Source organism: Solanum lycopersicum, chromosome 2 (genome assembly GCF_036512215.1).
Source record: "Solanum lycopersicum chromosome 2, SLM_r2.1".
Taxonomy (NCBI): domain Eukaryota; kingdom Viridiplantae; phylum Streptophyta; class Magnoliopsida; order Solanales; family Solanaceae; genus Solanum; species Solanum lycopersicum.
In genome coordinates this window covers 53,383,031-53,650,143 of record NC_090801.1, presented here as the reverse complement: position 1 = coordinate 53,650,143, position 267,113 = coordinate 53,383,031, and the positions used below count along the sequence as shown (strand labels likewise).

At 32.8% G+C, this 267,113-nt stretch overlaps 27 protein-coding genes, 2 long non-coding RNA genes, 3 other non-coding genes and 1 pseudogene across 61 annotated transcripts; 19 read left to right on the top strand and 14 right to left on the bottom strand.

Annotated features, from left to right (window-relative positions):
• Positions 1-2,137: 2,137 nt before the first annotated feature.
• On the bottom strand, positions 2,138-3,857 carry LOC101268347 (zinc-finger homeodomain protein 10). The gene is made up of 2 exons (XM_019212223.3): positions 2,645-3,857; positions 2,138-2,555 (listed from the first exon to the last, which is right to left on the bottom strand). Exons 1-2 carry the CDS (start codon positions 3,507-3,509, stop codon positions 2,542-2,544), a joined length of 879 nt encoding a protein of 292 aa, XP_019067768.1. The 5' UTR covers positions 3,510-3,857; the 3' UTR covers positions 2,138-2,541.
• Positions 3,858-14,251: 10,394 nt separating this feature from the next.
• Positions 14,252-17,611, top strand: LOC138341760 (uncharacterized). Its single transcript, XR_011214684.1, has 2 exons — positions 14,252-15,758; positions 15,853-17,611. It is a non-coding gene; the product is annotated as an uncharacterized lncRNA (long non-coding RNA).
• A 15,506-nt stretch (positions 17,612-33,117) lies between these two features.
• On the top strand, positions 33,118-49,686 carry LOC101254061 (structural maintenance of chromosomes protein 4-like). Of its 7 annotated transcripts, XR_011214683.1 has the most exons (9): positions 33,118-33,466; positions 33,541-33,630; positions 34,185-34,315; positions 35,288-35,417; positions 35,562-35,716; positions 35,808-35,905; positions 35,998-36,058; positions 48,184-48,227; positions 49,150-49,686. XR_011214683.1 is itself a non-coding variant. In XM_069293466.1 (8 exons), the coding sequence occupies exons 2-4, from the start codon at positions 33,598-33,600 to the stop codon at positions 35,263-35,265; spliced, it is 231 nt and encodes a 76-aa protein (XP_069149567.1). In that variant the 5' UTR covers positions 33,118-33,466; positions 33,541-33,597; the 3' UTR covers positions 35,266-35,417; positions 35,562-35,716; positions 35,808-35,905; positions 35,998-36,058; positions 49,150-49,686. The 7 variants fall into 7 exon arrangements, 5 of the variants coding, with proteins under 5 accessions (XP_069149567.1, XP_069149564.1, XP_069149565.1 ...); XR_002026828.3 differs by lacking the exon at positions 48,184-48,227 and having other exon boundaries at positions 49,158-49,686; XM_069293466.1 differs by lacking the exon at positions 48,184-48,227 and having other exon boundaries at positions 35,199-35,417.
• On the top strand, positions 40,207-49,686 carry LOC109119561 (uncharacterized). 4 transcript variants are annotated; one of them, XM_069293459.1, is made up of 4 exons: positions 40,207-41,957; positions 42,048-42,155; positions 42,250-42,310; positions 46,175-49,686. In XM_069293459.1, exon 4 carries the CDS (start codon positions 46,183-46,185, stop codon positions 47,068-47,070), a length of 888 nt encoding a protein of 295 aa, XP_069149560.1. In that variant the 5' UTR covers positions 40,207-41,957; positions 42,048-42,155; positions 42,250-42,310; positions 46,175-46,182; the 3' UTR covers positions 47,071-49,686. The 4 variants fall into 4 exon arrangements, with proteins under 4 accessions (XP_069149560.1, XP_069149563.1, XP_069149561.1 ...); XM_069293462.1 differs by having other exon boundaries at positions 41,724-41,863; positions 42,048-42,143; XM_069293460.1 differs by having other exon boundaries at positions 41,724-41,863.
• A 7,461-nt stretch (positions 49,687-57,147) lies between these two features.
• On the bottom strand, positions 57,148-58,213 carry LOC101268642 (uncharacterized protein At5g19025). The gene has a single exon (XM_004233316.5). It carries the CDS (start codon positions 57,924-57,926, stop codon positions 57,273-57,275), a length of 654 nt encoding a protein of 217 aa, XP_004233364.2. The 5' UTR covers positions 57,927-58,213; the 3' UTR covers positions 57,148-57,272.
• Positions 58,214-65,305: 7,092 nt separating this feature from the next.
• On the bottom strand, positions 65,306-71,351 carry LOC138341759 (uncharacterized). Of its 2 annotated transcripts, XR_011214682.1 has the most exons (4): positions 70,021-70,830; positions 69,765-69,942; positions 66,877-68,640; positions 65,329-66,128 (listed from the first exon to the last, which is right to left on the bottom strand). It is a non-coding gene; the product is annotated as an uncharacterized lncRNA (long non-coding RNA). The 2 variants fall into 2 exon arrangements; XR_011214681.1 differs by having other exon boundaries at positions 65,306-66,128; positions 69,765-71,351.
• Positions 71,352-81,056: 9,705 nt separating this feature from the next.
• Positions 81,057-84,343, top strand: LOC101243956 (cyclic dof factor 1). Its single transcript, XM_004233318.5, has 2 exons — positions 81,057-81,366; positions 82,685-84,343. The coding sequence occupies exons 1-2, from the start codon at positions 81,235-81,237 to the stop codon at positions 83,954-83,956; spliced, it is 1,404 nt and encodes a 467-aa protein (XP_004233366.1). The 5' UTR covers positions 81,057-81,234; the 3' UTR covers positions 83,957-84,343.
• Positions 84,344-89,612: 5,269 nt separating this feature from the next.
• On the top strand, positions 89,613-90,194 carry LOC101244253 (probable calcium-binding protein CML45). The gene has a single exon (XM_004233319.5). It carries the CDS (start codon positions 89,613-89,615, stop codon positions 90,192-90,194), a length of 582 nt encoding a protein of 193 aa, XP_004233367.1.
• A 3,942-nt stretch (positions 90,195-94,136) lies between these two features.
• LOC101244550 (RNA-binding KH domain-containing protein) lies at positions 94,137-101,221 on the top strand. Of its 2 annotated transcripts, none has more exons than XM_026029035.2 (8): positions 94,137-94,360; positions 95,737-96,331; positions 97,082-97,510; positions 97,604-97,861; positions 98,440-98,703; positions 98,859-98,950; positions 99,249-99,317; positions 100,350-101,221. In XM_026029035.2, exons 2-7 carry the CDS (start codon positions 95,756-95,758, stop codon positions 99,295-99,297), a joined length of 1,668 nt encoding a protein of 555 aa, XP_025884820.2. In that variant the 5' UTR covers positions 94,137-94,360; positions 95,737-95,755; the 3' UTR covers positions 99,298-99,317; positions 100,350-101,221. The 2 variants fall into 2 exon arrangements, with proteins under 2 accessions (XP_025884820.2, NP_001297144.1); NM_001310215.1 differs by lacking the exon at positions 100,350-101,221 and adding an exon at positions 99,498-100,144 and having other exon boundaries at positions 94,234-94,360.
• Positions 101,222-103,868: 2,647 nt separating this feature from the next.
• LOC101254360 (pentatricopeptide repeat-containing protein At5g15280, mitochondrial) lies at positions 103,869-107,941 on the top strand. The gene is made up of 2 exons (XM_010318806.4): positions 103,869-104,064; positions 104,362-107,941. The coding sequence occupies exons 1-2, from the start codon at positions 104,014-104,016 to the stop codon at positions 107,725-107,727; spliced, it is 3,417 nt and encodes a 1,138-aa protein (XP_010317108.1). The 5' UTR covers positions 103,869-104,013; the 3' UTR covers positions 107,728-107,941.
• Positions 107,942-109,231: 1,290 nt separating this feature from the next.
• LOC101244834 (casparian strip membrane protein 1) lies at positions 109,232-110,963 on the bottom strand. The gene is made up of 3 exons (XM_004233321.5): positions 110,667-110,963; positions 110,388-110,511; positions 109,232-109,603 (listed from the first exon to the last, which is right to left on the bottom strand). Exons 1-3 carry the CDS (start codon positions 110,843-110,845, stop codon positions 109,376-109,378), a joined length of 531 nt encoding a protein of 176 aa, XP_004233369.2. The 5' UTR covers positions 110,846-110,963; the 3' UTR covers positions 109,232-109,375.
• Positions 110,964-126,768: 15,805 nt separating this feature from the next.
• On the top strand, positions 126,769-131,888 carry CGS (cystathionine gamma synthase). The gene is made up of 11 exons (NM_001247560.1): positions 126,769-127,246; positions 128,340-128,443; positions 128,691-128,764; positions 128,897-129,065; positions 129,293-129,352; positions 129,449-129,652; positions 129,743-129,829; positions 130,463-130,570; positions 131,303-131,398; positions 131,488-131,606; positions 131,765-131,888. The coding sequence occupies exons 1-11, from the start codon at positions 126,769-126,771 to the stop codon at positions 131,886-131,888; spliced, it is 1,623 nt and encodes a 540-aa protein (NP_001234489.1).
• Positions 131,889-132,510: 622 nt separating this feature from the next.
• On the top strand, positions 132,511-140,884 carry LOC101245125 (SPX domain-containing protein 4). The gene is made up of 3 exons (XM_004233322.5): positions 132,511-134,345; positions 138,138-138,303; positions 140,268-140,884. Exons 1-3 carry the CDS (start codon positions 134,076-134,078, stop codon positions 140,753-140,755), a joined length of 924 nt encoding a protein of 307 aa, XP_004233370.2. The 5' UTR covers positions 132,511-134,075; the 3' UTR covers positions 140,756-140,884.
• A 1,054-nt stretch (positions 140,885-141,938) lies between these two features.
• Positions 141,939-143,432, bottom strand: LOC101245425 (uncharacterized protein At5g39570-like). The gene is made up of 2 exons (XM_019212218.3): positions 142,394-143,432; positions 141,939-142,269 (listed from the first exon to the last, which is right to left on the bottom strand). Exons 1-2 carry the CDS (start codon positions 143,369-143,371, stop codon positions 142,189-142,191), a joined length of 1,059 nt encoding a protein of 352 aa, XP_019067763.2. The 5' UTR covers positions 143,372-143,432; the 3' UTR covers positions 141,939-142,188.
• A 3,041-nt stretch (positions 143,433-146,473) lies between these two features.
• LOC112940927 (uncharacterized) lies at positions 146,474-148,240 on the bottom strand. Its single transcript, XM_069293457.1, has 3 exons — positions 148,181-148,240; positions 147,572-148,099; positions 146,474-147,471 (listed from the first exon to the last, which is right to left on the bottom strand). Exons 1-3 carry the CDS (start codon positions 148,202-148,204, stop codon positions 147,283-147,285), a joined length of 741 nt encoding a protein of 246 aa, XP_069149558.1. The 5' UTR covers positions 148,205-148,240; the 3' UTR covers positions 146,474-147,282.
• Positions 148,241-150,796: 2,556 nt separating this feature from the next.
• Positions 150,797-153,427, top strand: LOC101245722 (uncharacterized). Its single transcript, XM_004233324.5, has 5 exons — positions 150,797-151,174; positions 151,251-151,337; positions 152,586-152,735; positions 152,811-153,008; positions 153,079-153,427. Exons 1-5 carry the CDS (start codon positions 150,989-150,991, stop codon positions 153,181-153,183), a joined length of 726 nt encoding a protein of 241 aa, XP_004233372.2. The 5' UTR covers positions 150,797-150,988; the 3' UTR covers positions 153,184-153,427.
• Positions 153,428-153,870: 443 nt separating this feature from the next.
• On the bottom strand, positions 153,871-153,943 carry TRNAA-UGC (transfer RNA alanine (anticodon UGC)). The gene has a single exon. It is a non-coding gene; the product is annotated as a tRNA-Ala (tRNA).
• Positions 153,944-154,174: 231 nt separating this feature from the next.
• On the bottom strand, positions 154,175-159,980 carry LOC112940925 (uncharacterized). The gene is given in 7 exon segments (XM_069293456.1): positions 154,175-155,368; positions 155,370-155,401; positions 155,881-155,949; positions 156,198-156,228; positions 157,418-158,040; positions 159,316-159,393; positions 159,688-159,980. Coding segments are annotated over 5 exon segments (663 nt in total). The 5' UTR covers positions 157,822-158,040; positions 159,316-159,393; positions 159,688-159,980; the 3' UTR covers positions 154,175-155,241.
• A 1,092-nt stretch (positions 159,981-161,072) lies between these two features.
• Positions 161,073-161,145, bottom strand: TRNAA-UGC (transfer RNA alanine (anticodon UGC)). Its single transcript has one exon. It is a non-coding gene; the product is annotated as a tRNA-Ala (tRNA).
• A 2,086-nt stretch (positions 161,146-163,231) lies between these two features.
• LOC101254663 (microtubule-destabilizing protein 60-like) lies at positions 163,232-166,945 on the bottom strand. 2 transcript variants are annotated; one of them, XM_004233879.5, is made up of 8 exons: positions 165,794-166,945; positions 165,493-165,544; positions 165,315-165,407; positions 164,728-164,847; positions 164,345-164,443; positions 164,010-164,069; positions 163,825-163,919; positions 163,232-163,738 (listed from the first exon to the last, which is right to left on the bottom strand). In XM_004233879.5, exons 1-8 carry the CDS (start codon positions 166,705-166,707, stop codon positions 163,603-163,605), a joined length of 1,569 nt encoding a protein of 522 aa, XP_004233927.2. In that variant the 5' UTR covers positions 166,708-166,945; the 3' UTR covers positions 163,232-163,602. The 2 variants fall into 2 exon arrangements, with proteins under 2 accessions (XP_004233927.2, XP_010317113.2); XM_010318811.4 differs by having other exon boundaries at positions 165,493-165,538; positions 165,794-166,843.
• An 870-nt stretch (positions 166,946-167,815) lies between these two features.
• Positions 167,816-177,048, bottom strand: LOC101246016 (coilin-like). 9 transcript variants are annotated; one of them, XR_011214676.1, is made up of 12 exons: positions 176,679-177,048; positions 175,992-176,056; positions 175,616-175,885; positions 175,329-175,520; positions 174,546-174,615; positions 170,457-170,555; positions 170,233-170,325; positions 170,084-170,149; positions 169,873-170,016; positions 169,620-169,754; positions 168,545-168,680; positions 167,816-168,303 (listed from the first exon to the last, which is right to left on the bottom strand). XR_011214676.1 is itself a non-coding variant. In XM_004233325.5 (12 exons), exons 1-12 carry the CDS (start codon positions 176,871-176,873, stop codon positions 168,125-168,127), a joined length of 1,527 nt encoding a protein of 508 aa, XP_004233373.2. In that variant the 5' UTR covers positions 176,874-177,048; the 3' UTR covers positions 167,816-168,124. The 9 variants fall into 9 exon arrangements, 3 of the variants coding, with proteins under 3 accessions (XP_004233373.2, XP_019067762.2, XP_069149556.1); XR_011214678.1 differs by having other exon boundaries at positions 168,392-168,680; positions 169,620-169,651; XR_011214677.1 differs by having other exon boundaries at positions 169,620-169,651.
• Positions 177,049-184,364: 7,316 nt separating this feature from the next.
• On the top strand, positions 184,365-187,520 carry LOC101246311 (UDP-glucose 6-dehydrogenase 1). Of its 2 annotated transcripts, none has more exons than XM_004233326.4 (2): positions 184,365-184,617; positions 185,770-187,520. In XM_004233326.4, exon 2 carries the CDS (start codon positions 185,786-185,788, stop codon positions 187,226-187,228), a length of 1,443 nt encoding a protein of 480 aa, XP_004233374.1. In that variant the 5' UTR covers positions 184,365-184,617; positions 185,770-185,785; the 3' UTR covers positions 187,229-187,520. The 2 variants fall into 2 exon arrangements, with proteins under 2 accessions (XP_004233374.1, XP_019067761.1); XM_019212216.3 differs by having other exon boundaries at positions 184,378-184,657.
• Positions 187,521-188,922: 1,402 nt separating this feature from the next.
• LOC101246788 (uncharacterized) lies at positions 188,923-193,218 on the top strand. Its single transcript, XM_004233328.4, has 2 exons — positions 188,923-189,374; positions 192,110-193,218. Exons 1-2 carry the CDS (start codon positions 189,084-189,086, stop codon positions 192,956-192,958), a joined length of 1,140 nt encoding a protein of 379 aa, XP_004233376.1. The 5' UTR covers positions 188,923-189,083; the 3' UTR covers positions 192,959-193,218.
• A 2,583-nt stretch (positions 193,219-195,801) lies between these two features.
• On the top strand, positions 195,802-202,305 carry LOC101247095 (probable galacturonosyltransferase 13). Of its 4 annotated transcripts, none has more exons than XR_011214675.1 (7): positions 195,846-196,759; positions 198,080-198,135; positions 198,309-198,464; positions 199,425-200,015; positions 200,428-200,730; positions 201,031-201,105; positions 201,371-202,305. XR_011214675.1 is itself a non-coding variant. In XM_010318813.4 (6 exons), exons 1-6 carry the CDS (start codon positions 196,546-196,548, stop codon positions 201,650-201,652), a joined length of 1,602 nt encoding a protein of 533 aa, XP_010317115.1. In that variant the 5' UTR covers positions 195,802-196,545; the 3' UTR covers positions 201,653-202,305. The 4 variants fall into 4 exon arrangements, 2 of the variants coding, with proteins under 2 accessions (XP_010317115.1, XP_004233377.1); XR_740178.4 differs by having other exon boundaries at positions 195,848-196,759; positions 198,306-198,464; XM_010318813.4 differs by lacking the exon at positions 201,031-201,105 and having other exon boundaries at positions 195,802-196,759.
• Positions 202,306-203,127: 822 nt separating this feature from the next.
• Positions 203,128-205,150, bottom strand: LOC101247689 (uncharacterized). The gene is made up of 2 exons (XM_004233331.5): positions 204,700-205,150; positions 203,128-204,008 (listed from the first exon to the last, which is right to left on the bottom strand). Exons 1-2 carry the CDS (start codon positions 204,845-204,847, stop codon positions 203,242-203,244), a joined length of 915 nt encoding a protein of 304 aa, XP_004233379.2. The 5' UTR covers positions 204,848-205,150; the 3' UTR covers positions 203,128-203,241.
• Positions 205,151-205,478: 328 nt separating this feature from the next.
• On the bottom strand, positions 205,479-210,945 carry LOC101247394 (uncharacterized). 3 transcript variants are annotated; one of them, XM_004233330.5, is made up of 10 exons: positions 210,618-210,945; positions 208,908-209,263; positions 208,453-208,536; positions 207,870-208,334; positions 207,510-207,645; positions 207,244-207,406; positions 207,028-207,156; positions 206,501-206,695; positions 206,271-206,393; positions 205,479-206,152 (listed from the first exon to the last, which is right to left on the bottom strand). In XM_004233330.5, the coding sequence occupies exons 2-10, from the start codon at positions 209,167-209,169 to the stop codon at positions 206,027-206,029; spliced, it is 1,683 nt and encodes a 560-aa protein (XP_004233378.2). In that variant the 5' UTR covers positions 209,170-209,263; positions 210,618-210,945; the 3' UTR covers positions 205,479-206,026. The 3 variants fall into 3 exon arrangements, with proteins under 3 accessions (XP_004233378.2, XP_069149554.1, XP_069149555.1); XM_069293453.1 differs by lacking the exon at positions 210,618-210,945 and adding an exon at positions 209,375-209,938; XM_069293454.1 differs by lacking the exon at positions 210,618-210,945 and adding an exon at positions 209,604-209,696.
• A 12,117-nt stretch (positions 210,946-223,062) lies between these two features.
• SNF1 (protein) lies at positions 223,063-234,569 on the top strand. Its single transcript, NM_001317176.1, has 11 exons — positions 223,063-223,311; positions 224,765-224,958; positions 225,508-225,692; positions 225,781-225,963; positions 229,090-229,221; positions 229,816-230,001; positions 232,235-232,324; positions 232,396-232,479; positions 232,707-232,844; positions 233,267-233,509; positions 234,256-234,569. Exons 2-11 carry the CDS (start codon positions 224,769-224,771, stop codon positions 234,367-234,369), a joined length of 1,545 nt encoding a protein of 514 aa, NP_001304105.1. The 5' UTR covers positions 223,063-223,311; positions 224,765-224,768; the 3' UTR covers positions 234,370-234,569.
• Positions 234,570-234,671: 102 nt separating this feature from the next.
• On the bottom strand, positions 234,672-236,018 carry ERF-H19 (ethylene response factor H.19). The gene has a single exon (XM_004233880.5). The coding sequence runs from the start codon at positions 235,786-235,788 to the stop codon at positions 234,886-234,888; it is 903 nt and encodes a 300-aa protein (XP_004233928.1). The 5' UTR covers positions 235,789-236,018; the 3' UTR covers positions 234,672-234,885.
• A 1,851-nt stretch (positions 236,019-237,869) lies between these two features.
• LOC101248166 (ARF guanine-nucleotide exchange factor GNOM) lies at positions 237,870-246,030 on the top strand. 3 transcript variants are annotated; one of them, XM_010318817.4, is made up of 4 exons: positions 237,870-238,104; positions 239,088-239,245; positions 239,688-240,512; positions 241,976-246,030. In XM_010318817.4, the coding sequence occupies exons 3-4, from the start codon at positions 239,778-239,780 to the stop codon at positions 245,585-245,587; spliced, it is 4,347 nt and encodes a 1,448-aa protein (XP_010317119.1). In that variant the 5' UTR covers positions 237,870-238,104; positions 239,088-239,245; positions 239,688-239,777; the 3' UTR covers positions 245,588-246,030. The 3 variants fall into 3 exon arrangements, with proteins under 3 accessions (XP_010317119.1, XP_025885050.1, XP_025885051.1); XM_026029265.2 differs by having other exon boundaries at positions 238,659-239,245; XM_026029266.2 differs by lacking the exon at positions 239,088-239,245.
• Positions 246,031-251,724: 5,694 nt separating this feature from the next.
• LOC112940924 (uncharacterized) lies at positions 251,725-254,924 on the top strand (annotated as a pseudogene).
• TRNAA-UGC (transfer RNA alanine (anticodon UGC)) lies at positions 254,679-254,751 on the top strand. The gene has a single exon. It is a non-coding gene; the product is annotated as a tRNA-Ala (tRNA).
• Positions 254,925-255,218: 294 nt separating the features above from the next.
• LOC101248449 (uncharacterized) lies at positions 255,219-256,750 on the top strand. The gene is made up of 2 exons (XM_004233333.5): positions 255,219-256,269; positions 256,347-256,750. The coding sequence occupies exons 1-2, from the start codon at positions 255,340-255,342 to the stop codon at positions 256,416-256,418; spliced, it is 1,002 nt and encodes a 333-aa protein (XP_004233381.3). The 5' UTR covers positions 255,219-255,339; the 3' UTR covers positions 256,419-256,750.
• Positions 256,751-257,028: 278 nt separating this feature from the next.
• Positions 257,029-260,887, top strand: LOC101255269 (microtubule-destabilizing protein 60-like). 2 transcript variants are annotated; one of them, XM_010318819.4, is made up of 8 exons: positions 257,029-258,112; positions 258,295-258,346; positions 258,437-258,529; positions 258,917-259,036; positions 259,266-259,364; positions 259,723-259,782; positions 259,889-259,983; positions 260,094-260,887. In XM_010318819.4, exons 1-8 carry the CDS (start codon positions 257,169-257,171, stop codon positions 260,221-260,223), a joined length of 1,593 nt encoding a protein of 530 aa, XP_010317121.1. In that variant the 5' UTR covers positions 257,029-257,168; the 3' UTR covers positions 260,224-260,887. The 2 variants fall into 2 exon arrangements, with proteins under 2 accessions (XP_010317121.1, XP_010317122.1); XM_010318820.4 differs by having other exon boundaries at positions 258,301-258,346; positions 260,094-260,498.
• Positions 260,888-267,113: the final 6,226 nt, after the last annotated feature.

Sequence of the window (267,113 nt, the reverse complement as noted above, 5' to 3'; positions counted from 1 at the left end):
ACAAACACAAATGTATAAAAATATGTTTGTGTTTGTATAAAGCGAGAAAAAAATTGTATATACACATATATTTTCGTTCCTCTCTCTCCCCTCTTCCGAATCTCTCTCGCCACCCTTGCCTCTATCGCTTATACAAACAGAAACAAAATTGTAAATTGTGTTTCTATTTGTATTAAGTGAAAGATAATTATATATAAACATGCAAATGCATATATCTATGTCTTATACACTCATAATTATACAACACAAATATTTCCCTGCCCAATTTTCTTTTGTCTTTCTCTTTTTCTAGTTTTATACATAGACAAATTATACAATTGATTTGTATACAACTTCTTTCTTTTGTATATGTATACCGAATTGTACAATTAGTCTCTTTATATATGTATAGTGAATTTTACATATTCATATTTGTTATGGAGCGCAATTATACATACTTTGATATAGCATACAAACATGAATTTTGTGTATCTATACGATAAAGTTGCTCATATATTATTAGTTAGTTAATTATATCTCAATTTAATAATAAATTGATATTATATTTGAGATTTAAAAAAAAATTAATAAAATAATATATAGGACCGGAAAGGAATTTTTAAGGAAGTTTGATGATAGCTTAATATTTCTTTAATTAAGATTTATTAAGTGGATAGAGTTTTGTCCGTATCAAGCCCACCAAATTATATACTTTACACATAATCCCAAAATGATTAAAAAGCTAAATTCGATATCATTCTCGTACATTTTCTTTATTAAATCTTTTCATAGGTACTATATCAACAAACAAATATTACTATAAGTAGTACCCATTAGTTAAATTAACAATTAAGTCATCTAGTGGTTACGATACGACGAAATCTTTGACTAAAGAAACAAAAGAAGAAAAAAAGATATTGTGCACTATTTTTAGTATATATTAGTAGATCTTATAATATAATTAACATACTGTTTAAAGTAATTGCAATATAGTGAAAAATTCAAACATAACATAACAAATTATATTCTGTTAATATACTCCACTTAAACCCATAATAGAAGGTCTAAATAGGAGTATAATAAGTCAATTTTTACTCTTTAATAATGAATTAAAATTTCTTAAAACAACCAGATCTACTTGACATTAGTTTTGAGTTAATAAAATGAAACTATTCAAAAATATCTTTCACAAAATTTCCAATTAATGGTGTCAAATATCAATCAAATCAAAGTGTTGATCATTAGAACTTAGTATTTGATTTGCAAATTACATTGTTTTATTGGGTACATATAAGTTATTCAATACACTGTTTTAAAATATTTAATAATACTTGTTCACTTGAAAAAGTAATGAATCATCACTTTTTAATTATATTTTTTAAGATATCATATTATTATTTTTATAGAATGGTATAGTGAAATTACGTTTTATTTATAATTTTTCAAAAAATATGCAAAGTCGATAATGAATAACTATTATAAAATGTAATAGTTCTTTTTTTTAACCCCTCTTTTAGAAATTCAACTCACCACCTTAAGATGCTTATCACTCGAGCAACTGTCCCGTTAAAAGACGAGAATGTAGAAATACTCAAGAGCGACTCAAACATATTAGTAACCTAAAAGCAAAAATCAAACGGGGCTTTAAACTTGAATTGTTAATAATTTTTATACAATTGATTTCTTCTAGTTTTCAATCGATAATATAACTATTCTTATTTTAAATTATCTATACTCCGAATATATTAAATTTCTTCTAATAATTTATTTATTTTCATGTAAAGTTCACTGTACCACGAATAATATTCAATATTTATATAAAAAATAATAATTTATAACCTATTATTATTAAAAATAAAACTCGTTACGTTTGGAGGCCCATACTATGATAATTAATAAGATACTATGACAATTATATTAATTATCTGTTAATCTCCCTAAACTAATACTATGATAAATCACTTTGTGCTTCATCATCTCAGACAAGAACACTGTCCTTACCCACCCGCCCCTACTACCCCTGTCATTTCTCTGACAAATAGCTACAGAAATTTATACACTGTACCTAATTAATTGCAGACATGCAATTTTATTTTTAACAGCACAAAAAAAGTGTAAAAAAAAAAAAAGAACAAGGAATCAATGCTCAATAGCTAAGTTTCTTAATGGAATGAGATTATAGTAATTAAGTAGCATAATTAATATACAAGGCCAGCGGTAAGCAAAAGAAAGAAAAATTAACAAATTAAATTGCTCATTGGAACAATCTTGATTTTCCAGTGTAATCCTCATCAAGCTGAGCACTAATCCTTAACAACAAAGCATAAAAAAAAAAAAAAAAAAAACAGTTCTAATTGGAAGAAAAAAAAATAAAAATAAACGTGATTAATAGTAACCAGCCTCGGAATTTTTCTCTTTCTTGCACTAATTCTAGTTAAAACTTTATTTGTGCATATATAATTAGATCAAGATGAAGAAGACGACCCATTCGTTGCAACAACACTATCACTTGTGTGAAGATGGTGGATTATGCCTTTTTTGTTGTCATTGTTGTTGTTACTTTCATGCTGATGTAGCTGAAGATGATGATGAAATTCTGAATCAGAATTGTTATGATTGTTATTTCGACTAACAATACAAAAACCATTATCGCTGTTAGTATTACCATTCTGGTGGTGGTTGTCGTCGTTGTCGTTGTCGCCGTCGCCGGAGCCGGAGTTGGGTTGATCTGATTTCTTCCCGAAAGTGTTTTTGTTATTGTGCATCCATACCTTTAAAACCCCTTTTTCAACTCCAATTTCGTTACAGAAATTGCTCACCAGATCTTCATCTCTCTTCTGCATTTTCCACCCAACTCTCTCAGCAAATTCCTGCATTTTCACCTTCTGATCTGGAGTGAATTTCGTTCTGAAACGCTTCCTCCCGTTAGAATGACCCAACGGAGCTGATGTCGGGTTCTGATTTTTCTCCCCAGAAAACCCAGCACTGAGTGCTAAAAGCATGTGTGGTGCAGAAGCTGGGTAATAAGCCGACGAAATCGGCGGTGGAGATGGTGAATTCGGACTACTATGTTCCCCCTGCAGAGGTGGTGGAGGATGAGGTGGATGATGACGATGATGAGGTTGATACTCAAGCACCGCAGTTGCAATAGGTGGCGGTGGAATCACAACTGGTTCTTCCGGTTCACGTCGGTGAAAATTACGGTGACACCCACAAGCAGCACATTTCAGTGAAGTTGGGTCAGATGGGTTCGCTGCAGGAGATGGCAAAAATTCTCCACATCCATCAACAGCATGACCCCCTAAACTAGCAGCATGGTTTTTCAAACACTCTCTGTAAATAACCACAACAGGGTGATGATGATTGTTATGGTTAAATGAACTTTTCCTTTTCAGAACACCATTACTAAAAGGAAAAGGTTTCAGTTTCTGGATCTGAGTTGGGGTTTCAATTTCAGCTTCTGGGGTTTTCACTGTAGTAGTAGTAGTAATAGTACTAATAGTTGTGTTGTTGTTGTTGGTTAACTCCATGGCTGAAACATCTAACACTCTTTTTTATCTTCTTTTTTTTTGTTTTTGAGTTAAAAGAGTTAGTAGATGATTAAATTTAAGGTCAAGATGATTTCATACCAAAAAAAAATAAAAAGAATTATCTTTATTCATAGGAAAAAAAGGTTAATAAGAAGGAAGAAAAAAAAAATGAAAGGGGGACTTTAGTAAGTGAGAAGACAAAAGGATGAAAAAGAAATGAAGGATGTTTTTTAGGTTTTTGTTTATGGTTATGGTTTTGGGTTGATGAAGATGATGATAATGAAGATATGAATAGTGATGACCTTAGATAATAAAATGGTTATATTTGTGCTTTTCATCCCTCAACTTGTTACCTACTATAACTTTAGTCCTTATGATAAGTATTAAAAAATATATATTTTTAAATCACAAGCTAATAGGTAATTTTTATTTTTGCTAACCTTAAAAAAAATTAAAACATATACTTTCTCCGTTTCAAAAATAATAATTCTTTTTTATTGTTTATGTTCTTTTTTAGCAACACTTTGACTTTAACTTTATACGTGACATGTCTAAGACCACAAAATTTAAAAATATTTGAGTATATTTGATGTAACTTTAACTTAGAATCACAAGATTAAAAAAAATCTTTTCTTAAATTCTGTTCCAAGTCAAATTAGATCATTCTTTTTTAAACGGACGGAGTAGTACTATTTTCCTTCTAAACAAGTAGACAACAAATATGTTTTTATTTTTAATTACATTTCTTTCAAATATAAAATATTGGTGCATTTATTTAAAACATACACTTGTAAAATTTATTAATGGTTCAACAATTAGTAATGTAGAAGTGGAATTAAAAATTTATCAACAGTTGAGGGGCTAATGGTGCAAAATTTTGTACATAAAAATCTTGATTTTAATTTGTGGTTGTGCTTGTTAACCAGTGTGTGTATTTTTTTTGACCTTGGTTCCTAATCTAATCTGTGGTTAACCTGCAGGTGACCCCACCACCCCACTTGCTTTGTATTAGACTTTTGTAATGTAATAAATACCACTGAATACTGATCATCAGTTAAGTGCTTATGCCAATACTCTTGTCCTCTTCTCTTTTTTGGATAATCATACTTGAGCACTCAATTGTTTAACCAAATTATGATTTAGAGTAATTAAACATAATTAACTGATCATAATTCAAAGTTATTTCATTGTAAAGGACTAGTGTATTTAATTTAATTAATTTGGATTCCATAGTTGAGTGAGTAGGGGAGTAATTTAATTACAAGGTTGTCCCATCTACTGATTTATCAATACTTACATTAAAATAGATACAGAAGACCTACTAGTACTAGTTATTTTGACTAATCACTAAGCCAGCAGTAAATCACTAGCAGGACATAATAAATGAGCAAATAGTTAGAGTTAGGTGTAATGTTTATTTAAGATAATAGTTATTCGGTTTATTTTTATTTATCGTGATGTGTTTTTTAGAGATTAATTAGATCAATTTTAATTTTTAAATTAGATTATAATAATTTAATATTTTAAATAAAAAATTTAAATATTTAAAAATTATATGAAAAATACTATAAATTACATCTTTTTACATATTAATATAATAAAAATATATATTTAATTAACTTTTTTTTATAATTTAACTCTAAAAAATGAAAAATCATGACAATTAACAAAAGTTAATGGAGATAGTTATATTTTTGAGTTGATTTGATCGACACCTCTTCGTTGGAAAATTATATTGTGTAGCTAGAATAAAAATTATTTTTTATGTATATATATTACGTATTGACACTCTTTGACTTCTACATGATTTTATTTTTTAATATTTTGACACTCCTTAAATAAAATTCTACTCCGCCTTTGACTTGTGTTGTGGTTAATTACATTGATTAGCTTAGTTGTTAGGAGATGATTAATTATGAGTAAATTAGGTGAAGATAATTATTGATTAAGAAAAAATTGAATATAATCATAGAAATGGAATTTACTGCAGCTGTCTGATGCATTTACTGAAGCAACCTTATTTGTCAAAGTTACAGTTGGAAAAGCAGAGGAACCCCAATTTTCCAAGACCTGGTTAAAATTGTAAAACACGTTACTGGAGATATTTTTATTTTTTATTTCATTTTATATTCGATGTAATTTTATTTTAAAGTTTAATTAAATTTAAATTTGTATTAGGAAATTTTTTATCAGGCAAAAGCACTTATTCATTAAAGTGAATTCGCATCAAAGAAAATTCAAATTTGAAATTTTTATATTTAAGGATGACAGGATATTTATCAGTATTCTACGACTCTACAATCTTCGTTGATAGGTAACGAGAAATTTACTACTCTTTAACGATATATCGTATCTGATGCTCATTTCAATATGAAATACTATCTATGTATTGATTTTCAATATTTATAAATAAATTAAGTTGTTTACAAATATTCAGATATTGATTCGTATGTATAGCAAATCTAACTATTCATAAACATTTATCATAAATAATTTTTAGATAAAATACATACTCAAACACAATCTTAGAACTCAAATATTAACTCCAAAATATATGACGAATTGGGAAATTTCCATCTCTAGTTTCTTGAGAATTTTATGTTCGCAAATGCAACTTTATTTTAGAAAAATAAATTAATTCTTTTGCAAATGATTTACCTGAATTCTTTTACTTCTTTATATATACTTTTCTTTTGGTTTTTTATTTGATTTTTATATCTGGATTGAAGCTCGACAGACTAAATTTGCGCCATGCAAGACTTAGTTAATGCTAAAAATGTCTTCATTAAGGATTTTTTTATATCCAGAGCTCGAATGTAAATTATGAGATATTGGTCTCTATTACGATAAAAATAATTTTCAGTGTAATAAATACATTTATTAATGAAGTATGTTAAAGTTTTTGTCGAAATTAGTTAAGTGTTATTAAATTCGATATTACTAAAAATTTTAGAAACATTTATAAAAAATATTAATTATCATTAAAAATTATATATTTAATAATAATTAATTATTATCGTTAATTAGTTGTTCGCTAAATATTATTGATGTAACTTGATTTTTGTATAGTGCTCATACTTGTTGGTTTAGTTGCCTTAGACCATTTTGTTCACGCGCCAATTATCTCTGACTTATCTATTATGATAAATTAAATTTTACACTATAATGATTATTTCTTATTGCTAATATATATATATTCCTATTTTATACTCATTTATTTCACATAAAATAATTTAAATATTTACGTATATGAAAAATAGGAATACGCAAAGGAGAAGTGGTACTAGTACTATTTAATTCTGCAACACTTGACGTTTGTCCAAAAAATAAACAATAGTATTTTCTCGACAATAAACACTATACAAATCTTACGTAAGAAAAGTAGCGTACAAACCTCAAACTTAATTTTTAATTATTATTATTTTTTTTTGCTTTTGGAGTTTAGTGCATGAAAAACGAGTAGTTAGCAATTAAATAATTATGATTAACTCCACAAAACCAAGCCACGTGTGCTTTTCTAACAACACGTGACGTGATTATTTAGCTGCCACGTACGTACTATTAGTTGTCATTATTTTTTATTATTAAGTTTAATTAAAAAGTGTTATTACGTATACTAAGTTTGAATTTTGTTAATTGTCAGGTTGTCATTTCCTTAATTTTAGTCTTTTTATTAAACAAGGAATGGGTTGGGAAAAGAACACAGAATCACATCTCATCATTTGTTAATTTTTTAGTAATTTTGCTCCTTTTTGACTCTTTAAAGATTGAAACCGTTGGGTGCACTGAATACTGAACTAATTAACTTATTTTATGTTTATTTTTTTTTTGGTTACTAAACAAATTAAACAATAATAGAGTCAAGTAATATATATCCCTTCATATCGTTTTGTTTATTAAAAAAATCATTAGATTTTTGAGTTATATTGCATTAGGTAACTTCAATTTGTTAAAAAAAGAGAAGTATTAATAACGCCTTCTGATCTGACGTTAATTATTAGTTTTAAGTTTGGCTTATAAATTATTTATAATAAAGAAAAATATATATTATAGTAAATTATTAATTTAAATTAAAATATTATAAATATAATTTAATTAAATTGTACTCTATAGTATACTATAGTTATTTTCGCCTCTCTCTCTAGTGGAAAGTCGCACGCCACTCTCGTTTGTTCGCAGTTTCGCTCGCCTCTCTCGCTTTTATACAAACACAAATGTATAATATGTGTTTGTGATTAAGTAATAAGAAATTATATTTATAAATATATTTTCGTTCCCCTATCTCTTCCTCTTTCAGATGTTGCTTGTCACTCTCGTCTTTCTAGCTTATACAAACAGAAAAGAAATGTATAAATTGTGTTTCTATTTGTATTAAATGAGATAAAATTGTATATACACATGCAAAAAAATATATTTTTGTCCTATACACTTATAATTATACAATACAAATATTCACATGCCCAGTTTTCTTTTGTATTTCTCTCTTTCTCGTTTTATACACATATAGATTATACAATTGATCTTTTGTATACAACTGTTTTCTTTGTATATATAACGAATTATACATCTATTTTTTGGTATGAAGCGTAATTATACAAACTATAGTTACAGTATATGAATATGATTTTTATGTTTTCTTTATGTGAAAGTTATTCAACAAATCGTAATGCTAAATGACCAGAAATATTTAAAATTATAATATTTTTTCATTTTAAAATAAACTAATATTTTTTTTAATTATATTGAAAAGATAAAACAATATAATTAAAATATCATTTTAATCAAATTCTGGCCCAAAGGATTTTTTTCTTTAAAAATATTAAGAGGTTACTAGCTCAAGTTAAACACACTTATGATTTGCCACATAGTATAGCGAGTTGTTAGGGATAGAGCACGAAATTTCATGATTAATGTTCAGATACTGCAAGAAGTCGAATATTTCAAAGTCCGCATATCTTCATTCTTCCAAGGTGCCTGAAATCGCTAGGCTGCTCCATATTGTTGTATCAAGAGTTTTCATAATATGTTATTCAAACACTTTGATTATCATTTTATATGTATGTACAATACAATTTTCGACGAAATGTGACACAAATGTAGCTTCACCCCTGCAAGTAGTTTCAAATTCTTATCGTTGGGCGGAACTCTTAATTAGGAATCGCTAAAAGTGCTCAAAGACATTCTCTAACACATGGCGTGAATTTAGTTCCAGTGTAGCAAAATCATGGTGTATTCAAATTCAATAAGTCAAATATAAAAGTACCCTTAAAATTATCTATAATTTAAAACTAAAATTTATAATTCACCTCAAATTAAAAATCTTTTTCAATATACCTTTATCTACTTAAATTATATAAAATTTATTTTAAAAACATATTTTTAAAATAAAATAATTAAAATTAAAAAAAAAATAATTCACCCGCGATATATCTAATATCCTTAGGCCAGTGTGACTTGTGCTTTTCATGATTATTCCACAGGTCAAACAAAGAAAATCACAAATGATAAATCTTATTGATAAAAATTAAAAATGGATAGAATTGCATCAAATTTAAATTTAAATTAGTGTATATAAATGCTATTAAGGTCCCCATTTCTGACAAAAAGAAAAAAAAACTGCAAGGTCTACTCTCTTGTCCAGTCTATACAATACTCATTAATTTTAGACTAAAAAATGGGACCCAAAATTACAAAAAATGAAAATAAAATACCAGTAAAGTCCACTACAAACCCATAACTTTATAACATGGATGAACTCATGGGCTTACCTTATATGCTATTTAAAGTACTTTATTTTATTTGTTTAACACAATTATATTATTGATGAATGAAAACTTAACCTTTATGTCTCTATCAATTTATAATTTATTTTTTTTAAAAAAAAAGGGAAAGAGAATAATATTTTTTTGAGATTATGAAATACAAAGCAAATTTAAAAAATTTATCAGAAACGACGAGTTGTCGCATTCGTGATTAATTATTTTCGGAATTAATATCAAGAAGCACCAAAAGATATTGGCATTATTGCATAGTTTTGTGTTTTAAATGTTCTGTTTTAATCCCAAAAATAAATATGTTGTTGAAGATATATATGATTTGAATAAATAAAATAGTTGTTTGTTGTTTTTAGATGCATACACGTTATTTTATTTGCTCCAATTTATTTATTTTACTTTCTCTTTTTATTTATTTTTTTAATAAATATTAGATGTTAAGTGGTCACGCCCGCGCGGTCCAATATATGATAATTATTTTCTTTCAATTTATGTTACATAAATGGAAATTGAAAAACGAACTAAATTTGTTATATGTATTTTTTTTTTAAAAAGATTTTAAATTGTTAATTTATTTATCTTTTATAGCATTTTCAGATAATATATGCTATTTCATTTGTTTCATTTTATATGATACAAGTGATTTTAGAAAAGTCAACGGAACTTCTTATATGATTTTCATATATTTTTAGTTGTCATTTTACTGAGTAATTCATAGTACTTTTTAGTTCTTATGTCATTTTCAAAGAATATATGCAATTTTCTTTTGTTTCGATAAAAATAAGGGATTCAGCCAAATTTCATTATGGTTTTAACCGTTTTCTAAAAATATCTTGAATTGTTACATTGATATTTGAAGCTTCTTTTTTATGTCATTTTTAAATATGAGAATTAAAATTTTCAAATCATTATATTTTTATATTAAAATACTCAAATCTTTATAACTCCTCATATATGCACAAATTAATAAAAGGAAATCAAAAGATTTTTTAAAAAAAATATATGAAAGCTCATTTTAATAATAACACAAATATATTTTTCATTTTGATCATTAGGAACACAATTATTATTTTGCCCTTAAATGATGTTAAAATTATTAAAATGTCATTGGTCGTCCTTTTCGTGACTCTTCTATATAGTAGTAAAAGTAATATGATTTTCTTTTTTAAGAATTTTTTAATATGAATATCATTATTTAAAAAATTAAAAAATATTTAATACATTATATATATATATATATATATATATATATATGCAAAATCAATTAATACGACGTGGGCCACAATTAAATAAAAGATCTAACATGTTAAACACTCATATAAGCTATATAAAAAAAAATATACTACTCTATCTAGACCAATGTTATGAATTATTGATTCTTTTATGACTCATAATGAATGAACTTTTTCAAAATTTAAGGAAGTATTAGCTATATTTTTCTTTAAAATCATCCTTTTTAAAATGTAGTTTAGAAGTATCTCTATCTTTAAGAGTTCGAAAATAATTAAAAGGGTAATTTATAGAAATTACTCTTTAATTAAGGTTTCTAAATGTTAAAACGCGATTGAAAAAATTTCTAATAGGCCATTATTGTCTTAATATTTGAAAATTTTTATAGAAATTTACTTATACAATTTAAAATTTTATAACAATAATTTGAAAAACATGACTGTAAAATGACCAGTGATACTTTTACTTTGTGTGTAAAGTCACAATGTTTCACTAGCAGCATTAATTTTCGATTCATACGTAAATTACACTGAATATATTAGTATTGTTTTTTTTCCTTTTGAAAAGTGACAGAAGAATCTTATAAATTTGAAACTTGAACATGGCAGATCTCTTAAATGAGCTGATGAAAATTAGTCCTTACATTAAACAACAAAACTTTTTGAAAAAGAAAAAGGAATACTGTTATTACAGTAATTTTCAGGTTTCAGAAAAAGAAAAAATTACTAATTAATAAAAGGTGACAAAGCATTGGGAAGCAAGGTGTGCAGTCAATACTCTAATTTTGAGAGCTCATCTTAAATAAAATTATAATTAAAGAATTATTCTTTTTTTGGCACCAATTGATGGTTAGTTACTAATCTTTATAATAATATATTAATTAACCATATTAGGTAATTAGGTTTCACATCTTAATATTCTTCCCAACTCTCACCAATTCCCTTGCTTCACGGGTTTCCATTTTAGATTCTGTCACATCTCTTCACTATATATATTCACAACTATAGGTTTTTTTGTTTTTTTTTGGGTTAAATATTGAGTTGCAAGTTAGACTACATAATCTTAAGTTAGGCAATACATATTAACAGTGGTGAATTTAAGATTAGAAGACTTCGGTGCATCAATATTATAAATTATGTCTTAAATATAATATATACATTAATATTACGGAATATGTCTTAAATATATGCAATAAAAATATATAAGTTGATACTTGAACTTTAGTTTGTTATAATATGAGTTTTAAAGTCTTTAAGATAATACTATCTTCGTCCCATTTTATATGTCACTTTTCAATTTTCAAGAGTCAAAAAAGTCTATATTTGACTGTAAATTTTTTATAGATTTTTCAAAATTTTGAATTATCAATTATTGTGACTCGTAGTACTGTTTACGTAATTTAGAAATATAAGAATTTTATTTCAAAAAAATTAAAGATTTAATGCGCAATTTTTTGATCGAACTTAAACTATTTGACTCTTAAAATATAAAAAATATCATATAAATTGAAACAAGAAGAGTAAGTAGCTAGGGTCAAGGCGGGTGGATTCATTTTACTCAATGGTCAAGGTGGGTTCATTCAACTGAATGATCATGAATGCGAATTATCCTAGCTAGGATCGAATCCTGGTTGTGTGTCAGTTCCTAGCTTGGATCGAATCCTGGTTGTGTGTCAGTTGCTTTGGCTTGTACCGGCAGCATCAAGTGCTCTTCTAAGTTCTATGCTTTTCATGAAGGCACCTATATACGTGGGTCTACCTCTACACAGGCGTGGATCTAGGATTTGAATGTCGGGGACAGGAGCAGACCCACATAGGGTCAAGTGGGTTCACATGAACTCATTTTGTTGAAAAATAGCACCGCATATATATGTATATTTAATCAGTTTTTAAAATATGTATATATTAACTTTTGACCTCGCTAACACAAGTGTGACACTTGACCTAGTGCTGAAAAACGCATAATTTTCCCAGTCTGCCCAAGTTTGAATCCTCATTTCCACATATTGATTTTATTTATTATATCTTGAACCCACTTTGTCAAAATCCTGGATACGCCACTGGTCGTGAGTGTCACAACATTCAAGTAAAATAAAAGGACTGGTTGTTTTAATTTTGGTTACAATTCAGGTTACTAATTTTATTTTATTTTATAAACAAATCGATCAAATGTGCCTATAGTAATATTTTCTATTAGATATTATGTGATCAGAGATAACTAAACAATTCAATTTTTATTTTCTTTTTAGAATTAAGTCTTATTCGCTGAAACTTTGTGAGAAAAATAAGTCATGTTAAATTTGAGCGTGTATAAACCATATAATAATGTTAACATAATATATTCATCTTCTATTGACTTTATGTGTTGTTGGAGATATATATTGAGAAATAATAAAAATTGTAGTTTCAACCTATTCATCTTAATTAGCAAAAATGTCAGTTAAGATCGAAAGAACCTTCAAATTAAAAAAAAAAACATTTATGAAACTTATGTTTTTTTCTAAAAACTATTATTTAAATATATTCTTAATAATATTCATTTGACGCTCATAATTCAGTATTCACTAATTGATAAAACAAAATAAACATGTTACACTCAAATCAATAGATTAATAATTAGTGCGAGAGAAAGTATAAAAAAATAAAAGTTAATTATGAAAAGGGGTCAATTTGAATTTAATAAAGAATAGTAAATGTTGTTGCAAAGGTTCAATACACACGGGTTGATGAGGTGGCAAACCCTCTCCTTTTGCCAATTGAGCTATTCCGTTATATAGTCACTGAATGGCAAAAGTAATATATATTTAATTATTATACATATATACATGTGTATACAATGTTTTTTCTGAAAACACTGAGTCCCATGACACCCCACCCGTACACCTAAATCCGCCCCTGCCTCTACATATCAAGTTAAAATATATCAAAACAATGCAAACTTATAAAGACTTCATTTTAAATATAAAATTGAGGGTAGGAGACTCAAGATGAAAAATATAATCATCACCGCTAAAGTTTGAGAGTTTCGAATGCAAATTTGCGACTTAGCTAGCTCATACAAATAGAGGGGGAAAATGATATTTAGAGGACCATAATTAAACACATGATCTTGGTACCTCAACCTTGCCAATTAAATTGGGCCTCGTTGAGAGTCCAAGTGCATAATAGTTGTTTGAACAACTATTTAAAACATATACCAACTTAACTTTGCAAAAAATATTAAAACTTTAACCACTTCAATATCAACTAAAATCCTTGGGGTCTGAAGTACAAAATGGCCAAAGCCAAACTTTAAACCTCAGATTTGGTCAATGAATTTTCCCTTTGTAGACTTAAAAATTAAGTCGGGTTTAAAGGTGGATATCTGGTGCAAATTCTATAAATAACGATTATATATAGCAAAACTATTGACATTTTTATAGCTATGTATCGATTTGAGCTTAATTCGATCAAACAAAGTCCAAACCAAACTCACTTTCTTGAAGGATTATGTTTAAAGTATAGCCAAAATATATACAGTAGTATCATTTAAAAACAAACAATAGACTTTGTTGGATGATGAGTACTGTTGAGTTATTTCTAAAAATATAACGGGGTAAAATTTAAACTATTTTAGATTACTCTAAATATATATTTGATCTTTTTTCCTTTTTAATTTTTGCTTTCAAACAACGAGCTATTAAAACATCAGATGATTAATTTTGATATCTTACTGCTATGAAATTTTATCATCAAGGTAATCGTCCTTACGCAATCAACAAACTCTTTTGTTAATACTAGGAATTAACTCAAGTTAATTTCAAAATGAAAGAATTTTAATATGTGATGTTAAAAGTAAAACTTGTCAAAAGTCTAAGTTTCTCAATATTTATATACATTTTCCACCAGTTAAAATAAATGGGATTGTTAATGTGGCAGACGAGTGCAGGATTAAGCGAATCTAATTGAACCTACAAAATATTCAGCCCGTTCTATCCTGCGTGACTTTTTTATTTTTTAAAAATTATCATATAAACTTTTAATTAGAATTTGCTTTTCTAGTTTTATTAAATGTGAAGTCATTAATTATTATTTTATGATTGATTTGTTTTAGTAATCTCTTTTCAATTGATAATAGGTAAAATGTTTTAGTGGATGTATTTGTATCAGTTTGTATTATGGATCTTTTTACTTTAACACTTTACCAACTGAACCCTTACACCCAATAAAACACAGTATATTAAATCCCTTTCACAATTGTTCATGCTTATGTGGCATCAATATGGTTGAGTTGGCAAGAAAGTGATAGCACACGCCTATTAAGACAATTGAACATCATATTTAAATTTTAAAAGTATTTACTTTTAAAAAGTAAATAATAAACTTAAAGAATTTTTTTTAAAAACTTCTTCTTCACTCAATGACCTACTTTTTCGGCCATCTCCATTTTCGTCAAACCCTCTTTTTTTCCTTCTTTTTATCTTCTTTAGTTTTTTTTTTCTTTTGAAATTCCTTCCATTTTGAGACTTCCAATTCTTGGTTCATATTACTTTCTTTGCTCATACAACGCATCTTGTTACTGTGATGAATATGTATTGTTAGATCCATGTATTTTGTTGGTCTGCAGAATTGGTTGTGTTGACACCGAAAATAAGTAAGTGTAAATGTGGAAGCTAGCAAAGCAAATCTCAAAAGATCACGAGTAAGAAGACAATGAAAAATATATCAAAAGACACAAAAATTTAACGTGATTCGGTCAATCGACGTACGTCCACAAAGGAGATGAGCAATCCACTATAAATATGAGAGTACAAAATACAGAGGAAAACAACCTCAACCAAATTCACTCAGAATACATGGAAGGTTCACACAAGTGATAACGTATCAAGCTCGTGACCCACAATTTCTCCCCCTACCAAAACTTTCAAAATCATTAAGACTAGTGTGAATGCGGATTAAGTTTGAAGGAGCATGACTCTATTTATAAAGTTCTAAACCTTTTTTCTTACTATAAAAATGATTAGTCAATCCAAAACTTTTTCCTAAAAGGAAAACCTATTTATGTTAAGAAATCAGGGCAAATAAAACCCAACAGGTTGTTCATCATCCGTCTTTAATAGGTGAGCAGTTCTTTCCTCTTGGTAAGAGATCAAGGCAAATAAAACCCAACAGGTTGTTCATCATCCGTTGTTAATAGGTGAACAGTTCTTTCCTCTTATTTTCCTTTCTTTATTGCGCGTGTGAGCCATCTCGGAGATGTTGTTTTCGTAAGTATTGATTCTTGTGTTTGTTTTGTTCTCCGTGCTTGTTACCTTTTGTGCTCTAGTCTGCATATGATTTTGATTTTTCCATTTTAAATAGTTGTAGTTGTATTAATATGGGCATATCAGTCAGCTTATGATTTTTGAATTTGTGGAGATTGGAGAAGGAGAAGGTAAGAAAAATGGTGAAAGTGTGCACCTAAGATAGACATATGAGGGAGAGAGTACATTTGTGGTCTGGCTGGCAAGAGGAGTGGCGACAACGACAATGTGACTTTCTCCGGCGATTGGACCATTTCACTGTGAAAATGACAGATGATTAGGGAGACCTAAAGTTATAATTTAAAAGAATTATCTTTTTTTTTTTTTTTGTAAATTTGCATAAAAACTTTATGATTTTTTGTCCAAAAATAAAAATTATGTAGCAAATTTTATCTGACATGAAATTTGATATCAGCGCGATTGAGAGTCATGACGAATTGAAAGGTTTCAACAGGTTGAGTTTAGATGAGTTGGGAGGTTCAAATGACAAAAGTGTAAGTAGAAGGGTTCACAATACAAACAGGTATAAGTGTAAGGGTCCATCAAACCTTTTTGCCTTTATAATAAAACTAATTCATTCATTCTCTCTGAAGATATAGTTGATCTTAGATGAGATTTTATCATTTTTCTTTTTAGAAAACTTTTTTCAATTGAAGCAACAATTACATGAATTGTTAATATTATTCTATAAGCAATATATGCATTATGAAAAGAATCAAGTCTTTTTATCTGATTGAATTTTTCCATTAGATCATAATTTTTTATAATTGTATATATATTATTTTCTCTTAACAATTTTAATTCAAAAAACAAATCTAAACCATCAATATCAGAATAACTATTAAGTGTTAAAGAAAGTTCAACGTTAAGATAATAATTTTTAAAATTCTCATCATCCAATCATCTCAATTTTTTACCACTAAATAAGAAATCAAAATATTTTCATATGCTTCAAATTATTTTGAACAAGAATATATATACCTATGAACTAAGAATATCAACAATAATAACTTAACAAGAAAAAATTATAAAATAAAGTTAGAACAACAAAATCTGGCACGTATATGATAAGTTGATATAATAATATTAATATAATGTTGTGTTCCTTCATTATAATGATTACTTGTTGCACTTGTTGAGATTTCGAAGAAGACACTCAGAAAACAAAATTTATTATTTTGTAACTTGTAAACAACGGCTAATCATAGAATTTTGTAGGAGTATTTCAATATTGAGAATAAAATAATAAGAAAATGATGAATATAAGGTAAATAGTAATATATAGTCAAATTCTTAGAGATATATAAGTAAACCCAATTTCTCACTTAAAGAAATTATTCCCAAAGAAATTGCATTTCTCTTTTACTCCTGACACGTTTTTTTTTAAATTTAAAAGAATATAAAAAAATTCATTAATGTGTATAAGTACTTTTTTTTGAAAAAATTATCTATATAAACATTTTTATTGTTCATAATTTTCATTATTCCCTATCATTTCAAAATATTTCCAAAATTTCTTAATTTACTCTCAAAACTAAACTTCCAGATACATAATCTTACGCTCCCAAAATCATTTCTCTTCCTTAGTTTACTCTATCATCTCTATCTATTTTTACTCCCACAATCTTATCATTTAAATAATTCCTCACAATTTGAAATTCAAAATGTTCTTTCTACTGTAAAATCAATCTCAACTACTTGAATAGGTAGTTTTCGTTTTTTTTTTGTTTCTCTCCGTTCATTCTTGTTTTTTCCATCATCAATTTAGTAATACATATGGATGATGTTTCTTCTTTTAGTATTAGGATTACCCAATTAGTTTCAACTACTCAGGTATTGTACGTGTTGTCTTTGATTCTAACGATGAAGATTTTGTTGAAAAATAAATTTAAACAAATAAAATATCAATTATTCATGAAAAACTTGAGTTGGAGAAGGCAAAATAGAAAAATGATGCATCTTCACGCCCATCTTTGTCAAAATTACAACTTCGCAACTTGTTCTTTTTGTTAAATTGACTTTTGTTAGCGGTATGACATTTCTGATACATCAATGCTACAATAAATTATGTTTATGCAATATATTATGTATAAATTTATTACATTGATTCATTTGTTGAACATTTGACTAGTAATGATTTATATTCAATACTTATGTACTTGATCCATAAATAATGTCTAATGTATCATTTACAATATATTAAATTTAAAATGTATCTTTAGTATTTTTTTTTAAAATTTTAAAAGGATATATATTGTAACATATCAATTTTTTTTTGTGTTGTGCAACAAGATTATCCAATAATAATCTTGGCACATAAAGCATAATGCACTATAACTGAACATAGTAATGACTAATGTGTATCATACATATTTGATACATATTAATGGTCATAATGTGTTTTTTTTACAAATTACTGTTAAATATCCATTCTTTAGCAATGGTACATTTATAAAAATTAACACTACATGTATATGATACTTAATATCTATCACACAGTAATGTTTCAATATAAAATCAAACACTTACAACTAATCTTTACTTACATAATGTATTACGAGATTGCAATACTTAGCAACAATCTAAATAGTTTAGGAATAATAATGTATCATAAGAAATATATTCATCTCAAAAAAATAAATAAAAATACTTTGATCATAATACATCCATACAAATTAACACTACATGTATCTGATACGTAATAATTATCACATGATAATGTATCAATCTAAAATCAAATATCTTATGGGCAATCATTACTACTTTAATGTATTATGTAAGATTACAGTACTTAGCCATCTACTAAATTTTTAAAAATAGTAACGTAACATGAGTGATATATCTATCTCGAGTTCACAAATTAAAAAATTGACTATACAAGGCAATACATGTAATTTCATATCTTTAATTATGAGATCTCTTTACCTGAAGTTAAAAGTTATCAATAATAATGTATAATGCACAATTTTATGGACATGATACATAAGTGCATAAAAACGGACACAGGTAAATTCATCTAGTCGCTCTATCAATGTTGTGTTCTTCTGCTTTTTCATTTTTTTTACTTTGCAGAAGCACTGAGAGTTCAAATTTGTCATTCAGTACAAGAATATAATTAATGTCGATAGTGGAGGAAAATGTCATATAGGTGACATCAACAGGACTAGAAAAGATATTCATTATGTATCTTCTCAAAATTTTTGATAGTTTTGAATCAAACATGAAAATATCTTCAATGATCTAGGAGGAGAATTTTACATCAAAATTAAAAGGATCTTCGATGAACTGAAGATCAATTTTGAATCTCAAAAATTTCAATAATCTTAAATCAAAATTGAAAGGATATTCGATGAACTTGAAGATTCACAAAAGAAATATTTTGACCAAACAGCAATTCCATTACTTTTGTATCCTTTATAACTCACTTAGCTTATCCAAAATTTCGACAAAAGTTTTTGAATCAAATTTGAAAGGTTTCTTTATTGAAACGGGGAAACAATTTGAAATTTTGATATTCTTTTTTTTGTTAGGAGGCAATTTGCCTCTGTATGATTGAAAGTAAGAAGAAACGTAATCGCACTTTATGAGTTTTAATTTGATTTCTAGATTTTATTTCATGTCGGTGCTTGAAACAATTTTGTCTTCTCCATATTACTATATCTCTAGAGTCAATAATTTTATATGAGGAACTACTGAACTCAATCACTTATTTTGGCGTAACAAATTGATACGTCTTGTATCAAAATTAATGTTTCTGGATGGTGACTTATGTATCAGGAAGGTACAACTTTTAAGGAATTATTGTAATTAACAAAAGATAGAGATATGATGTAATTTATTTCCTACATTATGAGATTTATATAGACTATATTTTTGTTTTTTTAAAAAAAATGGCATGACATCCCATTTTACTAATTGACAACATATAGCACAACGTTTTAAAAATTAAGTTTTGCAATTAGTAGCCCATATATTGAATATTTTTTGAGTAACTTTCAAAAATGACTACGTTTATAGGGTTATTGAAGTTTAATAGCTATAAATATGTTATTTATTAGAAATGACTACACTTTATGTCAATTTCTAGCTGCATGTTTGTATTAAATTTTATTTTATTTTATTGTTATTATTGTTATTTATACAATGCATTAAATAAGGTATGATATGTTACCATAACTTCCAAAAACCAACCATTTATTATTTTCCTAAATAACTGAAATTTCCATTATTAAATTACCAACTAATAATTACATATTGTATGCAAATATGATTGATTCACATAATAAGGTTGTATTTATATTCCTAAATACAATATATTCACTAAATACTAATCATAAAAATATTCATAAAATTTTGAATATAAAAGTTTATTCATGTCTTTTCTCGTTGTATTTTTTCATATGTTTTTATTTTTTATTTATTTATACACTAATACAGTTGTAATTACAATAACTAAATAAGGAAAATGTATTACTTGTACAATTAGCATATGAATACTTTGAATTCAACTTGGTGGTTCTATTTATAAAACTTAATGTATTAATATATCAAGGATACATGTATTTATAAAAATTTAATGTATTAATACATCAAAAAAGGTAAAGAAGTACAATTTTAGAATATGAATACAACAATTTGAAAAATGAATACACTATTGTTAACCAAAAAAATGAATACACCAATATACTATAATATGAATACACTGTTGTTAAATAAGAAAATGGAAAAACAATAGAATGTGTATGTATCAAAGTGTGTAAGTATTCGACTATGTAAAAAAATTAAAAAAACCAACAAAACGTCGATCTATTTTTTGTAAAGTTTTCTATAATACTTGAGGCTTGACTTGAACTTAGGTATTTATTTATAAAAATATAATATTGATGTATCCAACTACACTTGTATTGCCTAATCAAATTGAATAAATTACTTATGTATCCAAATATATTGTATTCACAAATGACCATTTTATTAATATTACAATACAATTATCTATGTATATAAGTATTATTAAATATAAACATTTGACATTTGATTGAACCACAAATATAAGTATAAATAAGTATAATGAATTGAACCACAAAAATCACTCCTACAATCATACAAAAGGATCTTGAATTGGAAGGAATTGGGAGGAAAATACAAAAAAACCTGTAATATATACATAATTATGTAACGACCTGTTTAGTCGTTTTGAGCAACAGATGTTATTTCTGGAAAACTGGCTGAGACGACGGATCCCACGACGGACCGTCGAGGGGGTCTCGTTTCAAAACACTTAGAAATCCTAAAAAATGGGTACTGAAATCGACTATCTGAACTTCGTAACGGAATGGCAGGACGGACCGTCACAAGCGTAACGGACCGTCACAGACTCTTCAGAGAATTGAGTCTCTGAACTCTGTGACGGAGCAGCAGGACGGATTGTCGCAGGCGCAACGGGCCGTCACAGACTACGTAATCTCAGGCTGGGTCGGATTTCTGTAATTATTTTAAGGGGCATTTTTGGACTATTCCGGCTTATAATTATAAAGTTAGAGGTTTATTATTAAATAACTCAATTACTTGGGGGTTAAAAGAGGTAACCTTGAGTTAGTTAGTGGGTTAATTCATCATTCTTTTATACTTAATTATATGCTAATTAGGGTAAAGGAAAGAGGGTTTGAATAAGAAAATTTGAAAGAACAAGAAGAGAGAGAAAGGATCGATCGAGACAAGAGGGAAACGAAGAGAAAACAAAGCCTTGAGAAAATTGCTTGCTTGATCATGAATCTTCGGTGGAGGTAGGTTATGGTTTTTATACTATTCGTAGTAAACTCTTAATAGCGAATGATATGTATGGGTAGTATTGTAAACCCTTCTATATGCTTAATTGTATGCTTGCATGAATGTGATTATGTGATTGTGATAAAATAAGCATGATGAGGCTATTGAATCCTAAATCTTGAGAAACCCTAATCTACTTTGTTAACGATGATGCCTTAGTGTAAAAGAAGGCTGGATGAACGAAAGTAGTGAGATTAGGGGATCGGGTGCCACGTTCCGGTACCAGGATAGTATATGAGGATCGGAGTTTCACGTTCCGACACCAGGATAGTATATGGATCGGGTGCCACGTTCCGGTACCATGATAGAATATGGATCGGGTGTCACGTTCCGACACCAGGATAGAATGAGGATCGAAGTGTCACGTTCCGACACTAGGATAGTATATGAGGAGCGGAGTGTCACGTACCGACACGAGAGGAATAAAGATATTGAATCTTGAAAGATGTTAATATACTCAATCTAATGAACCTAATTCCTAAATGAGTATGATAAGGAGGCGTGAGTCCTTATTGATGTGCTTGGTGTTGTAACCAAGGGTTATGGTAATTGTAAATGCTGCATGCTAAGGATATTAGTTGATTTTATGATGTTACCTGATATATACTGTTTTCTATTTTGAGTTGGCCGATGATATCTACTCAGTACTTGTGTTTGTACTGACCCTTACTTGTATTTGTTTTCTTTGTTAATTATGGAGTGCAGCAAACGTACCGTCGTCTTCAACTCAACCTCAACTCTAGCCAGTCTTCATTACTCCGGATATCAGGGTGAGCTAATGCTTCTAGCTTGGACTGGATCCTCCTCTTCATGTCTTGATGCCTTGAAGTTCCGGCATGGACTAGCTGTTTATGTATTTTAGCTTCTTAGATACTCTTAGATTTAGTAATTTGAAGTAGATGTTCTTGTGATGATGACTTTCAGATTTTGGGGATAATAATAGTTGTCGAATTTTTAGAAATATTGAATTGGTTTATATTAATGAGTTTAAGTCTTCCGCATTACTTTCTGTTGATATTATATTGAAATGTTAAGGTTTAGATTGGTTGGTTCGCTCACATAGGAGGGTAAGTGTGGGTGCCAGTCACGACTCGATTTGGGTCGTGACAAACTTGGTATCAGAGCATTAGGTTCGTTGGTCTCATCACACAAGAACGAGTCTAGTAGAGTCTTAAGGAACGGTAGGGGGATGCCTTTACTTTTCTTTGAGAGGCTATAAGACTTTAGGAAAATTCCATTCTTTCTTTCTTTCTTTCGTGCTATTACTTGGATCCAATTGGTATCTAGGTGATACAAATTGGTATCTGACCATCTTCACTCTATTTCGCAGATGGTTAGAACTAGAGCAACGACCGCGCCAACATCAACATCAGCAAGACAAGATGCATCTGAGCCAGCCACTGAGACTGTAGCTCGAAGAGGAGCAGTGGCAAGAGGCCGCGGAAGAGGTCGTGGGAGGACGTCCTCTAGAGGAAGAGGACGAGCACCTAGCCCATCTGGTACTAGGGCGGTGACTCCTCCACCAACTGAGGAAATAGTAAAAGAAGGGGAGGATGGGGAGAATGAACAATTGCAGAATGAGGAATTGCCACCTCAACCTACCCCAGCAATGATTAATCAGGTTCTTGCTTACCTTAGCGGGTTATCTGATCAAGGCCAGACACCTCCAGTGTTTTTTGCACCAGCACCTCAGGCTCCGGAGGTACAACATGCGGCTACTATGGCTCCCCGCATGGATGCCTCATTGGAAATAGGCACGTTTCCTCGTCTGACTACAGGGCCGATAATGACAAATGATCAGCATGAACTTTTCAGTAAGTTCTTGAAATTGAAACCTCCAATCTTCAAGGGTGCTGAATCTGAGGATGCCTACGATTTTCTGGTTGATTGTCATGAGCTACTACACAAGATGGGCATAGTAAAACGGTTTGGTGTTGAGTTTGTGACTTATCAGTTTCAAGGGAACGCCAAAATGTGGTGGCGGTCACATGTTGAGTGTCAACCAACAGAGGCACCACCTATGACTTGGGCATCATTCTCTAGCTTGTTTATGGAGAAGTATATCCCCCGGACTTTGAGGGATAGGAAAAGAGATGAGTTCTTGAGCCTAGAGCAAGGTAGGATGTCGGTTACTGCATATGAGGCTAAGTTTCGTGCATTATCCAGGTATGCCACCCAACTTTGTTTCAGTCCACAAGAGCGGATTCACCGTTTTGTGAAGGGGTTGAGGTCAGAATTGCGCATTTCAGCCTTATAGGTAGCGGCTACGGCAAAATCCTTTCAAGAAGTGGTAGACTTCGTGATAGAGGTGGAAGGAGTGAAGCCAGATGACTTCACCATGGCATCGACATCAAAAAGGTTTCGAAAGGGAGGTGAGTTTAATGGTTCTTACTCCAGAGAACAGGTTTCAGGAGGTTACTCAGTCTGACCAATTCAGTCCTCACTACAGACTGTAGTTGGGGGTCCACCTCAGACCGGTCAACATTTCTCTGAGGTTGGGGGTTATTCCCAGACTTCGTCATTCTCACAGAGACCAATGCTTGAATACAGAGAATGTTATGGATGTGGGGAGACTGGACACATCAAGAGGTATTGTCCAAAACAGAATTATAGACCTCCCATAGTCAGAGGTAGAGGTGGTCATGGAAGAGGTCGTCATTCTGGAGGACGTGGTGGTCGAGGTAATGGTGGTCACCAAAACGGCCGGGGTCATGGGCAAACTGTAGCCACTACAGCACAACATGATAGGGGCAACGGACAAACAAGTGACAGGGCCCATTGTTACGCTTTCCCTGGGCGGTCAGAAGCGGAGACATCAGATGCTGTTATCACAGGTAATCTTTTGGTTTGTGATTGTATGGCTTCTGTATTATTTGACCCTGGCTCCACATTTTCATATGTATCTTCCTCATTTGCTAATGGTCTTAATTTACATTGTGAATTGCTTGACATGCCTATTCGTGTTTCTACTTCGGTGGGTGAGTCTGTGATAGTTGAAAAAGTGTATAGGTCTTGTTTGGTGACTTTTGTGGGGAGCAATACTTATGTAGACTTGGTTATCTTAGAAATGGTTGATTTTGATGTGATTTTGGGTATGACTTGGCTTTCTCCAAATTTTGCAATCTTGGATTGTAATGCTAAAACTGTGATGTTAGCCAAGCCTGGGACAGATCCGTTAGTGTGGGAGGGTGACTACACTTCCAATCCGGTTCGTATCATCTCTTTTCTTCATGCTAAGAGAATGGTTAGTAAAGGGTGTTTAGCTTTCTTGGCACATCTCAAGGATGATACTACCCAAGTACCTCCAATTGAGTCGGTTTCGATAGTTCGTGAGTTTTTAGATGTGTTCCCTGCAGATCTTCCTGGTATGCCACCAGATAGGGATATTGACTTCTGCATTGATCTTGAACCGGGTACTCGCCCCATTTCTATACATCCTTATAGAATGGCTCCCGCTGAGTTGAGGGAGTTAAAGGCCCAACTTCAAGAGTTGTTGAGCAAAGACTTCATTAGACCAAGTGCATCTTCTTGGGGTGCTCCTGTTCTGTTTGTGAAGAAGAAGGATGGAAGCTTTCGGATGTGCATAGACTAAAGACAACTGAATAAGGTAACGGTTAAGAACAAGTATCCTCTTCCTCTCATTGATGATTTGTTCGATCAGTTACAAGGTCCTTGTACTTTCTCAAAAATTAACTTGAGATCTGGTTATCATCAATTGAAAATACGGGCAGCAGATGTGCCCAAGACTACTTTTCGGACCAGGTATGGGCATTACGAATTTGTAGTGATGTCTTTTGGTCTTACGAATGCCCCTGCTGCTTTCATGAGCTTGATGAACGGGATTTTAAGCCATATCTGGATCTCTTTGTGATCGTATTTATTGATGATATATTGGTATACTCAAAGAGCAAGAAGGAACATGAGGAGCACTTGAGAATGGTATTGGAAATGTTGAGGGAGAAAAAGTTTTATGCCAAATTCTCTAAGTGTGAGTTTTGGCTAGATGCAGTGTCCTTCTTGGGGCATGTGGTTTCTAAGGATGGGGTGATGGTGGATCCTTCTAAGATTGAGACAGTGAAGAATTGGGTAAGACATACTAATGTGTCAGAAATAAGGAGCTTTGTTGGTTTAGCTAGCTACTACCGTCGATTTGTTAAGGGATTCTCTTCCATTGCTTCCCAATTGACGAACTTGACTAAGCAGAATGTTCCATTTGTATGGTCAGACGAGTGTGAAGAAAGCTTTCAGAAGCTCAAGACTTTGTTAACTACCGCACCAATCCTTACCTTGCCAGTGGAAGGTACAAATTTCATTGTCTATTGTGATGCATCCTATTCGGGTTTGGGTGCAGTGCTAATGCAAGAGAAGAACATAATTGCTTATGCTTCAAGGCAATTAAAGGTGCACGAACGTAATTATCCGACCCATGATTTGGAATTGGCTGCGGTAGTGTTTGCCTTAAAGCAATGGAGACACTATCTATATGGGGTTAAGTGTGAAGTATACACGGATCATCGTAGCCTACAATATGTCTTTACTCAAAAAGATTTGAATTTGAGACAGAGGCGATGGATGGAACTACTGAAGGACTACGATATCACTATCTTGTATCATCCGGGAAAGGCTAATGTTGTGGCAGACGCCTTAAGTAGAAAGGCAGGGAGCATGGGAAGTCTAGCTCACTTGCAAGTTTCTAGACGTCCATTGGCTAGAGAGGTTCAGACTCTAGCTAACGACTTGATGAGGTTAGAAGTGAATGAGATGGGAGGATTGTTGGCTTGTGTGGAGGCAAGATATTCTTTTCTTGACAAGATTAAGGGAAAACACAAATAAAGTATTGCGAGGAGAGGCTAAGGAAGCACAAATCGATGAGGAAGGTGTTTTGAGAATCAAGGGAAGGGTATGTGTACCCCGCGTCGATGATTTGATCAACACTATTCTGACAGAGGCTCATAGTTCAAGGTATTCTATACATCCTGGTGCAACCAAGATGTATCGTGACCTAAAGCAACACTTTTGGTGGAGTAGAATGAAGCGTGATATTGTTAATTTTATTGCCAAATGTCCAAATTGTCAGCAAGTAAAGTATGAACACCAGAGGCCCGGAGGAACACTTCAGAGAATGCCCATTCCTAAATGGAAGTGGGAAAGGATTGCAATGGATTTCGTGGTTGGTCTTCCAAAGACAATGGATAAGTATGACTCTATTTGGGTGATTGTTGATAGGTTAACTAAGTCTGCTCATTTCATTCCGGTCAAGGTGACTTACAATGTAGAGAAGTTAGCCAAAATCTATATCTCAGAAATTGTTCGGTTGCATGGGGTTCCACTCTCCATCATATCAGATAGAGGTACGCAGTTTACTTCTAAGTTTTGGAAAATATTGCATGCGGAATTGGGTACTAGGTTGGACCTTAGTACTGCATTCCATCCTCAGACCGATGATCAGTCTGAGCGAACGATTCAAGTGTTGGAGGATATGCTTCGTGCATGTGTGATAGAATTTGGTGGTCATTGGGATAGCTTCTTACCCTTAGCAGAGTTCTCCTACAACAATAGCTATCACTCAAGCATTGATATGGCCCCATTTGAGGCACTATATGGGAGAAGATGTAGGTCTCCCATTGGGTGGTTTGATGCATTTGAGATTAGACCTTGGGGTACTGACCTTCTGAGAGAATCGTTAGATAAAGTGAAATCTATTCAAGAAAAGTTGTTAGCGGCGCAAAGTAGGCAAAAGGAATATGCAGATCGAAAGGTTAGAGACTTGGAGTTCATGGAGGGTGAACAAGTCTTGCTGAAGGTTTCACCCATGAAAGGGGTGATGCGGTTTGGTAAGCGAGGTAAACTTAGCCCGAGGTATATTGGTCCATTTGAAGTTCTGAAGCGCGTAGGGGAGGTGGCTTATGAGTTAGCCTTGCCTCCAGGGCTGTCCGGAGTGCATCCGGTATTTCACGTGTCTATGTTGAAAAGATACCATGGGAATGGAAACTACATCATTCGTTGGGATTCAGTTCTGCTTGATGAAAATTTGTCTTATGAGGAGGAGCCTGTTGCCATTTTAGATAGAGAAGTCCGCAAGCTGAGGTCAAGGGAGATTGCATCCATCAAAGTTCAATGGAAGAATCGACCCGTTGAAGAAGCCACTTGGGAGAAAGAGGCTGATATGCAAGAAAGATACCCACACCTGTTTACAGATTTAGGTACTTCTTTTCGCCCTTGTTTTTCTTCTTAAGATCGTTCGAGGACGAACGATGGGTAAATTGGTATCTATTGTAACGACCTGTTTAGTCGTTTTGAGCAACAGATGTTATTTCTGGAAAATTGGCTGAGACGACGGATCCCACGACGGACCGTCATGGGCACGACGGACCGTCGAGGGGGTCTCGTTTCAAAACACTTAGAAATTCTGAAAAATGGATACTGAAATCGACTCTCTGAACTTCGTAACGGAATGGCAGGACGGACCGTCACAGGCGTAACGGACTGTCACAAACTTTTCAGAGAATTGAGTCTCTGAACTCTGTGACGGAGTAGCAGGACGGACCATCGCAGGCGCGACGGGCCGTCACAGGCTGCGTAATCCCAGGCTGGGTCGGATTTCTGTAATTATTTTAAGGGCGTTTTTGGACTATTCCGGCTTATAATTATAAAGTTAGAGGTTTATTATTAAATAACTCAATTACTTGGGGGTTAAAAGAGGTAACCTTGAGTTAGTTAGTGGGTTAATTCATCATTCTTTTATACTTAATTATATGCTAATTAGGGTAAAGGAAAGAGAGTTTGAATAAGAAAATTTAAAAGAACAAGAAGAGAGAGAAAGGATCGATCGAGACAAGAGGGAAACGAAGAGAAAACAAAGCCTTGAGAAAATTGCTTGCTTGATCATGAATCTTCGGTGGAGGTAGGTTATGGTTTTTATACTATTCGTAGTAAACTCTTAATAGCGAATGATATGTATGGGTAGTATTGTAAACCCTTCTATATGCTTAATTGTATGCTTGCATGAATGTGATTATGTGATTGTGATAAAATAAGCATGATGAGGCTATTGAATCCTAAATCTTGAGAAACCCTAATCTACTTTGTTAACGATGATGCCTTAGTGTAAAAGAAGGCTGGATGAACGAAAGTAGTGAGATTAGGGGATCGGGTGCCACGTTCCGGTACCAGGATAGTATATGAGGATCGGAGTGTCACGTTCCGACACCAGGATAGTATATGGATCGGGTGCCACGTTCCGGTACCAGGATAGAATATGGATCGGGTGTCACGTTCCGACACCAGGATAGAATGAGGATCGGAGTGTCACGTTCCGACACCAGGATAGTATATAGATCGGGTGCCACGTTCTGGTACCAGGATAGAATATGGATCGGGTGTCACGTTCCGACACTAGGATAGAAAGAGGATCGGAGTGTCACGTTCCGACACCAGGATAGTATATGAGGAGCGGAGTGTCACGTACCGACACGAGAGGAATAAAGATATTGAATCTTGAAAGATGTTAATATACTCAATCTAATGAACCTAATTCCCAAATGAGTATGATGAGGAGGCGTGAGTCCTCATTGATGTGCTTGGTGTTGTAACCAAGGGTTATGGTAATTGTAAATGCTGCATGCTAAGGATATTAGTTGATTTTATGATGTTACCTGATATATACTGTTTTCTATTTTGAGTTGGCCGATGATATCTACTCAGTACTTGTGTTTGTACTGACCCTTACTTGTATTTGTTTTCTTTGTTAATTGTGGAGTGCAGCAAACGTACCGTCGTCTTCAACTCAATCGCAACTCTAGCCAGTCTTCATTACTCCGGATATCAAGGTAAGCTAATGCTTCTAGCTTGGACTGGATCCTCCTCTTCATGTCTTGATGCCTTGAAGTTCCGGCATGGACTAGCTGTTTATGTATTTTAGCTTCTTAGATACTCTTAGATTTAGTAATTTGAAGTAGATGTTCTTGTGATGATGACTTCCAGATTTTGGGGATAATAATAGTTGTCGAATTTTTAGAAGTATTGAATTGGTTTTTATTAATGAGTTTAAGTCTTCCGCATTACTTTCTGTTGATATTATATTGAAATGTTAAGGTTTAGATTGGTTGGTTCGCTCACATAGGAGGGTAAGTGTGGGTGCCAGTCGCGACTCGATTTGGATCGTGACAAATTAATTATGAGTTTAATAATAATTTTCATATTTATTATTTATTTATATTAAATATAAAAAAATTAATTATTGATATACAATTAAATTTGCTATTTATTATATAGTTAGAGTCATATAACATAAAAAAAAAACTATAGCTATATTATTTAAATGTATATTGAAGTTTGCCATATTATACAGTTTTTCCATATTTTCTTATTAAATTAAATAATTCTAGGAGGTGGTGACATTGTGTTTTTCTATTATTGGAAAATGATTTTTTCTCTATATTTTCATACACACATGATTCTTTTGAATAGTATTTTCTTTTATTGATTATGTAAATATTTATTCAATTCTTCTTCTTCATTATTTTAGATAAAAGATGATTTACTTTTGTTTATTAGTTTTACATATTGATTTCTATTAAAATATTCGTTCATAATGTTTATTTATTTTTTTGCTTTTAAATTTTTGATGGTTTATTGATGCCTAACCGTCAATTTCTCAAACTGTTTACCTATGTTTCATTGTTCTCTCATAAACTTCTCTTTCAAATATATTATTAAGTGTTTTCTCGTCTAAATCAATAGAAAATTTCATGATTCATGAAATTGAAGTTTTCCAACTCATTTGGACAATAATTTTGATTTTAGATTTGACTTCTTGGTATAAATTTTATAGGTAAAATTTTGATTTTAGATTTGATTTCTTGGTATAAATTCTATAGGTAAGAAAGATTCACATTTTTTAAAAAGAAAATTGATATGATGATCTCAAATTTTTAATCTCCACCCAACAACTTCAAATTATACCCATGCAAATTCACTTGGATTAATGTATACCGGGACTAATAAGTACAACAATAAATACATACAAATGTATACTCTAGTTACAGTATACATAAATGTATACACTATTAACATAAATGAAGTTAAAATAGTTTGATGTATGCATAATCGATAATGTAATTACAAAATTATAATAAATTCATAAATATTCTTTGAACAAAATATTTTGTATACAAATAAAACCAACTGAATTCACTTAGTTATCTAAACTTATCACGTAATTACACACATTATTTATTTTACAAGATTCATAATATATACATAACTATTTTTTCTTTCCTTATAAAATTGGCATTCTATTAGTATAGATAGTTGTAGTAACACCTCTCCAATCTTATATATACTCGTACTTTCATATTGTTTTATATTAACATTGGTGTTGAAGTTTCGTCAAATCTTATAATGAAATTCGAAAAAACTAATGGAAGTATTGACATTTAGATAATTTGATATTAATTAAATGAATTCATTGAAATAAATAAATTTTTTTCATTTTGATGTATATGTGTAATCCCATAGTATTGTGTATCAATATTGGTGTTGAATTGTTATCGATATCGACATTTAGATGGGTTGAAATCAATTTGAATCAATCGAAATCAATATTTATTAACCAACCATTCTATTGAAAAACAAAATAATTTTTACTATCGCATTCTTCGCTATAATAAAAACTTTCAAAATGTCATAGTTTTCTCTGTTTGTTGTTGAAGTGCATTGATTTTTATTTTTTTTGGATACATTGATTTTAAATTGATGAATTTCATGGGAAATGAATGATCATATACAAGAGTTTAATATTTTCCTAGAAAAAAACCACGCCTGCGTAGCTTATGTTGATTATTAACTGTTGATTTCATAATGAAGGGAAAAAACACCTATTAGTATTCAAAGTTAATTTTGGGACAATTTGTGCTAATACTTTATTTATCTATTTAATGCTTATTAATGTTAGGCTATATGTTGCTAATAGTTATTATCAATTGTATATACAAGTCATTTTCTCTTTCTAAGTTGGGGCCCAAAAATATGGACCCAAGCGATATTTAGTGGTCCACAGGTTAAGATACCATGGTTGTTAGTAGAGTTGTCAAAATGGGGTGATCCAACCCAATCCTAACAAGCTAGATAGTTAAATGGGTTGGGATGAGTTGACATTTTTAATTAAAGGGCCTATAAAATAGCAGTCCAACTGAGTCCTAAGCGGGCCACGAGTTGGGACGGGTTGACCCTTCAATCAATAAATGAACAATACTACTCTCTCAGAAAGAGTATCTATGAGTATTAAACATTGACGTTTATGAACACAACATGAATAAGTATAATTTTTCATTGAAGTATCGTACACTTCGATAAATACTTACAAAAATACATTTATGAATAAAACAATTCAATTTACATGCAAAAATACATAATAGTCAACATAAAATTAGCAAAAAAATGTTAAACATTTCACCATTTCTCTCACAAAAAAACTAGCTAGTTTAAAAGACTTGATTTTTTATTTATAATAATATTTATTAATAAAAACTTTACAAATAAAACATTATTAAAAATAGGGAAAATTATATATAATAACAAACTAATAACCTAAAATGAATTGAGTAACTAGGGTTTGAGTTAATTGTGCTCCATAGCAAACGTTTGCAAGAAATTTCCAGGCGCCTCTCTCCCAAATATCTCGCTCGACACTCTCCTCCAATTTCTCGCTCACTTGCTCACTTTTTATACAAACACAAGTGTATAAAAAGTGTTTCTAATTGTACAAAGCATAGAAAATTGTATAAATACATATATTTTTATTCCCCTCTCCCCTCTTTTAGATCTTGCTCGTCACTCTCCCAAATCTCGTTCGCCACCCTCACCTTTCTCACTTATACAAACAGAAGCGAAATGCATAAATTGCATTTCAGTTTGTATAAAATGTGAGAAAATTGTATATACACATGCAAGTACATATATTTTCGTCATATACACTTATAATTATACAATAAAAATACTCCTGTGTCTAGTTTCTTTTGCCTTTCTCTCTTTCTCGTTTTATACAATTTTCAAATTGTATCTAATCTCTCTTTCACGTTTTATACAATTCGATTTAATTGTATATTCCTTGTCAAGTCTCTTTTGTCTTTCTCTCTTTTTCATTTTATACAAATTCAAATTGTATATAAATGTTCTATACACTTATAATAATACAATTCGTTTTATATACTTTATTTTTATTCAGTTCTCTGCCCAAGCACCTTTCTATTTCTTGTTTTATACACTTCGTTTTATACAATTTGCTTCAACTCTATATGTATAGCGAATTATATAGTTTCTATGTTTGATATGAAGCGCAATTTGCAAACTTTGCTATAGCATACAAATATAAATTTTTTATTTGATATATGTGAAAGTTATTATAAAAAATATACAAAAAAAAATATAGTTTTAAATACTCATAGCCTACTAACTGGCTTTTAAAGTTTGCGGGTTGAGCCTATGCTAGTGGACCAAATGAGGTTCGCTAAAATGCCTCGTTTCGGTATGAGCCAAAACAAATTTGGCCCAACACCACCTAATCCAAGGGTTTTATTGGCTGACCTAGCCGACCAAACACATTTTGCAATTTTGACAACTCCAGTGGCGGGCCAATTCGATAGCGCTTGACCGGAGTTCTGCCGAAGTTTACTCTCTAAACCGGTGAAGAATGGGCGTATAAATGGAACTCGTTGATCTCAGACGATTAGATGGCTGAATCCCCTCTTTGTGTATCTAGAGCTCCAAGGCTATTCATTAAAGATATGAACATGAGAAAAATCAAGTCTTATGGCGGCGAACAGCGTGTTGGCCCATTTCATAAGGTTAGGTTTTTTTTTAATTTCACTGTGATTTTCGTAATTGAGTCTAGATGAAATTGAAGTCGTTTTACTTTCAGAGCTTTTCTGCAGTTGTGGTCCTAATGGTAGTGGAAAGAGTAACATAAATTGACGCAATGTTGTTCGTGTTTGGGAAGCGAGCCAAACAGGTAACGTAGTCTTCATAGATTTGACTGTTTCATCCAACCATTTTTTGTTAGTGAAAAGAAGCATTAGCTGCACTACTAAAATCCGGTCTATCCTAAATGCTGAAATTCTTAGTCCTAAATACTAACCATTATGATTGTTTCGCTGGTAACAGCTGAAAAAGTTTAGCATTTTCATCTTTGATTATAGACTGCGCAGATGCGTCTTAATGAAGTTACAGAGTTCATCTACAATTTATCTGTTCATGATTTCCTCTTTTCGAGATGGTCATTTAGAGTTGCAGTTTTACTTTTGAATCAAGTGTTTCTTCTTCTATTCAAGGATGCTGAGACATACAAAGTTGTTCCTTGAAGTGATCTTGTGATAACATGTGTGGCATTCCGAGATAATTCCTCTAAATACTTCGTCAATGACCAGTCAAGTAACAATACAGAGGTCACCATGAAACTGATGGGGAAAGGGGTTCACTTAGATAATAATTGGTTTATATCACTTGCTTGATCTTAAATTCGGGAATATTGTTTCATTATGGGGTTGAAGTGGTTGGATTTTTCAGGGGGAGATTGAGCAAATATCGTTGATGAAGCCAAAAGCGCAATCAGCCCATGATGAAGGCTTTCTGGAGTATCTAGAAGATATTATTGGAACCAACAAATATGTTGAGAAGATTGCAGAATCATTGAAGCAGTAAGTTCTCAACCTTTATGGTAAACTCTTTTATTGTTGCCAAAGTGTTGATACTTTTTGAAAGCTGCAATGTGTTCTGTCACATTTTGTTGTGATGGCTGAATATAAAACCCTGGCAACCTTGTCCTGAATCTGTAATTATTGTTCATCAATCAAGATTGAACTTTTGGCATGAATATGCAATGTGATTTAAGTGTCGAATCCCCTGGGGTTGTTTGGTAACTGGCTAGAACTATACAAGTATTAGTAATGCATTTAATAGTTATAAACGTATTAGTTATGCAAAGTTTGGCCATGCATAGATTATTTCTTGGTTGTTCGTTTCTTATATTAAAAGTTAATAGACATTATATACTTCAGGAGACAGAACTTCAGAAAAAGAAATAGAGAATGCTGGTGGTGAGCGTTTGAAAAATCAAAAGACAAAGATCACCAAAATTGAATCTATAAGTGGATATGACCTTGTGCATATTGAATTGTGTATTTAATTACACCATTCATGTTGCTTCTATTTTTCCTTCCTTCACATGGACATTGATAAAAAAAGGCATAGAGATCTACCATAGTAAAGTTCAGATAGGAACAAGACAGAAAATGATTAAGAAACTCACAAAAGAGATTGAGGAATCAAAGAAAGAGAAGGAAAGTCTGGCTGCCGAGAAAGAAAATTGCTTTGTACCTTCAAAGATCGAACATAAATCATTTGTTGTCAAAGAGAACAGAAATCTCCATTTACTTTCGGCATTTCATGATTATGAATGTTGCATTAAAGTTGTCTATAGCTCCTTTTGTTGTCTTTTCATAATTCTCTAGCTCTTTGATCAGCACTCTGCTTCTCCACATGATGCTAAAAATAAGTATGTAACTTTGAAGAAGTCTGTAGATCAATTGCATTCTTCAGAGGCTTTGTGCCAGTCTCTATGAAGCTTTCTTGCTTCTATGTGGAATGAGTTTCTAATTCAGTTCAATTAGAGCTGCAAGTGGATGCTGATTACAACTTACAAGATATGAAGAAGACTTATGAAGACTTGGAGCTCAAAGGCAAAGGATATAATAAAAAGCTTGATGATTTGTTTATTGCTCTTTCAAAGCATACTGAGCAGTAAGTTGGATTTCTTTCAAATGCTTACTTCTTACCATTTTCTGGGATGCCATAGCTTTTGTGTATCTATTTATCTTATATACATACACTCATATCTGCCGTTGATATTATTGTCAATACACATATTTGTTCCTCTTGGTATAGGAATCAAAAGGACTCGGTGGATCCAGAAAAGCTTTAAACAACTTTTAGGATGACATTCTTGGCGAGACTTATGACCATAATAAAGCTTTGGAGATCGTTGCAATTCTAGAAGTTCAACTAAAAGAGATAAATCCAAATCTTGACTCGATCTCTGAGTATGCACCAGTCAACATTTATATGCAGTGAAAACTTGTAGGATTACAATTTCTCTCGATATACTAAGTGTCCACTATCACCATGTATCAGAACAAATTATCTGTGTGCAATGAGAAAGTCCAAGAACTTGATTTTGTTACTAAGAGCATGTGATATAAAAAGCAATATGGCAAGTGGAGAAAGAGAAGGCAAGCCATTTTTATCATTAGAATGTCCCTTTCAATCTTCACATGTCTCAGTGATACTTCATTAGCTTATAACATTTGTAACTAACATTCAGGTTGGATGAGTTTATGGAGGGCTTTAATACCATTTCGTTGAAGTTCAAATAAATGTATCAGGTCCTAACTAAACTTTAACTTGTCTTCTTTTAAGAAAGTTTCTCTTCTGTTACTCGAGTAGAATTTCATCTACACATTGAGAAGTAAATTACTTTTAGGAATGAGTTACACATATTATAGAGTAGCCAAGATATTTTGTTGATAACTTTGTAATGGATGCACATATGTTGATCTTATCATAGTTGATATAAATCCTTGCTCTCATAGCTTTGGTTGAACGACAAAAGGTAGTAAAACTGGGGATGTGTGGTAGACACATATCACTATTGAATAAATGATTTAAATGGAAGAACTGGAAAGTAACTGCAACTTTCTTTTAGTATTTTATTGCACTTCGACTTAGTCTAGGATAGTTGTTATGTGGTCATTAAGTTTTTTATTTTTAGTTGAATGCACTATTGAGTTAGCGCGCCCTTTTAATTTTGTCTTTAAGTTAAGTCGTAAGCCTTTTTAAAAGGCATCATTGCTGATAAATAGAATCAGATAAGCAGCTGCAATTCCAATAGCCTACACTTCCAGCAATCATACATTGTTATATATCCTCTTCAACTTTCCTGCTAGTTAATTCCTTCCTTTCAAATATTTTGTTCTTGAGTGAGCTTAAGATCTCTATTCTCCAACATTTGTGGTATCAGATCAAGGCTTAGCTTCAGACGACCTAATAACAGAAAAACACCATGGCTTCCAATGGAAGTTTTCTGAACATACCTCAGTCGGCCATCCCCATTTTATGGGACAAAGCTATCAGTTCTGGAGCATCAAGATGAAGACTTTATTTAAGCCTCAAGATCCTTCAACAGGCAATACATGGGACAATATTTCCTGAATTGCAGCAGCCACCACTTAAAGGCAAGCTTGGAGAATTTTTCAAACAGAATTTCAAATAGCGTTGTAAAACTTCAAAATCTTCGGCATGAGTTCAAAACTTTAAATCATGAAAGGTGATGAACATGTGCAAGAATTTTTGTCTAGAGCAATGGCTATTATTAGTCTAATCAGTTCACATGGAGACAAAATAACTGATCAAACTGTTGTTGAAATTTTTAAGGAGTTTAACTTCTAAGTTTGATCATGTGGTGGCTGCAATTTAGGAGTCCGAAGCCCATGAGACAAGAATAAACATGTATTAGAAAAGCAGGAAGAAAAACATTTTAATCTACGGCGGAGGCACTCGATTCAAGAGATCATGACAAGGTAACAAAGAAAGAGGACGAGGTAGAGGTGCATTTCATGGAAATAGTCGAGGGTTAGGGCGAGTAATGGTTAATTTTCTCATGGCTGAAAACAAAATGTTTCCGCTAAAAGTTCAAATGTGGAAATTTTTGCTCTGGTAACTGGTGCAAAAAATGTGTATGAATTTGTGGCATATGAGGTATGAGCATCTTAATTCAAGGGTAGAAAGTTGCTTATACCAAAAGGTATGGTATTTGGATACCAAAAATTAATTCTTTTGATTTATGCGAAGGTTGCATTAATGGGAAGCAAAGTAGAAAGTCGTTTCCTATTGGAAAGGCATGGAGAGTAACTACTTGCCTAAAATTAATTCATGCATGTTTGTGTGGTTCAATGAATAATGATTGTTTTGGTGGAAGTTGATTTTTTCCCATCATCACACGATTTCAGTCGCATGAGTTGGGTGTATTTCCTAAAATATAAAGTAGAAGCCTTTGAAAATTTTAGAAAATACAAGATACTTGTGAAGAATCAAAGTGGGTTACACATAAAAACTCTCCGCAGACGCCAAAAACAAATAAGAAAAATAACCAAACTATTTGTTATCAATGACTATGTCTTGAGCTTTGAATTCATCGTAATCTCCACCATCTCTAGCTTCAGATACATCGCCATCTCCGGCTTCTAATACATCGTCGTCTCTAGCTTAGAATTCATCGTCATTTTTATTTTGTTTCCAACTTCGGGTACATCATCATTTCCAGCTTTGGATACATCGCCATTTCCAACAGCTTCAGATATATCAAAGTGTCTATGCACTCTTACTCCCATCAACATATCATCGGGGATGTCTATTGATTCTTGTTATCGGTATTGTTAGCTGGTGTATATTTTCAGGTGTAATGATAACACAAAAAATAAAAATCACTCTATCTTCCCCAATATCACTGCTACTATCATCATTTGTTTCATTTTCACCACTTTCTTGTCACATTGTTCGTTCATTGACATATTATACCTGCAAATCGGACACGGTCCATTGATCCTCAACCACATGTCAATACAAATCGAATGAAAATGATGTTTACAAAGCATCTCTTTTGCTTTCTCGCCAATTTTTATATTCGATAAACAAATATTGCGATCAATTCCTTCAGCTAAAACCTTAACCATTAGTATAGCTTCAATAGAAGCGATGTATACAAGTACTAGCCCTCCTATCATAACAGCATCTGCATTAATAGGACGATTATCGAGGAAAGAGATTGAGTTGTTTGTTGTGTCCATTATTGCCACTATATTATGTTCATCTTCATGGTGGAATAGACTGGGCGAATCGAAGTATATGATTATAAATCATTGATCCGACTTCAGTTTGGCTTAGGCATCTGAGAGATGGAATTAACATCGATGCTACTTCCATATTTGAACCTATAGTTTATTGAATGTTGACGAGGAAGACAAAGAATATTTTTTATTGAAGGATGGTGCTTGATTTATAGCGTTTATTGTTAACTTTGTGAGGAAGTTTCTAGAGCTTGGTACTGGCCCACATTGAGGCTCGATTTGGTCGTTTTTGCACAGCATGTTCATTTAAGGGGGGGGGGAGGGAAGGAGGGGGGAGGGTTTGCTAAATATTAATTTGACCGCATATTATTTACTGTGATGTGACCCCACCAAGGCACATTTGTCATGATTTTTTTCTGAAGTCATGTGGAGCATATAGATAATAAGTGTTTCTTTCGTTTTCTTTTTTGGTCTTCTATCAATTATCCTTTTCCTGCAGTGCAAATACAACCATATCAAGCCTCAATGAAGGCTCAGTACCAAGCTTTAGGAACTTCCTCACAAAGTTATCAATAAACCCTATAAATCAAGCACCGTCCTTTAATAAAAAATGTCGTATGTCTTTCTCGTAAACATTTAGCAAACTATAGGTCCATATATGGAGGTGGCATCGATGTTAATTCCATCTCTTGAAGGCCTAACCCAAACTTAAATCAGATCAATGATTTATACTCATATATTTTGATTCGCCCGGTTTATTCGACCATCTGAAGATGAACGTAATGTTGTGGCAGTGGTGGACGCAACAAACAACTCAATCTCTTTCCTCGAAGATCATCCTATGAATGCATAACCTATTTTGGAAGGGCAATTACCTACATCAATTGCTTCCATTGAAGCAATACAGATGGTTAAGATTTTAGGTGATGGGATTGATTGCTCTATTTGTTTGTCCAATTATGAGATTGGCGAGGAAGCTAAGAAGATACCTTGTAAACATCATTTTCATTCGATTTGTATTGACAAGTGGTTGGGGATCAATGGATCATGTCCGAGGACGAACAATGTGAGGGGAAAGATGAAGAAAGTGATGAAGATGAAATATGTGACGATGGTGGCAGTGATATGGAAGAAGATAGAGTTGATGTTTATTTTTAATGTTGCTATTATGGCAGAAACTACACATCTAGAAGTATCAATAACATAAATGAATAGACCTTCCTATGATAGGTTGATAGAAGTTGGAGTCCATAGACATTCTGATGTATTCGAAACCGGCGATGGGTTTGGAAGCTTCTGAAAATGGAAATGTCGATGTACTGGAAGCTTCTGAAAATGGCGATGAATTCGAAGCTAGAGATGAATGAAGCTAGAGATGGTGATGAATCTGAAGCCAGAGATGACAATGTATCAAAAGCTAGAGATGGTGATGTATCCGAAGCTGGAGATGGAGGAGATGGCGATGAAGCTCAAGATATGGTCATTCGTAACATTTAATTTGGTCATTTCCTTATTGGTTTTTGGCGTCATCTGCTTGACTAAAATATAAAAGTTATTTGTACAAATATCGTGCTTAACTAAAATATATGAAGTTGTTTGTACAAAATATTGTGCAATTTTAATTAGGATGATGACGGTATTGAGATGACTTAGCTCCAAGATATGGTCATTGCCAACAAATAGTTTGTTTTTTTTTATTTGTTTGTTTTGGGCATCTTCTAGTTTCATAGAAATAAACTTTTAAGATTCCCCTAGAGCCTGAATAGAAAGTTGACACCAATAAGGTGAAAGTTCATTATAATACCAGAGTGGGGTTGAAGAGGGTAGAATGTGTAAATACCTTGCCTATACCTTTGTGGGGTAGAGAAGTTGTTTCGGATAGACCCTTGGTTCAAAATTTTGCATCTAAAGATAAATGAAATTTGTTTCCTTGGGACAGATCGGCAGTTTAAAGTCCCAACACAATGATTTTAAAAAGCAATTGGATGAAGTCTGTTTATTGAAGGAACTCAAGAAAATAATGTCTTTTGAAGAAAGGAAATGAACAGGCTTACTCAAAGTTCACAACAATTAAAAGAGAAGGTAAAGTATTGCTTTATTTGCACATTTTGCAAGACGCTTCTGTAATTACCTAAAGCATGGAAAGTGGCAAAAGCTGCTTTAAGCAAGTATTTAATTGCTTCAGGCGACAGAGCCTCAGAAAAAAAATAGAGAATGCTGGTGGTGAGCGTTTGAAAATCAAAAGACAGAGATCACCAAAATTCAATCTGTAATTGGATATGACCTTGTGCATGTTAAATTGTGTATTTAATTACACCATTCATGCTGCTTTTATTTTACCTTCACCAGGACAGTGATAAAAAAAGGCACAGACAACTGTAGCGAAGTTCAGATAGAAATAGGACAGAAAATGATTAAGAAATTGTTAAAATCTTTAGGGAAGGATCGATTCACGGGGTGTTATATAAATTAGCTCGTTAAAAGGAGGCTGAAACCTTAGAGTTCATTAAAAGAGAGAACTCCGATCTCTTTAGCTCTTCAAAGGAGACTGAAACCATAGAGTTCAATGAAAGAGAGAATCTACATCCTGCTTTTTGTTGGATTAAAACTTACTGATTTATTCATCAAAAGCCATAAATAGGAAAACTAATTCTTATGGAAGTAGGAGACCTAAATCCTATTTCAAACTAATGACTATAATTTAACCTAATCCTTATAAAACTATGGAACATAAATTAGTGACTTCCAACCATCCCTAACAGAAACTAACAAAAGGGATTGATGAATCAAAGAGATAGAAGGAAAGACTGGCTGCCGAGAAAGAAGAATTGCTTTATACCTTCAAAGAGATCGAACAGAAAGCATTTTTTGTTATAGAGGATTATAATAAGATACATTAAAGTTGTCTATCACTCTTTTTGTTTTCTTTGATGTTTTTTCATTATTCTCTAGCTCTTTGATCAGCACTCTACTTCTCTGAATGATGCTAAATGAGTATGAAACTTTGAAGAAAACCGTGGATCAATTGTGTTCTTAAGAGGTTTCGTGCAAGTCTCTATAAAGCTTTCTTGCTTCTATGTGGAATGAGTTTCTAATTCAGTTTAATTAGAGCTGCATGTGGATGCTGATTACAACTTACAAGATATGAAGAAGACCTAGAAAGACTTGGAGCTCAAAGGCAAATATAAGAGAAAAAGCTTGATGATTTGCTTATTGCTCTTTGAAAGCATATTGAGCAGTAAGGTGGATTTCTTTTATGTATCTATCTGTATTATATACATAAGATTCAAAAGGACTCGGTGGAACTAGAAAAGCTTCAAACAACTTTGAGGGATGACACACTTGGTGAGTCTTGTGACCTAAATAGTGCTTTGGAGATGGTTGAAATTCTAGAAGCTCAACTAAAATAGATGAATCCAAATCTTGACTCGATCTCTGAGTATGCACCTGTCCACATTTATATGCAGTGAAAACTTGTAGGATTACAGTTTCTCTTGATATACTAATAGTGTCTGTCCACTATCACCAGGTATCGGAACAAAGTATTTGTGTACAATGCGAGAGTCCAAGAACTTGATTTTGTTACCCAAGAGCATGATGATATAAAGAAGCAATATGATGAGTGGTGAGAGAGAAGGCAAGTCATGTTTATCATTAGAATGTCCATTTCAATCTTCACATACCATAGTGTTATGCTTCATTAGCTTATAACATTTGTAATTAAAATTCAGGTTGTATGACTTTATGGCGGGCTTTAATTCCACATCGTTGAAGTTCAAAGAAATTTATCAGGTCCTAAGTCAACTTTAACTTGTCTTCTTTTAAGAAATCTTTTCACTTCTGTTACTCGAGTAGAATTTCATCTACACACTCAGGGTTGTACCAATCAACGTTGAGCTATCGAGTGACGATTAGTCGAGGGACTTTCATCATGTAGCTGGGTACAAATAAGCCAGTTAAAGACGAGTAGGCAGGGCTTTAGGCTAGTGCCAGTGGGGTTGGAAAGTTCGAAAGAAGGCTTTAAGGGGAACTAACTCTATGTGGCTCCGGTTCAGTACTACTTCTCGCTTGTCTTTTAATAGAGGTTGTCATAGAGGCATAAAGAGCTATTTCATATCTAATAGGAAAAAAGAAGTGTCATTACTGCTAGAAATGAGTTACACATATTATAGCGCAACCAGGATATTTTGTTGATAACTTTGTGATGGATGCACATATGTTGATCTTATCATAGTTGATATAAATCTTTTCTCTCATGGCTTTGGTTCAATGACAAAAGGTAGTAAAACTGGGGATGTGTGGTAGACACATATCACTGTTGAATAAATGGTTCAAGTGAAAGAAGAGGAGAACTACTGCAGCTTTCTTTTAATATTTTACTGCACTTTGACTTAGTCTGGGATAGTTGTTGTTTGGTCCTTAAGTTTCTCATTTTTAGATGAGTGAGCTTGAAATCTCTGTTCTCCAAAATTTGTAGTATCAGCGCAAGGTGTAGATTCAGGTGACTTAGAAACAGAAAACAACATGGCTTCCAATGGAAGTTCTTTGAACATATCTTAGCCAGCCAACCCCATTTTATGGGACAACGCTATCAATTCTAGAGCATCAAGATGAAAACTTTATTTAAGTCTCAAGATCTTTGGGACTTGATAGAGACTGGATTTACTGGTCCGGATGAGGAGCAGCAGTCGAAGGAAAATAGAAAGAAGGACGCAATGGCATTGTTCTTTCTTCAACAGGCAATCCATGAGACAATGGTTTCCCGAATTGCAGCAGTCATCACTTCAAGGCAAGGTCGAAGAACTTTACAAACAAAATTTCAGGGCTCATCAAAGTTAAAAATTGTAAAACTGCAAACTCTTTGGCATGAATTTGAATTTTAATCATAAAAGGAAATGATTTTTTGTCTAGAGCAATGACTTTTATTAGTCAAATGAGGTCACATAAAGACCAAATAACTTATCATATTGTTGTTGAAGTTTTTAGGGAGTTCAATTCCTAAGCTTGATCATGTTGTGGTTGCAATTGAGGAGTCTAAAGATTTGTCAAAATTTCCATTCGATGAATTGATGGGTTTTTTTACAAGCCCATGAATCAAGGATAAACATGTCAGCGAAAAAGCAAGTAGAAAAAACATTCCAATCTAAAAGTATGAGGCAAAGGTGCATTTCATGGAAATAGTCGAGGGCGAGGGCGAGTAATCGTTAATGTTCTCGTTGCTGAAAACAAAATTTTTCAGCAAGTTTCAAATGTGGGAATTTTTTCTTGGTAATTGGTGCAGACAATGACTCTGAATTGTTGCATTTGAGGTATGAGCATCTTATTTCTAGGGGAAAAAGTTGCTAAGCCAAAAAGGTATGGTAATTGGATTACCAAAAATTTATACTTTTGATTTATGCGAAGGTTGGAATAATGGGAAGCAAAGTAGAAAGTCGTTTCTTGTTGGAAAGGCTTGGAGAGTAACTACTTGCCTAAAATTAATTCATGTGGTCCAATGAGTACTAAATCTTTTGGTGGAAGTCGATATTTTCCCTCATCAGAGATGATTTTAGTCGCATGAGTTGGGTGTATTTCCTAAAATACAAATCAGAAGCCTTTGAGAATTTTAGAAAATCCAAAGCACTAGTGAAGAATCAAAGTGGTCTGCGCACAAAAACTCTCTGAACGGATAGAGCTGGTGAGTTCTTATCTAACGAATTTGGCCATCTTTGTGAAGAATCTGGAATTCACAAGGACCTTACTGCACACTACTCACCAAAGCAAAATGGTGTAGCTGAACGTAAGAATCATATTTACTGAAGTAGTTGCAACCCAGTGTACTTACTGAACCTATCTCCTACAAAGGTTGTGTGATGAATGAAACACCATATGAAGCTTAGAAAGGTACAAGTCCTTCAGTAAGCTACTTAAGATTTTTTTGTTTTATTGCTTATGCTTTGGTTAACTCTCAAACTCGTAAAAACTAGATAAAAAATCACAAAAATATATTTTCATCGGTTATTTTCTTGAATCCAAAGCATATAGGTTGTATAATCCTCTCAATGCAAAGTGATATTTAGTAGAATTCTTGTATTTGATGAAAAACAAATACAAAAAGAGATTCTTATACCCATCGAAGACTCTAAAAATGAAGGAGAAAAGTTTGCTCCTAATTCACCTGAACAAGCGATTGAACCAGAGACATTTGCAACAGTTGACCAATTCCACTAAGAAGATCAACAAGAACCTGAAAAGAGAATCCTAGATATTCTAAGCAATCTTGTCAATTTGCTTTATTGTTTGAGAACCTATGTTTTATGAAGCAATTGAAAATAAGGAGTGGAAGAATGCGATGAAGGAAGAAGTGATGGCAATACAAAGAATTGATGGTTAAACTGGATATTCAAAACAAGGTATCATGTAGATGGAAGTGTACAGAAAAACAAGGCCAGACTTGTCGCAAAGGTATACTTGCAACAACAGGGTATTGATTTTGAGGAGACATTTTCTTATGTTACTGGATTTGAAACGGTAAGAACAATTTTAGCCTTGGCTGCTCAAATGAAATGGTCATTTTATCAACTTGATGTCAAGTCATCCTTTTTGAATGGTGAACTTGACAGGAGAGGAGGTTTATGTTGCTCAACCTCAAGGTTTCAAAATTAGTAGCCAAGAGGAAAATGCGTACCATTTGAGGAAGACACTTTATGGGTTGAAACAAACGCCACACACTTGGTATAGCAAAATCAATTCCTATTTTGTTCAAAATAGATTTGAAAGGAGTGAAAATAAGCCTACTTTGTAATTGAAGAAGTGAGTTAACAATAATCTGCTTGTATGCCTCTATGTTAATGATATAATTTATATAGATTCATCTCACTCTATTGTAATCTAGTATAATGAATAAATTTGAGATGACTGATTCGGGTTTGTTGCATTACTTCCTTGGGCTCGAGGTGAAATAAGGAGAAGGTAAAGTATTCGTTCTTAAAAGAAATATGCATCAGATCTCCTTCAAAGAATTGGGCTTGTCAATTGTAAATTTGTCACAACACCCATGAATATAAATGAAAAATTGCAGTAGGATTAAAAGTCTAGTTGGAAGTTTGATTTATTTGACTCATACTCGTCCATATATTTCATACTTTATTGATGGTGTTTCAAGGCTTATGGCAATTCATCAAAGCATCATTTTTTAGCCAAATTCATTAAATTTATGGACTAATTAAGCAGGTTATCTATATGTGGATTTATTTTGATAGTCCTACTTTGAGATACCATGAAAGTCTTTATTTTACTTCATTGTGACCTCACTAAAGCATATGTGCCATGATTTTTTAGTGGAGTCACGTGGAGCGTATAGGTATAAGTTTTTCTTCCGTTTTATTTTTTAGTCTTCTTCTATTAATTATTCTTTTCCTCTTTTGTTTTTCGTTTCCTTTATAAAGTACAAAAATAAATATATTGGGTGATTATTTTTAGATTAGTACAAATATAGAAAATACTTAATGAGAGAATCGGAAATGCAAATACGACAAAATCAAGCCTCAATGTGGGCCCAAGTCCAAGCTCTAGAATCTTCCTTATAAAGCTAACAATAAACCCTATAAATCAAGCACAATCCTTCAATAAAAAAATGGCATCTGCCTCTCTCTTTTAACATTTAGTACACTATAGGTCCAGATATGGAGGTGGCATCGGTGTTAATTCCATCTCTCGAAGGCTTAACCCAAACTGAAGTCAGATCAATGATTTATGATCATATACTTCGATTCGCCCAATCCATTCCACCACCGGAAGATGAACGGAATATTGTGGCAGTGGTGGACGCAACAAACAACTCAATCTCCTTCTTCGAAGCTCATCCTATCAATGCAGAACCTATTTTGGAAGAGCAATTACCGGCATCAATCGCTTCCATTCAAGCGATACCGTTGGTGAAGATTTTAGGTGAAGGGATTGATTGCTCTATTTGCTTGTCCAATTTTGAACTTGGCGAGGAAGCTAAGGAGATGCCTTGTGAACATCATTTTCATTCGATTTGTATTGACACGTGGTTAGGCATCAATGGATCGTGTCCGATTTGTAGGTATAAGATGCCAGTAGACGAACAATGTGACAAGACACATGAAGAAGGTGATGAGGATGAAATAGGTGATGATGGTGGCAGTGATATACATGCAGATAGAGTGATATTTGTTTTTCATGTTGCCATTATAGTAGAAACTACAGATCTAGCTGTATCGATAACAGAAATGAATAGAATTTCTGAGGATAGGTTTCTAACTATTAGAGTGCCTAGACATTTTGATGTATCCGCAGCTAGAGATGGAGTTGGGTCTAGAGTTGGAAATTCTGATGTACTAGAAGCTTCTGGGAATGGCGATGTATTAGTAGATGGAAATGGCGACGAATCTGAAGTTAGAAATGGCGATGAATTAGAAGCTAGAGATAACGATGTATCTCAAGCTAGAGATAACGATGAATATGAAAATAGAGATGACGATGTATTAGAGGCTAGAGATGGCGAAGATGGCGATGAAGCTCAAGATATGGTCATTGATAACAATTAATTTGGTTATTTTCCTTATTTGTTTTTGGTGTCTTCTGCTGAACTAAAATACAAAAGTTATTTGTACAAAATATTGTGCTTAAACTAAATCTATAAAGTTGTTTGTACAAAACATCGTGCAATTAGGATGATGACAGGATTGAGATAAACTAGATCCAAGATATGATCATGACAACAAATAGTTTGATTTTTTATTTGTTTGTTTTGGGTGTCTTCTAATTTCATAGAACTGAGGTATTAAGATTTCCCTAGAGCCTTAGAAAGTCGATATTAATAAAGTGAAAGTTCATGTGGTCAAACAAATGAGCTGCAATCAAGATTAAATGCTTTGAATTGACTTCTCTTTAGCTAAGTTATTCATAATTTGGTTAGCCGCTCCTTATAAAGTGATATGATCCTTGGATGTAATGATAATTGTGATTGCAAGTTCATAATTTTTGTTATCTCTTTTGACAAACATATATTGAACTTTAAACTTCTACAAATATCAACATTATATCTGGTTAATCCGAATATATCAACCTTACTAGTACAAGTAAGGAACCTTCTTTCTCTATATTGATGAGTGCATTGACAGATTGAATTATCAATTGCACTATTTAAAATTTAAAAAAAAAAAGATGTTTAATCTCACCCCCCCCCCTTCCCCCCACAATATTTTCTTTGGTCTTCATATCTACAAGACATGTATTTTTCCATATATTTCCAAGTTGACCATGATGAGAGTTCTGTGTAGTAGAAAGGTTTGTATCCCATTGAGAGGTTTAATCCTCCACCACTTCTAAGAAGTGCATTGACTCATAACATTTATGCATAGTTAACACTTGTTTTCCAAATTTAGTCAGATTTTCATTAGAAGGAAATTTCTTTTTCAACAATCTCTAAGAGAGGAATGATATATAAATTGAAAATTTTCTCTTCTACATATGATTTATAAAGCTCATTCAAGGGTAGGGAGTCGTGATGATTTGTCACACATTCTTATTAAAAAATTACTGCCTATAGAATTTTCTAAACGTCTTTTCTTATGTTCACTAAAATGATGACATTAATAGTACTTTCTGGTAGGATGATAATTAATTTCTTCATCTTTCTACTCTTTCCTTGCATGAAGTCACTAACGTTGATGATCATATTGGACTTTGGATCGGAGCTGAGGTAACTAACATAGAATAGATTCATTACCTATTCAATCATTCTATCAAAAGCTATAATCACCCTTTTCTAACTTTTCAATTAATATTGAATTCAACCTTCAATTTTATAATTTTCAACTTCCTCCAGTCATGAGATTGTCCATCTCCCCTTTCCTAGACATTAGATGTACTATGTTGTAGGCTTTATACTTGTAAAATGCAACACAGATGAAATGTTTAGTCCTCATGTTCCACCATCTTTTAGTGGCGACTGTATCACTTATGTCTTGTAACACTCCATTCCCAGTACCACTTTCAGGTTTGCACTAGTTTTTTGATGAGCTCCAGTGATAGTATGATACTTACCCTTTTTAGTAGAGGAACCCTCAAATTACCTTGCCAAGTCTTCATTAATGAGTTCGATGGTTTCCTTTAAAGGATCCATAGTTGTCAAGGTGTACACTAGCATAACATGTAAAACTTGTTCAATGAGATTTAGTTTTACTCCATATGACTGAAGTTTACCATGCCATGATGCCAACCGCTAAGCTTGTTAACAATTTTACTCATCAGTCCACCAAAGTACTCTTTATCTTTTTTGTTCCTAAACTAAGTAGTTGAATGGGAAACCTTTATCCCAAAAACTTGTAGCTTGCCTCATCTTGTTGATTGTGTAATTTAAAGTTTTAGTAGATACAACAAAAAAAATACTATTATTTCCCCTTAACCTTATGATCACATCTTCTCACAAACAAAATTAATCTGTTTCATATCAACTTCACTAGATCTTGTACTGCCCCTAAAGAACATAACAATATCATCAATTTCAAATATAGAACCTAACGAAAGTTAGAGTAGATCCCACAAAGAACATGATTTAGACTTTGTTAAATTGCTATTTGATGACATGACAATATTCTGAGTAAATTTTGATAATGACAAAGTGAACCAGGTTCATAAGCTTGTGCCAGTCCTCAAACAAAGAGCTGGAAAGAAGAAAGTCTTATTTAAGGAAAAAGACAACTAGTTTTTTTTGGTAGGATTCAACTAGGGTTTAATCTGTGCAAAGAACCACAACTTTTGCGAATCCAGAAATTGAGAGAACATTTGCAGCAAGAGCAAGTGTGGTGCTTAAAGAGCAAGACGACAGAAGAAAGAAGAGCTAGAGTTAAGTTTTCTTTCAAAGCTTAGTTTGTGTTGTTTCAACTTAGAACCCATTGTTTAGGGACAATTTTCCTAAGTGTCAAAGTGTGTTCGCTAGGTTTTTGTAACAAGAAGTGGGTTTGGCTTCTTGGAGAGTATACAATTATAGCTAATCATTGAACAGTTTGAGTAAACTATTGAGGTGAGGTGTTAGTCCATTTGATCATAGAGTTTGTAATCTAAAATTGTTCTGTGAAATTCGTAAAGTTTTGGTGAAAATTCTATGAGGTGTAGGTTATGATTTTTCTTCTCTTGAGCAAGGAGGTTTTCCACGATAAGATCTTTGTTTAGTTTGTTGCATTTTCATCTTTGCTAATTCTACAAGAACTTTGTTCTTGTTTTAGGTGGTCAAGGTTTCTTCACTATTATTTGTGCTCTTAATTGGATTATTTTCGAATTGATACAAAAATACTACTCAGTCATCTATGATGCTCCTTAACCTCATAGATGACTCAGTGATATTTTAAAGGAATTAATCTGACATCTTTAATAACTTGACAGTATATAATATGTAATAAATTGTTAGTCTTTTAATGATACCATCATTGTTTGATATATATAACATTTGTGAATTATAGAGTACTGACGAGTGATTTTATTTTAGAGAAAAGACATAAAATTATCATAGAAATTATTTCGAATTTTTAAAAAGACACCTTAACTTTGCGGGTGTTCTATTACCCTATTAAACAGTTTCAAAATAGAATGTATATCCCATTTTTCACTCAATACCACTTATACAAAAATATTTGTATGTCACGCACTAATAATCACTTGTCACGTGTTGAAATAATTTTTATCTAATTTTTTGTATTTCTTTTATTTTTCTATTTTCTTTTTTCTCTTTCTTCTTCACCTCAACTCTGTTCTTTCTTTTTCTCTTTCTTCTTCATCTCAATTGAGTTGTTCTTTTTCATTTTCTTTGTGTTGCAGCAACATCAAATCCATTGTGTCTGAGTAGATTTCGCAGCATCACTGTTAGTTTTAGTCAAATTACTATCAATTAATTTATTTATGATTATAAATATCGACAAGTAATTAAAATCCAAATACTCAAATATTATCAAGTCAAAATCTGACATTTAAATCATCACCTTCTCCAACTCTTACTTCCAAATTGATTTTTCATAGTTTAACTACTTCCAGATTTCAAACTTAATTTGTAAGGGAAAAAAATACTAAACTAATTTATTTTTTTTTTAAAAATAAAACTGAATAACTTTAGTTTAAAAATAAAACGTCAAATAGGAAAAAGAGAGAAAAAAAATTGAAGGAAGCCATGGATGCTCAAGAAATATGAGTAAACTAATGATGGTAGGAAAGATGAGAAAAATAATTTGAAAAATAAAAACTATTGTTAATAAAGTTTTTAAAAAATAACAATTAATACATGAGTTTTTATAGTTTTTTTCAATAAGGCAAATTGGAAGTGCCAAATGACAATTTTACATTTGTAGAAAATTGTATCAACAGTCCTTCACGCGCCCATGTGCTGTGACAACACGAGTGGTGTTAAAATTAATCAAAATGGTATATTTATTGTAGATTTAGATAGTTTTGTGGGGTAATAGGACAATCGCATAATTAAAGTGACTTTTTGAAAATCCAAAACAACTTCAATGGTGATTTTATATCTTTTCTCTTTATTTTAAGGGAAAATGCACAAGTACCCCCTCAACCTATGTCCGAAATCACAGAGACACACTTATAGTATACTAAGGTCCTATTACCCCCCTGGACTTATTTTATAAGTAATTTTCTACCCTTTTTTAGCCTACATGGCACTATTTTGAAAGAAAAAGTCAACCATCGTTGGGCCCACAAGATAGTGCCACGTAGGCTAAAAAAGGGTAAAAAATTATTAATAAAATAAATTCAGAAGGTAATAGGACCTTAGTATAGTATAAATGTGTCTCTGAGATTTCGGGGATAGGTTGAGGGGTACTTGGTCATTATCCCTTATTTTAAAGAAAGAAACTAATTATATGTGATACACTTTTAGGATATGATATGTAATGTGATATCATAATGTACTGCAACAAAACACTTTTGACTTCTACTGATTTGATATACCATATGCTAAAATAAGTTGATTTTTAATATTTAACATCTAAATAAATAATTTATAGTTATTGTATCATCCATCTTTTTTTAATTGATGAAGGAAAAAAATTCAAAATAAAGAAGACAAAAAGTGTGTAGGATTAGATTATCAAATAAAATAAAAAAATAAGAGAATTTAAAAAAAAAAGGAAGGGGTTACTCGGATGACAAACCTCCTTCACCTAGCTCCAATTCGTATATGTAGTCAGCAAGAAAGCAAAAGGTGGAAGTCAATCGAGGGGAAAAATGAGAGAATAATTTGTAGATAAATGAAGTTGGAAAAAAAGAAAAATAAATAAAACAAAATGATTTAGTACGTTTCTTAATTACTTCTGCTTGTTGTCTACTTTTTTAGTATTTCTATATTTTTACTAATCTAAAGATAATCACCTAATAAATTTATTTTATATTTTAAAAAGAAAAAAAAATAAGGAAAGAACAATTAATGGAAGAAAACTAAAACTGAAACACAAGAAATACTTATTCCTTATACGTTTTATATGACTTCACTAAAAAAAATCATGGCACATGTGCTTTGGTAAGGTCACAATGACGTCAAATAAACAAAGAGTGTCATGATATTTCAAGTAGGACTACCAAAATAAATTCAAAAATAGATAACCTGCTTAATCAGTTCAAAATTTATTGAATTTAGGTTAAATTAGTTTAAATCAAATCAAGATAATTTAAAATTTTCAAGTAATTATGTTGGATGGGTATCAAAATAAAAAAGTATACTCACGTTTCATGCATGTGACTTCACAAACAAATCAGAGCACACGTCACGATGATATTAAAATGACTTCAGATCTAAAAAGAGCGTTATGGACGATTCAAGTAATTATTTTGGGTGTAAAACAAAGTAAATAAACATGTCCAGATGAATATTTTGCGAAAACGGAAGGAACGCTTATGCTTATTACCTGCACGGATCGAATAATACTTTCTATTTCGCTTTATATGATGCTATTAGGTTGGTACGAAATTTTACATATATGTTTTTCAAATTATAATATAAATAAATCATTATTACTTGTATTGTGATAATCATGGTATTAAGGATATAATTAATATTTTCATAAAATCAAATCACTTTTAAATATATATGAATATCGTTATTATTAAGACCTTTTAAAATTACCATACTTTTATTCCTAATCTCTTCCAAATAGATCATTGTTCTTTGTTGCATTTTCTTAACCATTTGGCTTTTGCATAATTTGATTATAACAAGCCTCGGTGAAACTTCTACATATTTTCACCTTAAATGGACCTATTCGATGCAAATACGGACCAAATCGAGCCTTAATATGGCCCAGTCCCAAGCTCTAAAACCTTTCCCACAAAGCTAAAAATACGACCTATAAACCAAACATCATCCTTTTTAATAAAAAAGAAAATATCCTCTGTCTCTCTCATCAAATGTTTAGTAAACTTAAGTACATTTATTTAAAATATCTACAAATATATGGAGGTGACATCGAAGTAAATTTCATCTCTCGAAGGGCTAACCCCAACTGAAGTCAGGTCAATGATTTTTACTCATATCCTTTTCACCGTATTTATGAATAGTATTTTTGTAAATAAATAATTTATACACTTATAAATTAAAAAATAATCTCAACATAATTAATATATATATAATAAATATCTGCATTACTATCATATCATATTTAATACTATTCTTGTACATGCTTATACACCCTACCAAAATGACGGTTAAATCTTTTGATAAAGAAAGCAGACCCGACTTGAATGTCAATGGGAAAGTTATTCCAAAAATGGATGGAGCAAAAACTTGAAGAATCTAATTTTAATAATAAGCGGATTATTGGAAAGAAAAAAAAGAAGAAAGATATGATGAAAAGAAAACAACTCAAAGTGGAGGGGATTTGAATGGGTTAAATAGTTGTATTTTGTAAAGTGAAATGGATATTTAAAATAGTGGATGATTTATTTTTATAAAAATTATAAGAATAAATTAGCATAAAAGTATAATGAAAAAAAATATATTTAAATCTGAAAATATAACGAGAGGCATATTTGTATCAAATTTAAGAATTTGTATGGCAAAATTACGAACTTGTTTTTATCAACAAAATCACTAGACTTAGAATTTTATCAACTAAATTTAGTTATCATCATTAAGAAAGTGTTAGACATAACAAAGTAAATTATTATTTATATGTTATCTAAACAAGAACCCCAAAAATTGAAAAATAAAATAAAGAAAATTATACCATAATATAACTAGATAATGAAGCACATGGACGGGATAATCAAGTTATTAGTCAATGAGAAATAGCAGAGAAAATAACATAAATAGTCTGTTAATTATAGGAATAGGTCTAAAATGATATTTTAATTATATACTCAACTTAACAGATTTATTTTTTAACTATTTAAAAATTTATCAATTTTGATTTCTTAACTATACACTTATCGATTTTAGTTCCTTAACTATAACCTTATCGAATTTAGTTTTTTAATATTCAAAAACTTATCAGGTTTGATTTTTGTTCTTTGTTAATATAAAATAGCTTAGGTTCATATCAATGGAAACTTTCATGAAATAAAATGTTTAACCTAATTTTAAAGTTTTTTCTCTATCCAACCCTGTTTCTTCAAATTACTCTTATGAAAAGAACAATAATATCAACAATTCAGAATTAAATTACTGAGGAAAGAAGATATACAGTAAAACTTCTATACATTAATACTCAATAAATTAATAATCTCTCTAAAATAATATTTTTTTTGGGTCCCTACTTGGGTTAATGGAAAAAAATCATCAATTTCGATAAGATAATATATTTCTAGAAGACCCCTATATAAATATATGGTCCCATTAATATCATAAATTAATAATTCTTCAAAAGTAAAAATGTATCTAAGACAATTTAGTAAAATATGATTCTATTATGTTATTGTTTTCTTAAAATTTAAATCTAGTTGAAGTTCATTTCTAAATTTTCTTATTGCATCCAAGAGCACTGATGTTGTCATTTCAAACTGTACCATAAAATTGTGAAAAGTTCTAGATGCGATAAGTGTTTCCTTACACGTAACTGGTTCCTAAAGTATAGTATCATCTTCAACTTCATCATCAACATTGCTTTTCGGTGGTACATATCCACAATTTCTTCTATGTTCCGGAGCTCTTAACATGTTTCACTTTCACCAGGATAATCCAGCAGGTTATTGACAACCATTTTATTGTGTTAAATGAGATCATTAATCAATGACCTCAAGTTTCATAAATGACGTTTTCACAAGTAGGTTCATTCAAATTATCATAAATTGCATCCCCCAAACGAATTTTACAGTGTCAAAAATAATTTGTTATTATCTTTTCCCGAACATTTTTTGTCCAAACAGAGATTGCGAATTGATAGCAGCCAAAACATTAATCTTTACTGGATCAGTTTGTCTCCCTTCTTTTAATGTCCTACGATAAAATTTGTTCGATAATATATAGTGAGAACTCTTATTCTCCTAACATCACAAGGTTCAAATTAGTAATATACAATGATATTGATGTATTCGTTATATTTTACATATAAGTTTTTTTTATGTGAAATCAATAAATATGATACATAAACTAGTACGATAGAAATGACCATATAAGTTTTTTTACGTATAAGTTTTTTTATGTGAAATGACCATATATCTTTTTTCACCGAAGAAAGTGAAAAAATTAATTTTCATTTAATTTTTTAAATATGTTTTTTAGAAAAAAAAATATAATCCTCCTCACACATAAAATGTTTTGACTTTTTCTTTTTGTTTCAATGACTAATTTAAAGTTATTATTTTGATGAGCAAATTTATTTATGTTTCATTAATTTTCTTGTAAAATTTATCATAGATGATCCATTTTTTTCAAATACAAAAACTAAATAATAATATAGTTGAAAAAATAATTGTATATTATAATATAGCTTCTCTTTATACTAAGTAAGGAACGAAAAAATAATAAAATAAAAATAAGGAATTGAAATAATGAAAATCAAAGATGTCAAAAAATAATTTTTGTATGAAAAATTAAAATATACCTTGAACTTTGTTATAACTTCATGTATACACCTACATAATTTTTTTTAAAAAAATCAAAAGTCAAAAATATAAAGTTAAAATTATTTTTTCACTTCCTTAAGGGTATAAGCTCATTTTGTAACGGTAGAGGTATATACGATCCGTACTTTCATAACAAAGAACATATCAGCTTCAAATGACAAAGTTGAGCTAGTAAATCAGACTTTTTTTCCTTTTCACTATATAATCAACAGAATTGTTCTAAAAGCATTTTTATATAATCTAGACAAATATTATTGGAGACGAAGGTGGTGGCGGAATGGGGCTACGAAGGTAGGTGATGTGTGTTAGAACGGTGAGGAGAACACAATCAATATTTAGGGTAAACTACCAAGCATTTCTTCATGTGCCGTAAAATTTCTCGCTTTGAACTGTAGCAAACACTGCAGCTTTTAACATGCTTGAAAAACATTTTTCTCCGTACCGAACGCACAGGGTAACGTAGTAAATTACAATCAAGCTAGCCAAGATGGAATCCTCAACAAAGGCATGAGAGGTACTCACAAGTGAAGGTGAATCCAGAATCTAGAAAAAAATGCAGTCAAATAAGTGTAATCTTACTATATGTATTGTTTTCTTTTCTGCTATGTTTTTGCATATGTGACAGGTTAAACTGAACCTGCAGAACCCACCCTAGATATGGCTCATAAGACAAGCAATTAGCTGATATGTATTGATTATCCCAAGATTAAAGCAATTATCACACAAGTGTTGATCATATTGGACCATCCAAAGTTCTGACACTTTCCAGTGCAGATTAAGCAACACCAAGATCAAGTTAAGTAGTTAATGGTCCATTGCAGTGATGGTAAAGTGAATTATTTAGCAGAAAAAGTGCTGAAGACGATATGCAATCTCAATCGATACCCCATATGAATTCTGTTACTGTAACCTTTTAAGAAACTATGTTCCCTAATCATATTTTTAAGTAAAGTTTCGAACATGATCCCGTTCTCAGAAACTGAGAAAGGGAAAGGAGAAACAACAAAGAAAATTTACCATGAAAGATACTGCTAAAGAATCAAACAGAGTGCACAAAGGCCAGCCTTCGTATTCACATAATTGAACAGTGAAGTATCAAAGTACACCAGCCATACACTAATCGAAGTAATCCCTAGGAAAGTCCAGACTGAAGAACCTTACATATTATAGGATGACTATGCTGAGCAGTTTAAAAACATTCGTTTCATTGAAAACACGAGTTAAAAGTTCTAGACTATTTTGCGAACATATCAGATCAAGAATGAAGTGCACGAATATACTGAAACATCTCAAGAAAGAAGCATACCTTGGTGTCTAGTTGCTGCAATTTGAAGTCTCGCGTTTTTTCTTAGCCAGGATCATAACCACAAATGTACCATAAAAGGTCTAACAATCAAAATTCGGATAATGAAACACAGTATAAGATTGGGAAAAGATTGATACTGGAGCCTGAAGACATAAAGTGCAGTTAAACTAATAACACATATAAAGCAACTACCACTACTACAGTAGTGACATAATTAAAATCTAAAAAGCTAGCAAGTGAAATGATTCCAATATACAAATATAAATTCATTAGATTTATTTCAATAAGCTTATTGTAGGAAACAGTATCTTCTTATAATATATGATCATTAGGCCTGCTTCAGTATAAAATATGTTTTACAGATTAACAACATTACTCCTATTTCTTAACCTTTCGAGTCTTTTTGGGTCCAGGCACTTCCATTGTACCTACAGAGCATCCACATCTCCCTCGAAATATCAGTACAGCTCTTCCATTAGGAGGTGCCATCCTTTTAAGCTCAGCTTCCAATTCTTTATGATGATCGCGAGGTAACTCGAATAATCCCTTCTTATTAACTCCATCTTTTGCTGCTATAAGATTTGAGTTCTTAACACAATCTTCTGTCTCTAATTGAATATCAAATTCAGCAGCTTTCTTAAGCCCACGACAACCTGCTTTCCCACATCTCCTGCCAGTACATACAGCAACTGCACAAAGAGCTATTCCAGCAAATAAAATACTAAGTCCTAAACAGATGTATAAACCTGGAGCTTCAAAAATCTCTTCTTTCAATTCAGAACTGATCAATCTGAAAAATTCAACAACTTTATTCACCAAAAGATTAACAGAAGGATACAGCAAAACCCCACAAGCACCAATCACTGCAATCAAAATCATTACATCAATCAAAGCATAACGAGATTGCTGACAACCAGAATGATTAGGCATGTTCTTTTTCTTTTGGATTTGATTGATTTTCCCCAATTGATGGGATTTAGCCACTGTTATTTCTTGGTCAACTGGCAGTAGAGAACTTTCACAACAGACCATTTGGGGGTTAAATCAAGAAACTGGAAAAAAAATCCAATCTTTTAACTGAAATCAACACAAAATTACACAATCCAGATCAACCCATTCAGTGAAAACTCATGTATTTCAAGATTTAGGAAGAAAAAAGACTGAATTTTTTTACAGTTACCGAAAGGATACGGTGCTTTAGGGGTAGCAGAGACGGCAAGGAAGATTTTTAATAAGTCAATAGTGAAACCAAATTTAGCACAAAGCGTGTAAGTTTACTTCGTATGGAAGGGTTCATTTCTTGTATTGAACAATAACTACACGCCATGGATTTTATTTTTATTTATTTATTTATTTTTCATATCTATTTGGGCTAAATGGGCTAATTTTGGTCCCACACTTTTACAAAAAAAGCCCAGATTTTACTTAATTTGGATCCTTTTGGAAAAAGAGATTTTTGAAAAGCTCTTTTTCAAAAAACAAAAAAAAAACAAAGTTTTATTCATTACCAAAATTGAAAAAAGAAATGTTTAAATGCTTGACTTTTTCAAACTTACCGTTTGTGCAAATTTGAAGTTGAAGTGGGACTAACAAAATTACAAGAAAATTATAAAATGACTAAAATACCTTCAGTTACAAATATGGCTCGTAAGTTGGGTAGTAAAGTAATGTTTTGTGCAAAAGAAAAAAAAAGAAGAAGTTGATTACATATTTTAATTTCAAATATAGAAATTTTGTTTGTTAATTTTTAATTGGAAATATTGTGTAGTTTTAAGAAATTTTAATACATGATATTAATTAATTAATTAGCTGATAAAACAAAATATATATTTGCAAGGGTGACTCGACAATGTTAAAAAAAAGATACGTGTCTTAGGCCCCAAATTTAAGGGGCCTCATTTTTTTTTATAATAATAGGTTATGAGTTATTGTTTTCTAACAAATATTGAATTTAAATGAAGGGATTATTAGAAGAAATTTTACATAGTCTGAGTATTATATCTTATGAAAAATAATTTAAAATAAGAATGATTATTATGAGGTGAAAATTAAAAAAAATAAATTATATAAAAGTTACTAACAATTTAAGTTTGAATTAAATGGAGAAAAAAATTGAATAGTGCTTTTGTTTTACTTGATTTGGTATTTAGAAAAATATCGACTACACTAGGATTGGTTTCATACCGTTAATAGGGTTTTCTTATAAGTTCTCATAATTTTTATTTTTTAACATTATTATTTCAATTTTTACTTAGAATTTTAAACGATCCAATAAATTAAAGATTATAGTCCACAATAGTAGTAACTCTAATAAAACTCAAATTAGAACCAAATCAATACTAAAACTAACAAAAAAGAAATGATTCTAACACTCACCATGACAATAATGTTAAATATTTGTTCTTTAATTTATTGAAAATACGCATTTAGTCATGTACTTAATACTTGTCCGACTTATTTTAACATGATTTAGTACTTTAAAATTATGATCATTATATTATGACTTATTTGCAATATTTGTTTTATGCGATTTCATTATTATTTTTTATAAAATATTTTAGAGTCATCACTTGTATAATATATTGTGTTATTTTCTTAAAAAACACTTTTTATAGTTGTATATCGTTAGAACAAAATAAATATTTAAGGCACGAATTGATTATACAATTTATATAAAATATTTTACCATTAAAATCCAAAGATCCGAAAAATCCTAAAATAAAATAAAATAAACTACTGTTGATAAATCCAAAATTAATTTAATTTAGCTTATAAATTTAAAAATTCTAACACAAATGTAGATTAATTTGTACAGTGATCCAGATAAGTGGTTAACGCTATAAATAACAGTCCATAAGGTTTGTCACTAATCGAGAGTTCTACCATATCCATAAATTATTCATACGACTTAACATTATCATTTTTTTTTGTACATGTCCTCTTGTTTTATCTTTGTGATACTGCAATTCTATGGAGACAAAAGATTACAATATGAACATCTTAGCTAGGTGTGCATAATAATGCATATGGTACTAGTGATTCAAAGTTACGTATCATATTATATTTGGGATAATGCATAAGTACCTCCTCAACCTATGTCCGAAATCTCAGAAACACACTTATACTATATTAAGATACTATTATTCCTAAACTTATTTTATTAATTTTCTATTCTTTTCGGCATACGTGACACTATCTTGTGGGACCAACGTTGGTTGATTTTTTTCCAAACTAGTGCCACGTTGGCCAAAAAAGAGTAGAAAATTACTTATAAAATAAGTTCAGGGGTAATAAGACCTTAATATAGTATAAATGTGTCTCTGGAAGTTCAAGCATAGATTGAGGGTGCTTACGCATTTCCCCTATATATATATATATATATATATATATATATATATATATATATATATATATATATATATATATGCATATGCGGTAGAGCATTTTGAAACATTTAATAACTCTTTTGATACATTCTTCATTTTAGAATGGGGAGGATATGACATTACGACCTTTGTCAAATCTCAATTTTCATTTTGATCTAGCATTTTAATAAATTAAAATCATAGTCAGTACTTTTAGCTCAATCGATGGTATACCCTCTCACAAATAAGATTTATTCTTGAAAATATCTTTTGACGGTACGAATTCGTAGTAACTAAGACAAAAAAATTAAAACGAAGGTTCGTTGTTACGCCTTTGACAAATCGAAAGTGATCACTAAGACCTAAGATATGATAATTGCCTCTGTCGGTACCAAAAGTGATAATAAGAAGTTGAAAATATGGTACTGAAAGTGTGTTTTAATACTATCTAGTACGAAATTTTTTATTTTGTATGAGGTATGTCAAATCATACTTGTATGACTAAATGGGATGGGACCCATCTGCCAAGTGACAAGTGACATCTATTAAGTCGAAAGAAGTCTTTTAAGAACTTAATAAATGTCACTTGTCACTTGAAAAATGAATCTCATCCCATTTATTAATTAAATAATGCCTCATACAAGTATAATTTGACATACCTCATACAAAATAAAAAATTTCATCAAATATAACATAAGCATAACATCATAACACTTTTTCCACATCTTAGTTAAAATCACAATTAACCATTCATTGTAGCTTAAAGAGATGACAAACTCACTTCATACCTATGACATCAATATCAGAATCAAGAGGTTTTTCATCACCTGCCAAGGTTGGTCCTATACAAATTCAAAGCATAGAAAGGTGACATAACACTACATACTAGAAGCACGTATTCACAGTTGCATTTTTCACAAACTTGTAAATTGTATTCTAACAACCAGAGACCAAATATTAATATTTTTTATTTCTCTAAAAAAAAAAAGGAAAAAGAATGTGGGAGGTAATAAGCACTTACATGCTCTGAATTGAAATGTTCATATTTCATCAATTTGTAACAATCAGCCCTAATATGACCCTTCATATTTGTAACAACCCGTGTAGTCGGTTTGGGCTCTAGAAATTTTTATGTTAGAAAATACTTCCTGATAGATTTAAGTGGGTATTTTGGACTATTCATAATTATAATTATGAAATTAGTGGGGTAGTTTTACTAATTTATTTAGTTAATAGTTAAGAAATAATATTATAATTAATAGTGGGTCACTTTTATCACTAATATAATTATATGAGTATAGTAATTAGGGTAACAAATAATCTGTAGAACAAAAGAAAAGAGGAAAAAAAGAAGAACAGTGCGAAAGACGGCTTACCTGTGCAGCTACATTAAAGATTAAGCGTGGATTCGTTTAGCGGTAAGTTTCTTTATAAATTCGTATTGGTATATGTTGTTACAAATTTATAAAGAAACTTACCGCTAAACGAATTCACGCTTAATTTTTAATGTAATTGCACAGGTAAGCCGTCTTTCTCACTGTTCTTCCTTTTTTCCTCTTTTTTTTTCTTTTACAGATTATTTGTTACCCTAATTATTATACTCATATAATTATAATAGTGATAAAAGTGACCCACTATTAATTATAATATTATTTCTTAACCATTAACTAAATAAATTAGTAAAACTACCCCACTAATTTCATAATTATAATTATGAATAGTCCAAAACACCCACTTAAATCTATCAGAAAATATTTTCTAACATAAAAATTTCTAGTGCCCAAACCGACTACACGGGTTGTTACAATTTTTAAGTAACTTTTAAATATATTTCAAAAAAAATTTTAATACAAGTTTAAATCTCAAATACAGTATATATTTGATAAAGAAAGTATACAGTAGTATTAGATAAAAATGAAAAAGAAAATAATGTATAATGATGAGTATTATTTGCAAGGAACTAGCATTGCAACACTGTCGTTTCCGTACTACACCAAAAACTTTTAGCAGCACTACCACTGAAACTCCACTTCAGTAATAATTTGTTACTTTTCCTGTGCTCTCTGAATTTTTCTATTTTACTTTCGGTTAGCATTAGAGGCAACGGGAGCTTATGTAGTAGTACACTAGTGATTTTACTATACGGAGTTTTGAGTCATCGCCGGAATAACTCGATCATTTTCCGATTTACATGGCTTTCTCCGGCGTATACAGATAGGTCTGATTCACTCTTCAAGTTTTATTTTATTTGCCCATCGAAATTTTGTTGTTTTAGTGGAAATGGGTGCATGTGTAGTAATAGTAATACAGTCGATTCGATTTTTTATTCTCCGTAGTTTGGGTAAGCATCATCGGCTTAGCCTATCTCCGTTTTCCCATGGCTTACTCCAATTTTGTTAGTGTTTGAGCGTTATAGATCTAGCATAAAGCAACGGATGCATGTGTAGTAGTAGTACAGTGCATTTATTGGATTGATTTGATTTTTTGTTTCCTGTAGTTTGGCTAAGCACCGTAAAAGCTCATCGTCAGCTTAGCCTATCTCTGTTTTCACATGGCTTAAACTGAATTTTGCTGGTATTTGTTTGAGTTATAGATCTAGCATAAGGAAACAGTTGCATGCGTAGTAGTACTACAGTGCTCGATTCAACTTTTTTTTCTCTCTAGTTTGGATAAGCACCGTAAAGCTCATCGTCAATCTCCGTTTTCCCATGGTTTACTCCACCGTAAACTGCCAGTTTTTCTATTGTAGTGTTTGGGTATAGAAATAATTGGCAACGGTTGCATGTGTAGTAGTGCTGTCAACTATGTATTCGGGTTTTTGTGCTCTCTAATTTGGATAACCACCGTTAACTCATTGTCAGCTTAGCTCTAGTTCCAATTTACTTTCAAGTTCATTTACCTCGAAAATTTATATTTAGTGTTTGGCTCAAACATATAGCATATGGAATGCGTATGTAGTAGTAATGATTGGTCTCGATCTGTAGTTCAGTAAAGGTAATTGATCGGCAGCAATTGATTATACATTTTCTGATTCCCAGCTCCCTCTTCCCATGGCTGAGGCCTGAGGTCTCCTAGAAAATTTGTTATTTACTATTTGGGTCATAGATCTATAGCGACAACGGATGCATGTTCAGCAATTGATCTATGAGGAATTTTGGGTTAATTGTTTGGTGATTAAATCTGAACAAACTGGTGGTTGTGTTGTTACAGGCGGTGTATCCATTATTTGCAGCCAACATATGATCGGAGTAGCTGTTGGGTTTCAAGTGGCTTGCAATATCTGCATCAACCCCTGAAGTCAGGTAAGCCCCCCCTCAATATGTGTTACCATATATCAGTTAATTGATTATGCAAATATAATATTTTTTATTCCCATGCAATTTTTCATTTTCTTTTAAATTTTGCATAAAATCTTATAAAGGAACATTATATTTTTGTAAGCTATTTGAAAAGCACTATATATAAGTTATAATAATTGAACATTAAAAATATTGAAAAGATACATGAAAAACTACGTTCAAAGATAAACTTTTGAAATTCGAATGGTGTCTGGGAATCCTTTTTATGATTTATTTAATTTGGAATTTAGTGAGTTGTGAACTTCTCAATGAAAAAGAATGCATGAAGGTGTCACGACCCATAGTTGGAGGTCTTCTATGTGCTAAATAGACATTGAAGAATTGTAAGGAAGAAGAAGAAGCTGATCAAAGAAAATCTCAATTCTCATTCATTCAATCTTACAGAACAAGTTACACATGGGTGGTATTTATACAGTTGATCATAATCAGCACATCTCTTAGATGTCATTCTAACAACCTAAAGTAACTTCTAACCACCTCTTAATTGGTTGAGTTAACTCTTACTCACTTGTGGTTACATCAGCTTGCCTCTTTAATTTAATACCCTTGAAAAAGTTCTCAAGTCATAACTTACTTACTAAGAATTCATGTTGAGACCTTCCCAATCCTTTTGTGACCACATCCGTCGATAAATGATTAGTCCTAACCATTCCTTAAGTGATTCTTTCTCTTATAAAATGACAGTCAATATCAATAATATGTTTAGTCCTCTAGGGATTTGCTGCTATTTACTTGCAGCCTTACTATTACACGTTAAGTCTATAATATGCTCCCAATTCTATGTACGCTTCATACAACAATTCACAAACCATATTATTCGTTCGTGAACCCATCAACTGGAAACTAATGAGATAGTTAAAAAGAAGGAGAGTGTTGAGAGTTAGTTAGGATTACTTCAAGAAGTTAGTTACCAAAAGTTAGGTTAGTTAGTTAGTCAAAGAGGATTTAAATACATAGCATTAGTCATTGTACACATTCATTCAAGAATTAAATAAAAATCTTTTAGGGTTATTTAGATATATTAAGGTGTTTCAAACCCTAAAACCTAATTTTAGACCTCACTTTCCTAAAACTCAAAATCTCTCTCCCTTAGAATTCTTTTTTAATTCTTTTGCCTGTTTTTTGTGGGTCCTTTATTGACTTTCTTTTTTATTCTTTCAATTGTCTCTCTATGGCACTACTTAATTATTTTACACATTTAAATATTTTTAAAAAAATTACATAACATTCATTTTGTGATAAACTAAAAAAAAAGTATGTAACATAAATTATATGACAATGAATACTCTTAATTATTAAACTTAATTGAAATTTTAATTTTGATATTCATTTATATTAAATATATAATAATATTTTGAGAGGTATCTATCGAAAAAAAATTGGAAAAATGCACAAGTACCCCCTCAACCTATGCCCTAAATCCCAAAGACATACTTATACTATACTAAGGTCCTATTACCCCCCCCCCCCCTTGAGTAATAGGACCTTAGTATAGTATAAGGGTGCCGGGGGGTAGAGGGTGTCCGGGAGGGGAGGGGGGTAATTTATTTTTTTCAAAAATTAGTTGGTCGGGGCGGGGGGGAGGTGCAGGGGGCAAATTTTATTTTTTTTTGTTTTTCGAAAACAAAATTTTTTAGGGGTAGGTTGGTGGATGGTCGAGGTCTAGGGGGGGGGGGGGGCAGTGGCTGCCCCAGAGAGGGGATAAATTTTTTTTTTGAAAAAACATATTTTTTTTGTTTTTTCGAAAACAAAAATTTTGTGGGGGTACATTGGTGGAAGGTCGGGGGGAGGGGGTAATTTCTTTTTGTCTTTTGAAAACAAAGAAATTCTAAGGGTAGGTTGGCGGAAGGTCAGGCTCAGCGGGGGGGTCCGGGAGAGGGTAAATTTTTTTTAAACGAAAAAAACAGATTTTTTCGTTTTTCGAAAATAAAAATTTTTCAAGGGTAGGTTGATAGAAGGTCGGCTTGAGGGTCCCTGTAAGGAGGCGTAATTTTTTTTATAAAAAAAGCAAATTTATTTAATGGGTTAGAATCACTTTGTCCAAACCATATTTGACCAAATCCATATTTGCCCATATTATATTTGGATGGATTGTAATCCAAACCATTTTTTTTCAATCCATATTCAACCCATCCAAATCCGATTCAATCTAACCATTTGTCACCCCTAGTTGTGCAACTTGACGGCATCTACTGCAAGTGATTTTTGACCTTTTGAATTTCACGTCAACAAACCCCTTCCATCGTTCATGTTTTGGTCTTCCCGCTGTTCTCTTTGTTCCGAGAGGCATCATTTTAGGCTCTGAAATATAACTTGGTATATCTCATGTACTCTCGCATGGGATAGGTTCAACAGGGATGACATATGCATCTTTGAAATTCTTCAGGCTATAAAAAGCATAACAGAAATCTGCTTCATGCAACTTTCTGTATCTAAGAACTGCGATTACATGACCACATGGTATTTCATAATGTTGAAATCTCCCTCCATCTGAAAATCGACATATTTACCTGTTTCACAACATTAAAATAAAAACTAGTACAACATAATACATATTAATTGCAAAATAATTTATACACCATTCATACACACTTATTATACCTTTCAAAAAATTATATCTTACCGAAATTACTTTGAAAAGCTGGCTCATACACATAAAAACATAAATTCATTCCCATTTCATACACAATTAATATATGTTTCATCATCACATGCCATATCTACATTTTTTTCACAAACAGAATATCTACAAAAAATAAATACAAATTTATACACATATTGGAAACATTTCATACAGAATTTACCTTCGTTTACCAAACAGTTACATATATTCAAAATATACTAAATACTAACATAATACATTCAAATAGAATATCTACAAAAAATAAATATAAATTTCATACACATATTCGAAACATTTCATACATAATTTACCTTCGTTTACCAAACAGTAACATATTCAAAATATACTAAATACTAACATGATACATAATTCACATACAATTCATACACAATTATTATATAATAAAAAATACATCATGTCACACACAGAAATTGATATTCACAACAAACTTTGTACTTTAAAAACATAACAAATCGGAATCTTCAATTTTATTATAACTTAAACATCAATATAGTTACGTGCTTTGTTAGAAATATGGTTTATACTAAAACACCGTTTCATACAAAACACGCAATATTTTATATTTTGATTAGAAACAACAAAATACAAACCAATAAAATGTAACAAATACCAACCTGATGAATTCCACCTTCCACCATGTTCAATTAATATAGATAAAATGTTGTCCATTCCAGCAAATCACGTTTTTCAACATTGAAATATATTTTGTCAATACAAAAAAAAAACGAAATGAAATCTGCTGAAAAAATTGAGACAAACGCGAGAAAAAAAATAGATTTTACAATAATATTAATTTGTTAGAGCTTTTTATGAAAATAAATCACAACTTAATTTGATTTTCAACTAAATTGAGTGTTTTAAGGTAACTAGATATAATCAGATTTTTTTTAAATTTCCTTAAAATGTGCTAATCAGTTATCTTTCTATTAAATGTATTTAATTTAAATAAAAAAGATGCTATTTTCCAGTTCAAAATTGATTCATTTTTTTTATTAATATGTTAAATTATTTAAAATTGGGAAAATGCACAAGTACCCCCTCAACATGCCCGAAATCTCAGAGACACACTTATACTATACTAAGGTCCTATTACCCCCTTAACTTATTTTATAAGTAATTTTCTACCCCTTTTAAGCCTACGTGGCACTAGTTTGAAATAAAAAGTCAACCATCGTTGGGCCCATAAGATAGTGCCACGTAGTCTAAAAAGAGGTAAATAATTATTAATAAAATAAGTTCAGGGGGTAATAGGACCTTAGTATAGTATAAGCGTGTCTCTGAGATTTCGGGCATAGGTTGAGGGGGTACTTGAGCATTATCCCTTTAAAATTTAAGATTTATTTTTAATAATATGCTATAACTTGCTATATTAGATGTTATACATTAAAAGACAAACTCTAATACTATAAATTACGAATATTATTATAAAATATGCTATATACCTAATTTTTACACCAAGTGAAAGAGCTCCCATGCCATGTTAGACCTGGACGTTAATGAGATAAAGATGTAAAAAAAAGATTGGGTTGTATTTCATCTTCTTTTCTTTTGCATGATGCATAATGGAAATAATATTGTCATGAGAAAATCTATGTCCTAATTTTTCAAAAATATCAACTGGGTGCATATCGTGTGGCATCGAAAATAAAAAGTAGGTGCAACATTCAAATAAATTTACATGCTCCCACTAGAAGCTGTAGCTGACATGTGAAATTCCCATCTATTCTTACCAACAACTATGGAATCAAAATGAGAAGACGTTTTGAATATAATTTTTTTTATTTCTTTTATGATATAAGTACATAAGTACAAACCGCACAAGGTTGGCTTCTTTCTACATGAATGAACTTAAATGATCTGGTGAGTTCTGCTGTCTCTTTAACAAATGCAGCACTTCCAAGTGCTCTCTGTGTCACATATCTTGAAGAAGCTAAAAGGTGAAATATATTTAAAGGCTTATTAGTCTAAAGTTCGCCAATGCAATAGATAATACTGTATTACAGTTCTTCATATTTAAATAAACCCTAAGATGGCCATTCAAACTACGACAGCTAGCATTGCAAGATGCAACAGGACAAACACTTATAGAGGTATTCAATTATTCTCTTCATTTCAACAAGTAATAGAAGCGTAACATTGAACGGAAGTGATATGGTACCAAAAGTGTTTTAATACTAATATCCAATATAACACGGAACACTAGGACATAGACATATACATCAAAACACCTTTTTCATTGAACTGCAAGAGTGTTTGACAAATACCAACAACACCTTTTTCATGTTGTACTAGTAAACCAAACGCTGGTAGCTTAAAGAAATGGCAAGCTCACTGCGTAGCTTTAACATCAACATCAGAATCAAGAGGTTTTTTATCACCTGTCAAGGTAAATTCAAAGCATCAGATTTCTCATCATCTCCAGCCAATTGAACTCTCTAGAAAGACAAGTTGCAATGAAAAGGGAATTAACTTTTTCAGGTATAACATAATTAGTGTGAAAGAAAATCTCATGTCCTACTAGAGAATATATGAATGGGGGCCTTGCCGACCTTAGTATTACTTGCTAAGTACTATTTACCAGTAATTGTTGTGTGGCTGCTGGTATACATCAATTGCATATCCGTCCAGCTAGGTCTGCTTGGGGTCAAGTATGCCACTGGGTGTTGGGGTGTGACAAACTCAAACTAAGGGCATCTATTAACTCCAATAAGAATTGAGAAAGAAAAAGTGAAACGAGATAGAAGATTGTAGAGTGCATGTAACTAGGGGTGATTGAAGAAATTCTACACGAAGAATGATGTCGATTTAGTAAGTCTTTGATGAGCGAAAGATCATGATTACTAATTGGCATTCCCATTTGAATTTGAATTTTGGTCGAATTGGAAGAGTGATGTTTGAAAATGTCAACAACAGTTAATCTATCTTCGAAGTACATAGGTAGCTTAGTTACAAGCGGAAACTGTTCTCAGCCTACCCGCCATTATAGAGCTCTCCTACTCCGATCAGCGAAATCAAAGAAGCATGTGATTGAAGATGTAGTATTGATTCGTGCAAACATGCTCCTTGATTCTCATGTCAACAATTTTGAAAGAAATTAAACAAAGGCTTATGATGGAACAGAGAGCTAACACAATCTACTTTATAAACACCAATGTGTACATAGTTTTTGCCTTTTACATCGCAAACTTTACTCAACTATTAATAAAAGGATGCTCTTAAACGTTAGTTAGCCAACATCATGTTGCTATATAAAATGAAGACCCAGAAATGAATCTTTATTGTTCTCTCATCAAACAATATGGAAAAAAAAGCATGATATTGGTTGGATTAGCCTTTTTGTTATTTTTAACAATACAGAAACAGAGCATGATATTGGTTGGAAAGGCAACAAAACAAAACAAAAAAAATTAACAAGAACATAATGCGCGGTATGGGTGACTGATTAGCATATATTATATATAAGCAATGCAAGTAACAAGGAAGAATAAATTATATGGTTAACCTTGTTTCTTAAGCCTGCAAAAACTGACTTCTATCTTTTCATCTATTCCCCACCATACCAAAGCTTGAAAGGTCATTGAAGCATTGGAATCCTTGGCAAGAAAGGTGATATAACACCACATACCAGCAGCAGCTGACGTGTTCACAGTTACGATTTCCACAAATTTGTAATTTGTATTCTAACACAAAGAAGCCTGATATCAATATTTATTTCTAAAAAACGGAAAAGAAGAATGTGGGAGGTAATAAGCACCTACATGCTCGGAATTGAAATGTTCAATGGCTTTGTGGGAGAGTTGAAGAAATAATGGGTCCTCCTCCATACCCGACCCCGGTGTGTCATAAAAGAAGTAATAATACGTTTACCCAATTCCAAATCCAGAGTGATATCAAAACCCTAACCAAAATCAAAAGAAACGGACAAGTAGAATAAGAAAATACTAACAACCCTAGGTTGTTAATCTTCCAATCTATCTTTTTAACTTTTGGCTTAAAATAAGTTTTTTTTAACTTAAAATAAGCTATTTTGAGTATTGCCAAACAGTTAAATAGGTCAAAAATCAGTTTTTAAGTCAGTTTGACCAGCTTTTAAGCTGAGCCAAACAGGGTCTAAGGTTACTAGAGATTATGAAGGGTAAAGTATTATCATCAGTTGTTAGGTGAAACAGGGGATAAAATAAGCTATTTTGAATATTGCCAAACAGTTAAATAAGTCAAAAATCAGTTTTTAAGTCAGTTTGACCAGCTTTTAAGCTGAGCCAAACAGGGTCTAAGGTTACTAGAGATTATGAAGGGTAAAGTATTATCATCAGTTGTTAGGTGAAACAGGGGATAAATCACATGTTGGATGTTATAGAAAAGGACACGAGAAAAATCAGAGATGTCAACAGCTTCTTAACTTGCTTCTGCATCACATGTTTAGTCAAGATAATCAATAAACAATAAGTTCAGTCACTAGCTAAAAATCGAGAGATTCCAACAATGAAATACAACTTAGACAGAGATTCTTTAACAAGTAGAGTTCTACCTCCCCTACTTAACACAAACATTACAATTATCTTACTTTAAAAGTTACATGTAACATGTCTAGTTTTTATTTCGCTACCAAAATATAAACCTGTAACATGAATCATGGCCAAATTACAAATCACATGCTAGATAGAAACTAGAGTCACGTCAAAAAACAATCACACTCAGATTCATTGAAATATTCATGCCAACATTAACTATTTGAACCTAAATTTAGTGTTTCCCGAAAGAAGAGAGATAACTTGAAACATACAACTGAATGTGGTCAATAACAAGAAGCTCATATGTGCAGCCACAGAGAACTAAACTTGGCAAATGTCAAATTGAAAACTACACAACCTTGAATTAACTAAAAAAATTAGGTTTGATAACCATGAATTATTTCATTAACCACGTAAAGAGTACATATGAACTAGAAAGTCGTGTAAAAGATAAAAAGTCATGAGATACTCAGCTATAACAGATAGAAGAAAAACACAACTTAGACAAGAGATTCCAACAATAGTTTAACAAGTTTAAATCAAAATTGCAAGTAAAGGTTAAACTAGGAATTTTTCAGGCTATTCTAGATCAATCAACTTGAATAGAACAGTGAACAAAAGTCTATGCATTTAAACTAGTTGAATGATGAAAGAAGAAAAAAATTCGAAAACTTGTTTGAAAAAACACGAATCTAAACTAATGATACATAGACCACATGAATCTTTATACTTACCTTAAAACAACAATCAAACTCGAATAATAAAAACACAATATAAAATAGCAGAGAAAATCGGAAAATTACCTGTAAATGAAAGTTACTTGTAAATAGTATATTTTCAAACAGACAAAATATGAATCTTCATGCACATATAAGAGTTAAAAAAATCGATTAGAACATTATTTTTTCACTGACTGTACATTAGAAAACATGTTACAAAAACTTTTAACCTATCTAATATTAGAAAAGAGGAAGAACAAAAACTTAATTAAAACAATAAAAAATCGATGTATAGTTTATGAAATTCGAATAATAGAAGTAGAAGAAGCAAACATATACATCTTTAGAAATCAAAGGAGGGTTTTTCTTTTTGGCGCCAAAATATTGGGGAAAAAATAAAAGTTTTTTTTAAATACTTTAGTAGAAAATTTTGGCCGCCCTAAGTTTTTTCATTAAAAATAGGGACCAGTTTATATGTTATTTAGGGACCGGATTATGTATCTGATCGAAATATAATCTCGTCCCAATAGGTATATCTTTAGAGACAGGGATTAGTAGCTCGTCCCTAAATGTTGGTCTTGAATAAGAGTTTTTCTTGTAGTAGTGTAAATCAAAGAAGATGTTAAATAGATAATAATTCATACTTTCAATATAGGAACCTATCTTAATAAAAAGTTTAAAAACAGAATATTGAATTTGACTCGATTGAGAATTCTCTTCAAATGAGCTGAAAAGGAAATTAGAAGTAACTCGATTGAAAGTAAAGCAGGTTACTGTAATGAAGCTTTGCAACTGAGATAATGCAATATGTCAAAGACAATTGTAGTATACGTTGCTTTTCTTGGAGAGCTTATCTAACCGACAATCACCATTACTAGAGTCATCTAATAACATAAAGGACGAACTGAACTTATATACACAAATTTAAGCCCTTACCAGAGGTTGTGTGAGGAGTTGCCGAATCAACGGCACAATCCTATCACACTACAAGAAAATGGTAAATTACATGGTGATGGATTAGTATAAAAATTTTCAGGAAATATATTTTATATGTATACTAATCTCATATAATTCACACTTTTCTTGTAGTGTCATACTTGGGATGTGTAATTTATATGGGTTGAGTTATCTAAACCCTTTTCTAAGTCGATGTTCAATATTACTCCCAGAACATGCAATAATGCTCATTTATATCTTTGTGATAGTTAATACTCTACTCAAAAGTACAATTTTTAAATTATACGAAACTTGATTGAACTTATTGAAATTCCTTTCAAAAAACTGGTCATACTTTCTTTAAATCATGTCATTATTGTCATGCTTTTACTATGAAAATAATGCATTTTCGGAATGCTTAGTGTTTCATTAAAACTCTTAGCGAATAAAAGCTCAAGATATTGAAAAATAATTTTGAATCTGAAAAAATGCATGAAATTAAAGGTACAAGCTTTCAAGCGATTATCAACTAATTAGGGTTCATGTGATGAATAAGCATAAAAAACAATTGAGAATTAAAATATCATAGAAAAATACACTCACAATGACGAAATCATATTGTAATGATAAGAACTAAGAAGCAAGGGTACATTGAAATCTATGAAACTTTAGGGAAAATTAGTACTGATAAGTGATAGGGGCATTAATTAGGTGTAAAATTAGTGGAGTTTAGGCTTTGAAGAAATAGGAAAAGACTGAAACATTGATTAAAAATCATTTAATATTCATTTAAATTGTTCAACAAAATTTAATGAAACAAATTTTAAATTGGTAGCTTGACTTTCTAAATGAAATAACAATAGTTGAGTCATTTCATAGGTAAAATATTCATAGTGTAGTAACTTGAAGGTTATAAAAGAAAAATTGAGTGACTTTTTGTAAAAAAAATTATTAGATGAATGAATTTTTAGGAAAAAAATCCATAGTTGAATGACATAAAGGTTAAAACTCAAAGTCAATTTTCTGTAAAAAAAAATAAAAGAAAGTATTAATTAGGTGACCACCATATAAAATATTATGAGTTAAAATCTGAAAAAGTCACTGAACTATAGAAAATTATCTAACAAAGTCATTAAAGTTTGTTTTGTATCAATAACATCACTCAACTTAAGTCTTTCATTTTTTAAAATCACCAATGTATATTTTTTATTTAAACAAATTTTAGATGACAATTTAAATTATTTTTTATGTCATATAATTAAAAAAATTCGAGTGTTAACTTTGGAGGGTATTTGTGGTCTCTTGGGATAACGGCGGAGTATTTTTGATCCCAAAATATAATGAAGGGTATAAGTGATCCATTTCACATAGTTTAGGAGCAATTTTAACCCTTTTCCGTAACTTAATTTAACATTTAAAATTTGTTTTATTGATAAATGAAATTGATTGATTCTTTTAAGATAAAAACCTTCAGTTGAGTGATTTTATTCATACAAAATAAAATTTAGTGACTTTGCTAGATAATTTCTTATAGTTCAATAACCTTTTAAGATATTAACTCAAGATAGTATCTACAAAACAGTTATTTGTGTAATTACTAATACAAAGAAAACAGTTTTGTGATGTTATGCATCTGGTTATATTTGATGATGAATGAAGATTCTTACTAGATTTAACTTATTGTTGACAAAATCTAACAAGTTATACAAGAAACTGTTTAGAAAATCTTCGTATAGACTTATTAGGTGGCTTAATTAACATTCATAGCAACCTTTCTTAGAAGGTGGTTATGTAGTTAGGTTCTTGTTAAATCTACGTATTGCTTTGTTGGTTATGGTAATGTTCCCACTAGTTACCAAAAAAAAAATGCATTACTATCTTATAGAGTTGTCAATCTCATTAAAAAAAAATATTTATACGTTTGTTATGCAGAAAGTTGTTTAGGAATATTGAAATGAAAGGAATATAAAAGTTTGTTGTTAGGTATTCGATCAACTCGATTGATGAAATAATATATATATCACCCCCCAAAACATGTTTTCTTAATTTATTTCATAGACGTTGAGAAGAGCAATGAAATTTTATTGCTATGAGATATTGAGGAATTGTTCATATGTAAAGTTATAATTATTGATACATGCGTATTCTTCGTTATGATTACACAAAGATCCATGTATTGATTCATAATGTTGTTTCAATCATCACCTTACACACGTCAATGATACAAAAAATTAAAGAAAAGACATTATTTTTCACCACTTGAATACAAGACTTATTGAAATTTGTGTCTCATTGTATACGAGGTCATGACTAATTTGTCTTGGTTAAAAATTAAAGAAAAGACACCAAAACTTTTTCCTATATAATTTCCATCCAATTTCTCCATACCAAAAGTTGAAAATGGAACAAGTAAAAGAAATCAGTTTATTTCAATAAAAGATATAACTCAAAAATGGTAAGTCGTTAGAGGTGTGAATTATCCATAAAATTTATGTTTTAGTTACATTTTATTTTTAAGTACACATAATTATTACATAATATCCTCGGCATTATCTTTCATCAAAAATCCAAATTGATAATGAAATATGACTCTTTTGTTAGAAATATGGAACGCTTGTTCTAAAGTATAGAAATTAAAGGTGGGTCATGAAAAAAAAATTCGAACAATTTTTTCTTCAAAAAAAAAAAATTATGTATTTTCCTTGAATATTTATTTTACTAATTTATCCTTATTTAAAAAAACTACATAAATATACAAATGTTCATACTTTATATATTAATTCAATCAACATTTTAAAATAATTACCTACTATTTCATTATTTAATAATTTATTTTCGATTTGATGTGTGATACATTGTGATACCATTTTGAATGAAAATTAGAGAAGTACACATTCAAATCTGAGAATTGATTTCATCCCTCATTTAAGTCATCATGTATTTTGAATTCCTATAGTTTTTCAGTATGTATTTTTTTTTCCTAAATTTGAATAGTTGTATCAAGTTTTCTTTTAAATTAATATGATTTAGGATTTCGGTTAGTTATTTTGATGGCTGAAGAATCTTCAATCAAGAAAATTTTTAATAAAGATACAACACATCACCAAAAAGCTACCAAAAATAAATCTTTTTTTTAATTTGGATTTCACTCAGAACATTCTATGGAGGGTCATCTTGTGCGTTTGTTGTTAGTTTTCATGAAGGTGGTGATTATGATACATACTTCATGTATAAGATACATACTACATGAGATTTTGTTCAATATATTTAATTTAAGGAAAAATTACGTGGAATGACAAACATTACTATGTTATTATTCAGCAAGGGTATAGTTTAATTTAATCACTTTGAATGAATACAGTTTTAGAAATTTTGCCATTAAACAAGGGACCCATCTATTATTTGTATATCGAATCAAATTATCCTTCTCTTCCGTTGTAATAAACGTTTATACAAATCAAAGTTTATCTTTTGTCTCTCTATTTTCCTAATTTTCTCCTAAATTTACTTACTCACTTTATTTTGAATTCTGCTCTCCCTCCTAATTGTATTTTCACTTTTGCAAGTAACCATCTAAATCGTGTTTTTTTATTTATTTTTTTCGTTTGTATATATATTGCTGGCTTATGTTTATTTTTTTGGGTATTTTTTTTCTCAAAACATGAAGTTTCATTGAAGATGTCAAAGAGGACCTATGATGTCCAGTACAGATCGTACCTATGGTTGATTCAAATTCGAAAACAATTATCAACAAATCTCAAGAGAAATTATCGGATCATATTGAGCCAAGTTTGAATCAGGTGAGAAGCATTCTAATACATCAATCTACAATTGTTGATGACCAGCCACCATTATCGTCCCCATAAGAATAGTCATCAATGTCCATTCAATACTTTGTTATACATGACTGGTAATTAACAATTTTTTAATGTATTTGTATGATATATACATTAATATCAATATTTTATACTTTTCAAGTAGTTTGTCAAAGTGTCCAGTCATTTCAAATTGAAATATCCTTTTGTTTCAATGTCCAAAGCAGATGAATCATCATTGTATATAACCTTCTGAAAATGGTTGAATGAACACCTAATGTTAAGCGTTATATAAAGTAAATCATATTATTATTTATATATATAATCAAAGTAAACCATAGCATCATACAAAAACAATTTAACCCTATTTATACAGATTCATAAATGATTAGTATACATATGCAAATCAAAACATTTGTATATTGACAGAGTTATAGATACAATCTTCTGGAAATGGTTGAATGAATGCCTAATGTTAAACATTATTCAAAGTAAACCATATCATTATTTCTATATATAATCAAAGTAAATTAAATCATAACATTATAAAAAATCAGTTTAACCTTATTTATATATATTCAAAAATGATTAATATACATATGCAAATCGAAACTCTTGTATACTGACAGAGTTATAGACATACAATTATTTTACATTACTTCCATTACTTTATATAATTATATATTTATGTATTTACATAATATAACTTAAACAATATACAAATCTTACTTAAATCACAGTTTTTTTTATATTTTACTTTATTATATATAAAATTGTTTGAGGGATTTGTGTATATACAAGTACTATATGCATATTTTTGTTTATACATATACAAGTAATTGTACAGGTATATAATAATTACTGTACAATTTGATACAAATTAAACAATTTACATTCGTATATAAACTTTATATACATAAAGAGTTTAGTTTCCCGAAAACAAGTCTGTGTGGTCTTTCTGTCGCTATAAAATTCTTTTTTTTGAGAAAAATATATGATTTTGAATGTTTAGCTTAAATCATGGGATTACGTAAATGTTTGTTACCGTATTTAGAAGGCTACTATTACTATTTAAAGGAAAAGTAAAATATAGTACAAATTTTTTTAAAAAAAAAACGTTTTATACAAATTAAAAGCTACATAACAAACTAAACTATACCCATAAAATATAATTATATAAATTATACCCATATAATGTTATTTCATAAATTCAGTTTACTATATATAAATTTTTCCTTAATTTAATATAAGATACAATAACCATGCAACACATCCATGTCATATTTAGATGAATCAGATACAATGTCAACTTGGTATGTCAAATTTATATATGTATGTTTTTGCAGATTAATTATTATTTTTTTAATATAAAGTCTAATCTACGTTATTTTTTTATTGATGAATAAACACCCAATAACATTCAAATACTTTATATCAGTTGATTTCAGTGTAGATGCTAAAAAATATAATTGACGTACATTTTTATGAAGTTTTGATAATATACGTAACCAAAAAAAAAATCACTATATGTCAATTAAAGTATAACTCAAAAAATGTGATTTACTCAAAAATGATAAGTTAGATATATGATTTACTCTAAAATTTAGCATTTCGTAACATTTTATTTTTCATGTGCACATAAATATATGTGTCTATATTACATGTGAGCGGAATGAGTGATACATCTTGCAAGCATTCGCTATATGCAGACATATATTTAAATACGCCGTATGCATGTCTTAGTGAATAAATATGATAATAATCATGCATCAAGTTAATGTCATATTTAAGATGAATCATATATAATCTCAACTTTATATAGGTATATATCTGTTGATTTTTTTTTTTTTTTGTAAATTCTAATTCACATACATTTTTTTATGATGAGTAAATACTTAATAAACATTCACATTCGTTATATCAGTTTCAAATACATGCTAAAAAGTATAATATATATATATATATATATATATATGAAAAAACTATTTATGTACTAGAAATGAAGTAAATATTTCAAAAGGTCAATTAACTTTGGAAATTTATCTAACAAAGACATTAAACTTTATTTTATATCAATAGAATCACTCGACTAAAATCTAGATTTTTTATCGATAAAATCAATTTAACATCAAAGAAATATTTTATGTGATAAAATAAATTATCTTTTATGTCATATAAATATGAACTCTATAAATAAATAAATAAAATGAAACTCATTAATGAACTTATAAATACTTTTATAGTATTAAAGCATGTAATTAAGCATTATTATTATTATTATTATTATTTCAAAAGAAAAGAATATTTGCACAAAAATTGACTAGTTAAAGCAAAAATTAAGGTGAAAAATCAACAATATAAAAAAGATCAAGGTTTACATAGCCTCATTGTTTTAAAAGGCGGAGGGAGCATAAGGCAAGATATTTATACAGTACAAACAAGACGAGGTGTAAATCCCATGGATTGACGAGGCGCAGTCTTATGTATATTTATTTTTATAGTTTTATTACAAAAAAAATAAGTAAAAGTGAAAAAAATCTCCTAGAATCGAGAATGAAGTTTTCATTCTGTAAATGCTAGATCATGAATTAGTAACTGCTTCCAATTTCCAAAAAAAATAATACTAATCCCTTTCAATGATTTATGTTTTTTATTTAAGATAATTATTAATAATTAAATAATAAATTAAAAAAGTATTATAATTACTATTTGAGAAATACCATTAGACCAAGTCACCAATAATATGATGTAAAACAAAAAAGGTTTTAAAAAAATTAAAAACGGCGAGCGTATATTTTTACGGTCAAAACTTATGTTTTTATGCTCTAGGCTTATGCCTCAAATTTTAAAACTTATGCATATGATATATGTCTTTATTTTACGCCTCAAAACATTTTTAGTACTTCCCATCTCGTAATTCGCCTCAGAAACGTTTTTAAAAATACTAAACAAAGCCAAAACAACTTTAAGCTTAGACGCGGAGAAGTATTATAATATATAAAATGATATATGTATTATAAAGTTAGGGAATTAGAAAAGAGACAAATTTGACGCTAGCTAACTGTTGTGTAATTTTTGCATTATGGAAAAAAAGGGTGTCAAATAAGAACATGCCCATAGTAATTAATTGAGGTCACAATTTTGAACCTTTTAATATACTTAAATATTTGGTTAAACGGGTCCTAATTAGATCTGTTAATATAAATTTCATCAATAAATTATTCGTACTTATACTAAAAAAAACAGATATACTAGTGGATCAATGAATAAAAGTCCTAATTATTTCGTTTTATTTACTAAATTAAGATATAATATATTATACATTATACACATATATCATATCCATAAAGAATTTTAATTAGTTTTCTTAATTTTATTTATTTGTAGGGTCTATTTAACAGTACATAAAGAATAATTTGATGTTAATTTTATTGAGTGATTTTATCAATACAAAATCTTAAGTTAAGCAATTTTATTAATATAAAAATTTAAAATAAACATTTTTATCAACATAAAAATTTTAATTGAGTGATTTTACGAAATACAATAAAATTTAATAATTTTACTAGATAAATTTTTAAAATGACCTTACGAGATACTTGCTAGAAATGTCGTAATATAATTCAAATTAACAAGCTATTGAAATTTGTATGGTTTGCCTTTTTTATTAGGGATGTACCCACCCCTCAATCTATGTCTGAAATTTCAGAAACACACTTATACTATACTAAGGTCCTATTACCTCTGAACTTATTTTATTAATAATTTTTACCCCTCTCGGCCCTACGTGGCACTATCTTGTGGGTCAACACTGGTTGACTTTTTTTTCCAAGTTAGTGCCACGTAGGTCGAAAAGAAATAGAAAATTACTTATAAAATAAATTCATGGGATAATAGGACTTTAGTAAAATATAAGTGTGTCTTTGAAATTTCGGACATAGCTTGAGGAAATACTGATGCATTTTTCTTTTTTATTAACTTGTTGAAAAAGTAAAAGTAAAAGTTAAAAAAAAAAAAAAAAAAAAGGTGTTTGTGTTTTGCTGGTTCTGCACGCATTGTGGTGTTCAACGTTTGGCCCAACTTGCATTACCATCCACAAGAAAACTCAAAAAGTCTTATTAAAAAATAAAAGTGAAAGCCGAAAAGTTTGGCGACTTTTAAAAAGTGGGACCCATAAAACGATGAATTTGGGGATGAGAATAAAAGCTAATGCTGACTCAGATTAAAAAGAGCCCTTCACTTTATTGAGAATCAACAAAAAAAAAAAAGCATAAATAACCTAAATCTCCAAAACCACAAATAACTTGTGGCTCACAATTACTTTCTCTCTCTTACGTGGCAACCCCTTGCCAGCTGTATTTAACACTTTTTAACAACAAATTATTTGATTACAAACTTACTATACTAACCGTATTGATATAAACAATGTAATTTCATAAATTAACATATATTTCAAGGTTAATATGTATATTTCGCATCAAAAATAATGTGAAATAAGTGGTGGCACTAGCAAATAAAAAGGAATAATATATAAATATTTTTTTAAATTATGATTGAAATTTTTAAAGACATATTTTAACTAAAGTAAGGTCCTATTATTGTTTGCAATTTTGTAAACTTTAGTGGTATTTAAATATCTCACGTGTCTTAATTGTGTGGAGTCACAGAATTTACCATGCATAATTATAAAAAAGAAAAATTTAGAAGATAATAAAACTTTATTTTAATTACAGTGAAATTTCGATCATAGTCTAAAAAATATTTGGCTTATTTTTTTCAAAAGAAAAATAGAAAAAACACACATATTGTATGTGTGGGGGTTTTATGTGTAATGTATCAGATCTGTAGAGGGTAAAAATGAGACCCAATACCCAAATTCGCCGGATTTGTTTGTTTAATTGTCTTCTCTCTTCTCTCTCTATACTTTTTTTTTCTGAGCTTAGTATAGTAAATTGAAAAGGTTAAAGGCGTATACATACAGTTTGTATAATATGACAGACCCCGCAATTAAACTCTTCGGCAGGACAATTCAGTTGCCGGATATTCCGGATTCTTCTGGAGCTCAGGGAGATGATTCTTTGCCGGGAGACAATAACGGAGAAGAAGACGAAGAAGCTGATAAGGTAATTTCACGCTTTGTGTTATGAGAGTATTATTTGTTGATTTATTGTGTATGTGACTGTTGTTGACTTCCTATTGGACTCTGCTTCAGTTCGTTCAGGTGCATTTTCCTAGGGTTTTGAATCAGAGATAACCAATTGAATTATTAGGATTAGTCCAGTCAACCAATTGAGATAAAGAATAATCTCGTCAATCGATTGAGTTATTAAGATTTCCGTAGATTTAATTAAATGTATCTATGTTTGGATTAGGTTAGGTAATCACAAATTTCTCTTAATTGGGTTTTTCTTCGTGTTCTCAACATTTTGTGAGGATATTTTTCATGGAAAATATTTGTTTGAAAAATAAGTTAGTTTCTTATTAATTTTTTAGTATTTGGTAAGTAAGCAAGTATGTTATCTATATGTAATCGAGCAAAACAATATAGGAGCGGTGCCTCGGGGGTGGGATGGTCAAGGGATACGGGTTGGGTGCGTTGGTGGGCAGGGAGTATACGATAAACATATAAGTACACTTGTGGAATTTGTTTTCCCTAGTTATATCAAGGAAGTCGTTTTCCTCGTTTTTAAGGAAAATTTCCATAATTTTGTACAACCAAACATGGGAAAATTTTCCTCCATACTAAAAACACCATTAGTTCCTTATCTCCATGATTCATTTTGAAATAAATAGTTATTAATTTTAATGGATTTAACTAGTCGCTGTGACATAATTTTTAGGATCGGTGCAAGTTAACATGTTATAGAAGGTAGCTTTTGTAAAAATATATTTTCAATGAATTTATAGAAGTTTAACTATTTTACAATTGTAAGAAGATTGATTGAAGTTCAATTTTATTCCATCAACCAAACCAATCATGGTTTAACAACTTTCACATCTCTATAACTCATAATTGTTTTACTTTTCTATGTTGAGTTCTTGTAATGGGCAATCTATTAGTGCAAAAAAAAGAGTAGTTTAATTCTAAGATACCTTTTATTTGTGTAATGATATGAATACTCTAATTTCCACATTCAGCAGGATGCAGATACTTAATTTGTTATGCACTCGTATCCTTAATTTGACGTGGTTAGTCCCTTCATGATATATAATCTACTTACTATTGGTCTTGTTTTACCTTTGGCCTCTCAGTATTTCTCTCTACAACTTTCGCATGCTTCTTACCTACGGAAAAGCTTGCTGTCTCAATTGTTATAAAAGACTAGTGAAATCCCGTCGAACCTTTTCTTTTGAGATCTCCCTATTTCTAACAATTTCATTAGTTTAAAGAAAAGTTTACCGACTCTATTTACTACTCTCTGAAATGCATCATGCGTACAGGATGACTTTGGAGGAAACCTGGATGATGACGAGGAAGAGATGGAAATTTTGACTGGCAAGGAGTTGCAGGATCAGAATTCAGAACCAACTAAAACTGATAGTATAAAGGAGCTGCCTGTTGATAACGACTGTTCAACAAGACCTTCAAAAAGTGAAGAAGAGCAAGGAGAAGCAAGTAATTCGCAAGAGAAAATCCTCAAAAAGCCAGACAAGATAATTCCATGTCCTCGGTGCAACAGCATGGAAACCAAATTTTGTTATTTCAACAATTACAATGTGAACCAGCCTAGACACTTCTGCAAGAGTTGCCAGAGATATTGGACAGCTGGTGGGACCATGAGGAATGTGCCTGTAGGTGCTGGTCGTCGGAAAAACAAGAACTCTATTCCACATTACCGTCAAATATCTGTCTCTGAAACACTTTCGAATGCACAAACAGATTATCCAAATGGAATACAACAGCCTATTCTTGCATTTGGCTCCCCTACACCTCTCTGTGAATCAATGGCTTCAGTTTTGAATATTGCTGACAAAACAATGCATAATTGCTCACAAAATGGGTTCCACAAACCACAGGAGCCCGGGGTTCCAGTTAGTTACGTAGTTGGAGATAATGGAGATGACCATTCCAGAAGATCCTCAGTGACTTCTGCAAATTCAGAGGATGAGGTTAACAAAACTGTACCAGACCTGTTAAAGAAGAACTGCCATAACTTTCCACCTTACATGACTTACTATCCCGGGGCTCCTTGGCCATATCCGTGCAGTCCTGTCCCGTGGAACTCTGCAATCCCTCCTCCTGGTTATTGCCCTCCTGGTTTTCCTATGCCGTTTTACCCTGCAGCTTCTTATTGGGGTTATACTGTAGCAGGTTCTTGGAATGTTCCTTGGATGTCCCCAGCTACTGTTTCCCTAATCCAAACACCTACGACTTCTGGTCCTATTTCTCCCGCTCTGGGGAAACACTCAAGGGATGAAAACATACAAAAACCGCTGAGTAGCATGGAAGAACCTTCAAACGAGAGTAATCCTGAGAAGTGCCTCTGGGTCCCAAAAACTCTGCGAATTGATGATCCAGGAGAGGCTGCAAAGAGTTCTATATGGGCGACATTGGGAATAAAACATGATACCGTTGATTCAGTTGGTGGAAGTCCTTTCAGTGCTTTTCAGCCGAAAAATGATGACAACAATAGGGTTTCAGAAAACTCTACTGTATTACAAGCAAACCCAGCTGCATTGTCTCGGTCAGTAAATTTCAATGAGAGCTTATAAGCAATTGTGAAATCATTGAGAATGTGAAACTCAGACAGTGTTGGCAAGGCCAGGCAGGAATTCTTCTGCTCAGTAACTCTTAACTACTGTTACTTGTCGGCTTGTTTTGGTTAGAGTGAGTTCTTCACACAGTAGTGTTGGCTAAACTGTAGGATAGGTTCCTTCAATTTCATTCAGATCGGAGTATCTTGCAGCTAATATCTCCTTCTTGTGAGAAAAAGAAAGGTTCTTTTTGGTTGATAGTGTTCTCTTTTTTCTTTTCCATTTTTCGTAGTTGATGTATATACTTGTATTTAAGAAAGTGAGAGGTAAACCAGGCTGTTTGTGTACCAAATTTGCCGTGTGATGAATAAGTTGAAGGTAAAATTAAAAGTTCATTATTTGCAATCATTTGTTGTGAATTTATATGACGAATAAACTCTGTATAGCTCCTGATGATGCTTTAACATGTTTTTTTTAACTCATCTCTAAGAAATGGATCATAGTTTATTTGAAGGAGTTAGCCTTTCATGTCTGTAAATTGCAGGTTAAGGCATTATTTAAAACTCCCTATGGCTCCATCTGGTCTGCATACACTCTTATCTTTTCTAGATTTCACTTGTGGGATTACACTAAATATATTGTTGTTTATGGTGCTCATTCATACTGTGTTTTCAGATAACAAGCTTTTACTTTGTTATCTGATTTTTGTACATGGTGTAGTCGACTAGTCGGAAGAGCTACAATGAATATATGTTGCTACTCTTGTGCTTGCAGTCAAAGAATGGTTAATCACTAGGATCTTGTTAATTTTCTACTGCAGTTTGCCACACATGTGCATTGTTTGTGTGCCCTCGGACATAAAAATTATGAATAAGAAGGGGAAAAAAATGTTGAAAATGGTATTTGAAAATTGAAATTGTTGGATCGAACCCCCCCCCCCCCAAATGCCTTCTAAGTCCAGTCTATCGCATAGGGCTTGTCTAGTGCGATTTACATCTCCTGTGTGATTTGCAGGCTATTACGCGGTACCTAGTGCACACAGAGTGCTCATCCAAAGGGCAGAAGCTCTGACAGAAATTGTAGCAGCTGTGGGTTATCTTGGGGTTCCCAAAAAAAATTGAAATTGTGTTTGGTCATGAATACAAATTTGAGTTGTTTCTGAATTTATGCGAGTTATTTGGAGTAAAGATTCTAACAACTACTTTTTGGAGTTTTCATAGGACAATTGTGTAATAGTTTTAGCAAAAATCTTTTTTAGTCAGAAAATTTGGACAGAATTGGGCTAGAATGATATTTTATTTATGTACCTTTTTAAACATTTTTATCTGTTTAACTTTAATATTTTTAACTAAAAAATGAAAAAAAAATCAATTTGTTTTAAAATAAAAAAATATATTATAGTTTTTTATATTTTATGAACAAATTTTTTGGCTATTTAAAACTTTCCATAGTTTTATCCTAGAAAAAAGTGGAAAATATCAAGTTTTGAGCACTTATGTAGGTATTGGTAGGTTCATTTTGGTTCTTCAAATTTAACCCTCAACATATTTATATATTTGTTAAAAGTACTCCACTTTAAATATGTATATTGTATAATAAGCTTATCTCTATAACCAATCCTGTTACTATTCAAATTCAATACTATAAAAGTATTGATTAAGCAGAATTAAAGTTCTCATCTTTGCATTGTGTAGGAATATTTGTCTATTGTTCACTTCTTCTTTTTCTTAATGTTTTTGATTGTTTAGTATTTGGTAGAAAAACAATGGGATTTTTGGCTATAGCCATAGAGTTTTTCTCGAAGTTCATTTTCATTTCTAGTCAGGGTGGCTTAATGCTATCGGAGGCCTAAAGCGAAATTTCAACTAGAGGCTTAAAATCTAAATGAACTACATATGTATTAATTTTTTTTTTTTAAAAAAAAGCTTGCAAATGCAAAGTATACTTAATATTTTTTATAAATGATTTATTCGATTTTATCAATTGTTGAAAAGTATTTGCTTACTCGGGCAATTATTATATGAAAATTTACAATTCACTTTGGTCAACACTATTCGACTATTAATTCATATTTTTGACTGAGTATTACTCCAACTTATCAAAAATTTAAAGAAGGGAATGTAAAAGGAGTTAAAAGAATAAAATAATGAGAACAAAATAATAATATCTTTTAGATGATAAAATGATTTCTTGATTTCTTCTATTTATAAATGGAATTAATGAGAACAAAATAATAATATCTTTTAGAAAATACGTCTTATCATAAACAATTTAGTTTTTTTAAAAAAATTAACACATAATTTATTATTGGTAAAAAATTGAGGCCCTTGAGGGCCTAAGGTCAATGCCTTATTCAAATAGGCATAGGAGCCGGCCCTGTTTCTAATTTATATTGTAATTTTCCTCACTTTATGTGATACAAATAACAAATAAAATTTTAGAGAGTCAATTAAATTTTAATATAATTTTTATATATTTTAAGTTGTTAATTATTACTCTCTACGTTCATAATTGTTTGTCATATTACGTTTATCGAAAGTCAATTTAAATAATTTTTAAAAGTAAATTAGATCACATTAATTAGTAAACAAAAAAATTAGATATTCTAAAACTATATGAAAAGTACTATAAATTACAATTTTTTACATATTAATATGATGAAAAAATACATCTTAAAACGTTAGTCAAAGTTTTTATAGTTTGACTCTAAAAATAGAAACAATGACAAACAATAACGGACGGAAATAGTATAATTTACAGTACTTTTACTTAAAATATAAATAATAAGTACATGTTAATTTCCTTGTCTCATTATATGTAGCACAAATAAAATTTGAATAATCAATATGTTGTTAATAATTGAAATTTACAATACCTTTTATGTAGTTTCAAATTAAATAATACATATTACTTCTTTTGTTTCATTTTGTTCAACACTGATAAATTAATTTTATGACTCAATCAATTATTTTATAAGCAATTAAATTTTAATGTATGGTTTTTTAAAAAAAATATTTAAAAAAATTAATTATCATGATTTATAATAATTTTTACATAATTTTAATATATTAAAAAAATTCAAACAAACAAATTAAAACGAAAGAAGAAATAAATAAAAGTAACTGAAGTTTGGAACCACACAGGTGAAACATACATGTTGTCTGTCTCCTAATAGGTTTACGTAATTTAAATTCATTAAGTAAATCAATCACCAATTCTATCCACACACCGAATTAGCTTGGTGTTTGAGTATGTGTTTGTGGTATATATCGTTATTGTCAAATCACTTGATAATTTGTGGTGTATATGATTTTTGATTGGATCAATGTATTTTTGACAATTTAAATAAAAAAAAATGGTAAATTAGTAAAACTACTACTGATTAATTTGAGTTGATGTATTTCATGTCAAAATGACGATCATACTATTATACTAACTTTAAGAAGTAAAATCCTACTGTGTGCTAAAATAATTAGAATTTTGATATAAACAAATCTATGTATACAAATATACAAACAAATTTTTTTTACTACATTAAACTGAAAACACCATTATGTTATATATACACTTTTGGTGAATTGTGATGGTATAGTGTGTATTTAATATAATATAGATAACTTATAGACACCAAATTTGTTTGGTGTATGTATATGTGATAGGAGAAAATATTACTTTAGAGAGAACAAATGGTGGGATACAAACACACCTTTCATTACTTGCATAGATTGAATAAATGGTATTGACTAAAAAAAAAGAAGAAAGAAATATAAAATAATATTAGAAAATACAAATAATGTATAATAATAATAATAAAAAAACTTGATAATCAATTTAGTATGATTACATTATTACGTTGAATTTTTTTAACATATAACACGAGAAAGTGTACAAGGGTGACTATGAAGAGCCTGGAGCCAACTACAACGGCACATCTAGTTTTTGTTTTTTTCACCATTCGTTTTCTGGATTTTCATTACTAATTACACTATTAAAAGTTTTAGAAATTAGTTGGCGTTTGTACATGTAATATAAAATTATGATTTTAAATTAATGTGTGAATTTTAGATATGTGATATGAGATCATGATATTTAAAATAGAAATATGAATTGAGATTTCAAATCATTATTTTAATTTATTTGTTTTTAAATTTAAAACTTTGAACCATTTTAATTAATCCTATCATATCAAATTTTACAGGAAAAAAGAGAGAGAGTCAATGTTTGATACGAAGAAATTAGGTATGTAGCATGCGAAAGGATTATATCAAAAAATAACTAGTTACTACTTACTACTATTATTAACTAGTGCAATTTTATAAAATTATGTATATTTAAAAGCTTATAATTGTAAATATTATTTATTAAAAAATAAAAATATATAACTTATTAATGCAATACTTCAAATATTATGATATTTATATTTTTACTTATTTAATAAGATTGAATAAGAAGTTATAATTTATTATTGATCATAGATGATAAAACCATAAGTCAAAGGATGAAATGCTACGTGCGTACTTTACTACACTTAATTATCAAACCAAAAAAAAGGAGAACGTAACATATGGCTGCCCATATTGAACCATGAAATCAACAATATATACATATAACTTTTTTGTTATAAAATTGACTAATTTTTTCTTTTTTTATGATTGAAATTTATATTAAAGTCTAGATTTAATTTGAATAGTATGTTATAGGACTTATTCGTGAATAACGCTCTTAACATGATTTATACACAAATTCAAATATGAAATCTTTAATTAAGAGTGAAATAGTTCAATCACTGTACCACTGACCCATAACAATACACAACTGATTGCGGAGTGCTTCCACTTCACTTTCAAAAAGAAAAAAAAAAGGTTCATTTTTTGCATTCATATTCACTACTAAATTATAAGAGATAAGCACACATATCTCTATCGACATGTCTACTTTTCAAAAATAAAATTTAACTTTGAAGATAATTTCATTTTTTAAAATTTATTGTGACTATTTTCAAATTAGAACTATCAATCCACTATTAATATATTGGAGGAAATAATTAGTTGACGTGTGTACTTCCCTAAAATAAAATTTAAGTTCAAGGATAATTTAATTATTTTAGAAGTGTCAAAATATCATACATGCCACATAAGTTACTTAAAAAATACGTTTAAAATATTATAAAAATAATTAATAATAAAATTAAAATTAAAAAAAATACATATTGGCCCGAACTTGTCCAAGCCTTTTCTATCTAGTATATAGTATAATTTTGAGAGTAAAATATTATTTTTTATTATCGTTAAGAAATTATATAAATTTAAAAGAAAAATAAAGTAGGGAGAATAGAGAAGATTTGATAAATATTTTCTTAAGGAAAATTTTTTATTTATAAAAAATATAACTTTTTTTTTTTTCAAGTAGAATTCCTAATTATATTCTAAAAGGATTCCAGTTATGTTTATAACATTGAGATATATTACACTTTTTATTTAGTTGTTATTATAACCTATATAAACAAATAACAAATATATATATTTGATTTCCTATAAATCCTCTTCACCCTACACACAACACTAGAAAAGAGAGAAGAAAAAAAACCCAATCTTCTTTGCTCTGTTTCTCTATCACCCTTGAGGAGGAGAGAAATTAGAAACTCTTCTCCATTTTTTCTCAAATTTAGGCAAAAATGTCAGCTTCTAACTATCTCAATCGCTTTTCAATCAAAAAATTACCCGTTAGTACCGTTCCTGTTCCTCTCGTTATCCATGGCTTAGTTGGCTTCTTCTTGTTGTACATAATTTTCGATTGGGGAAGAAAATTTTTGAATTTCTTATCCCAATCGCAAAAATCGAAATCAGAAAAAGGAAATCATAATGCAACAACAACATCCCACCATAATAATGTGCCTTATTTGTTAGTTGATGTAAGTTTATACAGAGATGAAGTAGAAACCATAATGGGTAAATTGGGAATTTTTTGTAACCCAGATGGTGATAAACTTTATCACGAGAGGTTCGATTCGGACAATTTTCGCGACTTGTTTGGAGACGATGACGATAACGATAATAGTAATATTATGCAGGAAGTATTTGATGTATTTGATGAGAACAGAGATGGTTTCATTGATGAAATGGAATTGCAGAAAGTTTTGTGTGCACTTGGATTTAAGGAAGCTGCAGAACTGGAGAATTGCAGGAAGATGATTTTGGCATTTGATGGAAATAAAGATGGGAAGATCAATTTTGAGGAATTTGTAGAAATGATTTAATGATTTTTTTGTTTGTAGAAGCAAATTCATAAGCTATTTTGATGTGAGTTTATTGTTTTTGCTAGACAAGAAAATTATTATTACTACTGTTATATTTTTTACTACTATAAAAAATGCAAACTACTCATCCTATTCTTTTGTTGGATATATTTTTCTTCATGAAAAAGGCACATCTTTATTGTGTTAGTGTTATTATTTTTCTTATTTTGTCATCATTGACGTTTGCTTTTTAGAAAATCTGATTGCATCGTGATTAAATTTTATTGAGAATTTGAATATGAGTTTTAAATATCGAATAGAAAATAAAAAAAGATAAGACTTTTTACTAGAATTTGCATTGCTTTTAGTGTGAGATATTTTTATACGAATAAATTACTGGATATATTATATTGATCATATTAATTGATCAATTATCTCGTAATAAAATATTGAAATATAATTTTTCACTAAAGTAATGTAGATAGTATTATAGGACATAAACTAATAATAATTGTATAGTTATATAATATTTGGTGATTATTATATATACATGTAGAGTTGTCAAAAAGGATCGGTCTTGCCTCATTCGACTCAAGCCTCGCGGGGGGCTAGGACGAGCCGATCTTTTATGTTGAAGGGCATGAAAATGTTCAATCTAACCCAATCCTAAAAGGGTTAAGGGCTAGAGCGGGTTAACCCTTTTTTCATTTTTTTTTAATTGTTTTTCTTTTCAAACTTATAATTCTATAACATCAAGAAAATGAGAAGATTTTCAAGTCAAATATGACAAACAATGGTGTTGTTTCAATAATACTAGTAAAAAATCTAGAGTAACTCATACCGAATACGCGAGCGAGATAAAAGAGTGACAAGCAAGATGGGAGGGAAGCGACGGCGCGAAATTTGTCTATGTATCCTAGATATGTACAAATCTATTTACATGAAGTGTATTTAGAACAAACTAACCTAATTTAGTCCATATTTTCAATAATAGATGTATCTGGAAGTATTTAAGTCCGTAAGATTCATAATATTGCAACATATAGTGTTTTTAAGTAATTCGATTATATATTAGTGAGATTATTGTAAGTTACCCTTGAATAATAAAATTTAACCGGCCCAACCCTGATCAAGCTTCAAGGGCCAAAATTGTATATGAATTGAACTTATAAGTCCCTATTTAAATGGACTTGAAAAATCATATTTCAACTCTACCCTAATAAACAGGTTAGGTTGAGCTGGGCTAAGCCCATTTTAACAACTCTATATACACATTACGAATATAAAATTTTATTTCATGACTTGGAGTTGTTAATAGCATTATTCAAACTCTCGAAATTTATGATGGTTAGGAGTGTTTTAACAAATATTATATATAAAGATATCAACTAATTATAAATATAAAATAAAAGTACTTGTTAGATAAATAAAGATTCATAAACGATGAATGCCAATTAAAGATGGTAGATTAATTAATAGAAATTTACCATTTAACAACATTTTAAGAAATATGTATACACAATGAATCAAGATTTCAGGTATGGTTATGACAAATGTGAAAATGTTTAGAAATTCTGAACTTAATTATATACTTCACGCATGCATAAATGGATTCATGCTTGTTACAAGATCATATATATATAAATATTATTATTTTAAGATATATCAGATAAAGTCTCAATGGTATATTGTTATAAATCAATATATTAAATAATGTTAACTTATGCGTTTGGTATAATAAGTTATCAATGTCACAATATATGTAAGAGATAATACAACACAAAATCATGTATAATGATCACAATTTACATTAGTAGAGATCGACTAACGTTTGCGCTAATATATTTGTCAAATACATTTTCTATAATAAAATTCTATATGTTATAATCATACTCAAGATTGTGATATGTATATTAAATTTATGTAATAGTAAAAGTATTTATAATTGATGTTTATGTTTATGCGTGAATGAAAAAAATACAATAATAAAAATTAAAATGATTAATGATTAATTATGCGACTTATACTATGTAGGAAGTAAATATACCAAAATTTGATAATTCGAAGAAATTAAATTTATCGACTATTGAGTACATTTCTTATACGTTTATTATGAAAAATTTAAAGGAAACCTTATTCATTTAATGTAATTGATCTTTTGAATCAGATAATTTTCTATGTATATTTTTCATCATATAATCCTTTTTTCATTTATTATTGAGATTGTTTGTGTGAATGACAAATGGAAAGAAACGAAAATTTGCACAAAAATTCTTTACAAATAAACTTTGCAAACCTCATAAGGAGAAGAAAATATTGTGTTTATATAAATAAAATATTTCTTTAAGCTCTTTAAAAATTGTGAAAAAAGCGTGTGCTAATAGTTCCATTTTTGCTTTATGAAATAACAAGCCAAAAGAGTAGTTTGAAAGAATAATTTCAATTAAATTATAATTTTTTTTAGTTTTTATTGAAATTTAACTTTAACATTTTAAAAATATATTATCTCTAATTAACAATTAAATGTATTTTAAGAAAAAAATATTATATATATAAAAGAAGTCATAACAATCTCAAATGCAGAATCATTAAAATCGACCTAGCTCATGGGGTCGGTCCAATCCAATCTGTTATTAAAGTATGGTTGGGATAAGATTTTTCGAGTTTAATTTAAAACTACGACTTATAAGCCCGATCCATATGAGTCCTTGGCCCTTGAGACTTGACCGGGACGGGATCGGGGTCGGCACATAAAACCTTTTTATTTAAAAAGTAACATACAATAACCTCAATTGTATATCGTCTAATTACTTAAAAATACATGTTATGTTGTAATATTATGAATCTTATCAAATTTTGGTATGTCCAGATACATGTATCTTGGGAGTTGGAATATATGGAATCAAATTAGGTTAATTTGTTCTAGATACACTATATATATATATATATATATATATATAAACTCGCACTTCGCGTCCTTCCCATCTTGCTTGTCATTCTTTTATCTCGCTCACATATCTGGTATGAGAGATAGACGTTTATTACACTAGATGTTTTGTAGTATTATTGAAACAACACTATTATTTTGATTTGAAAATCCTCTCATTTTTTTGATGTTATAGAATTATAAGTTTGAAAAGAAAAAAAAAAGAAAAAAGGGTCTAGCTCGCCCAGCCTTCGGACCCTTCTAAGGTTGGATTGGATTGAGCATTTTCAGGCCCTACCAAATGAAGGGTCAGTCCACCCTAGCGCTTTAAAATTCTTGGCCCGTGAGGCTTGGTCCATGTGTGGTTGGGCTCATCCTTTTTGACTGCTTTACCCAAATGCCATATTTTTTTTTAAACGAGGTCTTCGATCACGCGACATAAAAATTTCTTTTTATTATTGAGTATTTTGAATGAATTTCCATTTCTATTTATTTAATTAAATTTTATTTAACAGAATAAACTAAAATCAAAACTAAACTAAACTACATGAAGAGAAATTTACTTTGTTAACCTGTGTCAGACTGGAGAAGACGTTCTTTAACCAAAACATAAGCACATAAAGAATCATATAAGGTTCTTGTCATTCTGAAACAATTCGACAATTCTTTACTTTATTTGTCGAATCAATCTTTTTGAAGAAGACTTGAAAATAATTTTAATTTACTCTGTTGATGTGTGTTAGAAACAGGGGAAGACGTCTTTCAAGACAGAACATACAATACAAAAAAAATCATTTGTGTATCTCGTCATTCTAAAATAGCTTGCCAGTTCAATGCTTTTATTTTTCGAGTCAATTTTTTCGAAGAAGACTTGAAAATGATTTTCAGAAAACGATTGAGATCACTATGATGATAAAAAAATGTCGAATCCACATTCTCAAATTTCTCATTACATTTCACTCAATCACACCAGTCAACATTATATTTCAACCTTTTGGCTCTTAAGTATATATACATTTTTTTCAATATTTTTCACTATTATTATTTCATAATAAAACACGATCAAATATTCCGAAGAAAATGTGGAAAAACAGAGAGATATTTATATAGGAGGGAAGGAGTACGTGGCCCATAGATATAAGAAACGGAGGCCTTACCATTTCGGGTCAAAACCCTAGCAGCTATAAATCAACACCCTGCTCCATAATTTCTCTCTTCTGTTTGCTCTTCGCATGGTTCTTACCAGAAGATTCTAGTTCAGGTATTCTCACTTATGTTTTCGGCAAATTCTCCTATGGTGTTATCTCTGTATAGATTTTCGAATCTTGTTTTCCTTTGTTAAATTCAGTTTTTAAATTAATTGGGAACTCAGAATGGTTATTTATAGTTCGGATTTGGGTGTAGTCTTTGTAGTTCCATAAATCTTTGAGTTTAATTTCGGATCTATGTTTCTTTTCGGATCCGTCTTCTTTGTTTTTACCTGGGATTAAACTTTAATTTGTGTATCAACTTTTTTTTTGTGTGTTTAGTACAATTAGTCAACAAAAAAGGATATTTCTAGAATTGACAGTGTTCTTGATCTGGAGCTCGTGAACTGGTCAGTTGTGTGAAAAAAAAAAGAACAAGAAAAAAGGATCTTTTTAGAATTGTCAGTTTTTTTAATCTGGAGTTCGTGAATTGGTCAATGGTGTATGAAAAAAGAGAACCGGAAAAAAGGGATTTTTTTTTAGAACTGACAGTGTCCTTGATCTGGGGTTCGTGAATTGGTCAATTGTCTATAGGCTCAGACCATATGTGATAGCGGTTTGTATCTTGCGTTTCCGCTGTGTACCCGGAATTTAAAATGTTAAATCTGATAAGGAACTGCGTATACATCCAATTTTATTGTTTTGTTGCTGTCAGAATCTTTTTTTTTTCCATCTAGAAGCCATGGCAGATCCAGGATTTTTACCTTAGGGGTTTTAATTTTTTGAGACTGTTTGATTTTTTTGGGATCAATTTCACTATAACAGCACATTTTTTTAAAAAAAATATAATTTATAGTGGAAGATTGGAGCTAGTGGCAGTTCCCGCGAAAAAAATAAATAACAGAAGCTAAAAATATGATGCTCTCAACAAGACGCAAGGGACAATCTGAAAGGCAATTACCATCGTGCTACCCTTTGTTGCTTGTTACGGGGTTCAAAACTAATAATGTACATAAATACAAAAAATTTACCTCATATATAAGGTGTATTTTTTGCCAAGGGGTTCGGGCGAACACCCTCCGCCCCCTAGATCCGCCCCTTTCTAGAAAAACTGTAGAAATTTCTAAGTCCTGCCAATGTAGGATGAGTATGTCGAATACATTGTATCATGGCTACATGTTGAGTATTTGAGGTAATATAACATGAAATTGGATGAAAGTTCATTAAATGTATCTCTTTTCTAATAAGGGTGAATGTTTCTCCAAATTTTCAACTTTGGCAATTTCAACCTATTCTAGTTTCTTAGTTTGGACAGGATCAAGGTTGTGAGAGATGCGTACTTGTGCTGATGGAAAACTATTTTCTATCTTGACATATTAGAAGTTTTAGTAGGTGGATTTGTTCTTCATGGATTTATGACTTTTATTTGCAATTTTTTGATGATAAACAGTATCTAGTCCATATTTGCAATGGCTGGTCGACGGGATAGCTATGGAAAGCGGTCTCATTCTCAGTCAGATTATGGTGAAAACGGGGGAAATAAAAGGAGAAATACTAGAAATGATAAGGATCCTTTCTCTATTGGCCCTGATGATACAGTATATCGGTACTTGTGTTCAGTAAAGAAGATTGGCAGCATCATAGGTAAAGGTGGGGAGATTGTTAAACAATTAAGGGTGGATACGAAATCAAAAATTAGAATTGGAGAGACAGTACCTGACTGTGATGAACGTGTTGTCACCATCTACAGCTCAAGTGAAGAAACAAACGAGTTTGATGGCACTGAAGTTCGTGTTTGTCCAGCTCAGGATGCCCTTTTCAGAGTATATGATAAAATTATCAGTGATGACACTACTGATGAGAACTCTGAGGAAGCATCACAGGTTACTGTTAAGCTTTTAGTACCTTCAGATCAGATTGGATGTATTATTGGGAAAGGGGGACAGATAGTTCAGGACATTCGAAGTGAAACTGGTGCTCAGATTCGTATTTTGAAAGATAAGCATTTGCCTGCATGTGCATTGAGCTCAGACGAACTTGTGCAGGTAATGCAGGATCACCTTCCTATCTATCCACTTGTTTAACTTCTGTAACATCTAACTTGTAACTTAATTTCAATAATTTTGTTAATTAGTTAGTTTGATGAAGTGCTCGTTTTTCATGCTTGAACTTGCGGGCCTTCACATTTCAGCCTAATGACTTTGGGTATCTTCTTTTACAACTTGGTTGACTGTCTTACAGAATTTAAGCAGATTGACCATGCTGCACTTCTGTTTCCAACCACATCTTGAAATTTTTTATTGACGGACAAAATTGCATAATTATACACACAAATGGATGGGTCAGTTTCTTTAGTTATAAATGTATTGCCAATTTTCTTGATATTCTTTGGCTATCAAGCTGGGACCTCTTTTTTTAATCTCATTGCGCTTATCAGTAGTCTTAATTTGCTCTTGTAGTCTCTTGGCCTTTGATTTCTGGTGCTATCTATTGTTTCTTGTACCACAATTTTTTTTTGGTTGTAGTTTGTTCTGCTGCTATCAGTTGTTTTTATTATTATCTATTTTTTGTACTTCCATAACTCCTTTTTGGGACTGCTTTGCACTATTTAATCTTAAGCTGAGGGCCTCTCTACCTATGAGGTAGGGGTAAGGTCCACGTACACCGACCATCCTCAGACCACCCTACTTTGTGGGACTACCCTGGGTATGTTGTTGCTTAGTAATGTGGAAGTACAAATAAATTTGGCTGAATTAACGTCACTGTTCATCTGATTGCTGGTTTCTTGGTTTTAGATATCTGGTGAAGTTGCTGTAGTGAGGAAGGCTCTCTTTGAAGTTGCAACTCGTCTTCACAATAATCCATCCCGTACCCAACACATTCTAGCCTCCGATGCACCAACTATCTACTCCTCGCGCAGCTCACATATTGGTTCTGCTGGTGGTGCTCCAATAGTGGGAATAGCTCCTTTAGTGGGGCCATATGGGGGTTACAAAGGGGAGAGCGGTGATTGGTCAAGGTCTTTCTACTCTGCTCCAAGGGATGAATCATCTTCAAAGGAATTTTCTCTTCGTTTAGTGTGTCCTGCTGCAAATATCGGAGGTGTTATTGGCAAAGGTGGAGTCATAATAAACCAAATTAGACAAGAGTCTGGTGCAGTGATCAAGGTTAATAGTTCTAATGCTGAAGGTGACAATTGTGTGATTTCTATTTCTGCAAAAGAGGTAAGTATTTTCTATTTAAATGAATGTTTATCGGAATATGCTACTTGAGGATTTTGTTCTCTCAGTAAAGATGCGGTGTTATGCTTTTTCTAGTTTTTTGAGGACACATATTCTCCCACAATTGAAGCAGCACTGCGCTTGCAACCAAGGTGCCGTGAGGAAGTGGAACGGGATTCAGGTCTTATATCAGTCACCACAAGGTTGCTGGTTCCAGCATCTCGAATCGGCTGTCTTATTGGGAAAGGAGGATCCATAATTAATGAGATGAGGAAAATCACAAAAGCTAATATTCGCATTCTCTCGAAGGAAGATCTTCCAAAGGTTGCATCTAATGATGACGAGATGGTACAGGTAATTATTCATTGTTAATAGTAAATGAGTTCTTTGTGTATGTCAAAGTTATTACTCACTTGGTCAAAAGGGGAAAAAGGTCAGTGTTTTCTCAGTAACTTTCCCTCTCCCTCTTTAGAAATCCGGCTACTGGAGTATGAATATACAATATGAGTGAGGGTCTCTGATGTAGATGTTGACATCTTTGAAAGCCATAAGCTGCTTTTGCCTTTGGATCCATATCTGCTCTTGATTAGTTTTTGGGGAGGGACTGTGCATGAATGGAACTATTGTTTCATAGGGTTTGCCCTTTTTCCCTATTCTGTGCCGTACCCACTGTTCCCCAAAATAAATCCTCCAAAGAGGGAAAAAAGAATGCTGATGAAAACATATTTTGTGTAGTTGTTCCTTATCTTTCTTGTTATTACTGTTTACTTGTGTTATCATACTTGGTCTCCGTGTTTTTATAAAACTGATATAGGAATTTCTTTCATGCTCTTATATTTACATTATACGTGTTATTTTTTGCTTTGAAAAAGTGACTCGAAAGACCATTTTTCTTAACTGAAAACCAATTATATACTTCCAACATCAATCAGATATCAGGAGATCCAGATGCTTCAAAGGATGCACTCATGCAAGTAACATCACGTTTAAGGGCTAATCTTTTTGAAAAAGAGGGACCCATGTCTGCCTTTGTGCCAGTTCTCCCCTACCTCCCCATGTCAACAGATTCAGATACCTTGAAATATGAACACAGAGATACTAGGAGACAGGGACGTGAACATTCCTACTCAGCTGGTTATGGTGGTACTAGTGACCTTCCACATGCTGATGGTTTTGGAAGTTATGGTACTCTCCAGGTAATGATTTGTTTCATTGGTTAGGACAGCAGAGTTTTTGGAAGTTGCAGTGTTCTCTAGAAGTTCTGGGATTTGTTTGTTTCGGGTTCTTTCTACAACTTTTTGTGGAATGTCTATGTGCATCTTGCGTTATTAATATCTAAATCTATTTGCAGAGTAGTAGCAGTGTAGGATATGGGGCATATGAAGGATATTCCCCTGCTTATCCAAAAGAAGGATATTCCCATGGGCGTTCCAGTGGATCCGGGTGAGTCTCTTGCCTTACCTTCACCAGTCTTGGGTAGGGCAATACTGTGATCAATGTTGCCCATGATTTTCTTGATAGAAAAACAAGAATGAGCTCGTAGTTCCATATTAGATTCTTGCCTGTTTATGTCTGAACTCTGACCGAACAACATTCTGGTTGGAAGTTTGTCACTGGTGATTTTTGTTCTCTGCCCATTTGTTGCAGAGGATTTCTTATTTAGTTCCTCTACTTTCAACTGCACTAAAGAAGTCAAAATCGCTTCTACAATTTTTATTCATTGTTAAGTTTATGTTAACAGGTCATCAAGGCAAAACTCTGCCCCCCGGAGAAAAAGTTATGGTTACTAGAGCTTGTAACAGGACCACAGGTAGCTCTTGAATTATGGTTCTATTGCATTGCATCTTTCGCTTAGTTTGCTGGTATTATATACCTAATCCCAGTCATACAGAACTTGTAAACGTTTTGGTATGATGACCCTAACCTATCTTCCATTTATGAAACTAATGGTATTCTTTTCCCTTTGTTTCCTTTCCCTCGCTACAAACAGCCGAGATATCTGAAGCCTGAAGCCTGCCTACTGCCACCTTTGATGAAGCCTCATTGCCTAAACCAGATGACCAGATGAATGAGGACATCAAAAATCATTGCCTACCTTGATGTTTTCCTTAGCAGGATCATATCTGAAGGTTTTACCTACTATCAAAATTTGCCATGCCCTGACACCATATACTTCCAAGCTCAAATTTTTGTGCTTCCAAGAACCTGTGTAGCCGGCGGCCTCATCCTTCACCCCTTTGATAGTTGTACAATAGCTCTTGAATCTCGGCCATGTGTCCTGATGTCATGTTTTCCGTTTGTTATTATTTGTATGAATCTACCTCTAGTTGGACTTGTCTTTAGACGCTCTAGATGATGCAAGTAGACGCTCTAGATGGTGCAGATTTGCAAGTGTCTTTCTGGTTTTGATTATGATACCTTTCAAAATATCTTTAGAAGTATTGCTATGTTACTAGAAAACTTACTACATGCTTCTTCATTCTGTGAAAATATTCCATCATGATTTCTGAATATCCTTTGCCATTTTATCGGCAATAATTCTTGCTTAAAGTAGATTGCTCTTTTGAAGAGGATGTAGTGGCTATGGAATGTGCATACAGCTTAAGCTACAGGGGTGCCTACAGTTTCCTGTAGACACTGGATCTTCTATGCAGTGATCTGTGTTCTTTAGTACTGCTAGATATATGAGTATGCCAAAATGCAGTGATATAATTTTCACTGCCTTTCACTGTGGCTACTACATGTTTCTTCATTCTGTGAAAATATTCCATCATGATTTCTGAATAACCTTTGCCATTTTATCGGCAAAAGTTCTTGCTAAAAGTAGATTGTTCTTTTGAAGAGGATATATTGGAGCTATGGAATGTGCTTACAGCTTAAGCTACAGGGGAGCATACAGTTTTCTGTAGACACTGGATCTTCTATGCAGTGATCTGTGTGGTTTAGTAGTGCTAGATGTATGAGTATATGCCAAAATGCAGTGATATAATTTTCGTTCTGTTTCACTGTGGAATCTGATAGCCTTTTGGGAAGTATAGGTTGGAATTAAATTGAAGCAGGTAAAAATCGTATGGTAAGTCTCTCATTCTTATTATAAAGTGCTTACTTTTGTTATAAGATTCACCTATAAAAATAAAATAAAATATGTGATATGCCTGCAAGCTCTGATCAGCATGTTTACTGGAACTTATATGCAAAAATAGGTATTGTGTATGTTGTGTGTTTGTTTGATCAGACTGTTGTTTCAAAATCTGCGATCTCTTCTTTGTTTGTTGGATACAGTCAGTGTGTTTACTACTGCTGATGCCTTTTATTATTGCTCCTATTATGGAATGCTCTATTATTTGGGAGTGGTGGGGGTTGAGTTGAAGAGGCGGGGTGCGGGGTTTCTGTCTTGAAGAAGAGTGTTATAGCGTTGTGAGAATGTACTTGTTTACAAAGACAAATTATGGGGTATGAGAAGTTGATCTCTTACAAGTACTTGCTTAGTGGGAGATGTTGATTAGAAGTTGCTCTTCCTGCGTAGAATATGAAGAATAATTTGTCTTTTTGGTTGAGCGTACACAGTTGTTGCATGTAGTTCATTGACTGAAGTTGCAGCCGGTGATACGACACAGTTGTTTCACGGGGTGATAGATCTTTTGGTCTTTTGTAATTTTATTTTTCTTTGATGTAATATTCAAGTATTTGTAAAATACAACCATTTCGACGTAATATTGTGCCTAAGATTTGGATGTAAAAAACACCAAATCCAATTGTAGCTTATGATCATGCATTTGAATAGGGATTACAATGCGGGGTGGGTCCAAGTAGGTTTCTTTTAAATTAATGTGGAGCGGGCAGGTTGTTGGTATATGGGATCTTATGTGATAAGAATATTATTTATTAAGATAATTTCATTGAAGCTACTAAAATGTTCAAAATAATAAATGAAAATGGTTCAATAAAAAATCATACAATTTCTTGCATGTTTTGAATTGATCTTAAAAAATATATATATATTAAGAAAATTATGTGGGGTGTTGAAGATGAGAATAAATTAAAAGTTTTGCGGGTTAAGCTCAATTCATGCATCGTCTCATTGTCATTCCGGTGACGTACATGCCAATTACGTGATGATTTATTAAAGTTTGGTGACAATTACGTGATGGTTTATGAATGGATTGCGAGGGATGATTTTCATCAATCAAATACTTGTTAAAAATCTTGTTACTCTTAAGAAATTTAGGTTACGAATTGAATTGAATTAAGTTTTTTCGAAGACGGTGTATTAAGTTAAATATAGAGATTGTTTGGTAAAATGTATAAGAATAAAGCAAAATGTAGTGTATTAGTAATAACGTTTACATTAGTTATGATGAGATTTTTTATACAATGTTTGATTTGGTGTATTTTGAAAATATTGAGCATAACATAACTTTTTTAGAAAAAGTATTTGTTTACAAAAAATCATGAAAGGATGTTAAAAAAAGTTTTTGAGGGCAATTGTGTCTTTAATAATGTTAGTGCACGCAATTAGAACTCATTGCGTTATTAATTCATATAAATAGATGGTATTAGTAATATACTCTTGAACACACAATAGAATGTATTATCAATGCAAGCATTAGTTATGCATAGGCTAGAAAAGTATACCAAAAAAGGGTATTAATAATACATCAAGCTAGTACAAGCAATAATGTTTCCAATATACTTTATCAAACGATATTTGGCTATTGATTAGAGTATGCAGGTATACATTATGTTGAAATAAGTTATGTAGGTATTAGTTAGACAAATATTTGTTATAGGCATTATATATATAGGATTAGTTATCTAAATATTATACAATGTAAATTATTTCTTATTGAATATCTATTTTGTTGTGAATTAATATATTCTTTTGACATATAAATAAATATGAATTTGTAAAATCTAACTAATGATATTTACTTGATACAGAGGTATCACCATTAACTAAAAACTACTTGATGCGGCAAACATAAAATGTTGTATTAAATGAGGTTTCGAGGAACATAAACAGCTTAATTGACCTACTTTATTTTGTAAATTAGTTTATATACATTATTTACAAATAAATAAGTGAACAAATTAGAGGTAAACAAGTAATTCTTATTTAATTCTGGGATAGCTAATATACCTACATAACTTATTTTACACATTAAAATTAACTCACTAATAATGGTTGAGATATTATTTGAAATCTGAAAAATTCCATGAATTTTAGAGATTTTAGTGGAAGAGGTAAAATAATTTGTTCAATTATGTATTGAAAATGAAATTGTTTCGTAGACTTCCTTGTGCATCTTACACTAATAATTCACACCAAATAATTAAAATACAACAATCATTATTGATGTTGGAAGAACATAATAGACATGAACTTTTTAATCTAGAAAATATTACTTGATTGTTTATATATGACAGTGGCAAAATGACATTCAGTTTAAGAGGATCCATAGTATAGGCTAAATGTTTTGATAGCAAAAAGATTACATGTATAAGAATATTTGCATATTGCCTATCATTTAGATTTCTCGTTCATAAATTACTCATTAGTCAATGATATTACAAAAGAGAGTGTTTGTGTATATATATTGATTTAGTATCAATTACATGAAAATTTTAAGCCTTAATGATACTAATATATAGTGCATGGTACTAGTTTAGTATCAATTAAATGAAATTAGTTGAGAGTACATAGTTTAATTATTTAGTAGAGTATAGATAGAAAAAGATATATGTTTGTAATTATTTACTTTTATGAAATATTTGCTTCAGTTTCCCTAAAGAAAACTATTAAGGGAAAATTACGCGACTAAGCAAACTTATATTATTTAGTTACTCATCATAGTTAGAGGGTGTTATAATTACCATTCACGACTAATATTATATATTAATTATGTGGGCTAATTTAAAGTTTGCATAATTAGTCACGTTTAATTCGCCAGGATATACAAATACATATGTATAATATACAATTGTTTAAGCTATATACATATACAATTCACCTATCTTCCACCCTCTGCCCTTTCTCAATCTCGCTTGCCATATATACAAATGCATATGTATAATATACAATTATATAGATATACAATTCACCTCTCTTTCGCCTCTCTCCTCCCTCTCCCAATTTTTTCTTGCAGTATATACAAATACATATGTATAACATACAATTATCTAACCAATATACATGTATAATTCACCTCTCTCTCCCACTTTTTTCTCCTCTTTCGCCTCTCTCCTCCATATAACATGTAGCTATGAATTGTAATCATCAAACTTAATTAGGCTATTTTTAAGTAGTTATATGTGAAAATTCCCCGACTATAAAAGGCCAAAGGTTTGAGATTCAACAATTGGACCCAAAATAGAGAAAATCCATGAAAAAAACAAAAAAACAAAACTGGTTGAAAAACTTTGAAGCCCAACAACAACAGCCGAGAATCAAGAATAGAACTAGCAGAGTGTCGTCTCTGTAACTCTCAACACATCCCGGCGGTCGAATGCTTCAAGCTCTCCTTGAATTCCGAAAACACAAATCTCACATCAAACAGGTTGGTTCACTTCTCTTTAACCTTTCTTCTTTTCCTAGAAAACTTCAACTTCAACAGTTTCATCTACTACTTACTTCATCTTCTGTAAAACCAACATATACTACGCAATATACATCTTCTGTTGAAAAATCAAAGAGTTTAAGCTTTTCGAGTAATAAAGGTGAGATCTTGAACAACCCCATCATCAAAGATTGCCTTCTTAAGCTATCTGAGATCTCCCCTGCAACTGTTCGTAGATATTGGAGAGTTTCTGTGTTGAATCCTAATGATGTTCTTGAAATTCTGTTGGGTTTTCAGAATGATAGTGGAGCTTTTGATGTTGAGATTAAAAAGATTGAATCTTTGTGGGGAATTTATATGTGGGCTAGCAAGCAGAGTAAGAGTTTTAGGCATCTTATTAAGGCCTCTGAGATCATTGCCACAATGCTTGTCCGTTCTGGGTTGTTCAAGGAAGTTGAGTGCTTGGTTTCATTGTTGGATACCCAAGGAACTTTCTTGGATAATCATGAGATTTACAGTAATCTAATTGAAGTGTTTGTGGGTGATTATCGATTAGAGAATGCTATTGGATGTTATGATCGAATGAGGATGCGAGGTGTATCCCCATCGATTTCATGTTACAGGGTAATCCTTGAGTTTTTGATTCAAATACATGAAACTCAATTGGCATTTCAAATTTATGTTGATGCTATAGATATTGGCTTGGGAAGGAACGTGTCTGAAAGGGGTATATATGAGGGTGTTATCAGACTGTTATGTGCTGATGCGAAAGTTCAGGATGCCAGGAATTTGGTTAAGAAGGTCCTGGCTTTCGGAATTGAACCTAATTATTTAATCCTCGATTCTATTGCTTCTGGTTATTGTAATAAACGAGATTATGATGATCTGCTTAGTTTCTTTGTCGAGATCAGTTGTATTCCTGATGTAACTGTAGTCAATAAGCTCATCCAGTCTGTCTGTGGACAGTTTGGTGTGGCAAGCGGGAACTCATACGTGATGAAGTTGGATCAACTGGGTTTTTGTTTGAATGAAATAACATTTGGGATTTTGATTGGATGGGCTTGTCGTGAAGGAAAACTGAAGGATGCATTCTTTTATCTCTCAGAGATCCTGTCACGAAATCTAAAGCCCACTATATATTCCTATGATGCTATTCTTAGTGGACTTTTCAAGGAGGGTATGTGGAAACACTATCAAGACATTCTTCAAGAAATGGAGGATCAGGGAGTAGAGCCTCAGTTATCAACTTTCAGGGTTCTTTTAGCTGGATTTTGTAAAGCTAGGCACTTTGATGAAGTAAACACAATGGTATCTAAGATGGTAGGTCGTGGCTTGATCCAACTATCTCCTACTGAAGATCCACTTTCCGGAGCTTTTGGATTCTTGGGTCTCAATTCTTCTGCTGTGAAAATCAGAAGAGACAATGATATAAGATTTCATAAAGCAGAATTTTTTGATAATCTTGGGAATGGGCTTTATCTGGATACAGATGTCGATGAGTATGAGAGAGTTATTCATAAAGTCCTTGATGATGCCATGCTTCCTGATTTTAACGCTGTTGTATGGAAGGATTACATGAAAAAAGACATGAAAGATGTTCTGATGATGGTGGATCAAATGTTCTGTTGGGGACAAGAAATATCTCTGGGTGCTCTGGATGCCTTAGTGAAAGAGCTGTGTGCATCCAGCATTTGTATTAAGACCATTTCTGGTCTGTTGGAGAAAGTTCCAAATTTTACACATCAGCTTGATCAAGAAACTCTAAATAAGCTTGTTCGGAAATACAGCAAAAAGGGGTCTGTGCACAGGGCAAGAGCAATCTTGCATGGCATGCTAAGTAGACATCTAAGACTTGATAGTGAAACTCATACTGCTCTGATGATGGGCTTATGCAAGAAAGGGGATCTGAGAGGTCTAACTTCTTACTGGAAGTTTGCACAAACTAATAATTGGTTACCTGATTTGAAGGATGGAAAGACTCTCTTCAGTCGCCTATGCAGGCGAAGACGGCTTAATGAAGCACTAGAGCTTTTTAATGCCTTGCTGGTGCTCTACCCTGATGAAGTATGTGATGCTCTTCATATGTTCCTTGAAGAACTCAGTGCTAAAGGGTTCACAAGCTCTGCCAAGATTCTGGCAAAGGAAATCTTAAACCAGGGCTGTATTTCTAGTCACTCGGCTCATAGCCATCTTATTCAGGAGTTTTGCAATTGGAGAATTTTTCGAGAAGCTGCTGTTGTCTGTGACAACATGCTTGCTAAGGACTGGATCCCGCCCTTGGATGCATCTCTTCAATTAATCCCTCAGCTGTGTAGGTCCAGTAATTTTGACAAAGCTGTTGCGCTGAAAGATATTTGTTTAAGAGACGAGCCTCCAGCTGTGCTTCCCTTACACCGTGCTTTAATTCATGGTTATTTCGCATCAGGCAGGGTGAGAGAAGCAACCAGTCTCTTCCAAGAGACATTGGCAAAGGAGCAATTTCTGAGTGTCGAAATTTGTGATGTTCTGTTTCAAGGCTACTGTCAAGCTAACAAGAGGAAGAAAGTTGAGGAGCTGCTTGGCGTCGTGATACGTAAGAACTTAGGTATCAGCATTGCAAGTTACCGCAATATAGTGCGGTTGATGTGTACACGAGGCAAGGTATCTACAGCATTATGCCTGAAAGACCATTTGCTTAAACAAACCAACCCTCCTATAGCCGTGATATATAACATTTTGATTTATTCCCTTTTCTCAACTAATAAAACCTCAGTTGTTTATACTCTTGTACATGAGATCCTAGGTAAAGGACTGCAACTAGATGAAGTGACTTACAATTATCTCGTTCAGGGGTTCTGCCGGTGTAAAGATTTGTCATCTGCCACACAATATCTAAAGTATATGATGGAGAAAGATCTGAGACCAAGTGACCGTAGTTTGAGAGAGGTGATCAAATGCCTTTGTTGTTATGGGGAGCTTGAAGAAGCTTTAACCTTGAGCAAAGAAATGGAGTTTAGAGGTTGGAATCATGGTTCCGTCGTTCAAAACAATATAGTGGAGACCCTTCTTTCTAATGGTAAGCTAGGCGAAGCCATAAACTTTTTGGATCGGATGGCAATGAAATGCCTCATTCCTGCAAATATTGATTACACTTATCTCATCAAGCGATTTTGTCAGCACGGAAGGGTAGATAAATCAGTAGATCTTATGGACATCATGTTGAGAAACGGGAACGTGCCAGAGTCCAGCAGTTTTGATTACGTTGTTCAAAGTTACTGTACCTGGCGTAAACTGGATGTAGCCCTGAATTTCCATGCGGAGATGTTATGTAGAAATCAAAGGCCAAGCATAAACACTTGGAGCATTCTGATCAAGAGCTTAAGTGAAGGAGGACAACTTGCAGAGGCAGAGAAACAACTCGATTCAATGGTTCAGCTTGGAGAAATCCCGAGGAGGGAAACGTATTCCTTGCTGATCAACATGTATCGCTCTCAGAACAATCTTAACAAGGCATCCGAGCTTCTACGTTCAATGCAACGTTGTGGTTATGAACCTGACTTTGAAACTCATTGGTCTCTGATAAGCAATTTGAGGGATTCAAGTGATAATGTAAATGATGGGAAGCAGAATGGGAGATTTTTGTCCAGATTTCTTACTGAAATTGGATTTTCTAGAAAGAATTAAAGGGGGATGGATGACATATGTTGTTACCATATTCTGTGAATGAATTTACTTTGTTGTTTGTTATTCTCTTTTTAGCTTATTTGCATCTTTTTAGCTTTAGATGAATGCAGCAAAGTTGTAAATTGCAAAGACTTACTAGCGCTACAACAAAAACAGTTTTTAGCGGCAATTAATATGTACAATTAACAAAGAATGATAAAACTTTTATCTTGCATTTGTTAGTTGTCATTAGATTCAATGTCATATAGGCTTCGGAGACATTTACAAAAGGGAGTTAAATGTCTTGAAAAAAAAATAAATTTTAGTAATGACATAGTTTTAATATAAAATTACAATCCATCCCTTTTTAATTTGTAATCACACTAATTCCTTAAAAAGTAATACAAACTAGATACATTAATATGTAACTTGAATATATTTAAGAGTATCTTGAATACATAATAACATAAATCGGATACATAATAGGTAGCTCTGAACAATAAAAACTAGCTCAGATGTATTATAAAATAAACTGAATACATAATATGTTGCTCAAATACATTAAATACTGGTTCGGATACATTAATATGTAACTCGAATATATTAAAGAAATAAAAAATTTTAATAGTTTTTAGAAATAAAAAAGAATATTGAAAATAATAAAAATATAAGACGTGTATTTCAATAATTTTTCCTAAAAACATATATTCAGTGACAGCTAAGTTTATTGATCTGATATTTTCATATACTTTTAGAGGTCAATATATATGGGAGTCTTCCGTGGTGGAAATAATCTCTTGGGAATTTACTTCAACAATTTTGACCCTGAGGTAACAAATATGATAAACATTGGAAAAAACAATGTTATATTAAAAAAAAAAAAAAAAAGAACTTATCTAATCGTTTAATATAAAATAATATCTTTTTCTAGGAAATAATAATTAAAAATATTGGAATATAAGCTGGTTCTAACTAATCAATGAAATGTACAAGATATATAGTCCAAAACCATGCCAGGATTCTCCTTAGATCTCGGAGATATTTTATATTTCAGTTTTGTGGGAATAAATTTGTTGAAAATTCTAAAAAATACTCATTTCAAATTATTTTGTCATTTCATAAAACCAAAATATTTTATTTTTCATTTTATCATTAATAGTGATTGTTTCCTAAGACTATAATATCATTAATAGTGATATTATAATTGTTTAAAGTAAAATAATTTGAAATACATCCTAATTCATATACTTCATTTGTCTCAATTTTATATGACATTTTTTTTATTTTTCCAGAGTTAAACAATTTAAATTTGGTAGTGAATTTGCGCATGAAATCTTTCAAATTTCAAAAATTTATATATTCATAAACTACGTAAAAAGTACCAGAAGTCGGAATAATTGACAATTCAAAATATTTAAAAATATATCTAAAATATAGACAGACTCATTTTGTTTGAATCTCGAAATTCGAAAAAGTATCACGTAAATTGATTAATATTTTTTTTAAGGAGGGTGCACGAAGGAAGTAGTTGACATAAATCTCATAATGCATACCATTGATCATCATTACACACAAACAAGAAACTTGAAAAACAAAAGGCTGAGATAAACAACAAATCACACGAAACAGTAAGATATAGTCTCAAATCTAGCCGAGCATAAATTAAAAACTAATGATTGAATGATTGACGAGATAGGGCGATAGCGGAGAGGAAGATGAGGAGTATGATGAGTACAGCACCAGCAAATGAACCAACCAAAGATCCTGATGTTCTATGGCAAAATGAATCGAACTGTTGGCAGATTGGGAACCAGTTTGTCTTTGTATTTCCCTTATGTGCCAAGTAAACTATTGCTGCTGATGCTGATGCTCCTGCTGTCAATAGCTCCAGCATTGCCTTCCATTCATTTCAACAAGCTTAATTTAGTTCACACATGTTTTTTCGATAGTTAAATTATATGAACTTTCGTTAATAGTTACAACTTGTACTGTATTGAGTTGAATTTAATCTAATTTAACTTTAAAAATTTATTCTGACTATCAAAAACCGAAACATGACAATTGATTTGGTTTCTTTGATATAGAGGAATGTAAGTAACATTTGGTTAAACATATTGATAGTGCAAAAAAGATGACTTTAAAAAAAAAAGTTTTTTAAGTCTTATCCATTGATGTTGATGAGATATCCTCTACGCATATACTTTCCTTCGTGCACTTTTAATTGTGTTATGTTCATTGGCGGATGAACTCCTTCGGTGAAAAATTATATTATTTATATATGTCTAAAATATTTTTATATGTATGTATAGCAGATGTTTAACTCCTTCGACTACTTCATGTGTCTATTTCTACAGATTTTGGACCCCCTTATTGAAAATTTTGGTTGCGCCTATGGTTTTATTGTGTTTTTCCAAAGTTTATTTGATTAATTTTCAAATTAGATTACATTGATTCGATATTTTAAATAAGAAAAATTAAATATTCAAAAATTATACGAAAAATACTAAAAATTGCATTTTTTTTACACATTAATATGATGAAAAATAGTTAAAGTTCTTATGGTTTGACTCTAAAAAAGGAAACATGACAATTAAAAGTAGACGTGGGTAATATATCGTTCATTTAAAAGGTAATTTATTGTAATGTCTATGATGATCTGATAGTGTAAAAAATATTTATACCGCGTCAAAAAATATTAAGGCAATTCTACTTGCTTGTGCGCGGCTCCTCATGATGTGGTAGATAGACAGCCCCAGAGAAAGTACAAGATATGCACTTACTATGGCATTTGCCACTACAAAGAACCTATAAAAATCAACATGTGAACTAGTTATTAGTTACTAAAAAAAAGGTTCATGCATCTAAATTGTTTATACACCTATATACTAACATGTTGATTAAAAAGCGCGTATAAATTAGTTTGATCAGTTTATAAGCTTAATCAAATATGAAGTGCTTACGTGAAGGTGGGAAGATCGTTAAACTTGGCCTTGAAACGAACAAATTGAGTGAAAAAAGGAAGTGTTTCATAAGTAGTTCCCATGGCAATGGCACTTCCTAATGTTGCAATTATGGCAATTATCCTTATAAACAAGTCTAGTACAGACATTCCTCTATTCACCCCACATTTTGCCTTCATTTTTTCTTCTTCTCAGTTGCTAAAAATATTGTGAGAAATGGAAGTGTTTTCTTTTAACAAAGAAAAGAAAGAAGAGGAAAGATTTTAGGTATTTTGGTGATTGGTTTAGAGGGGTGACATGCTAATTTATATCCACATTATAGAGCATATACTTACCCGTGCAGCGGTGGTGGAATTGCTTGACTCTTAATTATAAATCTTGGGTTCGAGTCTTAGGTATGAAAAAAGATTATGATGGGAGCGTCCGAATGAGTTTGGCTATGAAATTTAAATTTAATCATGACTTCAATGTGTACTCCGAATACTGGGCGGGAAACCAAATAAATAAATAAAATATTAGAGCATATACCTTTTTAACTTTTTCCTGAACCAGCTCACCAAACATGTTAAGCCAAGTGGCATTGTTCATAATGAGCTACATTCCTATTTTGGGTTTTATAATATTTATATGTCATTTTCTTGCCTTATTTTCTAATGTTTACCTGTACTTATTTCTAATTATTTACTCATTTGTCTATGATCTTTTGAAAAAAAAAACATAGTCGAAACTAATTACTCTACAACATTATCTGCGTTCGTTTTTTGAAATCTTATAATTTTAAATATGTAATGTCATTCTTATAAGGAAGTGTTATATTAAAAGGAATGTCGATATTAAATATAAGAAGACGATAAAAATTTTGAATTAATTATCTTAGGAAAAACTGAGACACATGGATTAATGAATTGGAGTACATGATTTCAACTCGGGAGTGTTGAATTGTGTGATTTTATTTATTTGATCGTAACTTTAATGTTTTCTTAAATATATACGTCCTTAACTAATTCTTTTTCATGATTTAAACCTATAAATAGAAATATTATAACAGTTATAACGCAATTTAAATCAAGTACCTCTATCTGTTGTGGTAGATTGTGTAACAACATCATTATTACAGAAAAAGGACCAACTTTATTTACTTTAATTATAATATTCTTAACACACATAGTTCCATTTTCAATTTAAATTTATTGTTCATAATTTAGATTAAACTCATGTTCGTATTAACCTCAAATATACATTATATTGGTTTTGTTTTAATTAAATCGAATATAATATTTGTCAAGAAAATAGTTTATCATTTCGTATTTAGTCAAATTGTTTATCACTAAAAATCGTAAATTTAATGGTAAGTATCTACAAGTAGAATGCGCAAATTACTTTGACTTAGCGTGAAATATTTACTTATAAAATTTTTAAATTTTTTTATATAAATTTAAATTTATCGAGTTTCAAAAATAAATATTTATACTATAACTGCCCTCAACCTACTCTTGTCAATTTTTGATAATTGTCCACCTACGTCAAGTGTAATGTACCTTGATGATTCCAACTCCATTACTAATATTTTTTTCCTATAAATGGAATACTGTTATGTTCATATGTAGCTTAAAAGGGGAAAAAATGTATTAGCTTGCATGTGTGGATAAGATCCACCATGAATATCATATCAAATCAAATATTAATATACTGATTATCAAATTATCGAATTAAAATTTCAAATTTATTAGATTTGATTTCTATTTTTTCTATTAATTACCAAATTATTGAATCTTATGATACACACAGAAATTTAGTGATGATCGTAAAAATATTTAAAAATAATTAAATTAATGTAATCATATTTAAAATAGGTAAGGATTTTAGCAATATTTATATTGAGTGTTGGTCGTAATTACACATATATTTATTATTGTCCTTTAATATAATATATTAATAATTATATTAATTCGCTGAATAATTACCGCAAAATCTTTTTTATTTGTTGTAGTGATATCAGAAGGAATGGATATTAATTTTTAAAAAATATATATAATAATATTATATATATATATATATATATATATATATATATATATATATATATATATATATATATATATATATAAAATACCCTCGTAAAGGTATCTTCCTTTTTTGGAGAAAATAAAATAAAATAAAGGTTGATTAGTTGGATAGCCTATGTGAATATTCTTTCTTGCTAACCAATCCAATTTGTTCTAGCTATAATTCCTTGGAATAATATAATATTTTATTACTTCCTTTGTTTTTAATTACTTGTCCATTTGTAAGTTAATATATTTATTAAGAAAATAATTAATGATAGAGTTGAGTTTATTATTTTACCCATATTATTATGAAATGGATGAATTAAAAACTTAAGGTTTTCAAAAAGTTTTATTTTTTTCAAAGTAATTAATTGAAAGTATAATAGATAAAAAAAAATTATTCTTTCTTAATCTGTTAAAATGAACAAGTAACTAAGGATAGCTAAAAAGGAAAAAGTGAACAAGTTATTAGGAACAAGAAAAGGATATTATTACGTTCTAGCTACAAGATCCCGCGCGAATACGGATTCAATATATGTTTACAAATCTATATTTAAGTGGTAGTTATTTAATGATATTAAATTATTTATTAAATGTAAAATAATTATTATTAATATTGATAAATATTTAGCGGTATTGATTAAATTATTTTGAATATTTGCTCTAAAATAAACTATATTATGTTTGTGTGGTACTAGATCATTTATTCTCTCTTCTTTTTTTTTTTCGTAAATCATGTTATACAGAAACAAAAAGTAATTATTATGCCTTTTCTAACGAATCGTATTGTTTCACAATTTTATCCGTTAAAAAGTTTATCAAATCTAATGTTAAGAGGTCCATTAAAATATTCATAATTACAGTATTTTTGTTATTGATTATCGATTTTTTTATCTAAATAATTACAAAATCTACACAAATAATATCGATATTCGAAATAATAAAGCTATAATTAAAGAATATGAAAATAAAAACTAAATATCATAACTAAACAGATCCCATAATTTCAAAAAAAAATACTGTATTTAGCCAAATGGTTAATACATAGCTTTGATGAGAGATATTTTTATGTACATTCTCTAACTTTTTTTTATTATATAAGTTAGAGAATGTACATAAAAATATCTCTCATCAAAGCTATGTATTAACCATTTGGCTAAATACATTCACCGATTAAAATTTATCAATAAGTGCGGTAGCTTATAATTGAATATATGATAAAATAATTTATTAAATAATTTTGATTTATATTTTAATTATTTTTGTTCATATCATCAAATGTCTATTGTGTAAATAAGTTAATCATATTATCAAACATGACATTTACTTAAAATCTACATATTAATCTCAATTGAAATATGCTAGAGGTAATTTTATGTTATTGTTAAGAATAATATATACAATTAGGGGATAGTAACATATTTTAAGTAATTAGCTTATTTACATAATGAATGTTTTAGAATACAAGTTAATTAATATGTACTCAGATGCTTAATCAAATCATATCGTAGTCCGAATGTAAAAAAATAAAATCATTGACAACTTTAAGAGATTGTCGAAGCTAACTCGTGAATTCATGGTATATAACATTTCCTCTTAAAAACAAATCGGTTGACAAAATTTACCTTGCTATTTTTGGTACACAAAATTATTAATCTATTTTTTTATATATTTGTATTTATAATAGCTAAATGAAATCTAAATAAAAAAGCGATACACCTTCATCAATAAATTTATATCGTATATATAGAAAATTTGATTTAACAAATATGTATATATACAAGGGTTGACTCATTTTTACACAAGTTAAAGATTTATTGTAATGGTTAAGGGGTTACAAAGTTGTTTGAAATTGTGTATTTGACCCATAATAGCAGCAATTATCTTTTTATTTTATATTTCGATACCCCTTAATAAAAATTTGGCTCCACCACTTACATCAAATATATGTATACATAAATAAGAACACCTCAGTATGATAATCATAAAACTTTTTACCTTATATTTTGACACGTCGTGATAAAAATAAAAAAAAAATTGACTTCGCCACTTACATCAAATATATGTATACATATACGATAATCATAAAATTTTCAAATAAATACTGTCACTGTAACGAATCTTAATGGTATATATTTATCGATTTAGTTCATTTGTATTATCATAATATTAAAATAGTTTAATTAAGGAATGACCATTGTTTAACCAAGTCAATCATCAATCCGTAATGAGAAATTACATTGCATAACATTATATATATGTACATATTGTGTTGATATTATAAATATTTTCCAAGTTATTCGATGATACATAAATAATATTATCACAATGTTTTTATATATTATTAATAACATTGAAATTGTATAACTGAGGAACAATTATCGTTTCACCAAATTAATTCTCAATTTTTAATGAGAGACATTTCTAAAATTCTCAACGATACCGTAGGAGACATTCAGAAAAAATTGCGTAAATATTAAATTATATCATTATTGTTGTATATCATAAGTGTGAATGATACCATTTATATATATTATATATATATATATATACAGTGGTACTTGTATCCCAAAATACAAGTCCAGTCCAAGAAATTGTAACTCAAAAATGAATTTCACAAAGATGTTAGTAGCATTATTTTTCATTGTGATTTTCGTAGAAGGGTAGAAAAACTTGCACTATTTTATTTCTTTTTTTAAAAAAAAAGTTAAATATTTGGTATATAAAATAAGTAAGAAAAACTCAATTACATATATGAGTGCTGACATAATGTTTATGTGATATTAATATACATATTTTTGTGAATTAAATGGAGATATTAATAAACAACACTAAACAATTAATAAATTTTTATAAAATCAAATATATGTACACACACACACAAAAAAAAATAAAAATATATATATATATATATATATATATATATATATATATATATATTCTTGTAAAAGCAACCCTACATTTATATTCTAATAACAATTTATTTTATATGTGAATAAAAATTTATAATTTATATCTCAAACAACGATTATTTTCACCAACATAGAAATTATCATTATTTCATATTGATTTCTACTTACCATTTATATTCATCAAGTTAAGTTATTTTTTTTTTATCAAATTTATGAATGAATATCTTTTACCAATTTAAATATCCCCTTTTAAACGATTAATATGAGTATTTTTCATTTTTTACCCATTTTAAATGAGTTTGGTATTCAACCATTTAAAATGGATAAATATGAGTGGACACCCATATAAATTAACCATTCTTCATTCTTAATCCCATCTATATTAACTTAATTTGGTTTTACTGTGATTTAATTTGCATAATACTTTTTTCGTTTATTTTTTATTTGTTCGGTAGTTCATTCATATTTTTTATTTCATTTTTTATTCGTTAGTTTAGTTGTATTTCTTAAAACTATATATATTGTCAAGGATAAATTAGATTATATTTATTTAAATTTTTAAATAACATTTAGATATTCAAAGATACTTATACGAATAGTTCAATAAATTGTAATTTTTTCAAATCAATATTATGAAAACACAACTTTAAAATATTAGTTAAATTTGATTTTGTTAATGATATGGTGATAAGTAGAAAGCAACAGAAGGAATATTAACTTGGCATATCCATGAAAAAACAATAAATAAAATGATAATTTTATCATATTAATCTTTGAATATGCTGAACTCAATATTTTGAAAAATAACTATAGTTCATAATAAGGACTAATTTACTTCTAATTAATAAATTATACCTTAATTATTTAAATTGGACAAGAAAAAATGATCCTGGGAAGTATCATAATCAAACAAATACTACTGCAGATATATAGTATTATATTTATTATTTTGGTGTGAGGTTTATTTTATTTACCCATTTTAAATGAGTTGGGTACTCAACCATTTAAAATGGATAAATATGAGTGGACATCCATTTAAATTAATTATTCTCCATTTCTAATTTCCTTTATATTAATTTAATGAGATTTAACTGTAATTAAATTTACATAATAATTTTTCGTTTATTTTTTATTTGATCGGTTGTTCATTCGTATTTCTTGTTTTATTTTTTATTTGTTCGGTAGTTCATTCGTATTTTGTAAAATTATATATCTTGTCAAGGATAAATTAAATTATATTTATTTGAATTTTTTTAAAAAAAAATAAATATTCAAAGATACTTACACGAACAGCTTAATAAATTGTAATTTTTTCAAATCAATATTATGAAGATACATCTTTAAAATATTAGTTAAATTTGATTTTGTTAATGAATCGGTGATATGTAAAAAGTAACAGAAGGAGTATTAACTTGGCACACCCATGAAAGTGCAATAAATAAATTACCATATTAATCTTTAAATATATATTAAACTCAATATTTTGAAAATAACTATAATTAATAATAAGAATAAATTAGCTTCTAATTATTAAATTATTCCTTAATTATTTAATTTGGACAAGAAAAGGTGGTCCAGAGAAGTACCATAGTCAAACAAATACAACTGTAGATATATAATACTATATTTATTTAGTTTTGTGTGAAGTTCTTTTATATTTATTTATTTTGGTGTGAGGTATATATATATATATATATATTTTGGAGTTGTTAATTTGTTTAGTTGTCACAAAAGAAAAAAAATGATATAATTGAGGAACAATTACTTTTTCATCAAGTCAATCCTTAAAAACTTAACTGAGGGATGCACTTTTAAAATCCTCAAACGATATCATACGTTATTTTGTTAGGAACTACTTATCTCACGATTAATTATTTTGATATAAGTTAATTTGAGAAAACTTATTTCATCATTATGATATAAATAGTGAAATGAATTATTTCAAACATATCGATCAAACAATACATTAAAATTTTATCTCAAAACTATTTATTCTTATCCCTCACACGAAATTAAAAAAAAATAGTAATTAGCTTTTTTTTTGTGTGTGTCTCTTATAAATGTAGTTTTCCTTTCTATATTTATTTATCTTGTTGTAAGTTGTAACTGTAATCTAATTTTTACTGATTACGAGGTTTACTAATTGTAACTTGATAAAATAAATTGAAACTGAAATTTCTGGCTATAAAATAGTGGTACTTTGCTTTCATCTAGCATATCACAAAATATAAGTCCAATTCACCAAAAAAAAAAAAAAATTGTAACTCAAAAATGAATTTCACAAATATGTTATTAGCATTATTTTTCATTGTAATTTTTATAGCAAATGTGAATGGTACTGGTGAGGTGAAAATGTCTTGTGAAAAAAAATGTAAACTTTTATGTTTTGTAAATCCTTTTTGCATGGAAGAATGTTTGAAGGATTGTCATCATGGTTCTATTTCTACTACAACTCAATGTTGCTCCTAATGTATTGAAAACAAATAGGGAAAAATAATGTGTTATCTTGAATCTTGATGACTCCAAATGTAATCAAGATTTATGATTTCAAAATGAAATAATATGTTTATGACAACTTCATTTTTTTTGTTTTCGACTTTCTTTTCCGTCTGTTTATCACCTTTAATAATAAGGAGAAACTAAAAAAGAATATCAAACACGGAAAAAAATAATATTAAACACTGAAAAAAATCGTATATATGTTGTATTGTTAGTTCTAAGATCAAATTGAATCAGAGAATTTAACTAAACCTTTCTTTCAATATTTTTTTCTTTTTAAACATATTATATACCTAATAAAAAATATTACTTTTAAACATAGAAGTCATATATATATATATATATATATATATATAGGATCGTAGCATCTATATTATTATTTTCATTTAGATAACAATAAAAAATATGTTTTTTTATTTCTTAATCTTTTTTGATTGAAGTATGATAAGTATTTTCTAATTAATTAAAAGTTAATCATTAGCAAAAGAAAGTATTTAAGAAAGAAAATAAATACTGAGTGTGTTATATCCAAGGGTAATATATTATAGAAATGATATTTTTTACCCATTAAATAACAAAAAAGGTGTTATTGGATCAAACTATTACAAGGGATTTTTAGATTAAATTATTAACTTAGTGTATTTTTGTTTAATTTTACGTAGTTTAAGGATATCTTTGATGTTTCTTGTTGAAGTAATACAGTAAAATATAATATACAGTGACGGACTCAGAATTTTCGTTTACGAGATTCGAAAAATAAAAATATAAACGTGTAAATAAGTCTTTCGAAATAGGACCCTACAACTTTTTTGGTTTTAAACTACACTTTTAACACGTTTTTTAAATAAAAAATAAAGCTAAAAAATGCTTGAAAAATAAAACTGATTTTTTCTTTAAAAAATAAAAGTGAAACTGAAAAAGGAAAATAAATAGATGTCATCACAGGAATTTGAACTAGGGGTGTCCAACTTAATATCTAGAGGTCTTGCCACTGAGCCATCTATTTCTATTTGTTATTAAAGAGGTTCAAAATATATATATCTATAGACATACAGATTATTTACCTTAAATATATCGTGTATTTTTTATCAAGTTGGTTTTGATGAATTCCTGAATCCAACATGGATCCGCCCCTGATAATACATAAGATATATTGTGAAATAACACTAACAATCCAAATAAAATGTAGAGAGCCTATTTAAATTAATTTATTTTAAACGTTTTTAAATCGAAATAACTTTTATGCACTAATGTATTAAATAAATATATCTAATATAATTTTAAAACGTCTTAATTTAATTCTCTGTTATTATGTAGTCTCTTTATTTAAGGAGATATCTTATTTTATTTATTTTAAAATTATTTTTCCATTACGCCGAGAAGAAAAATGCATCGATTTCGAAGTGAATAGACTTGTCACTTGGTACTCGCTCCTTTTATGTCCTTGTCGATTTAGGGTTTGTTTGGGGTGAAGTAAAATATTTGTTAAATTTTTTTATATTTAATTGGATTAAAGTTTGAAAAATATTTTGAACAAATCATTAAGAAAAATAATTTTCTTTCAAAAATTAGAAAAAATACATTTTCTAATACTCTGCTCTAACTTTAAATTACAATTTTTTAATTAAAGAAACCCAACTTTTTTGGTTGAAAAAATAACTTTCTTTTTGTTGAAAAATAAATTTAAAGCTCTAATTTTTTATTTTTACACCCACCCCCACCCCCACCACCACTAGCTCCCTCCTCCCCCTCCAGAAAAAAATAATTTAAATTTATTTTTAAAAATATTTATCAATTATTAATTTTATCTTCCCCGACCCTCCCTCTCAAAAAAAAAAATTAAATTTATTTTTTAAAGATATTTTTGATTTAATTTTTTTTACCCCATCTCATCCCTATCCCCCCTCCCAAAAAAAATTATATTTATTTTTTAAAAATACTGTTAATTTCAAAAATCATTTCTACTCCCTAGTAAAATTAAAAGATGTTTTATCAAATACTAAAAAAAAATTGAAAAATATTTTCTACTCACCAATCAAACATGAGAAAATAAGTGAAAAATCTACTTGTTTTCTAGAAAAATATTTTCCTTCGTACCATACACACACCCTTAATGAGGGTTGAATTTTCCATTCTCTCATTTTAATTTATTTGATTTTATTCGGAGCAAGACAGTCAAACTAACTAATATTTGATATATACAAATTTGAACGTGGAATTCTTATATTATTTTGAAATAATTTCTACGTATTTAGAAGCAATTTAAAAATTACTTTATGTAAATCACAATAGTTAACAATTCAGAATATTTAAAGGTATTTAAAGAAATCATGGTTAAAAAATATCCGAGTAATAACCGAAACAAACAAATCAAAACAATAAAGTAACGTTATTATCTCAAATAATTATTCTTGTTGATTTCAATATTTTGTCAAAAAAGAAAAAGTGATTTTTGAAGAGATATACAGTTAATTAATTAATAGGTCAATATCATGTAAATTTCTCCTTCTATAAACATTTAAAAGTTGAGTTTCAAAAATATAAAATAAAAATTCATCTTCAATTTATTTTTAGTTTACCTAGTATATGATATTCAAAACATATTAGAAAAATTATTTTGAATTTGCTTGCTATGATGGACTCGCTGAAAAAAAAGGTAAAACATTCCAATTAAAATACTTTTGCATTTTCAAAACTCAAATCTAAAACACCTCTAATTAAGAGTAATAGATTTCTAATATGTTAAGTAATTAAGTTGTAGATTGATACCAAGTAAACTTCTTTCTTCTCTAAAAACTTAAACATAAATGTTAAGATTTTTTTTTCAAAAAAAAAAATTATAGGGAAAAAAATAAATATACCTTTGAATTATCATAAATGGGATGTAAATACTTTTCGTCATATTTTTGGGACATTGATGCCGCTGCCATCCAAAAACTAGAGAATATATGCCTCTTCACTCTAATGAAAGACTTAATAGGAACACTTGACATGTAAAATCTTATTCGTCGATTCAAATTTAACAAATATCGATCGGTGGATAAGAATATGACACGTGTATGTACGTTAGTATAGAGGGTATATATGCTTTAGATTTTGAACGACAGGAACACCAATATCCCAAAAATATGACGGAGAATATCTACATACCATTTATGATAGTTTGAGGATATATTTATCTTTTTCCCAAAAGTATATAATAAAAATTTTCTCTTCAATTCTTTAGTCTAATCATTTGTTATTAAAAAAACGTATTGAATTCGCTCCATATGAATATACTCATTAAAAGTAGTAAATGTTTCTAATAAAAATATTTTGTATTTTTAAAACTCAAATTTGAAACGCCTTTAATTAAGATTAGATAGATTTTTGACATTTCTCTTCAATAATTAAATTTGATAAAGACACGAGAAAAAATGAGTTGTGGCATTTGAAAAGATTTGATACCCATTGTATCATTCAAGTTAGAAACATGTCACTCTCTTCCCAACTATTAATTTTTTGTCTCTTAGTAAAATATAGGGCTAGAAGCATGCATCTTTCTGTTGATATGTATGTTTCATTTTAATAGTAATTTAAAATTTCAAATTTCTTTCGTTGACGTATTTAATTCATGTTACGAGTATGTATTTTACAAGTGTTTTACATGTTTTTTTTCCTGATAGATTGATTTTACGATAAAATGTTAATAATGTGACACAAGACTTTGCATCTAGTCATATTAAAATTGAAAATTAAAAAAACCCTACGAAAATACTACTAATATTATAGCTGAAGTCCTTCTTGATTTAAAAATAAAATTTAAAAAAATAATAATTAAGTACCTAAAAAAGATTTGATCTTGATTTTTTTGAGGTTTGCTTTTTAATTCAATTTTTCTTTATAAAGAAATTAAAACATAAGTTTGGAGTTTTATAGACTTAATATAATAAACAGAACTTATCAAATATACGATTTTATCAATTCTGATTTTTGTCAATTTTATTTATTTATTTTTTATTTGTATGTTGGAGGGTTTTGTTTTTGAGTTTGGAGATATTGAGTATCAATATCTACTTAAAAATTTATTATTAGTTAATTAATATAAATAATTAAACAAAAAAGAAAAAGGAGTTGGATAAATAAAGAATAGGACATGGATAGGAACGAATCTAGGTGTGATGAGTGTGTTAATTGTCAAGAAATATATTATAAGAAAAAGGGTCTGATATATCTTTGTTACGAAAATGACTCACATATACTCTTCATTAACGAAAATTAAAAAAATTTAGTTTTAAATTTATATTTATTATTTTTATTTTTTTCAAAAAATTATTTAAGGATATATATATATATATATATATATATATATATATATATATCATTCTTCTATTAAAGTTTAAGGTATATTTTAATTTTTTTCATATATAAATTATTTTTTGACTTCTTTTATTATAATTATTTGAGTTTCTTATTCTTATTTATTCTTATTTTTTCATTCCTTAGTTTAAAGAAAAAAATTTAAACTATTTTTTTGTCTATATTGTAATTTAATTTTTGTATTCGAAGAAAAAAATTTGGTCATCTACAATAATTTTACAAGAATATTAGTGAAACATAAATAAATTTGATTATCAAAATAATAATTCTAAATTAGTCAATGAAACGAAAAAAATAAAAAAAAATATTTGACGAAGATTAAATTTACTCATATGAGATTATATTTTTGGGAAAAAATAATAAAAAATTAGATTAAAATTTTATTTTTTTCATTTTTATTAAAAGAAAAAGGTATATGTGAGCCATTTATTTATAAATACAGATATATATGAGTCACTTTTATAATAAAAAATATATCAACTCTAAATGAGAAAATTGATGGTTATATCATACCCCCGATTATATATATAATATTTTTGTTATACTATAATATAAATTTCTTGAAGCGCACATGTGTTCGTCAATATGTGTGCTTCTTGATATTTACATTAAATTAAGAGTTTTTTTGGTGAATACAAATGAAAGCATATTAAAATTTTAAATTAAATAAACTTGTCTCATTCTAATATAATACCGTTCTTTTTCATTTTTGTTGGGCTGGGTATTAAGTTAGCAGTTGTGGGTCCCACCATTTTCTATTCACTTAAGTTCTTAGCTCAGGTCTTCAAATATAATATTCAATCATTAATTAGTATTTAATCTATAAAACATAATAGACAAAAGATTATTTTTTTTGTTTTAAAATATTTAATTTATTTTAGTATGATACAAAATTTAAGAAGGAAAAATTTAAATCCAAAGATCTTCAACATGTTATATGAAAATTAAAACTAAAAAAATTATTAATAAAAGATAGAATCTTCAACATGTTACATAAAAATTAGAATTAAAAAAATTATTAATAAGAGATAGAATCGTTTTTTAAATAGAGTAAGAAAATAGATCAAATAAATTAAATGATAGAAGTAATGATTTAGAAATAAAATATATATGCTAAATTATTAAAAAAATGAAAATTAATTTATATTTTGTGTTTCATGTATCTTTTCAAAATCTCTCGTCTTGTTTTTGTGCATTAGTTTGTGCATATATTCAAAGGGTGTTTTCAAATTTAACATGTCTATTTATATTCCAGTTTAGCACTTTTTCTATTTTAATTTATTTATATTGCTTTTGTTTTTAATATGTTAAACATTTTTAAATTACATAAAAAATTCTATCAAAGAATAATAATTAGAAAATTAAAAAATAACGTGAAAATGACGTACAAATATTACAAATCACAATAATTAACAATTTCAAATATTTAAAAGTAAATACATAAAAGTTGGTTGATTCTTTAAATTTTATTTGTGTCACGTAAATTTAGACAGAGAGAATATTATATATTATTTGGAAATTATTTAAAAAATTACTATAAAATATAATAATTAATAAATTAAAATATTTTAAAATAATATTTTAATTTTTTTTTAAAATTTCAATTATATCACATAAATTAAAACCAAAAAAATAACACATGTCGAATTCGTGCCGACACGAGCGTCATATTATTGATATTATCGCGTTAACAAGTTTAATTAACTCGAACATAACAGTATCCAATACATCAAAGTTCATTTCAATAGATTAGTAATTAAGTACTACATAGAGAGATTAAGAAATTTATTATTAGTAGTCTAATAAATGTTGCGTTTATATAAATATCTTTCATCTATCGCTAAAAATGTTATCGATCAGTTTAATTTAATTTTAATTATTATCGAACTGGTTTACCGCTTTATAAATATATTAAAACGGTAAGTGAACTACTAAAATATTGATTAACATGATCATCACTTAATTACCATTTTAACTTGCATGAACTAATAGTTTGTAGTTTTTAAATACCTGCAACAAATATAAAAGATATCCTAAATGTAATAGTATGTAAATGTATGATTTGAGTAGTTCAATAATAACTACGCGATTGGATATGAATTTAAAATCATTGATTTAGGTAGATGATAAATCGAAATTGAAATTTTATTTGTACATATATCATTTAAAACTTATTAAATATAAATTTATAAATAATTTAGATTATATTAAATTTATGAATATTTAGGTCTAAATAAATATTATAAATTAATATAATTGAGTTAATTATTTAAATCTTTATTTAAATTTTTAGATAATTATAATTTTTTAGATGACAAAGCAGTTTTCTTAGTGTACAAATGAATACGACTTGAAATTTGGATTTCGTGAATGAAAAATCGCAAAGAAGAACATATCAGACGAAGAAGAAGAAAGAGAAAGTCAGAGAAGAAGGTTGCAAAAATTAAATTCATACCCTCTCTATTTCTTTCACAATCAATTTGTACTTTTTTAAAATATTGTATCTTTCCTCAACAGTTTGTATTATTTCACTATATATGTTTTTTCCCCCCAAAATGTTGCATTCTTTCATAAATCATATTCACATATATAATTATATTGAGAGACAAAATTATATTTGACAGTCATGTACTACAATTTTGATCAATGTAATATAATTTTTAGTTTTCACTATGTAAACAATTTTAATTTAAATGATAAAGTAAACACATAAAATACAAAAGTTGTTGATATACAATTATGATGAAAATGTAACAAAAAAGGAAAGTTCTAGTTTTGGAGAACCCCTTTCGAGAGAATGAGAATTTGAAGTGTTATGTTTCTTTCTCAAAATAATTGTATTCATGCAAATCAAACAAATTTTTTTTAAAAATACATAACTCAATAAATTAGACACATAAAAAATTAAATATTGATATTTTAAATAAATATGAAAAGTGTGCTAAGGGATCCTGTAAAACACCAAAATATTGACATTTTGAAAATTTTCTTATTAATTAAAGTCCGTTCCATAAAATATATATGTCATGTCACTTAAATCTAATTGATCGAAGGGACTAATCACAAATCATCTAGTTTAAAACTGTAAATAGGGGTTCTCATAATTCAGAAAAGGAACAAAGAATTTTAATAAGAAGCTAGAGAAAGCTCGTGGATTCGAAGCCACAGAACATTCAAGTTCAAGAACGATAAAAAACTAGACCACAAGATTCAAGATCAAGCTCAAAATCCTTGAATTCAAGATCATCAAGCTCAAGTCCATATCAAGTTCATCAAATCCACAAATCAAGATCAAAATTACAAGATTCAAGAACAAGCTCGAAACCCTTGAATTTAAGTAAAAGTCAAGATCAAATTCATGAACAAGATTTAAAGTCCTTGAATGCAAGATCAAGTTCAAGATACAAATTTAAGATCAAACTCAAGGCCTTGAGTTATATCTAAAAAGTCGTAGTCAGAAAAATCATGGAATTTGTAACACTTTCACTTTGAAATCAAAAAATATTGTTGCGATACTTTTTCGTTGTTGATTATTGTTTTCTCGACACAAATTACATTTTATTGTCTACAAATCTATAACTTTTTCCCATAAGCATAATGTTAACAAATTATGAAAACTATCTTAACTTCTTAGCTCTTGTATGATCTTTCTAAGCGCAATATCAAGCTTATCTAGTATGAATTATTCCTCCTCTCCTAAAGGATTTACGAGCTATTAAATAAAAGCAAAATTTTTACCCCAATCACAAAATTCCCTAGTCATAAAAAATATCCTTATACAATCCTAACTACTTTTTAGAAAAAATCAATCCAAACCCCTTTAAATTGCATGGCTAAATGACCCCTAAAGTTGATGAATGGTCATATTTGCTTACTATAATGTGTTTTGGGCCCACCATTCAACTATGTTAACAAGACGACAAAATCTCAATCGCGTGCATTTTTGAAGTGATAAAATTTATCTGTATCGAGTGTTTATATCAATTTAATATATGAATGTCATTTATTTATATTTATAGTTTATTTTATGCTATTTTACTTTAATTAATTAACATATATTTTACTTTATTAAATTACAATGATTACAATGTAAAGATTTAATTCGCGATAATTTTTTTCTTCTTCTCAAAGTACAGTCTACTTGTGGATTACAATCACTATTTAAACTCTGTGTGGAACACAATTTCCTCAACAAACTCCCTTTTTCATTTTTTTTGGGTTTTTCACAGCCGTGGGAGTAATTACATTTTTGACCTTCCAAACTCCAAAATCATCAACAATTCAATGGCCGTCTCTAGTTACGCTAGGGCATTTCCGTCATTCGAATGTCGTTCGGAGCCTGATTTCTCCGGCAGCCTTCCACATCCTAAAGCCGGCGTTCGGTTCTCCGGCAAGTATAACTCCGGGAGTAACCGATCTCAGGTTTATGGACTGTCTTCTTTGATCTATAGGTTTCCGCCTAATTTCGTGAGGCAGCTAAGCATTAAGGCTAGGAGGAATTGCAGCAACATCGGCGTGGCTCAAGTTGTGGCGGCTTCCTGGTCTAACAACCAAGCCGGTCCTGAGTTCACTCCGGCGGCTAATGCTGTCGATTCATCCGCTTCCGCTGCTGTTACTTCGATTGGTATCACCACAGGTGACGAGGAGGTGGCGGTTGTGGAAAATGCGGATTGTAGTGATCAAAATGTACAGATTAAGGGTTCGACAGGTGTTAAATATGCTTCATTTTTGAATTCAGATGGAAGCGTTGCTATTCATGCCGGTATCATTCTTAGATCCTTTTGACAGCTCATAAGTCTAGTTTGTTATGATTTCTCTTATTATGTAGAAGTCTGATTAACGTTTATGTTGTATTACGAAAGCTGACGGTTCATTCTCGATGAGATCTGATGAATATATTTCTGTTTTGCGAAGTTAAGATTTCAACTTTATAAGTTCTGAGTTTTATAAGGACTTCAAGTGATAAGTAACTGGTTTCTAAGATTACGTAGCACTTTAAGCGATAATAACTGGTTTCTCGATTTAATATGTGTATACATTTGATGAATTTATTAATACAGATACACTATTTGAGCAAACTCTACCGGGCCAGCATGCAGGCTACTAGTTCTGCTCTAATGGTCTAAATTGAGTTAGAGAGGATGGGATACAGAGATATATATAGCAGTTCGGGATCGAGGTGTAGTTGATTGATTAATTCAATGGTTTAAAACCCATAGTTTACCTGACAATCTTGGAAGAATGCATGCGTGAAATATGTTTTGGGCCTTATTATTGTCCGTTGATGTATAGTATCGGAGACATATCACACTGAAGGCTTAAGATGGACTATAGTACTGTAACACTTCAAGCTAAAATTGGATAAATACTCCAAAAGTATTCAACTTTATTTATCAGTTTGTCTGAATTAGTCCACATCTCTCAGTTCAATTGAGGCTCAAAGAACTCTCAGCCAGATTTCAAGATATTAAGTTTAAAATGTCGTGGAACCCAAACCCAAGTAAAAGATAGTGGGTTGGCGTGGAAAATGAAAGAAGCATTTCTTTCGTTTTTCATTCCAATCCACCATCTCTGTTGATTCTTTCTTTCTTTTCCTCTTCTGAAAAAACCACAACAATAAGGTAGAACGAAAAGGAAATGTTATTCCTTGAATATTGTCACCTGAAGGCATGAAGGTTGTTAAGTTGCCTATGACAAGATAAATCTTTTCATCATAGATGTACTGTTATGGGTATTCTCTAGTTTGAATAAAGATTATTTCAATATATCTCTTGAGGATGGGGGTAATATTTGTGCTTTCAGATTGGCTTTATGAATCAAGAAAAAAAACTTATGTTGTTTTTGTTTTTCTGCAGGTGAAAGGTTGGGACGCGGTATTGTTACTGATGCCATAACTACCCCAGTGGTTAACACATCTGCTTACTTCTTCAACAAAACTTCTGACCTTATTGATTTTAAGGTATTTACTGTTGTATTTGATCCTTGAGTTGCTTAAAGTGTGAATCAATAAAACAATCGCTCTCTAGTTCCAATGGAAAATTCCTGACCTGAAAAGGGGAGTCTTGACGACCCTAGCCACTTTCTTGGTTAATTCTCAAGTTTCTTTAGATATTATACTGGTGTACCATCAAATTGGTAAGACAGAATGTTAAGTACATCGTTGGTGAACTTGTTTTTGATCAATTTCACCTTTGATATTTTGGCAGGAGAAAAGACGTGCAAGTTTTGAATATGGCCGCTATGGGAACCCCACTACTGTTGTTTTGGAGGAGAAAATTAGGTTAGAGTTTTCTTTGGTTAATTAGTTTGTTTTAATTTTCTATTTTCGTCTTTTGCTTTTATTTTCTTTAGTTGTTTTAGTGGTATTTAAGGGGCATTTTTTTTAGTAATAAGGTATTTGTATCTCTAACAGTGCACTTGAGGGTGCTGAATCAACCTTGATAGTGGCATCTGGAATGTGTGCTAGTACTGTCATGTTCCTGGCCTTGGTTCCTGCTGGTGGGCATATTGTTACTACTACAGACTGCTACAGGAAGACACGTGTTTTTATTGAGACAATATTACCTAAAATGGGAATTACGGTACTTGCGCTAATCCTAATGTCTAACATACTTGGCATTCCATTTGTGAAGTCCAGAAATATTACAAGATTTAAGTAAAGCTGTTGTAATTATTTTGGTAATGAGACAAATATTATAAATTCAGTTCTGTAAAAAACTGCTGGCGACTAATATAATTGAACCATAACGTTTCTCTTTTGTTGAGTTAGTCTAAGAGAAAAAAATGCTGATGTGTTTCATTACCACAGGCCACAGTTATTGATCCAGCAGATATGGGAGCTTTGGAGTTAGCATTAAATCAGAAGAAAGTAAGTATGCAAACACATGGTTGTGTATCACTTAACTATGCTGAACTATAGAGTTGAGGAAGATGATTCTAATGACTGGCACCTTGTTCAATGCAGGTGGATCTTTTCTTTACTGAGTCTCCAACAAATCCATTCCTGAGATGTGTTGACATTGAGCTGGTTTCAAAGCTTTGCCGTGAAAAAGGAGCCTTGGTTTGCATAGATGGAACATTTGCAACTCCTCTTAACCAGAAGGCCCTTGCTCTAGGGGCTGACCTTGTTGTGCACTCTGCTACAAAATTCCTTGGTGGGCACAACGATGTAAGTGGCATTATCTGGCTTTTTAACAATCAATCAACTATGCTGCCACCAAGAAACATCAAACTAACTGCTATGCTGCGCTTCATACAGGTTCTTGCAGGTTGTATTAGTGGTCCTGAAAAATTAGTTTCAGTAATCCGAAACTTGCATCATATCCTGGGTGGTGCTCTCAATCCTGTGAGTTTTCTTAATTGAGTACTGATTGACTTGAATCCCTGACTTTTTATGCTGCATATAGGTAGAATTGCTTTTGGCGGGTTGACTTTGCATATTTGCATGGCGGCTCAATTTGGGTAGAGCCCAAGTCAGCCAATCTATAAGCTGTGCTAATTTGGACTTAGTATGCTGCCCAAATCGACCCATAAAAGAACTTGTCAAAACATTTATAATCTTTTTTGTTTGTTGGATGTCTGATATAGCCATATTAAAAAAAAGGTTATTAGTTTTATTTAGTAATCAAATAAATTAGTAGAAAGTAATGTAAGAAATTAAAACTCGGTTAGAGTTGGGCATGTTAAGCTGTGACCCATTATCTCTAGCCATCTCGACCCAACTCAATGAACCTGCCCCCCCAGTTGACACCCCTAGTCACGTTGGTATGCTTACTTTAGCTTAACGTCTTTTATTCTTGTTAGGGGTTTATATTCCGGGAGAAAATATTAAGAACTTGTAGTGTTAGAGAACCTAATTATTTTAATATTAACCAGAGGTTTAGGGTAATTATGGTGTAGTTGTTGCTGTTGTATGAAGTGTAACTTACATTTAAGCTTGTATTTTATAGAAGTCTGATGCAATTTTCCCAACTGCCAGAATGCTGCATATCTTATCATCCGAGGCATGAAGACGCTGCATCTTCGTGTACAGCAACAAAATTCTACTGCATTGAGGATGGCCGAAATTTTAGAGGCTCATCCCAAGGTACTCTAGGCTTCAATAGCTTTGTTAGTCATGATTTGAAATTCACATTTTACTAGAGCACAATTACCTTATTGATATGCATGATAATTCATGTTTATGTAAAAGTAAGAATGTTCAACTTGATGTTTGTTAGAGTAAGTGAAAATAAAGCGCTGAAAGCAACTTAAGAAGAAGATGCAGTCATTATTAGTTTAAAATAAGTAGAAGAAGATGCACCATCAATATGGGTGATCTTTTAAGCCAGATAAACTGAACGATCTTTTCTATCACTCCTTTGTACCCGTAGATTCTGCTGTTAACATCACAAAGCTGTACTTTTTGGGTGATTCTGTTTTTTCTTTCCTTCATCACTTAACAAAGACTATTCTTACATCCGTGGTTGCTACTTTGGTGTGCTTCCTAGTCGTCCTCTACTACAACATGCAGACTCACTAAGACAAATAGGTTGTAAACAAGTAAACATTCTTAAAGTGTTGATTAGTATCGTCTTAACTCTATAAAAAATTTCTATGTTACTTGTACAGTTACACTCCCTGTACGACCTACCTTTAGTCAGGTAGCTACTTCATCCTAATAATGCATGATTGACTCATTACTGAACATAAATTTACTATCGTACCACACTTCTAGCTTATCTATGAGCAGTAGCATTAAAGTTCAGAGGTCTTGTTTTTCCTGCGTTTCATTAGGATCTCTGCAAGTGCTGTCATATCTGAATAAAATGAGTTGCAGGTGAAACACGTCTATTATCCAGGCTTGCCGAGTCATCCGGAATATCACCTTGCAAAGAAACAAATGACTGGCTTTGGTGGTGTGGTCAGTTTTGAGGTCTGTAGATCTATGGTCTTTTTTTAGCCAGGAATCCCTGTCAGTTCTCTCGCTTTCAGTATATTAAAGGGCTATATTTTTTCTATAAGGTTGATGGAGACCTCCTAACTACTGCAAAATTTGTGGATGCTCTGAGGATTCCTTATATTGCTCCATCGTTTGGAGGTTGTGAGAGCATTGTGGACCAACCAGCAATAATGTCTTATTGGTATGTCAATGTTCTATTTCATGGTTACTTATCAATAAAGTATACTCTATTATGGGGAGAGAATCTGGAAACTATAACTTTTCTATCAACACTACTAACATATCGAGTGCTAAATGAAAACATTGTGGATAACATGCTCGATTTGAACTGTAAAACAGGGATCTTAGCCAGTCTGATAGAGCAAAGTATGGCATCTTGGATAACTTGGTCCGATTTAGCTTTGGAGTGGAAGATTTTGAAGATGTGAAAGCTGATGTTCTTCAGGCTTTGGATTCCATTTAGGCTGCTGTTTCACCTGCAACGATTTTTTTCCTTTTCCTTTTCATCCTGATTTCGTTGTTCGTACTTGTGTTATTGCTGACTTCCATCTCGTATCCAATTGTTTGAACCTAATTAAAGGATCGTCTAGTAGATGATTCAGTCCATTAAATTATTTCATGTCGTGTTTCTTAATCTCTCAATTTCTTCAAGGATGAATATTCCTCTCATGTCGTTTAAAGAATGCATTTTTTTTAAAAAAAAATGGAAGGGGAGAAAATCAATTTGTGTTTACTGTGTTGGAGACTCCTTATTAGTTAGTTACCTGTATGTTAAGGTCTTATTTGGTCATAGATTTTTCAAATAATATTTGGGGGAAAATTTGGCAAATAGTTTTTATTATTTGGTCATAGATTTTTCAAATAATATTTGGGGAAAAATTTGGCAAATAGTTTTTATTATTTGGTCATAGATTTTTTAAATCATATTTGGGGGAAAATTTTGCAAATAGTTTTTATTATTTGGTCATAGATTTTTCAAATAACATTTGGGGGAAAATTTGGCAAATAGTTTTTATCCATATAATTTGCCATTATTTGGTAAATGTTTTTGACAAATATCTCAAATGCTATAATACTAGTTTTTTTTTTTTTTTTTTTTTTATATATATATATTTGGGTCAAATTTCATTGGAATCTTTTGAAAATTAAAATTTTATATCAATTTTTTATTATTTTACAAAAAATCATCTATAGTATTTGTTTGCTTTGTACTACATTATTTTTTTATGTGAATATCAAAGTAGTAATGAAATAGTCTGTGAATATGAAAGGAATAATATGGTGGTTGATGAAAATGATAAATAATCATCTTAGGGTATACTTTGTTACTTCACGATGTATGGAATGATGTCTGTTGTATTCACTCCAAACTACCACGTTGCTTCAGTGTCATGGACGCTACATATGATATTTGTTGCATCAAAAATTCAATTGACTTATAATACAAATTTATGGTTAGTTTTGATAGTTTTTAAAACTTATGAATATAAATAATATTTTTCTAAAAAAGTGAAATATATTTCTCAAATTTCTGATTTTCTCGACGCACAATTTCAAATAATGATTTCAAAAAATAATAAGCACTATATTAAGTACTTAAAGGTTGCTATTCTTTTATGAGAAAAAAATCACTAATCATTGATTGACAACAATTTTCTAAAATATGTGTTGTTCCTGCGTCTCTTGGGGGACAGAATGGCTAAGCTGACATGACACTCAACTACAAGTTGTAATCGAATATTCTTTCAAAAACCAATGGCCCATGGCTATGAATTTCGCATGTAAAAGTAAAAATTCATTTTTTTTATTTATGACTTTTATAAACTTTTTCTGCTGTCAAGGATTATTGAATATATATTAACAAATAAAGCTCAGCACAATGATTTCGTAATTCTTTTACAAATTTGTTTTTTAATTTTATATTTATTTATGAGATATATTTATCCATAGATATAAAATAATTTTCCTCTACTCCATTTGTAGAACAAAGTATTTTAAAAGGTGAGGGCGTAAGTTAAGACGTTTAATACATTGCGGAACAAGGCGTAAGCCATGAGAAATGGGACATATGTCCCATGGATTTATGGGGCGTAGTTTTATGTATATTCAATTTTATAGTTTTGTTATTATTAATAGAATAGGTAAAAGTAAACTTTTCAATGATTTGTGATTTTTATTTGAGATAAGTATCAATAATCAATAATGAAGAAAAAAACATTACAATTATTATTTGTGAAATAGCATTACACCAATACTAAAAATATGATTTAAAGAAAAAACAAATTAAAAATATTCGGGAGTAACATTAGAAAAAATGCTTTTGAAAACACCGTGTAAAGATATTATTTTTATCCTTAAAGAAGTATTTTGATGGTAATAATATAAAAAGTTGGATACATTTATGATAAACTTAAATTCTTTGTTTAATAAAAACTTATAAATCTTGCTAATTTGAGTTCCTTTGGTTGGTGGGTGAGGGAATTGCATATCCTAAACTCAAAATTGCTAATTCTTTGTGAGAATCTAACATTTTTGTAAAATTTTGAACTATATGTTATTGGATTTCAAGAACTCCAAAAAAAAGCAAAATTCTGTTTAAAAATCAGTGTGTTTAGACGAATTTGTATAAAATCAAGCGATTGCCGGTGATATGAAATTCGGGAAAGAATTCAGCATCCATTTGGAAGAAACCCTACCTGAATGGAGGGATAAATACTTGTGTTACAAGCCGTTGAAGAAGCTTATCAAGCACATCCCTTCTTCCACCGCCGATAATACACCTCCGTTACCGCCGCTGCCGCCGGCGACGGCAGCCGCGACGGAGCTACAGGATTGGTTTATCAGAATTCTCAATGAGGAACTCGACAAGTTCAACGATTTCTACGTGGATAAAGAAGAAGACTTCATTATCCGTTTCCAGGTTTCGTTTTTTTTTTCTTTTCTATTTTAAAAAAATAAAATAAAAATCTTCGCTTTGCCTGTTTGTAATTCTGAAATTTAAATTTTTGTTTACAGATTCCCGTTAAAAAATTCAATTTTTGTTTTGGTGTGAAGAGACTGCGTAATTGTTACGCTTGATTGGTTTGATTAATTTAAAACTTGAACAGAATTTTACAGTTGATAAGCTCAGCTTACAATTTTCTTCATTTCAATCACTTGGATAATTACACCTTGATTCTGGATTAGTTGTGGTCAACTTGCATGAATCCGTTATATCCATTGCGCTTTGTTGAAGTCCTAAAAACCAAAATTTCATCAGAATTTTTACTTAATGATTTGCATAAATTGGATCAAGTTGTTAGCTTTTGATGGATCTGGGAATGTGAAGGTTTTAAGGAATATGTTTCTGGTGTTTACGTGTTGTATTATTTGTAGCTTATTGTCGTAGAGAGGGATAAATGTACTGCCACTTCTGTGAGCGGCAATTAGTACGTGGTGAGCGGTGAGATAAAGGATGGAGGAATTGAAGAATATATATTTTTAGATATTCAAGAGTACTAGGATTTGTTTAAGTGACAAAGTCTCTCTTTTTGATGGATATGCTGCTGTAACATTTGATGTGTAAACGGAGAAGTAAATCACTATATGAATCACAACAAAGGCCAAAAAATGTAAATGCAACTATGACGAACTTAAGAGCAATGCCAATAAATGATGGTCCCTTGTGGACTTCAGATGGATGGTTCAAGTGATTGAGAGGAGATATATATACACGACATACCCCAAAAATAGAAGCAAATAGTTGGGTGCTGGTGGAGGGAAATAGTATGACATGAGCTTCCTGGAGAATATTCTTAGTAAAGCTGGGGATATAGAAGTATCTTAATGGCATATTCCCCCTACTGCCTTTATAATTTGTTGAGCTGATTTGACCAAGGAAATGCCAAACACTAAACATCAGAATATCTCTGGCTTTCTCATATAACACTAACACCCGACCGAACAGATTACAACGACATACCTAGTGTAATCCCACAATTCAGGTCTAGGAAGGGTAAAGCGTATGCAAACCTTACTACATTGGGAGGTAGAAAGGTTGTTTTCTATTGGCCCTCGGCTCAAGCAAAAAGCATCTCAAAGTAGTTTGAAAAAGAAATAACGGAAGTAAAGAAATTATGGAGAAATAGTATAGAGAGCATGTCAAAATATTCTGAAAAAGAACAATAACTTCAACAAATTAGTGCGATAATCGAATACAAGAGACCACAAATAGTGACAGAAATCAAAGGACAAAAACTACAAGAGAAGTACTACTACTACTAGTATGGAAGGATAAATAAGACAACACTCTACTATCTTTCTACCACGATCCTTGTCCTCTACAACCTCCTATCTAAGGTTATGTCCTTGGTAAGCAGCTACTTGTTCTAGTAAATTCTCCAGAAAAATATTTGTACTCTTAAATGTTCACCCTTTCTTCAAGTCCAATGAAGAAAATTTTCTATTAGGCAACTCGGAGTTAGGGTGCTTGACTAAACTGTTAGATCAACCACCTATGATCCTCCACACAACATGGAAACTAGGCTTGGGTTGCCTAAACAAGCAGGACACTTTGTGAGCTTATCATTTTCTAGTTTCTTTGAAGCTTTGTTGCATCATTGTTACTCAGCGTGGAGACTAGTTGGGATTGTTTGTCTTCTTGTCCTGCTACTTTTGATGAAGGCTGCCTAACCAATAAATATCAAAATTTTCTTGATCAAGTGTTAATAACTATCTAATTAGTTCTTTGCCTAATAAAAATAAAACTATCAGTCAAATTAGTTTTAGGATATTTGACCACACTTATCGGCGTTGTTGCTGATGTGGCCCCAAGTACTAGATTAAATAAGAAAGACATTCATATATTGAATATTATAAGAGAAATAGTTTATTGACTTTTATATGACTTCGATAGCGTGGAACTGGCATAGTCTGTGTTGTACAGCTTTCTTCTTGTCTTGTTCAGACAAAAAAGTAATGTATATAATTATTTAAATAACATCTCCATTAATAAATTTCACGATATTTAACGCAATCAGAGAATAAACATAAACCTAAATTCAAATTGTTACTGTATGAAACACCTCATTTTGTACTTACCATGTGAAAAAATTAAATCTCACACCCACTAATAAAACTAAACATTCAGTAGAAACAATTGATTCTCTCTGTTAAATACCACTTTATTCTTTAGATTGCCTTATAGTCAATGCTTCCCAGTCTGTTGCATATATTTTTACTCTCATTTAACTAAAAAGTGAAAAAAGTTCCATAATACTAACCTCTTGTACTTGCCCATATTACTTATATGGGGGTGACTCACTTCACTTCTGCCGTTTCCAAAGCTGGTCTCGATCCTCAAAACCCGGCAGTCAACCCCTCCCTTGGCCGGTTCATGAGGTGTACTAGTAGTTAGGGAATTGCATGCATACTGAATACGTCATTTGGTTAATCATAAACTGGGACCAAGTTTCTTTTGAAAATGATTGGATCCAATGATGACCTTGGTCTTTAACTTTTCTTCATCTGGATCAGAATATGATACATTTCAGAACAAATGGGGTGGGTTCGTAACTCTTTTATCTGGTACCTGTGTCCGTGAGGGCTTTGGATGGAGCATGTCATCCGCCTTAGTCCAGGATTAGGATTGGTAGTTGGTGAAAGGAGTTATTATATGATATCTGGTGTCAGAAGTAACCAAATGCCTTTAACATATATATAACACATATAAGGTTCACTGTTACACTCCATAATATATAATTATGCAGGATTTCTTTGTCCCATCAGCCTTTACTACATAAGGCATCATGAGTAAATTGTAGCATAAAGACTCGAATATGGCAATCATTCTAGAGAACTTTGTTACTGAAAAGTGCAAACTGAAGTTGTCAAGTTTTAGTATGAAGCCCTTATAATTGCATATTCAATCTGCAACTGTCCTATTCAGGCCTGAATATACATTTACAATCGAATTTTGACTTCACATTCAATGACATGAAAGTAATATTGTCGTCATCATGCCTGGTTCGTGACCAAGTTCATCAATTACAAACATTACGTAGTTTGGCACTGGAATGTGGAGTCAAGTAACTATCAAAATGTTTACTTTTTGGGTAATCCATAATGAAATGAGATATGGCAGTGGAAGGATTCCAGGAAAGCTGCGGGTGTGTTAATGATGGACGTGACTGGTGAATTTGAAATTTAGATTGAAGTAGGAAGGTAAGACAGGGGTGGCGGAGCTACAGTTTTGTTGGCCAACTAAACAACAATTGTGGCTGGTGCACAGTGGAGACAGCATGGTAAATGCTTTCTCTGGTATGGGGTTCTGTGATTCTTGAAGGTCTGCGGTCGAGTGAGTTATTTGGTTGTAGAGGATGAAAATGTAATTTGTAGTGGGCCTGGTGGCCGCTTCAAAAGTTGTGGAGGCAGACAGTGGAACAGGATGCATTTTTCAGTTTGGAACTTATGGGCGCATTTTCTGAATTTTTGACTCATATTCCAATATGTGATTTTAGAAGGGCACTGAAAATGGACAGTGTTATCTTTTTCCGTATCTTAATGGAGGGGTAGACATTGGAAGGATGCAAGAATGAGTGTGTAAGATATCAACGTAGAAACAGAATGAGAGTCATCGTATTGCAGTATTATATTCTTAAAGATATTTGTAATACATAGCGAGTCTCAAATTGCTAGTGTGGATTTTGATTTTTTTTCTCTACTTGTATAACAGGAACTGAAGGAAAGAATTGAACGTGTGAAGGAGAAGAGCGACAAAGATGGAGTTCTTGCAACAAACAATGAATTCAGTGAAGAAATGATGAACATCCGTAAAGACTTTGTTTCCATACACGGGGAGATGGTTCTTCTGAAAAATTATAGCTCATTAAATTTTGCAGGTATAGAGTTTTTCTGTCAATTTTCACTTTGCACTTCTGAAATTTGTTACCCTTGATAGTTATGTGTTTACAGCATCATAGTGTTCTAAGGATTAGAGGATCTCTTCCCTCTCTCTCCCTACATCCATCACGTGCTATTCCTCCTCAAAGTCTTCCCTCTTTCATACTCTTCTTCTTCCACCTAGTCCGCCCAACACCATCCTTTTCCCAATCTGCACGTGTCTTAGACTCTTACCACTTTCTCCACTGTTATTGGTTCCTTATTCCCTATGTGACTCTTACAAGCAACTCATCAAACTACATAAACTGAGGTAAAGATGCAGCTAGAAGATAGAGAAACAGAATGCTACTCCAAAACAATTTTGACTATTACAAATTTAATCCAAGTATTTGGATGCTGTCTTTCTCTTCACTTAACCCCACATTTTCATGATGTTCCGAAAAGGTCCTAAAATACCCTTATACTATTGAATTTGGTACAAAAAAACCCTTCGTTAATGTTTTGGCTCCAAAATACCCCTGACGTCAACATATTGGCTCTAAACTACCCTTATTTTTAAAGGTCCATTTCAAAAATAAAATTAAGAAATTCATTTATTACATGGCACGTTTCTATTGGCTATTTCCAAAATTAACCTAATTGATTAATCTCAAATCAGAATGCAGATCCACCCAATAACCCATATCCGCCCCGCCTAAAAGCCTCTTTAAATCAACAAATTAGCTTTTTTAAGTTGATTACTTTCTATTGAAAATTTCAAATTATTGGGAAAAAAAGCTTCTCAAGAATTTAAAGATAATCAAAACAACAGGGGTTTTTGAAGCAAGAAAGAGTTCTATGTACTGATGCATCAGATGGGTTATTCATAGTTCACCACTAAAATCAATTTCTCAATTTCACGCTCACTCTTCATGTAACTCCAATCCAAGTTCATGAAGATCACAAGGAGAATGTTCAGAGAACTCAAGAAGCTGACATCATTGATATTTTTTAGTCAATGAAGGAGCTTGAAGTTTAAGAATGGAGATCGAAGATAAAATCGAATGATAGACAGAACATAAGACCTGTTGCAAAGATAAAAATGTATGAACTTTTAGAGAAAAATTTCAGCCAAAGAATAAGACGTCTGATGAAAATTTTACCCATATATTTGACAAAATTTAGACGCTAGATTTGGATTTGAAAAGTTACCCTTTTTGACCCAAAATCTTATTGTTGCATTTCAAGAAGCAGACTTGATTGTTAAAACTCAGGTACAGAGAAAAGCCAAGATTGAAGAGAAGATTTTTAGAACCACTAGGAAAAATGAAGAAGATGAAGATAGGGAACCTCATTTAGACGGAGGCGGATATAGGTTATGGGTAGATCCGGATAATGATTTGAGATTAATTAAATAGGTTAATTTAAATAATAGCCAATAGGAATGCGGCACACAATAAATGAATTTATTAATTTTATTTTTGAAGTGGACCGTTAAAAATAAGGGTAATTTAGAGTCAATACTTTGACGTCAGGGGCATTTGGAGCCAAAAGGTTAACGAAGGGTATTTTTGTACCAAATTCGATAGTTTAAGGGTATTTTAGGTCATTTTCCGCATGCGGTTTAATGTTTAACACATTTCCTCCATCTCTGAGTTTCTGTTTTCCCCAATGTCCTTTTCCATTTTCTGATGATGATTCGTTCTTCCTTAATTCTCTTCCTCTACTTCTAATTCCTTCTACCAGTTCACTTTTTCTTTCTGATTTTATACTTTGAGGGGACAACAGATGATCAGTATTAAAGAGAGGAATATGGGTGACGTAAAATTATGGGAGCTAATAGCTCTACTCGGCAAACACAGACAACTCTCACATAACTAGCCATAGTTTAACACGAAAGTAAGATTTCTTGCTTTGGAGGTATAACTACCTCTGATTTCTGCAAGGTCAAGATATCTTCTCTAACAATTTTTTGTTTCATTAGGACTTGTTAAGATATTGAAGAAGTATGACAAACGAACTGGGGGATTGTTGCGTCTTCCTTTTACACAAGTCGCACTTCATCAGCCGATCTTTACTACGGAACCTCTGACGAGATTAGTCCATGAGTGTGAGGCTAATCTTGAGGTCCTATTTCCTTTGGAAGCAGAAGTTGTTGAATCAGCTGTCCCTGCAGATGAACAGATTGGAGCAACTACTTCTTATGCTTCCAATGTTCTCCCTGATACAACATTTCCACAGGGGGAAGAAAATGGGGATATATACCGAAGCACGCTAGCTGCAATAAGAGCCATTCAGGGACTAAAGAAAGCAAGCTCAACACATAACCCGCTGTCATTTTCATCTAATTCTGGGAACCAAGATAATGATAGCCCAGGTGCTGTAACAGCAGAAGACTCCGATTCTGACTCATTGGTTGCCTCTCAGAATGGTGAAGAGATGAATCGTGAAGTTTCCAGTTCACCAAAATAGAGTTGACTGATCTTGTTTTGTTTTGTTCATTATGTAGTGTAGTGCTAAAACTGTGCACTTTCTGTGTTGTGTGCTATAGGTCTGAATAACTGCTTACCCAATCAATAATATAAAGAAATTAACTTTAAATATTGTGGGAATCACAAAAGCTTGATGATCATCTACTTATGCCTATTTTTTGCATTTGAGAGGGCAGTAGGGCACAACAACTTTTAGTAATATATTCTGCCTGTGAAGGAGGTGAGTGAAATTACTTAATCGATACACATTTTAGTCATTTTGAGCTGTCTATGGATCAGTCATAAGTATATATGATCATACCGAGTTAAGTATTTCGGTGTCCATGTATGCCCCAAGAATCTGACAGAATACAGTAATTGACCTCTCGTCAATCAAGTTCGAGTGAAAAGCTGGAGCTTCTACCAAAGAATGGTCGAAAGTTTGCTAAGAAAAACCAGATAGAAGTAAGTATTTTTAATTCTCTTATTCTCTCACTTCTACAACTGTGATTTTTGTATTCCAGTGTTGCTTCTTAGCAAGGGCAGAAGATGAGTGAGTTGCTTCTCAACAGACCTTTGTGGCAATTCTATCTTTGCTGCTTTAGCGTGTGTCTTCTTCAGCTACATCTTCCTCAAAAGAAGAATTAGGTAACTCATTATATAATAACATGTCACACTATGTATTATGTATACCTTTACTTTATCTTTTTACCATTTTTGTCAAGTATTGATTTGGAACAATTGGACGAAGAAAGATTATATGGCATTTTCCATGTGATGGTACAATAAGAAATCAATGTAAAACTTTTGCAACTTTGAGAAGCGAGTAAAGAAGAAAATGTTTTTCCTCTGATAACAACTGTAGAGATATGACATATAAGATCCCCAATTTGTGTAGTTTGTAAAAAGTTTATCAGTAATACTATTGAAGAATTCTACTTTTCCCTACTTATGCCGTTTGTATATACTCTCTCTAGTCCATATTAAGTCCATTGTTGGAATTCTTTTCGTAGTTCAAAATAAGTGAATTGTCGAGACTTTTTTTCCATATTTAAATGAAGGTTATTAACTACTTCACATTTTCTTGGAGAATGTAAAGACACAGCAACAAGAGAACTATTTATGGCATAGTATTGCTTGAAAAGTCTGGGTTTTTATTCAAGTAGAGAAGAGAAAAATAGCTATTACTACAAGTTACTGCAAATATTTTTCCGTGAACAGACAAAACACAACAAAGACATGCCAACTTTTATTTACTAATAGCTAGTGATATGGCATTAATATTGAGCAGATGACAAAAGCACTCTGCTTAATCATCAGTGTTTGTAATGGAACAAAACACCAAACACTGATGAAGACATGCCAACTTTATTTTATTATAACTTCTACTAAGGCATGAATGGATCTGCGGTGCAGGTGATAGAAGCACTCTGCTCAATCGTCATAGTTTTGGTGACGTTGGCGACTCCTATGGCATTGTTTCTTGTCCTCGTCCTCGTCCGATTCATCATCACCCTGCCGATTTATAAGATCAAATCGATGAAAGCTGAGTAAAACTCTAGATAAGTGAAGCTGAGATCGAGCACAAAAGTGAGTTTCATTTTCAGAAATTAGGAAGAGTAATTGATCAGGTACTTACATATTTCTTGCGACCATAGCCTTCATCATCATCGTCACGCATTCCATAGCTGGGTTTTCTGTAGTCCTCTTCCTCAGACCTTCCATAGCTAGGCCTCTCAAATGATGTCCCATACCCTTCACCCTCTGTTGTCTCATAGTTTGAACGCCCATAACTAGTTGATTTCCCTCCATACCCACTGTCCTCTTCCTCTCCATAGTTTGTCGTCTTCCCATATCCACTAGAGCCATATTCCTGCCTTTCCTCCTCGTACTCTCTATTTTTTTTTCGATATCCTGATCCATATTCATCGGTGTCTGTTTTTCGTCCATAACCAGAGTTCTCTTCGTACTCATTATTTCTTCCATACCCTGATCCATATTCATCAGTGTCTGTTTTTCGTCCATAACCAGAGTTCTCTTCGTACTCATTATTTCTTCCATACCCTGATCCATACTGAGAGTCGGTCTGTCTGCGTCCATAACCAGAACCGTAATCTGCATTTTCCTCCTCGTCCTCACTTTTCCTTCTCTGCCTTGATCCGTACTCATCATCGTCATTTTTCCTCCCATAACCTGATCCGTAATCAGAACTTGGCTCATTGTATTCCGAGCTCTGTTCATTATACTCACTTTCTCCACCATAACCTCCTCCGCTGGGACGATTCATCCCAGGCTTGCGACGAGGGTTCTCATCTTCATCCCCATCCTCATGGCGGGAACGGGAGGGACGAGTCTTGGGCTTGGAATAGTTCTGGTACTCATTATCAAGAGCTTCATCACTATAGGCAGATGGTTCTGCAGAGGAAGCATAATGAGGACGATCATGGTCGAAATCATCAGACTCAGAAGACAGAGGATAGCAAGTCTCCTCCGATGGTGGAATTGGGTTGCCATATGTCACTTTGATATCGTATCCACCACCGTAAGGAGTTTCATCATACTCATCGAACTCAGGGACATCGTCACTGTGATGGTGGCCTTTCGGGTAGTAAGACATGGTTTGTGTTAATTTTTCTGTTTGATTAGACAAGTGAGAAGCTGGAAATGGTCATAAGAAATATGAGAAGTTAGTTAGTTTGTTGAAACAGATTATAGAAGGAAAAAAAAACGGTTACGAGTAGTTGGAGAAGCCTTTGCTAAAATCACTCAAACTCACAAATTTTCATATTCAATAAAATAAAAAATGCTAAATTATATTTTCGTTTTATAATGTAACAACACAAAGTAATGTCTTAAAAAGACAAAATAAACTATATTACATAGATAAAAAAATATGTCGTTTGAAGCCTAATTTTTCAATTAATAAAGCACAAATCAAGACATTTAACCATAAAAATTTCACTTCCTTTTTGGAGTTAAAATTCCGAAAACATATATTTGGACATACAATTCTAAAATCCCGAAGTTGAATGTTTTTAGATTTTTTAAAAATAGGTAAAAATAATAATAATTATTTTTTTCACTTCTCTAAACTATTCACAAAAAAAATATAAAACACAACTTCATTATACATTCAAACAGAGTCCGAAACTCAAAGGGTACAAAATATTAACAAAAATTTCAAAACGATATATAAAATTTTATATTAACCAAAACGACAAAATCGCTGCCGGAGCAACGACTTACTTCACCTGAAAAAGTGAAATCACTGCTGAGGCAGCGATTTTGCAAAAAAATCAGCGATTTCAAAATTTTTCTTCTTTCAAGGCAGCGATTTCATATTATTTTTTAATTTTCTTTTTTTTTTTTTAAAAAAAATAAGGTATATCGTTGCACTGGCAGCGATTTATAAAAAAAAAAATTTGATCTAAATCGCTGCCTATTTTTTTTTTGTAAATCGCTGCACTCAGCGATTTATATCATTTTTTTTTTATAAATCGCTGCACTGGTAGCGATTTATTTTAATTTTTTTTAATTAAATCGCTGCAATAAGCAATTTTTTAAATTAAAAAAATTTTTAAAATGTTAAAACAGTGATTTTATATATAAAAAAAATTATAATATTTTTTAAAATTTATGTATATAACTTATAAGAAAATATACATTATTTTAAAAAAAAATAAAAATAAGTAAAGTAATAAATATATTTTCTTTCTAAAAAAAGATATTATATTGAATTTAAATTTAAATAATATTTGAATTCAAATAATTAATTTTTTTAAATAAAAAATTAAAGGAGAAAAATTATTGAATTCATAAAAAATTAAAGGAGACTTTCAATTCTATAAATTGGACTTATCCTTCATATTCATATTACTTTCAATCTTTCAATCTACCAACAATCTTAGGTAAATAAAGTCATTTGAATATTATGGGAGAGTCTAGCCAAAATTTCAGTCATTTGAATTGTTTCTCATCGGATTCAACTAATAGGTAAATAAAGTAATGTTTTCTTATTTCTTAAAAATTATTTTTCTTATATGTAATATATTTATATTATTATTTTTATAGGTATGATCAAATTCAAAATGCAGTGAATTATTGTACACAAATTGTAAATAATAATGTTATGGGTGATGAACGAGTTGGTGAGTTGCACAATGATGAATCTTCCAAGCATGAATTAACAGACAGTGATGATATGTATGACGGCGATGATGATAATGCACCTAATGCATCCGTTGAAGATCAAAGTATTAATTATCATTCTACAGCGATTCCATACTTAGATCACACTGACGAAAATGCAGAAGATTTTATCTACACGAGAGATGACGGTTCCATTCGAACGACACTTTGAAATTCAAACAATCCTAAACATATCCAGTCAGGTTCGATTGTTGAAAACTAAATATTTTATAGTTGTTTATTTATTTATTTATTTCATGTTGATTAATTTAATTTGTATATGCAACTAGGTATGTTATTTATGAATAAGATGCAAATGAAATCTGCAGTAAGAGCATATAGTCTTGCTATTAAAAAAGAATTTCTTTGTGATCAATCCAAAAGTAAAAGTTGAAAAGTTATTTGCAAGCGTCATGAGTTAGGGTGTGATTTGATGATTCGGTTTAGAGAGATTTCAAGCGGTTGAGTGGGAGCATCATTCTACAACAATGCAAGGTGAGCAAATTTTTAAATTTCTTTTTTGGGCTTTTAAACAGAGGATTGATGGTTTCAAAAGTTGTAGGTCGGTCATTTCTATCGACGACACACATCTTTATGGTTTGTATGATATCAAATTGTTAATTGCGGTTGGAATTGATGCGAATGGAAATATTTTTCCACTTACATATGCTTTAGTTGCACGTGAGAGTTTTGAGTCTTGGTCATGGTTTCTCAAGTTATTATGGACACATATAGTTTGTGAACGACAAGGAATTGGTCTTATTTTTGACCGTCATCAAGGAATCTTGCAGTGCGTTCAATCTTATGATTGGTTGAGTCCACCCAACACATATCATAGATTTTGTGTTCGACACTTAAAAGCAAATTTTAATAAAAAATTTGTAAATAGTGAACTCGAAAATCTAATGTGGTTGGCTGCTACTGAGTATCAGGAAAAAAAGTTTATGCAACAGATGCAACAAATCAAAACATTGTCTCCTGCAACATATGAATGGTTAAATGAATTTCCTTTGAAAAAATGGACAATGTATAAGGATGGTGGTCGTAGATGGGGTGCCATGACGACAAATGTGTCTGAGTCATATAATGGTTTATTGAAAAAAGCTCGGGGGCTTCCTGTGACTGCCATGGTTCGAATGACGTTTAAAGCTCTCGTTGATCGTTTTGTCGAAAGAAACAATCTTGCAATTGCATTACTTCAAAGTAATATGCCATGGCCTCTTGCGATAGATAAAAAATTTAATGATTATTATCAAAGAGCTCAAGGGCACACAGATATGATGACTTACAACACAGGTGATGGAGTTTTTGAAATTCTTACTTTTGCTCATGATGGTAAATGTGGAAATGTCCAAACGGTTACTGCAAAAGGTAAGAAATGTTCTTGTGGAAAATGGAGAAACTATCATATGCCTTGTTCGCATGCCATCAAATTTTGTGGACTTCACGGAATCGAGCCAAAATCTTATGTAAGTAAATTCTACAGTGCAAAATATTATAAACGAACATACAATGAGACATTTAATTCAGTGGGTGATGAAATGTATTGGCCACCAGCTCCTTTTAATTTAATTGTAAATACTGAATATTTGCGGACAAGTGGTACGCAAGGAAGAAGCCGACTTAAGAATGATATGGATATAGCTCCGGCTCGCATGACTAGAAAATGTAGTGTTTGTAAGGAGACAGGTCACACAAAGGCACGATGTCCTACTCGATTTTAAATATTTTGGATATGTTTTTAAGGTTAATGTGTTTTTATTATCTTGTTATTAATATTATGATATATCTTTTATATTTATTTGTTGACATGAATTTAATTTGTCTTGTGCATTTTAAATATTGTACGTAAAAAATAATGATTTTACCTAATATAAAAAGTATTGATTTGACCTAACATAAAAAGTATTGATTTGACCTATGACAAAAAAAAAGTAAATCCTGCAAACTTGTTCAAACATACAAAAATATTGACAAAAAGTATTGATTTGACCTATGATATATCTTTTATATTTATTTGTTGACATGAATTTAATTTGTCTTGTGCATTTTAAATATTGTACGTATGATATCTTTACATTATTATTATATTACTGATTTGAATTCTATTAAAAAATAATGATTTTACTTAATATAAAAAGTATTGATTTGACCTAACATAAAAAGTATTGATTTGACCTATTACAAAAAGAAAAGTAAATCCTGCAAACTTGTTCAAACATAATAAATAAAAAAAGGAAAGAATCTCATTGCTTTGTTCAAACTTGCACGAAACAACAAAATTTACATATTTCAAAATTCGAATCTTCAGCCTTTTAGAATAAAGGTGCATAAAAAAAATTATTCTTCTGAATCCGAATCTTCATTTTCATCTTCATTTTCAAAATCTTCCTCATTTTGATAGTGACTGCCTGTTCCATATCTAGTTGATTTGTGTAGCCTAGATGTTCTCCGAGGTGGATTTTGTCTATTAAGAACTAAATTTTGTGAAGCCCCAACATTAAATCTTGAATCATCAAACGCAATTACCTATAATACAATATAACATAATATTATCAAATAAACATGCAATAAAAATAAAAAAAATTATAAAAAGTTAAAAAAATTGTATAAAAATAATTATACTTACATTCGAAAAATTCAATCTTCCACCAAATGGAGAATTATGTATCGAAAATTCACGCATACCATGTTGAAAACCATATTGAGAACCACTAAATTGTGCAAACCCAGATATTGGAACCTGCGGAGTTACAAAACCAACTGTTTGCTGACTAGAAAAATTCGGATTAGTGTTAGAGGGCCCTGCAGAAAAATCAAATGTGGGATAATAAGGCTCTGGAGTCGCCACATTAGTGTTAGAGGGCCTTGCAGAAAAATCAGTTGTTTCACCAGTGGTCCTTCTACCTCGACAAGCACCCTCTCTCGGTGTTGTTTGTCGTGATCGGCGAGATACTTGTACTGGTGGTGGTTCATCGTATTGAGTGGGAGGATTGTAATCAGGATCAAAGCTCAATCGCGTTTCCTGAAAGGCCGCATTCATTGACTCCATTGAAATACGAGCGACTTCCGCTGCATATTGTCTCATTTCATTAGATTGATTTTCATCATTTTCAATCATCCGAGCTCGACGATACTGCATTTCATGACCCCTAGCCTATAAAGAATAAACAAATATTAATAAAAAAAATTTATTAAAGATTGACATAATAATTTAAAATTTATGTAATATACATACTAATGCCTCATGTCTTCCTGCCATGTGTTGATACCCTTTTTATACAACATGTTGTGGATTTCCAATGACCATGCGGGTATGCCTTATGTACCAACGAAAGTAATCTGTTTGATCACTTACAAATGGAGGTCGAAATATACGATTTTGACGTTGTTCCCATAAATATTGTGTATAGTTAAATGCATCTATATCTTCTTATTTTATTATAGATCGTTTATCACGCTTAAAATGATATTCGGAAAATTGGGTACACGGTCCAGGAATATGTTGTAAATAATCGAACTGTCTCACAACACGATCAACCATGTGCCACTCACGATAAATTCCATAAATCAGTGGCACCTGTGCCATCCAGACACGTTGTCCTGACCGACACCACTCAGGCAATCCATTAATAACATCTTCCGAATAAGGCTGCCAAATAAACTATAAAAAAATAATTAAGTAAGATAATTATAAAAACAACATTGGCAGAAAAAAAATATTTACGTGAAAATGAACAATTTTACAAAATAATTTTTTTGTACCATTGTGTCATTTAAAGATCTACCAAATATATTCTTATTTAAAATAAAATAAAATATGAAAAGTTTAAGATACTAATAATATTAAATACCTGTTCATCAGTGAGATTATCAAGTACATCCCTAATCACACCGATTACAGTTCGTGCCTCATTTTGATAAAGTCTACGTCGCGTCCATTTACGTGCAAGCACAGTTGAAGCCTCAAATTGATTGGTTCTTAGAGGCTTTTGCAATGGTTGCAGGGGAATAATTCTTTCCCATGCCCAAATCTACAATAAATAAATTCACCATTATTTATAATGCACTTAAATTTAAAAGTGCATATTACTAGTATATAAAAAATATTTAATTAAAAATATGTATATCTGCACTAAAGAGAGAAATCCACAAACTTCATTTGATTTTTTCATTGACGCATGGCATAAACAATTATACAAATATGATAATGCGGCCGATCCCCATGCTTGAGTTGACATTAAATCTAAATTTCTCATGTCAATCAAAATGTCCAAATTAATCTTATTATTAGATTTATCCGGAAATATTGATCCACCACATAACCATAATAAATATAATCTAAATTTTTGTTGAACTTCATGCTCAGTTGAGTTATCATTAATAACTTCCAAACATTCTATATACTCAATCAATTTATATGTTAACAATCTACTAACACCAGAAAAACAACTAGTATCGGGTAACCATCCTGTTAATTGAAAAATCATTTCTTGTCTACCTATAATCCCTAGAGAATCAGCTCCATTTAAAATTATAGGTCTACCATCTACTACCATTCCGAATAAAATTTCAATATCTTGTAAAGTTATGGTAGCCTCGCCAGTTCGCATGTGAAAAGTATGAGTTTTCGACGCCACTTTCCAATTAAAGCAGAAATTAATCCGGAGTCATACGACACACATCCAACATCAAGAATTCCTTTAAATCTATAATTTTCAAAATATTGAAGGATGCGAGAATGTAATGGATGATATTTTAAATGTTGCCAAAATTCAATATCACCACGACGCGTATATAAGCAACATCTCTCTTCTTTTATGCTACCGTTCCAAATTCCTTCGGAACGATGATGAACTTGAATTTTTAATACATCATGCTCTACTGGACCAGGATGTACGTATAAATTTGACAGATGCATATCTATACACAAAAAATAAAACGAAAAATTAACATTAATATAAGTATCAAACGATTGAATATATCAACAATATCATATAAAAGTATAAAATTAATTAAAATAAATTAAAAATAAAATAAATTTAAACTCACCTTATAAAGAAAATGCTTTTAAAAACTTTAGAAAATTTGAAGAATAACAAGAATTTTAAGATTGTGGAAGATTGAAAGTAGATTGGAAGATTGAAAGATTGAAACTACCAATTTATAGAATTGAAAGTATTATGTACTATTTACATGTGAATATTTTCTTCAAAATTTACAATAAAAACAAAGGGTCTATTATTGTCATGTGAATTCAAATATTATTTAAATTTAAATTCAATATGATATCTTTTTTTAGAAAGAAAATATATTTATTTTACTTATTTTTAATTTTTTTAAAATAACATATATTTTCTTATAAGTTATATACATAAATTTTAAAAAATATTATAATTTTTTTTATATATAAAATCACTGTTTTAACATTTTATTTTTTTTTATTTAAAAAATTGCTTATTGCAGCGCAGCGATATACCTTATTTTTTTAAAAAAAAGAAAATTAAAAAATAATATGAAATCGCTGCCATGGCAGTGATTTGGAAGAAGAAAATTTTTGAAATCGCTGTTTTTTTTTTTTGGCAAAATCGCTGCCTCAGCAGCGATTTCACTTTTTCAGGTGAAGTAAGTCACTGCACCGACAACAATTTTACCGTTTTGGTTAATATAAAATTTTATATACCGTTTTAAAATTTTTATTAATATTTTATACCCTTTGAGTTTCGAACTCCATTCAAACACTCCCAATTTAAGTTGAGCTCGAGATTGAGTGTTTTAAATTTTCAAATAGGATTTTACAAGTTATTATTACTTAATTTTTTTAATATAATATAAAATTTATAAAAAAATTATTGTATTCGTTCGAATCAATGAACCCCACTTAGCTCGGAGTGTGCTATCCGTGTTCTGATGAATGGACCAAAAAAGGCCACATGTATGTATATAGAGTAGATATGGTTCTCTGTCCGTCACTCTCCTCCATTTCAACATTAATGGAGTCCTTGTCAAAATCATTAGACCATTCAATTAAGTAATCCTCAGCTAAATGGCAAAAATTGCAGCATCTCATACATCATCTTCATTCCTCAACAATTTCTTCGTCCCCAAATTAAATGAAAAAGGAAAATTCTTCTTCCGCCAACAATTGATTGTGAAATCTCAGATTATAGATAATGCTACAACTTACACTTGCAGAATTAGCACTGATATTCCTCTCTATGAAAACCCCAGGGTATTATTCAACTTTTCAATTTTTAAACATTATCTACTTGTAAATCAATTAAGTTGAATCATTGAATTTTGAGCAGGCTTGCTTTGATCGATATTTGGAGAATAAGCCTCGAGTGTTCAAGGCCATTTTTCCTGACAAAAGAAGAAGTCACCAACTCAATCAGGTATTCATCACCAATAATTTGTTTTCTACTCCATGGGGAAATACTTAATTTATGAACTAATTTTAGCATCCTTTTATATCTTGTTTGGTTACTAACATATCTGAATTAGTTACCTCTGCCTTGAAAGTGAGTGGGGTAGTAGTAATGGGATTAGTTATCTCGAGATAAAACAATGAAAAATGACAAAAACACCCCTGAGGTCCTTCGAGGAAGGGTATCTTTGTAAACAAATAATTTGTTGGAAATTATGCAAACTTGTTTTCAACCAAATGGCCCCTTCGAGTTAGAGTTAAGAGGCCACAGGTCCATTTTTTCAACTGAGTATCCGTTTCTGTTCTTGGTTTATCCAATGTTGAGCCCACATTTTATATTGACCAAGTCTCATAGGTTGGGTCCTGGGATGTTGGAGGGGTTAAAGGTTGGTAAGTGTATCGCACATTGATTGAGGAATTGGTTCGTTATATGGCGCGGACAACATGAGCTAGTACAAGGTCCACTTTCATAAAATGAATTCCCAAATTCATCTTTTAATCTCTTTTGTGTTTTGTTTGTTTGTGTGCTAATTGAGCACCAACATGTCACTTGTCTGAAATTCTGCTCTTCAGTTTTCAGGCCTTGAACCATGAAGATAGGCACTTGCTATTTCTTTACACAAGGTCATAGTTCAATGAAAGTCAACTTGTTTAGCTCATGTCCGATATTACTATGATGATGAGTCTTTGACTCGTATGTTATATTCGTCCTAACATCAGTATTTATAAATCTGAGTCTCTTGTTGATGAACACAATATCTGTTCGGAAAACAAAGTGAAGAATGTAGTTCAGCAAACAAAGATATCGGGGTTTTAAGTAGGTCCCATGTTAGTTCTACTTCCGGAAGAAGTTTGAGCAATTCAGCTGTGAGGTTGTCCTGTTTCGTTGCATCTCCGCTTCAAGGCAATCAGGTTCCTTAGACGCTCTATTCTTCTGAGTTCACTATTTTAGGTTATACTAAACTACTCTCGACCGTTACAAAGTATGTTGGCTATCTAACTGATTAGACGTTGATGAATGCCACAATTTGAAGTTTGAGCTGAATGTACACTTTCAGAAACACAAATGAATTAGATAAGTTGTCTTTACTTTGACAGAACTTGCCAAAAAAAGTTATTTTTTCCTCTTTTAATGTCGAGATGGAATGGTCGGGGATCTCGTTTCAGTATTAAAAACATGCATTTTTATATATGCTCGACTACTAATTCCACGCAGGAAGAGTGGAGAATTCACATGCTACCCATAGAGTTCCTGTTGATCACTGTCTTTCCAGTTATTGATATGAGATTGAGATGTAAAACCAGAGGAGTCGAGTACCCACCGGGGGTCCCCAATACTGTTTCTAAGGTTCTTGAACTCGACATAGTAAGTGTCAAACCTTAATAATCATATATACATTTGTTGTCTTTGTTGTGGAGTTGAAGCCACATAAATATGCAGATAAGATGGGAGCTTCAGGGGTTGGATGATGTGCTGAAGCCATCTGAGTTCTCACTTGGTGTAAAAGGCTCTCTTTACCCCGACAGAAATGGACCACGGACCAGGCTGAAAGGTCAACTACAGATGAGTATTAGCTTTGTTCTTCCCCACGTCCTAGCTTTAGTCCCTGAAGCTGTTCGTAGAGATGTTGCAGAGTCGGTTAGATACTGAACCTAATCTCTCTTGCGAAGGAGTTTAACAAAACTAATCTTTCTGCAATTTTGAGCAGGTGCTAAGGGGACTACTGCAGAACATGAAGAGTAAAGTGAACGGTAGCTTGCTCACAGACTATGCCGAATTCAAGAGGGAAATGCAGAACAACTTATTAGTCTGAACAGTTACTACAACTATAGGGGTGCATGGTGATTAACACTAGTTATCATAACTGATAATCCGAACTAAAAAAAAGTTATTATCAGTTTATTGATTTAGCGATTTTGATAATGTTTTGATTTTATTGCTTATCGAGTTATCTTTTCTTAACCGTTTGAGGTTTTTTCTTAACGGGTTAACTGATTACTTGATAGTAAATTAAAATATTATATTTATATTATTTTATGTATAAAGTCCTTGACTTATATATTGGTTTCCAACATTTATTTCTGATTGTCTCAAATATTTGGTTATTCTAAAACGTAAAAATGTTTGCTTTTGAGCAAGATGTAATTTGGTTTGTCACCTTGTTTCTAATTGATTTTTAATGTTTATTTGTATGTGTCAAAATCTTACGGTTAAATTGATAATCGAACCAATAACGACTAATAACCGATAAGTCTATATTTTAATGGTTCGATAACGGTTTAATACCTCTACAAATTGATAACCAATTAGTCAAAATGATAAATTTCAAAATTGAACTGAACTAAACCAATTAGTCAAAATGATAAATTTCAAAATTGAACTGAACTAAACGATACGCAACCCTAATTCAATGGTATGATACCAAAAAAGTAACAATCTTCAAAATGATACGCCACCCTAATTCAATGGTATGATACTAAACAACAACTAAAAATATTTTTGGAGATGCGGGGGATCGAACCCCGTGCCTCTCGCATGCAAAGCGAGCGCTCTACCATTTGAGCTACATCCCCTTTTGTTTACACAGCATAGTATAAATTTATTTATAGATATGACGGTAAAAGTAAAATCTAAGTCTAGATTCCCTTTTGTTATTTACTTATTTTTAGTATTTATTTGATCTTTTTATCTAATGGGCTTAATTGAATCGAACTAACATTTTTATTTTTGAATGAACTTCAAAAGTCATGCTAGCTAGGGTAAAAATAGAAAAGATTAAAATCAAAACCTTCAATTGGATCCTATTTAAGCAGATAAACATAATTATACTAGAATATAAACCACTACTATTTCTACAATTATAGCAGATGGTAACACAAGAATTCAAAAAGGTAGAGTTGGTGGCCAACAATTATTTTGAACTCTGTCAAACAATTATTTGACAATTGAAAGTAACTTCGCATAAAAATTGAACCACTCTATAAAAAAACTCTACAATCTAAACCTGTGACCTTTTAGTTTGATCAGAGTACAATGACAGTCCCAGGTTGACCTGCGGACTTACATGTAGCAGGTCTCCTTCTTCCATGCCCTTTTGATTCCAATCTTTATTTTTATTGTCCTAATGAAAAATTCACTCAATTTTTGTACCATCAATCACTATTTTGTACTAGTATGAAACTTGAACCGTGATGGCGATGCAAATTTTCATCAAAGCAACCTCTTTTGAAGAGCGGAAAGAAAGATATCACCACCGCGAAGAAGCTGACTTAAGATTTGCTCCTCAGCTCCCAAATGCTGCTTCTTATAAAGAGCTTAACTGGTTCTCAGCTGCAAAATTACGCTAATGATGGTGCTGGTAACATTTCCCTCTGCCAACCTGCTTGGATATGCTGTTTTTCCGACTGCTCTGCTTCGGTTGTGGGAAAGATTTCTGTCCGAAGAGAATAAAGTATCTCTAATCTTCCAGTCTCTCAAAAACAGATTCAGTTGTGTCTAGAAAGAAATCTAGATTTACTTAATACTCGAGCAATTTGATTTCATATAATATGAATCTCATTCCACTTTCAACAAGCAGAGTATTAGCTGGAGTAGCAATCATGTCGTTGCCGTGTTCTTTAACCAACCACACAAAGTAATCAAATTCCCTTTCCTGCCCACTGGATGATCCTGAACAGCATTGTCACCAAACATTACACCAGATTCAGTAGTAGTTAAAGAAATGGTAATTTGCAGCCCATATCCAAGTTGCAGATTACAAATGTTGCGGATAACTTAGGAGGGGAAGAATATGAAGCTTTAAAATGTTATTATTCCCCAAATCTTCAGAAACTTGAATGAATCCTATTTAATTAGTGTTTTACTTGAAGAATTAGTAATCACATTGAGGCGTCGAGACATCAAGTTCCACGTTCAGGAACGCATTGACGTAAAAATGCTTGGACTTACTCCGATGTAGATTCTTTTTAACACACTTCCTCTTGAACTATGGAATGGCAATATCCAGGGTGGGAACATCCCTTTTTATCAAACTAAGGGTTACACTGACAGGAAAATGGGTATAAAATGGGTTATCTTTTTAAAATGGGTATAAAAATCCTACAACATATAAAAAGATGTAACAGTATTACTACCTCTTCAGTGACCACAGCATGCTATGATATCATTTGCTGACATAGATATATTCTGCCTCACATATAAAAATTGAATCACTAGTGACCATAACTAGAATAAACTTGCAAGACTTTGTTTGCATGAAGGAATTAATTTACCTAGCCAAAATGAGTATCAGAAACAATCAGACAACGACTCAGCAGCACCAACAGCCCAACAAGAACCACAATGTCCCTGAATACAAATGGTCAGATTGTTCAAATGATTAGCATAAGGAGGAAAAAAAACAAATGATGAAATTAGAACCAAGACAAATCAACTAATCTGTATGGCAAAACAGTACCAGTGCATGATATCAAAAGATGGAAAGCATTAGCACCACTCTACAGCACTAAACCTGTGACCTTTTAGGTATTGTGATTGCAGATTCCGCTTTAGCTTGGAATATTGAATTTTCTGCAACAACCTGCTTGCCGTTCACAAAAGAAACTATGACATATTCAACAATGGACTACAGGTATAAAACCAACCAAGAGTAAGCTTTTGCAATAATTGGACCTAAAACATCCATAATTCAGACTGTCAAACCTTCTAAATGCTCTTAAATTGAATCCTTAACATCCTAGCCATTGTAATGTCGAAAGCAACATTGAGAAATATGGAAGAGATTAAGAACTAGACCATGTAATTTTCTCATTCATTTGACCTACATACTTTTTTCTTTCTTCTACCCGTGAAACACAAACACAACCAGATACATGCATTTAGCTTCCAGTTGGACATTATACCTTCAGAATAAACAATAATGGATGATTTCAGATATTTACTTCGACCTATGTAGATAAATTGATTTGGAACATGATATGTGCCAAGTCTTAGATGTTTGTGTCTGTCCCTTTACCACTCACAAATTATGCATCAGCATCCAAATATAACTAAGTTAGAAGCAAGACAATTCCCACTCAACATTTTATCATCAAGGAACATAAGAACTGCCACAGAATAATGATTTGGACTTATTTTCTCATATTTGGTTTGTGAGTAGAAAATATTAGTTTTAGTTTTTGATTTATGAATGAAATTTTTCTAGAAAATATTTTTAAAAGATTAATGTTTTTTCCAAAAAAAAAATGTAATTTGAAGTTGGATGAAAGTTTTGGAAAATATTTTCCTTAATTTTTTGGGACTTCCATGTCACAAGTTCGAAACCTCTTGCCAGCGAAAAGCAAGGGGCGCCTTCTGGGTCGAGCTCGTCGCACCAGGCTTGCCAAGTGCGGGTAGGCCACCCCCTCGTCGTGCCCCGAGGCCGCCCCCCAAGCAGCCCCTGGGCACCGTCGTGCCACGAGGCCGCCCCCCAAGCAGCCACGGGGCACCGCGTGCCCCGAGGCCGCGGCCGCCGCCCTCCCAGCAGCCCCGGGGCACCGTCGTGCCCCGAGGCCGCCCTCCCAGCAGCCCCGGGGCACCACCCCGAGGCCGCCCTCCCAGCAGCCCCGAGGCACCGTCGTGCCCCGAGGCCGCCCCCCCAGCAGCCCCGAGGCATCGTCGTGCCCCGAGGCCGCCCCCCAGCAGCCCCGAGGCACCGTCGTGCCTCGAGGCCGCCCCCCCAGCAGCCCCGGGGCACCGTCGTGCCTCGAGGCCCCCCCCAGCAGCCCCGGGGCACCGTCGTGCCTCAAGGCCGCCCTCCCAGCAGCCCCGGGGCACCGTCGTGCCTCGAGGCCGCCCTCCCAGTAGCCCCGGGGCACCGTCGTGCCTCGAGGCCGCCCCCCAACAGCCCCGGGGCACCGTCGTGCCTCGAGGCCGCCCCCCCAGCAGCCCCGGGGGTCGTGCCCCGAGGCCGCCCCCCGCAGCCCCGAGGCACCGTCGTGCCCCGAGGCCGCCCCCCAACAGCCCCGGGGCACGACGGTGCCCCGAGGCCGCCCCCCAGCAGCCCCGAGGCACCGTCGTGCCCGAGGCCGCCCCCCAGCAGCCCCGAGGCACCGTCGTGCCCGAGGCAGCCCCCCCAGCAGCCCCGAGGCACCGTCTTGCCCGAGGCCGCCCCCCAGCAGCCCCGAGGCACCGTCGTGCCCCGAGGCCGCCCCCCAGCAGCCCCGAGGCACCGTCGTGCCTCGAGACCGCCCCCCCAGCAGCCCCGAGGCACCGTCGTGCCTCGAGGCCGCCCCCCCAGCAGCCCCGGGGCACCGTCGTGCCTCGAGGCCGCCCCCCAGCAGCCCCGAGGCAATGTCATGCCCGAGGCCGCCCCCCAGCAGCCCCGAGGCACCGTCGTGCCCCGAGGCCCCAGCAGGCCCGAGGCACCGTCGTGCCCCGAGGCCGCCCCCCAGCAGCCCCGAGGCACCGTCATGCCCCAAGGCCGCCCCTCTGAAAAAAAACAAAGTTAGAATGCACTTAAACAATTCAATTTATTTAACAAAAAGAAGACATTAAAAAAATTGAGTTGGGTTGAGTAATAATCAAATATTGTGTTTCTTACCTAATGAAGTCTCTCTAACCTTTCACAATGAAGGGAATGAAAAAAGGACCGAACCAAGGTCTTGTTTTATCCCATCAATCTTGATCCTCCCTGCATGTACATTTGAGTATAAATCACTATTCTAAATGACACAAGTGATGCTGAAGTTTCACAAATTAATCACGATAAAGGAGATGAGAAAAGTAACAATTAGAGCAGAAGACAAAACATTCACATTTTAAATGACCAAACAGGGAAATTTTGAAAGACTTTAATCCATGTTGAGCAATCAAACTCTAAAAAATGATGTTTTTAGTTGTAATGATGGATGAGCCAATTACTCTGCTTAGCATCTTTCTGATTGAAGCTCCTTGATGATAAAACAAATACAGATGGTGCTTATTAATGGAGACTAATGATCCATCTGCGTGACATGGAGAAATGTCTATGCTGCAAGTGGCAAGAAAAGGAATGGCAGTGATCTTAGGAAGAACAGTTTGAACAATAACAGGTTTACTGCTTGGTCTGACAGAGGAGGATGCTGGAACTGTATTACTATTGCAAGTATAGAAATGTTCTTCTTAATACGTAGTCTTGGATGTACATGGTACCAAAGCAAAAAATGATTCCCAGTAGTTAGTTACAACTTCGAATACAAAAAACAATCTTTTTTATCAATTTACTGTCAGTGCAAAACAGCTTATAATACAAAAGGTATCCAACTGTGAGAACTTTTCTTCAACCTGATAACATATTCATTAGAACTTTCTTCAAATGTTTAAAATGCAAAGTGGCTAGATAAAAAAGGCAGGAATTGGGGGAAGATGTTTCAGATTTTCCATTCATAATACTTTTTAAGCATTAAAGAATACTTAACTCGGACATAATTTTAGAAAAGATTCAACTTTGAAGAATACTTAACTCGGACATAATTTTAGAAAAGATTCAACTTCCAAATATCACAATCTTGACCAAAAAATAGAATTCCTGTAAATCCCCTCATATTAAAAACCCTCATATCACTTCACTTGATTTTCACAACTTTAATTTTCACCCAATATCTTCAATCATTTTACTTACTAATCCTAGAATAAAACCCCCAAAAAGAATCATAAAACCCACCATCACTTCCCTTGCATACACAAATTTATAGAAACCCCATAGGCCATAACCAACATACAGAAAATGAATCATCGAACCAGTAATAAGAAAATACACAAAAAATAAGATAAAACTCAGTACTCCAATTACTTTCCTACAGCAAAAAAATACACATAAATAAGTAGAGACCAAAAACAGGGAAACACTCACACAAGTTTGGAAGAATAAGAGAAGGAGGATACGAGCAAAGACAGTTGATGATTCGAGACATTAGAAAACACTCACACAAGTTTGGCCGCTCCAGCATTCAATTCTCCAACCCAGATGGATTCGCAGCCATTGCTTGCAACCAAAATTTAAGCCCTTATAAAGAAAAAGAAGAAGAAGAAAGTTGTTATATAGGTTGAATTTCACAAGACATTTTTCAAATGTGCAGTAATATATACGTTAGAGGCAAACAAGGGTATGAATTGATAAAGTTGAAACTTTAGTGAATGAATTTCAGAAGACGTAACTTGAAATCGATGGAATAATAATTCAATATAAATGATCCCAGGCATGATATACTAAATTACACATTTCTACGAGTTGATTTCGAGGTTCAATTGATCAATCAATCAACAAAGCCCTCAAACCCTAAGTAAGAGGAAAAAGTACCTGAATACGATCGAGCAGTGGGATTCGAGAAGCATACCAATGTCTGTATCTCATCATTTTCCTGACAACCACCTCCTTGTTTCTCAGCAATTTCACCATTTAGAGCAATTCAAAGTTGTGCAGAAGAGAGAAGAGAAGAGCGATCTTTGTAAAGGAGGAGACGAGCGTTGAAAAGAGACGTTATGGGTGTAACTGATGTATTTATATTGTGCTTTTTCAAATTGAGTTTAAATTTAGGTAACAAATCAGTTAAATTTACATTAAAAGGGATTATCATGAGCCGTTATTCTTTTTTGAAAATATAATCTAATGAACTGATTAATACTAATTTAATAAGATATTTCAGTGAAACAAAAAAAAATTATCATCTTTATCTAAAAGGGGACACAACATTATTTTAAAATTACTTTAAAAATATTATAAATTTACGCAATTATTTCAAAGTGTTTCAATTAAAATAATTTGATGATTAATCTACATTTTGAAAAGTAGTAATAATACTAATCAATAAGCTCCAAATTTAAATTTGAATAATTTTTATAAACTGTTTTTCCAGTTACGAAATACTTTTTTAAAAAATTGACGAAACTTTATTTTTTAAAATATTGAACAAACAGTAAGGTGAAAGGATATTTTTGTAAACAAATAACTTGTTAGAAATTTATACAAACTTGTTTTCAACCAAATGGCCCCTTTGAATTACTGTAGATAGAGGCCACAAGTCCATTTTTCCAACCGAGTATCCGTTTCTATTCTTGGTTTATGCAATGTTGAGCCCACATTTTGTATTGACCAAGTCTCATAGGTTGGGTCCTAGGATGTGGAGGGGGTTAAAGGTTGGTAAGTGTATCGCACATTGATTGAGGAATTGGTTCGTTAAATGGCGGGGACAAATCCTCACACCATGAGCTAGTACAAGGTCCACTTTCATAAAATGAATTCCCAAATTCATCTTTTAATCTCTTTTGTGTTTTGTTTGTTTGTGTGCTAATTGAGCACCAATATGTCACTTGTCTGAAATTCTGCTCTTCAGTTTTCAGGCCTTAAACCATGAAGATAGGCACTTGCTATTTTTGGCACCTTGTTTCTAATTGATTTTTAATGTTTATTTGTGTGTGTCAAAATCTTACGGTTAAATTGATAATCGAACCAATAACGACTAATAACCGATAAGTCTATATCTTAATGGTTCGATAACGATTTAATACCTCTACAAATTGATAACCAATTAGTCAAAACGAAAAATTTCAAAATTGAACTGAACTAAACGATACGCAACCCTAATTCAATGATATGATACCAAAAAAGTAAAAATCTTCAAAATCGAACGGAATGATACGCCACCCTATTTCAATGGTATGATACTAAACAAATAAAAATATTTTTGGAGATGCGGGGGATCCAACCCCGTGCCTCTCGCATGCAAAGCGAGCGCTCTACCATTTGAGCTACATCCCCTTTTGTTTCATCATCAGAGAAAAATTAGTTATATATTCAGATTCAAAAACTGGGTACAAAAATCAGAAATTGCTTACTGGTAATCAGCAAAAAGAATGAAATTATCAAACTTACATTCCCTGTGTATTTGGATTGAAATTAGTACTGAAGAGGAAGCTATCCAAAGTGAGATGAGATTGGGGATCATTGAGCATCATACTCAAATCATCATTACTACTACTAGCTTGAGATTCATTCTTCAATAAATTCATCTTCAACTTCTTCTAACCCTAAATTCTCCGAATTGAACCCATCATCTTCGCCTTTTTTAAATTGATGAATGACAGAGTCGACGGAAGGAAATCCCAAGGAAAAAAGTTAACCGGCAGGAGATTCAACAATCACTTAGTTCACTGGCTTTCTTAAAGAGACCTGCTCGACGCTTTGAGAATGTCACCTTTCTTATTTGCAATCTTCTCTATTGGAATCTTCTATCGTCCCCTGCTTCTTTTCTTCGCCGTCGCCTGATTCTCCTTATTTATTTCTCTTTCTCTCTTATTGCTAATGAGAACGAAAAAAGGCAATTCTACTACTTATATATAAAACATAATAGGGAAAATGTTCAACGTATGCCCGAAATCACATAGACATACTTATACTTCTGAACTTATTTTATAAGTAATTTTCTATCCCTTTTTAGTTACGTGGCACTATTTTGAAAAAAAGTCAACCATCGTTGGACCCACTAGACAGTGCCACGTAGGTTAAAAAGAGGTAAAAAATTATTAATAAAATAAGTTCAGGAGAATAATAGGACATTAGTATGGTATAAATGTGTCTCTGAGATTTCGAGCATAGATTAAGGGGGTACTTGGGCATTATCCCAACATAATAATTAGTTTCTATATTCCGATCATGTAAGGAAAAATAATATTACACACGGAATGGAACGGAGTATATATATTTGGTAACATTCTAAAATTTAGAGATACAATTAAATTTTGATATAATTTTTTTGAAAAGATATTTTAAGTTATTGATTACTATAGCTTATAATATTTTTATATTATTTTAATATAAATCTCGTATATTCGATAAAATTTATGAATAAGACACGAGAATGTAAAGTAAGATAGGTAGAATGAATAATGTCAAAGTTTTTTGTTAGTATAATAAAATTTATAATCAATCAAATAACACATAGAACGTTTTATCAATTCGATACGGACTTTAGAGTTATCTAATTTAGTAAGATGGTGGAATGAATAATGCCAAGTATTTTTTTTAGTAAAACAAAATTTGTGACAATCAAATAACAGTTTATCAATCCGACATAATTTGTGAATAAATCATCCATCCAACATAAATTGTAAATAATTTAACATAATGGATAGAATGACAAATAAAATTATTATCTCGTGAAAATTAATAAAATATGTGTTTTTGGTTTGTTTATAAAGAAAATAAGGTATCCACAAATATTAGACTACTCATTTATAACACATGAGTAGTTTGTTGTTTCTAACAGTTAACAATTCGTTAAATTGGTGACGATTTACAAGAAAAATAATCAAAAGTGCACCTTTTAGTAATTGAAGGTTAAATAGTCGAAACTTAAATGTAGTTGAGCATATATAGAAGGATCATTCCCGTTCATATACCTCGACTAATTTCACGAGATACTTATCACCTCCAACCAACGGATACCTAACAACTCTATCTACCAAGATTAAGATATATGGAAGAATGGCCTAGTGTTTTCTTATCTATTCTGAATTTTAAAATTGAGACCTCATGATTCTCAACCACTTCATTGACTGCTAAGATGTATGGAAGAATGGCTTAGTGTTTTCTTATCTCTTCTGAGTTTTAAAACTGAGACCTCATGATTCTCAACCACTTCATTGACTGCTAGATCACACCCTTTCTTGCCAAAATTTGTCGATATTTAAGAAATGAAAAATGCAAATTTCCCACAACAAAATAAAAACAAACCAAGGTAAGAGCCAAGAGTTTGTTTCTTCATCTGATCATCAACTAAAAAACATGGTAATACAGTAAAATCTCCAATAATGTTGTGATCAACAGTGATCATGTTGCTGCCTAATTTACATATCAAAAAGTTTGGCGATGAATTGATGAACGGGAAGAGGAAGTAACAACGATCATTTCAATTGAAAATATGGGGCAATCAAAATGTTTTCACTCAAATCACACAAGTACCCGGGGATTGTGCCAATAGAGATGGCATATTATTGAGCCAAAATCACTGTTTCTTTTTCTTTATCAACATTGAGACGATTAAGAAAAAACTAGTGCTCATATACACCATTGAATAAAAGAATATGAATAGGTGATGCAGATCCAAATGTAGGACTGTCTCACAGGCCATTGCTGTCGTTCTTGCTGTGTATGTAGGACTGTCTCACAGGCCATTGCTGCATCCCAAGTCGTTCTTGCTGTGTATGTAGGACTGTCTCACAGGCCATTGCTGCATCCCAAGTCGTTCTTGCTGTGTATGTACATGTCATTCAAAGACTCGCAGGACTTGATCTTCTTGTGTTGCGGTAAATGGAACTTTGGCTCTCTTGGCATGGTAGGATTCTTTGCTGACCTAATGCAGATCACCAAATTTCCTATTTAGAAATAATGCTCATCTAAAAAGCTTGTAGTTGAACTAAAGTTGCAATTTGTTACTACCTTCTAGGAATGAAAGGCCTGTCAAAGTAGGGCATTGGTTGAGCTTTTGGAACAAGTTCCTTTCTCAGCCTCCTAATTTCTTCTTCCTCAGCCATCTAGAGAAGGTAAATAATAAAAGGTATCAATAAGAATGGAAGTGCAAGATTGCATACATGCATTTCATCCCAAAAACTTGCTTGGCTTACCTTCTGTAGTCTCTCTCTTTCCATTTTGTATTGTTCAATATAGCTCAGTTTTTCCGCTACCTGATACAAATGCACTTACATTGGTTATTTCTGTACATATGCAAGTGTTTCACTGGAAGAAAATTGCTTGGGTCCTCTTATTGTTGCACTTTCTTAGGGAATCTATTTATACAGACATACATTTTTACATGTTCCGTGTGAAATATTCTTGAAGAAACAAAAATTATGATAATGTTCATATCAGCATCTTGCACAAAACTAAAGTTACCTCTCATGAAGAGATATTAATCTAGGTAAATGAATGACCAAAGTTTGTAAAGAAAAAAAAAGTTTACCTGATGGTCGAACTCAAAACGTTCAACAGCCCTAATGTCACTGTGCAGCACCAGATCAACTGGCCTTGTGATCTCTTTTACCGGAGGCTTTGACAAACACTATACAGTTGAAAATGGAGCAATTCAGTTTTGTTTTCATTAGCTAACGTATAATCCCAAGTGCAAAAGATGTGTGTAGTGAGAGAGGTAATAACATGAACTTCCAACAACATTTTACTTTAATTTCTCTTTTATTTTGGTTCAGAAAACTCCTTTCAGTAAAATGTTAGATCAACAAGATGCATTTCCTTTTAAGTTCTGGACATAGTAACAAGATAATCTTGTAGATATATTCACAAATAAAGTACTTATTAGAAATGACTACAGTGAAAAGCCTACGCTACCTCTGGCTCGTCTGTTGTCCATGGAAGGCCTTGTGCAATTGGTATCCTCTGTTTCTCCTCTTCCTCCACCATTTGTTGCACTTTCTTAACAAATTCTTGCTCCTTGTTTTTTCCCCTTTCCTGCAGCAATAGCCAATCTAAGCAACTCCTCAAGTAAATTGGTAAATGATTAACTGGATTTAACATGACACCCTAAACTGAAAAGGTTGATTATATATGCAGTTCAACAATGAAAGGACATAATTAATCAGTGGATTCAAAGAAGAGGAAACTATAGAAATAAAGACCACCTAGTGATCAGGGAACAATGACCATTATGAATGTCAACAACAGAAGGAATTTGAAGACCAATATTCTGATTTTCTTGTAGCCACAAATTCAATCCATCTTTCATAGTCCAGTCTTCAGAAACAGTCTCTCTACCTCCACGAGGTAGAGGTAAGGTCTCCTAGTCCATTCGGTTTAAAAAATTTGTCCAAATAAGCACATCCTCAACCATATATAATGCTACCACATATTTGGTCATACTTGCACAACAAGCAACCAAGTAGGTAATGCTAGAGTAACCATACACAGAACTCACAAACCTCAGTTATAAGTTTGAAGGGCTTCTGGGAGGTTGGTTTGCGATGTCTTCTCTTCCAGCTTCTTCTAGGAAGCGTGCCTATTGATTCAGCACTCTGCAGCATTACAAATGACAATAAATCAACAGAGGCCAACACAAATTGCTCGCCTAACGGTAATGGATGGATTATAAATTCTTACATCGCGTCTGCTTCTTTGACCACCACCTGAAGTCCTGCTTGAAATACTGAAGCTTCAAATAGCAAAAATAAGTAAAACAAATTCATCAGCACCCAAATGAGGGACAAAAGAACAACAACAAGCAAAAGTTACATTCCATCATAAACAAATAGGACTCTACTATATGAATCTACTACATACAAGCTCAGATAAAGCAGGGTTGAAAATCAGCTTAAGACTAGTTGATAATATAGTGAATCCTTCTAACATGGGAAAGTGAAACAGAAAATAAAACTGAATCAGTGGTGATTCGAATACTGACCATCCATGGCTGCTATCCAATGAGGAGGCACGACGCGAATCCAAGCCTAAACTCTCGGAGGTGAGGAAAAAATCCGGTGGACAAAACGAAGATGAAGATACCTGTGTCTCAGGAATCATGGGGGGTTGTAAGCCTTGTTGTTCCTTGCTAGACTCTTCTTCCTTTTCATCTTTTTCCCCTTTCTCCTCGCACACATTTTTTTTTGGTGTGAGGAGCTTCTCAAAAGCCTTGACAAGATTTAACACTTTCCCAGAACTAGAGTCAGGTACACTTTGTCTTGCTTCTTCCAACAACCTCTCCCTCCCCCTCTTTACAGTCCCAACAACATTCATTCCACCCGAACCCACCCCTTCCTTTGACGTTTCCGCCAATTCAACTAATTCACCCTCAGAAATTGAAACGGGAACTGTTACCTCCTGGTTGTTCCTGACTGGCAAATCACCCATACACCCAGTAACACTCTGAACGTTTGAAATCAAGGACTCGTCATCGCGATCCAACTTCTCTACTTCATTGTCCTCCTCCTGTTCATTTCCACTACGATTCTTGAAGAACTCTTCTTGAGAAGCCCTGAGAGTCTCGTAAGCAACACAAAGACACTTCTTTTTCTCATCACCAACCTTATTACACTTACAAACCATTGAAGCGTTCACTTCATCTCTATTAGACTTCTTCTTCTTGGCAATAACAAACTTCCTCTGACGAATTTTGTTTTTGGGTGAAGGCGAAGCCAATTGACTAGTATTAGGGTTTCTGGAAACTGACTTTTGGGTTTTCATCGCCGATTTGGCCATCATTGGTGATTTACAAGATTTTGAAAACCCCGGACTGTTTTCGACATTTGGGTTCAAATTTTCGGTATTCTTGGAGCATTTCTTAGGCGTAAGCCTAGTGGATTTGCAGTTGGACTCCATCAGTCACTGTGGAAAAGCAATGTGATTGTCGCCGGAAAATTGGTCGGAGTTTGGATTTTGTAGTATTGCTGATTGGCTAGGGTTTTCTGGTTCTTGCATTCATCAATGGACGAGAAAAGAAGTACACGTTGAGCTTTAGACGCTCTTGGCTTTTGTAACGGCTAGTTTTTCTGGAATTAATTTTTTTTTTTAAAAAAAAAAAACAACATTGGATTCGTTTCTTTAGATCATAATAATCAGTTTGCAAATTGGACCGTTAAATTTAACTTGTATTGGGACAAGAAAATGATTTTATTTTAAGAGATACAGATTATGATTTAACTTATATACAACTAATAATTAATCATCATCAAGTAATTAATGGTCTGTCAGTTAAACTTGTTAATATTTAAAAACTTGAACTAAGTCAGTTTTAATCAAGACATAATACATAAATATATTCATTTTGTCCATATTTAGTTGTTCACTTTAAAAATGACACACATATTAAGATAGCATCATAGCAATAATTAGCATAGTGAAGTTACAGTTTTATCCTTATTTATTATGGTTTCAAAAATTATGAATTAAAACTTAAATTTTTCAAGAATTTTAGTACAATACGAAAATAAAGTTGTCCTTTCTTGATTTGTCAAAATGAACAAACAAATAAGAACAGCTAAAAGAGGAAATATGAACAAGTAAAATAGAGACAGAGGGAGTATTTTTTTAATTTAACGTTAGTTCACATTTATGTCTTCCAACTTTTGGTGTGCACAAATATGTATAAAATTAAACAATAGACACGTGCTCATCATGTATCAATTTGAGTCCAACGTAGTGGTATCTTACGTGGATTATGTCACATACAACTTATATATCTATTTATTTAATTTTATACAAATATATTATGCTCATCCAAAGTTGAAAGACATAATGTGAAATAAAATCAAATTAAAAAAAATACTTAAGTAAACATCTTAATTCCTAATAAAGTATTCCACCTAGATATTTTACCTAAAAAAACATTGTTTGTCCTCTTTTTTAAATTAGATAATTAAATTAACCGCATAAAATGTCATTTCCTTCAACTATACACTTCAACCTCGAGTAAAAAGAGATGAAGAAATAACAGGAAACCATGCTTAAAGCACACATATACTAGAATTACTTGCACCAAAAACTCAAACTAGTTTTAGGTTAGACACTTTGCAGATTTGCAGTACAGTACAACAAAGGTTAAATTTTTGTCAAGCTTACATATGGAACATTTTTACATACTAGTTCTAACTAAGACATCCAGATAAACTTTAGGTAACACTAACTTGCTGCTACTATAAGCAACAAAGTTTCCCCTAGATACCTACAAAACGGAGTTCGTTGACTTCATTGTGAGAGTAAGGAACACAATATATACAAGTTTGCTTCATCTCATATTTCATCTTTTATATCTTCGAAAGGCCATTGTAGGACCACGAGCACTGCCTTTCAAGGCTCTCTCTGACCATGAGCTCTTCTTCGCAGAGCTCCACGTACCCCAGCTACTTTCTTCATGTAACTGTTCCTTCTCCGCGTTGATGGTCTCACTGTGTTGTTCCCAGAGGTTTACTCCTTTTTCTGCAAATAACATGAATACCTAGTTATGAAATTCAACGCACAGTAATGACTAATCGTCAAGGAGTTAACAAAAAGCATCATCTCACACCTTTAAGACCAGAATGTGTTTGGTTTCCATGGTTCATTTCCACAAACAGTCAAATTATAATGACTCAAATGGAAAGGAAAATTAACGTTGATCTAATGAAATCTCCTCCAACTAACTCCACCACATAGCCAGTGCAATAACAACGATAATTACCTATAGCTGGGCCATTAGTTTTCTTTTTAGCAGCCTTAAGGACTGGATTTGATTTGTTTGTGGCAGGAAGTCCTGCTACAGAGTCTGAATTACCATTTTTGACAAGGCAAACTTCATGAATTGACGGAAAAACTATCTGCAAGAAGATGCAATTTATTATTCCAAGTTGTCGCAAGAAGGCCTCTGCAATTAGCATTACAAGCAGAAGTTGAATATCTGACTATTTGTAACTAAAGTGCAAAAACACGACACAGAGAAATCCACTCTAGCGATTCCCAACTGGGGAACGCCATAAACTAGAACAAAGAGGAATCAAAGAGAAATAAGAATTAAAATAACTTTTCATTCAATCAATATCTCCATCTGAGACTGCACTGATATACTATAGAATCAGGATATACAACAATACTCTATGATACCCCACTAGCTAACAAACCATCTCAAGAGATGACACATGTCCTGTACTAAAGAGAAACTTTTGGACTTAATTGAACATAAAAATATCACTGAACCTAGACTTCCTCAAATTTGGGTTCAAAATTCCAATCAGTGACATCCACTCAGACAGGATGTAAATTCAATTTCACTCAGCTCAAGTAACTCGTGTGATCCATCTTCCTTACAAAATGGAGTTATCTCGATGTGATTTATAACAAAAAACTGGATATAATCGTAATTTTATAAATTTTTTATATCCTGTGGCATAAACTTCTATATACATGAGGTATCTTACATGTCATTTATGACCAGCTTCAATGAGGTTTCTTCTCCACACAGCGATGCTTTTATGGTGCAATTTAAAACTAATCATCTGTCCTTCATGAAAGAGAGTTGGTGCTTTTTTCTTTCGAAACATCTTTTATTGATTTATAACCAAATAGCCCACATATCATTAACGATATCTGTTTACTCCTTGTATTAGCATCTCAAATTGTTAAGCTTCAATACAAATCTCAAAATGACATTCAAGACAAATTTTTACTTGACAACTCTACTTTTGGTACCTAAAACTCTTAAAAAATTCAAAAGAATTTAATTGCAAGAACATTATGATACAAACTATAGCCGAACCTACCTCTTGCACTTGATCATGCTGCAAAGCTTGATCTGCATTAAATCAAAAAAGAAAAAACTCAAGACTCTATAGTTCTTCCATATTTTTATTTTTATTGATAACCAGAGTTCTTCCATAAAGAATGCAAAACTGAAACTATGGCAAAAAAAGCGGTTAGATTTGGATTAATATTTTAAGAACTGGTAGGAAGAAGAATAGCATCCAAAAGTCCTCCCCCTGAAAAGTGGAGGACAGCTGAATCATTAAAAAAAACCTGGAATAGTTTCAGCCTCCATATCATTGTGTTGTCCTGGTTCTCCACAGAAGGTGCTTTTTTCATTCGCCTGATCTTGTTTGTTCGTATCTCTACCCTTATCTTCTTCCCGCAATTTCTTCCAGTGCAGCTACATGTGGGACACTACTTTATCAACAGAAATGAGACTATGCAGAAGAATTAAAACATTTGTTCAAGTCTGATTACTCACTAGTCCTTTTGGTTGGCCATTCACCTCTTGATATTCAGTTTTGCTTTGTTGCTGCTTCCAGTTCCTCTGCAAAGTCTTTATCATATAAGTTTTTGATACATGATTCAGAAGCAAAGGCAAGAAGTACTTCTCGACATCTCACTACTCACACGTGCCATTGGTTTGCCATCAGTCTCACCATTAACAAGCCACTTTGGGTGTAATTTACCAGCTCTTCTTCCACCATTAGCCTGCAGTTCCTTCTATTTTCGCAGCAAAATTTTTGCGCTCAAATATAACATACCGTGGAAACAACAGTTGGCATATTTACATCTTATAATTTTTTTGAGAACTAAAAAGAGACGCAAATATCTACATCTTATAATTAACTTACAAGTCCCTCTGCTTCAGAAGCTACATTCTTATAAATTTTGACCATTTCTCGCAACCATTGCCTTTTAGCATATTGTTTCCGGGCACTTCTACTCGGACCCTGAGAGAGAATCAACATCTGAGCACTACAAGATCTTTAGGCAAATCTTCTGAAGGAAAAATGAAAAATACGATTAACAGTGAAATATAATGGAAGCTATTTGTAACACAGGTAACTGGTCATATGAGTAAGAGAATATAACTTGTGAAATACCCCAACAAATTTCTCCCCTCAAGAAGCTAAATTCAAATGTCTGATTCATAAATGGAAGGCTGACATAATATGTTTACAGGAGATGAAAGTAGAAGACTGGTCAACTACACTTATTCATCATATATGGGGGGCAATAGGTGGGCTGATTGGGCAGAGTTAAAACCCAGTGGCACAAGGGGAGGGATGATAGTGCTGTGGGACAAGTGCCAATGGCGATGTACAGAGATCTACCAAGGCTCTTATTCTATCGCATGTATGCCAGAATCCCTTCAAGAGGATTTTAGTTGGTTTTCCACTGGGATATATGGCCCACACACCAATCCTGAGAGAGAATTATCATAGCATGAAATAGGTATAAGGGGATTATGGAGGACCATTGGGTCTTCCGGGTGACTTTAACGTATTCAGACATGAAAACGAGAGGTTAAATTGTACAAGGAGAACAAAACCCATGAGAGATTTCTCAGCATTAATACAAGATCTGGTTTTGATTGATCTGCCATTAGAGGATGCCACTTTCACTTGGTCCTGAGGTGAAGCACACATACGAGCCTCCAGAATCGATAGAATCTTGTTCTCGTATGAATGGAATGATAGCTTTAACTTAATTAAGTAGGTAGCTCTCCCGATGGTTTTATCAAGACCCAGACCTTTGATACTAGAGAATGGTGATTGGGAGACGGGCCATTCTTATTTTAAATTCGAAAACATGTGGCTAAAGGCTGAGGGCTTCCTTGATAAAGCAAAGGAATGGTGGCAAAGTTACAGAGTTAATGGCAATCCCGACTTCATACTTGTTCAAGAGCAGAAGAATCTCGAAAGGGACATCACAAACTGTAATAAAGAGGTCTATGGCAAGGTAGAAACCAAATTAGGAGAATTCTAGTTGAACTCTCTGCGTTGGAACAGATGGCAGAAACCAGACCCCTTCATCAACAGAGAGGGCTAGGCTACTGGCTCTAAAACTGCAATATCAGCACCTGGTCAAAGCTGTGGAAACCTCATGGAGGCAAAATTCAAGATGTTTGTGGTCGAAAGGAGGAGACAGTAACACAATGTACTTCCAGAAGATGGCTAATTCTCACAGGAGGGGCAACTGTATTGACAAGCTCAGAGTAGGTGATGCAATGAAGATACAGACTATCAAAAGGGAAATCTTGAAATTCTATGACTTATACACAGAACATGAAAACTGGATACCAAGTCCTGATTTTCAGGGCTTAGAAAGCATTTCAGAATAGGAGAAAGTTAGCCCTGAATTGGCTTTTACAAAGAATGAATTACCGACTGTGATCAAATCATGTGCTCCTGACAACCCCCCTCGGCCTGATGAGTATACTATGGCATTCTATCAGAAGGCTTGGGAGTTTATCAAAGTTGACATAATGAATGCCCTCAATCACTTTCATCAACAGTGCCCCATGATTAGGTGGACAAATGCACCTTTTATAGCTCTAGTTCCTAAGAAGAAAGAAGCAACCGAACTAAGAGATTACATGCCAATTAGTTGTCAGCATATACCAAATTGCAGCCAAAGTTCTTGCTGAAAGGCTCAAAATTGTCACGGGGAAAATAGTCTCTAACCATCAGAATGCCTTCATAAAAAATAGCCAGATCACTGATCCTGCACTCAATGCTAATGAACTGCTGGAGTGGAAGCTAAAAAGTGGAGAAGCAGGAATAATTTTCAAACTAGACATTGAGAAAGCTTTCGACAACTGAATTGGTCATATCTAATTGCTTTGCTAAGAAAAATGGGATTTCGAGAGGTGGATCAGATGGATCGAATTCAGCATCATGACAGTGAAAGGCCTGTGGAAAGGTGATCCACCATCACCATTTCTTTTCATACTTCCATGGACGCTTTAGCAGACTGTTGGATCCAAGAAACTGCACTGGCTTAATGACTTTGATGTGGGAAGAAGTCCAGGGTTCAGTCAATATCTCCGACATACTGTATGCCAATGATACACTATTATTCTGTCGGGTGATACTAACCAGGTTTCTACCTGAACATCACTCTGCTCATTTTTGAGGTTCCATCAGGACTACACATGTACAGATCTACTTGCTCAAAAATCTTAATATTCTGTTAATCAGGTACCCAACCTAGGAAATCTAGCAGAAGTCGTTTGTTGTAATACTGGATCTATCCCAACCTCCTATTTGGGCCTACCACTAGGTGCAAAATTCAAAGTTGAAAACTCCTGGAGTGGAGTGGTTGAGAGTTTGAAAGGAAACTAACCTCATGGCAGTTGCAGTATCTTTGAATGGGTGGAAGGCTCACACTTATCAATAGTACACTAGATAGCATCCCAACATACCTGATGTCATCATTCCCTATTCCAAAAGAGATCGTAAAGCAATTACACAAAATCAGAAGGGACTTCTTGTGGCAGGGAAACAAGCGCCACAAAGTCCACCTGGTTAAGTGGTCTAAATGCACTATGCCTAAGCTATAGGGTGACCTGGGTATCAAAGATTTGGCTAACACATAACAAGAGCTTACTAGTGAAATGGCTATGGAGATGTGCACAAGAAGGCACACTATGGAAAGAGATAATCAAAGCCAAGCATGGATTCATAGTCACTACTATGCTTTCCAGAGCTCCACTCTGGGATGAATTCAATCAGGACATACACATCAAATTATGGGAGGAAAAGTGGCTTGGGAATAGTATGCTAAAGGAGGATTACCCAAGCCTCTATCGTATCATGTGATCCTACCTCTACCATATTCCGATATAGAGAAAACAATACTTGGAGCATCCAATTCAGAAGAAATATGCAAGAATGGGAGTTTGAATATCTGCTGAGCCTCTTGTCAAGACTAGAAACCTGTCCAGTGAATGCCCAGAATGTGGACCAGTTGAAGTGGGAAAGCTCTAAGGAAGGGAGCTATTCTGTCAAAGGAGGTTACTAGCTGGCCATGGAAGCTAATTTGGAGGACCAATTACCCCCAAAAATCATATGTTTTTGTTGGATTGCACTACAGGAAGCATGCCTCACATACGAGGACTAAAGGAAAAGAAAAGTCCAAATTATTAATAGATGCTACATGTGTCATATAATAGTGTAGAGATCAACAATCATTTGTTTCTACACGGCACAGTTGCTACAGATTTATTTTATTTTTTTTATTAAAAATAGTTGAAAAGAAAGATGTGGGAAAAATGATTGTTGAAAATTTCCACAGTTGCAACAGATTTATGGAGTATGGTCTTCCCTATTTTTGGACTAGTTGGGTCATGCCTCAGAATACTAAGGAAGCCTTTGAAAATTAGCGCACATGGAAAGTTTACAGAGCCATCAGGAAGATTTGGAGATCCCTGCTAGCATTTTTTGGGTTTTGTGGACGGAGAGATAGTGATGTTTTGATGGCACATCAACTCCCAATCAATCTATAAAGGCTAGGTGCTTAATGTTTCTGTCTAACTGACACAATTTGTTCCCTGTTAATTTTCATGACAACTTTTTGATCTCTGTTAGCACCTTGATTCTAGAGTAGACTGCTTTTGCTATAGAGTTATCTCAGTTTTATCTTTGGATGCAATATCGTTTGTAATTTTGCATCTTCTAGATGCCATCAATGAAACCACTAGCTTCATCAAAAACTATAGTAACCAACAGATCTAACAATGCACAATAGCGTCTGATCATGTCAGATGACTTTATGACAAGAACAAATGTCACTTTTACGTAACACTTCTAATACAGTGCAGATGCAGTATTAATCTACACAGTTTCACGCAATTTTCTGAAATAGCTCCACCAACTGTAGGATTATTTGTTGTCAATTTCTCAAAGAAATGTATGAGAAAAGTTGTAGAAATGGACCTTTTTTACTCTCTCAGGCTTCGTGGTTGCCTCTACATTCTCCACACCCTTCTCTTGAATCTTGTCACTTCTATATTAAACGGAAAAAGTGTTCAGTAGCTACCAAGATATTGAACATTTCTGCATGTACAAAAAAGAACAGGATGCACTTGCAAATGCCTAAGTCGTCACAAGAGAAGCAGCTATAAATACAAATTTTCCTGGATCTTGCACTTCTCATTGGTAAGATTGAACTTGTCAACCCACCGCAAACAAATATCAGATTAGGGACAAATTACTATGAATTATTATGAAGAAGATACATTCAAGATTTTAACCAGCAGAAGATGGACAAAGATGAACTTGGGAAACTTACAAGATGCCTGATATGGAAAGATGGGGTATTCAGGCTGTCATGCAACAGGGCTCTAATGTTGTATTAGTTCCTATTAGTTTGGACTTCATGTTCAAACACCAAACCCATACTCCGTACAAAGGGTGAGCAACACTTAAATGATACACAAAACAATCAAAGAAAATACATCAGCAAGGAAACACTCATCGAAATGGAGACAATCAACACCTTCAATTTTGTTATTGATGCTAAAATGGTAGTAGTGGAAAGGAATAAACCCTCAACTAAGTGGTATTGCGGGAAGGAATGTAAAATCTAGTAATGACCACAGTAAGGCTTTCAAAGGAATACACCAAGAAAATGGGGAGAAACTGGCCAAATAAAGCAAAAATAACCGAAATAAACTGTAATCATGCAAAGAATGAGATAGTAGCTTCCAATAGTCGTACTTCTTCATGCCCGAAATACTGTCATTAACCTTGCTACTTTCAGCACTTCCTTTGATATTATCCAAATCTTTGCTATCTGGATCAGCTAGCTTCTTTTGCTTGCAATGACTCTTCTTGCTTGTCAGACCTTGTTGAGATTTCTTGGTCTGCTCATCAACCTTCTCAGCAACTTCAGAACAATGTTTCTTTTTCCTGTGAAGTAGAACGATTCAAGAAGTCAATTGTGAGCCTTACAAAACCAATGTATGGGCAAATCAGAATCTCCAACCAAGTGATCAAGAAATTACTTCGAGACAGGAAGTGTTTCTGTGGCCTTCCTTTTCTCGGAGATAATATTACAACCCAATGAATTTTCCAGATGTGAACCTGAAACTTTTGTTGGATCTGCCCCTTCCTCATCTTCACTCTCATAACCTCCAGATTCATTGTCAAACTCCTTATTCGCCAACAGTAAGTGTCGCGTGTTTACAGGTTGCTTCTCAACAATTCTGATATTCTCAACTATACTTGGTGCATCATTTCCTTCAATGGCCAAAACACCGCCTTTCTTCTTCACACTAACATATGAGTTTCAGGAATATAACTTTTATGAATAGAAACAACAGTAATAATAATAACAATAAGAAATTTTTGAAAAAGTGACAAAACTGCAATTTAGCAAACCTGACTATACATTTATCCTTCAAGATACAAGTTGATTCGAAAGGAGGCAAGAGAAAACCGTCCATCTGCATGTATATGACGGGAAAGTGAGGCACTTAACAATGTAATGTCATAGAAATTTTAATTTGTAGCAACGGAGCAGCCAGAGAAAGGCCTCCATCTCCAAGTTCAATCAGCAATGTAACAAACCAAGCACCAAACACTGTGGCTACTGGATAGCGGTCAATGAAAAAACATGGGAAACCATAATTTCATACCAATCAGAAAACAAATAAGGTAGGTGATTTCTCCATTTTCCTAACCCTCAGTGGAAAAATTAGCAACTAGTTAAAGATGTAGCTGTTAGATAGTTTGTAATATATGAAGGTCTTAAATTGAACACACGCGTGTATGTAAAAGAATATGACTATTCTGAAAAATCATCTCTCGAAGTAGCTTAAGAGAAATGTGCAGGTATAAACATAGGCTTTACTGTATGCAATTCCTTGTATTTTCCTAATATGTATACGGACAGTCATTTCTTCTTCGATTATGTTTCCTATTTTTCTAACAGTAGCTACTCAGTTAAAGTGCACGCAAGCTCAGTGAACCACTCTATTTCAACTAGTACAAAATACTGAATCCACAAATCATACAGCAGTAAACAGTAATCAACTAAAAAAAAAACACTGAAGTTAGAGAACATACAGAGAGGAGAAGGCCATGCGGACAAGAGCCATGGAGTTGAAAAGTGCGGAGAATATGAGAAGACAGATCGGAGATAGTTTTGTGTAGCAATTGGGGTTTGAGAAGAAACCAACTGCACCTCAGACCCTCTGATTTCTGTAAATCACTGAGAATGTTCGGGTCCTCGAACGTCAATCGAAGCCTTACGCGCTCCATAGATAAGCTTTCTCCGATCACACACTAGCAGGTTTTTGGGATTCCGGCATCAAACTCCTCCTCCGGCCTAAGTAAAGTGAACTTCTCCTCGAGATTGTTAAATTTATTTGTCTTCAGAAGCAACAAATCAGTGTCATTTGGCAGTGTATAAAACAATAATGATGAATATGGTCATATTTAGTAATATTGTGTTTTTATTATTAGCAATATAAATAAATATATTCTCGAATTATTGTAAATAGTATATAAATATTTTTCGTTATATTTTTTGGATATTGATATCTTGTCATCCAAAAATTAGAAATATATGCATTCACTCTAACAAATGACTAAATAGAAACACGTGGTACAATCTTATCTAACGATTAGATGTCGGATCGACGGATAAGATTATGACACGTGTATGTCCGTTAATAACGATATATGTTATAATTTTTTTGAACAGCAGGATCATCAATGTCCCAAAAGTACGACAGAGAATATCTGCATATCATTTAAGATAGTTCAGGGTGTATTAGTCTTTTTTTCCTTTAATATATCAAAAATAATTTGTAAGGGTTTTTCGTAGTTATGATTAAAAAAATCAAATTGCACAGTAATCTGAATTGAATCACATTACTAAAAAGACGCAAAAAATAATCAAATCTAACAAAAAAATTATATATATGATTTTCGTAATAATTTAATATATTATTCATAGATAAAATATAAATATTTTGTTAAATTTAAATTAACTAGGTCTTTAACTTTATTATATCCTAAAGTCCAGCACATAAATTTTAGTTCTACTATAAGAACTCTAAGTTCAATCTATCAAAATCCATTACTTCAGAGTTCAGGCTTTGTCTACCCTACCTCACATCATGTAGTTACATTTTTTCTTAATTCAATTACTTTGTTCATAAAATAATAGCTCTAATTTGTTCAATTGAATTCACGATAATTTTTTCAGTGGATTGTTCATGTATTACGTATCCTTGTCTATCAAAATGTGTATACCCTCAACAAATTTAAACCTTTCAAATAAATAAAAAAACCAACCAAATAGACGATTGTTTTTTTTTTGTTTGATTTGATTTTAGAAATTTAAAAATTGATTAAATTGATTTGTTTTGATTTTATCAATAATGAATCCAAACCATTAACACCCCTATGTATTTGATATACCGTGGTTTCACGGTATAATTAATACTTTTTCCTTAAGTTTAGTGTGTCCGAAAGCCTTGTTTGTTCTAAGTTTAATATAATTTTCTCTTTGTTTTGCAGGAAATCTGTCCAAAGCTGAACGCGGAGATTTTGAGCGAAAATTGCAGAAGAGACCACCTACGGAGCTTATGACGGTCCGTAGGTGGCAGCGTAGAGAAGTTGTTGAAGGAAGATGGGAAAGTCTGACCAAGTGTGGGATTACGAAGCTTGTGACGGTCCGTCATAGCTATGACGGTCCGTCCTGCAGGTTCGTCGTGAAGATCAGAGAAGTGATCCAGTACCCAGATTCCAAGAGTTGAAGTATTTTGAAACGAGACCCTCGACGGACCGTTGTGCTTATGACGGTCCGTCACACTTGCCGTCGAGGGGAATGAAGAAAGCAGCAGAAGAATTGCACCAAGTATGGGACGATGGAGTTCACGACGGTCCGTCGCGTGGTCCGTCGACCCAGTCGCGTTTTGGCAGATTTCCAGTAATTAGAATCCTTGTTTAATTAGGTTTTTATTTTTTATAAATAGTTCGAAAAACCTCGTTTTTGAGGTTAGACTCTGTGATATTAAACATTATATTGTGAGACTTTGTGTTTTGAGTGCTTGATTGTTAGAGATTCTTCCAAGTGATTTTTGGTGATTAATCAAGCAAATTTTCGGACTTTATTCTTTCTCATTGAAGTAAGTACATGAATTCTTGTTTACCATATTTGAATATTGTGTTTATGGCTATGAGGAACTAAACTCCATAACTAGGGTTGTGGGAACCATAGGCAAATAATGAGATAAACCCTAGCTAAAATAACAATTCTAGAATCGTGTCTTGCATGTATTAATAATTCTTTCGCTTAGAAGTCTTTTTAACGGATGATCAACGTTAGAACTCGCCTTAATGCTACTTGCCGGACCAAGGAGGTAGATAATAGGAAAAGAATTATTAACATAGATTTAGTGTATACTATCTAATAGGCTAGTATTGATTGGCACGAGGTAATAACTTAGTCAAATATCGAATACGATGCTTAATATGAGGTAAAGATAAGGGTTAGGAAAGCAACACACGTAGCCGGACCAAGATGCGGAGTGAGATTTTCTAGATGCCGGACCAAGGATTTAGAAATACATAACTTATCACTTTGCATGCAAGATACTAGGAAAGAATTGTTATAGTTAGGATTATCAAGTTATGAACCTGTGGGGAACACGTAAACCCTAGTTACTTTGATTACTTGATTAAAACTCAACATTAAAAGTTGTTAAGTGTCTCTTTCGAATTCGTTAGTTATTTTTGCTCATTAGGAAATACAAACCCCCCTTTTTATGCTTTTACTTTCTAAGGAAGTCATCAACCGAATAATAGTAATAACAAGTTGAAGTTAAGTCTAGACTATTTTCCTCGTGGGAACGATCCCAACCTCACTAGTTGGGTTATTTACTTGACACGACCGCTTTACTTCTCATTTGAGAAGTAAGTTTGAGCGTATCAGTATTGCATAATTCTAAAATGAATTACCATATATGTAAAAAATATCATCCACAAGAATGTGGAGTGTATATACTATATATATTACTTTACTACTTTTATATATAAGGAATTAACGGAAGAATACGCTTCTGCTGCAGCGACACCTTATAAATCGAGAGGCGACAACTAGGCAGCTTCTTGTAAATACAAATATCTTAGACCTCATTTGTTTCCATTAAGATTAAGAGGTCTGAATCTGAATATACATTTGAATATTTAGATTTGTGTTAAGATCTAGGTATTTTTATATGAATATAACTACAATCTAATTATATTCCATTAAAAAAAAGATTCAAAAACCAAAAATCAAACGTACTTAATAGGCCGAATCTAAAGGATTATGATTCATACCTCCATCAAGTGCAAACAAAGGAGACCTTAATGTAAAATGTTATTCCTCTATTTCACAAGGTTAGAGCATATCAAACTAATTACTTACATTTTTCCTTACATATGTATCACTTTATAGATAATTTTTTTCCCAATGAGAGAAGCCCTAGAAACTTACAATTATATTTTTATGATAATGAGAATAAGGTTGCGAATAGAATGACATTTTCTGATAAAGTGGATGAATCGGTAGTGAAGGAACTGATGGACATACTAAAAGATTATTCATATTGTATATTTTTGTGAACTTTATCTAAGATTCCTAACTTGCAAAATCATCATATCGCCCTTAAATGTGACTGAATTGGACCGGCGAGTATTTAATCTACCAAGTTCTGGCGGATCCGCATGGTGTCCGCCGGGTGCTCGAGCACTCATTAACTTCGTTACGAAATATATATATCTATGTAGAAATCGATAGGTATTTGTATAAAATTAACATAGATCACATAATGAATAAATCATATAGTTGGCCCAATGATTTTAGAATGGGTACTTAAGACTCTTTTAGTTTTGGTGTACCAATGTACGAATCTCATTGCTAACACATATTATTTTACAATTTCACTTCAGAACACCCACAACCTTAAAATCTTAGATCCGCCACTGAGTTCTACTGAAGTAGCATCAATATGGGTGAATGAAAATGATTGTGATGATGTACATGTACCACATGTTCAGATTTATACTCACAATAACAAAACACAAAGAGCTAACTATTACTTTGGTTGTTACGATCCTTTACAATATCCTCTATTGTTTTCATATGAGCAAAGCGGGTGGCAGTGTGGTATTCGAAAGTTATCTTGTTAAGGAAGAAAGGTTACTGTAAATTCAAATATCCAAAAAAAATTATCAAAAAAACATCAAAAGGAAATGATTTTTACAGGAGACGCAACACTGGCGAAGTTATGAAGATATTAAAAAATTATTTAGATAACTCTTGGATTGTCCCTTAGAATTCTTATTTACTTAGAATAAAAAAGATTCCTTCAACTTAATAAAATGATAGTCATTTGTGCAATACAATACATTGATTCCTCTTCTTGAAAATCTTACCGATAAATAATAATTTTTTAGTAGTTTAATTTAAAGTTCTAAAATATCAAACTAAGTTACTATCGCATAATTAAAATCTTAAAATTTGCAATGTTATGCCTTGTAGCTTTGAACATGACTCCTCCCAACATAGTAAATACATTATTTTAGCTCCAACCATGAATATGAAAACTGTCTTATTTTAAATAAATGTGTTAAAAGTATATTTATAAGTACTTAATATTGTCCAAAAGGAAAATAACATGTAGAATATTCTAGATCCACACCTATACATAACCTCAACAAACTCATTAAACGTTTGACTCATTGGCCTTGAAAATTTATCAAATATATTATGGTATGATAGAGCAAATATAAATAAAAGGGATAAGATATTTGTGAAATTTTAGAGACACATATTAATTAAACTAAAAACCTATTACTCTTTGAACTTTGTCTATGTGTAGAATGACAATGAGACAGGGCGGGATGGATTTAAGGCTATATAGGGAGGGATGGGTGGCATGCCGGGCAGGTTGAAGTAGGTTTTATTTAAATTAATATGGGGTGAGACGGGTTACAAATATCCGTGATTTCATGTGTGTTCAGATTTAATTTTTAACTTCTTACATGTTATCAGAGGGATAGAACATTATTTATTAAAATATTTTATTTAAAACTGCTAAAATATTCAAGATAGTAAATCAAAGTGGTTCAATAAAAAATAATACGATTTCTTACATGTTTCCAATTGACCTTAAAAAATAAAATTTCAAGTCACTATCCTATTAAATTAATACAACTTAATGAAAAAATATTTTTTTATAAATTTTATTTTAATCATCGAACTTAATTAGAAAAAGAAAATATTAAAAAAGTATGCAAGGAGAGTTCATGCGGGGCAGGATGGGGTGAATTGAAAATGAAAAAAGTTGTCATGCATGGCGGGACGGATTAAAAATTATGCGGGTTAAGCTCAACCTGTCCCGCCCTGCCCCATTGTCATCCCTATTTACGTGGCATACTTCGTGACTCCACGTTGTTGAGACGTGTGAGCGAAGGTACACAAAAAATTTTAAAATGTTAATTCAAGAGATAATAGAATTTTAGATTAGTTAAGATGTGTTTCTAAAATTTCGATTATAATTTAAAATTAGATGTACTTACTCCTAAATAAAATTAGTATTCCGTAATGGAGAGAGAACCATGGATGAATACATTTGCCATAAAAAAAAATAGAATTCTTGTTAGAAATGCCAGCTTTGAAAGTAAATATTACAAACTATTTTAAATTTAATCATAACTATATATAAATATTCAATAATTAAATAAAATAATAATAATATGAGTTTGAACTAAGATTCTTCTATTAAGTAATCTTAAATTTCTAAACTTTATACTACCAAACTAACAACAAGTCAACAACTAAGCAACTTGAAATCAAAGTTAGATTAACATAATTTAATTGGAATCATTAGAGTATGTGGCGTCTTATGAAAATTCAACTTAAGATCTCTAAAAGTTAGAATAAGATATCTAATTAATTAAATTATTTTATTTGTATCAACAAGTTTGGCAATGACAATAATTTTTCTTAAAAATTATACAATTGAGAATGAAGAGAAGAATAAAAGTTTTTATAATATATATATATATATATGTGTGTGTGTGTGTGTTCAATTTGTGCAATTTCAAAAATAAAAAAAATAAAGATATATTCTACAATACACATTATATATGTTTGAAAATTGTGTTAATTTACTTTAGGCAAAAATGACATATTCGAACTTTGATCAAAATTATTGTAATAATCTCAAACTTAGGGCTGAACCAACCTATTAGTCCATGTACTATTTAATAGTGTATTTTAAGATATGCAAAGGTCCAATCGGATACATTACTATTTATAATGATGTAATTTTTATGATGTCACATGAGCACCTAAATGTCTTTGAAATGCACTAAAGTGGAGGGTAATAGGTTCAGTCCAAAGTTTAAATTGTTATAATAATTTCGATCAAAATTAAATATATTTTGAAACTCTTTTCTCTTTATTTTATCATCTCACATTCTTTCTCTCTCTCTATATATATAAATATAAAATCAAAGAATATTCATTATTATTATTATAGGAGTAGTAATATAGTGTACTTATTATTTAATTATTTATTGTTGCATTTATATGGAAATATAGCATGCCTAATTTAGTGCAAGAGGTTGGGATAGGGCCCCAATGTTAAGTTTTGGAATAGGACAGTCGACTATTCATTTTTACTTTCCTCCCTCTTAAATTAGTTTTTATGTTTAGCTTGTTAAAATTAAATTTAATTTATTTTTTAAGTGTTAAACTAAATTAAAATTTTATTTTAAAATTTAAACATTTAACAATCATAGAAAACACCATAAAATACAATTTTTCTTATGTCAATTTAATTAAGAAAATATGATTTTAGTATATTGCCAAAAAAAAATAATTTAACTTTTAAGAAAAAATATGACAACTTAATTGGACTAAAGAAGTATGACTTTTATGCACAAATAAAATTCCTCTGTTCAACGGAAAAAAATATGACTTTTATGCAGTGATAGTACTCCCATCCAGATATTTGAAACAAAAAGTAAATAATGGAAGCATTAGTTAAATATATTTATGTACTATTGTAGGTACATAGAAGTTATTTTATTTTTTATTTTATATAAAATAATATAGACCTTCTCATGATTTATCCGTACATATTTTACTTATTCAGATACATTAAATATTGATTCGAATATATTAATATATAGCTTAAATACATTAAGAGCTAGCTTCATATATTAAATACTAGCTCAAATACATTGATATGCAGTTATGATACATTAAAGAAGTAAGTGACTTTGGAGATTTTTAAAAATAACAGGAGATAATAGAAATTAATGAAACAAAATGTGTGTATTTATGTAATTTGCCTATAATAAATCAAATACGTTTACGTATGAATAATTTACTTTTTACACTTTGTTTGGATCATTGTTACTCATTGTTTCATAATATTGTATTGTATTATACTCTATTGTAATGTATTATTCTAGTGTTGTTGTTTAATAACATTTTAATTGTATTGTAATTTATTAATTTACTAAAATATCTTTTATTATTCTAGGGTAAGAGTTCTAACTAGATTTAAATAATTAAGGTAAAAGGTAAAATTATATTTTGAAATATTATATAAAGATATAATTAAATAAAAAAAATTAAGTAACAATAGAAACACACCAAATTGGGTGATCCATAAAATAAAGATTTTTATTATTACGTAACAATAACATTTAATAATACAATATAATGAATAACAATAATTCAAACATAATACCTGAACTTAACTCCGTCTTTGGTACTAACTACCAAATCACACCTAATTAGTAATTGATTAATAAAATTATGATTTTGGCTTCAAGAAGACTCGTCATTCGTCAAGCTCTGCTGCAGCGTTGGGTTAGATCTAAGATTTGACACCAAAACAGACTATTTAAGAATGTCCCCGCCTTCTTAGCTCTCATAATTCTCTTCATCTTTTTCCAGATCCATTTTCCCTCTTCTCTCGTGAAACTACGGGTACTCTTTCTCTTCACTCCATTTCTTATTGATTTTGCAGGTGAGTGATGATAATTTGCTTCATTCATTTTGTTATTGATTCACTTTCTCCTCAAGTTTTTTTCGAAGATGTGAATTTTGAGCGTTTTTTTGATTGTCGGTGTGCTTAGTCTTGATATGTAATCTTCGGTTTCCTGCGGAAATGCGTGGTTGATTGTTGTGATTTCTCTAGATCTAATGTTTGATTTGATAATTTATTGGTTGATTTGTGATATGAGTTGATCTGGTGAATGTCAGTGGAATTTTAGCTCAGAGCGAGAGGAGGACTCTGAATCTGACTGTTTTTTTATTTAGATCCGTTTAAGTTCATGATTAGTAAATGTAATTGCTTGTGGAATTTTGTTGTCCAATTAATGAAATTCTCACATTTCGTTTTGTTGATTGGTGCATATTTGATCGAATTCTCAAGTTATATGTAAACAGTACCATAGGTGAATCTGTGAGTGTGGCTTATCAAGTAGAATAAACTATAAAGTAAAATGTACAGCAGGGGAGAGGCGAATCACTTGATAAGTGCACCATTTAGGCTTCTTGTAGTAAGCGTGTTTTAGAACATATTTGCATAAAATATCTAGTTTTATGGAGAGATCACGTGTTCGCATGCCCCATAATATGGCCTATAAGTTTACCCCTGTCGCAGTGCGTAGGCAACATGTGTTTCTGTTTAATTCCTTCTTTAGACTAAAACTTTATACTGTTGTTGTGCTAAAATACGTGAAAGCCTACTCCTTTATGATGTAATACATTTAGGGATTAAGAATGTAGATCTGGTGGTTGGTAGTTAGCTCATATTATGTATATGCTATCAGTTTTGGTTGTGGATATCACTGTAGGACTAGGACAAGCATTTGCTGAGCAGGGTCAGTGAATGGCAATATATAAAGACAATCAATGAATCTACCAAGTGTACCTCGATACCAACGCTGGTCTATATGACTCCTCTACATTCTTTCTCCACTATTTGGGTCCATTTTGTTCCTCTATAAACACATTCAAACTTTTGTCAAAAATTTTGTGCATATTGCTCATTAGTCCTTACATTATGAGATGCCTTTATGTTGTGAGTAATACAGCCTCAAAATACATGGAGTCATGAACTTTTATATCTTGCAGTTTGGAACAAAGGAAAATGGTTAAGATTTGCTGTATAGGAGCTGGATATGTTGGGGGGCCCACCATGGCTGTCATAGCACTCAAATGCCCTTCTATTGAAGTGGTTGTTGTTGATATTTCTGTGCCTCGTATCACAGCCTGGAACAGTGATACACTCCCCATATATGAGCCAGGCCTCTATGATATAGTCAAGGAGTGCCGAGGCAGGAACCTCTTCTTCAGCACAGATGTGGAGAAACATGTGCGGGAGGCTGATATCGTTTTTGTTTCTGTGAATACTCCTACCAAGACAAGGGGTCTCGGAGCAGGCAAGGCTGCAGATCTAACTTATTGGGAGAGTGCAGCTCGCATGATAGCTGATGTCTCAAAATCTGATAAGATAGTTGTTGAGAAATCAACTGTTCCTGTCAAAACTGCCGAGGCAATTGAAAAGATTTTGACCCACAACAGCAAGGGCATTAACTTCCAGATCCTCTCAAACCCTGAGTTCCTTGCAGAAGGGACCGCTATCGAAGACCTTTTTAAACCTGACAGGGTCCTAATCGGAGGTCGGGAAACTCCAGGGGGGCAGAAGGCTATCCAAGCATTGAAGGATGTTTATGCCCAATGGGTCCCTGAAGAACGCATCCTCACCACCAATTTGTGGTCAGCTGAGCTCTCAAAATTGGCTGCCAATGCATTTTTGGCACAAAGAATCTCTTCTGTGAATGCCATGTCAGCTCTTTGTGAGGCTACTGGAGCAAATGTCTCACAGGTAGCGTATGCTGTTGGAAAGGACTCGAGGATTGGTCCCAAGTTCCTTAATGCCAGTGTTGGTTTTGGTGGCTCTTGCTTCCAGAAGGATATTCTGAATCTGGTTTACATTTGTGAGTGCAATGGTCTTCCAGAGGTAGCTGAATACTGGAAACAGGTTATCAAGATCAATGACTATCAGAAGAATCGTTTTGTCAACCGCGTTGTTGCCTCCATGTTCAACACAGTATCAGGCAAGAAAGTCGCCATTTTAGGTTTCGCTTTCAAGAAGGATACTGGTGATACTCGAGAGACCCCTGCAATTGATGTTTGCAAGGGACTGCTGGGGGACAAGGCTAATTTGAGCATATATGATCCTCAAGTGAGTGAGGACCAAATTCAGAGAGACCTCTCAATGAAAAAGTTCGATTGGGATCATCCTCTTCACCTTCAGCCAATGAGTCCAACAACCGTGAAACAAGTCAGCGTTGTTTGGGATGCCTATACAGCAACTAAGGATGCCCATGCTGTCTGCATCCTTACAGAGTGGGATGAATTTAAGTCTCTCGACTATAAGAAGATGTATGATAGCATGCAAAAACCTGCTTTTATATTTGATGGTAGGAATGTTGTGGACGCGGAGAAGCTTAGGGAGATTGGATTTATAGTCTACTCAATTGGTAAGCCTCTGGATGCTTGGCTCAAGGACATGCCAGCTGTTGCTTAATCGCTTTACCTGGCTCGAGTAGTAGCTTGTTCACAAATCAAAGATATTACTTATATGATGCAGTCAGCTGGGATTCTTACCTTTTTTTTTTACTACGTTCAGTTTCTGTTTTGTTTTATCCCACTTAGGCTGAAAGACCATTCATGGTCACTACCAGACTCTTAATGTTTCTTTTGTATTGATGATATCACCTTTGTCATTTACTTGTCTTTGTCAGAGGATTTTGTTTGTTCGATTCAAAAATCTTGCTACCAAACATTTTGGGACAAGTTATAATATATGATATTCATAACTCATGAGTAGTGAGAGAAGAAGATAAATCTTAAATAATGTTCAGATAGAGAAATATGTGCTATGCATTTTTCTGAAAGAAAAATAAAAGAAGTAATTTGCTTAACAAGTTTTGACATAGCGCATATTGGTTTAGCAGTTAGAACTCAACCAAACTTATTTTATCTCTCCGTTCATTTTTACTTGTCACTTTTTGACTTACATATTTAATTAAAAAGCAATTATTAATGATATAAGTAGTTTACCCCATTATCTCTATTCATTACTTTTTCTATCCATATTTACTTGTTCATATTTTATTTGGTAACATTATTTATTCATTTTTTATTTGACACAAATAATTGACATAATGACTTTACTAATTTGCCATATTAATTTAAACATTTTCAAAATCAATTTACTCATTAAAGAGGTTCTACCTTTATCAAAAATAATAACTCTCTAAATAAATTGAGGATATAATAAGTATAAAATAATTTATTTTCTTGATTTTTTAAAAATGACAAGTAGAAAAATTAAAATTCGACAAGTAGAAAAGAACAAAAGGAGTCGGAGAATATTTTATGCTAAGGTAAAACTAAAACATGAAAAAAAAATATAATTTTGATTGGTTTGATAATTTTTATATTTAAAAAAATAAAAGAATCAAAATAGTATTAAAGTTTTGATACACTTATTGTAATTTGTTGAATCCTAATTTTTCATTCCTCTGCAGGTGTATTGTCGAGATTATTTTTTGGATAAATTCTTTTAAAAAAGACAAAATTATCAGGTGATTTGGAAATATATATATAATATGACACGCATTTAAATTTATATCCTTGTTATTCATGTTTTCATAACAATACACTTTTAAGTTTACTAAGAAAAAACAATTAAAATCCTTAAAGTTAGCTCATAAACAAAAAAAAAAGATAAATAATAATAATAATAAGCTCATAAACTAAGACAAAATTAAACTATGAGACAATATTAAACAATGAACTACCAAATGATCTTATTTTGTATACTATTACAAAAATAATAAAATCTGATATTTGTTTAAATATTTTTCCCACTTTTAATATTTATGTAAAATGCACTTTTAGGTTTAGAGAAAAAAAAATCAAACAAATTCTTAAAGTCAGCTCATAGATTACATTATCATATTTTATTTTTATTCTTGATAGATAAATATACTTTAAACTTATAATATGTACATTGTAATAAATTAATAAAATAATTCATAAAATTAATTAAATTTCCATACTTTCAAATCATTACTCATAAAATATTTTCTTTTTATGATGTCGACTGCTTTCTAAAAGTTAAATGACATACAAATCATATAATAATTAAAAAAAAGCATCATTTTAATTTCTAAATCATAAAAGTTAAAACGCAATGTTATTTAATAAAACTAAAAAAAGAAGAAAAAAAACTATTTTGGATATTTCCTATTTGTGTCAATAACCCAATGAAGTTAACAACAAATACATAACTTCAGCCAAATTCTCGGTGAACTCCATTGATGAAGCTCTCCATTTATCTCTAACATCTATTGCTCAATTTTGCTCACAGTTCAATGGAGTACAACTACAATTCATGGGCCGGAGTACCGCCAAACCCAGCCTTGTACCCTAACCCTTCACCACCGGTGATGATGAATTCCGATCAATCTGTGCCTCAAAACCCTAACCCTAGTTCATATGCACTTGGTTATGGTGGAGGACACGAATTCCAAGGACAAAGTATGGTCTATCGGTATGGACAGATCAATGGTGCTACTAGCTCTGTGGAAGCAACGCAAGTGTATTATCAGGACCCGAATGTGGTGCGACTTTTGGGATCAAATGGCCCTTTCAGGACTGGTGAGGTCAGTTGTAAACACTTCTGTTGTTAATTATCTGTTGTTAATTGAGCATATTTGAATATCAGCAAATTTGGTATACATGTTCCATCTATATAAGATATGTTTATTGGATTGATGTGTTGTATTAGTTATGATGAAGTGAAATATGAATGTTTGAAATGTAAATAGTTAAGCCCGCGTCTGATTAGCTTGTTGGTGAGTCAATAGCTTACCAAGGCGATGATTAGCAGGTCTAAGTCCGAGAGGATGATCAGTCACACTGGGACTGAGACATGGACTAGAATGTTCTCCATGGGGTTGGTCTAGGAGTCTTATGAGTTGATGTACAAACCTTGGGAATCTAGGTTTGAGTTTTCAGCAAAGGTGACATTCAGTGGATTTTCTTGTATTCCTATGTATTGATGGATAGAGTTATCCTGTAGAGAGGGTGGAGAGGGGTGGAAGGGGGTTCATTCACCGTGGAAGTTATCTTGTAGATACAAGGTCAATTATTATTTTCCTGTTATGTATACATAGGTCATTCGCTATTGTGTAGCTCAAACATTTCTTTTGTTGGGAGGGATATAATTTGAGTTTTTATCAGTTGCTAAACTCATATGAATAATATTGTTAATGGTTTGATACTAATCATTGTGTCGCGTCATGAAATATAAAATTTGGAACATATAAATTGGAATAAAGAGGGAGTTATTTTGGTGTCTTTCAAGTATTACCATCAGTATCCTTTGGCCTGTTTCATTCTAATTATGGAGGGATTATATGATTTTGGTGTCATTTAATAATAACATTTTTCAAACGATTGTAAAATTCGTTAATGTTTTCTTTTGTTCCATAGAGTATTCAAATTCATACCGCAAAGATGAAAATGAATGCCTACATAATGTAGCCAGATCCATAACTACTGCAGCGTCTTATTTCTCCCGTTAACTTTTAATTCCTATAAACGAGTACTGATGGTAATAATATTGTGATGAAGAACCATCTGGATTTCGTGAGTTGATTTTGGTGGAAAATTCGAGAAGGTTTGAAGAAAAGTATTTGGATTTTAAGTAAGAAACAAGAAGGCTAAATACCTAGATAGTGCCTTAAACGTGGCACATTTTTGTAATATAAACTTATGAAGTTACCAGTTAGACACTTTTAACTTGACATGAATAGGCCATATAAGGACCTCATGCTGACATGGCAAATCATGTGATTTATACTCGTATCTATGTGCGTGAGAAAGCCTAGATTATGTATTTTTGCTTTTTATGTTTCAGTATCGTATTCTTATTTCTATTAGAACTAATATCTTACCTGTAGTTGTCAATGGTAGCAAGGGTTGAGGGGAAAGGGAGACAATGAAGCTGGGTTTGCAGAGAAGATATGAGAGAGGGCTACAGGTGGAGGAGGGAGGAGTGGGGATTGAGGAAGAAAGGAGAAATCAATGGGGGATTGCTGTAGGGTGCAGATGAAAAAGAATAAGCGGGCTAGTAGGGATGTAGTCTTGTGGGAGAGGGGGTTGTTTTTTATTTATTATTTTTCTATTTTTGACACGTGTCCTTTTTTCATTCGTTACTTGATAGATCACCAGCAAATGTTTTTCACGCCCTTGGTTTTGATGAACTATGTGTTTAGAGGATACATTGTTATCAAGTATCTAATTGGTCAATCTGTAAGTTTATAAGGCTAACACGTCAAGTTTAAGGGGTTTATCTAGGTAGCAAGTCAAACAAGAAAGAGTAAAAGTAAGGGCAAGTGATACAACGGCTACTTCTAAACTATCCAAAATGTCTCAGTTTATATGACTTTTATCGGAAGTGAGTCATCAAATCATCCAAAAGTCTCGCCTAAGCTCTTATATTTATTTTAATTGCAACCAAATCTTTAACATTTATCTTGGTGTTTCAAAACCATTTGTGTTATATGCAATAAACAAAGTGGTAAATTAAGGAATTTCTCTTACCGAGAAGGTGGTTCCAACTGTTAAATCCAACAATCTCTCTATATGCAACTAAACAGCAACAACTGATAAGAAAAGGGGGAGGTGGGAAACAATAATAAAGGTTACTTTTCGTGGAATCAGATTGTCTTTATACATGTAGGGACTGAGGTTCAGTGACTAATAAAGTCAGATCCTGTAGAAGTCTTCTATCTTGGATCAGTTGACATTTTTAAGGTTGGTTTTCCTGATTGAGGCAGTCCATGATAGTGTTGATGCTTTGCTAGTTTGACTTATTTTTTACTTCTATTTAATTTGTAAGAAAGACTAGGATATGAAATGAGCTGAAGTGGGGATTCATATAGCCGACCCCAACTTGTTTGGGACTGAGACGTTGTTGTACTGTTGATGATAGGTTGGTGTTCATGTGTAGATGCTTAAAAATGTTGCTAAATTTATGACATTTGATGATAAGTTATGCACCCGTCATCATGCAAGGGCCAAAGCTGGATCCCGTTAATAAAAGACCTACCTCCTCATGCTGTTTTTGTTCTGCAATTATTGACCACGTGTTTCATCCATGTGGTTGTATTAGATGATAATCTTTCGTGGGATTGACATCTCACTTGAAGTTTGTTCATTTGCTGCAGTAAATAATTCTTACAAACATCTCATCCACATACTAAATCTGGCACATCTATTTTCCTGCTTCGTCATATCACATATTTATATATTTAAATGGTTTCAGCATTCTATACTATATATAATTTCTCTTCTATTTAAAAAGAATGTAATCTGAGTAATTTATGTACAGATAACTGCAGTGTCCCTAAATGGTGCAGAGAATTTGACTCCTGCAAATATAAATCCCAACTTTTTTATCCAACCTCTGAGAAGTGGGTCTTGGGGAGGAGGCCAAAGGAAAATTAAGATGAAGCCTGTATGGTGTCATATTTGCAAAATTGAATTTACCGGCCAAACTGTTCTTGACCAACATATATTAGGCAAAAAACACAAAAGAAGTTTGGATAACTTAAAAGGAGGCAGTGTTATCACAGCTTCTACTTCTGCCCCTCTTGTTACTTCTGTAGCGTCAGAGAACCCATTTGTTGGACTGCAAGAGGAGCCTAACAAGATGAATTCAGCAAATAGACAAGATTCAGTGGAGAAGGCCGTTAAAGTGGTTAAGAATTTGGAGACAAAAACACGTAAGGTTTTGGAAGGAGGAGCAGCCACAGATGAGGTCCGTATTTGTATTCCTTGCAATGTGGTTTGCAACAGTGAGACTGTTTTCAGAACTCATCTCATTGGCAAAAAGCACATTGCTAACGTAACAAAGCAACAGAAGTCTGTCCCTGCTTCTGCATCTCTTGTTCCTTCAGAGGTGCCAGTTAGTACATCTATTGGACCACAAGAGAAGCCTGACATAGTAAATTCTGGAGATGCGAAAGATGCAATGAAGAAGGCAGCTGAGCTGAGTGTGAAGTTGGAGACCAAGACACAAAAGGTTTTGGAAGGAGGAGCAGCTGCAAACGACGTCCGTCAGTGTCTTGTATGTAAAGTGGTTTGCAACAGTGAGACTGTTTTCAGTAATCATGTCACCGGTAAAAAGCACATTGCTAACATGAAAAAGCAAGCATCTGGAGAAGCCCCCGCCAGATAGAATGGGAATTCCGATGGAGATCTAGAGGAGATGGCGCTCGTTCTCTTTTCATTTTCTCAGACTTCTTACAGTCGATATGAATAGTTTACTTGTACGTTACATCATATGCCATATGTTTGATAGTAGTCGCATTTGCTTTTATCAAAGGAAGTGGACAGTAATTTGGCAATTAGAGCTGATTAACGCCAGAACCTGAAGACCCAAGTGTTTTTTTTTTCAGCTATAGTTTATAAAGAAGTGTTTAGAGTTTGAGTGTTTAACCTCTATATGCCCGGTTTGTTTTAGATTTCATTTTTTTATGACAAGGAAAACTCACAATCGCTACCTTGGGATGCATATTAGAAAGCAAGCAAATCCCTTGCTGTTGTTGGACAGTCCAAGCGTAAACCATTGTGGCCACCCCAAAGGTGATTTGTCTTGATCTTTGATTGACCAACAAGAATGTCATTTTTTATATTTAAGTTTTAATTCATTTCTTTTGAAATTATAATTAATATGGATAAAATTGTAACTCTAGTATGTTAATTATTGTTATTTTACTATGGTCATTTCTAAAAATTTACAATTAAATAGGAACGGATGGATTAAAATTTCTGTCGGTCAGTGAATTGGTTAGTCAATTTAAATTAATTAATGCGCGCAAAGTCTTTTCGGAAGAGAAAAACGTGACATGCTGCAGTTTAATTGCTGCCTAAATTTTATGAAAAATAAAAACAAAACAATGAATTTTACTTGCATAACTCGTATTATATATTTTATGTTTATATATTGATTATCGATTTTTTTTTCACCCAATGATTATCTGTTTCAATAGAGTATCTTTGGGCTAAATTTGTGAATGTGATTTAGCAAAACTTTACTAGTTTGATCAAAAAAGAAAATCTAAAAAGTTAATAATTCTTTTTTTTTTTTTAAAAAAAAAAAACATTACCGTGACAATAAAAAGTTTATGTGACATGCATGCATATCTTACTCTCCTATAAATTTATAAAGTAATCGTACAAAAATAAAAATCATTGAATATTCAAGTTCAGAGAAACAATTAAGCCTGCACATATCAATCATTTATCAATCATAAATACTAAAGTATTTTTGTTAAAATAAAATAAACTTTTTGATTTGTGGATAAGCAAATTAATGAAATTGCCTAAAAATGTGTAAATAATGCCTAATGCATCGTGCCTTACACGACTAATTCATCTTGAACACTAACAAGAATCATAAAAAATAAAATATCAAAGTCAAATTCTGATTAAATTAATCTTAATTAGAGTTTGTTTAGCAGAAAAACTTCATTTTTATTTTTGTTGATTTTTTCTTCTAAAATCTTTTGAACCATATTTCATTTGATTTTAGTAAAATTGAGTCATCAGTGCATTACATACTTATCTTATTTATACATACATTTAACTCTTATTTTAATCCTGCAAAATCTTTTTAATAGGTAATTGTAGCTATTAAAAAATAAAAAAAGAATGTGTTACAAGATCTTAATTGTATGAAATAATTAGCAAAATGATTATAATATCCGACCTAGTTAGTAAAAATACTGTTTATAATTTAGGTTGTTTATAGATGAAGTTTTTAATGACATACCAAAGTATATATTAACATTAACATTAATAATACAATTAAAACTTACTGTGGTATATCAACTAATCAAAATTATAAAAGTTATCATTTTTGCTTACATTGATTAAATCTTCTCGTCTATTATAGAAACTCCACTAGTTTATAAGTTAATTATTTAAATTCACGCTAGTTCGTAATATTATATATTTTATCATATTAAAGACTTTTGATACACGTGTTTAACACGTCCAAATACGTTGAAATACAAATTAGGTAAAATTTATTTTATATACATTGTATCCAAGTTGATCCACACGACTCTCTCGCTCAACTTTTTATGTCATACTCGCCATTTCCCTCTCTCGTTCGCCTCCCTCCTATCTCGTTTGTTTCTCTCCTTCTTTCGCTCGCCTCCTTCCTATCATGTTTGTTTCTCTTTCTCCCGCTCACCTATCTCCATGTTTTTGTGTATGTGATAGTAAAAATGTATGTAGCTAAGTCTATCTGATTTTAAATATGGTACGAAATTACTAATTAGTGGGATAATATGTAATAATTTCAAACGAAAGGAGAAAAAAATAAATATGGTGGAATATTTGTCGAATTAAATATTTTTTTTCCTTTTATATATTATACTCACTCCTCCCATTTTATCTTGCGTCGTTTGACTTGACATAGAATGTGTTCAGATTTTTATTTTTTTTTTAAATTTATGGTCTAAAATAATTCTTACACATTCGTGTGGTTATAAACATTTCATTAAGAATAAAAATAAAAAAATTTAAAATTAAATTATTTCTAACTATAATAAAAAAACATTTTTATTAAAAAAAAAAAGAAGCCACATAAAAATGAAATTGAGGAAATATTAAGTAAAAAACTTTCACTTCTCATAGTTTCATTTTAAACTGTATTATACACTATCTAAAAATACATTAATTAGCGAAATCAATTATTGTCTTCTTTTTACATTGGGGAAAAAAAAGAGTTGAAGAAAATTTAATTAGTCAATTTTTTGGATTGACTTGTATTTGTCTATTATTTCAAAATAATTTTTTTTATCTATTACTTAAAAAATTAATAATATTTTTTAAATAATTTACCTATAACATTAATTTTTTATTTTAAAATACTAATTAATTTTTCTCCTTGAACATCTCTATCATAATTTTAAGATTTTCAAAATAACTCTCTCTCTTCCAAGTTCCCACATGTTTATTTTATTTATTTTTGGTTATGTCATATAAGTTTCTTACAATAATAAATAGATTGAAAATTTTGTTATATTAAAACAATATATTTTTCCCCTAAAATAGAGAAAGAATTATCCATTAAAATTAGAAGAAAAAAAAACACAGAATAACACAAAAATAGGCCATTACATCCCATCTTCCCCTTTTTTTCTCTTTCTGTATTCCATTCTTCTCATCTCAATTTTTTTTTTTAGCTCATTTCAGCTCAAGAACCAAATTCCCACCTCCGATTCTGTTCGGATTTATTCATCAGATTCAAATTTTCGTTTTTTGGGGTTGATTTAATTCATTCGTTTCATACAGAGATTTTTTTTTGCACACAGATGTGTGTGTGTTTATGAAGAAATTGGTAATAGAAGGTTGTAGACGTTTCCGTTTATTATAGAAGCTATAGCTCGGTTTGGGTTTTTAGGAGGAGGTGAGAGAATCCAGTACATTGGTCTCGAAAGGGACCGTTAACGGTAAGATCCTCAAAATTTCTGTTTTGGTGGATCTGATGGTGAAATGAGCGAATTTGGACGGTTGAATTGGAAAAGAGGTTAAGAGTCTTCAAATTTGTATTGTGGTGGATATGGTGGTGAAAAAGATCATTTCTTGATTGTTTTAAGATTGCCCCACTGCGTAGAATAAAGGGAGAGATAGTGGGTGCCGTCCCTTATTTAAGGTAGCTTTTTGTTTAGCTTTGTTTGGAGTTTTGGTGAATTGGGGGATAGGGGTGGTGATTGGAGTAGATAAATTAGTTGGGGTGGAGAAGGGAGGAAGATGCAGCTGCACTTCTCACCTAGCATGAGAAGTATAACAATATCAAATAGCAATGGAGGGCTAGGTGATTTGATGAAGATCAAGGTCGCATCTCGCCAATTCTCTTACCGAAAACTCTTTCACACAATACTCTTCCTCGCTTTCTTGTTGCCATTTATCTTCATTCTCACTGCTCTTGTTACCCTTGAAGGTGTCAACAAATGCTCCTCATTTGGTACTTAATCGTTTTCCCTCCATTTACCTTTATTGCATTGTTAGATAGATCTTTAATATTTTTTTTCTGTTTTGTTTTCCTTTATTGTAATGTTAATTAGATCATGTTCTGCTTCACAAAAGTTGTTGCTTGAGGTGGAAACTTTCGTGTTTCATCATTATTAGGTAGTTTTTTATGTGTAGACTTGTAAATGCACCAGTCAAGCAACACTATGGTGATAGAGGGTATGTACCAAAAGGGACAAGATAGACCTAAATTACATGAACGGTAGTTGTCTGAGAAAAGCTATAATCTCTAGTAACCAATGCAAAAGTAGCTAAAACTAAAACATAATGTAACTATGAAAGCAAATGATCCATATGGGTGATACCAATTAGTTGGGATTACGGTTTAGTTGCACTTACATTAAGTTTAAGTAGGAATAAGTGTGGGATTCCGAAAAGAAATTACTCGAAAAGATTTGATTATGGAGCACAAATATAATACAATATATAGAGGATTCTTTTCCTTGATGAATTAGCTTGGACTTGAGCCTTGATGTATAGTTGAGTGGTTAGACTGATAAAAAAAAAAGGAACATATAGTGGACTAATCAATTGATTTTTAGGTTGCCTGGATTTTGTCACAGTTAATAGGGATTAAATCATTTCCCTCTCACTGGTAATGTGGTAGGAGTTGCTTTATTTCTTAGTTTGTTGAGTGTTGTCCGATTTACTAAAGCAGTGTTGATTATTTCTATCATTACACTATTGGAGTATTTCAGTTTGATGACAAATATCCCTTAGAAAGGAAAAGAGGGAGAATGTGATATGAGTTGAAGTACCGAGTATCTGTGTGCATTTGGGTGGGCGTGGGGGGCTTAGTGCTGTTTCATGTGTTTTGTTCGAATGGTATATGGTAAGTGCGATTCCAGATTTGCTTCTTGCATGTGCGACAAATTCTCCTATGTATACACCGTCAGTAATTGTGGTTTGTTATCTAGGTTTTTGTGCTATTTTGAATCACAAGTTTCTTCAGTTCACAATTTCATATCACATTATTCAATTGTTTTGGGATATTTCGGAATGTTGTTTCTCTGTTCCAAAGAAATGATATAAGAAGCTTTTTTGCTGGACAGACTGTTTTGGTTTTTGGACCCCAGCCTTAAAATACCAGTGTGTCTACACATGCTGTTTAAATTTGGCCTTGTTGTTAAATCTAGTTATGATGCTGGTCCTTGCTGCTTCTCTCTTAATTTAGTTCCAGAAAGGGTGCTAGTTTTCATTTTCTTTATGTTGTCCTGAGAAACCATAACCTCATTTCCTTCACATTGATCTTCAGATTGTTTAGGCAGACGATTGGGACCAAAGCTCCTTGGGCGATCTGATGGTTCAGGGGTAAAACTAACTTCCATCTACATTTTTGTTGCTGGTTTCATGTCCTAGTTTCAAATCTTGTTGAGCGTTTGAGGCTTTGAGCTGAATACCTTTCGTTGTTTTGTTTTTCTTTTGGACAAGTTTAAGTGGAATACTTTCCTTAGCCCAAGCCTTTACATTTTTTGTTTCAGCAGAAGCTTGTTAAGGATTTTGTTAAGATCCTCAATCAAGTGAACTCTGAGGAAGTGCCTGCTGGCTTGAAGCTCCCAGAGTCGTATAGTCAACTGGTTTCTGAAGTAAAAAGCAACAAGCACAGCACAAAAGAATTTGCTTTGATGTTGAAGGGAATGGTATGTGCATATAATTAATCTCTCTCTTTATTTGTGTACCATTTATTTCTAGGTGCATTAATTCTGCATTTTCATTTTCTTTATTGTTTCTCTTGCCTTTTGTTTTGGGCAGGGACAAATACAGAAAGTATGAATAATGGAATGAAATGCATGAGATTGGTTCATTAATAGCAAAGAACCCTTCTTCCCTTCATATATAGTCTGTTTTGTTCTAGGATACCAATACTTCTTCTTCTTCTCTGAATGTTAACTACTGTAGTAGATTTTGTTGCACGGTTCATTCTGATCTTTGCTATGCAATGAATTAGGTGCTGCAGTTATTTGTTTGACATAACGTAAGTTATCCAAAACCCAAGAAAAAAGTTCAGTCTAAGTTGCTTGGCCTTGGGTGTGGGTGTCTAATAAAGGTACGGATCCTTCATGATCTAAATTTTAAGATTAGGGGGTACGGATATGGGTGTGGGGATTCGGCTAAAATAATTCGAGTATCTAAAAATCGAGTTATATGTGTAAATTCTGAGACACTATGTGGAAAACTTACAAGGTATTCCAAGGGGCAAATATTGATCAAGAGGAGAACCACAGAACAAGATAAAAGGAAAATTTGTAACAGACATTTTTCTATATAAAAGCTATTCCATTTTTCTTCAATTTTACTTTAGTTTTAGTTTTGATTGCGTAAATCATTGTATCTGTCCCGTGTTTCTTCGTTGATTTCGCTAAAAGTATCCAAAATTGGTTGACCACACCCAGTGCAGATCCCACACCCACGTCGTGTCAACACGGGTACGTCATTTAAAGTGAAGAGCCCGAGCAACATTATCTACCCCATAGCTGTGGTTCTCTTAATGCCTATGCATGCATTCAGATTCTATTTATATGTTCAGATGATCTATATATAGCCTTATTAAACTTTCCTTTACACTCTTCTTTTCATATAATGAATTCATTATTTTGCAGATGGAGAGATCTGAAAGGGAGATCAGGGAATCAAAATTTGCTGAGTTAACGAATAAACATTTTGCAGCAAGTGCAGTTCCAAAAGGCATTCACTGTCTTTCACTGCGTTTGACTGATGAATACTCGACCAATGCTCATGCACGCAAGCAGTTGCCTTCACCAGAACTACTCCCTTTGCTTTCTGACAACTCATTGCACCATTTTGTACTGTCAACTGATAACATCCTAGCTGCAGCAGTTGTCGTCAGTTCTGGCGTGCAGTCAGCTCTAAAACCTGAAAAGATTGTTTTCCATGTCATCACTGATAAGAAAACATATGCAGGCATGCATTCATGGTTTGCTCTGAATCCTGTCTCTCCTGCTATTGTGGAAGTTAAAGGTATTCATCAGTTTGATTGGCTGACAAGAGAAAATGTTCCCGTACTCGAAGCAGTTGAGAGCCATTATGGGATTCGGAAATACTACCATGGAAATCATATTGCAGGTGCCAATCTCAGTGATATTACTCCACGCTCTTTTGCCTCAAAATTGCAGGCTAGAAGTCCAAAATACATATCCTTGCTAAATCATATTCGCGTATATTTACCAGAGGTAACACTTCGTCATATATCATAAATTGTCTTCTGTTGCTCTAACTTATAATTTGGAAGGATGAAATCGTCAGGTCAAAAAGTCTTGATAAGAGATGGATAACCTAGTAAGGACAAGGGTGGTTATTCAAGTTGCTAACGGTGCAGAAGTGGGAAGGACCGCTGTTGAGCTCCTGCATAGGGGTACGGAGGGGAGGGTGTTTTATACCATATCAAAACAAAAGGAAAACAAATGGAAAGGAAAAAGTGATAAATGAATACCACTAGTTTTAAATTTTTAATCATAACCTCTCAGGAATACAATTCCAGGATAAATCTAGAGACAATGATAATTCTTATTCCGCACTGTATAGATAGATATGTATGCTCTCTTGCCGGTACATGTTTGTGATTTTTTGTGTTGTATTTTGCAGCTTTTTCCGAACCTTGATAAAGTGGTTTTCTTAGACGATGATATTGTAATTCAGCGTGACCTATCCCCCTTGTGGGACATTGATCTGAATGGTAAGGTGAATGGAGCTGTTGAGACCTGTAAAGGTGAAGATAGGTGGGTGATGTCTAAGCGATTCAGAAATTACTTCAATTTTTCTCATCCTCTCATTGCAAAGAATTTGAACCCCGATGAGTGTGCATGGGCTTATGGGATGAATATATTTGACTTGCGTGCATGGAGAAAGACAAGTATAAGAGATAGTTATCATTCGTGGCTTAAAGAGGTAATCACATCTTCATGATTTCTTAACCTAATCTTTAAATATATGAATTTTCTAAATTCCACGAGATCTTTATTTTTTGTCTGGAGCTGGAGATACTTTTTTTTAAAAATCTTATAAAAGCCACAGTTCTTCCTGTATTCCTGCTTATGTCTTCATATTACTTGTCTTCTTTTGTGGCTCATTTAACTTCTTTCGAGTGGCATGTTCATCTAGGAGACACAAGTATGTCCTAGATCGGCATTTTTACTTGTTATATGAGATAAGCTTTGTGATCTTGGTTTTCTGTTTGACACTTTACAGATATTGTGATTAAGAAATTTGAAGGTTCTAGAGGTCTGTATTGTCTACTTTTGGGTCCTTTCTTCTATAAACAAGGTATTACCGTGGCATGGAATCTTTGCTTTACCTATTATTTCCCAATGGGATTGGTGTAGATTAGATGTTGTGCGACTAAATTGTGTTGTATTATGCCACTCAAGGATTTATCTATTATTTCAGTTCTGAAAACATTTGAATAATTTTATCTACTTATAATTGCAATTCAACTTGAAATCATGCAATCGAGTCTTCAGTGTTTTCTCAATATGGTGAACGGAAATAAGCTTTTGGTTGGCATTCTGAAGCTTTTTGATCATTGTAGAATCTGAAGTCTAACTTAACAATGTGGAAACTTGGAACACTCCCTCCTGCTTTGATTGCATTCAAAGGTCATGTTCATCCTATTGACCCGTCGTGGCACATGCTTGGCTTGGGCTATCAGAATAATACCAATGTTGAGAATGTGAAGAAGGCTGCTGTCATTCATTACAATGGTCAATCGAAGCCTTGGCTTGAAATAGGATTTGAGCATCTCCGGCCTTTTTGGACCAAGTATGTTAACAGCACCAATGATTTCATTAAGAACTGTCACATATTGGAGTAGTGTACGTGTTATGCTGCAAGGACAATACGCAGGATAGAAATTCAAATGGCATAGGCTTTGCTGAATATTTGCTAGGGAACTTAAAATCGAATCGAGAAGGAGATTCTGATACTTGACAGAATTGGCTGGGATATATATTCAGGTATGGGATGTGTGCTACTTTGACTCACTTCTATGAAGAGTACCTGTGATACTAGCATGGATATGAGATTCGTTCTTCCCATTTGTAAAATAAAAATTCGTTGCCTAGCTTGTTGATGTGACAAAAGTACACATTATATCTGCACTTTAGATGGATGTAGTATACATTTGGCTCTCACTGTTACCATCAGTGATACAAAATCGGGACATAACGAGAAGAAAAGCTAGGATGTGGCGCTCACTTTTGGCTATACATTTGGCTCCATTAGAGGTTGAGATGATTCTTTTGGCTTCATTTCATTATTTTTTTACCTAGTCAGTTTGATCGCCATCGCCCTTGTTGTTTTCTCAATATCTTGTCATTTTAGACAGTAGATTATAGAAAATTTTAAGTCCCTTGTTAATGAACTGTGTAGGTTATACATATTGGTACTTTTTTGTATGATCAAGAGTAATTATAGACAAGCTCAGATTATTATTATTTTTTTTTATCAAAGTTCTTCATTCACAGACCTCTGATTATATGTTCCATGTTTTTAGCATAAACTGGGGATGTGGTTTGTTAATTTTCTTTTTCACTGCAATTAAGTTATCTCTTCTGCAATAAATCATGTTTTAACATTTGACAGTGAAAATCAAAATTTAATTTTAAAAGTTGTATTTCTGTCTTGAAAAACAACATATAGTTTGTTTTTTAGCACACTTTTAAAATAGCAACACCTCCAAATATGAATATTATTTCAAATATAGTAAAAAAATATAACCAATTGTTATTTAAAAAATTAATGTTAGTACTATTAATAATAAGATGTGATGCTTTGACTCATTCTTGTGAAGAGTACTATAACACTAGGCATGGATATGAGATTTTGTTACTTAATATGGTAATTTCCATGTATTGGGATTATAGTTAGCTTATAGAGTTAATTACTTCAATAATAGTGATTAGTACTAAGGTTAGTCAAGTTGTTAGGGCTCGTTTAGTCCCTAGATTAAATTTGGAATAAAATATATATTACGTTTGGTAAATGGTATTTGTACCATCTTATCTTCCTGATGTTCAGAAATTATAATCTCAAAATAATTTAATTCGTGTTTCAAGTAACCCCCTTATAAGGGCTCATTAATTAAGGGTGCATTATCAGATACTAAAATTTGTATAGATAATACATGAATTAAAGGATTAGAAGCATGTATAACATCAAAATTGAAGAGTCCATATATTTTTTTCAATCAATCTATACATTCTATATAATACTAAGATATGCATAGCTAATACATGAATTATACGATTAGAAGCAGGTATAGCATCAAAATTGAAGAGTCCGTGCAACTTAGACAATAATATCATTATCTTTTTAATTGGTTAAAAAAAACAATGCATAATAATTTACAATAATTTGGGCCTTCTACTTTCAACAACACAAATCTAAACTCAAAAATTCACATCACCAAACTTTCTTTGGAGTCATAAGCCCAAGAACTTCATCCCAAAGCCCAACACTTCCCACATCAGAAAGCCCAATTACACTTGGGCTACAAGCAGCTACAGTCCAATAACCAGCTCTAATCTCATCCTTCAATTGATCTTTTTCCCATGCACAATACCCATCAAAAAACCTAAAATTATCAACCCCAACAACATCCCTTTTCACCATTTCAGAAGCACATCCCACACTTTCTTTTGTACCATAGTACAAACCTCTCATTACTTCATCAAAAACACCACTTTTTCCAAGCCCATCTTCATTTGGGCTTACTAAGAAAAGCCCATCTTCTAAAGGCCCACCAAAAAACAATGGCCTATTAGCAAATGTCCCCGACATGTCAAGTACCGACGGTTTCATTTCCTTAATGGACATGAGTGAAGGCCTGTTTAAAATTAAGCCCATTGGGCCTATTGGGCCCATTGACAACAACAGAACTACAGTCCGTTCAAATATGTGAACGCCATCCAGCTTTTCGGTAGCGATGAGTATACAACCTTTTTCCGGTTCGTGAATGGTGTGGGCCCATTTCGTGCCGATTGTGACGGCCGGAGGCGGAGGAAGATCGTCGACGGTGTCGGGATTGACGACGGAGGAGCGATCTTCTGACCGGGAAGCTCGTTCGCCGGCGACTAAGCGTGCTCGAAATGATCGCCAGTCTGTTTCAGTGAAAGGCCTTTCTTCATCTTGAGGTGAAGGTGATGGCAATGGTGAACTTGCCTGGCAACCTACAAGTATCAAAATTTTCTTAATATATGTTTATCTGATCATCTTTTATAGCTTAATTTGAAAATTACCTGAAAATCTGTTTCATTTTACAGTATGTGCCAAAATTTATGTGATTCAAAATGTTTCATATATAAGCATTTAAATTCGTAATAATTATGGATTTGTGATTAGTAGTTCTTTTACTTAAATACGTAAGTTCTATTATTTTAAGAACTTGAACATTTTAGGATCAAGTTCTTAATGAAAATTAGATGGTTTGACTCTCGTACTTTGAATCGTGTTGATAGATACCATTGGCGGAGATAGATAGGACCGAGGGGTTCGATTGAAACTCCTTGATAGGAAACTACACTAACTATATTAGATGTTGAAACACTTTAGCTTTTCGGGTGTGTGGTTTATATTTTGATACGCTTAATGAAAATCCTCACTCCGCTTTTACATTAGTGATCATGAGATTAATAGTTCCTCACACTCTTAAAAATGTCAATGGATGTGTGTTGGATTCTCCAAAAGTAGCATATTTTGGAAAATCTGACACGATGCGGCATCAAAAGTGAAGATTCGGTGCAACTAACTTAGGAAGTAATTGAGATTTGATCCTGATCACTACTGGACCGACTCATAGGAGCCTCCGACGAAAATACCTTTGAGAAACAAAAGTAAGGAAACAAGAAATAGGGCACTTACATGTCACTGAAAAAGGATTACCAACTTTTTTGGGCTGATGAAATTGACTAACAAATGACCTCCTCCTTGTAGAATAAGAAACTCTTGATCCTAACAAAGGGAAGAGTTTCTCTGAGAGGGGCTTTGAAGTGACAAAGCAAGCTTCCATATTGAATTAAGAATGTCTTGCCTTAATTAGCCAAATAATACTGCAATTGCAGATTTAGAGAGATTCTTGCTATAAAAAGAAATTGATCAGTGTGTATATATTGGATAAGTGGATATAGCAAAAAGGTATTGATGTATGAAGAGAGAATTCATTGTGTTATATATGGAGAATGTGGTTACATGTAGACCACATGAAGTTTTTGAGCTAATCCAGTACAAGTAGGATACCTTTTCACTGTTGGCAGAGTTAAATTCCTATAAGTATGGGCCAATGGATATGGCTTTACACATAAGCAGATAGGCCAAAAGTTATCAAGAAATTGTTTGGTTCTTATAAGTTAGAATTGGCTAAGGTTTAATCTGAAGAAATCTAGTGCACTTTTATGAGTGATGTGTTGTGATTCTAGCCACAGACTGCCAGTATGACTTCTTGTTTCCTTAGCCTTCTTTCTTTTGTCATTTCATTCTATCTTTCTTGATTTGGTATTAAAGTTTTAACTATCCATAATACTCCTTTCATTTCGATTTTATTCTTCTTTTTAGTCCGTTTTTAAATAAGAATATATCTAAAAAGAAATTATATAAGTTTCATTTGGTGATTCAAGTAGTTCCACTCGAAGGAAAAAGCTGAATTTACAAGTTCCCCACTAAAAAAGGGAATACCAAATTAAATGTTATTATTTGGTTCAAGTGCTACCATTACATGGAAGCTCAAAAGCTTCTCCAATATAAACCATTACAACCTAAAAGATCAAAATTACAAGCATAATGCTCTAATTCAGAAATAATCTCATAAATACAAATAAGATATCCTTCTCCACCAAACATTTTGATTCTTTATCACATCAAGGTGTGGCGGAATAGTTGAGATTCCTTTCACCTCTAACTAGAAGTGTCAAGCTAGCACTTCAGGAATGGAAAACTTTTTGAGTTACGAGCGGTTTACTCCCCTTGCGTCTTATCCAACGCAAATGGTTGAAGCAGATCAAGTATGCTAAGTCAGTTGGTTCGGAGTACCACGAGCGTCCACTATAACTTAGTGAGTTAGTAACAATTGGTGCAAATATAATACTAAATGTGAGGTGTTGTTTTTCTTAACAACAAATGAGCTATATACAGAGCTCAAGATACACTAACATCTACTCCCCTATGTAACATGTCGCTGTAGGTTTTAGATGTATTATTCTGAACAAGAATCTTCCTCAACTCTCACAAGGGTGGGTATTTGGCCATGATCAACAAAATCAATCTTGTTCAATCTAACACAACCAAGCACTTTCTCTGGCAGCTCCTCTGGCTTCTGTGCCTGTAGAATTTAGTGATTACACAATGAACATACACCATTAATAAAGCCTGAAGAAATTAAGCCGACCATCCTCAAAACTACTAGCATCGTATGTGTTTTCTGAAAAGAAATGACAAACCTGAATTGTTAGACCAAAATCAAGTATTCCATGTCGTAAACGTTCTCTAAAAGCATCGAGCCCCTTTCTTGCTATGTAGCTGAAGCGATGAATGTCAAGATCAACTTCTAGGTAATTCGGGCCCTATAATAAGCAGAGACCATGCACATTGAGAATTTTGTGGTGTTAAAAAAGAACCACACTGTTGATAAACTGACAAACAAACTAAAGTCAGGGTATCAAAGATCCACCTGATAAAAATTGTGTTGAGGGCGGGAAAGCACAGGCTTGTCATTGTAAGCATTCAAAAGCTTCCTTTCAGTTGAACTTGTAACAATCTCATCTGGATTAACCAACCCAACCATAATCTTCAACCTCTCTCTGAAAGGAACAGTTGATTCTTTTGCAAAACCTTTCACCTTTTCCATGTCATCCTCGATGAATCTCTATCATTTAAACGAGTAGCACGTATAAAGGAAACATAAATCGGGAAGCAAGGCAGATCAGAATAACCATATCAGCAAAGGACTCTATCGCCAGCTATGAAGGAAGTAATTGTCAATCATTTAAATTGCAAGATGGTGAAGTTAACGACCTCCCTAGCCTAACCTTTCAGCTAACCACTGTCCAAAATGGAACACAGAACTAGCATACTCTACTTTCTGCCTCTCCCCTCGTTAATACCTTCCTTAAATTACAAGTAAAGAGGAAGGGAAAAATGAAAAACGAAAGGAGTAGAAAATCCGTTGATTTTGCTTCATAAAGTTGACATAAGTACCTTGATGGTGTCCTGAAACTGGGGAGAGATGTCCTCCTCAAAAGTTTCAGTAAGTTTGAAATATACTACAAGGCTCAAGCCTTCTCCATCAGCATCACCAACGAACATCGGAGCAGGATAAGTTGGCAGCTGTCAAAGAAGAACCATATCGGTTAGAATAGAATGTTATGTCAAATAAAATCTACTTCGTTTAGTTGGGAGAGACTGCTCTAATACCTGAATGTTAATAATTAGTAAAGGTGGTATTCTTCCATCTCCTTTTATAGAAGGAAGCTCAATGTGTTGTGCTATATGATTGATCTTTCTTGGGCAAACAAATAAGTCTACCCCAATTGGAGTATAAGGTGACACATTTGTAGCAGGGGCTTTCCTCTTATCTCTGCAGATTAAACGGAAAAATTGTAAAGAAACAGGTTTAAAATCCATTATAGAAGTCCTACAACTGTAATTGATTGGTAAAAAAATGAAGGTTGAGAGCGTACTTGAAATAACTATCACCACGGAGCTTAAAGTTTGAAGGCTCGATCTTTGACCAACTTCCTGCGATAGACTTTTCTTCTGTGCAACAGGGAATTAAAAGCCCAGCCCTGGGGCGGCGAAGAAACTTTCTTGAAGAACCTACAAGAATACCACTATGTTAATGTATTATTAACTAATCATCACCGTAGCTTTTCAACCTTCCATCTCTAGACCGGGAAAAATCTAAACTTGAAGGTGCATCATGATCTCAGCAAGATTTTGCTAGTAGTTAGATTCGAAAATAATGAGGATAAAAATGTGATTCTCTTATTGGACTCCATTTATGCTGAAAATGAAGTATAGAAATGAGGCGAGGTACTCACAAAATTCATTTTCTTCCCCATCAACAGATGTCCTCTTCATAGAAAGCCTTATAATAGTCGACTTCTTTACTTGAGAATGTGGAGCTGAGTTTTGTCCATTTATGATTTTGTCATTGAAACTCAAGGTATTTACCAGCTTCGGTAAAACAGACTTGAAAACAGTTTCCTGAGTTTTCTCCTGCATCTGAAGTATCTCCTTTTTAACATTTTTAAAACTTGCATACGCACGATCCAAGTTCTTCTTCTTTTTTGTGCCAAAATCTTCACCCTTCCCCATGGATGGACGTTCATACTCCTGAGCAGTTACAACTGCAGTTCCACTTGGATCCTGAACTCCATCTTTGCTCAAGCCATCTATCTTGAGATATTTCTCATGATATTCTTTGTACTTATGTTTGCTATCCATAAAGCATGATGAAGTTTCATACTGAACTACTTGTCCATTTGAAATGTTGGGGAAACTATCTAGAAGGAATAGAATGAAAATATCATAACTTTGTTCAAGAATGATGGCCTTCTTAATCCATAGATAGACAAAGTCATCAATTGTAAGCACAACAACAAAGAAACTGATGATCATTACCTCCATGAACACTACTAAAGTCATCATCTGAGTCGGATTCAAAAATGCTGTGCGAGTCGAACCATGCTTCTTCTTGGCAAACAACTGTAAAAATGTAAATCTCTTAAACTTTTCAAGCTTACAGTTCAAAAAAAATTCATTATCGATAGCCTAAGCACACAAAACTCCGTTTGCTAAGATGTTAGAATGCATATTTGTTCCTTCTTGTGAACAGAAAAGGCACCAGAACTAACATAACCACAATAAAAGGTATAAAAAGCGTCATGATACAAAACATGTAGCAGGATTATTATATCTTTATTCTTTAAACCTATGCTGCTCGGACTCTCCAAAAAAGTTGTCAAACCTGTGTCAAATTCTCCAAAAATACACTTTTGAAGAGTCCATTGAGCATTGAGCATAGGCATATGATAATATAAGGTTCAAAATAGAAAAAAAAAAAGAGAAGAGTTTACCGTTGCCATCTATTTGATTATGCTGCCACTGCAATTGAGTAAGATGAAATGTGGAGTTGGAGACCTCAGATGTTCTGCAAGTTGTTGTAGTTGTATGAACAAACTCACTAACAGCAATGTCTGTCACCCGCGCATCGCTGTTTCTTTTCCTGGTTCCTATTATACCTGAGTTTGAATTCTTTCTATGGTATTTTCTGTGGCGACGATGGTGTTTCTTCCTTGCCCTGATTGTGGTTGCTGGAGTTGATACACAACCACCCATTATTACTACTCAGCTCACAAATCTGTCTGCTAATTGCTGATGAACACCATGCAAAGATGTAAATTTCGATTGGAACTCACGAAATTATGTATACCTGGAACATGAACAAGAGAAACTTGAAATCTCTGAATATACAATTCCTTATAATAACATATTCAGTGAAATCTCACAAAGTAGGGTCTGGGAGGGTGTAGCGTATGCAGACCTTTTCCTATGGAGGTAGAGAAACTGTTTTTGAAAGACCCTCGTCTCAAGTGAAGAAGCAAATCAAAGTAATAATTGAAAGGAAAAACGACAATACAGAAAACATAACAACGTCTACGTCAAGAAGAAGTCACAATCACATCAACTACAAAGATATGACTAGTAAATGAGTTTGAAATTTGATTCAATACATTATCTGCATTTGCGATTACTGAGTACAAAAGGCTTACCTTAATGAAGTACTTAACATCTGGAACTAATAGTAATATCTACAAATGAATCTTGATTTAGCAGTTTTCAAAATCTTATCTTATATATGCTTTAGAATAAAACTCAAAAAAATGAGACAAAAGCTGTTTTTAACAGGCTTTTAAAAGCAGTGAACCTCAAAAAACAGATGTAATACAAGAATATTACTGACCAAAAAAAAAAGCAAAAAAGAACACAAAGATGGCTAAATGCAAAGAAACTAATGAAACAAACTATAATAATTTCATGTGCTACACATAAGAAAAAGTAGATAATTTAGAGACATAACTAAAAAGGTGTTCGATATAAATGTAATAAACTGCTTTTTCTCTCATTTTTTATTTTTATATTTTCCTTGTCCTGTATATTAAAATTGTTAATGATGAAAAAGGATGGAATTGAAGATGACCTTGTATTCACTTTCAGAGACTGAATCAGACAAAACAATTGTCAGATTAGGCATAAGAGAGAATGAAGCAAAAAATAGGTCCACATTAACATCATAACACAAAACAAACAAACAAAAGAATAACAACACCAAAGTTGTTAGAAACTATTAAGAAGAAAAAAAAATTAACAAAGCAATTGCTTTAAAAAGCGGAAAAAGACAAAATATAAAGAATGATGATGAGAACAACAACAATATATGATTTATTAATATTTCGTGATACAGAAAAATTGTTTTTCAAAAAAACTCTCAAACTCAAATGCAGCTATAAAATATCAAGAACGAAAACAGCAAAAAAAAAAAATCACAATACAACAAGCTACTAATCAATAGGTCAAGAATTAAGAAATACATGGGATGAATATGTTACCAAAATTTCAAAAAAAATTAATTCCAACCCCCAACTTTAAGGTAAATAATTAATAACAAAGCACCAACTACGTCTCGATCTCAAACAAGTCATACCCCGCAACACAAAAAATGGGACATCAGTTGTAAATTCTGGTAGATACCCACCATCAATATATATACATGAAAAAGTTCATACCTTTTTGTTTTTTTGAATGAAGAGAACACCATTAACAATAATAATAATAAATGAATGTAGGTCTCCCTCTCTGTGAAAAAAAAATGAAAAAAATTTCAAGAAACAGAGAGAGAGAAAGGAGAAGAAACTAGAAAGAGCAAATGGGTCCAAACGGGTCGGATCCAAGCTCTTTTGGATTTGTTTCTGTGGAAATTTTTTTCTGAAAAAAAAAAGAAAAACAGAGAGAATTGAGAGGAAGAAGAAGAAGAAGGATAAGATGGTAATTTGACGTAATTTCTGAGAGTGCGTGCGAGTGTTTGTTTATTGATATTTATAGTATTTTAAATTTAAAAAAAAAGGTGCGTCTGGTTGTCTTCAAAAACAAAATCATTATTACAACCCTCCGTCCATTTCTCTGCCCCACCAAACACTGTCGAGGTATTATTAACGTAATTAATTTCTTTATTTTTTTAAAAAAAATATATATATATATATGTATACTCCGTAGAGTATCAATTATCTTTTATCGTTATCGTTAAAGATATGGTCTAGTTGGTGAAATTATTTTTTTTCTTAATTATAGATTTTGAATTTGAATTCTGAATGTGAAAAAAAAATTGATAGAAAAATCTTCGTCTTGAATAACACCCTATCCGGTGTAAATTTAAAAAATTTTGAACTCTTACGTGAATATCAAATAGCACCGAGTCAGCTAAACAAAAGTTATCTTTATTGTTCAAAAAAAGGAAGAGAAAAAAACTTTATTTATTGTAATAATATCTACAAATTTGATCCTTCGGGGTAGATCAGTGATTTGGACCTGGAACTTTCATATTTGAGGTCTCAAATTCGGAACCCCTTGTCAGGTAAAGCAAGAGGTATGCCTTCTAGGACGAGCTCGTTGCACCAAGCTTGCCTAGTACAAATTACCTCTCCTATGTAGTTCGCGAGCTATTACATAGACACAAAGATTTTATTCTGTGAACACCCAAAAAATAGCAACTGCGGATTTCCCTTGTCATCAAAAAATAGCCACAAATTTGAACCTACCTAAGTACACCAACGTATTAGTTATCCTACTTTTTATAAAATAATATATAAGCTTTTGTAATATATATACATATATAAATATTTTTAAATTATAAATCATATATCATATTAATTTTACGTATAAATAATTTATCTTAAATTATAAATCATATATCATATTAATTTTACGTATAAATAATTTATCTTCTAAATCAATTAATATAAATATAATATTACTTATGGAGAAATTAATATATCTCTACCTTACACCAAACAACTATTGATTTTCCTAACGTCACCTGACATTCTTTCGGTCCAGAGTTCGTTCCTATGACGAAACGAATTACTCTCTGTTGTAATTTATTTATTTATTTATTTATTATTATATATTAAAGAAAATATTTTTAAAATATTTTGATAATTTAAATCTTTTATATGGTATATTATTAACAACTTAAAAAATATTTTCATATATACTACATATTTTTATTTGAGAATTTGCAAAATTTTAACTGTTTTTTTTTCTTTTCTTTTTAGTACTCCAATTAGAATAGTACAAACAAACAAATGGACGAAGAAAGTAATTGAAGTTAATTGGAATAATTGTTTTGGCCAAAAAAAATTTGGCCAGAATAATATTTTTACTATGTTATTTTATTTTTAAAATATATTTATCTTTTAAACTTTAATACTTTTTCACTAATACTTGAAAAAAAATTAGTTTATTTTAAAATAAAAAAATATATTGGTAATTTTCTAGCACTTCCCAAGTTGATTATGGCAAATTAATGTTGGACTACCAAACATTTATTGGATTAGACTAATATCATCTGATTCTGTATTGCTCATTCATTAAATGATGTACATAATTACAATCGATGAAAATTCTACTATTTAAAATCATTATCGAAAATAAATGAAATTATTGAAAAAAGATCATATACAATTTAATCATTATGAATATATTTTTTTAAAAAAATAGAGTAAAAAAAACTCGAACTCAAAGCCTCTTAATTAAGGATGGAGTACTTACCATTCTATCACAATCCTTATTGATGGAATTAATGAATTCACTCCGATCTAAATTCAAATTTATTTCGCTCCTTTATTGCGTTGTATGTAATAAAAAAAAAATTAGACAAATTCAAAATTCGACATTAATGAATTCAAATTTAATTTATTTAATATAAATATCTTAATTTTATATAATTTGAATTAATAAAGTGTCTTAAATTTTAATCAATAAATATCTTAATTTTAATTAATAAAGTGTCTTAAATTCGATATGTTGACTAAGAGTACACTTTTATTGATTTTGCCATTTACATTGACTTTGTGAGCACATGTACATTCTAAAAGCTAAATTCATTTCTCATTCAGCCAAAAAATAAATAGCCATGCATGTTACACCCTAAATTCAAGGCAGCCCAAAGTCAAATAAATAAATTTTAAAATATATATATATATATATATATATACACACTCATATAATTATATTTTTATTCCAACAAATTAACATTATTGGACCCAAATTATATAAACCACTCAAATCTATACAGAAACCTCATGGTGCAGATGCCGAGATGCGAAGCTAAAGTGAATTTTAAAATAATATTGTTTGATATATACATGTTAATATAAATATATTTATTTAATTTTCTAACATAAATATAAAATCTATGAAAAACATGAATTCCCACTTAACTTCACCTCTAAGCTCATGCGATTAATCAAATTCTATTTTTTTTAATTATTTGTAATGGAGCCTAGATGGAAAGTCTCGTATTATGAGGTAAAACACTATTTAAAAAAGATGATTACGTACTTGAGGGACTCATACATGAAATTGTTGATAAGGTTGAAGATTACTAATTTCAACTCCATCATAACACTTGTTTGTAATTTACATTATATTTTTTAAAAAAAATTAATTAGTCTAATTGAAATTTATCTGTTATTTTATTAAAGATTAAAAAGCTTATAAAGCTTGAACCTTGAATGTGCATAAAGTTAATGTATATACACGGTTTCAAGTTTTATTATGGAATGTGTGTTAGGATCGAATTCACGCCACACACTTGATGAATGAAGAACACAAGAAATTTCTTGAGAAAGAGATGAGAGATCTAGAGAGAGAAAGAGAGAAACCAATATTTCGTGATAACACCCCGTGAGTAAACTTCCACGGCGATGGGGTATATATATATATTAATAAATCAGAGTATTTTTTGTTACAGAGAATAAATGGAGAATAAATAATAAATCCTAAAATTTAGGTCGGGCCGCTGCCTCCGAACCCCTCTTTCGGACGGGGGGCTCCCACCACCCCATAACCCCCTGGCAACCTCACTGCGGAGGTTAAACGCATAAACAGTTATATATATTAATCAGGCTCAACAACCTAACAATATGATCATCAAATTGATCGAACAAAAATAAATATTAATTATGAGATCATGAAATTAAACTTCAGAGAATTTAAAGTATTTAACAAACCAATTAAGTAAACAAAAAGATATATAACATTGAATTGTGTCTCCTTATAAATTAAATACAAAAATATGCATAATTTCATGAATGATTACTTAATTTTTTTTTTTATAAAAAAGTTACTCAACTTTATTTAGGTGCCAGAAAAATCACTAGATTGTATTTGAAATAAAACATCATTCAACTTGTCATTTAATTTTAATTTAGTTTAATAATCAAAATTATTAAAATATTTTTATATAATAAGAATTTCATTTAACTTTATCTAAGTATCATAAAAATTACTAAATTGTATAATTTGTAGTCAAATTGCCTAAACGACTCAAGAAAAAGTCATTTAACATATGAAATATAATTGAGACAATTTTAACTTGCGTTTTCTTATTCTCTGTCGTGAGTATGTACATAGTTTGAGGAGTTAAAAAAGGATCATTAATATACTTAAGTTATATCAGATTTTTTAGTTTGATAATTGAATTATGTATTGATATTAGAAATTTTCTATCTAAATTATCACCTAATAAATAGCAAAATACACTTCATTTGGGAAAAATAATTTCACCGGCAAATTTAAATAAACTAAAGTTAAAATTATAAGTGTTTAAATTAATTTATTCTGACATTCATAAACTTTTCCTCCATTTTGTTAGTTGTGGTCTTGTCTCTATTACGATGGAATTAATATCTTCGACTTCTTCATGGAAAAATAGTGCACCTGCGAATAAGAGGTAGAGTCAAAATTAAAAGTTTAGAGATACGTTCTAAGTTTTCTTTTAAAGGATTTGAATTTTGATTTGTTGATAGTCTATGATTCCTTCCTTATCATTAAGCTATTAATCGATTTTGTTATAGGATTTCACAAGTTAATGTACATACTTCCTCCGTCTTATTTTATATGTCACATTTCTGATCTTAAGAGTCAAACAAGTCTATCATTGACCATAAATTTTTTTATAGATCTTTTAAACATTTTGAATTATCAATTATTGTGACTCATATTACTTTTTACATAGTTTATAAATATATAAATTTAATTTTAAAAAAATGAAGATTTCATGCGCAAATTTCCAATCAAACTTAAATTGTTTGACTTTCAAAACATGTAAGGTATCATATAAATTGAGACAGAGGGAGCATATATCTATTTCATTTTTTAGTACAAAAATAGAATCACCACAACAAAAATGATCATTAATGACATTTAATTCTTATTGCCGCTTAATGTGTATTTTTAGCGGCAATTGTCACTCTTTCTGTGTGTCCCTAAAGTCTTTAGCGACATTGGTTCTAACGACACTTAACTAATATCGGTAAGACTTTAACACTCTTTATTAGTGTCAATATCTAATGCCGCTAAAAATTATTTTTGTTGTAATGAATATACCAAAACGTTATTGGCTTTGTCCGAATCCACCAACCTAAGCCTACAACATCCAATCTAGTCAATATCTAATGTGTTTAGCTAATAATTAGGTGATAGCTCAGGTAAATAGCTCACACTCGCAATACATATAGTTCAAATATGAAACTCAATTAAAATAGTTTAAACATAATTTTGATCATTTAACTCTAATTCAAAATAAACGAACTTAATTTTGTCGTCTTTAAATTATTTCTAATAGAGCTAACTCTAAATAGAATAAACTATAAATCAAATACGTAACACAAATATACACCAATAGGTTTTGAATAAAGGTAGGATTTGGAATATTTGGGAATTATCGAAGCAACACAGGCTCATCATGTGGATGGATAACCTGTTATATTCTCTGGGCTTTTAATTAATTATAATTATAGTACTCATAATATTTTCTTTTAAGTCAATTTTATTGATAAATGATACGATTAATTAATTATTTTATTAAGGTAAAATATAGTAATTTATGTATAAATTTTATAAAATAATAAGTATTGTGATTTATATATTTATAAAAAAGGATGATGTATAAAATAAAACGGATGGACTTAACCATAATAATTTTTTTTCAGTGTTAATAAAACATCCTAATTCTTCTCTATAAATATACTATTATTTCTTCCTTTATTAATTCAATAAAAATATTTATGTAAATAATCACTGAATATTTTTTTTATTGAAAAATAATACTTCTTTCGTCGTATATCTATTTTGTACGGTGTTTAAAGAATTCTATATCAGAAGATAATTTTTCTAGTTTATCCCTTAATTAAAAAAACTTGTTGGATGTAGGAGCGGGGGGTTCGATATTCGGTTTGAATTTCTCAAATTTAAAGTCCAATAATTCCTTAATTGGTAATTAAAAGTTGATATCAAATATTAAATTTTTAAATTTTCGATTTGATAATTCAATAAATAATCAATTAAATTTTGATTTGATACGATATTCAGCAATACCGTGTATATCGTTGAATCTGCTCCTCTTGATCGTTAATTTCTTAGCGTGAAAGGACATAATTAAAAAAAGATTAAGTTTATAATTGCATTGGACAAGATCCAAGAACATAGTTTTTAAAAAATGATTATATCTAAACTCGTATTCCAACATATTCAACGGTGATTATTTGAACAACAATTACTTCACTACATAATTTGGATCTTTGCATGCATGTATACTATCCAAAACTACACTAATCAATTTTTTTATATTTGATTAGTCAGAAATTTTTTTAAAAATATTTTTTTAGATAAATAAATATTTTAATCTGATTAAAGAATATTTATATATTGCACTCGATTGATCGATAGTTTCATAATTATCAAATTTATGAATCTAGAAATTTACAAGGTTTTGCAATATTCTTGATCAAAATATTATTATTATTATTATTTTTGGAAATTAAAATTTTTATTTAGGAAAATAAGTTCCTTTACCTAATAAAATATTTTTCATAATTAATAATGCGCATGATTGTCTTCTTCCTCGTCATTGATGAATATGAGGATAGTAGGATTAGAGAACACAATTTCATAGAACTTTTGTAATATTTTAGTCATTAAATTAAATATTTAATTTTGTACCAAGAGTTATTAATATTTGTGTTTATATATTTATTAAACTAAAAATTGATCTCTATGTATCTAACATAATTTTAGGAAGAAAGGGTGTTACTTGACACGGGGTGTATAAATATTGAAAAATTAAAAAATCGAGTCGAACTGAAAAATTCGGTTTTCTGTGTCGATTTTTCGGTGTTTTGATTTGGTGTCAATTTGTTTTGAAACTTTGATTTGGAGTACGGTGTAAGAGTTTCGAAACTATGGTGCATCGAAAAGTTTTATTTAATTAATTTAAAAATATTTAAATTATATTGCTTAATTAATAATACTTATGCATTTTTGAATTTTGACTCAAAATATTTACATGACCCTTTTAAATTTTTAATTTTTAATTTTTAAATGACAACGGTAAAATGTTTTCCTCTTAAGGAATCACGCTGATGGAAACTACGGTGCACCGAAGAATCGAAGTTTTATTTAATTAATTTAAAAATATTTAAATTATATTGCTTAATTAATAATACTTATGCATTTTTGAATTTTGACTCAAAATATTTACATGACCCTTTTAAATTTTCAATTTTTAAATGACAACAGTAAAATGTTTTCCTAAAAATCACCTACCTTCTTGATTTTTATCAAACACGTGATAAAACTCTTAACACTTTATCATATTTCATCTTTATTTTTATTCACACCAAAAAATCAATTTAAAATTATTAAACTAAATCGAATTGAAGTAGAAAAAATTAAATTAAACCGATCTAATTTAATATAAACTATGATGCACACTTTTTAAAAATCAAATATCAAATCAAAATTTAATTAAACCAATCGAAAAAACAAACGCCCACCCCTACTTTTTGAGACCACTTTGGTCAGGTTAGTCTGCCTTGACTACCGATCTCTACCCCTCAGCTAGCTCATACCCCCACAGCCCCACTCAGATATAATATTTACCTAAACTATACATAAATATTTTTGAAATATCTCTTTACTTTATCAAATGCAAAAATCAAATACTAAAAATCGAAATTAAAAGAAAGTCATTTGTCAACTCGATGAAACTGAATATATCAAAATTAACGAAACCTATTGGCAATAATTTTTATACTGAAATGGCAAGATGTCATGTGAGATTGTGTAATTATTAGGTACCATAAAATAATAAATACTTTGTGTTATCTTTCCCTAAGTAATCTATTGCTTCATCCGTTTAATAATAGTTGTCCATTGTACTATTTTGAAATGTTCGATAATACTTATCTACTTTATAAAGTTAATGGATAATTTTATACTTAGTTTCTAATTTATCTTTATCACTAATTATAGTCATTTTCCTATTACATTTTCAAGATATTGTGTTTATTATATTCAAAGGTTAATATGATGAAATTATCACTCTATCTATATTTTCTTAAAAAAAATGTGCAAAATCAATAGTGAACAAATATTGTTGAACAGAATGAGTACAAAACGATAAGATTCGTCTCATTGCACAATTACATGTGTATAAGCCTTGGATTAAGTTTCGAATTAGGAATATTGGATAATGGGCTTTGTTAGCCCATTACTAGAGATCCATATACAAAACTACAATATGGGCCTGTGGGCTGGGCTGCTTAAAATCTGTTTCTGACCACACATCTTGCTGACATGTGACTTTCTTATGCACAAAGACATTTATGGTCATTTTGCTTAAAAAATAATTTTTTGCCTTTGATAAATTTTATTTCATAGCCTTTTTTTTAATAAATAACAATGATAATACGTTTAATAAGGTTCTATAACTATAGTTTCGATAATTGCGCTCATTAACTATAGTTTTATTTGCTATGGAGGTCGTGGTTTGTATATTTCACTTACAAATATACAACCAGGGCAAATGTATAGAAACGGAAGTTGTGGTCAGTATATTTCTCTTGTAGTTTTCACTTGTCAATATACAAATAAAGTAATTTATTATGAATTTTTCATAAATTTTATATAAATAGCTAGGATAAGAATATACAAATTCTAAAATTATACAATCAGGAAACGGATTATACAAATTGTGGATTTATACAATTTGGAACTGAATTATACAAATTCTAGATTCATATAATTAGGAACCGAATAGCAAAAAAGCGAGAAATAACAACTACATATTAAAAAAGAACAAAACCATAATCTAAATGGTTGCCATTTCGCATAATTTTCCCCTCTTTTCCAACTAATTTCAGCAAATGTTTATAAATTATATTATTCTTGTATAGAAAATGTATCATGCATATAAAAATGGCATCATTGTTATATAGACAATGTATTTCCATAGTGTTTGACTATTTGTATAAAAAAAAATGTATCATTATTATATGTTTTGTGTATAATAAGTGTGTAACTAGTATCTAATGTATACACACTGTTGATACCATCTTTATACACCATTTATATAGGACGATTATAAAAAAAAACAGAGTTGGTCAAAATTTTAATCTAGCTAGTAAAATTTATATTGAACGTTATTGTGTCTATATGAGCTCCGACGAAAGCATGTGCTTTGAACAATTACTTAAATGTAACTCACGATTACATCAAAACTACAAATAAGAGGAAACAAAAGGGGAAAAAATGGAAGTTTTGTGAATATCATTGACTTAAAGAATTGAGATGAAAGGTGGAAGTAAAAAAAATGTTCTTATGTAAAATTAAAGCTCAACAAAGAAAAATGAAAAAGGCACAAATTAATATTGAAATTAAGTTACGTAGCATAAGTTTTGTATGAATTAAATTTATGTTTATTATAATATAATGTGTGGGTTTTGATATTGAAATTATTATGTTTTTTTACACGTTATATTGGAACTAAGTTATGCGTGTTAGATAATAATACTAGACATGAATGATCAAACAGTAAACAACACCTTTTTACAAGCAGGTTATCATACAAGCACTTTTTATAAATACGTCGTCATACAAGCAATTGCATTGAAACGATTCCCATATGACAAGAAAACAAATAATTGTAAAGTCATAAGTTATGTTGGAATTAAGTAATACATATTACGAAAAAGTACTATAAAATCAATATTAGACATGAATTATTAAACAATAAATAATTTTTTATAAATATACTGTCAAACAAGTAATTACATTGAAAGCAATTTTGATCCGATAAAAATGCAAATTAAGCCGATCACTCCCAAGATTCCATAATTACAACAAAATATGTGCACTGTCAGGCCCTAGCTAAAAGGAGTCAAGAGTCGAAAGGGTAAAAAAAAATGTCAAAAATTCTGAAAGGGCATATCAATTTAAAAAAAAAAAAATCAAAAGAGCAAAATTGCTCATGACGGAGCAATTTTTTTCTGACAAAACAATACCGTGATTTTTTTTTAATATCGCTCTAAGTGCAAAAGTTATTAAGAAACAGGCATTTTGCTCCAACATTTGGTTTGCCTACTCAACGTTTGTTAATTTTTTTTTGGGATAATGCCCAAGTACCCCCTCATCCTATGCCCGAAATCTCAAAGACACACTTATACTATACTAAGGTCCTATTTCCTACCTGAACTTATTTTATTAATAACTTTTTACCCCTTTTTAGCTTACGTGGCACTATCTTGTGGGCCCAACGATGGTTGATTTTTTTTTCGAACTAGTGCCACGTAGGCTAAAAAGGGATATAAAATTACATATAAAATAAGTTCAGGGGGGTAATAGGACCTTAGTATAGTATAAGTGTGTCTCTGGAATTTCGGACATAGATTGAGGGGGTACTTGGGTATTTTCCCCTTTTTTTGACAAATTGCTGCCGTAGCAGCGTTCTAAGGAAAAATGATTTTTTTTTATGACAATGATTTTTGTATTTTTTAAAAAGAATTAACACGTAAATTTTATTAGAAGAAAATTGCTCCGTCAAAAGCGATTTCACCTTTTTGATTAAAAAAATTAATATATTCTTTTCGAATTTTTGACAAACCTTTTTAGTTTCTAACTCTAGCTAAAAGTTTGAAGTTTGTAAAAATGATTCCCCGTAAGATAAAAATAGTTATTTGAGATGATGAGAGAATTGATGTCTCTTAAGTTAAAAGAATTATGCTTCTAGATAAGCATATTATCGACATTTTCATCTATTAAAAAAGAAGTAAGAAGCCTAATATAATTAATATAATAAAACATTTATTTTTCTTTAGTTATAAAAAGTCATAAAAGACGAGTAACTTCAAATCTTTTGAAAAGTAAATATCTTTTCATTATCAAAGTTATAAACTACAAAATTTTATTAATTTGAATAAATGTGAATTATTTATGAAAAATAACTTAATTCTCTCACTTTATATATATTTACGAATTAGAAATGTTGTATAAATTAATTATAGAGAGTTACAATGTTATTTATTAATTATTTGCATAATAAAAAAGATTAATATTAAAAATCTCCTACGAATGCAAAGATAAAAGAACAAGAATAACTAGGCGCAAACTGAAGGAATTTAGCTTGTACTTTAATATTAGTAACTTTTAATTTGAACTAATAAGCAATGATATAAATCTAAAAAGTGAAGTATTTTTGAACTGAATAGAAATAAATTAAGACCATCACAACACATGCATGCAATATAATAAATCTAATAATCTATGCAATTTTCGTGATATCAATTAAGTATTTTTACGATAGTGCACATACCTTTGATCTCATGAATATTTTGAAAAGACCATTCAATTGATTGTTTTTTTTCCTTAAAAGATGATCACATCTTGACACTAATATATGTAATTGCATCAAGTTATCTTGAAAATATATGAATATATAATTAATTTAATGTTAACAGTGAGACATTTGCTGATTTATTTACGAACTTCTTCGGATAAGAGTGTGAATAAATTTTTTTAGCATAATCCTTGCATGTTTGAGAGAACTTGTACATTTTAAAAAATAACTAAGGATGGACATATGTGAGAATTAAACATGATCTTCCAACATGAAAAGAAAAATCACAGATAAAATTGCTACTTCAAATTTAACATTTATTGTATAAATTTATATTGTTGTAAATTCTAATTAAATACTTTTTCATCTCATTAAATATTTTTATTGGATGTGTTCTTTTACATTGTTGAGTGACCCAATTATTGCTAACTGTATTATTTTGATTACATTAAAGATGAGGAAGTTTTCTTTGGCAAATTTATTATGAGAATGATGTATTTCTTTTTTAATTTTCAACTTAGGAGTAAATCAACTATAACTTTATTGTACAAAGTTCTTACATAAAAAATTCAAATCAAATTGATCGACAATATAAACAATCAAAAAATCAAAAATCAAGATTAAATTTATATTCTTAAAAATAGAATCAAAATATTAAATGTCAAAAATTAAAATATGTAGTATCCATTGAACTCGTCGAATTGAGCTTGTCTAGAGTTCAGTATTTCTCTTGTGTGGTCTGCCAATCATCGCATAAAATAAAAATTTGTAGCGCACTCAAAAAATAACAACTATAATTTTTCATGTGATAAAATAAATAAATATGTATTATAGTATATACATAATAATAATTATAGATACAAAACTCAAAGGTTGCTAAATGAAAATAATGAATTTAACTTTCTAAAGTAGCACATGTAAGCTCTTCTTTAATTGCTATTTTTTTTCAAAAAAAAAATTAAAATTGAACACATCACATCACATTTTTTTTTTATGGACCACTTTGGCCCAAAAAGGTACACTACTGGTTAGCTGTAGCAGATTCTGTGGAAGGAAAACATCAAAGGTTTGATTCTGTCAAGACAACAATTTTTAGAATTGTAATCATAATTTATTTTAGGTTATAAATAATAAAACATAGAATCTTTTTTAAAAAAATTGTTTAATTCTATAACATAGAATCTAATTAATTTAATCAAATTTAATTTAATTAATTAATTATTATCAATAATTAGTTTCTAGTATTTTTAAGAAGTTTTTTTTTTTCTGTGAATACCAGGGGGGAAAAATTAACAGAATCAAAAATCAGTGAACTCCATTCTTGTGCTTCTGCAGCCATCCTTACCCCCACCCCCCGAATCTCCTCCACCCCACGACTGGCCTCAACTTCTTCCCCCTGTATTCCAGGAGGCCATTGATACTCTCTTTCATCACCAAATGTTGAAGATAATCGCTTGATTTTCCCAATTTTCATATTTTGTTGTTGAATTTCTTCAATCTGCTTCTTGGGGTTTAGCTTCTGCCAGGTGGGTTTGCATGTTTGATTTCGTTTTTATTGGTAAAAAATTTATTCTCTATCAATATTTATCAGATCTGTTCTTGCTAGGGTTTTTTTCAAGAATATGACCGGTTGGGGGGTTAGATAATTGGGTAATTTCAAGATTTGGTTTTGGGGTTATGGGATTTGATTGTTTTTCGGCATTTAGGGTTATAAACGGGGTGGGGTTGGGGATTAATTCGACATTTGACTATGGGGTTGTGAATTTCTTTATCAAGTTAGCTCCTTTTCATTTTTTTTAGGGTGTGGGTACTGTTTATTGAGAATTTCTCTGTCGATTTTTTGAGAATTTGAGTGATAAAACGTGCCAATTTTAGCATAGGGGGGGTGGGGGTGGGGTAATTGAAGCTTTGTGACAGGTAGTGAGATCATGATGCCTTAGGTTTGGCTCCTCATTAGCATTTGGGTCTGTGTTTAAAGTATATGTTGGTATTATTCTTACTAGTGTGTTAAAGAGGGTGTCTATCGATACCTGTTGGTGAATTGTAAATTTTGGAAATATATTCCAACTTATGGGCAAAAAGAAATTACTATAGGGAGATTACAATCCAATTATAGATAAGACATTACTGACGATTAGTTTTATTTGAAAAGACATTATTTATGTACCTTTTAGGCCTTCAAAATTCTTCCTCTTTCAGTTATCATGGAAAGAGAAAGGTATATATGTTGTTCTAAAAATGCAATCTTTGGCACCCCGAAGCACCGGCAAAGGTATATATGTTGTTCTAAAAATGATGGCTTACTATCGTTTGTCACTTGAGACAATTAAGCTCCCTACAGATACTAGTATATGCAACTTTGGTAGATGAGTTAGGCAGTTGTGCATTGTGCCTATATTGCTCGGATTCTTCAAAATCCTAGTCACACACGCAACGTAGGTGTGGGATCTGCACTGGATTTGGTTAATTTACCTTGGGAGTACTTTGACCACATTTATGACTGAAAACTTCTAGTTCAATAGCTTTAATTAATCAAAAAATATTCTTTATATGTCATAATCTACATTTATTGGCATATCTCAGCACCCGTACCCGTACTTGAATCCATACCCCAAATCCTAAAACTTATGTGATGATGAATCTAACTGTCAGATCCGCACCCGTATCAATTACCCGCACCCGAATCCGAGCAACTTAGCATTGTGCTTTCGGAGTATCTTCGCTTCCAAGGAAGAATCCATTTTGAAAATAATCTCAAATTTATTACTCACATCTAGCAATTAATTATGGTACTAGCTAGTAATTTGTTGGAGGTAGCCAGCGTATTCTTAACGCTGAAGAATATAACTTTACCTTTCTAAAACAAATCTAGCTATCAAATTTTTCTTTTTGAGTGTTATTACAGGCGGAGGTACCTTTTGGAGTGTTTTTTGTGCCTTTTCTAAATCTAATTTGCCTCTAATTTTCTTGTGTTGATAGGAAAATGGACGGAACAGCAGTGCAGGGCACCAGCAGTGTTGACTCATTTTTACGGAACTATAAACTCGGGAAAACACTTGGCATTGGATCGTTCGGCAAAGTTAAAATAGCTGAACATACGTTAACAGGGCACAAAGTTGCTGTCAAGATTCTTAATCGTCGAAAAATCAGGAATATGGACATGGAGGAGAAAGGTATAGAAGTTAGAGAGTGCAGTCACATTCTCCCTTACTATCCAAAGTATATGAACATCGTTTCTCCTTTTTACCCCTAATTTTTAAGGTAAAAAGGGTAAGAAGTGGTGAGGTTTGAAGAAGGACAAACTGAATCTTGCAAGATGAAGATTGATGTTTAACCTAATGTTTGGCCTGTTTGTTCCTTTTAATATTTGTTTTTTTCTGTTCTATCTGACCTGGAACCTATATAAATGGATGATTAGATTGTCAATTGATTTGAATGTGGTTGAATTTTTCTTCTACTTTAATTTAAACGATAATCTTTGATTCTTTTTCACTCAAAATTTGCATTGAACTCCATATATGAAATTTTTGTTCTCAAATCTCTAGGTGTTTGTGGTTTGATTAGACTAGTGCCCAGTAGGATATACCTTGATGGAGGATGATTTTTGTTCTGAATGATTGGACATTGCTTGCTCTTGGTTCTAGGCTACAATTGTATATTTTTTTTCCTGTTTATGGATGTCTGGACTGTGTTAAGAGTTTTATATTGCTGAAATTCTGCAGTCCGTAGAGAAATCAAAATATTGAGATTGTTCATGCATCCTCATATTATACGGCTTTATGAGGTCATAGAGACACCATCAGATATATATGTTGTGATGGAGTATGTGAAATCTGGCGAGTTATTTGATTACATTGTTGAGAAGGGCAGATTGCAGGAGGATGAAGCTCGTAACTTTTTTCAGCAGGTGGATGTGCCACTTCCTTGAATGAGTTTTTTCATGCTGTTTAACTTTTTTAAAGTAGTTATGGTATTCTAATTCTTCTAAAAAACAGATAATTTCTGGTGTGGAGTACTGCCATAGAAACATGGTGGTTCATAGAGACCTTAAGCCTGAAAACCTCCTTCTGGACTCCAAATGGAATGTGAAGATCGCAGATTTTGGTTTGAGCAATATCATGCGCGATGGTCATTTTCTGAAGACAAGTTGCGGAAGCCCAAACTATGCTGCCCCAGAGGTACTGAAGCTTCTGATTCGAGTTAACAGCAATTACTTTTTGTGGTTCTGCCTAACTGATTGAAAAAAGAGTTGTGATTCATCACAATACTTAGAATGTATGCTGCATTTTGACTTGTCAGTATTTTTTTACATGCTCAATACATAGTCTAACCCCCCTCCCCCACCCACCCAAAAATGCTGTGTACTCAAATCCCTTTTACACACCCCTTGATAATGGGAATCATTGGAGTGGGAAAATTTTCTTGAAATTGGTAATAACAATATAATTTAATGGCCAAGAGGAGGAGAAGAAACAATCCAAATGGTTCCCAGATTAGTTTCGTTTAAATAGATTTGTCTATTTCAAAGTGAGGAAGAAGAAGAAGAAGAATGTGGAAGAATAATATTTGATTAATTTTTGATCTTTTTAAAATTTCTGAAGTATTTTTCTTTTTCTATATTGTGAAATGTTTTGGGTTGTGATTGGTGTGTGAAATACACTTATCAAAGGAAAGTGATGAAACATAAAAATGGTGTGTATTAGACATAGGGGTGTCATATTAGGCCCAAACCCATTTGGCCCGCACATGTTTTGAATGGTTTGGGCATGGGCTACATACAAATGAGTTACGTTTGGGTTCTACTCATTTTAACCCATGAAGGAAGCTAAGCCCAAACTCAACCCATCATTTTTCATTTTTTTTTGAAGACAAAGGAAACCGATAGTTGCTATCCTTTGGGTGTGCACATGGTAAGACCCCGCTTTTATGCAATAGCTCGCAAACCACACATGAGCGGTGATTCACACTAGGCAATCCGGTGCGACGAGCTCCACCCAGAAGGCAAACCTATTGCTTTTGTCGGTTTTGAACTTGAGACCCCCAAAATGGAAGTCCCGCCCAAACCATTTGGCCATCCCGAAGGGTATAATTTTTCAAACTTCAATGTCAATAATTAGAGTTAAACTCATGATTATCCAAGATAAATGTCAAGTTGTCATCATTTGGATTATCTTTATGACTTTTATTTTTTTTGACCTTTTAAGTCAATTAAATAAAAGAAGAATGTCACTATGTGGAGATTTTATGCAACATATAATTAATGATGATATTACTTTTTTAAATTTATTTAAGTTTTTTGACCTTTTCAATGGCTTAACAGGAAGTCCTATTTACTTTCATCATCTTTTTTTTGGGTTATATTTCCCTTTATTATTAGATGTTTGTTTTTGGTCAAGTCATATTAGAATAAATTTATTAATTCAAAGTCTATACAACTATAAAGATTAAAATGTCAGGAATAGATATATGTTTCATATTGAATTTAATGATAATCACCATCAATATTTTAAATGGCGGACTTATAATTTATATATTTATTTGCTGGGATATGAATGAGCATCTTTTTCCACTTTTTGTTAAAAAAATTAGTTTAAGGAGTTGCCTATTTAGAAGGTGTTTGGATTGGCTTAAAAGTTGGTCAAACCTACTTTTAAGTCAGTTTTAGACTTCAAAAAGTGTTTTGGCAAATATAAAAAATAACTTACAATAAGTCAAAAATGACTTAAAATAAATAAAGAAGTGTTTGACAAGGTTAAAAATGACTTAAATAAGTTAAAAATGACTTTAAATAAGTCAAAAATCAAAAGTAGGTCTCCCCCTACTTTTTATTTTTCGACTTAAAAATCATTTTATTTCAACTTTTTATTTTTGACTTAAAAACTACTTTTTTTTTATGCCAATCCAAAAGGCTCTTAGGCAATTCTATATTTCGGTACGGTCTTACCCTATAGGGTGATTTTGTTTTTGGTAAAAGAAAGAGAAATAATGTCTTTCTTTTACTCTTTAAAAAACATATTTTTTTTGTTGGACAAGTTTATCATTCAATTATTTTCTAATATTTAATAATTTAAAATCAACATTAAATCTTTACTAACTTAAACCATTTTAGATTTATTTTATTTCTTCTAACGAATATCAATTTGAACAGGAATCAATTATGATTTTTACGCCAACAAGGGTTGTGGTGAAACCAAGACCTCTAGGGTATGGAGTCGTCTTTGTTAGTGCTGTTAGGGAGCACTGTATCCCCAATGTGGGACTTTCGGGCACAAATCGGAGTTTAGTTGGGCTCCAATGTAGGGCACCAAATGGGAAACCAAAATAAATACATATGATTTTTACATATTAATATTAAATGCAAGATGCATAAAAGTTATATGCATTAATCATTCTCAAAAAATAAAAGTTATATGCATTAAATAGGATTTTGACCAATTATAGTTTTGTCCCAAATTAAAAGTCTACATATATTTTAAATGTATATCATCAATAGAATTGATGTCAGACACAAACAAATCATTTATTTAAATGCTCAATTCAAACTACAAACATCACCAAGGAAAAATTCCAAATATTTCTAAATTGTAACCATTTAGGACTAACTTTTTACTATAAGTATATAGGTATGGAGATCTGTTTGTGGATATTCGGTTGAGAATGTTTATTGATATCTTTAAAAGGAAAGAACAAAACTTGTATCAAGTTGGGCGGGCTGGGCTGTGGCGAGGGGCGAATGTAGGCCCAAATTATGTTGCGCGTGAACGCATGGTCTCTCTGCAAATTAGATATTTTTTGTACATATTCTTGAATTGATCTAATATTCTCTGATGACTCTCATACTCCAAAAAACTTGAATGGTGTATTTGGTTCAATGTTGAGTTTTGTACCCCAAGGTCTAGGGATCAATTCCTACTTACTACTCTCTTTTTTCTCTTTTTCTTTTAAAGTTGTGCACCCATGTTCTAGAAATCATAGATCCGCTCTGGCTATGACCCGTCATTTAGCTCATCTTGACCCAACTCATTTTAGCCAAGTAGGCTATGGGCATGGTTGAGCAAATGACCCATTTGTGGATTCAACCCATCTTAGCCCAAACAACCGATTTGCCACCCCTTAGGCATACTTTCTGGAAATGTTTGGTGTGTAAAGTTATTCCCATGGTTAAAGCGGCATATAAAATGGATTTGGTTACAACCTTGGGCTGTAAACTATGTATTGAGTCTTTTTTCCCTTTAAAAAGTGCTTTTTATGCTCAATTGGTTTTTTTTTTTGATAACCATTAAATTCTTTCTCTCTCTCTGTAGGTTATATCAGGTAAATTGTATGCTGGCCCTGAGGTAGATGTATGGAGCTGTGGTGTTATTCTTTATGCTCTTCTCTGTGGCACCCTTCCGTTTGACGATGAAAACATACCCAATCTTTTTAAGAAAATAAAGGTATATTTTAGTTTACTTGAAATCCAGCATGTTAATGTTGATCCTTCTATCAATTTTATCCTATATTGATTTAGCTGCCCCGTGGCTTGAAATTGTGTGTTCCCAAATCTGCGACCTGATTGTAGTCCGACCCCGTTTCATGTTGGCGTTCAATTTTATTTGGTGGATAAAGGACTACAACTTTTGGCCCCATATCCAAACTTTCATTATTGCATACATAATAAGTCGGATGTTGTGTGGGTAGCTCCACTTTTCGTTGATGAGACTTGAGTATGTTACTGATTTATCCCATTTTACTATGCTGGTCAACTCTTTGTTTTCCAGTTCTGCCCTTCCAAATGTATCATGTCCAGGAAAAAAACAAAGATTGTTTAGATCTGCTGGGACCCAATCTCACCCTTTTTGTTGTTTTGGGTAAGTGGACATGATGTGAAATGTCAAATGGAAAAGGAAAAATGAAAACGATTCTCCATTGGAATGAATTTATGCTCCCTGTCTGTTCCCCAAAAAAGGGAGAGATTAGTTGATACATTTATTGAATCCATTGGGGTTGATCGCAGACAATTGCTTAACTTTATATCAATTTGTCTTTAGGGTGGAATATATACTCTGCCCAGCCATTTATCAGCTGGTGCGAGGGATTTGATTCCGAGGATGCTTATAGTCGACCCAATGAAGCGAATGACTATTCCTGAGATTCGCCTGCACCCTTGGTTCCAAGCTCATTTGCCACGCTATTTGGCCGTGCCTCCACCAGATACAACCCAACAAGCAAAGAAGGTTAGATTGAATGTACATTTGACTATTAATGATTAGTGTTTTTCTGCCTTAATGTTTCACATGCAACAAGTTATACATGGCAGGATAGAAATTTTCCCCAGCTTTTACTTATTTGTTATCCCATATAAACGGCACTAAAGCAGTATTCTTATGATCAAACACAGCTTATTTCTTGATTGTAATGCGATGGAATCACTCTAGGCAATTCTCTATCTTCTTTTGCATCTTTGATTGCCTTAAATGGTAGATTCTATTTATTTAACCTATCAAAATCTTTCTGTCACCCTCCCCTGCGCCCAGGTAAAAGAGTGAAAAAGAATGATCAGAATTGCTCATATATCTTGAGCAGTTTGTATAATTTAGGAAATGTTGGAGGTACCTGAACAATGGGGAAAGTTTATGATTGCTGTGGAAGTTCCTGTCATCAGAGCCTCATAAATCTTCCTTTTTGGTAAAAAGACATCGAAAAAACAAATTAGAATAAAGACATTAAAAAAGTTGATCAGTAGTTTCCCCTTATGGCAAACACACAATTGTGCATCTTAAAGAAGGGTCAGATTTGTGATTTGTCTTGCTGTCACAACCATATCTTGTTGCGCTAGATATTCTCTTCAATGTGTTGATCACGATATCCTTGTTCACTCATCCAACCTTATTAGCTCTCTAACCCACTTCCGTAAATATCACATGTTTATCTAATAAATCAGGATCCATTTTGGGTCCTTTGAATAAAAAATAAACGTTTTAGTAGTTCTGACCTTCTTCACCCTTAGTTTGTGATGAAGTCACAATCTAGTTTTGTTAGTTTTACAGTTTTACTCCAGGTCCATTCTGCGAAAACCACCACCAGATAAATATAAGCAGATAGTTCAGCTGCTTATTATATTTGGGAAATTCTTCCAAGGTCCAAGGATGTGGACTAGGGTCAATAAAGTGGGTGCAAACCTTGTAGATCAGGGTCTCCTAATCCCATAGAGACAAAAAACACTTGTTATTTCGTTCCTTATGTTTAAGCCCTAGTGAGTAGTGATAAGAATCGGGTTTTACTTGAATAAACTAGAAAACAATGCGAAAGCAAAAATACAAAGATTAATGACAAGAAATTAGAGAATAAAATTCCCTAGTTCAAAAGTAGTCCTAAGAATCCTAATTGATCTTAGTGTTCAGAAATTAGCAGATTAGAGCTAATTTATGATACTGATAGAGTCAATTCAAGAACTTAGATCAATAATTACCTTCTTTAATTTACTAATAAGAGCCAAAGATATCAAGTTAATTACCTCTTAAAGATTTGTTCTTAAAAGGTTGTAATCCCCAATAGCCATACACAGGTGTAAAGTAGATAAACTCTCAATTAACAATAAAGTTGTCTACACAAAAATAATAAAATCTACCCCTATATATTGGGGAAAACTATCCAAATAGAATTGGATTAGAATCTACTTTTATGGAAATAATAACTAAAATCTAACCAGGAAACTTTTAGCTAGGAAAGCATATAAGAATTTTATAATTCTTCCCCAAAGAAATAAGGAAAAGTTTTCAATTTTGACCAGAACACGTGGGCCCTTCCCAAGCCACTTGTATGCGACTCTTTTCTCCCTTCTGGGTGAGTTTTTTAAGCTCATTCTTTTAGGCAGAAATTTCAGCCGCATGTGGGCCTCAATCATCTTCCTTTTGGGCTTGGACTTGAACCATAAAATATGCGTAGCACTTAGTCCATTCTTCTCATCATTCTTGGACTCGTTCTTGGGCTTTTCTTCCATGCTAACCATCTTCTTGATTTCCAATTGAAACCCTACAATCTTGACTTGCAACTCCTTAGCTCGAGACCTTGACGATTGTGCTATTAGGGCTTCTACAACATCATCCTGGTGCTCAGAGTAATCAGGTATGTGCAGGGGGGAAGGTAGTAGGAGCCCAGTGAGGTGCCTGTAAGCTGGCATGAATACAATAGTTGGCCAAAAGAATTGTATTTATGAATTTTCTATATTCCTTGATATGCTTGGGATGTCTTGGTGCATCACCGCATCTTCTTTGATTTATTTATTTATTTTTCTAAATGCTTCTATTATCACATTTACTACAATTTGACTTGTATGGTTGTTGGGACTTTCTTTGTGGTGATTTCATATGTTAAGCTTTTTGTATGACCTTACAGCTCTTAACATGGTTTCTTAAACCAGAAGAATTCTCATCTAGTCAAAATATCCTTGAAAATATCTGATTGCAGATCGATGAAGAGATTCTTCAAGAGGTGGTTAAGATGGGATTTGACAGGAACAACCTTACTGAGTCTCTTCGCAATAGAGTTCAAAATGAGGTAAATTTTCGTTATCAGCTATCTATTTTTTCCTTGATTGCCCTTTTCCCTCAATTTTAGTTGTATTTCAGGGCACTGTTGCATACTATCTGCTCCTGGACAATCGCCATCGTGTTTCCACTGGCTATCTTGGAGCTGAATTTCAGGAGTCCATGGTGCGTCTTTGCTTGTTTTTATTGAATAAAGCTGCAGTTTCTTTCCATCTGCTTTCGTGAGAAGGAGCCAATTAGTTTGCCAATATTTAATGAGTTTCTTGTCCATAAATATGTTACATCTTTATGACAGTCACTGAGTTCATCAACATTAAGCTTGCGTATGTAGTTGTGGTTGATTTTTTTGCTGTTATATGTGTTTAATTGGATGTATAAAAATGCCCTTGCAGGAATATGGTTACAACCGGATCAATTCTAATGAAACCGCTGCTTCCCCTGTTGGTCAACGTTTCCCAGGAATAATGGATTATCAGCAAGCTGGTGCAAGACAGTTCCCCATTGAAAGAAAATGGGCTCTTGGCCTCCAGGTTGGTTTGCTGCCTCATGCAAATAACTAACTTTGCTCTCTCTTATATTTTTTGTTTACTAATCATTGGAGTCATATGACCCTGCTCCTCTACCTTCTCTTACCCCCCTATATTGAAGCCCTGGGGGCTGGATATTCATGTTAACATGTGACTGGAGGGAAGGGCCAAGTATGAGACCTTTTTTTTATTTATTATGGAAATTGAAGTACTAATAAGCTTTGAAAACTTCCGTGATCCTATTTTATATTCAATCTGATTAACTTTGAAAACATCTTGCCAATTCCATCTATAATAAGTATAGGCTCATGCATGTACAACCTTTGTTAATTTGATGGGTTCTCTTGAGAAATTTTCTAGATAATTTGCTTCTAAATTCTTTTCAACAGTATGCTATACATAATAAACGCCTTTTTTTGCTACAGTCTCGAGCGCATCCACGTGAAATAATGACTGAAGTTTTGAAAGCTCTGCAAGAACTGAATGTATGTTGGAAAAAGATTGGTCAGTATAACATGAAATGTCGATGGGTTCCTAGCTTACCTGGTCATCATGAAGGCATGGGTGTTAATTCCATGCATGGGAATCAGTTCTTTGGAGATGATTCATCCATCATTGAGAATGATGGGGCCACAAAGTTAACAAATGTGGTCAAGTTTGAAGTTCAGGTATGAAAAATTTCATGGATCATACATCTAGTTTCTGTCTAACTTCTTCATACAGGAGTACATGAATGTTGCTTTGGCCTTAAGATAGAATTTAGAGGGCACTTGTATATCATAAAAATAAGAAAAGCTTTAGTAACACGGTCAATCTTAATGACATTAACAAAGAATTGGGTGAGAAAGTAGTCTGCACTAGCAGTAATGAAGTATGTTGCACATAATTGGTGGAAGTCTTACTTGTATCCCTGTATTCTTTCTAAGAAAGTAGCTCGGTTCTTTGTGCTTGCCTATGTGTTTTAGATGCAAATCTTTGGAAAATTACTTGTGACTAAATCTCACCATGTCGAATTTTATGATACTGTAAATCCAAGTTGCTGGTCTTTTTGTTAGATTTACCTCTATTATTAGAATTTGAGGGGGGGTTGTCACTGCCTCACTGGTGACTCAGAAAAGTGCTTTTTAGGTTGGTTTGAACATTTGAATGCATGTGAATTGGTCCTTGTATTATCTGAAGAGGACAAAGTCTTACTTCTTTGGTGATTTGATCACTTCTGCCCAAAACCTTGGTAGGCAAAGTAACCTGATATTTGTGTTGGTAAGAGGTAGTAAGTACCTGTTGGAATTAGCCGAGGTGCACACAAATTGGCCCGGATAGGAACACTATTGTTTGGATCTGCTGGTTTTCTGAGTCTTGCACAGCTTGTATGGTTCTGAAATTTTATTTGATGTTTGTGTTCCTTTTGGCGCAGCTTTACAAAACCAGGGAGGAGAAGTACTTGCTTGACCTTCAGAGACTTCAGGGTCCACAATTCCTCTTCCTGGATCTCTGTGCTGCTTTTCTTGCTCAGCTTCGAGTACTTTAAAGTCTCCGAAATAAGGAGCTAAGTTGGAAAAAGCCCATGCTTGTATATAATTGGTATACCAGCTCAGTTACTGCATTTTGTCTTGTTAACAAATTCCACCCTGCTTGGTCAGAGGTGCCTAGCAACTCTTTTTTTCTTTTGATTCGCTAGGAGATCTAGCTCACTCTCTTTTTTAACGTTTATGGAATTTCAGTTACCTACAGTATCTACTTACAGATTGAACTGCAAGATGAGCGCGATGTCTGTCTGTGACCCATTCCCTCTTCTCCCCTTATCGACGATCATTTGGAGTCCAACGAAGATTTTCTTGTGTCAAATTTGAAATGTTTGTCTGAATAAAAACAAGTCCCAACATTTCCTTTTTTCCATTTGGGAAACATACAACAAATTGACACAAATTTTAACTTGTACAAATGATTCTGTCAATAATTTAAACTAACGAAGCATATTGCTGGGGGATCAATAGAGCTCGAGAGGGAGAATTCACTGTTTAACAATTTTTTTTCATCCTTCTTCTCAGTCATTGCCAGCGTTGCGTTCTTCGTTTTCCCTCTCCTTGACTAGGTTCCTTTTGCATGCATTTTGAATCCTGGATAATTGATCAGATCGCGTTACGCCTCCAGATTTCATCTTCAACTTTAAACATTCCGTGATCCCATTGAAAGCATAGAGTGAAGCTGAAAACTTCCTCTCGTAATTCATCCTCCTCATTGCCTCACTTACAATTGATGTTTCTTCCCCAAAATCCATTGATAGCTCTTCAGCTAAATCAAATGGCGAAAAACGAAATTGGAAGTCAATATCTGACTCTATATCTTCAACATCAATATTAATTGCCTCTCCTATCTCTATAATCTCATAGTTATTCACAGGCTGAAAATTAATTTCCTGATTTTGAACTATGCTTGTTAATTCTCTTGTAATTGGAGCAATCACGTTGTTTTCAGTTACATTATCTTCAGGGTAATTGAGATAATCAGTATACAACGAATCTGAAAAATCAACTACTCTGTTTCCGATTTTTTCTTGTTGCTTCTGCTGCTGATGATCAATTTCAGCCAGAGAGGTAGTAGAACTGGATGAATCAGCAGCAGCAGCAGCAGCAGATTTGTTTTGTTCTCTGAGTCTGCTGAGAAGAAGTTTAGTGATTTTCTGAGGCAGAGCTGAATTGGAAGATGGAGAAGAAGAAGTCCAGAAATTCGTGCGAGTATTTGGTCCACGAAGCAAACAAGCCGCTTCATCATAAGCCCTTGCTGCTTCTTCAGCAGTGTCAAAAGTCCCAAGCCATACTCTTATTTTCTGTATGGTGTCTTTTATTTCAGCAACCCATCTGCCTGATGGCCTCTGTCTAACTCCAACAAATTTCTTCCGCGGTCGTTGAATTTTCATGAGTCCTTCAGCTTTTCTCTTCCTACCCATGTGCTTAATTTGTTATAATTGCCCTCTCCCTGAGAGAGCGAATGAGATTAGATAGTTCTAATCGTAAAAGATGGATATTAGGCATCGTGTGCGATAAACAAGAATGGATAGTTTGTAGTTTTTATACACAAGTAAGTTGGGATGTTAAAATTTCATATTTTTATATGAATGGGAGAAGGAATATCCTGTCAAATGGCAAATTGTTAGAGGTAAAAGGTGCTTTTCCTGTTTGTTAAGATGCATTTTGTTTTATTGCTTTGGCTTTGTTATGGCAACATATGGAGGACACTATTTTAGTATATACATTATTACTACTAAAATATAAGAAACAAAAGGCATATACTGTTATTTAATATATGGTTTGACCCAGCAAAAGAGTTGCTTTCTCTTTTAAGCTTTCCTTTTATTTAGAGAAAAAGAGTTAATTTATAGTACAAAAATCAGAGGCTGTGGCCTGACTTGGTCACTAGAATAAGTCCACTTGTCGATCAGTTCGATACATATTTAGTGAATTTTTCCCATATTAAAATTAGACAAATGATCTTAGTAACGAGTGACTTTGAACTTGATTCTGATTACTTTATAGATAAATTGTTTGATGTCAGAAGTCAAAACTATTAAACTTAAAATGTTCACAAACTGGAAAAAGAGATCAAATGTTCAAAACTATCTACTTGTCTTTCTTGAAAATTCCTTTTTATAAAAGATGCACTTATTTGCTTTATTTTTTACTTGGCGTTTAAAAGTTTTAGCTCATAGTTACTTTTCAACATTGATCACAATCTACACAACTATATACTGAGTGGCAATAAAATAGACTATCCGTATTTTTTTGCAAATGTGTTGTGTTGTTCTGCTGTTTTTGTTTACTTAGATTCATTTCGAAGTTCCCCTTTTGTTATGGGATGCCATGTGGTGTTGCTGATTGCTTCATCATCAACTAAAAGAAGATGTCAACGAGGGCACTCTAGCCACCCTCCAACATTAGTTTTCAATTGTGAATAAACTAAATTAATAATCAAATTAATAAGATATTTATTATCGGTTTTTGATTCACAAAGGTTCAACATTCGGTGTAATCAATAAGTGTAACACAAATTTTTACTTTTATCACTTTTGTTTGCGATGCAGTTGTTCGAATTTCTTCACACAAAAAAACATATAATAAATTACAGAAACGACATTAATTATATGTCTTTTGTCACAATCAAATCTAATAGAGAGAAGATAATACTAGTTTGTCGAAAAGAGAGAAAATTCACAATAGAGCGGCTAGTTTGTGTTGCCTACAATCAAAAGTGATATGAAAAATTAGATGACAGGGTTGGTAAAATGTTATTTTCGCATATAGCCACTCAAAAATAATTTAATTATGCTTTATAACTATAGTTTGCTAATTACGATTTGTAGCTACATGTTAGAGGGAACAGAGTAGCAAGCAAGATTAGGAGAGAGAGAAGAGAGGCGAGCAAGATTGGGAGATGGTGGCGAAAGACGAATGAGAGGAGACAAAGAATCGAGAGAGGCGAATTGTATACATATATCTGTCGAATTGTATATATATATCTATCAAATAATTATATATATATAACTGATATACATCAGCATTTATAAATCTGACAGCGAGATTGGGAGAGGAAGGAAAGAGGCGAGCTAGAGAGGGCAGAGAGTGGAGAGAGTGAATTGTATACGTATAAGATAATTGTATATATGTTATTGTTAATACATATGTATTTGTATATTTCGCGAGCGAAATTGGAGATGGAGGAGAGAAGGCGAGCGATAGAGGACCGAGAGTGGAGAGATGCTAATTGTATCCATAAATGTGTCATATAACTGTATGTATATATGTATAAGCGACGTAATTACAACTAAAATTAACTTGCGACCCTTATTAATTCAAACTATAGCTATACGTTAACTAATTAACAAGTATAGATTTGCATATCCACGTAATTTTTCCTCATACTATTAAGGTAAAACAATAATTTTTATAATCTTATTAGATTATCGCTTTAACAATCATAAAATTGAAATATAAACCCATAACTTACGAATCCATTAACCGATAACTTACATATCCATTAACGTAATAACCCAATAACAATAAATGAATAATTTAATTATAATCATTTAAACATAGAAAACGTAAATACAAAAAGAGTGAATAATAATGAAAACAAAAAAATATTGATTTCTAACCCGTTGTCTAAAGATCGACAAGGAGGACCCCTCCAAAATCAACTGCAAAAAAACCAAAAAAAAATATCAACTGCAATGACCCTATTACGAGCAGCTTTCAATATTGTGTATAAGGTAAATTTCACTTTCTTCTGGATCCTATGAATCACTCATATGTATATAATCATAAAAGTTGAAATCCATGCTCCATACTGATCTTCAGCTATATAGATATATTTTTGATTTCTGTTATATGTCTCTGATGATTGATTTAGATCCGGCATTTTGAATTTCTTGCTATAATTTTCGTTTTGTTTCTGAATTTTCTCGCGCAATAACAAGTGATGTGACATCGTGAGACAATTTATATAATAATGTGCGTTTGAAAATCTCAAAGGCGATTTGAATTTTATTGGTTGTGTAAAGATCATTTCTTTGTGATCTTTTATATGCCGTAAACTAAACCCCTGGGTTGGTTTCATGGTGAGTCGAAATGTGGTTGTTCTGAATTTTGAGTCATTTTTTTTCCCTGTTGTTTATGCTTTTGGGATGAGATTATTTGTTTCAGGAGATTGGGGTTCTTGTGATGGTAACTAAATTGTACAAATTAATTATATCTCAATCACAATCTAGTTGCATTCAGTTATACAATCTTTTTTTTTTCACGGGAAACCTCCCATCAACATCAGGTACATGGTGAGTCTATCCATGAAGTCTAGAACAAATGGGAGAAATCACTTAATGTTTTGTCTAGGCAGGGATTTGGACGTAGTACCTCACGGCGTTCAACACACTTGATTGGCCACTAGCTCACACCCGTGGGTGCCAGTCAGTTATACAAATTCTATATTCATTTTGTTCAAATGGTGCTCATTTAAGATGTATTAGGGGTTCTCATTGATCTATTTAGGTGAAGTTCTGTATTGATTGCAAAATGCTGAAAGGCAAAGCTTCATCTTAATATTTCAAAGAATGCAAAGATCTATGGGAGGACAAAGCTTTTTTGACATCTTGACAGAATGATCTAGTAAATGAATACAATATTGTAGTCGTGGTTGTACTCCGTTTTACTTCTTTTTTTTCCGTTGTTGCGTTAAAGAAATATTTTTTTTAATCAGGAAGAAAGATGAGCATTTAAGAGAGAGAGAAGAGTGATTTAAACATTTGAAAGCGGCAGAGACTTCGACATTTGGATGCCTAGAAGCGTACTTGGAGTAGAGTTGAATTCTAATAAAATATTCAAGGTGGAGAAGAACTATCAATAATTCAGGAAATTGTAAGTTTTTTCACTTACCAACGTTACCAAATTACTGAAAAACCATTTAGTAGCGTTTTAAAACAAAAAAATGTTAACTACTGCCCCTATCTCTTTCTTTTTTATTGGCAAAAGCAAAAGATAATTTACAGAGATATTCCTTCAAAAGCAAATGGTTCTAGTCATCTCACTCAGTTTGCTGATCTCTTTCTTTTGAAGGAATTAGGCGCTTCATCTACTAGCTATACTTGGTTGTGCATTTTGCCCTTAAACAGGCAGTTCATAATTACACTCTTCTTCTAATAACTCTTAGCCTTTTAATCTTTTAACGATATCTCAGTCGTTTGCCACTGTGAATGAAATGTAGCTAGTTGATTTTTGGTATCTCACTAACTGTTTCACTTGCCTTTATCTACTTATAAGGGTTGACTGTCTTATACTAAACCAATTTGTTGATGCTCAGGAAATGATTTAGCAAGATGCTGCTTGATTCGTTCTGTAGCCTTTTGATTCTTTTACAATTGAAGTGAACTAAATTAAAAGTTTAATCAAGATGGGGTGCCTCAATCAGCAGAGTGAAGTCAATACTCCATTTTCAGAACCCAATGATTGCACTGTAAAGCCTTCCAAAGGTGCCTTAGCATGTATGGTAAATTCAGAAATTGGTGCTGTTTTGGCCGTTATGAGGAGAAATGTAAGGTGGGGGTTCCATTATGCTGCTGCTGATGATCAGCTAGAGCATCCTCTCATACATTCTTTCAAGGAATTACGGAAAAATGTCTTCTCATGGAAACATCACTGGAACAGAGTTGATCCACTCCTATATCTTCAGCCTTTCTTGGATGTGATTCAATCTGATGAAACTGGTGCACCAATAACCGGTGTTGCACTGTCTTCTGTTTACAAATTCTTAACCCTTGAAATAATTGATTCATCTATCATGAATGTGGAGAAAGCTTTATATCAGATAGTTGAGACCGTGACAAGTTGCCGCTTTGAAGTGACTGATCCTGCCTCTGAGGAAGTGGTACTGATGAAGATACTTCAGGTTCTTTTGGCTTGCATGAAAAGTAAGGCATCAGAAAATTTAAGTAATCATCACGTGTGCAACATTGTAAACACTTGCTTTCGGCTTGTTCATCAAGCTAGTGCCAAAAGTGAACTGCTGCAGAGAATAGCAAGACACACAATGCATGAATTGGTGAGACACATTTTCGCTCACCTGCCTAACATTATCAGCAAAGCGCATGAATTTGATCAGCAAAGCAGATTGTGTGCTGACTCAGAGGTAATTGGGACTCTCGATTTATATTGTTACATTTGCTTTTATGATTTTTTTTATGTTTCTTTTGAATGAGACCATAGCTGCATGTGCTAGTGATTCTTGGCCAGAAATGACTTGTTAAATGTTCAGTTGAAATTAAAAAATAAATATTAGAATTGAAAATTGGCCTTTTGGGTTGAGCCTATGGTGACCCTTATTCAAACCTTGTTAACTTTTGCTCTCATTCATAATTTGTTGGAGTTTGCATGTGGCTTATCCTCATCTCATAGATGAGTTTGGTGATAGGCCAAAGTACTCAATATTTCTGCCATAATCTTGTCTAAATCTGAACTTTCTGATGTAATTGCTTCAGTTTGACCAGATAACTGTTCAAGAAGTCCTTGAATTACAGTACTTGTCTCTTGTAATTTTAGAATTTCAGTTTTTGACTGACCATGTGTATTTTTACTCCTTTAATGGTTAGTTCAGAGTCCATTATTGTTGTCATGAAGTAGTTAGCCTGCCAAGGATTGTTAGCTTGATGGGGATTGGATTTATAGATGATAGGAATGTACAACAACTAATGCACCCTATAGTCATATTCAATTTACTTATTTATCTAAAAAAATGTCCTAAACTAGTTATTACTGAATAAATATCCGAATTATTTCAGAATGATCATTCTATGACATCTCAAAATTGGAACCCGGAATTAATTAGGCATCATTCCCCTTATCTAATGTCTACCAATCTACGAGTTTCACACTTAATTATACTCTTTCACCTTTCTTGGTATTCTTGATAATTTATGTTCCTTCTTTGATAAATGATGACAAAAAACACACTGTAAAAACTCAGATGTTCTGGATAGTTGCTGATAAACGTTCAGGAAATTGAAATATTAAGCAAGTCTAATCACCCCCCTCTGTTTTTGTGTAACTAATGTTGGAGAGACATGGTAGGGGTCAAGCCAAACCCCTCACGCCTTTTAGCTTTAAGCTGTGATTGTGATGGCTTAAATTAAAAAAAAAAATCTTCCCAGTCATTGAAATTCTAGAAATCTTTATGCTCCAAATACCATTACGACTGCTATCAACCAAAGAAGATTAGTTGTTAACTACCAAAGTAAATTAACTCCTGCAAGGAGTCATTACCCACCTAGTTGTCCAACCAAAGTGAGAGATATTATTTTCATTTCTAGACCTGAACAGAGAAATTCCCCCCCTCAAGGATACATGCATTTAGTGATTTGCAATAATTTCTTTTTTCTCCTATTTTGTTGTTTTGATACAGGACTAAAGAGATCCCGAAGAGTTATTTCTTTGCTATTTATATCTATTTATTTTAGCCTTTAATTGAAGCATAATTTAGTATGCACAAAATGGAAGAAACACTAGACACATTTTTATATTGCATAGCTTTGACCCCTTAACTCACTAAAAGTGGAGGCCAGTATCTCCTGTTTATCGTCACTTACTTTTGTGCAGGCAGGCGAAAAACAACATGACAATGGTTGTGTTAGTGCAGAATCCACTGGTAAGTCAGCACCAGCTGCAGTTCCTTCCAATGCATCAGACAAGAGGGATGGAACAACGGATGAAAAAACTCAAAAGGAGGAGATTGCTAGTAATAGAGAAAACCCTATGATGGATCCATATGGGGTCCCCTGCATGGTGGAGATATTTCATTTCCTGTGTTCTCTTCTGAATGTGATGGAGTCCATTGAAATTGGTTCTAGATCCAACCCTATAGCATATGATGAAGATGTTCCCTTGTTTGCACTGGGGTTAATTAATTCAGCCATAGAAGTAAGTGGTGCTTCATCTGGAAATCATCCTGAGTTATTGGCTCTGATACAGAAAGACTTGTTCCACAATCTGATGCGTTTTGGCTTGTCTATGAGTCCTTTAATTCTTTCAACAGTTTGTAGCATTGTTCTAAATTTGTATCATCATATGCGTAGTAAGTTAAAGCTACAGCTTGGAACTTTCTTCTCTGGTGTGTTATTGAGGATTGCCCAAAGCAAGTATGGAACTTATTATCAACAACAAGAGGTTGCCATAGAAACTCTTGTTGACTTCTGCAGACAGCCCATGTTCATGCCTGAGATGTATGCAAATTTTGATTGTGACATATCTTGCAGCAATGTATTTGAAGACCTTGCAAACCTGTTATCCAAGAGTTCCTTTCCGGTCAACATCCCACTATCAGCTTTAAATACGCTCGCCTTAGATGGTCTAATTGCCATGATGGAGGGAATGGCCGAGAGAATTAGCCAGGATTCATTTGTTTCTGATCAAGCTTCAATAGATCTGGGTGAATATAGATCGTTTTGGACAGAGATATGCAAGGACTACAGTGATCCTAATCATTGGGTTCCATATCTTCGTAAGATGAAGGTCATAAAGAGGAAATTGTTGATTGGAGTTGATCACTTTAACCGAGATCCAAAAAAGGGTATGGATTTTCTCCAAGGAGTGCATTTGTTACCTGAGAAACGTGACCCAAAAAGTGTAGCATGCTTTTTCAGGTATACGACTGGCTTAGATAAGAATCTTATTGGGGATTTCCTAGGAAGTCATGAAGACTTCTATATTGAAGTGCTTCACGAATTTGCAGGAACATTTGATTTTCGGGGCATGAACTTAGACATAGCCTTGCGAATCTTTTTAGAAACCTTCAGATTGCCTGGAGAGTCTCAGAAAATACAGAGGGTGCTTGAGGCATTTGCTGAGCGATATTACGAGCAGTCGCAAAATATTCTGGCTGACAAAGATGCTGCACTATTGTTGTCATATTCAATTATTATGCTCAACACAGATCAACACAATGCCCAGGTAAAAAAGAAGATGACGGAGGAAGATTTCATCCGGAACAACCGGAGGATAAACGGAGGAAATGACCTCCCTCGGGAATTTTTGTCCGAGCTTTACCGCTCCATTTGTGAGGATGAGATCCGAATTACCCCAGATCGAGGTGCTGGTATTCCAATGATGGCACCAAGCCATTGGATTGGTCTAGTTCATAAATCAAGGCAAACTTCCCCATATATTATCTGTGATCCTGGTCCATATCTTGATTATGATATGTTTGCTATGTTGTCTGGTCCTGCAATTGCTTCCATATCTGTGGTTTTTGATAATGTGGAGCAAGAGGATGTTTGGGAAACATGTATCAGTGGATTCCTTGCCATTGCCAGAATTGCAGCTGCCTATAGCTTCGATGATGTGTTAAATGATTTAGTAGTATCTCTTTGCAAGTTCACAACCCTTTTGCTTCCATCTTATGTTGATGAATTTACTGTTGCATTTGCGGAAGATGGTAAAGCTAGATTGGCCACATTAGCAGTCTTTACATTAGCGAACGAATATGGAGATCACATTCGCTCTGGTTGGAAGAACATCCTAGACTGCATTTTGTGTTTGCACAAATTGGGCCTTCTCCCCACACGTCTATTTAGTGATGCTGCTGATGACTTGGAGTCTACTGGTGATGCAGACCCTAGGAGACCTACTGCACTTTTTCCATCACCATCTCGTTTTCCTTCATCGACTCCATCAAGAAAATCATCTGGCTTAATGGGGGTGTTTAGCCAACTATTATATCTTGACGAAGAACCTGCACCACAGCCAAATGAACAACAGCTTGCCGCACGTCAGCAGACTCTTCAGACAATTCAGAGCTGTCACGTTGATAGCATCTTTGCCGAGAGTAAATTTTTGCAAGCTGAGTCCCTGTTACAGCTTGTTCGGGCCGTTGTGTTGGCTGCAGGCAAGCCTCGCAAAAGAAACAATTCTCTGGAAGACGAAGAGACTGCAGTATTTTGTCTAGAGTTGCTTATTGCTATCACAATAAATAACCGTGACAGAATAATGCTTCTTTGGCAGGTCGTCTATGACCATATAGCAAGTGTTGTCCATTTAACAACAATGCCATCTACTTTGATAGAGAAGGCTGTGTTTGGTCTGCTTCGCATATGCCAAAGGTTACTTCCGTACAAGGAAAATCTCACAGATGAGCTTCTCAAGTCTCTGCAACTTATCTTAAAGCTTGATGCTCGGGTTGCTGATGCATTTCTTGAACAGATAACCCGGGAGGTTATGCACCTTGTCAAAGCAAATGCTATGCAGATACGATCTCATATAGGCTGGCGGACAATCATATCTCTGCTTTCTTTTACTGCTCGGCATCCCGAAGCATCTGAAACAGGTTTTGATACACTAGTGTTCATCATGGCAGATGGGGCCCACCTCTTGCCTGCTAATTATGTTCTCTGTTTGAATGTGGCGGCGCAGTTTGCTGATTCTCATGTTGGGAATGTTGATCAATCTGTGAGATCTTTAGACCTGATGGCTGGATCACTTATCTCTCTTATTAGATGGTCTCACCAGGCGAAGGAAGCACTTGGGCAGGAGGCTGCTGTAAAAATGACCCAGGATATAACAGAAATGTGGCTCAGGCTGATACAGGGACTGCGTAAATTTTGTAAAGACAGGAGAGAAGAGGTAAGGGATCATGCCATCTTGATGCTGCAGATGTGCTTGACTGGAGTTGATGGGATCCATATCCCTGAAGATTTGTGGTTGCAATGTTTTGATCAGGTGATATTTACATTACTAGATGAATTACTCAATCTTGCCCAGCCGAGCTTTGTGAAGGATTATAGGAGCACTGAAGGAGCAATAGTTTTGGCACTGAAGCTCATGTTCAAAATGTTTTTACAGTCTTTGAATCATCTCTCCCAGTCGACATCCTTTTGCAAACTGTGGTTAGGGGTCTTGAGTCTAACAGAGAGATGCATGAAGGTGAAATTTAAAGGGAAATGGAGTGAAAAGATCCCTGAACTCATTTCCGAGCTCCTAAAGAACACTCTACTTGTCATGAAAACAAGTGGAATTCTGGGGCCAAGTAATCCTGTAGGAGGGGACAGCTTCTGGAAGTCAACATGGTTGCATGTCCACAAAATATGCCCATCCCTTCAGACAGAAATCTTTCCCACAAACGAAGCAGAACAGTCGGAAAAACAGCATATCCAAGTAGGTTGTAGTCCTCTGGCAGAGGGAAATGTTATCGTCTCATCTGGTAATAGCACAGCTTGAAGACAAAGTTCCCATCAGGCAGGTCTTTGTACAGTGAAAGTGATATATTCTGCATCAGCACCATTATTAGCGTAAGCAGATGATGAATTTTTCAGCTGAGAACCAGTTAAGCTTTATAGAAGCAACATTTGGGAGCAAATCTGAATTCAGCTTCTTCGCGGTATGGTTTAGTTTACAGATTGTCATATCTTTATTTCCACTCTTCAAAAAGGCATATATTTGCAGCCTTGATGGCTGTTGAAGAAGGGGTTACTTTGATGAAATTTTGCACCGTCATCGCAGTTTCTGTACACACTCAAAGTCTGATAGTAGTTAACCATTTTGTCTGTACAATACTAGTATACTAGTACAAAATAGTGATTAATAGTATTAATATGAAATATTTCCATCAGGTTGATACACAGTTTTCTTGAAATAATATATTGCGATTAACTAATGAACAAGTTTTTATCTCCAATGTTGATTAGTCTTACTATTTTTTTCAAGTTTTATTCTTACTTGGGAAAATTTAGTCATCATATTACTAAATATACATATACTTTTATTTGTTCACAAAAAATAAACAAAAAAAAATTAATTTACACAATATAATAGATTTGTACAAAGCACTTGTTGTACAAATAAGCTATAACATATGGGAGGATTGTATACATGTAAGCAGATACTGGGGTCAACAAATATATATATATATATATATATATATATATATATATATTATAGGACAACTTTCATATATAGCAAACAAAAAAATCATATTTGTATAATATAGCAAACTTTGCATAATTGCTCTCCATAGCAAACATAAAAACTGTATAATTCGCTATACATATAAAAGTGTATAATTCGCTGGCCTAAATTGTATAATTCGCTGGCCTATTTCGCTGCAATTGTATAATTAACTTTGCATACAGTTGAATCGAATTAAAATGTATGTATATTGCATAATTATAAGTGTATAGCAAGAAGATATATGTTTTTCTCGCTTTATACAAAAACAGAAACACAATATATACACTTTTGTTGTATAAAACTAGAAAAATTGTATTTCACTGCAATTGTATAATTCACAATTGTATAATTCTTTGGCCTTTTTCTCTGCAATATTTGAAGTAAAATGTTTGTAAATTATATAATTAAGTGTATAACACGAAGATATACATTTTTGCATGTGTATATACAATTTTCTCTCGCTTTATACAAAACAGAAACAGAAATTATACATTTCTGTGTATAAAGTGAGAGAGGCGAAAATGGGAGAGTGGCGAGCGAGACTTCTGGGAGAGAGACGCCTGACAAATTTTTGTCAATGTTTGCTATGGAGCACAATTAAATCAAACCCTAGCTATTCAATTTAATTTAGGTTATTAGTTTGCTATTTTATACAATTTTCCCTATATTATATCAGTTTGGAGTTCAACGGGCAAATTAATTGAGTGAAATTCTCAAAAAGTATATAAAAAATAAGATTAGAATGACGGAAGACGCAGTGGCCCTAAGTCACAAGGATAACGGTTACTTGTAAGTCGCGGATCAATCTAAGTCGTTCTCCTTACTGCTTAGTATTTTAAAAAATAAAATTTCATCAATTTTTTAAAAAAGTATTTCGTAACTGGAAAAAAAATTTATAAAAATTATTCAAGTTTAAATTTGGAGCTTATTGATTAGTACTATTACTACTTTTTAACATGTAGATTAATTATCAAGTTATTTTAATTGAAACACTTTGAAATAATTGTGTAAATTCACAATGTTTTTAAAGAAAGTAATTTTAAAATAGTGTTGTCTCCTTTTAAATAAAGATGATAATTTTTTTTTGTTTCACTCAAATATCTCTTATTAAATTAGTACTAATCAGTTCATTAGATTATATTTTCAAAAAAGAATAACGGCTCCTGATAATCCCTTTTAATGTAAATTTAACTAATTTGTTACCTAAATTTAAACTCAATTTGAAAAAGCACACTATAAATACATCAGTTAGACCTATAACGACTCTTTTTAACGCTAGTCTCTCTTCTTCACATCGTCTCTCTTCTTCACAAAGATCACTATTCTCTTCTCTCACACACTCTGTTGTCAAGGTCTTTCTCTCTACTGAACAACTTTGAATTGCTCTAAATGGTGAAATTCCCAATTCCATTTTCAATTTTACTTCTTGTTGGGCAAAAGAAGTCAAGTTTTTTTTGGGTGTGTTGCTGCAGACAACGGTGAAGATCATGGTGGCGAGGATAAAATTGCTGAGAAACAAGGAGGTGGTTGTCAGGAAAATGATGAGATACAGACATTGGTATGCTTCTCGAATCCCACTGCTCGATCGTATTCAGGTACTTTTCCCTCTTACTTAGGGTTCGAGGGCTTTGTTGATTGATTGATCAATTGAACCTCGAAATCAACTCGTAGAAATGTGTAATTTAGTATATCATGCCTGGGATCATTTATATTGAATTATTATTCCATCGATTTCAAGTTACGTCTTCTGAAATTCATTCACTAAAGTTTCAACTTTATCAATTCATACCCTTATTTGCCTCTAACGTATATATTACTTCAGATTTGAAAAATGTCTTGTGAAATTCAACCTATATAACGACTTTCTTATTCTTCTTTTTCTTTATAAGGGCTTAAATTTTGGTTGCAAGCAATGGCTGCGAATCCATCTGGGTTGGAGAATTGAATGGTGGAGCGGCCAAACTTGTGTGAGTGTTTTCTAATGTCTTGAATCATCAACTGTCTTTGCTCGTATCCTCCTTCTCTTATTCTTCCAAACTTGTGTGAGTGTTTCCCTGTTTTTGGTCTCAACTTTTTTATGTGTATTTTTTTCCTGTAGGAAAGTAATTGGAGTACTGAGTTTTATCTTATTTTTTGTGTATTTTCCTTATTACTGGTTCGATGATTCATTTTCTGTATGTTGGTTATGGCCTATGGGGTTTCTATAAATTTGTGTATGCAAGGGAAGTGATGGTGGGTTTTATGATTCTTTTTGGGGTTTTTATTCTAGGATTAGTAAGGAAAATGATTGAAGATATTGGGTGAAAATTAAAGTTGTGAAAATCAAGTGAAGTGATATGAGGGTTTTTGATATGAGGGGATTTACAGGAATTCTATTTTTTTGGTCAAGATTGTGATATTTGGAAGTTGAATCTTTTCTAAAATTATGTCCGAGTTAAGTATTCTTTAAAGTTAAATCTTTTCTAAAATTATGTCCAAGTTAAGTATTCTTTAATGCTTAAAAAGTATTATGAATGGAAAATCTGAAACATCTTCCCCCAATTCCTGCCTTTTTTATCTAGCCACTTTGCATTTTAAACATTTGAAGAAAGTTCTAATGAATATGTTATTAGGTTGAAGAAAAGTTCTCACAGTTGGATACCTTTTGTATTATAAGCTGTTTTGCACTGAGAGTAAATTGATAAAAAAGATTGTTTTTTGTATCTGAAGTTGTAACTAACTACTGGGAATCATTTTTTGCTTTGGTACCGTGTACATCCAAGACTAAGTATTAAGAAGAACATTTCTATACTTGCAAAAGTAATACAGTTCCAGCATCCTCCTCTGTCAGACCAAGAAGTAAACCTTTAATTGTTCAAATTGTTCTTCCTAAGATCACTGCCATTCCTCTTCCTGCCACTTGCAGCATAGACATTTCTCCATGTCACGCAGATGGATCATTAGTCTCCATTAATAAGCACCATATGTATTTGTTTTATCATCAAGGAGCTTCAATCAGAAAGATGCTAAGCAGAGGAGTTGGCTCATCCATCATTAGAACTAAAAACATCATTTTTTAGAGTTTGATTGCTCAACATGGATCAAAATCCTTCAAAATTTCCCTGTTTGGTCATTTAAAATGTGAATGTTTTGTCTTCTGCTCTAATTGTTACCTTTCTCATCTCCTTTATCTTGATTAATTTGTGAAACTTCAGCATCACTTGTGTCATTTTAATATAGTGATTTATACTCAAATGTACATGCAGGGAGGATCAAGATTGATCCCTTTTTCATTCCCTTCATTGTGAAAGGTTAGAGAGACTTCATTAGGTAAGAAACACAATATATGATTATTACTCAACCCAACTCAATTTTTTTAATGTCTTCTTTTTGTTAAATAAATTGAATTGTTTAAGTAGTGCATTCTAACTTTGTTTTTTTCCGGGCGGGGGGGGGGGAGCCTCGGGGCACGAAGGTGCCTCGAGGCTGCTAGGGGGCGACCTCGAGGCACGACGGTGCCTCGGGGATGCAAGGGGGCGGCCTCGAGGCCCGACGGTGCCGCGGGGCTGCGGGGGGGGGGGGGGGGGGGGGGCAGCCTCGAGGCACGACGGTGCCCCGGGGCTGCTGGGGGGCGGCGGCCTCGTGGCACGACGGTGCCTCGAGGCACGACGGTGCCGCGGGGCTGCTGGGGGGGGGGCCTCGGGGCACGACGGTGCCCCGGGGCTTCTTGGGGGGGGGGCCTCGGGGCACGACGGTGCCCCAGGGCTTCTTGGGGGGGGAGGGAGGCCTCGGGGCACGACGGTACCCCGGGGCTGCTGGGGGGGGCCGCGGGGCACGACGGTGCCCCGGGGCTTCTGGGGGGGCTCGGGGCACGATGCTCCCCCGGGGCTTCTAGGGGGGGGGCCTCGGGGCACGATGGCCCCAGGGCTGCGGGGGGGGGGGGGGGCTCGGGGCACGACGGTGCGCCAGGGCTGCTGGGGGGGGCCTCGGGGCACGACGGTACGCCGGGGCTGCTTGGGGGGGGGGGCCTCGGGGCACGACGGTGCGCCGGGGCTGTTGGGCGGGGGGGGCCTCGGGGCACGACGGTGCGCCGGGGCTGCTGGGGGGGTGGGGGGGCCTCGGGGCACGACGGTGCGCCGGGCTGCGGGGGGGGGGGGGGGGGGGGGCGGGCCTCGGGGCACGACGGTGCGCTGGGGCTGCTGGGGGGGGCGGCCTCATGGCACGACGGTGCGCCGGGGCTGCTGGGGGGGGCGGCCTCATGGCACGACGGTGCGCCGGGGCTGCTGGGGGGGGCGGCCTCATGGCACGACGGTGCGCCGGGGCTGCTGGGGAGGGGGGCGGCCTCGGGGCACGACGGTGTGCCGGGGGGGGGGGGAGGGGGGCGGCCTCGGGGCACGACGGTGTGCCGGGGGGGGAGGGGGGCGGCCTCGGGGCACGACGGTGTGCCGGGGGGGGGAGGGGGGCGGCCTCGGGGCACGACGGTGCCTCGGGGCTTCTGGTGGGGGGGCCTCGGGGAACGATGCTGCCCCGGGGTTGCGGGGGGGGGGGGGGGGGCTCGGGGCACGACGGTGCGCCGGGGCTGCTTGGGGGGGGCCTCGGGGCACGACGGTACGCCGGGGCTGCTTGGGGGAGGGGGGCCTCGGGGCACGACGGTGCGCCGGGGCTGTTGGGCGGGGGGGGCCTCGGGGCACGACGGTGCGCCGGGGCTGTTGGGGGGGGGGGCGGCCTTGGGGCATGACGGTGCGCCGGGGCAGCTGGGGGGGGCGGCCTCATGGCACGACGGTGCGCCGGGGCTGCTGGGGGGGGGGGGGGGGCCTCGGGGCACGACGGTGTGCCGGGGCTGCTGGGGGGGGGGGGCGGCCTCGCGGCACGACGGTGCCTCGGGGCTGCTGGGAGGGGGGGCGGCCTCGCGGCACGACGGTGCCTCGGGGCTGCTGGGGGGGGCGGCCTCGCGGCGCGACGGTGCCTTGGGGCTTCTGGGGGGGGCGGCCTCGCGGCGCGACGGTGCCTTGGGGCTTCTGGGGGGGGCGGCCTCGCGGCGCGACGGTGCCTTGGGGCTTCTGGGGGGGGCGGCCTCGCGGCAGGACGGTGCCTCGGGGCTGCTGGGGGGGGGGGGGGCGGCCTCGCGGCAGGACGGTGCCTCGAGGCCGCTGGGGGGGGGGGGAGCGACCTCGCGGCACGACGGTGCCTCGGGGCTGCTGAGGGGGGGAGCGGCCTCGCGGCACGACGGTGCCTCGGGGCTGCTGGGGGGGGGGGCCTCGCGGCACGACGGTGCCTCGAGGCTGCTGGGGGGGGGCCTCGCGGCAGGCTGTTGGGGGGGGGGGCCTCGCGGCACGACGGTGCCTCGGGGCTGCTGGGGGGGGGCGGCCTCGCGGCACGACGGTGCCTCGGGGCTGCTGGGGGGGGGGGGGGGGCGACCTCGCGGCACGATGGTGCCTCGGGGCTGCTGGGGGGGCGGGAGGGTGTGGCACGACGGTGCCTTTGGGCTTCTGGGGGGGTGGGAGGGTGTGGCACGACGGTGCACGACGGGGCTGCTGGGGGGGCGGGAGGGTGCGGCCTCGGGGCACGACGGTGCCTCGGGGCTGCTGGGGAGGGTGGGCCGGCGCGGCTTTGGGGCACGACGGTGCCTCGGGGCTGCTGGGGAGGGTGGGCCGGCGCGGCTTTGGGGCACGACGGTGCCTCGGGGCTGCTAAGGTGGTCGGGGGCGGCGCCTCGGGGATGCTGAGGGGGCGGGGGGCGGCCTCGGGGCACGACGGTGCCACGGGGCTGCTGAGGGGGGCGGTCGAGGGGCATGACGGTGCCTCGGAGTTGCTGGGGGCGGGGGGGCCTCGGGGCACTGTCAGCAGGGGATTTGAGGCGGGGGTATCATGTCAAATTAGCCAACAGACTCCATATTGGAGGTCTCAAGTTCGAAACCCCTTGCCAGCAAAAGCAAGGGGCGGCTTCTGGGTCGAGCTCGTGCACCAGGCTTGCCTAGTGCGGGTTACCTCTCTCCTATGTCAAATTAATAGCATAGGAGCGGGATAAAAGTTTTGGAAAATGTTTTCCAAGTCAACTCATTTTCCTCAAAATTAATCAAAAAATTAAGGAAAATATTTTCTACTCACCGACCAAATATGAGAATTGTCTTGCTTCGAACTTAGTTATATTTGGATACTGATGCATAATTTGTGAGTGGTAAAGGGATAGACACAAACATCTAAGACTTAGCACATATTGTCGTTTGCCAAACGAAGAAAATGAAAACATTTGTTTTTATATTTTCAACTAACTTCTTAATACTAATGTACCAAATCAATCTACATAGGTATAATTGCCAACTGGAAGCTAAATGCATGTATCTTGCAGTTCTACATTTTGGAACAATGGTTCTGTGTGTTTCACGGGTAGAAGAAAGAAAAAAGTATGTAGGTCAAATGAATGAGAAAATTACATGGTCTAGTTCTTAATCTCTTCCATATTTCTCAATGTTGCTTTCGCAATTTAAGAGCATTTAGAAGGTTTGATAGTCTGAATTATGATGTAAAGGTCCAATTATTGCAAAATCTTAGTCCATTGTTGAGTACATAGTTTCTTTTGTGAACGGCAAGCAGGTTATTGCAGAAAATTCAATATTCCAAGCTAAAGCGGAATCTGCAATCCTTCAGGTATTTTACCTGAAGATATTTACTGTCACTGTACTTTGATCAAACTAAAAGGTTATGGGTTTAGTGTTGTAGAGTGGTGCTAATGCTTTCCATCTTTTGTCACACAGAATAGTAGTTGATTTGTCTTTGTTCTAATTTCATCATTTGTTTTTCCTCCTTGTGCTAATTGCTCTTTGGGTATTTGAACAATCTGACCGTTTGTATTCAGGGACATTGTGGTTCTTGTTGGGCTTTTGGTGCTGCTGAGTCGTTGTCTGATTGTTTCTGATACTTAAATAAATTCATTCCTTCATGCAAAGACTTGCAAGTTTATTCTAGTTATGGTCACTAATGATTCAATTTTTATATATGAGGCAGAATATCTCTCTGTGTCAGCAAATGATATCGTAGCATGCATATATTGTAGGATATTTACACCCATTTTTAAAAAAAGATAACTATTATGCTCGACTAATAAAAATTTTCCTGTCAGTGTGACCCTTAGTTTGATAAAAAGGGATATTCCCACCCTGGATATCGCATTCTGCCGCAGTTCAAGAGGAAGTGTGTTAACAAGAATCTACTCCGGAGTAAGTCCGAGCATTTTTACGTCAATGCGTTCCTGAACGTGGAACTTGATGTCTGTGATGCTTTCCTCGACGCCTCAATGTGATTACTAATTCTTCAAGTAAAACACTAATTAAATAGGATTCAAGTTTCTGAAGATTTGGGGAATAATAACATTTTAAAGCTTCATATTCTTTCCCTCCTAAGTTATCCGCAATATTTGTAATCTGCAATTGTTCCACAATCTTAATGAGAGTAAAAGTACTCTTGCCTACTTTTTTGCATCAGGATGCTTTATGTAGTTTTCTGTACCCATCACCTTTAGTTTCTGATCGACGTTATGTGTCCTTCATTCCCCTTGATGTTATGGGTCCTTTGTGCTACAAATTACCATTTCTTTGATTACTTTGTGTGGTTGGTACATGCTTGCTACTACAGCTGATACTCGAGGCTTGTTGAAATTGGAATGATATTCATTATATAAAATCAAATTGCTCGAGTATCAAATCTAGATTGGCGTTTCTTTCTAGACACAACTAATCTGTTTTTGAGAGACTGGAAGATTAGAGATATTTATTCTCTTCAGACAGAAATCATTCCCACAACCGAAGCAGTTGGAAAAATAGCATATCCAAGCAGGTTGGCAGAGGGAAATGTTATCGTCTCATCTAGTAATACCACACCTTGAAGATGAAGTTCCTTTCGTGCAGGTCTTTGTACAATGAAGCAGGTCTTTGTGTCAGCACCAGTTAAGCTTTATAAGAAGAAACAGCATTTGGGAGCTGAGGAGCAAATCTTGAGTCAGCTTCTTCGCGGTATGATTTAGTTTACAGGTGGTGATATATCTTTCTTTCCGCTCTTGTTGGCTGTTGATTGAAAATTTAAAGAAGTGGTTGCTTTGATGAAAATTTGCATCGCCATCGCGGTTCCTGTACACGCTTAAGTTTGATAGTAGTTGAACATTTTATCTGTACAATAATACTAGTACAAAATAGTGTGATTAATATGAAATATTTCCATCAGGTTGATACGCAGATTTCTTGAAATACTAATAACAAGTTTCAAGTTCTACTCTAACTTGGAGGAAAACACAGTGCCCAAGGAGGCTGGTCACAGGTTTGATGGTTCTATAGTGGTGCTAATGGTTCAATTTTTATGTGAAGTTACTTTCGTTTAATGGTTAAACAAAAGGGGATGTAGCTCAAATGGTAGAGCGCTCGCTTTGCATGCGAGAGGCACGGGGTTCGATCCCCCGCATCTCCATTTCTTAATTTTGTTTTTCTGTTTTCGGTCAGATTTTTATTTTTTCATATTTAGTTGGTTAAAATTTTAAAAATATTTGTTCTTTAGAAAAAGTAAGTTACCTAAAAAATGAATTATGTATTTTCCTCTTAAATTCAGAGGGTCTGAAAGCAAGCTACCATATAGTTGCATAAGTTGGAGTGCTCATATATAAAACTGAAATAATTACTTGCGTAACATTCTCTCAAATTACATTTTAATAGCAATTTACTTTTTACAGTAATTCATTATATATAAGTATTTTACTTCTATGTATATATAAGTATTTTACAGTAAATCTAATGATTAATTTGATGCAAATTTAGAATTATAAATTTCAAATCGTGGCTACGGCCTTTGAATTTATAACAAATCAAGTAATAGTGGCCCTTGATTATGAAATCATCTACTATCACTAAATAGGAGTAACAACCTCGTTCCAACAACTTGTAACGGTTTTTCCCTCCTTTATATTTCTACTCAACTAACTAACAAATTCATTTTCTTGTGATCTCACATTATTCAATTTTATCAATCGAGAAGAAAATAATTTTTAAAATTAACACAATCATGTCTTACGGTGAAAGTGAGTATGGTGGAAGTGGAATTGGATCCGGACAGGGAAAACCCAAAAAGTCACATGGATCTGGATATGGACGAAACGACGATGATGAGCCCCAATCTGAATATGGATCTGGTTACGGGTCAAAAAGTGCTACTCATGACTCTGATGATCAGTACGGGTCAGGTGGATATGGGAGCAAAACCGGATCCGGTGGGCATGGAAGGAAAAGTGAATACGGGGATAAGAGTTCGGAATATGGATCTGGTTATGGAAATGAATCGGGTGGATATGGGAGTAAAACCACATCCACCGGGTATGGAGATGATTCGGGTGGGTATGGGGGTAAAACCACATCCACCGGATATGGAGATGATTCGAATGGGTATGGGAGTAAAACCACATCCACCGGGTATGGAAATGATTCGGGTGGATATGGGAGTAAAACCACATCCACCGGGTATGGAGACGATTCGGGTGGGTATGGGAGTAAAACCACATCCACCGGGTATGGAGATGAATCGGGTGGGTATGGGAGTAAAACCACATCCACTGGATATGGGAATGAATCGGGTGGGTATGGAAGTAAAACAACCTCCACCGGGTATGGAAATGAATCGGGTGGGTATGGGAGTAAAACCACATCTACCGGGTATGGAGATGAATCGGGTGGGTATGGGAGTAAAACCACATCTACCGGGTACGGAGATGAATCGGGTGGATATGGGAGTAAAACCAAATCCACCGGTCATGGAAGAAAGAGTGGTGGTGATGATGACGACGATGATGAGGGGAAAAAATCAGCATACGGATCTAGTGGGTATGGGAGTTCAACAGTTGAGAGGCCTAGTTATGGTAGGTCCGAGGAAGATGACTACAAGAAGTCTAGCTATGGGAAGGGCGGTGACGATGATGAAGGCTATGGTCGCAAGAAATATGTAAGTAGTTTTTATTTTTGAATCGCATAATAAAAACAACTTGTTATCTTATTGATTTAATCTTAATAAATTGGCAGGGTGGTTCTGACTCTGACTCCGACAAGGAGAAGAATAAAAATCGTCGCAAAAAGCACTCCGATGATGATTGAGCAGAGTCATGATTTTCTCAAATGTGATCTATTCATGTGTTATTTGAAGTTAGTTAGTAGTAAATAAAATAAAATTGGCATGTCTTCACAGTGTTTTATTGTTACGTTGCAAAAAACACTGATGATTGAGCTGAGATGCTTTTGTCATCCGCTCCAAATTTATGCCATATTATTATTATTAAATGAACTTTTTTATGTGTTTGTCGAGTCATGTTTGTACAGAGAAGGAAATGCCAGTAGTTATTTGTATCAATAGGTACTTTGCTCTTCTCTACTTCAATAAAATTTAGGACTTTTTTGGTGATATATGCTATAAAAGTTCTTCTTTTCTATATGTATACTATTAAGGTACGTTATATAGTTAATGAAAATAAGTACTCCATTCGTCTCAACTTATTTGGTGCGTTTTGCCTATCAATATTCAAATTAGATGAAATTGACTAATACACTTTGAAATTTTTTATAGTTTATTATATAAATATTAAAAATTAGCCATAACAATAACCTCAAATCACTCTCTAATTAACGGTTCAGTTTTGCAAAATAATTTAGAAAAACAAATCCAACGCTCCAAAAAAAAAACTAGCCGTTACCAACTCCAGAAGCGTGAAAAGCTCAACTTCTTCTTTTTCCCTCGTCGATCAATGAATGAGAGAGAACCAGAAAACCCTAGCCAATCAGTAATCCAACTAAACCCTAACTCTGATCAACTCTTCGGCGATAATCACATTGCTTTTTTCGGTGATTTTGATGGATTCTATCGGCAAATCCACTAGGCTTACGCCTAAAAAATGCTCCAAAATTTCTGAGAATGCGAACCCAAATGTGGAGCTCAGTCCAGCTTTATCAAAATCTTCTAAATCAGCGAGTAGAATTCAGAGTTTAGTTTCCAGGAATTCTAGTACTAACAAATTGGCTTCAATTTCGCCGAAAAATAAGATTAGTCAGAGGAAGTTTGTAATCGCGAAGAAGAAGAAATGTAATAAGGATAATCTGAAATCTAAAATGATTTGTAACTGTGATAAGGATGGTGCTGAGAAAAAAAAGTGTCTTTGTGTTGCTTATGAGAGTCTCAGGGCTTCTCAAGAAGAGTTTTTTAAGAATCGTTGTGGAAATGAACATGAAGAGTATGAAATTGAGGAGTTGGATGAAGTAAATAGAGCTGAAAATGGCGACGGAGAGCGAATTATGGGGTGTTACGGTGATTCGCCAGTCAGGCATAGGTTGAGTCTGACTACAGTCGATCAGGAGGTAACAGTTCCTGTTTCAATTTCCGTTGAATTGCGCGATAGTTCCGTGGCAGATGAATTAGTGGAAAGGGGCAATGAGGATGTGGGTCGGCGTGAAATGAGTGGTGGGACTATAAAGAGGAGGAGGGAGAGGTTGTTGGAAGAAGCTAGACAAAGTGTACCTGAAACTGGTTCTGGAAGAGTGAAGCATTTAGTTAAGGCTTTTGAGAAGCTTCTCTCAATACCAAAAACAAAAGGGTGTGAGGAGAAAGGGGAAAATGATGAAAATGAAGCAGAGGATTCAAGCAAGGAACAAAAATGGGCATTGCCTGGCTTACAACCTCCCAAGATTTCTGAGACACAGGTATCTTCATCCTCGTTTTGTCCATCGGATTTCTTCCTCAACTCTGAGAGTTTAGGCTTGGATTCACGTCGTGTCTCCTCATTGGATAGCAACCATGGATGGTTAGTAATTGAAACTTCATTTATCCTATTAGTTTTTCTGTTTTCATTTTTTAAATCGTAAGGATTCATTACAAATTGACTATTGATCGTCAATCTAATGCAATCCTTCGATTAATTTAGGATTGATATGTATTTTTTTCTTTCGAGTGCTGAAATTATACTGTTCTTTTTTCTTTTGCAAGCTTCAGTATGTCAAGCAGGACTTCAGGTGGTGGTCGAAGGAGCAGACGCAATGTAATAATTTTCTTCTTATTATCAATCACAGTATGATGGGGTTGAATTCTGTTAATCTTTAAGCTCTTGTTTTCATTCTTAATGCTGCAGAGTATGGAATCATCAATCACATTTGCTAAAAGAAACTGGAAGAGAAAGCAGCTCAAAGTGACCTTGCAAAAGCCTTTCAAACTAAGAACTGAGGTTTGTGAATTGCGTGTTTGGTTTCTCTAACCTTTGGCTAATTGGTTGCTTCTTGTGCAAATATGACAAAATATGCAGCTGCATATATCTGGTTGACATGTGCTAGCTGCCCGACAAAATAGTGAGTTGTGCAGAGTGGACACCGAAAGATGGACGGAATAATGATGGCTACAAGAAACTCGGAATATTGAGTTCCCTTTGTTGACATTTATAATGTTCATTGTTTCTTGACCACTAGCAGGGTGGTCTTAATTTATCCTGTTCTTTGATTCAACAGTTAAATGTCTCCTACCATTGTTGAACTGCATATATTAGTATGTCATGTTGAATCCAATTAATAATTTATCCATTTACTTGAGGAGTTGATTAGATTGGCTATTGTTGCAGGAAAGGGGAAAATGTAAAGAGGAAGAGTTTTTAAAGAAAGTGCAACAAACGGTGGAGGAAGAGGAGAAACAGCGGATACCAATTGCACAAGGTCTTCCATGGACAACAGAGGAGCCAGAGGTAGTAGCCTAAGCTTTTCACCAGTCATTTCCAACCATTAAAGACTTTCTATGCATTGTTGATCTCGTATTTTTGAGACTGGACTCTTTTAAACCAAAATCAAAGAGAAACTAGGATGAAATTTTTGAGACTGGACTCTCTGATCACTATGCACAAATCTTTTGCACTTGGGTTATACTTCAGCCTGTTATGAAAAGAAAACTGAATTGTTCTGTTCTCAATTGCTTAGTGTTTGCCAAAGCCTCCGATGAAAGAAAGCACAAGGCCAGTTGATATGGTGCTGCACAGTGACATTAGGGCTGCTGAACGTGCCGAGTTTGATCATCAGGTAGATTTTGATTATTCTATATTTGTTCATTCATCAACCTAAAGTAATTCTTTTAGTGAACGAGTTGGCTTAAGTCTCGTGCAAAATGTTGCTAGAGATATCTCAATATTTTTCTCAAAGATAGTGCACCAATAAGAGAAGTCCCAAGCGAAGCTGTTAGAGTGAAAAAGGGCTAGTTTTAGATTCTTGTTCAATGCTATATTTCATTAGGGGAAAGCAAAGTATATGAGAAATATCTGCAATATGTAAGGAAATAACCAAAGAGAGTGCATTGGATAAGAGGAGAGGACCTGTAAATGGCTTGTCATTTGTGGAGGCACGGTAACTTATGTTCCTGGTTTCTCCATGATTGCATCAGGTGGCAGAAAAAATGAGCCTTATTGAACAATACAAGATGGAAAGAGGTAGAATGCAGAAGGTAATCCAAGCATATGTTCTGCGATTGAAGCACGTGTATTTGGAGTTTTTCTCCTTCATTCTTGTTTATTTTTTAATTAAAAAAACGATATTGTTACTTTCTCTAGATGGCTGAGGAAGAAGAAATTAGGAGGCTGAGAAAGGAACTTGTTCCAAAAGCTCAACCGATGCCCTACTTTGACAGGCCTTTCGTTCCTAGAAGGTAGTAACAAGGTTCCAATTTTACTTTATGTTCCTCTCAAATTTTTGCCTAATAGGTAATACTGGCTATAATTCAGAATTACTTCTAAATAGTTTGGTGGTCTGCATTAGGTCAACAAAAGATCCTACCGTTCCAAGAGAGCCTAAGTTCCATATACCTCAACATAAGAAGATAAAGTGCTGCATGTCTTGGAATGGTATGTACATACACAACAACAGTGAATGGGGGATGCAGCAATGACAAGTGAGGCAGCAATGACTAATGAGGCAGACCTGCATTTGGGTTTGCATCACCTACTCATATTCTTTTATTCAGCGATGGCTGTATATGAAGCAATAGTTTATCATAATCGTATCAATTTTGGTATTGAATCACTAACTTTTCATAATTGCCTCAATTTTGGGAAAGAAAACAGTGATTTTGCACAACACAGAGTACTTTTGTGATTATGAATGAGAACATTTTAATGCTCTCATTTTTTTTTCGCTTGAAATGATCGTTGAACTCTCTTTTCATTGCTTATCATTTTATCGACAAACTTTTTTATATGTCAACTAGGCTGTCACAACTCAAAATCTACCTAAAAGTGTAGAAAATAAGTGAACCTGCAGTGAAAACATGGACACAAATATTTCTTGGTCAAGAGTGGCGACTGGCCAGCACGCACTATCGGATCAGCCCTTCCTTTCTCGTTGAACCGAAGTGGGGACTGGGAAGGTTGTTGACAACTCTCCGAGCTCTTACTGAAACAAATTCTTTGATACCTTGGTTCTCTTTTATTTGGCTGTATCAGTTTCCATAATTTTTATGGAAAATTTGCACTTTTCATCCCTGAAATATCAACAAATTCCTTATCTGTTAAGCACATCTAACGTTCGATCAATCAAAATGTTTACTTTTGATTCTTTTGCTTGTGAATCTCAAAAATTTAACGAACTTACAACTGTCAAACTATTTAATCACTTATGTCATATGATTTGTGATGCTTCTCATATTATAGGAGAATTTTTGCATATTGCCACAAAAAAATAACTTAATTATGTTACATAGCTATAGTTTGCTATTTATGATTTGTAGCTACATGTTAGAAGCAGAAGAGGGCGAGCGAGAGAGGGCAGAGAATGGAGAGAGGTGAATTGCATATATATATTTGTATATCTGGCAAGCGAGATTGGGAGAGGGAGAGGCGATTTGTATATGTATATTTGTCAAATTGTATATGTAAATCTGTCAAATTGCATATATTAAATTGGTATACATATTTGTGTATTTGGTGAACGAGATCGGAAAAGGCGAGGCGAGAGAGGGCAGTGAGCGGAGAGAGGCGAATTGTATATGTATATCTCTTAGATAATTGTATATATGTAACTAATATACATAAGTATTTGTATACCTGGAGAATGAGATTGAGTGAGGGAGGAGAGAGGAGAGAGGCGAGCGAGAGAGTGGAGAGAGGCTAATTGTATTTATATGTTTGTCATATAATTTTATTTATATGTACAAGTGACGTAATTAAGACTAAAAATAAGTTGCAAACCAATGTTATATATTGTTTGTCACTTGATTTTCTTTAAGATGTGTAAAAGGATTCGAATAATGGTGCCTATCCCACATATTAACGCTCATGAATTTGGCGCCCTAGAACATTCAAAATATTTTTCTTAACGCCTATTTTCGTATTTATAGACCTTTTTTGGAAATCACATTAATTCCCCAATGTTTTCTTGTATAAGTTCATGGATCTAGCACCCCGAAAAACCCAAAAAAATTCTTAAAAAAACTTTATGAGGATCACCTTCACAATGAGGGTGGGAACTATCACGTATGCTCACACTATTTTTTAAATGCTCATTTTTTCATTTATAAGTTTTTTTTAGGAATCGCGCAAATTCCTCATTTTTCGATTAGCCTATAGATTTGACACCTCGGACCACTAAAAGAAAATTTCAAAAACCTTTATTAGGACCTTCATAATTAGTTGAGAAACATCAGTTATACTCGCACCATGTTCTAAACATCCATTCTGCATGTATTGACTTTTTTTTAGGAATCACGCAAATTTCTAAATTTTTCGTGTGTTAATACTCATAAACTTAGTGTCTCAGACATTCAAAAAATATTTCTCAAAAAACTTTATGATATAACCTCCTAATGAGTTGGAAAAACATCATGTATACTCGCGTTATTTTTAACATTCATTTTCGCATGTATAGTCCCTTTTTAAGAATCGCGCAAATTTCTCATTTTTTTGTGTCTACTTATAGCCCATGGATCTGACTCTCCAGAGTATCCAAATATTTTTTCTCAAAAATCCTTATGAGGAGCTCCGTAATGAGTTGCGTAACCATAACGTATACTCACATTATTTTATAAACGTCCATTTGCGCATTTACATGTCAGATTTTTAGGAATCGCACAATTTTTTTAATTTTTATGTTTATTAGCCCATGGGTCTTGCGCTCCGGAGCACATGAATTTTTTTAATCAAAAAACTTTATGAAGACCTCCGTAATTAGTTGAAGAACCTTCACGTATACGCACGTCATATTTAAATGCCTATTTCCAACATTTTGCTGGCCCTTTTTTAGAATTTGCATAAATTCCTCAATTTTTCGAGTGTATTCGCACATGGATCTAGAGCCCCGAAACACCAAAAAATTTCTAAAAACTTTATGAGGACCTCCGTAATAAGTTAGGGAACCATTACGTATACTTACACCATTTTTAAGCACTTATTTCCTTGTTTATAGGTCCTCTTTAAGATTCACGCAAATTTCTCAATTTTCGTGTGTATTAGCACATAAAGTTGGGGCCGGAGCACCCAATTTTTTTTTATCAATTACTTTATGAGGTCCTTCGTAGTGAGTTGGGAAACCATCATGTATACTCTCGCCAATTTTTTATGCCTATTTCCGCATTTACAGACCCTTTTCGGAAATTATGCAGATTTCTTAATTTTTCGTGTGTATTAGTTCAAGAATCTGGCACCCGAATCATCCAAATTTTTTACTCAAAAAATTTTGTGAGGACCTCCGTAATGAGTTGAAAAATCAGTACGTGCACTCATATCATTTTTTTTAAACGCCAATTACCGCATTTACAAACCCCTTTAGAAATCGTTTAAATTCCTAAATTTTTCGTGTGTTTTAGCCCATGGATCTAGCGTCGCAGAGCAGTCAAAATTTTTTTTCAAAAAACTTGTGAGGACCTCCTTATTGAACCGGGGAACCATCGCGTATACGCACACAATTTTTTAAACGAATATTTTCACATTTAAAGGTCATTTTAAAGGAATCATGCAAATTTCTAAATTTTTCATTTGTATTAGCTCATTAATTTGACGCCCCGATGCATCCAAAAAAGTCTCAAAAAATTCTAGATGTACCTTCGTGATGAGTTGGAGAACCATCATGACACCAGTTTTAACGCTCATTTTCGCAATTATAGACTTTTTTTAGTAATCGGTAAATTCTTCAGTTTTTCGTGTGTATTAGCCCGAGGATCTGGCTCACCCTAGGACTCAAATTTTTTTCTCAAAAAATTTTATAAGAATTTCTTTAGTGAGTTCGAGAACCCTCACGTATACTAATACCATTTTTTAAAAGCACCTTACCGCATTTACATGCCCTTTGTAGGAATCGCGTAAATTTCTCAAATTTTCGTGTGTATTATTTATCCATGAATCTGGCGCCCCACAACACCTAAAAGTTTTTTGTCAAAAAAATTTATGAGGATCTCTACAATGCGTTTGGGAACCATCACATATATTCACACCATTTTTTAAACATTCATTTTCGCCTTTACAGGTCCTTCTTAGGGATAGTTCAAATTCCTCAATTTTTATGTTTATTAGATCATGTATCAAGCGCTCGAAGTACCCAATTTTTTCTCAAAATTTTTTTATGAGGATCTCCGTATTAAGTTGAAAAACTATTATGTATAGTTATACCACTTTTTAACGCTTATTTTCGCATTTGTGGAGATTTTTTTTAGAGTTGAACAAATTTCACAATTTTTAATGTGTATTAGGTCATTGTTATGGCACACGGAACACCTGAAATATTTTCTTAAAAAAATTTATGATTGACCTTCGTAATGAGTTAGATAAAAATTATGTATACTCACGCCATTTTTAAAACTCTTATTTCAGCATACATGTCTCTTTTATAATTGCACAAATTCCTCAATTTTTAGTGTATATTAGCACATCAATCAAGTGCCTCGTAGCACTCAAAATATTTTGTCAAAAATCTTTATGAGAACCTCCATAATAATTTGGGGAACCATAACATATAGTTTCACCATTTTTTAAACTCTCATTTTCGAATTACATGCCCTTTTTTAGGAAATCGAGCAAATATCTCAATATTTCGTGTGAGAACATGGTTTTGGCGCCCCGATACACTCCATAGTGAATTTAGGAACCATCACATATACTAACACAATTTCTTAAAAGCCCCTTTCCTGCATTTATAAGTTTTTTTTACAGATTTCGCGTATATTTCCCTATTTTTCATGTGTAAAAAAGCCCATGATCTGACGCCCCGAAGCACTCAAAATAATTTTCTCAAAAAATTTTATGAGGACCTCCGTAATGAGTTGTTGAACCATCACATATACTTTGGCCAATTTCTAAACGTCCACTTTCACATTTACAGGTCTTTTTTTAAGATTTAAACAAATTGGTCAAGTTTTTTGTATGTATTAACACATAGATTGAGCGACCGGAAGCATACAAAAGAATTTCTCAAAAAAATTTATGAGGACCTCCGCAGTGAGTTGGGGAACCATCACATATACTCATACCATTTTTTAAACACTCCTTTCTGTATTTACATGCATTTTTTAAAAAATTTCACAAATTTCTCAAATTTTCGTGTGTTTTAGCTCATAGATACGGCGCCCCTGAACACCTAAAATATCTTTCTCAAATAACTTTATAACAACCTCTGTAATAAGATAGCGAACCATCATGTATATCATACCATTTTTAACACACATTTTCACATTTAGAAACCTTTATTAGGAGTCGCGTAAATTCCTTAATTTTTTCGTGCATATTAGCACATGGACTTGGAGACCCATAGCACCAAAAAAATCTCGAAGAACTTGATAAGGACCTTCATAACGAGTTAAGGAACCATCACACATACCACACCAGTTTTTAAACTCCTTTTTCCATATTTATAAGACCTTTTTTAAAACCACACAACTTTCTCAATTTTTCGTCAATATTAGCTTATGGATATGGCGCCCCGGAGCACATAAAATAATTCTTAATAAACTTTATGAGGACCTCGTTAATGAGTTTGGAAATCATCACGTAGACTCAAATCCTTTTTTAATCATCTATTTCTGCATTTTTACATGCCTTTTTTAGAAATCGCGCTAATTTCTCAATTTTTTTTGTATGTATTAACCCATGATCTAGCACCCTAGATCACCCATAATTTTTTCTCAAAAAAAATTATATAGACCGTCGTAATGAGTATGAGAACCATCATGTACACTAACACAATTTTTAAATGCCTATTTCCGCATTTACAATATATTTAGGAATCGCGCAAATTTTTCAATTTTTCGTGTGTATTGGCCGATGATATGGTACCTCGAATCACTCAAAATATTTTTTTCAAAAAACTTTATCAGGACCTCAGCAATGAGTTGTGAACCATCTTGTATACTCACATCATTTTTAGCGTTCATTTCCGCATTTACAGGCCCATTTTAGGATTCGCGCAAAGCTTTGATTTTTCGTGTATCTTAGCCAATGGATCTGGCGCCCTGTAGCACCAAAAGAAATTCTCAAAAATATTTATGAGGACCTCCATATTAAATTGGAGAACCATAAAGTATACGCACAATAGTTTTTAAACGTTTTTTCGCATTTACAAGACCTTTTTTAGGAATCACGCAAATTACTCAATTTTTCATTTGTATTAGCCCATGGATATGACGTCCTTGATCACTCAACCCAAATAAAAAATTCAATAAACTTTATTAGGATCTCCTTAATGAGCTTGAAATCATCACGTGTACTCACATTATTTTTAATTGCCCATTTTCACATTTACATGCCTTTTTTAGGAATCATGTTAATTCCTTAATTTTTTGTGTGTATTAGTCCATGAATCTAGTGCTCCAAAGCACTCTAAAAATTTGTGAGGGCCTTCTTAATGAAATGGTTACTCACACCATTTTTAAGCGCCTATTTTCAAATTTACAGGCCTTTTTTAAGAATCATACAAATTCTTCAATTTTTCATATCTATTAGCTTATGAAAATGGCGCCTCGAAGCACCCAAAATATTTTTCTCAAAAACATTATGATGACCTCCGAAATTAGTTGGCGAACCTTCAATTATACTTATACCATTTTTTAAACGCTCATTTTCGCTTGTATAACTTCTTTTTTGGAATCACATATATTTCTCAATTTCTCGTGTGTACAAGTCATGAATCTTGCGCTTCTGAGAATCCAAAAAAAAAAATTCTCAAAAGAAATTTATGAGGACCTCTTTAATGAGTTGTTGAACCAGCATGTACAGTCATACCATTTGTTTAGCGCCCATTTCTGCATTTAGAGACCTTTTTTTCAGAAATCTTGCAAAATATCAATTTTTTCGTTTATATTAGTCCATTGATTTGGCGCCGTGGCGCACCCAAATTTTTTTCTCAAAAAAATTTACGAGGACCTCAGTAATGAGATAGAGAACAATCATGTATACTCACACCATTTTAGCGCCCATTTTTAGCATTTACGGACCTTTTTTTAAGAAACACGCAATTCATCAATTTTTCATGTATATTAGCTCATGGATCTTGCGCCCGAAAGCACTCGTAATTATTTTCTCTATAAAATTTATGAGGGCCTCTGTAATTAGTTAGAAAATCATCACTTATACTTACACTACTTTTTAAATGCCTATTTTCGTATTTATAGGTCTTTTTTTAGGAATATGTGTCCATGGATGTGGCATCTCGGAGCATTCAATTTTTTTCTCAAAAAATTTTATGAGGATCTTTATAATGAGTTGGGGAACCATCACGTATACTTACACTATTTTTTAAACGTTGATTTTCGCATTTACAGACCTTTCTTAATGAATCAAGCAAATTTTTTAATTTTTC

Bases quoted from the DNA above. Each gene is read 5' to 3' on its own strand.
- LOC101246311 (XM_004233326.4), top strand. From the start codon at position 185,786: ATGGTTAAGATTTGCTGTATAGGAGCTGGATATGTTGGGGGGCCCACC.
- LOC101246016 (XM_004233325.5), bottom strand. From the start codon at position 176,873: ATGGAGCGCGTAAGGCTTCGATTGACGTTCGAGGACCCGAACATTCTC. The intron at 176,057-176,678 runs GTATGTTCTCTA...ATATACATGCAG, and splicing joins CGCATGGCCTTCTCCTCTCT to ATGGACGGTTTTCTCTTGCC. The intron at 175,886-175,991 runs GTTTGCTAAATT...CTCATATGTTAG, and splicing joins AAGGATAAATGTATAGTCAG to TGTGAAGAAGAAAGGCGGTG.
- LOC101245425 (XM_019212218.3), bottom strand. From the start codon at position 143,371: ATGTCTTACTACCCGAAAGGCCACCATCACAGTGACGATGTCCCTGAG. The intron at 142,270-142,393 runs GTAAGTACCTGA...ATAAATCGGCAG, and splicing joins GCTATGGTCGCAAGAAATAT to GGTGATGATGAATCGGACGA.
- LOC101244253 (XM_004233319.5), top strand. From the start codon at position 89,613: ATGTCAGCTTCTAACTATCTCAATCGCTTTTCAATCAAAAAATTACCC.
- LOC101247095 (XM_004233329.5), top strand. From the start codon at position 196,546: ATGCAGCTGCACTTCTCACCTAGCATGAGAAGTATAACAATATCAAAT. The intron at 198,136-198,305 runs GTAAAACTAACT...TTTTTGTTTCAG, and splicing joins GGCGATCTGATGGTTCAGGG to CAGAAGCTTGTTAAGGATTT. The intron at 200,016-200,427 runs GTAACACTTCGT...TGTATTTTGCAG, and splicing joins TTCGCGTATATTTACCAGAG to CTTTTTCCGAACCTTGATAA.
- LOC101248449 (XM_004233333.5), top strand. From the start codon at position 255,340: ATGTCTTACGGTGAAAGTGAGTATGGTGGAAGTGGAATTGGATCCGGA. The intron at 256,270-256,346 runs GTAAGTAGTTTT...ATAAATTGGCAG, and splicing joins GCTATGGTCGCAAGAAATAT to GGTGGTTCTGACTCTGACTC.
- LOC101247689 (XM_004233331.5), bottom strand. From the start codon at position 204,847: ATGGAAGCTTGCTTTGTCACTTCAAAGCCCCTCTCAGAGAAACTCTTC. The intron at 204,009-204,699 runs GTAAGTGCCCTA...TGATACTTGTAG, and splicing joins TAATCCTTTTTCAGTGACAT to GTTGCCAGGCAAGTTCACCA.
- LOC101254061 (XM_069293466.1), top strand. From the start codon at position 33,598: ATGTTGTTCGTGTTTGGGAAGCGAGCCAAACAG. The intron at 33,631-34,184 runs GTAACGTAGTCT...TGGATTTTTCAG, and splicing joins TTGGGAAGCGAGCCAAACAG to GGGGAGATTGAGCAAATATC. The intron at 34,316-35,198 runs GTAAGTTCTCAA...AGAAGTCTGTAG, and splicing joins ATTGCAGAATCATTGAAGCA to ATCAATTGCATTCTTCAGAG.
- LOC101254360 (XM_010318806.4), top strand. From the start codon at position 104,014: ATGCTTCAAGCTCTCCTTGAATTCCGAAAACACAAATCTCACATCAAA. The intron at 104,065-104,361 runs GTTGGTTCACTT...TTGGGTTTTCAG, and splicing joins ACAAATCTCACATCAAACAG to AATGATAGTGGAGCTTTTGA.
- LOC101255269 (XM_010318819.4), top strand. From the start codon at position 257,169: ATGGATTCTATCGGCAAATCCACTAGGCTTACGCCTAAAAAATGCTCC. The intron at 259,037-259,265 runs GTAGTAGCCTAA...TCAATTGCTTAG, and splicing joins GGACAACAGAGGAGCCAGAG to TGTTTGCCAAAGCCTCCGAT. The intron at 259,365-259,722 runs GTAGATTTTGAT...TGATTGCATCAG, and splicing joins GTGCCGAGTTTGATCATCAG to GTGGCAGAAAAAATGAGCCT.
- LOC101254663 (XM_004233879.5), bottom strand. From the start codon at position 166,707: ATGGAGTCCAACTGCAAATCCACTAGGCTTACGCCTAAGAAATGCTCC. The intron at 164,848-165,314 runs GTTTGTGAGTTC...CTATTGCTGCAG, and splicing joins CCTTCAAACTTATAACTGAG to GAAAGGGGAAAAAACAAGGA. The intron at 164,444-164,727 runs GTAGCGTAGGCT...TCAACTGTATAG, and splicing joins GGACAACAGACGAGCCAGAG to TGTTTGTCAAAGCCTCCGGT.
- LOC101244834 (XM_004233321.5), bottom strand. From the start codon at position 110,845: ATGAAGGCAAAATGTGGGGTGAATAGAGGAATGTCTGTACTAGACTTG. The intron at 110,512-110,666 runs GTAAGCACTTCA...TGATTTTTATAG, and splicing joins AACGATCTTCCCACCTTCAC to GTTCTTTGTAGTGGCAAATG. The intron at 109,604-110,387 runs GTATAAATATTT...AATGAATGGAAG, and splicing joins CCTTAATATTTTTTGACGCG to GCAATGCTGGAGCTATTGAC.
- SNF1 (NM_001317176.1), top strand. From the start codon at position 224,769: ATGGACGGAACAGCAGTGCAGGGCACCAGCAGTGTTGACTCATTTTTA. The intron at 225,964-229,089 runs GTACTGAAGCTT...CTCTCTCTGTAG, and splicing joins CAAACTATGCTGCCCCAGAG to GTTATATCAGGTAAATTGTA. The intron at 229,222-229,815 runs GTATATTTTAGT...ATTTGTCTTTAG, and splicing joins ATCTTTTTAAGAAAATAAAG to GGTGGAATATATACTCTGCC.
- LOC101247394 (XM_004233330.5), bottom strand. From the start codon at position 209,169: ATGGGTGGTTGTGTATCAACTCCAGCAACCACAATCAGGGCAAGGAAG. The intron at 207,157-207,243 runs GTATTAGAGCAG...CTTCTTTGACAG, and splicing joins TACTAATTATTAACATTCAG to CTGCCAACTTATCCTGCTCC. The intron at 206,153-206,270 runs GTTTGTCATTTC...TAAATTCTACAG, and splicing joins ATTTTGGTCTAACAATTCAG to GCACAGAAGCCAGAGGAGCT.
- LOC109119561 (XM_069293459.1), top strand. From the start codon at position 46,183: ATGGAGGTGGCATCGGTGTTAATTCCATCTCTCGAAGGCTTAACCCAA.
- LOC101244550 (XM_026029035.2), top strand. From the start codon at position 95,756: ATGGCTGGTCGACGGGATAGCTATGGAAAGCGGTCTCATTCTCAGTCA. The intron at 97,511-97,603 runs GTAAGTATTTTC...TGCTTTTTCTAG, and splicing joins TTTCTATTTCTGCAAAAGAG to TTTTTTGAGGACACATATTC. The intron at 97,862-98,439 runs GTAATTATTCAT...AACATCAATCAG, and splicing joins ATGATGACGAGATGGTACAG to ATATCAGGAGATCCAGATGC.
- CGS (NM_001247560.1), top strand. From the start codon at position 126,769: ATGGCCGTCTCTAGTTACGCTAGGGCATTTCCGTCATTCGAATGTCGT. The intron at 129,830-130,462 runs GTGAGTTTTCTT...CCCAACTGCCAG, and splicing joins TGGGTGGTGCTCTCAATCCT to AATGCTGCATATCTTATCAT. The intron at 131,399-131,487 runs GTCTGTAGATCT...TTTTTCTATAAG, and splicing joins GTGGTGTGGTCAGTTTTGAG to GTTGATGGAGACCTCCTAAC.
- ERF-H19 (XM_004233880.5), bottom strand. From the start codon at position 235,788: ATGGGTAGGAAGAGAAAAGCTGAAGGACTCATGAAAATTCAACGACCG.
- LOC101248166 (XM_026029266.2), top strand. From the start codon at position 239,778: ATGGGGTGCCTCAATCAGCAGAGTGAAGTCAATACTCCATTTTCAGAA. The intron at 240,513-241,975 runs GTAATTGGGACT...ACTTTTGTGCAG, and splicing joins GATTGTGTGCTGACTCAGAG to GCAGGCGAAAAACAACATGA.
- LOC112940927 (XM_069293457.1), bottom strand. From the start codon at position 148,204: ATGGCAGGAAGACATGAGGCATTA. The intron at 148,100-148,180 runs GTATGTATATTA...TATTCTTTATAG, and splicing joins CAGGAAGACATGAGGCATTA to GCTAGGGGTCATGAAATGCA. The intron at 147,472-147,571 runs GTAAGTATAATT...ATTGTATTATAG, and splicing joins GAAGATTGAATTTTTCGAAT to GTAATTGCGTTTGATGATTC.
- LOC101246788 (XM_004233328.4), top strand. From the start codon at position 189,084: ATGGAGTACAACTACAATTCATGGGCCGGAGTACCGCCAAACCCAGCC. The intron at 189,375-192,109 runs GTCAGTTGTAAA...ATTTATGTACAG, and splicing joins GCCCTTTCAGGACTGGTGAG to ATAACTGCAGTGTCCCTAAA.
- LOC101245125 (XM_004233322.5), top strand. From the start codon at position 134,076: ATGAAATTCGGGAAAGAATTCAGCATCCATTTGGAAGAAACCCTACCT. The intron at 134,346-138,137 runs GTTTCGTTTTTT...CTTGTATAACAG, and splicing joins ACTTCATTATCCGTTTCCAG to GAACTGAAGGAAAGAATTGA. The intron at 138,304-140,267 runs GTATAGAGTTTT...TTGTTTCATTAG, and splicing joins TAGCTCATTAAATTTTGCAG to GACTTGTTAAGATATTGAAG.
- LOC101268642 (XM_004233316.5), bottom strand. From the start codon at position 57,926: ATGGTCTGTTGTGAAAGTTCTCTACTGCCAGTTGACCAAGAAATAACA.
- LOC101243956 (XM_004233318.5), top strand. From the start codon at position 81,235: ATGACAGACCCCGCAATTAAACTCTTCGGCAGGACAATTCAGTTGCCG. The intron at 81,367-82,684 runs GTAATTTCACGC...TCATGCGTACAG, and splicing joins AAGACGAAGAAGCTGATAAG to GATGACTTTGGAGGAAACCT.
- LOC101268347 (XM_019212223.3), bottom strand. From the start codon at position 3,509: ATGGAGTTAACCAACAACAACAACACAACTATTAGTACTATTACTACT.
- LOC101245722 (XM_004233324.5), top strand. From the start codon at position 150,989: ATGGCAAAAATTGCAGCATCTCATACATCATCTTCATTCCTCAACAAT. The intron at 151,338-152,585 runs GTATTCATCACC...AATTCCACGCAG, and splicing joins GAAGTCACCAACTCAATCAG to GAAGAGTGGAGAATTCACAT. The intron at 153,009-153,078 runs GTTAGATACTGA...AATTTTGAGCAG, and splicing joins GTAGAGATGTTGCAGAGTCG to GTGCTAAGGGGACTACTGCA.